General features: G+C 42.2%; 1 protein-coding gene across 5 annotated transcripts; it reads right to left on the reverse strand.

Annotated features, from left to right (window-relative positions):
- Positions 1-140,971: 140,971 nt before the first annotated feature.
- Positions 140,972-243,214, reverse strand: CDK5RAP2 (CDK5 regulatory subunit associated protein 2). Of its 5 annotated transcripts, none has more exons than XM_032797925.2 (39): positions 243,022-243,214; positions 241,869-241,936; positions 238,497-238,564; positions 233,277-233,387; positions 232,005-232,081; positions 230,196-230,319; positions 227,279-227,433; positions 224,681-224,843; positions 223,020-223,073; positions 222,463-222,582; positions 221,726-221,818; positions 219,191-219,409; positions 212,929-213,099; positions 211,810-211,983; positions 203,676-203,773; positions 198,597-198,727; positions 196,935-197,050; positions 195,409-195,537; positions 189,955-190,047; positions 189,147-189,194; positions 187,846-188,036; positions 184,631-185,087; positions 181,706-181,961; positions 179,512-179,628; positions 175,707-176,310; positions 171,950-172,182; positions 169,317-169,365; positions 167,827-168,014; positions 166,506-166,631; positions 162,072-162,188; positions 159,347-159,536; positions 159,014-159,135; positions 154,918-155,166; positions 153,094-153,228; positions 152,738-152,997; positions 150,362-150,508; positions 148,070-148,208; positions 143,929-143,975; positions 140,972-141,635 (listed from the first exon to the last, which is right to left on the reverse strand). In XM_032797925.2, the coding sequence occupies exons 1-39, from the start codon at positions 243,072-243,074 to the stop codon at positions 141,576-141,578; spliced, it is 5,952 nt and encodes a 1,983-aa protein (XP_032653816.1). In that variant the 5' UTR covers positions 243,075-243,214; the 3' UTR covers positions 140,972-141,575. The 5 variants fall into 5 exon arrangements, with proteins under 5 accessions (XP_032653816.1, XP_032653818.1, XP_032653815.1 ...); XM_032797927.2 differs by having other exon boundaries at positions 167,827-167,942; positions 184,631-185,090; XM_032797924.2 differs by having other exon boundaries at positions 184,631-185,090.
- Positions 243,215-246,308: the final 3,094 nt, after the last annotated feature.

A 246,308-nucleotide genomic window follows, 5' to 3' on the forward strand; every position in this document is an offset into this window, starting at 1 on the left:
CATTTCACTGCTCACTCAGGCAGTTGAGGAAAATTAGAGCAATTGCTGCTAGCTTTGCAAACTGCTGCAACAGGTGTTAAGTAAATATTTCAGGAGGCATAGGTGAAGAACATATGAAAGTCCAACCCTTCCAATGACAGGCTGGAGCTAACCATTGAAGAGCCAGGAGGATGGGAAAACAAGCCCCATTGATCACTGCGGATAATATTTTCAGGCTCACTTAAGCCACATACCGAAGTATGTTTCACACCAGGACATTATGGTTTGCGGGGATTCATCCCAATGGAAGCACGATGCACATGTCTGGACATTAATCCAAAAGCTGAACTTGTCGTTCAGTCCCACTAGTCATACAGTGCAGGCCACTCCAAGAATGGCTCGGTAGTGGCACTCACCAGTGGCTGCAGATGACTCCAAACTTTTATGGCATTAGCTGCCCAGCAAAGTTTGCACCATGGTAAGTATTTTGAGATAATGGCACCTGTTGTTTCCCCCAGTTCCTGGGGACTTGTAGCAAGTTACATATCTTGGAGCTCAATTATTAGGTCTGCACTGCATGGGCAACTATCTAGTACTGACAAAACTCCCAAAGTCCTGTCCCTGCATTCACTGTGCTCAGTTTGAACTTTGGGATGAATACTTCAGGTATGGTTTCTTTAGTTATTCCAAAGTCTGGGTCAGGAATATGGAGGGGTTACTGGGAGCAAGGTAAGGTTTGAAATTCAATAACGATGTATATACCCATGAGCTTTATTTTACTGACCCCCGTGAATGGCCAGTACAGCTCTCTATGCATGAGGCTCAATGTATAAAATGGTAAGATTTTCTGGGGGTTGTATTTCATTGGTCCAAATTCTGGACAGGAAGCTGAAGGGGACAGTCCCAGGATCTAATATGCTCAGAGCCTTAGCTGGTGTAAATTAGCATCTTTCCATTGACTTCACTGGAGCAATGTCAATTTACACCAGCTGAGAATTTTGCCCTACATTTCTTGCTAGGACTGAAATGCCAGGAATCTTTTAAGGTCTTGGTCTTGGGAAAAAATCCAGCCCCATTTTGTGGGCTCCAGATAATTCAGATATGCAAGTCAACTTCTGAGTACACCTCCAAACAGAGATTTTTCTGAGGTTTGTCCAAAAATAAATAACCAAATGATATGCTGTACACACCTCTGCTATTCCCTTGAAGACAAAATGCAGTTCATATTCTGGCACTTTGTACCAATTGCATTCAGTTTCCTCATATAAGGAAGCAAAGATATGTTATCCTCACCTCAAGTGAAATTGTTTTCTTTTCCTCCCCAGTAGTGCAAATTTAATAGAGTACAAATCTTCCTCCACAGAGTGTCTATGACAGTGGAATGCCGGTGAACCAATTTTCCTGACTCTCCTAGTGCTTTTTCTTCCATGCCTTCTATTTATTGTTTCCTCACTACACTCAAGCTATAATGACATCAATAATGACCAAAATTTTGTTCTCATTTTGTATTTTCTGTCTGTTTCCCTGGCTTCTGCCCAGCCTGCCAAGTTTCACTAAAAAAAAACAAAAAAAAAAAACTCTTTTGTATCGGCACTGATTATGGGCCATCAGATTTGACATCCCTTTCAAATTACGACCAGTATTCAGAGATGGACAGATCTGTGCTCTCCTTCAATGCTGGTGGGTCACAGGCTTTTATGGGAGAAAATAGCGGTAGAGCGGGGCCTGATGATTTTTCTGGGGCGAAAGGGACGATTTCAAAATGGGTTTGTATTACACTGACAGTTCCAAGTGTGAATCACTCCCATTTATGTGATATTTCCAGCAGCTCCGCCAATTATGGCCACCTTTGCCATGAAGAACAAGGAAATTAACAGCAGTTAATGGACTGACACAACTCTCAGTGCCAAGTCTCTAACATATGACAAGGAAGATCAGTCCCCGCCTGCCTCTTTTCTTATTTTCTTCACTGTCAGATATTTATTGTAATAGTTGAAAGGCAGCATTTAGCCAGCCCAGCAGTTTCTATTTAAGGTGCTGTTCTCAACAGGCCATGCCACAGATAAAGGGAAAAGTATATCTGAGGATGATATAGGGGCTTAAATGAAAATGGCTTTAAAGTGGCTTGGTGAACAGGCTTATTATTCACTGGGATGATTTAAACACCTGTTTCAAAAAAAAGCTAAAGGAAATATATATATTTTAAAATAAACTAGTCTGTGCTCACTCAGAACAGGAGAAAATTATAACCGAGCAACAGAGCAGCTAATGGATTCCGCCTTGTGTGACGTACAGACCAGCCAGCATAGAAATGGATCCAGGGGACTGTGTCTGCTTTGAGCAAGTCTAACTGAGCAGGTTCTGACAGGGTCAACCTCTGTAGATTGATTACTCAGGGAGTGTGTCCCCTGGATGTGAGGCCCAGAAGGTGGTGGTGGTAGAGGAAGAGAGTCTGTCTCCTTGCCCCCACCCCTATATGCCACTGCAGAGTGGATAGGGGCTGGAACTATGCCATGAAGAGCCAGAAGAGAATTCTCCCATGGGGACAGAACCACTGAGTGTCAGTAAAGCACACCACTATGGGAGTGTGGCTCCTCTGGACTGCACAGTAGCCCAGAAACAGCACTCAAGAGGCTGCTATAGATTAGAGCAGCCATGGAGCTGCTCTGATTTACACCAGGAATTGTTTCAGCTCCCAGCTCAGCCCAGGGCCCAAAAGTGTCTTAAAACCACGTTTGCCTTTCCTGCGCATGGAATTGGCCTGTTCCTGTAGGGGCACATCTCAGCATCTCAATAGCACTCCATAGATTGTAAAGCCAGAAGGGACCATTATAATAAACTATTCTGACCTTCTGCATCACCTAGGCCATAGGATTTCACCCCATGACTTCTCCATCAAGTTTTATAACTTGTGGTTGAACTAGAGGATACAAAAGAACGTCATCTAATCTATATTTATATAGTGCCTTTTCCCTAGAGAATCCCAGAGAGCTTTGCAAGTATGTATGTAGAGAGGAAATGCTTGACACGCCTCTGAAAGGAACCCATTTCTGGGGAGGTACACAGCAGCTATCTACCAGTGCACAGCAACGCTGCACAACATTTTTGAACAGGAAGTGAAAAAGAACATGCTATCCAATTGAAACTGAATAAGTAATGTGTTTGACAGGGTGCAATTACCCTGATCTGTGACCTTGGGAGAAGGAGAGCTCAGCTAAGGAACCCCTGGTGGCAGGGCCTGCTCCAGGCTTTTTCCCTCCCCAGCAGCAAAAAAAAAAAAAAATCGATTGAGAATAGCTCTACTGCTGCCTCTTCAGTCTTCGGCGGCAATTCGGCAGCTGGTCCTTCACTCTGAGAGAGAGTGAGGGACCCGCCGCCGAAGAGCCAGACGTGCCTCCTCTCTCTGTTGGCCGTCCCAAGCACCTGCTTGCTGGGCTGGTGCCTGGAGCTGGCCCTGCCTGGGAGAGAGAACATCCCAGGCGGAGAACATGGATATAGAGATTAGCTTCTGCTACTCACCCCTCTTGCAGAAAAGATTTGTGAGGTTTGAGCCTTTTAAGCTTCCTGGGCAGCAGCCTGAAGAAAATCTTTTAGCAGTTCTTCTCTGGTTGGGCCTTCCCCACATATGGGTTCCTTTCTGATAGGCTCCTATACTGGCCTACTGCCACTGATGGTGGTGCACGTCCGCCAAAGCTCTGTAGCTCAACATACTGTTATTCCTAGCAGACCCGACCTCTGCAGCCTCAATATAGTTTGATGGGCAATTGGCAGTTGGACAGTCAAGCGCACAAAGTGGAGCTGATGATAAAATCAAAATGTTTGTGCTTCCCTTTGAGTGTACACATTTTCACACTCTGTTGAGGGCCTTTGAGTTATTTATTATTACTGTGGTTTTATTATATTTCTTTGCACTTTGACAGCACCTTCCGTGTGAAGATCTCAAAGCACTTTCCATACGGAATCGTGTCACCCCTTCATAACACCCCTTCAAGGGAGGTATCATTATCCTTAGTTTACACACAGGGAAACTGAGGTACAGGGAGGCAAAGTGACTTGTCCAAAGTTAAAGGACAACTCAGTGGCAAAGGTGGAAAAAGGTCCTAATCTTCCAGTGGCGGCTTTCAGCCGCTACACAATATTACATTCCTATGTGTCTGTAAAAGGAACAATATGTAGCATCCCTTTTCACTTTGGGACTAAAATGATAAAGCCAGAAGCCCTGGGCTTGGGACCACAGGCCAGGGGATGTAGAAGTTGTAGACATCACTTCAGGAGGAGAAGGAGTTGGGAGCTAATTTGCATATGTCCATTCAAAATTCTAAAAGATCTGAACTAGGAGTTATTTTGGGGCAGTTCTCTGACCTGTGTTGTACAGGAGGTCAGATCAGATGGTCAACTGTGGCCCCTTCTGGCCTTGGGATCTCTGAATCTACGAAAATGAAACAGAAAACCAAATTGCTGTCATTTTATTGTACGTAACTGATAAAGGTAGGTCAATAGGGCACCTAATGGAATATTGCCTGAGGACGTGTTTGTGAAAGACATCCAAAATAGCCATCCTTCTTTGTAAAAGTTCAATGGAGACATTAAAATATGTCTGTGCTCATTATAAAAATTAATAGGTTTAGGTTCCGGTTTGGGGAAAAACCTGACACTCAGGGCTGAAATCAGAAGGCGTTAGCGTATTTGGATGCAAAAATTCTGCTCATTAGAGAAATGAGCATGAATTTAGATTATAAGGGAAAGGAGTTGACTTTTTTTTTCTGTCTATAGAGTGTTAGCACAATGGGGTCCTGGTCAACAACAGAGGACACTAGGCACTACCACAATACAAATAATAAAATAACAATAGACAGAATCTGGATCTAGATCCAAACTTTCCCAAAGTTTGGTGATGTTCATTTGACTTGGCCTGTTTTCGAGCTAGGAATCCCTATTTCATCGAGCATGTGGACTAGGGCCATCCCTAGTGCTGAAACACATAGTATTGAGCAACAGAAGAGTTGTTGCTGGCAGCAGATTTAGCCAGTGACCTGTTAAGAAGCTGCTGGTGGGGTAGGACAGTGTTAGGTTGAGTCTCTGCTCTGAAAACACATTAAAAATTGGAGGTACCCACATGGAGACAGTTGGGTTCCAAATAACTGTATTTACTAATAACACACAAACATACAAGGCCGAGCGACATCTATGCACACCATTGGTGTGTTAGGATCTGCTGGCTTCTGTAGTAGAGGACAGGGAGGCCCCTCCAAGACTTCCAAACTATTTAAAGGGATATTACCCAATTCCTATACACTACAAGCAACTGTGAATGAATTAAATGGTAAAAGGCTGCTAACAACAGCCTTGTCTCGTCATGTCTGATCAGCAAGGGGGTGTTGTTCTGATGGCGCAATGATTGTAACGTAATATCCTGCTTGGCAGCTTTGGGGAGTGCCATTTCTATGGACAGAACTGGAATTTGTTCTCTCCCACCTTCCCCCACTAGCTTGCTTCTGTCGCTTCAGTGACGCTGACCTGAATTAATTGCTTACTTCTTTCAAACTCAACAGCTAATGTATCCCTGCTCTCTCGCAGTCATTCACGCCAAATTTTGAGGAAGCTAAGGCTAGAGGAGGATTTTCCCCAAAGAACCAGCTTTCTAGATCACAAGACCCTCAACCGAGGGTCCCTCCTGCCTCTGAGGCTCCAATCCTAAGGGAGCATGTCGCCACCAATCTAATCGGGGATTGTGTGTGCTTTTCAGAAGACTGGCTCGCATCAGGGCCTCGGGGAGCATCTTTCCTTTCTCTGAGGCTGGAGTCCCAGGCCTGAGGGAGCATGTTCCACAGAAATCAGGCTGATCTCAGGGTCCATGGAGAGCGTGCGTCCTTGCTATCACACTCAGAATCTCATCACAAGCTGTGCACTGGCTGCTTTGGAATCTGATGTCAGCTGATCCCGGTAAATCGGTGACTGGAAATGGAACTTTTGCTTCCCTGCTAATTGTTTGGAATTCTTTGAACTCGTGTCTGTGGATGGCACTTGAGACCGCCTCTGCCAGGTACTCCTCATAAACAGATGGAGCGTTTGTTGATGTTTCGGTGACAGCTTGAAAACTTGTCTCCTACCTCTGAGCTGAGCCCTTTCTGCCTTGTCCTCCATCTGCCATCTCATTTTAAAACTAGCAGAACAACTCAAGTGAAGCAATTTCGACTTTTTCCATCTGTGCACAGTTAATTAAGAGGGTAATGAGAGCCCCGAATGAACAAGCCCTGCATTAATTCAAGATATGATTAAGGGAAACAGTTCCAAAAATGACTATATAGATACATATACGCACCCCTATGCATATAAGAAAGCCAGAGTCCCATCTAGTTGTCAGTAAGCAGCTCCTGCATTGATGGGTGTGAGTGATAGAAGGGAGGAAGAAAAGAGCCTGTGAAAAGCGAATCCATGTTCCGAACAAGCGATCTGTGTGCAACAGATTCAAACGGAAGAGGAGTAAGGACCAGAGCTGTGGCGAAGACTGAGAATGGCAGATTCTCTCCTTGTTATAGCTGCACATGGGAGACCATTGTAGGGAACAGCCGTACATAGCTGACGCTGGGTGGAGAAAATTTGGCTTTTTTTTTTTTTTCAAACAAGGCTTTGGAATTAGGGCTTAGTTTAGTTACAGAATCAATGGAATCGGAGATGCGCAACACTCAAGATTGATTGCAAATGAAACTCATCTAAATAATACAGTTCAGTTCAGACATGGATCTGGATGTTGTATCATCTATATGTCCATCTGGATTCTTTGGCGAGATGTAATAGAGGTCTATAAAATCCTGAATGGTGTGGAGAAAGTGAATAGAGAAATGTTATTTACCGCTTATGATAACAAAAGATCCAAGGGTCACCCAATGAAATGAATAGGCAGCAGATTTAACACAAACACAAGTTAGTACTCCTTCACACAACACACAATCAACCTGTGGAACTCGTTGCCCAAGGATGTTGTGAAGGCCAAAACTATAACTGGGTTCAAAAAACAATTAGATAAGTTCATGGAGAATGAGTCGTTCATCAATATTAGCCAATTTGATCACAGACACACCCCATTCTCCGAGTGTCCCTAAACCTCTGACTGCCAGATGGTGGGACTGGATGACAGGGGATGGATCACTCAATGATTAACCTGTTCTGTTCATTCCCTCTGAAGCATCTGGCACTGGCAGGATATTGGGCTAGATGGACCATCAGTCTGACCCACTATGGCCATTCTTACATTTTTATGTTTAATTGGCAACTATCACCATAGTATCTAAGCACTTCAGCCCACTTCTAGAAAAGATCTACTAGATCATCTTTTCTACTTCCTTCCAGCCAATCCAGGGCTGTTCCCTGTTGTGCATCCTCAAGTACTTTATCCAATTTAGATTAAAATTAATAATAGTTACTTATATTTCAATGGCAACTAGGAGCCCCAATCATGGACCAGACCCCATTGTGCTAGCCACTATGCAAGCACAGAACAAAAAGACGGTCCCTACTACAAGGAGCTTACAATCAAGCATCCACCTCAGCCAGGGCTGAATTTGGCTCAAAGGGAGCAGTGCGGAATGAGGGGATATGGTACAGTGGAAGGACTGTGCTGGGTAGGATGAGATGGGAGCAGATACAGAGGAAGGGGCGACATAAAGGGGCTGGAGCATGAAGATGAGAGACTTGAACTTGATGTAGAAGAGAAGAGGAAACCAGGGAAGGCTGCTAACTTTCCCCCTTCTATCTTATCATTCCCTCCTACTGTGACTCTCATAAGCTATTCCTCATCTGGGTTCATGTAACACAGGAGTTTTGTAATTTGAAGAGCTGTTGGGTTTTTTTCTGATGAGCCAAAAAAAGGTTAGGAAAATTTGTACCTTTGAAGAGCTTTGATCATTTTTGTTCTTGGTTTGATTTGGAAGCAGCAAGCATAAACAGCGAACAAACAAATCCTATGCAAAACCCAGAACTGGCTGTTTTTATTTTCCATTTCCTTTGTCTCACAAATTGGACTTGTACCCGCTCTCCGGCAGGGAATGCAGACCCATTAGCAGTGGTTTGGCAGAAGATTTATCTAGCAGACTCCATTAATAAAAGTAGTTTGCTGTGACTCATAGAGCTCACTCACTGTTGAGTCTATTCCCTGCCTCCTTTGATAGGAGCTTACCTCTCCTATTAGCAGAAACCCTTTAGAAGCTGCATATATGTACTGATCTGAATGGCAGTCTACAATGGCAGTGTTTTAAGGGGTTAATGGGATTTAATGTATCAAGGGGAGAATGCAAAGGCACAGTGTCCCGCTCTGAATGACTGCATAGCATGTAGCTCCTCTGTGTGTAACACAGAGGCCAGCAAAAGAGCATATAAACTACTAAACCAGGGCTCAGCAACCTATGGCACGTGTGCCAAAGGCGGTACAGAAGCTGATTTTCAGTGGCACTCTGCTGCTGGCGTGGGGTTCTGTCCACTGTCCCCCTGCCAGCTGGGGTCCCAGCCACTGGCCCCGCTCAACCTGCTGCCAGCCTGGAGACATTGGAAAACTCAGCAAGGAAAAGCAAGGGCAAGGATCACACTAACCTAATAAGATCTGCATTTTAATTTAATTTTAAATGAAGCTTCTTAAACCTTTGAAAAACCTTATTTACTTTACATACAACAATAGTTTAGTTATATATTATAGAATTATAAAAAGAGACCTTCTAAAAACATTAAAATGTATGATTGGCACGCGAAACTTTAAATTACAGTGAATAAATGAAGACTTGGCACACCACTTCTGAAAGGTTGCCGACCCCTGTACTAAACTATGTTGTCTTACTATTTATAAAACATTTTAAGGTCTGCTCCAAGATTCCCCATTTACTGTCTCCTCAGAGTCCGTCTGTCTAGGTGTCCCACTGTATTTAATCCCCTAGAGATCCAGGAGAGGGTAGAAGCCCCTAGATCCAAACATACTTAGCTGCCTGATGAGAGTCTATAAGGAGCAGCTCTGCCAGGACTGTGACATACAGTATTATGCCTGGGTATAGTTGAACCACTAAAATAAGAATTGACCTAAATCTCTACACAAAGCTTTCATTAAACTTCTATCAAGGTGAGAGAAAAGTTAGGCTAACTTTAGTATTATTTATTAGTGGTATTTTATTATTGTTAATAATATCTTTTATTTCCATGCTCCCATGCACTCTCTGCTCTTAGGCCAAAACCACCACAAGAAAGCCAGTCCCCAGGAAATTCCCAACCTAGTTTTGTAGATTCAAGAAGCATTTGAGGTAAGTTTCTGATAAACATCCAAACTTTTGGAGTTTGGCCCATCTGGTAGGCCAGACTCTTCATCCCAGTCGAACAATAACGTGGCTATAAGTAATTTTTACTTACATCTGTAGAAAACATAATTCCTTCCCAGGCTGGGAATTTGTAACTAAGTTTCCCTCTAAAAATATTTTTTTCCCCAACTGAGCTTTAAACTCCTTGAAAAGGGGGTTGGTAATGGAAGTGCTGACAGTACCTTAACTACAGCAGCGTGAAAGGATGATATAATAGTTTATTTCAGGTAATGCCATGGTGATTTTTAATTTACATAATGTCAAAAATGCAATATGTGAACTTTTAAAACCTACAAAAAAAAAAGAAGAAGAAGGAAAAGTGGTGATAAAAACATCATCTATTTTTTCCTGCTGCTTCCGCTGCCTCCTTGCTGAAATGGGAGAGAATGAACAAAGGCTGTGAGGAAAACATCAAGGCTGTGGTATTTGCGTGATGCAAACTGCACATAATGTACCCGCGAGGTGTTTGAAAAAGAGGCTGACCCCATCTCCTTATTCTCATCTCAACTCATTTGCTACATTAATAGCTTAGTATTTGCAAAGAATGTTTAGATTTTTTTTTCTCCCAGTGCATTAAAGCAAGACTGGTACTTAACAAAGCTAGTGTGTAGTGTGGAAACCAAAGTGAAGCCAAAAAAATGGGTAGAAAGGGTCAAATCCTAATATAATGGGGATTAAGACACACAAAGCACAATGAATGTGGCAAAATAATACTACCCCTTTGGTCTGACCAGTTCGACAGTATTCTGGGCTTTGCAGGGTTGTTTGTCTTTGGAGAAAAAATCAATGAAACAAGTCAAATATAGTCTTTGGCATAATCTTGTTTATTTACCAAAAAATGTACCAAACTCCTGTTTCCCTGTATATGCTAGAAACAAATAGCAGGCATTTTCTTTTTGGATTCATAGATTCCAAGGCCAGAAGGGGCCATTGTGAACACATAGTATGACCTCCTCCATAGCACAGGCAATAGAACTTCTCTGAATTAATGCCTGTTTGTACGAGAGCTGATCTTTTACCAAAATATCCAAGCTTGATTTTAAAATGTCCAGTGATGGAGAATCCACCACAACCTTTGGCAAATTGTTCCAATAGTTAAATGCCCTCACTGTTAAAAAACACTCTGCCTTACTTCTAGTGTGAATTTGTCTACCTTCAGCTTCCAGCCATTGGATCTCTTTATACCTTTGTCTTCTAGATTGAAAGGCCCTCTGTGATCAAATTTCCATTCCCCATGTAGGTACTTATAGGCTGTGATCAAGTACTCCTCAATCTTCTCTTTGTTAAGCTAAACTAATCGAGACTTTTCCTATAAGGAATGTTTTACAAATTGTAATCATTCTCATATCTCTTCTCTGAACCCTCTCCAAATTATCAACATTCGTTTTTTAAATATGGACGCCTGAAATGGACACAATATTTCAGTAGCAGTTGCACATGCCAAATACAACTTTACAGCTCAATATTCCCTTTTCATACATCCAAGGAACACATTAGCCATTTGGGCCATAATGTTGCACTGGGAGCTCACGTTCAACTGATTATCCACCATGACTTCTGAGCCGTTTTCAGGCATTTGCTTCCCAGGACAGTCTCCCATGTAAATATGGCCAATGTTGTTTGCTCCTAAGTGTATGGCTTTACATTGGGCCATAATAAAACATATATTGTTTATTTACACCCAGCTTACCAAGTATTCTAGTTCACTCTCTGTCATGGGGGAGGGAGAGCTCAGTGGTTTGACCATTGGCCTGCTAAACCCAGGGTTGTGCATTCAATCCTTAAAGGGGATGTTTGGGAATCTGGGGTAAAAATCTGTCTGGGGACTGGTCCTGCTTTGAGTAGCAGGTTGGACTGGATGACCTCCTGAGGCCTTTTCCAACCCTGATATTCTATGACCTGTCTTTGTCATTATTTACCATTGCACCAGTCTCCGTATCATCTGCAATGGTTTTATTTTCTTCCAGATCATTGATAAAAACATTAAATGACATAGGGCCAATAAGCAATCCCTACAGGACCCCCTAGAAACACCCTCGCTCAGTGATTCCATACAATTACATTTGAGATCTATCAGTTAGCCAGGTTTGTTCCATTTTATGTGTGCTGGTAGATGTTGTATTGGTGCAGTTTCTTAAATCAAAATGTCGTGTGATGCCAACTCAAATGCCTTACAGAAGTCTAAGTACATCAACATTATTCCCTTTATAAGCTTGGAATCCTATCAAAAACCGATATGAAGTTTGACATGATATATTTTCCATAAAATCATATTGATGTGAATTAGTTATATTACCCTCTTGTAGTTCTTTATTAATCAAGTCCTATATCAGCCTTTCCATAATTTTTCCAGGATCAATGTCAGAAATACTCAGAAATACTCAAATGAGCCAATCCAGTGAGCTCTATACCCAAGAAACTCTGCCTCTCTGCTTGCTCTCAGGGTCCTGCATGCACTGGTTTCTCCAGGCTTCCTGCTGGCTTTTTTTCCTCTTAAATACTTGTACCAAAATTAAATCACTTCTATTCCAGAATAGAGTGTCTACATGGGGCATTATACTGGCATAACTATAGTGGTATAATTATACTGCTATAGTTCTACAGGTCAATTTCACCATGTAGACAAGCCCTCGGTGACTGTGGGCAAAATAATACTGAGATCACCAGTAACAAAATCCAGTGTAACAAATGCAGTAAGAAGATTGACCCAGCTCAGAACCTACTAACACTAACTCAGTTTGTCAATATATTACTTTGAGGATGAAACAAACTCTTATTTTTACTACGGTCCAGATATAGACCCCAACAGAGCTTAGATGAGATAGAGGAAAACCAAGTTTGGAGCCCCATTGTGGTAGATGCTGTACAAACACAAGGTAAAGGATATGCCCTGCCCCAAATCGCTTACAGCTGAAGTTAACAAAAAAGTCAGAGGTGAAGTGATTTGCCAAGACCCCACGTCTCCTTATTCCCTGTCTAGTGCTTTATCCAATACACCATGCTGTCTCCCCAAAACCTTTCCACCACACAAATTCTTAAAATAGGGTTTAACTGGGTCTTAAGGGGGCCAAAAGACGTGGGCTGTCTCTCATCACAAGGGGTAGGCTCCACTTTAAGATGTTAATAGAACCCAGGATGGCAAAATATCACTAAAGCAGCCTAGTGTGACAAATAATTCCGAGAGACGCTAACCGAAAGCCTTCATGACAAAAAGGATCCTCAGACTAAGGACAAACCCCTTGAGACAATATTATACTTAGAATAGCAATCATAAAAATAAAACAAATAGAAGTCATTTGTAAAGTCCAAGCTACCAGAAAATCAGAGTTTGGTCAGAGACACTTTGCTGTAAATCTGTGTAACCACCTTGAAGCCTCACACATTTACAGTTTTAATCTAGCACATTAGTGAGATTAATATATGGCTTTTTTCCAATTAAGGTGCATATTTTATCACTTCTTCTACTTTCATGCTGTATAAACTTCCAGGAAATTACAGGCCTATAAAACATTGCCAGAGCCCTGACACCGTGGGAGATGCAAGAACAGAGCGACAGAAGCAATGTGGGCTGCTGCTTCCGTTTTCTAATTGTATCGTAAGTCAATACAATCAAACCAGTGTGGGTGCAGCATTTGGGCTGAGGCTTGAAACGCACACACAGAAAGGGAAATTCAGATTTAGGGGCTTTAACCATAGCCTTTATATCCAGAGAATCAGAGGCAGCTCTAGGGATTTTGCCGCCCCAAGCATGGCAGGCAGGCTGCCTCAGGTGGCTTGCCTGCGGGAGGTCCTCCGAAGCCGCGGGACCAGTGGACCCTCTGCAGGCAAGCTGCCGAAGGCAGTCTTCCTGCCGCCCTCGAGGCGCTGGCAGAGCGCCCCCCTGCAGCTTGCCGCCCCAAGCACACGCTTGGCGTGCTGGGGCCTGGAGCTGCCCCTGCAGAGAATAAAGGTTTGCAACAGAAGCACTTTACAAAGGAAAGTAAAGCATGATTGGCAGCATTTTACTGATGGAGAAACAGAGGCAGAAGGTAACTTGCCCAAGGTCACTCAGTAGATCAGTAGCAGAACTGGAAATAAAACTAAGGTTTTAGACTCCCAATTCAGTGCCCTATCCGGCAGGCCATGCTTTTTTTCCCCTTGATACCTTTCCAGTTATATGAGGCTACATTACGATTTGAGGAAGAGGCTTTCCCATCACTTATGCTCCTGCACAGGGGATACTCATAGCTCTTAACGCTTTCAACTGCTAAACTCAACGTTTACCAATTTATCTACATGCCTAGGGTCCATCCCCAGAGTATCTGTCCTACTGCACTTTCTTTACATTGCCCTTGGATTTTATGCTTTTATCGGACATTTGTTTTTAAGTGAGCCCCATAGTTTAAATCTTAGATTGGCCTCCTTGTATTTCTGACTGTCACCCATCAGGGAGCTGCTATTGCATGGAGGCGCTGCGTTAGCACAGCAGAACTCTGGGCTGATTCAGGCTTTTAGGTCCTGATTCAGCAAATCACTTAAGCCCTGGCTTAACTTTAGACATACGCTTATACTTCCATTGACTTCAATAAACCCATGCTTAAGTGCTTTACTGAATATGGATGGGCTTAAACACAGGCTTAAGTATTGTTTTCTGAATCGGAGACTTTAAAAGCACAGATCTGACTCGAAACTGAAATGAAGGAGGGGCTAGGGAGAAGGGAGGGGAGAGGGATGCAAACAAGAAAAAGGGCAGATGCCTACATTTCTGTGATCGAGGCACCTCTGCTGCAGAAAAACGAACAAATAAATAAGAGCTAAGCTTTAGGCTAGGTTTAAATGGCTTTAGAGTCAGTCTGGAATCTGATCCACTCAATCCAGTGCTGCTGATGCCTCTAGCGTAGTAAAGCTCAACTCCCTTAAATGTCACTTTGGAAGGTGAACAGATGGGAAGTGGAGCTAGAAATATACAATCATGTTATGTTTCTTTTAAGAAAAGGCGGTTGTTTCATTATTTTTTTTACTTGTGAGTCCCTGTCTGCATGCTCTTTGACTTTCTTTCATTCTTTCTTTCTCTTTCTCCTGATTAAAATAATGGAAGATTTTTGATCTTATGCATGTATGCAACTGTGTGTGTTAATCATGTTAATTCACAGCACTACACTATGATCTAGCCACTTTCGGCGCCTTACTAAGGGATGGGGATCATCATTTTTCGATATGCAGTCAAACGTCAGAGGCGCACCTGAATGGAACTTTTGGAAGTTCAGCCATTATGATTAGCCTTCAACACCAGTGTCACATCTTGAAGAAGCACCCCTCCAACCACTAGGGCGTGACAAGAGGAAGTAGGAGAGCACTGAGAACAAATCATAGCATTCTTTAAAGGAGACGACGAGCAGGAGGGCACTTGCTTTTAAGGGGCGTCTTCAAGCAGGGTGCAATGGATGGTGTGTAAAAGGCTGCACCTGAACTGAACAGAAAAATTGCAAGCTGCCTCCAGCAAACTCAAGAAAATGGACAGGTACAGTATTTAGACCAGGGATCGGCAACCTTTTGCACACGGCCCATAAGGGAAATCCACTGTCGGGCTGGGCCGGTTTGTTTACCTGCAACATCCACAGGTTCAGCTGATGGCAGCTCCCACTGGCCGCGGTTCACAGTCCCCGGCCAATGGGGACTGTGGGAAGCAGCGACCAGCATATCCCTCAGTCAGCGCCAATACTAATTAATAATACACATAAAATACAATTCTACAGTTATATTCACCATAGTTAAGTCCTCTCTACTGTCTGGCTGTAAATTGGAGGGCCTTCCAAAAGTAAAATCCACCCTAATCCCTTTGGCTGGATAATCCAGACTCCTCCACCCCAGAGTGTCTGGATACTTTGTGCAGAGATGAGTAAATAAAGGATTTTTCGGTTTGGGGGCAAAACTGAAAAGTTGCCCCCAAATTGGTTTGATTCAAAGTGAAACCAATTTCTTCAAAATGTTTTGTCAGACTGAAAAACACACAAAAAAATCTCATTTCAAATTGCCGAAAACATTTCAGTCTACTCTAAATGATTTTTCCCTTTGGTTTTCATTTTGATTCAAACATTTTGTGGAATTTTTCACTCCTTTGTCGGGGGGAGGGGTAGTTGGCCAAATTTAAAAACCAAGCACTGTTTTGAAATGAAAAGAAAAAGAAATGTTTGAAGTGGTCGACATACAACATTTAGACTTTTTTATATAAAAAAATATGCAGGGAGTTTTCAGCCAAACCTATTCATCCAATTCGACCCAAATTCTCAAATAGTTTCAGAGCCACAAAAAAAAATGTGTTTTTCAGTGAAAATTCTATTTGCCAAAAAAATCCCACCCACATCTAGCTTTGTGACTAAACAGGTGCTTCTACATTTGCAAGATGGCCAGGTCATTCCAGGGGTTCTCAAACGTCATTGCACCAGGACCCCCTTCTGACAACAAAGTTACTACATGACCCCAGGAGGGGGGCAGAGCCTGAGCCTTGGGTTGGGGGAAGAGGGAGCCACAGCCCAAGCTTGGGCTTCTTCTTCAGCCCTGGGTCCCAGCAAGTCTAATGCTGGCCCTGGTGACCCCATTAAAATGGGATTGTGACCCACTTTGAGGTCCTGACGCACAGTTTGAGAACCATGCCACTTCCCGCAGCTCCAGGGAACAGCAAACTGCAGCCACTGCAAATGTAAACAAACAGTCTGGCGCCTGTCAGTGGCTTGCCCTGACAGGTGGAAGGTTTCCCACCCATCACTTTAACCATTTCTAATTAGAAATCCCAGAAAAAGCATTGTGAAAAAATAAAGAACTAAAGAAACTTTGTACAGCTGAGTCCTATTTGCAATTTAAAAGCTTTCCAGTCTCCCAGGAAACTAACTCTATCAGGGAAGCATTTCCCACACACACACACACACACACACTGATTTGTGTCTCTGGAGGAATGAGTAAAGCATTGCAGATGAATGTGGCATAGAAGAGAGAACATATGCTGTACATGCATTTAAATAGCATTTATCTTACTTTTCACTGACGTAGTTGTGAAATATGTTCTCTTTGCTTTCAAAATTTAGGGACGAACAGATGGTAAAAAGCTTAGTTTGGGGTATTATGTCCATCAAAATAACCTGTATTGCAAGTGCCTCTTACTATAATTGGGGATTTTAGCTGCATTAGAATCTAGACTCCACTGCAGAAGGGAATTCACACCGAAAGGGTTTGGGTTCAGTTTTGTATTTCTGGATAATACAGTTCATCACTAACACAGTACAAAGTGAATCCTACCTATTAGACCTGCGTGACAATAAATGTAGAGATGGTGTAAATCCCAAAAGGTTTTGGTTTATTGGAGACCCCCCAAAAATAGGACTTCTGTCTGAAGATTCTCCAGATTCTGCAAACTTAAACTGGAAATCTGTGCTGAGAAATTTGAGTTTGAAATATCATCCTACTGATGCTAGGCTCTCATGGCGCTTTCTTCTTCCATTTGGACTGGAAATCACATGAGAAGTGACATCTTCAGTATTTTAACACTTGTCACCCTACCCTAGCCAGAGCCAGGAAGTACTACAGAGATATATGGAAATGAAGACGAAAAGATTTACCCAAACTTCCAAGCTCAAAAAAGTTTCAAAGGTTTGGAAAAGTTTCAGGCTTGTTCTTATTTCATCTGAACCTCTTTGTCCATTCCTAATGAGAATACTCGACACCTTGTGCTTTGAGATATTTATATGTCCAGATCCCCTGATCTGAGTGGCAGAGCTACACTGAATTCTGTAGAAAATGGGGAATTCTGGGGCAATATAACCTGATTGCAGCAGCAGGTATTGAAATAATGCTAATATACCTACCCTATTGCTCAGGTCTATGCTTAAAGGAAAAATCTGGCACTGGGAATATATTTATATATTAAGCTTTTTAGGGCTTAATGTATACAGAATTAAGAACAATGGGAACCTGATCTTAAATAGGCCTCTAGGAAGTACCATAATTAAATGAAATATGAATGATCTCATTTGGGATATATACACAGTTAATTATGGACAGAGAAATTCTGAAACATTCCAGTGGCCCCATTTTAGAGGTGTTTTCTCTCTCTCTCTCCCTGATCTGCCTTTTCTGCTCCTCAGCACTTTTCTTGGTTCAGTGACTCCATTTCTAATCTCTTTGGTTGGTGTGTTTTGCATGAATTTAATACCTGGTCAGCATTATCCCAGCTTCATCAAGGGGTCTCAGGCTGCCCTGCCGTTCTCGCAGCCAAGCTTCAGGTTAGTTAATCCTGCAAAGGATACACTCCAGCAGCACCTTTAGGGCCTTCCAGATATCTTCCTGAGAGAAAAGCATATACAAATCCCAAACTGCATTCGTGGGAGGGTACCATGCACAGCATCTACCATTAAAAAAAAACAACACTTGCCAGTAAAAAAACACAAAGTGATAACTAAGTCACTGTCCTTGCTCCCTACACTTAGAATAGGAAATAAGACGCAAGAAATAACTAGAACATACCTCTCAAATATGCCTCATCTCTAGGGATGACACTCATTTTAGTCCCAGAATTACCATACATATTTGGCACCCACCCTATTGTGTTTGTTGAAAATTGTTTCCCTCAGAAATAAAGAATCACGAGACTGAGGTCATGGAAAAAGTCAGTTACAGCCTTTTATGATTCCTGCATGACTAATTTTCTTCTGATTCTTATTTGGCTGTTTGTCACATATTTGGGCCCTAGCAGGTTGAGAGCTACAGCTGGGGAATGCTGACATTTCAATTACATGTATTTAGTAACTCCTCACTTAACGTTGTAGTTCTGTTCCTGAAAAATGCGACTTTAAGTGAAACGATGTTAAGCAAATCCAATTTCCCCATAACAATGAATGTAAATGGTGGCCAGCTGATTGCCATGGGCAGGAAGCCGGGGGAGAAGAGGTAAGGTGCTGATCCGTGGGGTCTGCCGATGTGGGGAGGTGCTGTGGGTGGAGGGGCGCAGGGGAGCTAATGGTGGGCTGCCAGCTGTGGACAAAACAGGCAGCCAAACGATGTTTAAGCAAAGCATTGCACAACTTTAAATGGAGCATGTTCTGTAATTGAGCGCAAGGCCACCCGGGGGGGGGAGGGCAAGTGGGGCAATTTGCTCCAGGCCCTGAGCCCCGCAGGGGCCCTCACGAGAATATAGTATTCTATAGTATTGCAACTTTTTTTTATGGAAGGGGCCCCTGAAATTGCTTTGCCCCCGGCCCCTGAATCCTCTTGGTGGCCCTGATTGAACAGGGACGTTAGATCTAAACAACGTTAAGCGAGAGGATGTTAAGTGGGGAGTTACTGTATATATGTTAAGCTGAAGACTTTTTTAAATTAGAAAGGGTCCAGGTAAACCCAGCCAGTGGTTAAATGCAAGTATTGCAATAAAATGCATAGGAAAACTAAAATATCCCATTTCAACAGTTTCAAAACAAAACGTTTCATTTTTTTGGTTCAGTTCCTGTTTTTTTGTTGAGAAATGTTAGTTACTTTGTAATAAAAAAGGTTAAAATATTTTAAAATGTTGACGCAGACACATAACATTTTGATTGACCCAACCTTAAAAAAAATGGATTATCACTTTGCACAATTTTTAAAGATTTTTTTGAGATGTAGACTTTTCATCCTGATGGTATTTTTAAAGCTAAATCTGTTTTAAGAATCTTTGGTAATGAGATCTGTAAGTAGGCAAAACTGGTTTCAAGTTCCAGCCCACATCCTAGATGTGACTGTTGTTGAGGTGTGTGCAACTAACCCAGGATTCAGGCATGTTTGCACTCTTTTCGGGTGGAAATAATGAAAAACACTGATCTTTGCACCGTTTTGACTGAGTTGCTTTATGACATTTTTTGGAGAAAGGGGTATTTTGTCCTGAAATTCAAAGCTAAATTCAGGGATCATCAACAAAATTGGTGTGAAAAGAATCCAAAGAAAAATAGCTGCCCAGCCCCTGTGAAATGAAATAGGTGGTTGCAAAACTCTATCTACTTTATGAGGCCTTCCCACCCCAAACAGATTCATGATAGAGCAGAACTATTTTTTCAGTCCTGCTCCCGTCCCACCCCGTAACACCCACTCCTATTCCTGCCCACTCCAGCATTGTTTCTTGAATTTTTATCCCTCTCCTGCTATTCTGGCAGCTGATCCTGTGGGACTGCTGGATCTCTGTCCTGCTGCAGAGCTTTAATTCACAGGATCACATCAGGGCCACCCTGTGAGGAGTAACTAGAGTGCTATGTTATGGCTGACCTAATTCACATGGTAGGCAAAATAGATACCATTTGCTTCAGTGGAGTTACACCACATATGCCTCTAAACCAGTCTGTTTTCTCTCCCTTTCCTACAGTCCTTCCCTTCCTAGCAACTGTCTGCTGGTCTCTGGGCACATTTGCCCTGTGAGGACATCTGCACATTGCTGCAAACACCCCTAGGCAAATGCCTGGAGTCTATTACACTGATGCATGGGCTTGCTGCACTCTGTATTCTGTAGCTCTTTTAACTCCAGCTTTTTCATGGACATTTGGCCTGCAGTTTTGGGAGACTGTTCAAACCCTTTTTCCCCCAGTCTCTGGAGGCAAAAGGTGGATGTTAAAGCTGTAAACAATCTGGTGCAAACAGAGCATTACATGTTGCTTTTGGTAGCATGTCACACATCTCAACAGAGGTAGGTCAGGGCAAGAATTCACATTAGAGAACCAGAAAGCCAGAGTCCAGATAACAAAGGTTTTCTTGCCTTTTAAGCACCTCAGAAGAGTGGCACATGAAGGGCCAGACCTACAGTTAGTGTAAATTAACATAAGCAATGGAATTATACCAGCTGAGGATCTAAGCCTTATCTGAAGCACCCTGGAAAAGGAAGTAATTGAAGCACAGCACAGTAACAGTACTGGCTTGTTCCAGGGTGCCCACAAATGTGACTCAATCCTGACCTCTTGGGGTAAACAGAACTCAAGAGTGCCAAATGAACATCTGTTTTTGTGTAGGCCCTGCACAAATGGTGCCATTTTTGGGGGGCAGGTACAGAAGAAGCAGCGGAGGTGAGGAGGTGTTTCTTTTAGTGAACTCAAACATACTGTGAGCGAAAAACAGAGGAAATCTGACCCAGGCACTTACTTAACAGTAGATCAGATTTTAGACCTAAATTATTTGACAGTGTTCCTTTAACGAATTCTTATGAGAGTCCTCCCTGGAAAAGTCTGAAACCTCCTCCTTCGTCGAGCTGCATAAATTTAGCATGTCAACGTTCTCTATAATTTCTGCATTACCCTTTGAGAAGGGCTTCCTACCTACACATCACATCATGCATCTTTTATTACCACCTTAACGTATTTATAAAATATTAATCATTCCTTCTGAATGGCTTCACAAATGAAGCCATGTGGCATGATATTCCCTGCCATTAGCAGCATCTTCCTTTATTTACTGAAATGACCCTTCTGCAAGGCGCTTACATCAATTTAAATCTAGAATATATTTTTTTGTTGCTTCATTGGAGTTAACTCCAGATTTATACTGGAGTAATGGAGAACAGAATAGAAGTATTCCAGATTTATACTTCAGTAACTGATAACAGAACATAGTTACTCTGGATTTAGACTGGGGTAAATGAGAGCACAATGGAGTTAGTTTACATTGATAGCAGTACAACTGAGATTTGAATTGAGTACCCAATGTGTAAAGTAACACCTAGAATTAATGTAGCATAATTTCTGCTAATGAGAAAATAGAAATTGTACTTTTTAAAACAGGAATATAAAATTCATGCGAAGGAATAACTGGTGCGGAGGGTTTGTTGTGGGATTGGGCTGCAGCCCACTTGGCAAATTTGTTGTTAAATGTAATGGGCTATAGGTGTGGATTGGCAGAGTACTAACATGAACTGTTAATTTGCTGTTCTAAGAGTGTAGTGGCTAAATTATGCAAATTGCTTTAAAACTACTCTGTTCCACAAGTGCTGTACAGCAAAGCAACGCAGTCCTTTCAACACCATTATTTCTAGGCCTCTCCCCATTCCCAGGGTTGGTACATTTCCAAGCCTTGAAGTGCCACTGTCTTTTGATTGTGTCTGATCTGCTCCGTCGCCAAGGCAAGGCGGCTACAGGCCACTGTGTCGATTTCCAATAAAGGGCTTCCTTTGTCACCTGCCTTTGAGTGTCTCGAGGAGTGAGATTTTAAACTGACAGCCAGAGGAGGCAGGGATGCTGGCTGTTTTCAGAGTGAGACGTGGGCAGAGCAAACGAAGAGGGAGCTGGGGAAGCAAGAGAGAGAGACGCACCTTGGTGAATGTGCCGCAGCTTCATTCAGCCACTCGGCAGAGGCAACGCGTTGCAAACTCAGATCAGAATGGTGTCAGCATTGCTCTGCATGAAGAATGAAATGCATCCTGCCAGAGCTAGAGTTTCCAATGCGTCAGCCCTGAGAAGCCATGCACCATGAGCGCTGGAGCGGACAAAATACCCAGCCCGTTGCAATCAGTGTCCCTGGGGCAAATGCTAGAACGTTCAGCCAACACAAGGTGATACAGAACAGGGAGACTCTTTGAAGACACAAACAGCTGTCGTACATGATCACATAGCAAATCTGAGGAGTGTGTGTCCCAGCCTTTTGGGGTTTTCATGGCACAGACACCAGGCTTAGACTATCTAGTCCTGGCATGCTCCCCTACAGAAGACATGCAATGAGCTGAGCTTGCCAGATGGGCACATACTCTGGCTACTGCACCATATGCTAACTGAGCACTGGTGTTATCCATGTCCTGGTAGCATTAAATAAATAGCCGGTCCATTTGTATTTGAGGGCAATGGAGTAAATCAGTGGTTTTCAACTTTTTTTTTCATTTTCTGACCTCAAAAAAATTTTCAGTGGTGGGACAGAACCCTTTGGAAATATTAGCCATAGTCTGCAGATCCTCAGGGGTCCATGGACCACAGGTTGAAAACTACTGGAGTAAATGACCTGCTTACTACAGCTAAACTTTCCCTCTTACTACGTTTCCATAATTTGAGTTGGAGGCTCAGGGGCTGGTGATGTTACAGATGCAAGCTAGTCTGGACAAAAGGACGGATGGTGGGGGGGGAAGAGTGAGTTACCCATTTTCTGAACCTCAGCCATTATCATGTGGGTAGTTCAAGCCAGCAAACCAACATTTCTCACCCTGCACATAGAGGTGGGCTTTCAGGGTGAGATCTTCAGCTGGTGTAAACAGTCCTAGCTCTGTTTAAGTCAGTGGAGCTCCATCTAACGTTCAGGCACTGGAGCTAAAACATAAAATAGCTGGCTATTACGGGCGTCAGACTGGCACATTTGAAAATAGTGGGACCCCTCTAAGCTCTACGCACAAAATAAGCTCCATCCATGCTCAAGGTTATATCTACACAGCTGCTGGGAGGGAATCTTGCAGCCTGGATGGACAGATTTGTGGTAGCAGGGCTTGTGCTAGCATGCCAAAAATAGCGCTGTGGATGTTCCAGCTCAGGATCTGAAGCCTGGGAACAGGGAAATAAGTGGTGGTATCTCCCAAATGCCACACACTCAGGTCACCAGAATGGCACATCACTCACATTAGAAGGTGCAGATCAGTGAGCTACCCTCTCCTGTTTCGCCTTAGGAATAGAATAGTTAATAATGTTGACATTTAAATCATCATTACTTAGGCATCTGAGCTAACTCCTCAGTTGAGACGAATGGGGCAGTTTGCACTTCTCGGAGCTGTTGTTCCAGTCTCTCTTCAGCCCCACATAGACACACCTGCATCACTTACACTGGGCTTACATTTCTGAGACTGCAACCATAACAGCTAGAGAATTTACTATTTGTTTTAAAATGAAAACGGAGCATATTCAGAGAGATGCCCCTATGCTGTATAAACATGTGCCAGCTATTTCCTAGTACTACCAGCTACTTAAAAAATGGAGACTATCACAATATTGTACACTGTGTTGTGGCTGAAGAAGTTTGCAACAATCCATGGAAATTAACTTACAAAGTTCTTTTAAATAAAATATTTATTATTTTCGGCAGGTGAGGGGAGGTAGGTAGGTAGCAGAATCTTTCTATCTAATGCTGACACCTAAGACAGGTATAAGAGCTATTATATCCCAGTGACTTTTTAAAAAAATAAAACTATCAAATAAGTAAAAGAAAAGCAACAAAATAAGTCAGACCCTTCTTGCTCACCCATTACTACATACCAAACAGTAACAAAACCTAATGGCAGCAGCTGGTACTTCAGATGTTCAGGGGAACCAGCTCTGAGGCTCACACAAATCCTTGTGGTTTTCTTTTTAGTTGTTTGTTTGGCTTTTTTTTTTTTCCTTATTACATTCACAACAGTTAAGTGAATCACTGAGAGGCCTTCTACAGAACAACAGCAGAAACATGCCTAGGGCAAAAACAGGTTTTTATTTATTTAAGAACAGGAATGGGAAAAAAAAAAACATCTCTCTGGTGTGTGTCCACCTTCAACTGAGCCGAGCACTGTGTCTATATATTTAGCACACATCTATTACCCTCGCACAGCAGTGATTGGCTTGTATGCTCCTCCTGTCACTGCCTACTGTCTCTGCTTGTCTAAGCAGGGGCCAGGAGTTTTCATAGGAATAAATCAGCCACAGCTTGCTGCAGTGAATTCACAAGCCAGCAGCAACCGGGGAAAGAAGAAAGAGAAGCATCCACTTGTGGGTCTCTTTGAAGGTGGGCTCATCCTGCACAGAATTCTCTTAATGCCCTCTCACAAGGCGGCCCAGGTCCTGGACCCTTTGCTTTTAGAAGGCATGTGAACGCCCTCTCAAATACTTCTCTGCATGGGACACCACTTCCAACCATGCTGAAGTTGTTTGTTTTCCAAACAATGCTGTTACATCAGTTATCATGGGAGAGGATAAGCATCCAGGTAGTGAAAAAGATACTACTGTTATAACACTAAGCTGTAGATCGTTCAGACTGTTTTGTTGGGAGCTCCTTAAGCCAAAGTGCTTAGGACCCCGGCTTCAGGTGGCATACATGGGCATAGCACCATTGACTTTTGTGGAGGTATGACAATTTACACCAGCTGAAAATCTGGGCCTGAGAATCTAGTGAGATACCTGTGCACTTTACTGATCATGTCTGCAAAGCACTAGCCATTATCACAGCCTTCACTAAAATCCGGAAGTCCTCTCCCAGTATGCATTGGGCTCATTCCACAACTGGAATGGATTCCCTGGGGTCTACAAGAGGAGATGGTTTTGTTTCTCCAAAGGCCTGTTCAAGATTATAACAAGGATATGTATTTCTAGCCTCCATGAAACTGGCACATCTCTTAGCTGTGACAGGACTAACCATCCAGAAGGTAGTGTTAGCGTGTTTCCTAGACCGGGTCTACACTGAGGGGGTGGAGGGGGAGTGATCAAAGTAACACAACTTCAGCTACGTGAATAATGTAGCTGAAGTCAACATACTTAGATTGACTTATCATTGTGTCTTCACCGCAGTGAGTCGACTGCTGCCGGTCCCCCATCGACTCCGCCTGCACCTCTCACAGCAGTGGAGTACAGGAGTCGATGAGAGAGTGCTCAGGAATCGATTTATCACATCTAGACGAGATGCGATAAATCCATCCCCGCTGGATCCATCGCCACCTGCTAATCCAGCGGGTAGTGTAGACATATCCCTAGACACAAGGCATATCACTCAGCTCTAAGGAAGTTAGCCATGCAAAGCAACAGAACACAGTGTATTTTCTGGGCGTATCCACTATGTCACTTGGTACCGAAGAGATTAACACACAGCAAGGGAAGGAAATAAATCCACTTTTGTCCCTTGTTCAGAATGTTGTCAATGCAGATTGGACCCCTCTTTAATTCTCCTCACACTGAGCACAGAAGCAATGTTACACATTCTTAGCTCAGCACCAAGTAACAATGGAGAGAAGCATCATTCCTAGAAGCTGAAGAATTCTTTGCAGATTTATTTAAGAACAGGACCAGCTTTCAATTTGGGGCCTCTATTCTTTCAGCCTGATCGGATCTACTTTCACTCTCCCCTGTTTACAGTTTTTCCCTCATGGTTTCTTTGCTTTACTTCCTCATTGCTCCCATCTTCTGGCTGGCGAGTAGGACACAAGATGTCTCTTCAAACTTACCTCATCTCCTGAGCGGTAGGAAGAAGGAAGAAAAATAGCAGTTAGGTGGGTCAATGTAGAGCATGATTTTCTCTCTCAAGCTAGCAGATGTCCAACCAATCTATATTTATACCCAAGGATCAGATTCGGACAACTTTACTCATATTGAGAAATACCTTATTTCTTGAGTAGTCTCACTGCAATCAATAGGAGTAGTCAAGAAGTAAGGTCGTTTTCAGTGTAAAGTCCACTGTTAATATTGTACGGTCCCATTCTGGTACCTTTATATTAAGAAGTATCTGACTCCTTAAATATTCTCATTGGTTTCAGTGAGCCTTCTTCAAGAGGAGGATTCTTCCCAACCCTAAAATATTCGCCATAGGACTGAGTCAGAACTCTAGCTCTGAAGATCCCAGACTCTACTGAAGTTTGTCTCTGGACCAGAATATTACTACATGGCTCATCTTTAAAGTAAATGGGAGAGGCCCCATACTTGAAGGACTCTGGCTGTCTTAACAAAAATCATTGAAAGTGTAAGACCAGAAATATAAATATAAGGCCAGGAGAGGAAGGAGAGCTCAGCGGTTAGCACACTAGCCCACAGATGAGGGAGATGGGGATTCACTTCCCTAGTCCTTCTTGCGTCAGTTTGGATACGTCATTTTGTCTCTTGGCGCCTCAGTCTCCATCTGTACAATGGGGGTACCAGCGCTTCCCTACCTCGCTGGGGAGTTGTGAAGATAAATGCATCACAGATTGTCAGGCAATCAGTTACTATGGTAACACAGGCCATATAACAACCTAAGAGAGATACAGCTTCAGCTGACACAAATGCCCTGGCAAGCACTTCTCTAAGAACAGGGCACCACTTTCAATCAGGCCACAAAGGTTTGTTTTCCCCAGCTACCTTGGTACATACCTGAGCACTGCAAAGGATAAATGGAGTCAATCGGAAGATGGCAGTGGAATGATACTGATTTACACCATTTTCCATTTATACTTGACCCATAATAAATAAAAGAGAACACAATAAGCCAGAAGATAGTATAACATTCACAGTCTGCTCATTTCAGAGAGGTCGTTTTAGACTTATAGACTTTAAGGCCAGAAGGGACCATTATGATCATCTAGTCCGACCTCCTGCTCATGGCAGGTCACAGAACTTCACCCAACCCCTCCTGATCAAAATTTTTCTCTAGCCCTACCTCTCCGGGCCTGAAGGTGTTTTTCTTCCCCTAATTTAGCCTGATGTTGCTAAACAGCTTTTTACAAAGCAGTTGTGAAATGAGTTTCTGCCATTTTGCTACATGCTCCATGGCAGTGTGATATTTCCCCTTCCCTCACTGTGTGTAGCTGCTTTTGATGGTCTTTGCTTACATGGATTAGGCTACGAAGGAGATGGAGGAGGTTACCTGCTCCTTTAGCAAATCCTAGATTAGCTGGAGTTGGAGATAGAAGATCAGACCAAGGGAAGTTGATTAGCAGGTGAAGTTTAAGCACTCAGGAGATCTCAATTCCACATATGGTCTTGTGCAGTCACTGTATAATCCCAGCCTTGTGCTTAATGATATAAACTGTGCTAATAACTCTGCGTCACCTCTCTGGGGAAAACAGATAAGGAACTGAAAATTATGCACATTACCAAATGCCAAAACCTGCAATACAAAGAGAGAAACTTTATGGGATTGGGTCCTGGCAGAATTGACCCACTTAACAAAGAGTTGCAGCAAATGATGGGGGAGCCACAAAAGGTTCAGTGAAAGGAAGAATCCTCAAGTACAGACACTTAGGCAAAAGCTGTATCCAAATAGCTTCTGTCCTCCATATTGGAGTGGAAATTTCACAGAAACAGCCTCGCCTTCAAGATTTTAGGGACTTCCTGTTGACCTTGAAGTACTGCGAGAACAGCTGTTTTTGATACAGTGGTCATCAATTAGAAGCTAACAAAGCTACCAAATGCACGTGAGCCATCTGACTTTCTCCCTTTATTTAGCACAGGGCATAACTGCAGTATTACCCATACCACTGTGTGGTGATTTGTTATGAAAGGCTGATGATTTAATGACAACTGCAGTGCTTCTGCTCTGAGGTCCTGCAGATACTGAGATGTTCTGAGCCACGTGAGAAAGAAAAATAATATTGGGTATAAGTCCACCTGTGGTAGGGCAGATGACGCCGCCACACCAGTCAAGAAGGGGTTAAAAAAGTCTAGTGGTCACAATCAGCCCAACCTGCCACACCTGTGGCCTTGTGCAGGCCCCTAAAAGGGAGGAACTTGACACAGTTGGGAGCAACACTTTGAAACAAACAGAACTAGGACCCCCAGGCTGGGGCCTTGTGTCATTAATGGATGTACAGCTTGAGACTGTTGCCTGCTTGAATCCTCTGAAGAAGAAGCTGGGTCAGTCTGTGTTTTTTCTGTTGTAACCCACAGGACCAAGCCTTGGCCTTTAGCCATGCAGGAGAGCAGGATCTGTCACTGCCCAAGGGGACTGGAAGGCTGCTTCTCCTCCCTCTTGCATGAGGAAGAGGGCTTGACCTTTTGAAGGCAGTGGGAGTATTTTCCTTATGTTTGAACTGCTTTATATCCCCTGGATGGGGACGCAATCACTAAGAAGCAGCTGTACCCTCTACTCCAGACCCAGACTACAGGAGTGGTGTTGCCCAGAAAGGAGTGTATGAGGTAAGTACCTCACCCTGAGGAGGTGACCTCCAGTCCTAACCTTCAACACCATCAAACTGCTATCTTACCTCAGAAATGGTTTAGATGGGTTTGTGATCTGTCCTGATCTTATTTTTCTCCAGAGAGGTTGACCTATGTCTGGTCCCGTCCCATAACTCCAAAGTGCATACTGTGTAGCCCGGCTCTCCCATTTCCCTCCATCTGTGATCTGCGACTGCAACCCACCTCTGTATGCTTTGTACGTCCCCCTTTGGTCCCTGACTCACAAAGATTTGAATATGTTTCAGCTCCTTGGTGCAGACCCTGGCTCTTTAGCACAAGTTACACTCATGCTTTCAGCTCTGGAGGTTTCTGATTCAGTTCAGTCATTGATGGTGTCCAAGATGACCCCTATCACATAAGTCCCTTATGCAATCAGCAGACTGCACAACTAGCTGGACTGCAGCGCACTTAAGTAATTAGATGGGTAACAAGAACAGAGCATTTGGCTGAGCCAGACCAGTGGCGTGGGATTTGGAAAGCTTGAGTCCCTGTTGGGTTTGCCTTTAGTACTGAGCCTGTGTACAGCTGCCACCCACCGTGCTGGGGACTGCAGCTGAAGTGCCAAGTGAAAATAAAGGGAAAGAAACATTGTTACTATAGATTGCATTTCTCACTCCTGCTAGCCATGTGACAGACAGCCTGTGTTTCTCTATTTGTACTTGGAAGTCTCCAATTTCTCCTGATAGGCTTAAAACCTTTTTTTTTTTTTTTTTTTTTAAATCTTTCCTTTGACACTTACACAGTGTGACTTGATTTGATAAATAAAACCGTTTGGTGCTGTTGTTCAGGCCCTAGATTAAACTCTTGATGCTCTACATAAGGAAATGCTTTTGATGGGTGAATTTAATATCCATTGGTTACTAGCCGAACTAAGTTAATTACAAATGGTTCAATTCACAGGTAAATTGCACTCAGACCGTGTTACAAAGTCATTGAATACAAAGATGAAATCTTCTATAAAACAAGCACCTTCCTTTTGGATTGTTTTTGCCAGACATCATGTTTCATGCTGTGTGTGATAATTCAACTACATGTTGTTTGGAAGAAAGTAACTAGCGGCATTATCTCCTAAGTAACTCAGAGGTGAGACAGTCATTCCTAAAATTTAAAGATGAAAAGTATTTGTTACTGTTCTGGAGCAGTGAAAACCTTTTCTGAGTCTTCCCTCTTGTCGACTTATATCTGAGTTCTGAATAGTATTTAGCCATGCTATTGTGGTTTTTGTTTGTATATCTTGAAGTATTTTATGAAAGGTTGATCAGTATCATTGTGCTTCAGTTTCCCCATCTGCAAGAGGGTGAAAAAGACTCTCTTGCCCAAGGTCATCCAGTGTGAGAACCAGGCATACAACCAGGGATTCCTGACTCGCAGACCGATGTCTTATTCACAGGCTGCTGCTGCTTCAGTTTCTTGCTTTGCTCATTTTATTATTAGTTGTATTCCAGTAGCCACTAGAGCCTCAAACTGAGATCAGGGGACCATTGTGTTAGGCACTATACAAACACGGTCCCTGCCCTCCAAAGAGTTTACAATATATAAATAGACAAAACATCCAAAACATGAGAGTGGAAATAGGGGCACAGGGAGAGGGTGAAATGACCTCCCCAAGGTCACACAGCAGGTCAGTGGCAGAGCTCAGAATAGAATCTGGGTTTAAACTTAGTCCAGTGATCAATGCAATGGGCCCCTTTGCATTAGCTCTTTGGTATGCTTCTTTTGTTGTGAGATTATTGAATTTGATCTTTCTGTTCTGTGAAGCTAACGTTTTGTACAGTTCACGTGTCTGCCTTCTAAATGTTAAAGCTCAGGCAGTCATCTGTGCACTAGGTCTGTCCAGAATTAATCAGCTAGTTTCCAAGCAAGACACTAGATGTTAAAAAAGTGGAAGCTACCTATAAACCAGCTATTCAGAAACACCGCGCCCCTTTTTAAACACAGCTGGGAAGGTTGAATGCCCTGCAGTCTGGATCACGGAGATTCAGTCAATTCCTCTGAGGAAGTCTGAACTTGTCTGATCCCATGAAACAGTCCCACCGCATCAAAAACATTACACACAAACGTCAAGACAAAATTGATCCAGGAGGAACTGCTGCTGCAGTCAACTCTTTTCTCATGCTAGTTTTGATGAAGACACAATTTAAAAAAATATTTTCATGCATTGTTTTGTATACTGTTGATACTGATCTTTAAATTCTAAGAAACTGCCTTTCTCCCCAGATCAGCTGATGCATTCTCCCTCACAGCCTCACCCTCTCTAATTTACAGATGGGCACACTGAGGCTCAAAAATGTTAAGTGAGTTGCTCAAAGTCATGCAGAGAGTTGGCAGCTGAGCGGGGAAGAGAGCCCAGGAGTCCCTCGCTCCTTTAGCTAAGCTACACGTTGCCTCCCGGCCTCTTGCAAGTTTCCCTGTGGACTTGAAAGAGTTCAATTTGGTATGGAATATTTTTCCCCCACTTTAAAACTACAGAAGTGGTAAAAACACCCCCTGGCATTCAAGATAAACAAACGCCGCTGCTGCTATTGATCAAAGACCACTTAAATTGACTGCATTGCATCATGTTACCCCCCAATCCTCCAGTTAGCCCATTTGTCTCAGCTGTCTATTGCTCTGAGCAGCAGGTCAACTGTCAAAATGTCAAGGTGGGTTACTAAGTATGGAAATGCCAGGGATGTAAATAACCACAGGCTGATTTCCAGCTTATCAGGCTTGGCAAAAGCTCTTGTCTCAGAGTAGCTGATGCTTAGTCAGTTCCTGGAGATTTTCAACCCAAATAATAATTTACAGTGTGTGATCAGCTGCCTGGCTTCTTGCTGAGCACTCCACACACTCCGCTCTGCTTGTGGACTTCTACACTTATAGGCATTTTCTTTTATCTAATCCTGAAAACCCATCGTTTTATTTACCCTTTTTTTATTTTATTTTTTTAGCTCTACCTATATTTTTTCCAGCTACACAAAATGTTGTAAATGACATGGCTAATTTTATCTCAGGGGGAAAAAACTGCATTTAATCCTTGAGTAAATTCTATTGTTTTCTGAAGACTGCATTTGGGTTTTTTGTTTGTTTTCCAACAGCTCCTCATTCTGTGACTTGCAATCAATGGCTGGCACCAATAATAGTGGCTAAACGTCTATTTGCTTGCATTGCACAGCAGGTATTTGTGCATCTAATGTCTATGATTTGCACCCACAATTGATTGCAGGTGCAAAATTAGAAGTCAGGTTGAGGCCTCTTTAAAAAATTTGCTTTTGAATGTCTAAGTTGCACCTTTCTATTCAATTAGCTTAACAACTCCAGAGCCACAGTTCAGAGACAATGTATAAAGCAGACCTCATATTTATTTAAACCGATTTACAGTCACTCTGCTGATTGGGTATGGGAGTCCCAGGCTATGTCTACTCTACATCTTTCAGCCAAGTTCATAGCCAGTTAGTAATGGCTCTTCCATGGCTTGTGTCTGCATTGTTGGTCATGTTATCTACCTTTTAGTGATGGGTGGCAGTATCACGTAGAAGACATCGCCAAGTTCCTATTAGTTCCATAGAGTGCCTGGCATCTCTACCTTTCCAGAGGCTAAACTCCACTTGGGATAGGATGTAGCCTTTATTATTGTTTGTTCCTGGTAGGGATTATGGGGCAGAAAGGGATGTCAGTGAGTGTCATTCTTGCTGTGTGGGAAAGGCTTTTGAAAGAAGAAGGTTTTGCAGCATTTCCTTTAGGTGGTCAGACTCTGGATTGGCCTGATCTCCCTTGATGGAGCTTCTCAACTGAGAATGCTGTGTCCCTAACTCTCATGTGCTTTGTCCTTGGCTTTGTGATCTGCATTGTCCCAAAAGAGCACAGCTGTCATGGTGGTTCATAGATTGAAACTTGGTCTTTGGTGTAGCTGGGGCTTGATCCATGAATTGGTTTGAAAATAAGGACCAAGGCCTTAAACTGGTGTAAGAAGCTGACTAGGAATTAGTGGAAGAATTTGAGACACCAAGAGTGCATTGTTGCATGTACTACTCATGCTGTGCATGTCCTCAGGCACTCTGCCCCTGTCGAAGCATTCGGGGATAGCAGCACAGATAGTTATAGCATGCACTGATGCAAACACGATGAGGTGGCATGGTAGGTATGGATATGCAAACTTGACTTAAATGTCAGGCTGCCATGTGGACACAAACTGCACTGTTTTTCTTATAACACTTTGCCCCGGACAGTTACAAAACCAGAGTTGTAGATGAAGAATGGAGGGGCAAGGTGATCCTCTTCAGGTAAGTTACCTTAGTTGGTGTAACTTACATAAAGAGAGGCACCGCCGCTTGGCATGTAATATACAGCCTCTCAGACTCCCTGACACATCAGTAAAACCCAAACTAGAATCAACTTTAGTGTAAAGAGGCCCAGTGTATGTCACCTTACCCATCTGGACTCTTTATAGCACCTCTCAGCCCTGTGTATCCAGAAGTGCTTTTCTATGGTAGAAATGGAAGAAAGTAAACCTAGGGCTGCTCTAAATTTTGTCGGCTGTAAATGGCTCCAGGAAACCCTAGTGGTCTCCATAGATTGATCAAGTGCCAGGGATCCTGGACCATGCCTCCATTGCTCCCGATTGTATGCTGGGCACTGGCAGCCACAGGTGCGGGGTGGCATAGGAGCCACTGCTGAAACTCTGTACCGCCCAGGCACTCCCTGTGCAGAAGATATCTACCACATCTGGACCCACCTAATGTGGGACCACTGCAGTGTCTCAGAGTGGCCAGATTATTGTCTAAGATTGTGGCTTGGAGGATAGGGCATTGCATGGAGACTGAAGAGATCTTCATTCAGTTCCTGGCTTGGCCATTGTCCTATTGGGTGATCTTGGGCAAGTCCATTCCCTCTGAGGGTATGTTTACATAGCAAAGAAAAACCTGCAGCTGGGCCATGCCGGTCGACTTGGGCTGTGGGGCAGTTGTGCAGACTTCTGGGCTTGGGCTGAAGCCTGAGCTCTGGGACCCTCCCACCCTACAGGACCCCAGTGCCTGGGGTCCAGTCCTATCCCAGAAGTCTACACAGTAATGAAACAGCCCTGCAGCCATAGTTAGCTGGCATGAGCTTTTTCTTTGCTGTGTAGACGTACTCTCCATGTCTCAGATTCCTCATCTCTAAGTATAGGGGTAATGATACTGACCTCTTTCATAAAGTGTTTTGAGATGTATAGATGAAAAGCGCTATATAAAAACTAAGTGGTAGTCTATCAATAACCCGAGCCCTCTGTAATGCTTGTCTGTTCATTCAGGACTTTCCAAAAGGGGGTGAATTAAACAGACGTCTAATACGAGATTCTTTCCATGATCTCCTTTTCTTTTTTTCCCTCCTCCTTTTAATATGCTGTTTATCTAGAGCACTGTTGCACTGTAAATTTTAGCATTATTCTGCATTGCCTAGAGAATGGTGATCGGCACACTGTGTAAACTGAAAAAAAGAAATAAGTAAATAAATATTCCTGGGCAATCAGCCTGCCAGCGGAATCTTTCCACAGCACTAAAAATATTTGAGGGGGGCAAAATAACGACTCTCAGTCCGTTTATTGGATTGGACCGTAAAGAATCTCGCTGGCTGTTAATTCTGAATGGAAATGCACTTTGGACCAGGTGCTGTGAGGCACTGAGCACCCCTAGCAATGAGCTAAGCCCCTTTAATTCCCATTGAAATCAGTGGGAATCTGAGAGTTCTCAGCACCCTGCAGAACTGGGCTCCTTGTCACTAGACTATCTGCATCACTTGGGTGTTGGTTTAGAAAGAGATACTTCAGGTGGTGACATGATAATAACTAGATCTAGGAGTGCCCCCCTGGAAGTAGGTACTTGCTTTAGATCTCATAGACATTGTCTTAATTGTGCACTAAATCAGTGCTAGATAGAAGCCAGCTGAGCCACAGGCAGCAGAGCAAGCTCCACTGGTCTCTGGCGCTATTGTGTATTATCTCCAGCCAAATACTTGCTAAATAAGGTTCATGTTTTCTACCCTGAACTGGGCTGGGTTGTCACTCAGAGTGATCCATTAAAATAACTTTTGTTTTGTATAATCAGTTTGGAGAGCTTTCTTAAAAGGAGAAAAGGTTATTTCATTAGCATCCATTTTGGCGTCAATGGGCAGTTGGTCAAATGCCAAAATATTTAATTTCTTTGCTGTCTGTCTCAGGTGAATACAACTTAAGACTTATTGAATTTTTTCCATTCTGAATGGATCAAGGTTAAGAGACAAAAAGTAGGTAAAATGGTCTTTTTACGTCCATTGGTATCTAGTCTGGCTGTTCTCAAAACTGCCTCTTGATGTAAAGCTGGTGCCAAGCATTTGGGGTTACAAATGGTTTTAATCAGAAATGCTTTCTCCACCGGAGGCCCATGACTGGGTGCTGCATGACAGTGTGTGCCAGGAAGTGAGGTTATGTGCAGGAAACTGTCCCTCCTTATTACCAGCAGACCTTGTTGTTGAGAATCAGTAATATACCAGGGAACATAGTGCCATTCTGGAACAGAGCTATGGTCCTTCTAGGCTGGTTTCTTGTTTTGAGCAGTGGAAAACAGCAGGAGGAAGATTTTCAAAAGCACCTAAGAGATTTAGGAGCACAAGTCCTGTTGGCTTTCAGATAGTGAGCTCTGTGCTTAGCACAATGAAGCCCTGGTCTATAATTGCAGTCCTTAGGTTCTACCCAATACTAATAAATCCCTTAGACTTTTCTTTAAATTTCTTCCTAGATGCTTCAGAGGAAGATAGAAATAGCATATGATAAGAGGGAGGTGAGGAAGGAGGAATTTCTTTCTGATTGTTTCTTGTGATCAGCGTATATAGCCAGAAGCAGTAGTTCTTGTAACCTTCATCCTAGCTAGTTATTAGCATCAATGCTCTCCTGCTGCAGAGAGTACTGCAGGTTAATTATACATGCCATAAAGTGCATTTCCTCTATCTATCTGAATTTCAATGTGCAGAGGATCAGAAGAGGGAATATTAAGCTTTAGCCAATGAATGCCAGCAATCATTGCACGCTCAAGCCCTGGGTGCAGACACAGAATGCTACATGTATAAACTCAATGTAAAAGGAGATGAGCAGGACAGGAAGTGCAGGGGAGACCAAGATTTCATTAATAACAACAAGGCTGCCTAGAAGCAGGAATAAAGCCAAAGAGCTCTGTGCTCTCCTAAGCATCATAACATGAAGAGGGTCACCCATAACCTATATGTTGTCAGACACCCATTCTCTGCCCTTATATACCTAGCACAAGGGGCAGGGCTAAAGGAGCACACACACAGGAGGAGTTCAGACCTTCTAACTCTTGATGTGGAAGACTAAACCTTTGCTTGCACATCCCCTTGCGGTGGAGTACACCAACCTCGCACATCCTGCTGCACTTTGTGCTAGGACTTTCAACACCAAAGCCCCTGGCATCTCCATGGCTTTGCAGTGCACAGGGCAGCTTTGATTTAAAGACATTCGCTTTTCCACGTGGCCTCCACCACAATCCTTTAGAAAGGTCTAGAGGTTGGTTTTGATCCCAGTTAAATAAGCTGTTTACTGGTGTAATTCCATAGGCATGGATCCAATGAAGCGAGTTTTACAGTAGCATCAGTCCACTGTGACTAGTAAGGAATGAGCTCTTCAAGTACTTGGACCAGATCCTTTCCCTACCTCTAACTACACGAAGCTTGGCTGAAGATCTCATATGACTAGTCTTCGTCTCTGGTTTCTGGCACTCGTTAATTCCAGTGCATTCAGAAACACTGCAAAGCTCTAGGTATTTTGTCACTTTCAATTAGAATCCAGAACTGCAGACGCTGTGAAGATGATTGACTTATTTTGATAGCACTGTGAATGAGATTCACTTTCCCTGGGCCACGTGCAATGTCCAGCAGGTCCCTGCCCTACATGCAAAGGCACCGAAGGTATAATATGATACACAATAGCACTACAGTCAGAGCGCACCCTGCAATCAGCTAAGTTTGTTTTTAAAAGGATCAAAGTTGCCCAAACCCTTCAGAAACTTTAGAGAGGTTTGGTTTTGTCATAAAAATTAACAGAGCAGTTTGAGGCTGTTTAATCAGCTCTAGCTTTATATTCATAGCCCAAAGCATCACCTATATGAAACGCTCAGCATGCCTAGGAGCAATCATTTGTATTATAACAATGCCTCTCTCCATCTTTATAATGTAAACTGATGCACTGCCATAGAGCTCACATTAGCTAGCTAAAGTGCCCTCCCATGATCATGACTCTTGCTGACACTGTTGCACCTTGGTGTGTTAAGTTTTGCACCATTTAATTATTATTTTAACCTTATTATTCTACTAGGATCTTGGCGCAGTTTGGTGCACTGTGTAAGTGGCACAGGTCACTAATGCACCTCTAATCTGGTAATAGATCAATTAATAACAATTACCACTTCTCCGTATGATCCCGCTTCCCTTTATGAATGCTCTGACTTTCCAACCTGTGCTCAACAATCCATCTATCTGTCCTGCTGCAAATGATGCCTTTAAAAGATCACTGAATAAAGCAACATAATTCGCACCCCGCTTGCCTTAATTACACAAGTCCACTGGACGTAATCAGGTCAGTTGAAACCATGAGGTTACATAAACCAAGAAAAGGAGTTGCCAATGTAACGAAATCTCAAGGGAAAAGAGTTAAATCAAAACTCAGATTTGCCCTTCTTTGAAGCATATGCAGTTTGTCAGGGGTTTCCTCCTGCACGAAACATTCAGTCTGCAAGCTTTGTAAATCAAGAGCTAGATCCTCAGCTGGTGTAAATCAGCTTATTTCTATTAACTTCAGCTGAGCTCTGCTGAGTCACACCAGATGAGGATCTACCCCCCTCCCTTACTCACCCCAAACAACTCATCTCTCTCAGAACTACAAGTGAACCAGTGGTCTGCAGGAACTGGTATTTCTATATGTAGTTGAGATTTGATGCTTGATGACTTGTAAATGTGGCTTTACACAATGAAATGGGCCACAGCCTCAGTCTGTGTAAATCAGAGTAATATTAATACCAATGAAGCCAAAATGCTTTACACTAGATGAGGATCCAGCTGCAGAGTGAAATTTTCACACTTCCAGACAACACTTCCCGTGGACAAATTGCCCCAGGCATAAATTTCATCATTGTGGTAAGAGACTTTTATTTATTTAGCTATGTATTTATTTGTTTTTTCCTGCAGTGGCTGCAAAATGTCTTCATAGGCAGAAAAAAATGCTGTGTTTTCCTTCTGAACCTGTGAAAAGAGCCATATGTTTGAATGAACGTAATGCTGATGAACAGCAAAATTTTACTACCAAGAGGGAATCCTGTGTGTCCAGCAAGTAGAAATAGCATGGACAATAACTGTGTGGTTTTACCTCTTGATTTTTCTCCTAATATTCCTTGTCCCTACTCTGGGGAGACCAGTTCTAAGCTGATTTCTCTATACCCTATGCAGTCCTTTTGCCTGTCTACTTAGACTATCAACAGTTTGGCCAGCTGAGTGATATTTCTTGGATGCTGACTAACATCAGCTAGCACAGACAAGGCATTTTTTATTTCAATGGGGTGAGTATGTGGTGAGTGTTTTTTTACAGGGTGCTAAGTCCTTGTAAGGATTTCACATCATATATAGATTTAACCCTGAAGCTAGCTACAGCAGGCCAGATTCTGTGCTGAGTTACACCCCCACTCCGCCCGCTTGACCTAGGATGTTGCATTTAAGAGATCACTCGGGATAGCAGTCAGGACAGAATGTGGGCCTTCTGTGTTTGCATTTCGTTATTTAACATCCCTTTTGGAGTTTGCTTTTCCAAACATGTAAACCTACATCAAAAAATACTCCTTGCACGATGGTCTGAGATGGCTCTGACTCGGAAATTCCAGAGCCTCCAACTTAGGCAGAGAGGAAATGGGGCATGGTTTTTAATGCTTTTTTGCTTCTATACTGTCTGTGGGAAATCCTAGAGGGATTTCATAAGCTCCAGCTATGTGGATAGTTCTATTGACTTTCTAGAGAGAGTCCATAGAAAGTATTCTAGGAAACTCCATTGAGATTTCACGGTAATGTATCACCACAAATGGCCTTTTGAAAGTTTAGCAGCCAGGAGAGACAGACGGCGAGCACTCCTTAAGTTATAAATGAGGTCTGGGTCAGCTATGTTTACAAATCAGCCCTTTATTAAAATTCTCCTTAATAAGGCTCCCTTAACACAGCACAGCCTCTCCTGTGCAGACTAACTGCTCCAGACAGAAGAGGCGGCAGCAGTAGCTCCATTAGCCTGCTGCGTGCATGAGTCTAGTCGAGTCCGGAGAGACAGACTTCCACTTACGTTAATGAGCTGAACAGGAGGGCTCCTTCACCAACAGTGTTCTAATGGATTGGTGACCTCCTTGATCTTGGCGTGGCTCATGTTATTAACACACCGCTGTTAAAAACACTAATTTGAAACATCAAGATACGGTCAACAACTCAAGGGCCAGGCCCACAGTGAGGACTGGCTAGATGCTATAGAGACTGTCAATTAAGAAGGTGCCAGCCTTCCCCTTGCTCTGCACATGTGACACTGTTATTTTCTTAATAGAACAAAGGGCAGGGGTAGGACCATGGTTTCCCTTCCACCCCCTCACTGCTCCACACCCTTCCAACCTCTTTTAAGATGAACCGTCCTTGCCCCTGGTGCTTGTGCCAGGTGCTCCAAAGACAGGGGGAGGCCCCTCTCCCATGTGCCTGCAGCAGGGGTCAAAGGCTATCTGGATCCCAAGGAATTTCTTCCAGAACAGAGTTGCCTAGTGTACTTAGCAGTGGGTGGAGACTCAGGAGACCTGGGTTCTGTTCCTAACTCTACCACTGGCTGAGCTTTGGACAAGCGACTTGTCCTTTTTGTGCCTCAGTGTCCCCATCTGTAAAATAAGGATAGTAATACTGACCTTCTTTGCCAAGTGCCTTGAGATCTACTTGATGGAAAGCCTACATAAGAGGCAGGTTCTCTCTCTTTTTTTTTTTTATTGGAAGCTCTGACCAGCTGCATATGCCAGGGTAGACCTGAATGAATAATTTGCTAATTCAAAATGAAAAAGTTTCAAAACAAAACATTGAATTATTTTGACTTAAAAAAAATTCTTCCATTGCAAGAAGGGGAGTCAAAACCATTTGCTGAATTCAACCCAGATTCAAGAGTAGTTCTAGTGCCCTGAAAAATGCTTCCTTTTTGGAGGGGGAAAATTTTCTAATCACAAAAGAATCCACCCAGCTCTACTTCTGAGAGGTGCAGGTCACTAGCCGTTCCCATTGACTTTGGTGAGTGTTTCTCCTGAGCAAACCCTAAAAAAGACATCAGGATTTGAGCCTTTGTTTGGGGTTCTTAAGTGACCTTAGGCAGATGTGTGGTTCCAAGGGGTGACTAGGCGTAAGTCAATTGTTTTACAGGTTCTCCCACCTCAAGTCAGGTGCAGTGTGAGGGTTCCAGCCGTTTGACTTTAGGTTTGGGGTTTAGAGCTACACATTTGAACAAACAAGGCTCCAGGGTTGGGGCAGGGTGTGGCATGGAAGCCAGCATAAACTGAAACTGCAGGGAAAGTTTAACGTGAGCTCCTGCAAACTTGGGAGGAGCCATGTTTCACAGAGCTCTTCCTCTGAGCACTTCCCCCACCCCCATTTTGCTGCCACTAAAGTTGAAAGCAACATGGCCATTAACTCACCTCCCCCAATGAAGTCATCAATGGACCAAATTCAGAGGTGAATCTAAGGGCTTGTCTACACAGGGGTACTCATATGGGGTTATCGGTATTACTTTAAAGTGCACTCGGAAACATTTTAGCACACACCAGCAGGGTCTACACGGACTAATTAGTAACATATTAGTGTGCTTTAGAAATCACATACCCAGAGGGCACATTACTCCACCATCTAGACAAGCTCTGAGTTAACCTAGAAGGCATCTAAATTGGTGTAATCAACTCAGTCTTTCCCCCACCCACCACCACCCCTGACCCCACCTCCTTCCTCAAGTATTTTATAGGCACTTAGATTCACACCTTGTTATCAACTTGTAAATGTCGCCCATAACCTCTGAATTTGACTCACTGCCTTTGACTCACTGCCTATCAAACTGGTACAACTCCTACATCAAAGAAAACCAGCTTTCTGGCCCTTCTTATTCTTAACAGGAGGCTCTAGACTAAAGCATATATCACCATTCACTAATTTAGACCTATTGCACATGTTTCTTGATCCTTGGCATGTAACTTACAACTCCTCTTATAGTCACATCCATTCCCCAGAATGTAAGTAACCAATCTAAGGGAGGAGTCTAATTCATATCCCTCATGTGGCACCTCTGGTTTTGGCCCAGTAGCTGTATACTAGTTGCAAATGCAACTTTGGCATAAGTGGTTGCAATTCCCATTGGAGTCAAAGGGACCTGGGCCCATCTATACGGGGGCTGAATTTGGCCCCTTGTTTACAAATAGCTTAAATGTTTGTGAACCCAGAGGTCTGGGGATGCAGACCCTCTCTGCAGTGTTCACAGTAAGGGGATAGCTCAGCTGTCCAAACTGAGGCATGTTCTATGGATTTTCTGAGTTTATAGGAAATGCCTTGATTAGATACTCGTGTAAGAGTTTGAGGCATAGACTCAATTTTCTGATGTTATGAAATTTAGTTGTTTGTTGTTTTGTTTTGAAGTGACTTTAGTGCTGGGAGGATGTGACCACTAGATGGCCTTAGAGACTGAGGTCTTCTAGTTAACTGCAGAACAGGGCACAAGAGGGGCAGCATCAAGGAATATTTCTCTCCTGCCCAACCTGGAGGCTGTCAGGATCATTTCTGAAGCTGAAGGAATTGTTTAAACACGGTTTAGACCTATCCAGATAGGTACTTCCATGACCCTCCATCATCTGAGCATGTCACCAGTATGAATGAATTCACCCTCAAGCATCCCTGGGAGATAAGGCAGTTGTATCCCCATTTTACAGACAGAGTCCTGGGGCACCAAGAAAGTAAATGATTTGCCCAAAGTCGCACCAAGATTCTGTGGCAAAGCCAGGAGCTGACCTAAGTTCTTCTGAGATCCAATCCAGTGCTTCAATCACAAGATCATTCTTCCCCCAGAGCTTGGCATGTCTGTCAAAAGGTGCCAGTTGGGATGACGTCTGTTTGGTGTGCTGTATTTAGCCCACCAACTCTTCTCGCATTGATCGCTAAACAGCAAGGTAGAAAGACTTTCAGTCGCTACTGACATAGTGCATAGTCAGACCAGTGACCTTGAAATATCATCTATACATCCCTGTATCCCACAGCCATCCAATCCACCTGATAGGCAGGTCTTTTGTCTTATTTTGAATGAATATAGCTGTGTTTTAATCCATGTCTACCTATTGATCAGGGATCAAGTCATCCATTTGATGTGCATTTTACTCTCACTCTTGCTCAGACAAGTGGTCCGCATCTCAAACTGACTTTCATTCTGTCACTAATAAACCTCTTTTTTTCAAATTAGCTAATTTGCAACTTGTTCAGGTTTTTTTTCCTCTGCTTTATCTCTCTCTAAGAATATCAACCTTTTGCTTCTCTGTCACATGTTCCTCTCTTCCTTAACCCCTTCCTCTTGGGTATGTGGAAATCTAGCCACATGATGCCACAATTTCATGGATGGCAAAATACAGATTTCTCCAAAGAAGCCAACTAACCCATACCTCTTGTTTAATTTAAGAAAGTCAGAGATATGTAGGACACAAGCAATGGCAGAACACAGCCTAACAGAGGGAAGGAAAAGTTTGCTAAATGCTTATTCTCCAGATTTGGATGTTTTAATAATAAATCTAACTGAGTAGGCAGCAAAATTAAGTTTCCTCCAGAGTCTCATAGCAAATGCGGGGGAAAGGTGGAAAAATGGAAGGGATCATTAACATGGGCTTTAAGAATTGGAACTGCATTCAAATGACTTCTGTTTCATTTGGTTCTCAGCTGAATGGTGATGGAGCTGAGGTGTTAAGCTCAGTGTGAATACTTCAGATCCAGAGAATAGTCTATGCCGGGAGGTCGCAATATTAGCTCTCTGTTTTGGTTGTTTCCTTAGGCTACCTGGGAAACCCATGCTCTTCCAAGCCATTAGCAGCTATCCTACAAATCCTATATAGAAAATATCTGCTGTGATAGCCCCAAATCCGTATGGAGCCCAACTCATGTCTCATGCACACCAGTTTAAATCAAGATTGTCCAATGAGATTACACTGATTTAGAATCATTGTGAAAAGAGACACGGGCCCTGTCACGGACAATGGTGTTCCTACCATGTAGAATACTGTGCTATTTCTTTTCACCAAAGGCCAGCACAGCATAGCTTATCACAGCTACCTGAAGAAACCGTCAGTTCTCTTTGACACACCACCCTGAACATAGCTTAGGAGGGTTTCCTAGACTGCTGGGGTATCAAATTGTTTCTGTCCATACACCTATTTATAGGAATCACTTTGCATCTCTACTAAAATGATGGTTAGTGTCCTTTCATACCCTTAAAAATAAATGAGGCATTGCTGATCCCCCCCCATTATCTAATTTCCAAGGATGATGCATCGATGGTCAAATAAAGGCTGTCAGGGTTGAATTAACAACTCATCTCTACTGTTACAAACCTACAAATAAAGCCTCCATCACAACCACTCACTTCTGCACTGCTCTTGTTTGCTTTGGATCATGCCTGATCCCAGTTTGTACTGAAATGGAGCCAATGTAGAAGAATCCTGGATGTTTACAATTCTCCAGTCACAATGATGGACAGACTCAGATGGTAACTTCAGGCATTAAGGAGAATGAAAAGGAAGCAAATGGCACCAAATAAGCCCCTGTAGGACAAGTATAAATCCCTTTTTTTTTTTTTTTTTTTTTTTTTTTTAAAGAGCCCAGCTGGATCCAAAGATGAGCCAAACAGGACCTCATCTAGTCTTCATTTGGAGCACTGCTGAAGTAGAAGCAAGGAAGGGGGGGGGGTGCGCGCGCACGCACACATGCAGGTACACTGCTTGTACACTGGGAATGGGCAACGGGATGGATCATGTGGTGATTACCTGTTCTGTTCATTCCCTCTGGGGCACCTGGCATTGGTCACTGTTGGAAGACAGGATACTGGACTAGATGGCCATTCTTCTATTGTTTTAGAATCCATATGCACTTTGGATAGTGTCATGTTTAACTTATGAAATATAATGAAGAATATTATGTTCATTATCTAACTCAAGAATTTCACTCCTGCTGTGTGCCTGGCTGGCTGGATGGCTTTCTCGTTAAAGTGAATTTAGTACCAGTGTAAGGTGCCAGTTGACAGCCCTGTGCCACTGAAGCTGCCAGTTCAGGGGACTGCTACCATATGATCTGAGGCAGTGCTGGTTTCCCCAATACTAGTTCTCCGCCACTGTGTCTCATCTCTGTCCTAGAGGGACCATCTTCCGGGAGGATTCTTTCTCCAAACCTAGTTGCGCATGTCAACAAGGATACCAGTTGTGACCATGGTTTCTGTGATTGGGGGGGGGAAACCAGAGAACTCAAATGCCAAAGGGTAACAATGCTAGTTCACTACTGTCCTGGACCATATTGAAAGCTACAAGCTAGCAGCAAAAGACTTCCAATCTCACTGCCAATCCTTTCAGTCCTCACGATGCTACTTTACTCGAGCCTGTTTCTCTGCAGAATGTTTTCCTTCCAGTTGTTGCTTCAGTGGCTAAACATAATAAGAAATGCTTCATCAGGTGTCGGACCAGGGTCCTAAGTCCCTTGGCTAAGCCTGGGATTAGCAAGTTCAGCCTTCAGGCAGGTTAATGAGCCCAGCAGGACTGTGGCAGAATCACCTGATTGGCCAGCCCAGGCGATTGGCTAAAAGGAGCCAACAGGTCTGCATGTGAGTGAACAGCAGTTCGCTGGCTGCTCAGTGCTTATGCCTACCACTTTCTTCACTCCTGTGCCTGCTTTGCTCCAGTCCTCCCCAGCCCTGCTCCCTTGGCTGGCTCCGGACTCCAGCAGCAACCCCTGGCTCTGGTTGATGTTGGCTTGATTCCTGGTTCCTGATGCCAGCTTTACTCCATGGCTCCTGCCTCTTGTCCTGGCTCTAACCATTAGGTAAGACTGCCCATTTCCATAGCCTGACATCGGGAGACTGCTACGTGCATTTCCCACCACCACCATTTTACAGATGGGGGCGTGGAACTGAGGCACAGGCAAGTTAAATAACTTGCCCAAGATCACAGAGAGAGTCAGTGGCAGAGCTGGGAGTAGAACCAGGTCTCCAGGATCCTATTTGCTCAAGCTCACTGTGGATCAGTGCAGACACTTCTGAACAGAATTATAACTGGATTAGTGGGTGAATTTCTGTGTAGAATGGAACCTCTTGAATTCAGCCATAGTCCCTACCAAATGCCACACAAGCCAACTCCTCAAAAAGGAAGAAAGCATGAAAAACTCGCATACTCTTATGAACTAATGCCCCAGAAGCACACTTCCATGCGCACCAGTGAATGTAAACCCCTATCTTATTAAGACTTTGGGGGCTGATTCTACTGTTGCATCACTGTACATCAGGAATCAGTCCACTAATGGCAGTGGAGTTATGCCAGCTGAAAACCAAGATGAGCTCAGAATCAGGCTGTCTGTGTTCAGGATCCAAAAGCTGAGCCCATATGCTTAAGGAACTTTCCAGTCCCTCAGGCTGAGAGGAAGAATGATGCATGATAGACCCTGTTGAATCTACTTATTCAATATGCAGCAAAGAATGAAGGGGAATTGTAAAGGGAGACCTATACTAACAGGAGATTAAATATTGTTGTAATTTCACTACAGCAACACTAACAAACCACAGAACCCCCTGACCTGCAACCTGTGCCTGAATTTAATTCAACAGCCTGGAACAGATTTCTCTTAGTGAAGCACAATTTGTAAGTAAAAACCAAAGCGACTCTCTGGAAGAGTGGATACCTTTTCCCCGCCATAGAAGCACTAATGGCTTATCTACCAATTCAGCCGCAGTCGGGAGACAGTCTGTGTACTGCAATCTCCTTTGTCTTTCTCAACTGACACCTCATTGATGGGCAATTTTTCTAAACAACAGCAAAATTGCAGTGCCGGCTTCTCTGTCAATAAATTCCATTATTTCACATGGAGGTTGGTCACATAGCCAGAAAATGCCAAAGTGATTACCTTGAGGAACTACAGCTCTGTGGTCTGAGCACTCTATAAATCTATGGGCAAAGTTTGATAAAACACATTGATACTTTTTCAGACAAGACTTTGTCTAGATTTAGTGGACTCGGTTGTTAGCAGCATGCAGCACTGTCATTCCTGGTTCGATTAAATGCAACCATGATTCCCATGCACACATTTCTTTGCTTCTTGCTTTGGCAAAATGTCCATTCCCCTCCCCACACACCTCCAGTGCAAGACAATGGAAAAGACCAAGAAATGGTAAACAACTGGTAGGGGAACATGATCTAGTCCATTTTTGGATTGATATGAGGAGTGAACAGAAGAGATTCACTTCAGATCTGGGGTGCCATCAATCCTCAGACTAATCACATGTGGTCCTATAAATCTCAGCCTGTGGGAGTCACACCTTCTTAACAATGAGCCATCAACCAGAACACAGTTTTGGCAAAACAAACTCTTGCTTTATACTTTAATTTGTTTTACACATTTTGTGGAAGGACGGTAGGGAGAGAGTGGCCAGGGGAAGGGAAGAGTAGGGTGACGTGGGGAGTGTTGATATGAGTCTGTCACTGGGATAAAGATCTGGCTTGGGAGGAATTTATTGGGTTCCTGGTTGGTTGGGCAAGTTATGTTGATGTGCTGGTTTATTTTCTGGAGGCTGTGATAGCAGACTGGTGTTGGTGTGAGAGGTTATACTTTTCTGGGAAAGTTGTGTTGAAGCATTGATTTGGAATGGGCTGATGATGATTAGTGAGGGATATATTCGATTATTTGGTTTGGTAGGGAAGCGGTTTGCTTCAGGTTGACAGAATAATGAACTCGTCTTATGTTTTTCCAGGGATAATGTGGTGTTGCATTGCTTTGTTTGATTGGAGAACATCACATGGGGTAGTGCGGTGTTTTGTGATCTCTGCAAATTGCATTGATGTATTTGGTTTGCTTTACTGGGTGAAAGGGTTGTGTTAATTTGATTGGGTCTGATCAACATAAAAGCAACAACCTGACACTTCCAAGGCTCCTACTGGAGTGAGGAGAATGCAGAGTGGGTTTCTGGGATTTCTACTGGGGGACTGGTCTGATGAGGTTATCGGTGAATTAGTTCGCTTTAGAGGGGTTATGTTGAAGTAGAGTTGTTCTGGGTATTGTGTAGAGGTAACGATTTGACTTGTGAGGAGCTGTATAAATACACTGTCTCCGTTTATTGGAACTGTTCTCCTTGTTCGAGGACAGATACAGTAGAACTGCTTTCTCCTCACTCTCCATAGTTGCAGTCTAAAGGTTGAAAGCTTAAGTGGGACTTAAGTAGGGCATGGGCCTCATGCTGGCCCTTTGCACAGGGGTAGATTTCACCATGTAGTGTATTTGCCATGCTGTGGGGATTGCTTTCCCTGGTGCTGTGTAACTCCTCTGCTCCCTGACAGGAATACAATTTACTGCAATTTACTATAAATCCTCATAAAACCCTTTCTCTTTTGACACTCAATCAGAAACCCTAAAAATGACTGACAGGTTCTTCATAAACATTTATTCCTTTAAAAAAAAAAAAAAAAAAAAAAGTTCAATTCTTCCCTCTGAAATTGGGTGGTTGGGATTTTTTTTTTTATTTTAAAAAGCCACTTTGATAAGTTCTGCTACAACCAAGCCCACTTTCTCTGCTGTCCCAGGCTTGAGAAGCTGGGCCTGGCACATGGGGGTGGGGGGGCTTTCATGGAGGCCGGGTGGGATGGCATCCCCTCACCCAGTCTGTGACAATGTCAAGGGTCTCCTCTTAGTGTTTGTGCAAAAGTGCTTATTTTTCTATTGCTAGCTGCTAATGGAGTTACTCCTTTCAGCTCAAGTGGTAGAGACCCATGCTTTTAGTGCTGAAGATCATAGGTTCGTACCTTGCTGATGACCCATGCAGGGGTTGTTACAATACAACCTGAGCCTGCAAATTAAGCCCCTTGCTGCTTGTCTTATCCTAAGAGGTTACAGAGAACAATTTCTTTTTCTCCTCCTGGTAACAGCCTTTTATGTACTTGAAAACTGTTATCGTCCTCCCTCGGTCTTCTCTTCTCAAGACTAAACAAACCCAATTTTTTTTCCAATTTTCCCTTATAGATCAAGTTTTCTAGACCTTTAATCATTTTTGTTGCTCTTCTCTGGTTTTTCTCTAATTTGTCCACATCTTTCCTGAAACATGGTGCCCAGAACCGGACACAATACTCCAGTTGAGGCCTAATCAGCGCAGAGTAGAACGGAAGAACTAGTACTTGTGTCTTGGTTACAACACTCCGGCTAACCCATCCCAGAATGAGGTTTGGGTTTTGTTTAGGTTGTTTACAACAGCATTACACTGTTGACTCATATTTAGCTTGTGGTCCACTATGACCCCAGATCCCTTGCCGCAGTATACCTTCCTAGGCAGTCATTTCCCATTTTGTATGTGTGCCATTGATCCTTCTTAAGTGGAATACTTTGCATATGTCCTTATTGAATTTCATCCTATGTAGTTCGGATCATTTTGAATTTTAATCCTACTCTCCAAAGCACTTGCAACCCCTTCCAGCTTGGTATTCTCTGCAAACTTCATAAGTGTACTGTCTGTGCCATTAGGTCTCTGCTGCCATATAGCTAAGCAGGGGCTGGCTGCTAGTAGCTAAAATATTTGTTGTAGACAAGGCATAGGACTCTTTGAGGTTACTACATTTGCCCACTCTAGAAAACACTTTCTCACATCCAGTTTTTTAACATAGGGTAGGTGATCTGGGGAGGCGCCTCCAAGGTCATATGTCCCACATGGAATTAGCTGTGTGCATTTAAACCCATCCTTTAAATCCTCTCAGGCCAATGAGAGTGTATTCCCATTTTATTTTTGTCACTTTGACTCTTGCTCTTGTTCTGTTTATAAATAGTATAGACATTTTACTGCTTTGTTTGGGGGCAGGGGAGAAGAGAACATATTAAAACCATGCAAGGCCGATGAAAGTGTCTCCCGATCATAAGTCATGTGGTGATAAATTTCAGTTGAGTGACAACAGTATTAACAAACTGAAAATAAGATTGATGCACATCAGAGGTCCATGAATGCAAACTAAAAGGGAAAAGCTTGCTAGCTTGAGATAGGCAAAGTATAAATATGTATCGCTTGGTTCTAAAGTGAGTTATGATTGCATTTTCCTACTTGTACCTGAAATCTGTGGAGGTTATTCATCTTATCCCTATATCAGCCATGACAGTTATGGCCACGCAGTGCATACAGCACAGATACCTGTTCAGCAGATAAATCAGGAGGCATGAAGGGACCTGTTGTTATCAATTTGATCTTAGGAATAAATATACAAATATGTGTACAGTATTGTTGTCATGCTGAACAACTTCCCTGCTTCTCGCCGATACATTTAAGAGGCTGGTTGGAAAGGCACTTTCTGACAGCGGCTAAGGGCGATGAAGGGAAGGAAGGATCATGAGGGAGAACGAGATTGATGTCTTTTAGAAACCGTTACATCCAGTGCCTTGTTCTGATGCAGGGCTGGGGTGGAGGATGGGCCGCACAAGACAGCTGGGACCATTACAGTCAGTGAACATCTTGTCCAGAGAAACCATTCCTGATGAGGCTGTGCATGGCACTGCCTCTCGACTGGGGCTAAAGAGCTACACGTTTTATGGTGTGGTGGAGACTCTGGAGTTTAATACTGATTTACTGTGGCAGTTCAGCAAGGAGACGAGCAGCGTATAGGAATGCAGGCAGGCAGCTGTGAGGCCAGCGGGACCTGCTCACTATACGTAGAGCCAGGCGAGTGTGTGTGTTGGGAGGGATTCTTTCCGTTCATTTTTAAGTCAAAGCACAGTGACAGGTATGAAGACAGTGAAGCATCCAGACGATTCGACCAAGGCACTCACTAAAGTATCCAGGCAGGGGAAAACAAAGTTACATTCAGATATCTGTGTGGGGATGGAAGAACCCTGCTTCGGAGAAGCTATCTGGATTCCTTAGCTTTGTGGTACTGCTGCTCGGCTGTGGAAAATAGAGCATGCACAGATGCCAGAAATCGGGGGGTGGGAGGGGGAGTGACTTCACAGGCTTTTCTGTTCTTACCTGGAGCTGCCTGAGATAGGAGACCATATCACATCCTGGTGGAATGGAGAGAAAGCTCCTCCACTTGGCACCTGCATCCTGGAGGCTTCCAGCAGAGAAAGCGGGTAGAAAGAAGTTGTGGTTGTTCAATGCTGAAGAAAGAGCATCTGCTTCTTGGCATATGGGCCCTGCGTGTGGCTTCTGAGCTGAGCACTCAGGCCAAGAACATAGAGCCCCAGTCAGGCAGACGGGCTGGCAGGTGGTGGGGATGATGATAATACTTTGCATCTATATTCTGCCATTCACATAAGGATCTCCAAGTGGGTCTCACTTCTGTGTTACAGCTGAGGGGACTGAGGCACAAAGTGTGACTTACTCAAAGTTTTGGGAAGATCCACCGGCAGAGTCCAAAACAGAACCAATACCCTGCTCTGACCACCAGACATGACCCGCAGCAGGGCTGTAGTTGCCCAGTTCCCCTTATTTGGGGACTGGCTCCTCCCACTGCAAAGAATGCAAAAGAAATGTAGCTCTGCAGTAAAAACCCCAAGAAGATGCAGGGCTGAAGAATCATCACAACCACACGACCTGCTGCTCGGAGCAAGGACACTTTATGATAGAAGTAGCCTTTTAAATCATGAATTTGCTATCATTTCTCAGCCTTGGGGACCAAAGGCCGCTGTCCAGAATGCAGGTTCAATACATGCAGCAGCAGTTTACTATCCTACCAGAAGATCTCCACCCAAACAGGGAGGAACCACTTCAAACAGCAAGAGGATAGTTCCTGGCCCATTCGTGTCTTGGCCTTCCTCCAGAGACTGCTACCAAGGGGCTACTTGTGATGGTAACTTGGGATGCAGGCACTTATTCACTAAGAACAGACCAGAGAACCTCATTCCACCAGACTACCTCTAGATGGTGACAATATTCAGTAACTACTCTTCTAGATAACCACCTTCTGCCCTCTCTCTCTTTTATACTGAGGTAAATCTTGAGTTAATGGGAGTTACTCCAGGTTTCTTACAGGTGGCAGTGAAAGTTGAATGTAGCCCAGTGGCTGTATTTGAGCCTCATGATAAAAGGCTATGTATCCCATTAGTCAACCGTATGTACTGTTAAAAATCCTTAAAAATGTCTTTCCCAAACAGGTTGATCCTATGACACCTCTAGGAACTCAAGTTTTGGCTCAACTATGTTTGACTGTGTATTTTATTTACATATTTAGTGTTGAAGTTGCAGTCTCAGATCCCAGTCAAGATCAGGCCTCCACTGTGCTAGGGGCTGTACAAACAATAATGAATTTTCCAATAAAAATATTACTTGAATATGTATCTTACATTATAAACCTCTTTCTATCATGATCTGTGGTGATCTACCCTATCCCATTGGTTTTCCTGTCAGTCCTAATTCCCGAGGTTCTGCCATCCAGAGTTAGAGGTCATAGCAAAAGGTTCCTCACATTCACCCTTACTTTAATAGACACCACTTAACACAGAATGTCTTCTGACTTTCTGCCTCTTAACTCCAAACTCCTTCATTACCGATCTTCCATTTTTGCTATGCTGCAAATATTTCTTGTATAATAACTAATTTCTTAAGTGTCATGGTGTTTCCCAGTGAAATCAGAAGTTCGACTTAAAGCTGAATTATTTTTTTTTAAGGCTAGTGTAAAAATGGAAGCTATGTGGCATCTGGGGTTTGAATAAAAAAACTAAGAACTTGAATCTGAAGATGCATGAGAATGCTGCCTGCTGAGAATCTTGGATAGCACATGCTGAGTATGCTAATAACATGCAGAGAGAATATATGAGGTTATTTTGTTTCCAAAATGTGATACTTGAAGGAAAAACAACTTCTTCTGTCCTTCAGCCTTAAGAGGTTATTCCTGTTCTTGAACTGTGAAGAAGTAAGTGAGGAGGAAAATGCCATATGAAACCGTTAAGCTAATTTCAGTGACAGTATGTTCTGGCCAACTAGGAAGATATGGCCATATATTACAGCAGTCCGTTAACAAGAATTCATTTTTTAGCCCAGCTTGTCTCTAACAAAAAACCTTAACATTTAATTTTCATAAACCTAGAATTAAAGCTGACTTTTTTAACTTTACAGTATTCTGCACTCATTAGGTTCCTGCTACGATGTAAATCTCTCTGCTGAAACAGCAATACGAGAGCCTTCCCCTTGCCATAATAAATGTGTAACGTTGAATTGTAACCCCTAACGGCATAATTACAGATGGAAGCTATCTAGCTGCCACTGTTGGCCATACTGGGGCCAATAAGGAGCTATAACTCTAGTGCAGGGTTTAAGAAAACAAACCTTTCCTCTGAAAAAGCGAGTCTCCTGCATTTTGGAGACCTGACACCAAAATGTCTTATGTCTATCCAGAGAGGAAGTGGAATGAAGCTTGGTTTTGCCATTGAAGTAAAGGGAATCTGAAGCTGACATCTTGGGACAGATTTTAAAGGTATTTAGCTGCCTAAAAATTCCAGTTACACTGCTTATGAGAGTTAGGCAGTTAACCAGATTAGGCTCTTTGGAAATCCCATTAGGTGCCTATCTGAATCCTTAGGCAGCTAAATATCTTTCACTGTACTATCTAGGGGTCAGATTATAAAAGGTATGCTAGAAATTCACAGAAGGCAGAAGATCTGGGCTTTATTTCTTGTTCTTCTATAACTTCCTTGGGTTAAGTTGCTCAACCTCTCTAGGCTCAATTCACCAATGCCATGGAGCTGTTTACATCTGTGCAAAATGATAACAAATGGAAGTGGTAATGTCTCACACCTATTTTGCACGGTGATGTAAGGGAGTGTGAAAGGAGCAGGGCAATGGACAATCTGTTGTGTATACATTTCCTCCTCTGAAATGTGGGCAGTACCTACCTCAAAGGATTGTTCTGAGGCGTAACTCATTAATGTTTGGAAATGGCTTTGAGATCCTTGGATGGAAGGGAAAATAGAAATGCAACGAATCTTTCTCCCAGGGCTGCCTGGAGGGATTAGGAATCATAATGTTAATTGCAACTAGGTAAATAATTCATAACAAACCATTTATTGAATGTTGCCACTCTGTTTGCGAATTGTCCACGAGCAGATGGCGATAGTTTTGAATAATGAATGCATTTAAAAAAAATAGTGTATTTGAGGAGCCAAGTCTTGCTTTGTGGTTTGTTAGTGAGCAGTTAGTTGCAGGAATTCAATCTTCAAAATTCAAGAAGGGCTGGTTAATTTAGTTTTGATTGGACACGTGTTGATCACATGGTACGTTTTCAGTCCCGGATTGGATGAGCTGACTCTTAGAATCATACCTTGTGCTTCCCCCATCTATAATACCTGACTGTCTCTTCTTGTGTGACTATAAGCTGTTTTTGAGACAGGGACCCTCTGTGTTATGTGGGCCTGCAGCACCATGCACAACAAGACCTAGATTCCTGAAGCAAGAAGTGGGAATTCATTTAACCTAAGCCACACAGCAAGTCAGTGGCAGAGTTGTGGAATAGAGCCCCAAACCCTTGCTTCAAATGTCCATTTCTAACTACTGGGCAACACTATCCTCAGTGAAAGGAGATGGGAAAAGTATCTGAACATTGATGGGTAAACATTTGCTCTGTGTAGATAGAAATTTTTGTAATGAGTTTTTTAGACTAAGATAACATGCCATCCCTTTGACACTGTCTCAGCCTCATCTCTGCCTTTTTTTCTTTAAATCTCTTTACCTTTTTAAAATGCTTTCTTCTCCAGCAGTGACAGACCTATCACTGACTTAGTATGTACTCACTTTAACAACTCAGAGCAAAGAGATTATTCTGGACTCAGTCTTAACACACTCGAGTTGGTTCAAGAACCAACTCTAGATAAGGCTAAGACTTTTTTCCACTCTTATTTTTAGTAAGAGTCACTAACAGGTCGCAGGCAATACACACAAATTCACGGAGCCCGTGACGTGTCCATTACTTTACTACGAATAACCGGGGGCGGGGCTAGGTAGGATGGAGGAAGGGAGATCAATGGCAGGTGGGGGGAATGGGGACTGACAGCCAAGCCTCCTGCCATGGAGGAGGGCACATTCCCGACTCCAGTGGCCTCAGCCATGGGGGGGCTCCAGAGCTGGCCCAGTTGCAGGACAGGGTTGCGTGGCCCCACTGCAGCCTTGGCCACAGAGGTGGGGAAACACAGCCCTGGGAAGCCACAAGGGGGCACATGGTCCCAGCTGCAGCCCCCGGCAGAAGCCACGGGTCTGGGGCACCCAACCCTGGCTGCAGCTCCCACCAAGCAGGTTGCAGGGCTGGTGGCAGAAAGAGCTCAGCAGCTCTGCAGTGACTCTGGAGAAGAGTCCTAGAGAGAGATGCTGATTCCTAGTGTCTCTTCTGGGGCTCACAGTGTAAGACCCAGGAAAGGAGGAGGTAGGAATTGGTCCAGCGAGGCAGCAGGGGGGTCTGTGTAGTCAGATCTTGACTGCTTGTCGAAGTGTCCCTGAACCAGGGGCCAGTGGAGAGGGAGACCCTGGGTTCTCCTACCAGCCCACTGAGGAAAGGGGAGTGGAAATCCCCAGCAAGGTGTATGGATTATTGAAAGGTTCAACACCATAGATGTGAGTCCAGAGCTGGATTGAAGGCCCAATGTGATGGACTAGTGTTTACTGGACTATTTGGCTTATCCCAGAACTATGTGGCCCAACTAGAGGGGAGAGTCGCAAGAAGCAGCAGATGACTGCAGGGCCATAGTGGGTGTAAAAGGAGGAGAGAATCCCAGGCGCAGTCACAAGGATGGGCGTTGGTTGCTGAGTCACATTCATACAGAATCTAACTTCCTTTTTGAAAATCCATCCCAGGGCTCCCAGAAGTCATGTGTAGCCCTAAATAAGAGAGGAAGCAGGAAGTCAGTAGTGGGGGGGGGGGAGGCGGGGAGGTTCAGTTGGAAGGTTATTTGAACCAAACAGGTATCCCTCAGTCAAATGTAAATCTAACCCTAGTGAAGCCAATAAAAAGGAGTGTGAACCATGGGAGGTGAAATCTAAGATGGAACTTGGGACGGCTAAGTAGGAATTGGGAAGACCCAAAAATCCAAACATAAATAAGAAATTTTCTAAATATATTAGAAGCGGGAAGCTTCCACTGGGCATCAGGGTGTGAAGAGAGCAAGTAAGGAGAATATGGACACAACAGAGGAGCTTACTGATGTGTGTGTGTGGGGGGGGTTCCCCCATCAGTCTTTCCCATAGACTGTTGGGGAGATCCTTAATTGCATACGTTTTCTCAGGTAACAAAACACTTTGTAAGGAGATGCACGCCTTTCAGTGACGGTTGCAATAACTGAGCTCCTTGAGTTGGATCGTTTGCTAATGGTCTTTAGTCTTGGTTTTCATGTTAAATGTCCCATTCACTCTGTTTCTAAGGGGACCCATGCCACCTCTCTTTCTGTCTGATGAAATGCAGCCCTGTGCGGAGAGGCAACAGAAAGCAAATTCAACCTGCAATTTCCTAGCAATGAGGGTATTTAAATAGTGAAACAGTGTACTGGAGGAGATGATGGATTCATCAGTGTTTGGAATCTTTAAAATGTGATTAAATATTTTGTCTAAAAAAACATGCTTTAATCCAGCTCTGGGGAAAATTCTACAGCCTGTGAATACAGGAGGTCAGACAAGATGACCATAATGGTCCATTTTGGCCTCAGAGTCCAAAAGTTTATCTACACAGGGAAGTTAGCCTGCAGGGAGGCCGAGTGTGAAGGTAGAGCGCACTAGCTACTCTGCACTAACCAGCCGTGTGGACGCTGTTACTGTGCACTAAGAGCGTCCTCGGGTGATTTAGTTGATACGCTTCCAAAGAGCATTAAGCTAACGTGCACAAGGGCACATAGAATGCAGGAAGAGCCTTCACATGGGGGAGTTTATATGGAGTAGCCAGTGCACACCAGCTACTTTGGACTTTTTCCCCATGTAGACATGCCCTGGGAATCTATGTAAAACTTGTGTATCATGTAAGTAGCACTTGAGGTCTCCAGATAGAATGTAAGTGGGACATAAGTCATGAATGGCTTTGTACTGGTATTTTGCCCAGGAGAAATGTTAGCTCCGCTTGCCGTTTAAAAACTACCTCTCCAAGCCAACCTTCAACTAAAGAGATCCCATGCCTCATCCTGTTGGGTTTACATCCATCAAGAAACTTGTAAGCCACCATGTTCAAAATAGAGTTAAAAATAAATCTCCCAGACCCGTTGCCAACCCTCCCAGGACCCAGTTTATAAAGGGCAAAAGCTAGTGTGTCTTCTGTGCTTGTTTCCTGAGTAGGGTATGTTGCTGCAGCCTGTCTATATTATCCTATCTGGAATGAGATTTCATTTCACCAGTTTTTACTATGCAATTTCAATAACTAGAACTTGTTTAAAGGCTCACTGCTCCAGGAAAATGCATTACATCTTGGCTTTTAAATTCACCAGCTCCCATTTATTGGTATTAATAATACATTGGGAAAGCTGTTCTTTTTATTTTATTTTGATCCTCAGATTTTTGCCTCTTAAGTCAAATATCTAAAGGAAATGTTTACAAATGCACTATTGTATCTTAAAGATAAACGCACTTGGCAAGCGATTAAGGAGTCCTTTGCAGTAGTCAGGGAAAAGGGAAGGGGGGAAAAAAATGTAGAAAGCAGCGAAACTGTTTCATAATAACATACAAACCAAAAATGTCCAGGGAGAAGCTTTTTAATAACAAGAAAAACACCTAAATTAGTTTCCATTTAAACATATTGGCATCTCTAATTTATAAACACTATTAAAGCAGAGAATTGTTGATAAGGGTTAGAGTAATTATTCTCATAAGTGGAAATTCAGGCGTTTTGTGCTTCTAAATGCTTATTTTTCCACTTTGACTGACTCCATGGAGCTTTTTTCAGCTCAGGTCACCCAAGGAATCGCTTCATGCATATTTATGTATTTACTGTCTTGTATAAGATATTTTTATTTTTTGCCAGGCTAGCTCTTTCATCATTCATCTGTTTCAGCATTACCAATGTGATGAAGGCTAGCCAGAGACAGCTAATTCTGTCAGCTATGCCTATGTAAAACTGGAGTAAGTCAGCTAAATCCATGGAGGTATTCTGGTTTGAATCCAGAGTAAATTAGATCAGAATGTGGCCTATAATGTTTGCAGGATTTGGTAACTTGGGGTCACCAGGTGTCTCCCCCATCGTCCTGCTGCTGTGCTAACCAAAATTGGGGAGAATAGATCAATCACATTTTTTTTCTTATGATGTATTCTGTATAAATGCAATCTGTGGATTATTATATTGGAACTGGGATATCTCTAAGCAATTACTTCCAAGCACATTAGTGTCCACGCACTAAATACTAAAGTGTTTATTCAGTGTATTGCAGGATCAGGTTATTGCTGAGTCCGTCCATCATGCCAACAAATTATTGGTATAAGTGCTTTAAGAGCACAGTCAGTACAATGGAGATGTAACCAAGCTGGAGGAGTGCAGCATTGCTGCTCTGCTTAGGGAGGTCAGGCGCTTCTTTATTTAGAGAAGAAGGAAAGAAATAGAAAGTAGGCTGTAAATGTGTTCAGATGCACAAAAATATATCTCATCATCAAATGCACATTGCAGTTCACTGGCTGTGGGAATCAGGGGGAAAAAACTTTACACTGAAATTGAGTGGAAATTGGAATAGTGAGGGGAATATGCTTTCTTTTTCAATTCCAGCTGCTCATGCAGTCTTTTGCCTAGGATTAAGAGGTCACTTATTGCAGCCTTAAAGGATAAGGACTGGGCTAGATAGGAGAATCAGAAGCTGTCTATTCTGTAAATGTTTGAATATGAATCAGGTCTGCCTTTCAGAGCTTCGCTTATTACTTCTATTTACCAGGATAATATCAGAACTCTAATTCTCCCACCTCTCTCAATTCCCCGCATCTCAGTTTCTCAGCAAGACCAGAAACCTTTAGAGTTTTCCATTATTGAGCGATGTACCCTTGTTTATAAGGGGGAATGTTTCTTTTATGTTTTCTGTTGAGATTGTATTAATATAATGGTTTGGTGCTCAAAAGCAATGCTGAGGGATTAATAGTTTCTTTTTTATGTAATCAGTTATTAGTTTATCATGGTAAATAACCGACTCTATCAGATTTCTCTTTACACAGTGGCTGAGGTTCCAGACTTGGTCCTCCCCTTCTCCCTCCACCCCCCGCCCTCTCATAAGTTAAAAGTATATAAAGAGCTCATATGAGGGAAACTGATGCACAGAAAGGGTAAGTGATTTGTCCAAAATCACACTAGGCAAAGGAACCTAGGTCTCGTGCTCTAACCACTAACCCACAGCAGAGAGGGTCTGACCTCAGTAGGGTGATCAGACAGCAAGTGTGGAAAATCAGGATACTTTAATTTGGGCGGGGGGGAGGGGGTATAGTTACCTATAACTCAGCCAAAATATAGTCACATGTTAACAGAACTTTTGCAATGAGTCACTGTGTTTCCAGTCACCTGCCAGATTTTGGCCCTATATAGGCAGGACCTGCTTCCTCTGCCAGTGAAATGGGAATGACAGGTAGACAGCAAGCAATGGTCCCACACTGAAATGTGGACCAGTAATGGTTTAATTTGACCTGCCATAGCTGAGAGACTGGAGAACAGCAGTTTTCTAAACAGAAAAGATGCTCTGTAATTTTATCAATACAATAACCTCATTGCAATGATTCCAAACCTCTCCACAAGGAGCCACTTGTATGGCCCCAGAGAAGTCTGAGTGGAAGAATGGTGCTGTGGTTAAATCGGAGCAGGGCGGGGGAGTGGGCTCAAGTCCTAGATGTGCCATGGACAGCCATTGTGACCTTGAGCAAGTCATGTGATCTCTGTGTGCCTTGCTATAATAGCACCACCTTTGTGTCCTGTCATCTTTGATTGTAAGCTCTTCCAGGGGGGACTATCTCATAATCCATGCAAGTACAGAGCCTCCTACAACAGGGCCTTGATCTTAATTAGGACCTCTGAGTACTACTGTAATGTAATAAAATCCTCATTGGAAAAGACCTTTCAGCTCACCCCATCTGCCAAGCAAAATCTCTCACTGAACTAACCTCACTACAATTTTGTTTATTTGACTTCTGACTACTTCTAAAGATGGCGACTCTACTGCTGTAGTTTCTTCCATGTGTCCATCCCCCTATATTAAGGTCCTTTCTCTTTCGTACAGTATGTAACCTGAAGTTTTTCACTTTTTCAGGTTTAGATCATTCCTCTTTGTTTCACTCCTCTTGACTATTCCTTTTTACTGCATGGTTTGCATCTGACCAATGCTAGTAGCCTGTGAGGGCATTGCCTCAAAATGCAGGGGAAAAGAGGGTCTGCAATCTCTTGAACGTCATGGAAGTAGCATGCTGATTATTCACTAATTCCAGATTTATTATGAATTATATGCTGGTTGTTCTCTTTTTTTTTTTTTTTTTTGTTTTTACTGGTGTGCTCAATGCTCTACAGGCACAAAGGAGGACGAGGGCCATCCCTCTGAGAGGATTATGTTGGTGTGGTACAATGATAACTTTTTAGGATGATGACATTCATCTATTTACTATAGCCACTTTCATCCTAAAATGGGTTGCAAACTCCATTACAAACACGTGCTATAAGAAGGGGAGACTTCATCCACCACAGAGGTGTGACACTACTAGAGCAAAAGGAGGTAGCTGTTTACTAGCCCACAGCCACATCACACAACAAATGTAGCCCCAGAATCATGCAGGTGCACACCCAGTTGAACTTGATGACGGATTGGGGGGGCGGGCAGATATGTAACTGCACAAACTTGAGTTTGGCTAGGCCTTCGGGTTAACCCTGCTAATTTTTTTTTTTTTTGTCAAGTGTGTCATGTGAAATATTTTTTTTTAGGCTTGGCTTAACAAAGGAGTCAGGCATTTAATTCTTACAGAATTTCAATAGGATTTGGGCACCTAGGCTAAAATTTTCCAAAGTGGCTAGCTATTTTGGGTGCCTCAAGATTAGGGTGCCCATCTTGAGGTATCTAAAAAGGCCCTGATTTTTCAGAAAGTTCTAAGCAGCACCTCATCTTGGCAAATCTGCCCCCTTTAAGATGTATCAAGTTCGGCAATCAAAATGACCGGTCACTGTTGAAAATGTTGGTCCTAACTCCCTTGTGCGCCTTTTGAAAACCTCAGCCCCAGTAACTACAAGTGGGCACAACCTCAGAGGCAACATCTTGCAGATGATCCTTAATAGTGTTCTAACAGCGACGTGCCCCTTAGTAGACGCAGTCCACTAAGGATAAAGGGGAAGCCCAGAATCTATCTCAGATCCATTATTCACAGCAGTCATGTTGCAATTTAATGGAGTCACTCGAGATTTATGCTGGTATAACTGAGTTCAGAACCCTGCCCACAGCATCTGCCTTTAACTTTGATTCTGCTGAGACTTCGTTGGTTTTGATTTGCAGCCTCGGTGCTGTTTGAATGTCCTGTAGCTTTTTGCTAGCAAAACAGGAACTGCTGATAGCTTCTGAAATCCACATTCCATCCTTGAGAACACACACCAATTTTTTTTTTAACATCTCAGAGAAATAAAGTGACAGACTGTTATGGGAAGAAATTGAGCTGTATGGAAGTGCATGTCCCTTTCTCTCCACTCAGCATACAATCATTTCTTCAAATGGCATCAAATACTCCGTGATGAAAGCCCCCCTTCGGAGGGGGCGCAAAATCTGACATTAAAGCTGATGCCCAATGGATTTCTCCATATGAGAGAAACTATATTTCCAAGGTGGCAAAATAATAACAAATGAGCACTAAACACCACCCCCCTCATTTAAATCTTTAAATGGATATTGGATTTTTAATTATAAGGGTTTAATTTTAGGAATGGAAAAACCTACTTTTTACACAGTTATAGCTGTGCAACTGTTAATTAACTTTCAAGAACTTTTCTTTTGCTTAAAAAATGTAATTAAAATACCTAGGATGCTGTTAGCATAAAATAAGTTATGCAAGGGAATAGAGAAATATAAAACAACTATACATTGTATCAAATCCTGTAGGGGGGAAGAATCTTGCTATTTCTAAGACCTAAGTCCGGGCTGCCAGGTTTATTAATATGGAGTCCATGAGAAGACTTTGTGGTGTTCCCATATTTGCATTCAGGGAAAAAAGGTGTTTAGAGGTAGAGAGACACTCATAGAACCACAGGTTTAGAAGGGACTGCAAGGGCCATCTAGGTTAGTGTTTCTGATACCAGGCACCGGCTTGCTGCCTTCTTAAACTGTCAGGGAGATCTCAGGGACTGGACATTGAGAAATACTGACTCTAGTCTAACCCTCTGCTAATCTGCTGGATTTGATGTCTAAAATCATCTTAGACAGATACTATCCACCTGCTTTTTGAAAACTTCCAGTGAAGGAGCTTCCACAACTTCCCCCCGATAACTTGTTCTGTTGTCCTCCTGTTTGGAAGCTTCTCCTGAGATTTAATCTAAATCTGCTAGGATGTAGTTTGAACTCACTTCCTATTATACAAAGACAAATTAGGTTGACTAGTCCTACCCTAAGATTCAGTGTGAAGTTGGTGGTGGTGATCCCAACACTTGCCTTCTCTAGTGCTTGGTCCAGCCTGGTTTTAAATCATTTAATTGGTTGAGTTGCCAGCACTTCCTTTGTGAGACTAATCCAGTCTCAACATTCTAAGCAGCCGGTTTAGAAACACTTAAGGCTAAATTCAAAGGGAGCCCAACTTGGTTGACTGTAGACCTCCTTTGGTACGCAAAGTTATAGTAACTTCAACTCAATTACAGTTGCATCCTTGAGCCCCACCAAACCCAGCCTTTGGGCACCAGAGCTGTCAAATCTGCAAAGCCCCGATGGTATGAACAGATTAGAAGTGTGACCAAAGGGCATACATTTGTTTTCCCTTTAAATGAATCTATCCCCTTTTCCTAAGAGCCTTGCACATGAAATTGATGGAATTTAAGTGGACAGAACAAGCACTTGGCCTCCACATCTCCCACAGGTGGCTTCAGAGACACCTTAGAAAACATCTTGCTGACCCAGCCCAGTGTCCTGAGGCTGGTCCTGTGTATAGTGATGTGATGACAGGAATTGGGCATGCCTTAAAAAAAACAAGGCTGTATGTGGAACCAATGGGCCCCTACACATCACCTCTGCATTAGACCCACTTTGTCTGTGCTACTAGACCTGCTTTATACTCACGTAACTTCATATTCTGTGGATAAGAATTTATAAACTCTCTGGTCCCCTCTGCTCTTTACTGGTATTAAAGACCCCATCAGGCATTTCTCATAACCCGGGGTAGAGAGTTGCCAAATTTTCCTCTCCTTGCTCTTCCTCACTATTGTGAACTGGTTAGCTCAGAGGTAGCTGCTTTTCAGTGGCTCTGAATGTATAGCAAGTGTGCAATGCTTTAGGATGAATGGTGCTGTTACAATGCCAGAGATCATCATTGTAAACATCACGGTCCATACACCTCAAACTCTGAGACTAAGTAACTAAGCTTTTGGTGGTGGAAGTGGAGAGGGGATTGTGGAATCTAAGGGAGGGAAATGACAGCAAAGAACAAGATTGGGCTAATGTGGAAGGGAAGAGGCGGGGAAAAGATATAGGGGTCCAATGACAGCAGTGAGAGCAAACAACCGAGATGAATGCAGCCCTCCTGTGAGCAGAGACTGAGTGAGATGCACCTAGCCTGAGGTGGCAATGGAGAACCAGGGAGCAGAATGACCAATAAAGACAGAGCAGCAGGTTCAAAGCGCACAGCTGTGAACCTGCACATCTTATATGGCACTAGCCCAGACAAGAGGCTCATTGTGCTAGGTGCAGTACATACACCCAGTAAGAGATGGGTGGTCCTCTGGAGAGCTTACACTCTCCCTAGAGTACGACAGACAAAGGGGGAGGAGCAGCAGAGACCAGGAGAAGTGGTTTGCCACAGGTCACGCAGTAGATCCATGCCAGAGTAGGCATAGTACAGGGGTCTCACAAGTTCCAATCTAACACCCTGTTCATTGAACACACTCACTACCTCTCTGCTTTCCAACTGGGCTAGGAGCCAAAGAGGAGACTTTTTTGTGTGTCTGTGTGTGTGTGCTATGAAAACATATTTCAAGACCTGCTTCTTTATATTCAAGTAATTTTCCTTGAGCGGGAGGGAACACCCAAAGGTTGGGGCGGGGGGAGGGGTTGTTTGTTTAATAAAAGCCTCAAATGAATAATACCTAAATGAATCTCAGTTCTCACGTCCCTGCCAGGATGTTCCAAATATAACCACAAAACGCAGTTCTCAAGCCCATATTTATTACTATACAAATTTAGTTTAAAAACAATTCTACGGAGGGTTTACGTTTAGCTGCCGCACTAGATCGGCACAGAAGGACATCTGGTTCCAGGGAAAACTGTAATGTTGCACTGACCTCCAGTGGAATTCGAAGAAATACTTCAACCACAGAAGCTTTCTGTGGTTCTTAGGAGCCAACATTTTCCTGGTTTTAGAGCTTTGTAAATTCAAGTTCGACCTTCTTGGGGATCAGAGCACTTACAGCAGACTACTTGTATTTTTGATAATACCCACATGATGATCCTCATTGCCACCGGGAGTAGATCTGCAAGGTCAGATAGAGGTAAATAAATAGCAGAGCCTCACTTCTCTTCCATGTGCAATTGATTGCCCAGGTGATGCATCTGAGTGGGATTCTGAGTGATACCGACTCATTCTCTGCCTCAATCCATCCATCTGAGAGCAGCGTGTGAGGTACCCAAGTGTATCCTTCAATGTCTTGGTCCATCAGTCTCAGGTCACTTAAAGTGTGAGGCTGTATCTGTGACACTCAGTTGTTGTTGCATTGGCCCCTAGGATGTGTCTACACTGCAATTAAAAAAAAATCTCATGAAAATGTCCATGTCCTTCAAAAAAGCCACATTTCATTTGATGAAAAATGTTCAAGGGGTTCTAGTCACAAGCCCCCGATCTACTCCCAAGCCTGCCTGCTGTGCCAGGGACTGTCAAGAGGGACATCACCAGGATGTCTGCATTGATGCTGCACTGCTCCTGCATCAAGGGAATTCTCCCCCACCCCTTGTCACCCCTTTATGACCATTATTATTCAATCTGGGGACCAGAACCCAGCCCACATGCGGGGGGTGGGGGCGGGAGGAGGGCCACATGCATAATAGATTAGACTGTGGCTTTGGCAAGGGGTGGTATGTAAGCTGCACTACCCCAAGAGTACCTCTGAGGCACAATTCTGGTAGTAACTTCCTGCTTGTCTAAACTAGAAGCAAATCACACCACCACCTGCTCCAGATCACATGCACTGGCTAACTTATTGGGGGGTGGAGCCTTGATGTTGCCCATTCCTGCCCAGCCCATCACTTTCCACCCACCTACTTAAGTTTGTGTGCCCAGAACTAAGGTCCAGGTAGTCTGTGCACAGGTCTAAAAATTGGGTTCCTAGAATCACAGCAATGTAGGGCTGGAAGAGACCTCAAGAAGTCATCAAGTGCAGGCCCCTGTGCTGAGACCAAATACATCTAGACCATTCCTGACAGGTGTTTTGTCCAACCTGTTCTTAAAAACCTCCACTGATGGCCTAAATCTCCCTTGCTGTAGATTAGAACAAGATATAATGGGCTCTACTCTTCCTCCTTTGTACTTCCCTGAGTGGGTGTGTAATACAAATCAGTCTAGCCCTGATAATGTGTGTCTATATATAGACACACACACACACACACACACACATTTTGTTTAGTGAGCAAGATTTTCGAAAGCAACTTGTGCTCCTAAATCATTTGACCACTTTGGAATATCTCCCCCATTGTGTATGAGCTATTCAGACTAAACTCTTCAGGGCAGGGACTGTCTTTTTGTTCTGTTTGTGCAGCACCTAGGATCATGATCCTAATAAATAATATATTAACTGTATGCTGTATATTATCTATATAAAATGTATTTTAATACATACCAAAAAAAACCACTAGATTTTTTAATGGGAGCAAATCAATGTATTTTTCCTTACTCTCATTCTTGGAAGTGGCTGACCTGTTTTGACTGCAGTGTTTAAATAATATTTAGCCTCATGAGAACACCTAGCATGGAAAATTTGAGCTGAAACAGTTAGTTTTGCAAAGTTCTAAGCAACTAAAAACAGTCTTGAACTGAAGTGTGGGGTCACTTTCCTAATAAATGGTGCTACCGGTCCCAGCTACAGCGTATACTATGATTACAGAGAAACATATAAAGGACTATATTTAAATGCATATCTGTCATTGTTTCTACTGAAAAGTTTTGTGGTTTTTTTTTTGTTTTTTTTTACTTCCAGCATCTTCCTGAAATAGTCTCCATCCTTTTTTTGATTATTTGTGGTATTAAACAAGTAATTAGAATTTCATGTGAGATGTCTCAATATTAAAATGTCACCGAGGAAAAGAATAATGCACGGCAGGGTGGAGAGATACTGTGCATGCCATACGCTGCACGCCTAGCAAGGCTTTTTTTTGTTCAACAGGCAGTTTTTGTTGTTGTAATAGGGTCACCCCAGCTGTGGCTTTCAAGAGAAATGTTTCTCCTATGGCCAGAGCATTTTCAAACACCCTCTCTTTCACGTCTTGTATAAAAAGGGTCCATTAAGAAGGGTCTGTCACTGGGCAAAGCCCTATTGAAAGCTCTTGTGGGGAAGGGACCATGCAGTTTTAGGAAGCTATAGAACCTTGTGCCTGTGGTGTAGTATTTACTTGGGAAATAATGAAAAAAGTCCAGTAATGCTGCAGGGAAATGGGGCTTTTTTAATAACTTGATTGACTGACTGACTCTCTTTTTTTTTTTTTTAATCCCTCCAATAAAAATGCCTTTCTAGGCTCCAGGAATGTGTAGTTTATAATCAAAACTAGAACTGGGCAGTTTGTTTTGGGTTAAAATGCACTCCTATGTATCAGATCCCTCTGCCACTTAATCTTATAGAGGCAGTGTGGTCCAATGGACAGGGAAAGGTGGTGGGAGATACGACCCATACAGTCTCCTATTTCCTACTTTTTCCCTGACCTGCAGCAAGTCACTTCACCTCTCTGCCCGTTTGCTCTCCCAATCTTTTCTCTCTCCTATAGATTTAGCTCTTGAGGACAGGAACAGTCACTTTGTGTTTGTACAGTGCCTAGCACAATAGGGTGATAAGCTCATTTGGGGCCTCTAGGGGCTACTGTATTACAAGTAAACAATAATTATAAGCTCGCAAGGACGTAAGTGATACATGAGCTGTTTGCTGGTAGTCTATGCAGGGGTGAATTTCCATGACTCTGATTGTTGCTTATCTGTTCACTCTTCAAAATCATTGAAATGATATTTTATCCCAAAGTGAATTTCAGCCTGTGGGCTGCTCTTATGATGTTCTCTACGAATAAGCCTTTGGATATTTAATATTCAGTATTTGTTCAAGCTGTGTGATTGGATCTCCTGTGTCACGTGGTATTCTTTCTGTTTTCTCATTGGATCGTCCACTTTTACCTACTACAGTCACCAAAATGTGGACAAAGTATTTTTCTTCATTATTTGCCCAACTCTAATCCCAAGAAGACACTCTGGTTTGCTAATTGTGATTTGAGTTTCAAAGCCTTATCTATGTAACTTGGCCATTTGTAGTTGCACCTGACAATAATTTAACATACGTGAGCTCACTAGAGAAAAGAGTGACTAGATCAACAGCTGTATCTCCAGTCACATAGGCAGAATGATCATAGACTTTAAGGTCAGAAGGGACAATTATGATCATCTAGCCTGACCTCCTGCACAACACAGGCCATACAATCTCACCCATCCACTTCTATAACAAACCCCTAACCTATGTCTGAGTTATTGAAGTCCTCAAATTGTGGTTTGAAAACCTCAAGCTGCAGCAAGTGGCCTGTGCCCCATGCTGCAAAGGAAGGCGAAAAACCTCCAGGGCCTCTGCCAATCTGCTCTGGAGGAAAATTCCTTCCCGACCCCAAATATGGCAGTCAGTTAAACCCTGAGCATGTGGGCAAGACTCACCAGCCAGCACCCAGGAGCAGGGCCTGTGCAATCATTTAGGCGAACTAGGCAGTTGCCTAGGGCGCCAAGATTTGGGGGTGCCAAAAAGTGGCGCCCCCAAAAAATTTTTTAAATGTTTGCAGCAGCAGCTGCCTGCCGCCAGCAGCCCAAGGTGTCCCCCGGGTCAGGGCGCCGCCGGTCAGCGTGCCCCTGAGGTCAGTGCGCCGCTGCCGCAGCCCGGCAGCCCAGGTGCCCCCCCCCCCCGGGGTCAGGGAGCCGCCGCTGCGACCCGGCAGCCCAGGGCGCCCCCCCCCCTTCCCTGGCGTCAGGGAGCCACGAGACCCGCGCACGGGGCGGCGAAATGTCCTGGCGCCTAGGGCAGCAGAAACCCTAGTGCCGGTCCTGCCCAGGAGATCCTTTGTTCTATCCCTGAGAACTTATCAGCAAGAGCACCAGTCAGACCAGAATTCTTATGATTCAGTTAGCAAAATATTTTAAGTTGTGCTGTTCTATGTTGCATCATGCTGCATACAATGTACTATTGTTGGAGTCATTAGGTGGTGTGGCCACTCTGAACCTTACATGTTGGTTTTCTTAGTGTGAAAGCTGTGTCTTCAGTCTTTGAAGGAAGTTTTGTATTGTTGAGTGGTTTCTATTTTTGAGGTGCTGTTGCAAGCAGCAAAGGAGCTTGCTCTCTTTTTTTTTTTAATTAGTCTCTAACTAGAATTAGTTTTTGAGGCAGAGTTACTCTCTGGGAACTGGGCATTGGTCTTTTGTCAGATTCCTGAAAGAGGGGATTGGTGGAAAGGACTGGTACATACAGTGTAAAATCAAGTTGCACTAGGAAAATACCTAGACTGCATCACTGATTTCTTCCCCCAGCAGGATGCTGACCTGCGAGGCCCCAACATCCACTACTGCTCAGCAGAGGGGCAACACTATTTTGATGTGGTGTAGCATGCTGTGCAAATTATAATATGCTGCAGTAAACTGGTTATATTATAACATAACAATAACTCTGAACTGATGCATCACATTCCAGGCCAGGGGATTCTAACAAGGAGATAGGAAGGTCCTATAGATATTCTATCATGCTTCTAGTATTTTCTGGATGAGATAATTATCTTTTCTGGAGCTATGAAGGCTTCTTTTTCTCCAAGTTGGAGATACCTGAGCAACTGAAGTGAGGGAAATCAAAGAGGCCACTATGGGAGGTGGCTGAAGAGAAAAGAATGGAGAAACGAAAGACAACTGAAAGATTAAACCTTCTCAAATACTTCTTACAAAGCAGAGAAGTATGGATATAATTTAATAAAATGATATGCATAGTACTGAATTAATAATCTCCCAGCTGCCTTTATCACCTTGAGATATACCATAGCCATAGAAATGTAGGGCTGGAAGAGACCTCCACAGGCTATCAAGGCCAGCATCCTCCACTGAGATTGGACAAAATACACCTCTACCCCGATATAAAGCTATCCTCGGGAGCCAAAAAATCTTACCGTGTTATATTGAACTTGCTTTGATCTGCCTGAATGCGCAGCTCCGCCTCCCTGGAGCACTGCTTTACCATGTTACATCCGAATTCGTCTTATATTGGGTTGCATTATATTGGGGTAGAGGTGTAAATCTAGACCATCACTGACAGGTATATCTCCAACCTGTTCTTAAAAACCTCCAACGATGGAAATTCCACAACCTCCATTGAAATTTATTCCAGCACTTAACTACCCTTGTAGTTAGAAAACTTTTTTCCTACTACCTAACCTAAATTTTTCCATGCTGCAGATTAAGCCCATTGCTTCGTGTCCTGCCTTTCCCTGACCTCTTTATAGCGGCCCTTAACACATTTGAAGACTATCATCAGGTCCTCCTCATGCGTCCCCTCCCCACCCCCTGGACTAAACTTGCTCAGTTTTTTAACCTTTTCTTATATGTCAAGTTTTCTATAAACCTTGTTTTCATTTTGGTTGCTTTCCTCTGGATTCTCCAGTTTGTCCCCATCTTTCGTAAAGTGTGCTTCCCAGAACTGGCCACAGAACTCTAGCTGAGGTCTCACCAGTGCCAAGTAGAGTGGGACAATTACCTCCTGGGTCTTACATACAACACTCCTGTTACTACAGCCGCACAAGATATTACACTTTTTTTCTCATCTGCATCCAATTGTTGACAGATATTCAGTTTGTGATCCCCTATTACCCCTAAGACTTCTCAGTAGTAGTACTCCACCTAATCAGTTATTCCCCATTGTGCAGTTGTGCATTTGATGTGTCCTTCCCAAGTATACTTTGCACTTACCCTTATTGAATTTCATCATGTTGATTTCAGACCCAGTTCTCCAATTTGAACTCTAATCTTGTTCTCCAAAGTGCTTACAACCACACCCAGCTTGGATAATGAATAGTACTGGCCCAGGACTGACCCCCTGAAGGACCCCACTAAATACGCCTTCCCAGGAGTGGGGGTGTGAGAGAGAGAAAATGTGGTGAGTCCTACAGCATGTGGCATATAACATCTCAGTTTTCCACACTGCATACATAATTATGTGGGGAGTCATACAGCATATGGCATATCACAGTGTAATTCCTCTCCTGGCATATATTGTGGCTAGACATGTGACATACTTGTTAGGTTAGTTCAGTAATGGAAAACTGCATTTATCAGAAGTGTTCAACACTGCAAATAATAGGGCATATCACGTTCCTGAGCATGTGGTGGAAAACCAAGTTCCTTAAAATGTATATGAGTGTGTGTCAAATAAGTAATTGAATTTGCTTCGCTGCATTAAAATCCACGTTGGTCTGGTTCCAATGAATGTTCAAACAAACTTTACCACAGCTGGAACAACTTACCTCAGGATGTGGTGGAGTCTCCATACCTGAGGTCTTTAAATCAAGATTGGATGTCTAAGCCCGGGTCTACACTAAGAGTTTAGGTCGAATTTAGCAGCGTTAAATCAATCTAACACTGCAGCCGTCCACACGACAAAGCCGTTATTTTCGACTTAAAGGGCTGTTAAAAATCAATTTTGATACTCCACCCCCAATGAGAGGGTTAGCAGTGAAATTGACCTTGCCGGGTCGAATTTGGGGTAGTGTGGTCGCAATTCGATGGTATTGGCCTCCGGGAGCTATCCCACAGTGCTCCATTGTGACCACTCTGGACAGCACTCTCAACTCTGATGCACTGGCCAGGTAGACAGGAAAAGACCTGAGAACTTTTGGATCTCATTTCCTTTTTGGCCAGCGTGGCAATCTGCAGGTGAGTGCAGATCTCATCAGCAGAGATGACCAGGATGGAGTCCCAGAATCGCAAAAGAGTCCCAGCATGGACCAAACGAGAGGTACGGGATCTGATCACTGTATGGGGAGATGAATCCATGCCATCAGAACTCCATTCCGAAAGACACAATGCCCAAACATTTGAAAAAAAACTCCAAGGGCATGAAGGACAGGGACCATAACAGGGACCCGCAGCAGTGCCACATGAAATTTAAGGAGCTGAGGCAAGCCTACCAAAAAACCAGTGAGGCAAACGGCTACTCCAGGTCAGAGCCTCAGACATGCCATTTCTATGATGAGCTGCATGCCACTCTAGGTGGTGCAGCCACCACTACCCCACCCCTGTGCTTTGACTCCATCAATGGAGTAGCATGCAACAGGGATGTGGGTTTTAGGGACAAGGAAGATGATAGCTCACAGCAAGGAAGCAGAGAAACCATTTCCCTAGGACTGTTTCTCACCCTGGACCTGGAGTCAGTACCCCCCAAACCCATCCAAGACTGCTTCCCAGACCCGCCAGGTGCAGAAGGGACCTCTGGTGAGTGTACCTTTTGTAAATATTTATACATGGTTTAAAAGCAAGCATGTTTAATGATTGATTTGTCCTGGCATTTGCAGCCAGTACAGTTACTGGAAAAGTCTGTTAATGTGTCTGGGGATGGAGCAGAAATCCTCCAGGGACAAAAGCTGTCCTGGGTGTACTCCCAAAGCCTTTGCAAAAAGTTCCTGAGGAGGGCAGCCTTATTCCGTCCTTCATGGTAGGACACTTTACCACGCCAGGCCAGTAGCATGTAGTCTGGAATCATTGCATAACAAAGCATGGCAGCGTATGATCCTGGTGTTTGCTGGCATTCAAACAGCATCTGTTCTTTATCTCTCTGTATTATCATCAGGAGAGTGATATCATTCCTGGACACCTGGTTGAAATAGGATGATTTTATTAAGAGGACATTCAGAGGTGCCTGTTCCTGCTGGGCTGTTTGCCTGTGGCTGAACAGAAATGTTCCCCGCTGTTAGCCACACGGTGGGGGGAGGGGTGAAGCAATCATCCCAGAGAATTGGGTAGTGGGGTGGTAAGTTAACCTGAAAACCGTAGCCCCTCTTCCTTTTAAATGACCAACCCAATGGCTGCTTGGTATGGGAAATGAGGGCGCTGCTCTTTGAAACCATTCCCACATGTTATGAAGGTTAAAGAAGCCAAAAGACTCTGTCTTACCATGGCTGACTGCAGTGTTCAAATGGTGACAGAAGGCAAGAGGCAGTGCTGAGGCTACTGGAGGAACAAACTGATACGCTCCGGCATATGGCTGAGGTTCAGAAAAGGCAGCTTGAGCACAGACCACCCCTACAGCCTCTGTGTAACCAACCGCCCTCCTCCCCAAGTTCCATAGCCTCCTCACCCAGACTCCCAAGAACATGGCCGGGGGACCTCTGGGCACCCAACCATTCCACCCCAGAGGACCACCCAAGCAACAGAAAGCTGGCATTCAATAAGTTTGAAGTGTGGTCTTGTCCTTCTCTCGTCCCTCACCCTTCCCGGGGTATCTTGGCAGTTATCCCCCTATTTGTGTGATGAATTAATAAAGAATGCATGAATGTGAAGCAGCAATGACTTTATTGCCTCTGCAAGTGGTGATCGAAGGCGGGAGGGGAGGGTGGTTGGCTTACAGGGAAGTAGAGTGAACCAAGGGGGGGCAGGGTTCATCAAGAAGAAACAAACAGAACTCTCACACCGTAGCCTGACCAGTCATGAAACTGGTTTTCAAAGCTTCTCTGATGCACACCGCATGCTCCTGTACTCTGCTAACCTCCCTGGTGTCTTGTTGCGCGTAATCAGTGGCCAGGCAATTTACCTCAACCTCCCACCCCGCCATAAACGTCTTCCCCCTTACTCACAGATATTGTGGAGCACACAGCAAGTGGTAATAACAATGGGAATATTGGTTTCCCTGAGGTCTATCCGAGTCAGTAAACTGCACCAGTGCACTTTTTAAATGTCCAAATGCAAATTCTACAGCCATTCTTACTTGCTCAGCCTATAGTTGAACAGCTCCTGACTACTGTCCTGGCTGTCTGTGTACAGCTTCATGAGCCATGGCATTAATAGGTAGGCTGGGTCCCCAAAGATAACTATAGGCATTTCAACATCCCCAATGATTATTTTCTGGTCTGGGAAGAAAGTCCCTTGCTGCAGCTTTTGAAACAGACCAGAGTTCCTGAAGACGCAAGCATTGTATACCGTTCCCAGCCATCCCATGTTGATGTTGCTGAAACGTTCCTTGTGATCCACCAGTGCTTGCAGCACCATTGAAAAGTACCCCTTTCAATGTATGTACTCACTGGCTTGGTGCTCCGGTCCCAAGATAGGAATATGGGTTCTGTCTATCGCCTCACCTCAGTTAGGGAATTCCAATCCAGCGAAGCCATTCACTATGACCTCCACGTTTCCCAGAGTCACTACCTTTGATATCAGCAGCTCTTTGATTGCGTTAGCTACTTGGATCACAGCAGCCCCCACAGTAGATTTGCCCACTCCAAATTGATGTCCCACTTACCAGTAACTGTCTGGCATTGCAAGCTTCCACAGGGCTATCGCCACTCACTTGTGAACTGTGATTGTTCACACAGCTCCAGTTTTGAATATTCATTATGCCTGTGTGCAACAGGCTGCAGACCAAGCAAATACATTTTAAGCAACAAATGAATTTGAGTAAATCAGGTCAACGGCTTGTGGGCAATTTGTGAAGAGAGAGAGAAGCTAAATTAATCAGATAAATGGTCGGCTCAGCTCTGGTGGAAAAATGTCAGGCACTTCAAAATGAACCTTTTTAGAGGCAGGTTTCATCTTGCTGGATTTATCTGAGTATTTCTGCCTTCTGAGTATGTCAACAGATTTAGGAACCAGGTGTGTTTCAGTAAGAGCAGTCCACGCGCACAGTGCCTGTTAGTACCAACGAAATTTCCATCTGCACCTTGAGGTATTATATGGACAGTCTTGGCAGGTGAGGATGATGTTGTTCTTTGGAATAAGAGGAAACGTGGATCTTTTTGTAGCCTCTGAAAAGGGTTGGTAAAAATTTTTCCACTGAAACTCTTTTTGACCAAAAATTGGGGTTTTGCCTGAACAATTTTTCTATTATAAACTTTCTATGGAAAAATTCAATTTTTCAACAAATGGCTGAAAACCAAAATATTTTCGATGAGAACTGAAATATTTTGATTTGGAAATGCTGTACCATGCTCCATGGGAGTTGTAGTTCATTTGACTTATGTTCTCAGTCTCCTCTCTGGACCAGACACCTCAACCAGAGTACATATCCCATGATGTATTGCCTTCCCTTTCTGAGGGGGGGACACCATGGTGCATCATGGGAAATACAGTCCCACCAATGAGCCCAGCCTATTAAGGAGAATGGGAGCATGACAACCCCAAACTACAGCTCCCATGAGGGATTATAACAGGAAATCCAAATTGAAATATTACAGTTTTCAGCAGAATTTTTTAGGTATTAAATTTTTTCCCTGAAGGAGTGAGGCATTAATTCCCCATTGACATTTGCAAAAGGGGATGCATTATACTGCTGAACGCTTTAGCTCTGCATCACTCCCAGTTACAGGATGCTACAGACATTCTTACAGAGGAAGCGTGTCCTGCTCATACCACCCTATGCACACTCATAGACTGAGAGTGCCTGAATGGAAAGGATATGTGCTTTGTTTCATATACAGAAAGAGTGGGCCTGATTCTGATGCTAGACCTGTGTAACTCCACTTACTCCAATAGTTACTCCTGATTTACACCAGTGTATCTCCGAATGAGGCCCAGTCCACTGTATGTTTTTATATGCATTACGTGTGTGTGGTTGGTAATGTATTAAAGGGATTCACTTTCATATTATTTCATATGGGGATTAATAGAAGAGCTCATCATTCATAAAACATAGCTATGCTATTTATCTTGGATATTTATATGGCTCCCATTACCGTAGTATCTGAGTGCTGGGCAATCTGTAATGTAGTTACTGTCACAACTCCCCAGAGAGCCATTTGTAAGTACCAATAAGTTGCATGCATATTTGTTCCATGTGGATCATTACTCCTTATGCCCACGAGGCCGGTGCACTACTCAAACCCTCCTTGAGCCCCCTTCATCACTGAAGCCCTGATTCAGTAAAGTTTTTGAGCACATGCTGATGTCCATCCGTAGCCAGCAAAGTACTTAAGCGCACGCTCAACTTTTAAGCATGTGCATAAATCCCATTGAAGTCAATGAGATTTGAAGCACCCGCCTAAAAAAAAGTATGTATGTCAGTGTGTTGCGGAATTGGAGCCTTGATTCCCTCCTGAGTGGTGCATAAGTCTCCCATGCATCCTTTGTACGTAGATGATTTCACCCGGACTCTGGGTGCAGAGCTCTTGTTTCTATTTCCATGCTGCAGAGTTGTGCCCATAGTGTATGGATTAGTCCTAGACACTGTCAGAGTGAAGTTTCACTGTGAGCTGTCTCCTTCCTACCTGAAGTGCTGAGTGTCCGTTGTTTGTTGTGTTCTTAACCAAAGTCTGTTATCAGCAAGTTTGAAGTTTGTTCCTATCGTCTAGCATCTTAAACTAATCACGGTAATGAAGGCATTGAACGGAGCCCTTCTCAGGTGGCATTTACCATTGTTTGCAGCAGATAACATAAAGCTTTCTGATTACAGGCGGCTTTTATCACTTCAGAGCAAATCTACTCCACTGAAATGTGCTAATAAAACCCACAGAAGCAACAAACTGGAAAGAAGTGTTCCAACAATAAAAGAACAAGATGGAAAATGTACAGTTTTGCTGCTGTTATCATTTTCAATTTATTCAGATCTAACTGTTTTTGTAATATAGAGCTATTGCTGGGGGTTAATTTAATTTTCTCTAATACCAGGCTTGGGTCAGTTTTCAGTGTCAATTTAGATGTAACCTATATTTCTAAATTACAATCAAAGAAACACCCTCCATGGCCCATGACCATATGCTTTTAATTATCTGAGTTTAAATGTCCAGTTCTTTGAGTCCACTTTATTGGATTAAACATGCAAGGCTCAATAAAAATATTTGGCATTGCAGCTCCAAGAATGGAACTAGTTACTTGCAGCAATAGAAAAGCACTGAATTATGACTCTTCTGCCTAGGCTCCATCCAGCCAACCAACTCATATTTACCTAGCACTTTCATCGCAAAGGGCTCCAGAAGCACATTAGAGATTCCAAGGCTAGAAGGAACCATTGTGAGCATCCAGTCCGATTCCTGTGTAACACAGCTCATAGAAAGAACAGGAGTACTTGTGGCACCTTAGAGACTAACAAATTTATTTCAGCATAAGCTTTCGTGGGCTACAGCTCACTTCTTCAGATGCATAGAATGGAACACACAGATAGGAGGTATTTATACATACAGAGAACATGAAAAGGTGGAAGTACGCATACCAACTGGAAGAGTCCAATCAATGGCAAACTCCAGGCAGGGGTGAGTGGACTTGACATAGTTTGTAACAAAGGTGCCTGCTCGCTCACTCTCACTCCCGAAAGAGCTCTTGAGCAGGGAGTAGCACCAGAGTTGCATGATAAACAGTTATGAGCTTAATGCAAAAGGATATATCAAGTTATACAAAACATATATGCCCTTCACACAATGAGAGAAACCTTCTGATACAATTTACTTGTATAGCAATCATCCGTAGCAGTGATAATAATTAATTGTAGTCGTTGTGATGAATAATTCATAGAACCATTCCACTAGCAAAACAAAAACACTTCAGTGCATTTTTTTTTTCACTTTAAAAGGATTATTCTTCTAAACTAGCCTAGGTACTAGTTTTGTTGAATGTGTTAAGTATTTTTAAAGTTTGTGGTCTTTAAAACTAAGCCAGTATTGAGTTCCTGAGACACTGATGGACATTGAACACCAATTTTTTTAAACCTAGACCATGATGCATTGTTTGCATGAACCAGCACAGAGAGGCTGCAGTCTCCATTCAGGTTTAAGGGATGGTGCAGTGATTAGGGTGCTAGAATGGATTTTGGGAAACTTCCATTCAATTCTCTGCTCTGTTCCAGACTTCCTGGGTGAGCTTGTGCAAGTCACTTACCATTAAAAATCTGGCCATAGAGGCTATTTAGGCACCTAAAAATGCAGGCCTGGCCTATGCTGAAAAATTTTCTTGGCTGTGTCATTCAGGGATGTGAGTGTCGTCGTCGTCGTCGTCGTCCACCCTGACTGACGTAGCACAATTCCCTCTTTTTTTTTTTTTCCCCTGGATGCCTCAACCCCACTCCGCCCCTTCCATGAGGCCCCACTCCCATTCCAACCCCTCCCCAAACTCCTCCTCTTCCCACCTCCTCCCCTGAGCATGCAACATTCCTGCTCCTACCACCCGGAGCATGCTAATGCGCTGCCAAACAAAGTTTGGCAGCGGCAGCGTGGGAAACACTGGAAAGTAGGCGGGAGCAGGCAGGCTGGTGCTTCCATTAGGCAACCCTAGGCAGTCGCCTAGGGCGCCAGGATTTGGGGAACGCACGGGAGCTTCCGGTTCCGCTCCCGTCGTGCTGCCAAAGAAGGACCTTCTGCCGACGTGCTGTGGAAAACAGCGGCAGGCAATTGAGTAGCTCAATGACTGTCGCTGTCACCTGTGGCATTTTGGCAGACGCCCTTCTTCCCTAATGCAATGGGAGTGGAACCGGAAGCTCCTGCATGCCCCGCGGGGAGTGCACAAAACGCCGCCCCCCTGAATTCTGCCTAGGGCACCAGAAACTCTGGCGCCGCTCCTCGGAGCAGGGACGTGGCGCACTTGGGGGAGGGGGAAGGAGAAGGTTGGGCGGTGGAGGAGGGGAGATTGGCTGGCTGCCAGTGGGTGCTCCAGCCATGGAGTTGGCGCCTATGCTTACTGGCATAACTATGCCAGCAAAAGCCCTAGTGTAAATGCAACTCATACCAAGAGTTCTTTTACTGGCAAAGCCAACTCCTTTCAGGGAACTGGTGTAAGCCATTGGAGCAAAAGAATTTTTTTGCTGGTATAAGCTGCAATGTCATTAGAGGAGTTTGCTGGTTTATCTCTACCAGTAAATCTAGACTGACAAACCCTTTCACATATAGACAGGCACCTAGTGGGGTTTTCAGAAGCACCTTCTGTGCCTTATTTCCCTATCTGTAAAATGGGGATAATACCTCAAAGGTATTTAGGTGCCTAAATGGAAGTTAGGCTCCTAAATATTTTTGAGGCTCTGGGCCTCATACTACAGGGATGGGGGCTAAGATAGAAAGGAATAGCAGCCACAGATGGGATTTTGCCTCATTAGCCTTCCTGCTCTCCACATGCACAGAGCTCACATACTCTGGCTCAGTGCCAGTGGAGTGAATTTCCCCATATAGTGAGTAACTTTAAGTTCCAGCAAACACATATTCAGCAGCTTGTCTGATTTTATTTATTTATTTATTTTCCCTCCTCAGTTCAGGGTGGTGATAAATTCCCAGTCCATTCTGGGCAGAGGAAACCCAGGAACATTCAAGAGTAGCATATAACTAGTGGCATTCATCTTTCCTGACAGTGCAATGTTTTTTTGTGTCTTCTCATAAAGCATGTTGGGAGGACAGGGTTCACTGCTAGAACTCTTTCATTTCCATCTGTTTTTCACTGACTCACAGTTTCAAACTTCCCCTGCAACTCACTTGCTCACTCTTCCTTCAGCGGGGTGTGGTTCTGGTGGCTTTGTGAAGCTAACAAGATGAATGTAGATGATAGCACGTCCTGGCTTACTGCTGAGTTAGCATGAGTTGAAGGGGGAATGACACACTGGAACGCCCATAGTAGACGCTAAAGTGCGATGTGGGCATGCTCGGACAATCTCCAAAGAATAATTGTCTAACTGTTCCTGTGGTTGAATTGCTGCCCAGGGGTTAGAGCATCTCATGCCTGAGTGCATTGCACAGCTGGGCACAGAATAAAATAAAAGGATCCATCCCCAATTCCATAGGATACTGCGAGGGAGCTGAAAGAGTGATTGAGGTACAATCAAGCATCACTTTGGTTTAAGCATCTTGGGACAGATTATTTAGGCATTTAAAGATGCAGATAGACACTCAGTGGGATTTTCAAAGGCACCTAGATGGCTAATTCTCCTGAAATCAATCTTTTAGGCATCTAAAGGCACCTAAAAAGAATCTAGCTTCATATTTCAAGTGTGTAGTATATTTAGGCACTAGAGGTTAAATCGTCTGAACAATGCAGTGATTAAAGTGGTTGGGTATACATTCCATTCAGACATTGTGGGGGGTAATATATTCTGTTTCTCAGTTGGTCAAAGTTCAGATGATTCTGGGATTAAAGTATCCTGCCTATGACTGTGCACTTTGTGCCAGGGTTAAATCCTCATGCTCCTTAATGTGCATTATGTTCGGACACTGAAAGTTTAAAAGTCATCTCCCTGCTGAGCGCGCACCAAGGTGTATCAGTGAAAGACTTTGACACTTCTGAGCCTCATTTGTACCTTTCTCTCTGCATTATAACGGCAGACGCAAGCAATGACATTCAGATCAGCATGGATGGATTTGGAGCTGGCAGCTCCCAAAACTCTAGGCGTTGCAAAGCAAAACTGTACCTTCAAAGGGCATGTTTAGCAAAACACTAAGGAGGAGGATATGGGCAGAATAGTAGCTAACATTAGCTCTGATGCTAAAGAGAAGCATCACAAAGACACAGCTAATTCTGAGTTCAAAGTCAGAGAACATGATCACATAGCACTTTACAGAGTACCGATGAGCCCACACTCGCAGGGCAGCCCCCATCACCTTATTGTAGAAAGGATAATAGAGAAGTGGAGAAGGTAAAGCAGAGGGCAACCCAGACACTATGGGTGGAGCTCAGTTATTTAAGAAGGTGAAAGAATCTAGGTCAGAGTTGTTTGAAAGATGAGATTAAGCCATTGCACTGAGGGAGGAAAAGATGCTACACAGCCATTTCAAAGTGGGTCAACGAAAAGAAACTGCCGACATGGCTCTGAGAGGAAGAACCAAGCACTAAAGAATTTGGGGTTAGTTTTGTTTTTCAGATAGTAGTTCAGACTATGAAATATGCTTCCAAAGGCAGCAATAGGAGCCACTAGTTTTGAATCAGATACCACAGAGATTAGTCCAACATAAATAACCTGATTCCACAGCAATGAGCTGGTATAAATAATCTGATACCATGGTGATTAGTTTAGCATGAATTCTGCAATGCCACACCAATTAGTTCAGCATAAATAACCCAAGACCATGGTGATGAGCATAGCATGAATAATCAGAAACCACACAGATGAGCATGGCGTAAATAAAACAGCGGCAGACAGGTGAAAAGGGATTGAGATGTGTATAGTAACTGTTATGATTACATACTTACACAGCAGCGTCAGGTTACATGGCACTTCCCAACTCTTCCCCAAAGAGCCTACATCAGGCCAACATAGCCAATGAAGGTTACAGACAAAGGAAGAGGACAAGGAGGCAAGAGGTGAAACCACTAAAGAGGATGTGAGTTGCATCATACTGTGACTGAGACTTATGTGGCCTGATTGTTGGAAACAGAACCTGAGGTGGGTAAAGAGGGAGGAGGAGCCAGCACAGGAGAAGGAATCAGTGCAGGAAAGTGAGGTGAAAGAAGCAGGTGCTGAGGAGGCGAGCAAAGACACTGGCACTCTGGGAGAGGGAGGTCATTCCAGGTACAGGGAGCTCCATTGGAAAAAGGTCTTGGAGGCGGAAATTAAGGATGACACTTTCAGAAGCCCTCAGCACTGCCTGAGGTCTGTTCCTATTGAAGTCAATGGATATTTTACCGCTGGTCTCTGTGGGATCACTTAGGCCAGACCTGAGGGCTTTTGATAATCCCACCCCCATGCAGAGACCAGCACAGGGCCTGAAGCCAGGAGACCTAAAGTGGTGCATGGGCCTCATGCTGGCCCTATCGAGAGAAGTGAATTAGAACCAAAGGCAGCACTGAGGTATGAAGAGCAAATACAGCGTAGGGTAACAAGCGTTAGAAACTGTGGAACAAGTGTTGGGGTAGGAATGGGGCATGCTTGGCAAATTCTCAGCTTGCTAATGGACAGCAAGGCTGGTCTGCAACAAGTCCAGGAACCCCATTTCATTTATTTTGGGGGTTCAGTACTCTAGCAGAACGTTATATACTGCTCTCTGATCTGGCTGATGCTCCTACATATTTCTGTGTTTCTGAGTTTAGCAGGGTTGGTTTTAGGGAAGTGCAGTTTAAATACATAATGTGTGAGCCATGAATTTATATGAGAGTCACAAATACATCTTTTTATGCACTCTTAAATACTAGAAACATAATTACTAATGTCAATATATAATGTTTATTTCCTTCATAATAGACATTTTAATTTTACTTTGTGCAGGGGAAATACTGTGCCTAAAAATGACAAATATTAAAGTCGCCAAAATAATGGAACCAGATCACCCTCCTAATCCTGAATTTAAATGCATTAACGATCCCTGCAACATTAAAGGTCTGATAAGCCAAATTAGGTTTCTTGTAAGCATAATTAATCTTCTTTTTCAATGAAGATATTACAAGGGAGTTAATTTGAATCCCAAAGGCATTTCTAAAATTGAATTATATAGATAAAGCAAATATTTGACCTTTTACAGATAATTACTATTAAAAAAAAAGCAAATGAGAATCATGTAAATGTCTCCATGCCAATGGTGTCAGGGTAATGAAATTCTGTATAAATAATAATATAATAATTAAAATTCAGGTATCCCCTACCCTCACTTATAATTTGGGAGTGTTAAATTACAATAGTAGGTCCTGTGTTTATTAACAAATAATTGAATGGAATCAGGCACAGCTGATTATCTCAAACGCACAAATTATCTGGTTTAATTCATAGGCCATTAAATTTAAAAGACTGAGAGTTGGTTCACTTTCTTTTCTCAAATGATTTTTTTACTGTCACTAAATGATGTTAACATCTATTGATTTAAATTAGCCTCTGATGAAAAGGTGCTTTTTCGTACCACTGGGTCAGATTTTTTTTTTCTTTTAGAAATATAATTCAGCTCCATGAAAGCTGTGTTTGCCTCTTCTGCCTGTCACAGATTGTGGCTTGTAAAAATAATTGTTGGGCACAGGAATCATTGACTTGTTAAGACAAGATTCAGGCTCCTTTGTTTCACCACAGTGGCACAATGGGAATGGGGTTTCATGAAGAGGCTGGGCCAATATGCAGAGCGAGGTGGAAAGGTGGGAACCTGTGGGATTTCATTCAACCTATCAAACAGCTGGTGGAGTAATGTAGAACCTGGATAGTGGCAGAAGAAACTGCTCAAGTCCCATACTGTGTCTTCTCTGATGTTGTCCAGCCCCTTGCACAATGGGGCTCTGGTCCTTTTGGAACCATTAGGCTTATTCTAGTCAATAATCATCATGAATGCTTGTTCTGTGAATAAATGGGGAATTGAAGCATGAATTTTGAACTCTGACCTAACAGTGTAAGTCTTGAGTAGCTCACACACAGTCAATGAAATTAGGACAGAATCTTGGTCCCATTGGAGTCAATGGGGGTGTTGCCATTGACTTCAGTAATACTATGATGTGACTCTTATTCTGGATTTATACTGGAGAAACAGGCCCTCCATCTCCTGACTATCAGTCTGGCACCTTTCACCAGCACTGAAATGTATAATAGAAAAACATTTCAAAAAAGGCACAAACACAATACATTGTCCTGGTGAAACTCTGGAGATCAGAGCTATGACCTTCCTTCCATCCACCCTGAGGGCTGTGTCACATTCTAATTTACATCAGTTTTCCATTGTTGTATGGCAGAGATTTTAACGGAGTCATGCCCGATTGTAATGTAGACACTCCTGATTTACGCTGGTGTGAGACCAGAACAATCTCTAAGTGGGGAATTCCCATCCATTTCAATGGGAGCTGTGCCTGCTGCTTCCCTTCTCCCTCCCTGCTCTTATCCTTGGCTGGCAAATCTTTGGATCATCATTACCTTTTACCCTGGTATAGTTCTTCAAACAACCACATAAAAGTCTCCACCTCTGAGGCTTATTCCCAATCCTGCTGAGCCTTCACTGTCTGCTAGGACCCTGTGGCACTGTGACAGGGTGCTAAGCAGAAAACTGCTTAGCCAACCTTCTGTCTCTCCAGCTCCAATGAAGGGAGGTGAATTGGAGCTGGGTGGATCACCTGGCCCTGACTGGGGAAGCTGGAACAGCTGCTGGAAGGAAGAAAGCCAGGGGAGGAGCTGGAAAGGGAAGCTGCACTAGAGGAAAGGCAGTGAGGGGAAGCAGAGAGAGAGAGCTTGACCCCTCTCTCCTGCTGGTGGACTATGTGTATGGTGGAAAGGTGGCAGGAACACAACCTGTAAATAAAAGCACCAGGTGATCACTGCACCAAGGTCTCTGTGTGACTTTCTCCGCCCAGTGGGGGCAGAAGCCAGGAGGGCCCTGCAAAGACCCCATTACAGGCGCACACTAGCCCAGCGCATTGCGAGGTTTGAACAGGAAACATTGCACAAGGTCACGGGGGAGCAGCCAGGAAACGCAGTTTCCATATCCATGAAAATTGGCACAAAGCCCCAGTTTGGAAGGCCTTGTCATTTAAGACTACGCAGGGTTTCAAACAGAAATGCTTATTAACTTAATTAGAAAGGGAAGGCTGGCATGGGGAATACTGAGCACCCTGCAGTTCAGTGGGAGTTGTACATCCACAGCCCTGCTCCGTGTTTAGCTCTACCTTACTAAGCCCAAGTGCGGTTTGCCAGACAGAAGCAATTTGTACAAGGTCCAGGATCTTGCTGCTCTTCCTCATTGCATGATGGATTTAAACGCTTCTGCGTGACAGCCGTCACACATGCATGATAGCACCGTCCTTTTGTCCTTGTTCTGGTCTGTGAGAGACAGCGTCTCCCCATCAGGTTATCAAGCAACGTCTGTTGGGTAAGCAAGCTGCTCTGGGGCAGCCATGAAAGCTTCCCTGCAACAAGAGAACTCGATGGCTCAGGAATGGTAAAAGACGGCAGTTTCTCATATCAGTACTGGCTCTGGTCAGTACTGGATGCAAGGCAATAGCAGTATTAGGGCTCTTTGGCCTGTGAAAACAGTGACCGGTTTCGATCCAGATCCTAATGGACAAATAGTCACATCAGGCTGACCAACAGACTTTCTGTTCATTTTATTGCCCCGCATTGTGGGACCTGAGGCCAAGAAGTGACTAGACCATGGAGAATGAACTTCCTTCCCACACGTATCAATGGTCGCTGCAGATGAGGGCTGAGAGATAGTGGCAGAGCACTGGAATGGGATCAAAGCTTGCACTGCCGCTGTCCATTCTGTGCCTGTTGATTTGCTAAATTAAGGACTTCGGTCTCCGGAGCTGTCAATCCAGAATCTCTCATGAGCAGAAAATTCAGTTAAAATTGTGTTAAGAGAAGGAAAAGCTTCACTGATCATGGCTGTATCCCAGCTTGAGACAATACAAATTGCGATGAGTGCAGAAATATTCCCCAGCAGAGTACAGGGAGATGATGTGGGCCTATTGTGGCTGTATTTTCTGTGGTGGTGAAAATCTTCTGGTTCACAACAGAAGTGGCTTTCTTTCCACGACCAAGAAATGCACTTGGCAGTTGTGCTGCAGGAGAGATGGGGATGGGGGAAGTAGTCGGATGAGGACTCCTGGTTTCTCTTTCTGGCTCTGCTACTGATTCACTATCTGACTATGGGTCATTTAAGACCAAATTTTTGAAAGTGGCCACTAGTTTTGGCAACCTCAATATTTGGGGTATCTAACATAAGACTAGAACTGATTGGGAATTTTCAGACAAAATAAAATTTTTTGTTGGAAAATGCCAATTCATCAAAACCTAAACTGTTCATGGGAAAGAAGTGGTTTTGACAACTATTTTGACTTTTTACATTTTGGGGGGGAAGAAGGGGGGGTTTTCTGAAGTTGTTTAACAAATATTAAAACATGTAAACAAAATTCCACTTTTCTGGTTTGAAATGTAAGAAGAGTTTACAAAAATGGTTGCAAACAAAAGCAATGTTTTGAAATTATCTAAACATATTTCCATTGACCCAAACCAAACACTGTTTGTTTGAATTTTTTGGTTGGTGAAAATTTTTAAATTTCGACTTGTTTTCCCAGTTTGCGATGGGAATCTTTTTTGATAGCTTGAACAAATTTGCAGAATGGGAAAACCATTCTCCTCACCACCACACCCCCCCGCCCCCAAAAAAGTCTGACCTATAATGAGATTTTTCTAAAGCATTCAGCATTGGCCTAACAGCTCCCATGGGTGTCACTAGGAATTTTATCATTGGTTTCTGTGGGGGAAGTTTAGGTCAAAATCCCACCTATAGGTGGAAACAAAAAACAGGAAGAAAACTGTCCCAAAAATGTTCTCCTTGTGTATATACAGGACCTAGCCCAATGAGGTCTTGATTGGGAACTCTAGGCACTACTGCAGTGCTAATCTTGGATAAAATTCTCAAAAGCACCAATGTTACCTAGTCATGTAAATTCCATTTTCAAAAATTATTCTAGGCATTTAGGAGCCTAAGTCTCATTGAAAATTGATGGGGATTGGGTTCCAAAATCACTTAGGTCCTTATGCAAATGTATACAATAGCTACAAAATCCTCTGATTTATAGGTACCTTTAACTTGCTTTTGTTCAATTCACTTCAAAGTGATATTTTAACGCTGATAGAAGGTGCTGGATCAGCAGCCCAACCACCAGTTTTTTTAATCTGTTCAAGGTCACCGGAAATCTACAAAGTAGGCATCATTCCTTTAGAGGGAGGCTTTTCTTAGATGACATTAGCTGCTCTATTCTATCTTCTGCCCATAGCCTTTAGATATAATTGCTTTATTAAATGTCACAAATGGTCATTTGACTTGCATAGTTTCTTGCGCTCTCTCAAGAAAAGAGAGTGGTAATTTAGGCACACAAAATGGTCCATTCGTTGTCGAATTCAAAGCAAATACCCTGACTCTGACTCTAAATAGTGCTGCTTCTATTGGATTGTTTGCAGTAAGGGACATTTAAATGGCCTGAAACAAAGTCATTTTCTTTATCATTATTACACTGGAGTTTTCTATCTCTGATGAGATTAGAATTGAATCTGGTTGGAAGAAATTGAATTTGTACATTTCCCTAATCAGCATTTGAAAACTGTATGAACTTTCTAGTACCAATTAGTCTGTCCTGATCTAAGTGAACCTTCTGAGATGTCCCAATTGATGGGAATAAAGAATGAAAACTTTCAGTTGAAAGTGATTGATTGCTGATTGATAAACGGCAGCCAGAATAAACAGTCTCATGTCCTGTTTTTGGCTGACTGCATTTGCGACCTCTCCAAAGCCAGGGTCCCTGAATTTGGTTGCTATTACTAGCCAAGTCAGAACCCCTCAGCTTCTTGGTTACTGTCATCCTAATGTTGTGCTGTGATCAGCCTAATTTTGATTCAAAAGAGTAAGAATAAATTCCTCTGCTTGCCCTGAGACATTTCAGGTACTTAGCTGATATATCTTAGGGAATCTGGGCCAGACTCTGATCTCATTTACACTGTTTTGAATCCAGAATAACTCCACTGAAATGGGGAAATTCCCTGTGTTTACCTGCGGTGTAACTGGACTGATTCACTGGAGATCTCCGGGTTGTGCCACAGACTCCCTGTCTGATCTTGGGGCAAGTCAGGTAGGCCCAGATCCTCTGAAGAATTTAAGCTCCTAACTACCACTAATTTCAAATATCTAAGTACTTTTGAGGATCTGAACTAAGCTCTTTGGGGAAAGGACCACCTCTTATTGCGTGTGTGTACAGCACCCAGCGCAGTGGGGCCCAACTGGGGCCTCAGGGAGCCACTGGAACAACATGCTAAAAGGCAACACAACCATGTCACCATGGAAAGGTCTGACACTCCCTCCAGTGGAGGGCAGTCATCTTGTACACACCTACTCATTCCAGTATTGTAGTAGAATACAAATCGATCTTGAAAGGCCAATGTTGTTTTGCAGTCCCTAATCGCCTTCTGTTTTGAATGCAGGATCGCTGGCCTTATACAGCACATGTAAAGCGAGAAAGGAAAAAGCATGAGATGGTTACAGATTAGAAAGTTATTGCTGGCGAGTTAATGGCAAGTCTGCGAGGCAAAGGAGATGGTTTCTGACAGCCAACTGGAGTCAAATGACTGCAGATGTGACATTAAATTAAGCCGGTTTTGATACGGACTCATTTACCTCTATCCCAAATGTAAGCGGAGAATCACCGTGTTGGGATTGGAGTTTTTTAAAGCAGAGAGTGGCGATATTAAGATAGTTTTAGTGTCTTTCTGGAGAGTGCGCCTATACTGAGAAGGGTTGTTTCAAGGAACTATCTATCAAGGGGAGGGGAAGGTTTCAGTGGCAAGCTGAGGTGCTGTTGGATCAGGACCTGAAACATGAAGTGTGCGCTCATTATTAGTGGAAGAATAAAAATGAAATAGGAGTGCTTCAACTTTGAAACATATGGGTTCATTTCTCAAACAATCAAAAAGTGCCTCTGGTCATCTTCACACAGCTTTTATCTTTTTAAGTGCTTTTCTCCAGAGGCATCCCCTACTGTAGTTCAGATTTCTGTTGCTTTGTAAACCTCCCTCTGTACATGGAGACTGTGTCTTACCTGTGTATGACACCCATCAGCCTCTATGCACATCACTGTAACATACTGTGCTAAAGATACGTAAGGATCACTTCCCCCACTGCTGAGATGCAGCTGTTTCTAGGGTGGAACGCAGCAGTTGAACAGTCCATGGCACAAGAATACAAAAAGCTGCAGACCAGAAGTGAATAATAAAATCACATCCCCACAAAACAGGCTTGGAGGCAGAATATAATTTTGAGTTGGCGTTCAACCAGGACATTAGGGAGAAGGTAATGAAAGTTCTCCAGAAGTATCATGGAACTTTTAGTGACCGCAGTTGGCAAGGATGTGTTAGGTTAACATATTGGTCACGAGGTGACAGAGCCGTTTTAAGGGAGACGGTCTCTGTCCTTCTGCGAATGATCAGGAGACATATTAGGACGCTTGGCAGCCAAGAAGGAGAAGACAGGCTATAAGCAAGAAGACCTGGGGGCAGGAGGTCAGCACTAGAGCAAGGCCCAGAGAGTGGCCCTGTGGCAACTGTCCTGCATAATGGACAGTGAACTGCAAGAGAAGGAAGCCAAGGGCCAGCAGATAAGTAGAAGGGATGTTTCCTGACAATCTGTAACCGCTGGGGTGAAGGAGGGCCCAGAGAAACAGCCCAATGGCCAGTGTCCCGTACGAGGGTAGGGTGCTGGAAATGAATCCAGGAAGGCTGTGAGACTTTTATTAAACTCAGGATGGGTGGACGTTGTTTGCACTCCTGCTTTGTTTGAGCATTTGAACTCCATTAGGGCACGATGAGGATAAGTCCAGGAACTCTCCCCTTGAAGGAAAATTGAGGACTGAAGAAAAGGCGCGTGACAAAAGGAGATAGAGCTGGAGGTATTCTTGAGTTATGATATGGGATTTTAGTTTATGCCTTTGAGACCTGTATAATAAATAACTCTAAAAAGGGTGCTCTCAGCCCAAGAAAGTGTTGGAGGAGAGTTAGAAGGCACCCTGAGAGAATGGGAAACTGAGGCTTGGTGCTTGCAGGACACCTTCCTGCCACAAGGGGGCACTCAGAGGGCCTGGCTTGCTACAGTCCCCTTGAGGAAAAGTGGCCCCTGCAGCAGCAGACCATTTTGCTAGGTTACTGGCTCACTTCATTTCAGAGGACGGAATGCTGCCGACACCACTTTTTGCAGCAGTTGCTGTTCCTTTGGAAGTCCAAGCACAGGTCTGTACTGATGCACTTTGGTTTGTGAGTGCTGATAGGATCACAGCATGATGGCAAGGCTTCTTTTTTTCTCTTGGGAAGCAATCCTTGCCACCATGCTGAAGGCTTCTGTGCCTGAATTTCACCAGAAAAAGAACAGATTCTCCAGTACACCTTGGCTGCTTTTTACTGCTCCAGTGATGGAAAGCAGCTGGACCATACTGATGAAATGGATCCAAAGTTCTTAATGCACTGGATGGATTTCACTCAGCTACCTGTACGATGGGTGGTTGTCCTTCTTGGCTGCATAGGCCGTTATCAGAGGGAGAATGTGAGTGCCATCTTGAAGGAAGGTGCTGTTAGAACTTCTCCAATGTTGCATTTTGATTGGATTTCAGTCATGGATGAAATGATCCCTGGGTATATTTCCTGTATTAGTTAGCTAAGTGTCCAGAGGTCTGTTTTGAAGCAAGGCACCATATAATACAGCCTACAATGACGATGATTATAAGCAAGAATGTTTTGCATTGCATGTTAGATTACAGATATTCAGGCCTGCCTGTAAAGGCCAAGACTTTAAGAATTCAGATGTATTCTTATCACTTAGCTAGTTACAGGGATATAAAAACAAAGAATCAAAATCTCTCTCTGCCTGCGCAGGGGCCTTCTCTCACAAGGACAGTCTGAGACCTTTGTTCTTGGGCTCAGACCTTTGGCTACGCAGCAAGGGCAGCCAGAAGCTTGGAAGCAAATGGTCACATCCTCGCATCCCAATCCAGTCACATTGAAATAAGGTGGTATTGGGCTGTTAGGAAGATGATCCTGCACTGGTGGCACCCATCACCACCAGATAAAGAAACAGATCTTATGATGGTTAAAGAAAACTTAATTTGACAGTCTGGCAAGAAACCCCTTATCAATGGTTGTAGTTGTGAAACCCTCATTTCTATATTTTTATCTCTATGGTCCACACTTTTCTATTATTAATCTGCCTGGTTCTCTAATTGTTTCTGTCTGCTGCATAATTTAATTTTGCTCGGTGTAAGTTAATTAGGGTAGTGGGATATAACTGGTTAGAGAATTATGTGACTGTTAGGCTTGGTTAGTTACATTTCAGTAAAATGACTGGTTAAGGCATCGCTGAGACTATTACTATATAAACTAGGGTCAAGCAGGAAGTGGAAGGGAAATTGGAATCATGCTTGCCAAGGGCAGGGAACAGGGACACAGGCAAGGCTCTGCGGCATCAGAGCTGGGAAAGGGGACACTGGGTAAACGCTCTGCGGTCTCGGAGCTGGGAACAGAACACTAGGGAACAGATTCTATCAGCGTATAGACATAAGCCCGAGTGGAATGAAGGGTTTTGGAATATACTTGCTTGGAAACTAACCCCAATAAACATTGCATTGTCTGTGCTTCGGACTTCTGGTCTTTTGCTGCGTGCTGTCCGTGTGACAAGAACAAGGGAAGTGGGAGGGTGAAGGGAAATCCTCCAACATTGTATATTGCTTTTTATGGTCAGCAGCAAGGCGGATAAGGAACACCCAGCAGAGGGAGGTGGTTGCGTGTGGATATGTTGTTGGCAATAGTTGTGTTGCCTTTAATTTTGCCTAGACCTACCCGGGCCGGGGAATAAGAGATGCCATGTACATATACTAAATCACATAAATGATAAAAAGATTCCTTTGCAGCCCTCTGACCTGTTTTGGGGGACGCTCCAATCCATCGTCATCAGCATCAGAAATTCCATAGTTCACCGGCACGTTCAGGGTCTCCCTGAACAATGACAATTCATCTTTTATGGAAGAAGTTAATTAAATGGTGATTTGCACTTTCTCTGAACATTAAACATTTAATGCAGATGTTCCAGTCATTGCCTGAGCACTAATCTGGGGGAATGGCTGCAAAACTTCATATTTCCTTAAGACATTTAATGATGTCAGATGGCTATTTGCATATATACATAAAGGGGCATATTTTATACCAACATTTATTACAAACAAACTGAGCTTCCTTCTTACCACTGCCTCAAGAATAAAAGCTGGGATCTACTGCCTGCAGCCCAAGGGCTGTATCTGAGGATGATTTGCTCCAGCCACTATTAAATTAATGGGGTCGTTAATGAACAAGTTTCCAGGAAGGCATTGGAAAGGAGCGGTTATCTACTGCAGGTTGGCTTTCCTATAATGTAGAAGAAATTAACTGGTAATAAATTAGTAATTTATTCTCAAAAATTATTCCCCGTAAAGCAAGAGTAGAGCTGAGATATATGTTGCCTTCGGCACAAGTGCCATGCTTTAAATTTTTTTTTTTAAGTAAATAAGCGGCGGGGGAGCGAAGTGAGAAGTTTGTTGGCAGGGATATGACCGAGGTGAAGGGTGACCCACGCTTGTAGTGTATGTTCCATGTTCCTGAAGTATTAGTCTTCACGGGAGTTAGTCAAATAGAACGTGAAGTAATGGTGGGTGGCTTGAATCATTTGTGCTCGAGTCAGGCCTGACCGTCGTAAGCTGGTACGGTGCGGCATACCAGCAAGAGCCAGTATGCCATACCGGACTGGACCGGCTTCCGTGGCAGTGATTTAGAGGGCTCATTTCTATAGTGGCGCCTCCTTTTCAATGGAAGGTTTGTGTGCAGGACTGCAGGATTGAGCCCCTCAACCTTTACTCAAGTCTAGTTCTTTGGCACCACTTGGCTAGACTTCCAGACATGTATATTCATTAACGCCAGTTGAAATTTTCCTAATTTTGTCTCCCCAAAATGGGGGGGGGGTGCAAACTTTTTGCAAAAAACTGTTCCCACTTTTCCATCAGCTCTAATATGAATCTCAGCCATTCACCTGCTACCAACCATGCAATTGCATCTCCTCCTTCTGACACTGTGTGCTGATTGAAGCATCACCGTTTCAAATCAGCCAGTCCCCAAGAATTTGGTGCATTCTGTATACCCCAGCCCAGAGTGAGCAAGGAAAAGTGAAGCGTTATTTGGGAGTGTTTCCTCAATCAAGTCAAAGAGAATTGGTCAGTTTCATAAAGCAGGAAATTCTAGAGAGAAGGCTCTGTCTAGCTCCTGTACACGAACTATGGAAAAGCAGATTCAAACCCAGATTCTGGAATATTCTGAAAGCATCACTGAATGGGTTGAGAGTAATACCAGTTGCATAAAACTTTTGCCTTCATAGATCACAAAGGTGAGCAAGCCTCATTACTCTCCTCTTATAGATGGGGGAAGAGAGAGACAGGGAATGAAAGAACTTGTCCAAGGTCACAATGTGAGTCAGTGGCAGAGTCAGAAGTAGAAAACAGGTCTGTGCCTCCATGCCCAAGGCCCTGTCTGCAGTTTCACAAAGAGTACCGCTCATACAAAGTTTTGATCCATTTACACATAGCAAATATAGAGTATGCAGGCCAATAGAGTTCAGAAAGGGCAAATTCTTCCGGGACCAGTAAGATCATCTTATCCTGATGGCAGCTTGTATGTACTAGGTCCTTGTCTTAGACTCTTCCCCTTCAACTTTGAATTTCACTGAGACAATTCCAAAGTCACCACCAGACAGGCTGGCTGAAGAGGAGCAGCAAAGTAACATGAGAAATACAGCGCAAAAGAATCAGGAGCCTGATTCAGCCAGGAAAGAAATTTGCTTGTAAAATTCAAGTGTGTGGAGCCGCTGGGTAAAGATCATAAGTGACTTGCAGGTTCTAGGATCTCTTTGAGCCCAGTAGAGGACCTCCCATTGAACAGAATGAATAATGCTGGCAGCTTTCCATGTCTTACAAACTTGTCTTTCTTTCCTTGAAGCCCCAATAAGCAGTATTCTCCAATTCACCCCTGTGGAGAGAATCAGCACCATTAAAGTCTGTCCCACTTAAGTGCTTGAATTAGAGTTGAGCTATGGTTAATATGTTAATAGAGCTTGAGAAACTGGGACTCAAAAGCTGGAACCAAAGGCCTTGTGCATATCTCTTATTAATTATCATCATCATGGTGGCACCTCTGAGCCCCAGACATGGCCTAGGACTGCATTGTGCTAGGTGCTGTACAAACACACAACAAAAAGATGGTCCCTGTCCCAAGGAGCCTAGTCAAAGCCCCTCTGCACAAGAATAGCTTTCACCCTATGAGAAACTCTTCAGCTGTGCTGAGGCTCAGATGTGACATAATAAATGATGCAACAACTAGGGTGATAGGTAGAGCTGGTCCAAAGGATAGGGGGGTTTTTTGTGAATATTTAAAAAAAAAAATCCAAACGATTTGCAAAGTTTGGGGAATTTTCCCATTTTTTAAAGAAAAGAGTAAAAACTGAACACTTGTGGGTTTTTCTTTTTGATTTAGGGTTTTTCCTTAAATTAATGAAAATTCTCCCCCCCCCAATTTTTTTTAAAGAAAAGAGAGCATATTTTTGTTTTGAAAAAGTTTCAAATGAATAATTTCATGGATGCTGCTAAAATCCTTGCTTTGTTCAAACCTGTCAACCTTTGGTTTGAAATGCTAGAGGCAAATATGTGCAATTCCTCCCCCTGCCCCACACTCCAGAATTTTCAGATCTTCATTTATTTCAGCTATTACACTATAAATTCATTGTCAGAAGAAGTTTAAAGCAGTTACTGTTGCCTATATGCATGTGCAGTACCAGCTATACTTTAATGTACAGTAACTTTAGATCTGCTGGCCCTTTACCAACTAAGCTTATTTCTAGTGAATTATTTTAGCCTATGAACAATTATTCACCGATTTGCCACCACGTTGAGTTAATAAATGAATACAGGTTTCAATTCAATTTTTGTTTTAGCAGACTACTATTATAAGCAGTCTAGTGTAGCGTGAATTATTGCCTTAGGTTTATACTTAAATTCCTAGCTCAAAATGTTGTTGGACTCTAAGTATTCACTAATTCCAAAAAAAGATGGAGTCACTACCTGTGTAATCATTCTCAACAGAAGCATCATCGCTGATCACAATTTGAATCCCATGTTTTTCTTCCACCTATGGTTGTTTCAGTGCAGGCACTGGTTCATTCCATCATTGTCTAGTCCTGGGAAGGGCTTCTTGACGGAACTGAGTGAGATGTTCTTTGCACAATCGACCCAACAGCAAATGAACCTCACCTGGTTTCACATTCGTAGGCAAAGACCTTGCTCCTGAGAGAGACCGAGCACCCTCACGTCCCATCAATGGCTCAGCATCTCTCCGGAGCGGTCTTTCAATACAAGCAAACCAGATTTGGGTTAGAAACTTTTTCAGACAAGGTTTTGACCTGCTTTTTTTTCCCCAGCTTTGCCAACCTGCTGGCCCAACTGGAGCAAAAGTTTTGCTTTGCTGGAATAGATGCAACTCTTTAGCGGACAAGTTTTATGATCCATATGACTGATTCTGGTTTGAGATGAGATTGTTGTTTAAAGGCTGGGTATTGAGAGTCACAGGGTAAGCAACTTGGGGTCCTAATCCGTTAGAAATGGGCAGCATTTTCAAGGAGTCATCAGACTTGGAAGGGAACCAGGACAGCCTAGCTTTCCTCATCACTAAGGACAAGATTATGTCACTTAAGTCACAGATCCTGTGACTTTCAGAGCCTCTGTAATATTTTCGGCTTCAGCCCCGGGATCTCTCGCCCACCACAACACGAGTGCAGGGGCTCTCTTTTCTCCTCTGCCTCCCCCCTCTTGCTGCCGCCCCTCTCACCTGGCAGGGAAGAAGTCTAGGTTTCAACTTCCCGAAGTTGGGAGTAAGGTGTTAGATCACTGGGATTGTCTTATAGTGATTGATAGGTGGCAGCTGTTAAATTCTGATCTGGATCTGGGTTCAAATTCCAAACCTAGCAGATTAAAGCAGGAGTGAATGTTAGAACAAACCTCCCTGGCTCACCAATACAAAAGTTTCAGAACCACTGCTCTAAAGTTTTTGCATTGTTTTGTTTCTTAGTTCAATTATGTAACAAAAAAATCTACATTTGTAGGTTGCACTTTCACAGTAAACAGATTGCACTACCGTACTTGTATGAGGTGAATTGAAAAATACTGTTTCTTTTGTTTATCATTTTTACAGTGCAAATATTTGTAAACAAAAATAATATAAAGTGAGCAGCGTACACTTTGTATTCTGTGTTGTAATTGAAATCCGTGTATTTGAAAATGTATTCTATTGTTTAACAGTGCGATTAAAACTGCAATTAATCATGATTAATTTTGTTGAGTTAATCGCATGAGTTAACTGTGATTACTTGACAGCCCTAGTAAATATGGAAAGAACCAGCCTGGACCATGGTGGAATTAGTCGTACTTTGCTGCCTTTAGGAGCAGCCTGCTTTGTTTTTCTCTGGTTTGGGGTTCTTGTGTGTTACCATTCTTTATTTCTTAGAATCCAGTCGCATTATGTTGCAACATTCCAGCAGGAGTATTTTACATTTTTATCCAACTTCTCTCTGTGTGTGCAATGAACATAACTTGTAGAGGAGCTAAACACTTGCAATTCCTATAGACTTCAAATCTAAGCTTTTCTGAAAAACAGGCCGTAGGTGTTTAAAACTGGACACCTAAAGTAGGGGCCACTTATAAACATTTTGCCTATAGCCTTTCTGAATTAGTTTCTAGATCTGTAAAATGGAGCAGTAACAGTTCCCTACTGCTTAGCGGTGACGTGAGGTTTATTACAATAGGCCCTGTTCAGGAAAGCACTTAAGCATATGCTTAACTTTATGTGCTTATATCCTATTGACGCCACTGGCACTTAGGCATTTAACCTTGACTGCTTTCCTGAAAGAAGTTGCTTTCCTGAATCAGGGCCATAACGATTATAGTTTGTTTATTATCGAAGAGGGGGCAGATGAGTATATATTGTTTCCATCTTTCATCAAAATTTAGTTTTCCTGGATTTTCCAGCGGCTGTTACATTTGTTAAGCACTGACTGTGTGCTCAACACTTTATAAGACATAAAGAGAGTAGGTGCCCCAGGAGCTTAATTAGTTAATATTAGCAAACATGCTTTGAGGACTTAGGGCATGATCAATCCCTAAGCCTGAAAAACAAAGTGCATTAGTGCAGCAATTAGGTAATTAGGCATGAACTGTGTGGGATAGTCCCCTGAAATATGTCTTGTAAAGCTCTACATGCCAGTAGCACATACTGCTCGCGAGGAGCATCTCTGGCACCATGCTGAATGCAAGAAAAGGCACACAGGGTAAGGAATCCTGTTGGTACCCAGCTACACCACAATACAGTGACCAGCTAGGAGCCAAGTGAGCTTCGTGTTCATCATTCGCTGGGGTCATGGGCACAAAGAAGGAGAGAGCTGAAGGGAGACACGGTGCAAAGTGCTGACGTTCTGCATGATGTTTGTGGAAAGGCTGGGAGCAGGAGGGGAAGACGCAGCAAGACTGCTAGATAGGATTGATCAGGGTAGTAATTTATTGATATCAAGCAAGCAAGCCTTCTTCCACAGCCCTTCTGCTGACGTGCTGCACTGGGCACAAGGCACATATCCAAAAGCTGGCCCTGTCTCCTTTTTGGATTACGCTTCTCTTTGTGTCTGGGCCAGAAATGCCTTGGGGAGAAAAGCCCTTAGATCCTCCATTAGGGTCAGTGGCCATGTCTAGTTTCTTTGGCACATGCCCCATCTGCATGCAGCTGCCATGTTCCCCAGGCTGATATGGGCTGCAATCAAGGAGAAGGATAACAGTGCCCATTTACAAAGGGATCTTTTAGGGGGAAGTCACACCTCACTGGCATATGCTGTGCACTAGATGGGAGGATCAGGCTCTTGAAGTGCCCTATAAGAGCTAGACATGGGCAGCCAGGTGACACGAAATACCCTAGTGACTGTGTAACATGCTGGCTAAAGGCCATGTCCCTTTCCAGTGGCTGCATCACATAGATGATAACCTGCTATTGCTGCCCATTACTGGAGGTTTATGTTTTAGTTCAAGTGGTCAAGGTATGTGCATCTGATTCTAAAGGTAATAGGTTCAATCCCTGCTGGTGATATTTACAATTGAGGTCAATGGAATTGCACCAGTGATGATGAATTTGGCCTTAGACACTTAGAAAAAGAATGGGTCAGGCTGTCAAGTATTATTTTAATCTGAGACTCCCTGAGCAAGCCAGAGAACAGTGTAAAGCGCCACTAAATTCTTCTTAAAGTGGGCTTGACAACTGATTAAACATTTACCAGATGCGGCTCCAGTCTCTCCATGGGAAACAGCAGCTCGCACAACACTCTGGCATTGCAGGATTTACCGGGAGCAGATGAAGTCTGGTCCTACCATAGTTCATTATAATTAACAAAGCTGGAATTGTGCTGGGCTGCGAGCTGTATATCAATGCTAAATGTCTCATTACCAGCGTAAAATATTTATGTCCCATAGTCTTTATCACTAATGCAGCCCAGCACTTAATGCGTTCTGCACCAGAAGATGAATTCTGAGGAGAAAATTATCTGCTTGGGTTAAAGGGCTGACTGTGCTGCTGGGTGAAACTCCCTGATGCACATCACCTTGGTGCCAGGCCTGTCCTCTGAAGAGAAGGCAACAAATGCAGTCACAGTTATACATCATGGATCCTCATAGGAATCCTGGCCTGCATGAGATTCCCCCTCCCCTCTGCTGGGCCATATTCATCCCTGCATTGGTGCAGTTGACAACAGTTTGTGCCAGTCCCCTGTTAACGAGCTGCAAGGGGCCTCTGTGTCCATTATGGACTATGGACGCTTAAGGCTGCCGTAACTTGCAAACCTGCTTCAATGAGTCTAGTAAATATTTTTGTAGGGTAGCCAGCACTCCTCTCCATGACTATGTACTGCAGGCCAGGGTTTAGGGAGAGCCTTTGTGGTGGCACTAGGCAGCACAAGGCCATGTTATTCCATCTGAGGACTAGATGGAACCACAGGGTCTGCCTGTGTCCAGCAGCCTCCATAAAGAATCCTCTTTATTTTCCACACCGTCTCCACTCTTGCAGCAAGGCCGTAACCCATGAGAACTGCGTTTTCTTGTATGCCAGCATCTCTGCTTCTGGTCCCAAACCAGAGCCAGGCTTTGCAGAGGCAGTGTGACAGGAACAAGAAATAAAAGGTGACCGATCGTTATCATAAAAAGGGCGGGTGCAAGTTCTGAGCTGAAGTACAATGGCTGTTTATAGCCTTCTGGAGGAGAGGAGAGAATGGTTTTGGTTTTGGCATTAAGGCACCAGAGTTGGCCTCTGAAGAGCTGTTCTGTCCCAGACTCCTTGTGGGACCCAGGCTGTCTTTTAATTTCTCTGGCCCACAGCATCAAAAACATTTAGGCTCACTAACTTCTGGGGCCTCTGTGCTTCAGTTCCTCATCTGCAAAATGAGGATAACGAACCTTCCTTTCTCCCACTCTTTGTCTGCCTTGTATATTTAGAGTCTCAGCTCTTTTGGACCAGTCCACGATGGCTAAATATGTAAACAGTAATTGGGCCAGAGAAGACACAAGTGTAAGAGAGACACTGTAGTCCAGTGGGTCAGGCACCCAGCTGAGAAGCAGGAGACCCTGGGTCTAGTCCCCCTGTTCCACCCTCTTTTGTTATTTACCCACCGTGAAATCACTTCAGCAAGCTGGTTTAGGGAATATCCCATATCTGTCTTGAATGGGGAGAGGCCCCCTGTTCAAATCCTTTCTCCCCCTCTTGCAGAGCAAGGGGAATGGAACCTGCACCTCCCCCATCCCAGGTGAGTGCTCTAACCACCAAGCAAAAAGTTATACGGTGGGTGGTAGCATGAGGTAGCCACCTAACGCATTCCTGAAACACCTTAGGTGCCTAAAGGGCCTGGCTCCAGGCAGCGGGTTCCCATTCATGGAGGCTAAGCTGCCATAGACACGTCCCTGCAGCCCAGGGTTAGGCACCTGCCACCCTTTGTTGGTATCTCCCCTTGGCTAGCTTAGGCGACCCCTCGCCTAGCAGGCTGACTTTTGTGGACCACATGATAAGGTGCCTATCTCTCCCCATTTGTTGTCTAGGGAGGCTGGGCGCCTAACTCAGGCTTTGTGCATCACGGTGCTGTTCCCTCATATTTTTAGACCCCTAAAAGTTAGGTGCCATTTGCAACACCTGAGTCCCTCTGTGAATCCCACCCTAGCTCTGATCTCATCTGGGTTCCTTAGGCCCCACCATAACTCCCTCATAATAATTTTCTCTCTATGGCATGTTGATATATATCAAAATATAAGGCATAGCCTGGGCCAGATTGAGCAATGGAAGCTGAGATATTCTTGATGCCTGCCAAGAAACCAAGTGAGCACCCACTGGAGGGGAAGATGGTAGAAGGGAATATGCCATGGAGGGGCACAAAGGTAGCCCAGCAGCAGTGGCAAATAGTGGTGAGATTGGTGAATCATGAATAAAGGCAGCACCTACTCTAACATATGATGGAATAAAACACCAGATGCCTCCCCATCCAACAGCGAACTACTCAAAGGGGCAGGGGAATAGATTGCCTTGCTCAGACTAGCTTTCCCAAGTGACTTGCTAAACTGGTTAGCCTCAGCTGAATTTTAGTCTCAGGCAGCCCGTGCAGCTGTTGCCAATGTACTATTTTAAATGGGGTGACTTTTTTTAAAAAATTCCAATTAGCAGCCGAAAAAATTTCGAGGGGGAGGAAGCAGGAGCCTGGAGGAATGTGGCGTGTATTTATGGCATTTACTTTGAAGATTAGCACCTCCTAGTAAATACATATTTACTAAAACCTCTGTGAATTATATTCCGAATTACTATTTCATTTGCAGTGGTGCCATATTTATTACAATAAGCTTCTTGTGTATTTATTATATTAAATATTGGGAGTGAGCTTGAGGAAGCTGAATAAATGTGCTAATAACGATAATATATAATAAGTAAAGGAGGCTGCAAAAATATTGTCATAGGATGGAAGTCAAGTCATTTCGTTCAGATCTTAGAATCTTTCGCTTTCATGAATGACAAGAAAAAGTTGCCCAGGCCCTGTACGTTCAGTCCCACCCCCATCTCCCCTTGACTCCAATATTCTTCCCTTTATTTTCTTCCATACGCAGCTTCATCCCTTCGGTTGTGCTGCCCCTATGCCTGGAATGACAACGCTAGCTTCATCTGCCTAGCGGTCTTTCTTCCTTGCTCCTGGACTGTTGTCCTGTGGTTTCTGTCTTCCGTTTGTAAGTTCTGTCTTATTTACACTGTAATCTTTCAGGGTCAGAGAATGTGTCATCTTGTTTGTGACATGCCAGGTAAACTTAGGGCACTATAGAAATGTTTTATAATAATAATTCTTGAATGCATTGCCTCACGACCGGCGCCAGGGTTTCTTGCATCCTAGGTGCATGACCATTTCGCCGCCCCCCGCACTGATGCCGCGGCTAGACCAAAGGACCCTCCGTAGGCATGCCTGCAGCAGGTCAACCGGAGCCACCTGCCGTGCCACTGCCCCGGCAAAATGCCTCCCCCTCAATAATCCTGGTGCCCTAGGCGATTGCCTAGGCTGCCTAAACAGTAGCGCCAGCCCTGAATTGACTCATGTTCTTACATATTTTAAATTACTTTCAGCATAATGAATGCCAAATCCTGCATGCTAATGGTTTTATACTCCGTTTGACGCACTGATGTCATTGGGATTTGTGTGCATACACACACACACATCCACGCCAATACTTATAATCCTAAATATTGTGGAAGCAGCCCTGCTACATGGCCAGTAAAGGGTGTGAGTAATCTGTGAGTTCACTGGAGCCAGTTATCATCCTGAGGACTAAATTAGCACAGGCTGGGCTCTGCTTACTTCTCAGTGAATGGAAGTTATTGCACCTGTGTCTAAAGCAATCAGTGACCCCAGAGTTGTTTGAGAATTTCTGTTGGCCTTTGTTGTCACATTTCTCAGGCCTATGATCACTTTATTTAAACTCATCTGAACTCGGATTTTGCCAGTGCAAAGGGGTTTTGCAATATTATCTGAATGAGAAGAAAGGTTGGACTTAAGCATGTTGATCTGATATCACTACTGCTTTGGAGCTGAGTTTCTGTCCTGCATTTGGATCTTTTGCATTCTCTGTGTGAGACCTCTGGCTTGTAAAGGGACAAATACTCCTGGCATGGGACTCTCTGGCAAATAACAGGCCAGTGGTGATTAGGAATCTTTAATGCAAATAGTTCTGCAAGTGCTGAGGGATTTTTACTGGCTGCCTTCCTGAAAGAGAAGAAAATCTGCAAATGGGTAAGACTGTAAACCAAATCCATCAAACCTGATTATTACCAATTTGTGCCTTGTGTCTGTGACTTGGGGAGAGCTCATGCCTGTGGTTTACTGGCAGTTGTTATTAACATGTCTTATTAGCTTGTAAGCATATGCTTAATGAGTCTTCTACTTGATTTTTTTTGTAGTTTTATCTTTGTTTTCATAAGATTGTGTTGCCACAACCTGGTCAGTTTTGTTTGTTCCTCCTTAAATTCTGTTGACCTTATCAGAGGCCTCTTTTGTGAATGGCTCTGAACTTTCATCCTGTTTCTAGCACTGAGTCTGCCAGCTAATCCCAGAGGAGAACATGGAGCAGAGAAAATGATCTCCTCCATATACTCCAGCAATACTCAGTCAGAAGGGTGTGGATATTAAGGCCAGAACTCTCCAAAGTGGCGACTGGGTTGGGGTGCTTTAATTTTTGGGATCCTAACCTGTTATGCCGCAGGGCCCCGTTTCTAGAGGTGCTGAGTGTAGTCTGATGAATGGGACTGGAGAAAGAGGGTTGGGTATCAAAAGGGACCTAGTTCAGGATGGCACCAGGGGCTCAGGAATGTAAACTGGAGCCAGGATTATTGCACAGGATCTCCATATGTAACGTGGGACATGCAGCATGTGTAATCAACATCTCCTTCTAGCTCTGCCTGCTCTGTCATGTCACTTATCACTAATGCAACACCCAGCACCCACAAATCCAATTGAGGTTAATGAGAGCTGCAGAAGCCAAGCACCTCTGAAAATTGCTCCCAAGTTGCTTATTGCGAGCTCAACTTGAGATACCAAGTCACTCCAAATCAGAAGGCACTTTCAAAACCGGGTCTGTGTGTACACATCAGCCCCAAACTTTGCTCTCAAAGGATCAAAGAACTCAAACCTTGTTCTGGAGCATCAACTTAAACCCCAAACCCAGGAGGATCAGAATTTCCATAGTTGTGCTGCTTCTTAGCAGCAAAACTGGTGTTTCTTCTCACATTTTAAATTGGAATCCAAATGAGTACTTCGGTGCTTGCATGTCTCTTATGGGGCTATAGGAATGTTCCCTTTGCTTAGCTGGTAGAATAGACAGATTCCATAGCTCATAGGGGAATTAATATTCATGTTATTCATTTTAACATACTGCTCTCCGTTCCCCCATCTTTTTGGGCTAACAAGCAATCATCTTAACAATGCTGAGTTCGGGTGAAAATGCTACACCCTTCTCAGGGGCCGGGGGATTGATTTTTTTCCAATTAAGGTGGAAATATGTGCGAATTACATAGTGGAAAATCAACACACAAATTAGTGGCATGGTAGATTAAAAATACGGCTATGGGAGGGCGTCATTGGGATGCGAGTACCACCAGTCTGACAAAGGTGGTCTGAGGTCAGGTGCCATCTAGGGGTGCTATGGGTCTGGGAGAAGACCCTTGATAAATTGATTCCCATCACATGGTGGGTATTCTTCTGGAAACAGACTGGTTCAGAGACTAGAGTGCCCCCTAAAAGTCACCGCGAGCACTGGTGTTTCTGCCAAAGGGGTATGACTGTGCTAAGGGTCTGTTTACACTGCAATCGGATGTGTGACCACAGCTGGTGTAGACACACCTGAGCAAGCTTTGATCTAGCTAGCTCCAGTAACAATAGCCATGAAAGCAGCAGCACGGCTTGTACAAGGCTCCCACCCTGCGTAAGAACTTGGCAGACTAGTCCCCACTGCTGCCCGTGCTGTGATCAAAACTAGCTCTGGTGTGTCTATGCATGCTGCAGTCACACCTCTGATTGCAGTGTAGATAGACCCTCAGACAAAGAAACTTAAATAAGGCCCTTGCAACAAGCTCTGGAGTGGAGCCTCATTAACTTCAGGGGGCTCTGTCTGGGGGCATGAATCCCCCTAAATCTCTCCTCCCCCCCGGAATTCACTGCAGGATCAGGGCCAAAGAGAAGAATAAGGGTCTAGAATTGAGCAACCACTTCAAGGAAGGAATCATGAAGCTTATGAACAGGATGATCTGACGGGGTTGCCTGCGGTAGCCAGGGACTAGACTCAACCCAGGAAGCCCCTTCCAGTCCTATGTTCCTATTCAGATGTATTGATAGATTCCAAAGCCTTTGATTATCCAGTGTGACCTGTGTAACACAGGCCATAGAACTTCCCTGAAAAAATTCCTATAGCAGGTCTTCAGGATAAAAATCCAGTCTTGGATTTTAGCAATTGCCAGTGATGGAGAATCCACCTCAAACCTTGTGTAAATGGTTCCAGTGGTTAATCACCCTCACCGTTAAAAACTTTCCCCTTATTTCCAGGCTCACTGTGAACCAGTACCCCCAGATTTGATTTGATGACATTTGTCATCTTTTAAGTTCACTCTCTGAGAACATTCATGGAGAGATTTTCTGTTGCTCACATGAACATTTGAGGAACGAAAAGGTCTTGCCCATGTTGTGTTGGCGCTTCAGTGCTACAGTAATCGCTCTTTTTATATTGCCAAAAATATACAGATCTATTCATTTAAAAGTTCATGCAAGAAGTGTTCAGGCAGCCATTTTGAAATCTTTTTCCAACATTTTAATTTGTAAACTGCTTCAGTCATCCAATCAACAGGCAGAAACAGCAGCAGGGATCTCAAGAAAACCATCACACACCCTGCATAACAAATAATCGTAGTGAAGGGTTCACAAATATCACCCCAAAGCTGAAATCTCTTCTCCTCAAGCCTCGGAGCAATTTTGAATAATGAACAAATCTTTAAAAAACAAAGTCTCCGTTTGTGAACAAGTCCAATAGGAAAAAAGGTTAAATTTGACGGGGTAAACTATTTATTTGCTACAAATGGTTGCCTGGCTCCAATCCTAATTCTATGCACCACTCATTCTGACAGCATATGTTATGCAAAGTACAGGCTCTAAGAGCTTTAAAAGATTTGGTTTAGGTTATCCGAGATGCTATCCTACCACAGCCAGTAGACACACTTCCTGCTTATGGCAGATTCTCTGGAGAAGGCCTCCTTTGGTTGGTCCCCCCCAGAGGCTGAATTTATTAACTTTGTGCATGTGTCGCAAGGTCCATCTCTGCTTGGCCACTTGAGGAATGGACAGGCTTGGGCGGGTTATTTATTGGCCTGGCCAACAGTAACCAGGAATAGATGCTTCAGAAGAAACTTTAAATCCCTTGTAATGAAGAACTTGCAGTAACCTGCCTCTCGAGGAAGTATTTTCCTAACCCAGGCAGTTAATAATTGGGTTTTATGCCCAGACTTGACAGACGTCAGGGCTCAGCAGCCCTGGGGCTCACTCCTGATCTTTTTTTCTTATGTTTCCAAAAGCTGATGCTTCAGAGTTTCAGCCAGCCACCTGCAGCAGTTAGGAAAGGATTTTGCCCTCACCTCCAATATATTCTGGATTTGGGGGTTGTTGGGGTATTTTTTTGCTCCTTCTTCTGAAGCATCAGGGATGGCAAAAGCTGGAGACAGGACATTGGACAGGGCTCTGAGAGGGCACCAATCATTCTCTCCTTTGGGTGCTTGACTGTCTGATCGTTGCTCACATCTCAGGGTCTAAGTGATTGTGATGTGTGGGGTAGGGAAGGAATTTTTCCCCAAGTCAGATTGGCATTGCCATGGGGGCATTTTCACCTTCCTCTGCAGCATGAGAGTGTGGGTCACTTGCTGGGATTATCTGGGTATATCTCACTTAATCATTTCCATGCTGTTGCAAGGGCCTTGGGCACCAGTGCATCTCAGTCCATCTTACTCTCTTTTTCGGGCCCATATCGAGTCTCCTGTGGACTGTAGTGCTTTGCTCTCATTTCAGTCGTTGGGTTTAGTGCATCTGTGGTGATGATGGTCTGATGTCCAGGATGTCAGACTATATTATCTGGTGGCTGCTTCTGGCCTTAAACTCTGATTCTGACTTTAAAAAATATCACCATGATATCAGAATGTTTTCTAGAATTTGAGTATGACATAAGAACAAGGGCTGATATCCAGAATAAAAGCTTATCCTAGCCTATGTAACTAGGTAGTCTGTTCTTGTTTATAGTATAAAATCCTTCTAATCTCTTTGCTTTAGGACTATCATGTGGCAGAGAGTTCCACAGATAGATTGTGTTGTATTAGAAACATGGTTTAAAATTTCTATCTTTCAGTGTCCTGGGGTTTGCAGTGGCTGTCAGCTTCTTGGTCTTGCTTTTATTGAGTACCTTCCTCTTCATAAGCAGATGTGTTCAGCCCTTTCCCTCCCAACTCCCTTCCCACCATACACACACATGCTTAAATGAAGAAACTGTAAGCCTCTCCACCATTACATTGAGGGAATGGATGCATTTGAAATGCAGAAAACGGAGACCACCGACAGTCTTGCTAATTTTTACACTAATTTACACCAGAGGCAATAAGAAGTCTCTTAAATCAGATGCTAATTTTGTTTACTTAACTTCCTAGTCAGCAAAGTGACCTTTTGTCCTCGAGTAGGAACAAATTAGCTCAGAAGTTCTCTGTGGGGAAACTGGAGAACTTGCCTTAACCTGATACTGAATAATAGCCAATTAAATCTACTCCTAAACAACTCTGCCTTTGCTGGAAGGATATTTCAGATAAAGGAATGGAATGATCTGCCTTTTGTTTGCCGCTTCATAAAATCTTTTCACGTAATGCAAACAACCCTAACCCTAGTGAGGCTGACACAGGATTTGCGATGCTCACAGTTATTGGTAAGAGGATAAGAGGCTTATTCCTGTTTTTTAAGGCAGAGGGTAAAAGATTCCTTGTTCCCCGTGCTGGAAGGAGAATAGATTTCCATGTTTATCAACAGCTGGGAAAGGTGGGGGATGTTTGATGCTGTGGAGAGGGAAAATAGATAAAAATGGATTTTTGGTAGGTGAGATGAGTGTGCTGTGACTGTCTCTTATCCGCTCACCAAATGCAATGTGCTTTTTGGTAAGACGATAAGAAGCTTATTCTGAAGAGAAGATGCTTTCTGGTGTCCGTACAGAGATTGAGGCCTTCTGATGATTAGGAAGCAGATGAGAGGCTACCAAGGGGGTTGCTAATGGAATAAGAGTGTGTCTGGCAAAGGGTTTGTGAGCTTGCTTGGCTCCAGTAAGAGGATAAGACCTCCTGGTGGAGATGTCTGCGCTGAGGCCTCCTGCTTCTTATTCAGTACTTCGAGATGGGGGAGGGGGGATAAGAGACTCCTTGAGAAGTTGGGCTGGAGGGGAGGGATTTATGATCCTTCCTGGAAAAAGCTCACAAAAGCTGACTCCTGGTGTTGATAGGCCCCTGTTCCTCGTGTAAAGGAGACACTTTTCAAGCCAAAATCCACTGCAGGCATGCCATTGCTCCAATTCACTGTCAATGACTTTGTCGCACGACGAGAGTATGAGTGTAAGCCAGAGGTGCTCCCAAGGACGTAGGAAGGTAGATTTCAAGCTGGTGATGGGGTAGATGGGCCATACGCTGTGTGATCCTCTCATATTGCTGTCCGTTTCTGGAGGGGAGGGGAGTCAAAGAGCGGCACCAAGCCCCAGGGAGAGGAGAATCTGTTCACTAGTGCATCGGAGTTCCCCAGCGAAATTTATTTAACGGTCGTGCTTAGGGCCCTCAGTCGTGGCTCAGGACCCCATAGTGCATGCACACACCACAAAAAGCCTGCAACTGAATGCACCTCCCCAGCTGCAGCAGCTCCCGCTTCCCCTCTTCTCCGAGCCCTGCGTGGGTTGGGGCTATTGTCTGATACTGTGTGAGGGCTGAGAATGCCTGACTTAGAGTTGGGAGGGAGCGGTTCTGGTTCTCGGGACTGGAGAGGAGAGAGGGAGAAAGCACAAGGAAGGGGATAGAAAGAAATGAAAAAATGGAGCCAAGAAAGGGAAAAGAGAAGGAAGAAATAAAACAAGGAGATCCAGTATGCTGGATTCCTAAGGATTGAAGTACAGGGAAGGTGCAGGAGTGTCGAAATAAACCGCGGGTGATGAGGTTTGTGTGTGCATGTACTGATTTCATTTGTTTAGTTGGGGTCTGGTCCTGCTTTGAGCAGGGGGTTGGACTAGATGACCTCCTGAGGTCCCTTCCAACCCTAATATTCTAAGATACTCTCACACATGCCCCTGTATGTATGAATTGGAGTGTGGGGAGGGGGGAGATGGGGATTTTCCTACTGTTGGTGTCATTCACCCCTACACTGCATTGGTCTCTTGGGATAATTCATGAAACTCCTGTTTTACTTTTTGGCACAGTTGTGTGGTCCAAGGGCAGGTGGTTTCATGATAATCTTCTCCACGGGATTTGGAAGGGGAGGTGGTAACTTCTCCATACCCACTATATGGGCCAGCTCTATTTATCCCTCTGAATACTGAACATATAGACTGTTTGACAAATATTTGCCTAGACTATTTCTACCTGCTGGTGTAGGCCTGATCCTAACCCTGTTCTGCCCAGCTCCAGCCTGTTTTCCTAAACTGGAAGACAAAATGAGTGGAAGTCCCCACTCAATATGGGAGAAGCGGAGCTGGGAGAGTAGAAAGCTAAAGCCATATGAGGTAATCAAAGGTAAACCTGTCACTTCCTCTCTCCAGAGGTAACATTTCATTTCCCTAGCTCTAGTCCCTCTGTTTTGATGTAAATTTAATATTCCTGGGTTATAATAACAGAAAACCAAACAATTTTCTGCCATTTGTCTCACAGTAAATGAAAGAGACAATACTGTAGAGTGGAGAACATTTGATTCAGTGAGCTGTAAAGGAAGCTGTCTGTAACACAATGTTCAAGTGCTTGTCTGGAAGAAAATTGATTGAAGCAGCTGGCTGGAGGAAGAGAAAACTGGTATAGCCTCTCCCTGACCGTGCTTGGTACACAGAGTATCAGCCCACTTAAAAGGTATGGGAGGGATTCAGGGGAAGATTAGAGGTTAACTGTATCTAAAAGGGAAATCCATAACATAAGAAGCCTTATTTAAAGCAGGATACTTCTGTTAGTTGGAAGCTAACAGCTGTCATTAGATATAATGGGTTTCCTCTGCAACTGGCATAGTAAAGGGGTGACTTCTAAACAATATATACAATAGCTCTCCTTGTTGCATTGACAGTGTGTGACGTTCAACGCTTTTCTGAAGCTGGTTATGTTGCCAGAACCATCTCATTTCCTTTGCAGAGTTGGCAGCATGAGCCCAGCTGAGGGCGCAATTTCCCTTCTTGGTTCCTATTGCAAGAATCTAAGAAACACAGCAGAAATAAATCACTTGGGCAGATGGGAGCCTTCCCCCACTGCAGCCCCCAAGAAGATGCTGGCTTTTCAGAAATGTAGATCCCGACACCATTCTCGGGCTGGGCCAGATGTGAGGTTGGTCTGATCTCCTTGAGCTCATTCTTCTTCTGTCTGTAGGCACAGCTGGAATGAAAACCATTCACACCCCTTCGCCATTGTTGTCAATGCATCAACATCAGTTTAGAACAGCAAGGCCCACAGTGTTCTTCTTTCTGTTCTGCACATTGCAATGAAATCGGTATTGCTGGCATTTGCTAAAAGCAATGGCTGGGATTTGCAAGGGAATTTATGGGCCTGGGGCATTCTAATCCCATTTTAGTTCCTTTGAAAATCTCAGTCAAGCGCGTGAAGCTCACAGTGGGAAGATCTGAGAGGAGGGCTCCATGCACGAGAGTAGTGAAAAGGAGTCTGGCCTCTTGTTTATAGTAGCAGGTGGGGTCCCAAGAGAGTATTTGAGTACCTGGCCATCTGTCAGATCTGCACCCACTGTCCCTTAAAGGTCTTGACTGAAGTGACTTGCATATATGTAATTATAGAGAGAGGTAGTGATGCCACCTATAGTTAAGGTTACATTTCCCATTGTAAGCTTCTGTCTTCAGTTATTTAAAAATTTGGCAAGTTTTAGCATTTCTGGCTCAAATTTTACCTCCTGGGTGCCTGCATGAGGCTGAACTTTTCTGGAAAACTTCAGCAAAAATGGGTCAGCTGTTTCCAAGAAGGAGATTAAGGAAAAATTGCTTATTTTGCGCCTCCACCCGCCCCTCAAATTTTTTTTGCTTTGTTGAGCATCTGCCACCTCTACAAACCAAGGGCTTTGAATTTAGCAGCTGGGTCACCCTCATACTAGGTATGTGCCTTTTGCTTTTTTCATAAAAAGAACACCCAGATTTGGCCAAGTTACAAGCATTTGAAAAAGATGAATTAGCACATGCTCAGTGGAGACTGATTAGAGTTTGGCAGCTAAGTTCTCAGGAGATGTCACTTAAACTAGATTTCTTGTGGGTGCCCACTAATTGTGAGTTCTCATTTCCTAGAGTCTCAGCTTGAGACCCTGGGATCTGATTTGCAGAAGGCCTGAGTAGAGATGGTCAGAAAATGCCCATTCACTGGAGTGAAATGTTTTGCTGAATCTATTGCAGATCTGAAGAAACTGTCACTGAAACACAAGCCGGTTTGCTGGTGTCCCAGAGTGGACGCCTCCATTGCAGGGAGCCTGCCAGGCTCCAAAGCCCTGATTAGAGCTGAGGATCTCAGGGGTGGCTAGGTGCCTCACTATGGTGGGGTCTGTGCCAACCCTAAAGCTGTTGTTCCCCAGGTGTCTAGGCTCCTAGCTCTGCCAGGGTCCATGCCATGATGCAGGAGGCGTAGAACCCTGAGAGTCCTGGTTTGAGACAGGGTTCTGGGGCAGTCCTGCTGTGCCAAGGGCTGCCAGGGCTTTCACACTCCTAGCTTCACTCTCTAGCCAGGGCTGGACGGCCAGTTCTGCAGCAGAGAATCTGGAAGCCCTGAGACCTACAGGGTTTGTGGTTTCATGTGGACTGCCGGGGACCTTGAGGCTTCTAGACTTTCAGGTCAGCTGTCACCAAAGGTTGCCCAGGAGTCTGGAAGCCCTGGGGGTCCTTGGCCCTGGGACAGTCCATATGGGTGGGAGCTGCCTCTGGAGCTACAGACCCTGGAAGTCCTGCCAGCAGCTGAGTGAAACTTTCATTTTTGTCAGTTTCACTGCTGCTATTGGTGAATAGTCAGAATGTCAGTTTCACATTGCATCAGAAACACAGTTTTGGAAATTCTGAAACATGGAATTTTCGACTTACCAAGAAATTTCAGCAAATTGGGTTTGGGTCCAATGTGAAACAAACCCAGATTTTGAAAATCTGAAATCTCTCCCGGAACCGGAAAATGGGCATTTCAGCCAGCTCCAGGCCTGAGCACTGATAGTTGCAACTGATGTAAATTCCCCCACCCCACCTCACAAACCTCAGCCTTACACAAATTCCCAGGATGAGAAGGGCTCAGATGGTTTGGCAAAGTTATAAGCAATGGGAAAACATGGATTTAAAAGGGAGATGCCAGGGAGCCTTAGCTTTAGGTGTTGCGACCTATGTTGCCTATTTGTGTGTGTATAATATATATATACACACACAAAGTCCCCATAAATGGTCCTTAGTTTATTATCCTAAAGGAAGAATCCTAAGCTGCTCTCTGAACTGCCCTTCTCTTCCAACATTTCCTCTTCCGTGGTAATAGCTTCTAGTGCCATAGGAAAACCATCTTCCAATCGCCATTAGACACACCTTCTGCACCCTCTACAGCCTGCTTCCTCCATATTCCTGTTGTCATCTCTAAGCCAAGGATGTCTGCAGGCTTCTGTGCATGCAGCGCACAGGCCTGTCTCCAGTGAAAACGTAATGGCCTAACTTGCATAATTTAATCGATTGATATTGTGGTCGTGCCCGAAGGCCGGCTGGGACCCCACTGTGTTAGGCACTGGCCCTGGCCCAAGGAGTTTACCATTTGAAAGGTAGCGTTACAGATCCAGGATTTTGGCTCAATCCAGCCCAAGGAGAAGGGCTAGCAGAAGAGGTTGCATCCAGATCCAAAGTTCAGGTCTTTGCACATCCAGGATTTTGGTTTGGACTAATGTCCAGTTGATGCAGGGAACCCATTCATGCTCTGCTTATCCTCTCCTTAACAAACCCTCCAGCTCAGAGGATAAGCTAGAAATGTAGCTAGTTATCAAAGGGATCCAGATGCCAGCCAGTGGGATATGTTTTCCAGGCCTTGACTGGCATCATAGTTTGTCTTCTACCCGTGGGGGCTCGCATGAGATCAGGCTGCCAGTGGATTTATTTAATAGTGGAAACTGATGCCCTAAGCCTAGTGTCGTACTCAAACTATTTCATTCATGGATATTGCTTTGTGATGCTGATGTGGATTTTTATTATTTCAGAGCCACAAAATGTGTCTGGTGTGTTTTTAATAAGGGGGAGAAAGCAAGGAAATGCATCCTCTTTAAACTCTCTTCCTTGGTGTACACAGATACTGCCTGGCTGTGAAGTTACTGGATGTCCCTGTCTCTGCAGAGTCTGTTTCCCATTTAAGGCCCAGAGCCACAGAGTGGTTGGTGGGAAGCTGTGCTGGCCCAGGGGGAACTCCCATAGGTGGTATGGCCAGTGGTTAAAAAACATTGAAACAGGAGGAGGGGAGCTCTTTGCTTCACCAACAAATGGGATGGGAAGGATCTGTGGCATGAGTGTGGCTTATCCAAGCTGGGGAGAAAAGCTTCCCTTTGCTTTTTAACAAGAAGTGGGAGATGTCCCCCCTTTTCTTTAATCCCTGATTGTGCCTGAGACAGGCCCATTGCCTCTGTGAAGGGGGAGCAAGCATGCTCCACTGTCCATCAGCTCACTGCAGCTGAGGTAGGGTTCCATGGTACTACACCTCTACCCCGTTATAACGTGCCTCGATATAACATGAATTCAGATATAATGCGGTAAAGCAGCATTCCAGGTGGGGCCGGGCTACGCACTCCAGCGGATCAAAGCAAGTTCGATATAATGTGGTTTCACCTATAACGCAGTAAGATATTTTTTTGGCTCCTGAGGACAACGTTGTATCGAGGCAGAGGTGTATCTCCCTGCTCTCCTGTTGGGTGCTCGTGTGCAGAGCACAGGAACTTTAGCTGTGTCAACTACTGGGGAGTGAGGTACGAATGGGATGATGCTTCTTCGTACATCTCTCCTTGTTAACTCCTTCAAGGGCCAGGGTCAGTCTTGCACTATTTGTATTGAAAGGCATCTTCGTAGCCCCAAAGGGAGGAGGAATTGCTATTTAGGCCAGGATTTTCAAAGAGCCTATGGGAGTTAGGCATCCATCACCGATTGAAAGTCAGCTCGCCTAAGTCCGGGCAGGTTGAGGGTCTGAACATGGTCACCCCAGTAGAAGGCTTGCTGGTGTGAATTTGCACATCACTGTGCCAGGGGGTGGGGGGAAGGCAAGAGGGTTTACGCATTACAGTTCCAGATGAAGCTACCTCTCAGGAGTTTTACGTCAGCAAAAGAATGATTTGCTCTTACAGTCCATTAATGAATTTCTGAAATAAGGAATTAATTACCATCTGTCTAAATTAGAGCTGTCCTATCCTTTTGAGATCCATCTTTTTTATTCTAATTAATTTTAAAAATTACTTTTAGAATCTTCAGTAGCGATTCTAATTTATTTTACTTTAATATTATTTCTCTGATAAGTAATTTAATTTTTTAGATCGGAATCCACCTAATCTTGAATTTGTCACACAAACTCTGCTCTCTGAGAGAGTTTACTGCTTTTTGAGGTGACACATCATAACGCAGGGATAAGTCTTAGAAATACCTGTGCATGTCTGTTCAAGGGAGATTAACCGAAATACTCTGTCCAGTGGCTGGGAGAAATTCTTATTAATTCAGAACTACAAACAAATATTAGTTTAAAAGCTTTTTATAATTGCACTTTTTGTGCTGAAAAATGCATGTCTAATTCAGTTTTTTTAAAGAAAAATAAATAGCCTTTTTTATGATTATTTGCCTTAGTTGGACAGATATTTAGCTGGCTATTTTTATTAGTTTTCCTTTCTCAGCATGAAATGCATTAGCAGCTGGGAGACACTCAAATATTTTGTTTTATCAACATTCGTGTCTGGCAAAGAATGATAAATTAAATAGAAAACTTCTCCTTTCTGAATCCTAAATTTTACCTCTTTTTGCTTTGGACTTCTGGTTGTTATTAATTGTGTTCCAGTAAAGCCTTGAGGCCTCAGCTGAGAGCAGGATCTCATTGTGCTAGGAGCTGTACAAAAGCTTAGCAATAGACACACGTGTCCCAGAATGCTGACCATCTAAGAGAGACGGTTGCAGTCTGTGAGAGGGGAAACAGCGGCACAGCACCGAGACGGGAAGAGTTTTGTCTGAGATCCCACAGCAGGTCAGAGGCTTGCCTGGGAATAGAATCCTCTCTTGGTCAGGGGGAGTGGAAAATGTACAGAATGCCAAATCTGGGTCTATGTGTTACTTGGTCACTGAGAATTTCCTCCCCACTCCCCTTTTAAAGTGTCTCATTCTGAGATGTTCCCCCCCACTCCCAGTTGAGAGATGAGATGGCTGAGATACTAGACTGGGCGTTACGAGGTCTGGGTTCTGTTCCCATTTCTGCCAGGCCCCCTGTGCAACTTTGAGAGAGTCACTTGTCCTCCCGGTGCCTGTTTCCTCAGCTGTAAAATCGTGATAACACCCAACTCCAGGGAGGTTATGAGGATGACTTTATTTGTAATTCTTTGTGAGGTCCTTGGATGGAAGAACCAATAAAAAGCCTGATTTCTCCCCTGCCCCCCATTGTCTTGCACTTTGTGTAGTCTCTTTTACAGCCCATTCTGTGCAGGTGTAAATGACTGATCAAGGCAGTGGAGACTCTCACCCAGCGTGTTTAAAACAACAACGTGTGGAGCTGGAGGAAATAAATTTGCCACAGTTGGGGAGATATCCCTTGGCTCACACAGTAGGTTTGTTATTCCCCAGGAGCCTCGATGAATTCCAAAACTTGAAATAAACATCCAGCGTTAAATCCTCCCCCTGCTAAGCAATTTCTTTCACATCTGAGATCTGGGCAGTTCTCTCTAAGTTTGGGTTCCCAAAACTGAGGCCTTTTGATCCACACAAAAGGAAACTAAAAGAGGTCTCTGCAAATCTCCTGTGAGTTAAGCCCAAGGGAATCATGGGAAATCTTTCCATTGATTTTAGTGGACTTTGGACCAGGCCCTGAAGTCACGTTATTGGGATGCAGAAGTTTCTGTTGCAAGTAGAACTGTCTTTTCTCGTCTTAACTAACCATCAGGTCTCTGCGCAGAAGCGAGTGTGGTTAACATGCTCAACAAGTCCTGAGCTGGCCCCCTGCATGGGGTAAACTTCAGCCAGTAGGAATCTAGCTTTCCTGAAATCTATATTGTATTGAATGAGATTGTGCACTATGTTTTATGTCCTGACAATACTGGAATATTGCATTCAGATCTGTACATTACACTGTCAGAAAAACTTCCTTGGTCATTTCACAACCATTTAATACTATAGTTTGGATTTTTCAAGTTCTTTCTATTTGTATTTTTTTCAGTTCCCACCTGTGTGTGGTATGAATCTTGGATTCTAAGAAACCCAGATGCTTAGCAGATGGTTAGCTTGAAAAAATAATCAAAGAGGCAGCAAAATTCTCTGTTCATGAGCTTCTATTTATTTCAATCTGGTGTTTTGCCTCACAACAAGACTAATAAGCAATTACTCTAGCATCTCAAATGCTTATGCAGTGTAAATGCATCTGTCAACCAGATTCAACATCATCAATAAAGCTGCCAAAGCTGCTCATAATTCAATGATATATGCTTTGAGCATCTTTTTTTAATATAATTTAAAGATTGCAGTCCTATAATTCGGACGTTATTTTGTATGTGTTTAAAATACCTCCAGCTGGAAAGGTCCTTGCCTGGCATCACATAATCACCTCTGCCTATTTGGACAAGTAGGAACCATACCATTTGGCTTCTGTGCCAGCACTCCTTCCTGGCTGGTTTTAAGCAGAATTCCCCACTAGGAGTGCTGGTACTTTAAATGTCCTCCTAGAATTTATTGGAAAGTCTCTGCATTTCCTTACATCCTATCTCTTCTGGTAAAATTCACCCCTGTACAAAGGATCTGCACAGAAAGTGAATATCATTCTTCTCTCCTTTGGGACACAGCAGTGTTGACTGTCTTGTGTCCACTCACATCACCTGTGTCCTATTCTGACTATTGGGCCTACAAATTTACTCCTATTCTAAGTTCAAACGTAAGAAGAGAGTGAAAGTTCATCAGATGTTATAGTAACCTATAATTTTTGGCTGCTTGAAAGTTACCCATGAAAAATGGGCTGAGTTCACTTGAGTTCATTTATTGAATATGATAAACAAGCGCAAGAAAACCAGACAGAGAAACTATGTGAGTCCAAACAACCAGTGCCTCTGTAAAATAACCCCAAACCTATCTATCCCTGTTTAATGCTGGACAGTGAGAGTTTATAAAACACCTTTAGCTCTTGGGGACTTTGAGATCAATATCAATACAACATATCCCACAGCTTCCTTCCAAGCTGGCATTCCCCACAGTGCCCATCCCTGTGAAGAATTATTAAATGTGCGAACCAAACCTTCCTCTCTATCCCTAGGGCTCATTTAATCTAGTCTGATGGCAGCATGGTCTAGCAGATAGGGCACTGGTCTGGAAATCAGGACACCTGGGTTCAATTCCCAGTTGTGCTGCCAACCTGCTGTGTAACTTTGGGCAAGTCACTTCCCCTCTTTGGGGCTCTGTTTCCCTTTGTTTTTATTTATACTGTAAGTTCTCTGGGGTAGAGTCTGCCTCTCACTATGTGTTTGTACAGCACCTTGCATAATGGGGTCCTGATCTCAGCTGGGGCCCCCTGGTGTTACTGGAATAAAATAATTCTGACTGTATTATCTTTAACACTCACTTTATGCAACATTACAAGCAAGAACTTGGACATGGAGAAGAGAGGCTGTCTCTTAGTGTAGGCTGAAAAGTAAATAGTCCTCTCACTCTTAGTCTCCATTGTCTCAGCTTCTAACCTCTGGAACTAAGCATATCTTGGTGTCCTTCTCACCCTACCCCCAAAAGAAAAATCAAACTTGTTGTTATTTAACTTGAAGAAACCAGTAGGATACTGTAGTGGTTGTATCAACACACAGTTACAAAGCCGTGAAATACCAACTGCCGAGCATACTCGCATGACTGTTCAGTGGCCCATGTGAAAAGAGTGGGTGGATATCTGCCTACTGGAAGATCAGGCTGGTACCAGTGTGCAGAAGCCAGCATCATAATTGGTAACTGAAACCAATGCTGGCATTCTCAGCAAAGAGAGCCTGAGAACAAATGGACCATGGCAACTGAGATCAGTAGAGTTACCCTAGGGATGCTTTTGGCCAAATACATTATAGTTTGGCTAAATGATGACACCAGGCAATATACCTGTATAAAGAGGCTCTTCCAACTTTTTCATTCTGCAGATAATGTGATGAGACAGATCCTTTCATGGACTCTGCCTCCCTTCCGTACACTCTAATACCCCACTACGTGGCCCTCCATATTTCATTCCTCAGACCTACCAGGAAGGGCTCTTTGCAGCCTACTTTTGAGAGCCAGTGAAGAGAGTTAAGCCCAGCAGAGGAAGGGGAAATAGATTGGGTGGTACAAGACAATATAAAACTGATTGATGGGAAAGGAAAAATCAGGGGGAAGATCAGGAGGAAATTGCCCTAATGTTGACTAGACACTATAGAGCAGTCTCATGTGTAGCCTTAAAACTACACTGGGCCAAGCATTGAGAATATTCTAGAGGGAAGCATGTAGCAGGACGGGCTAGGTTGTAACTTGTGTTCACTCCTAGTTCAGTCCTGGTATGGTTGTGCTAGCTTTGTAGCAATTGTCATGTCACAAATGCTGGATTTTGGCACTGGTGAGTAACTGGACAAGAAATGCCAAATCTCTTGTTTTCCACCATGATTGGGGGAGCAGCAATGTGAAAGTCCATACACAAGGAGTGCCTTGTGTCTGGTAGTATTTATACAGCGCATCCTAGGTCTGCGTCTCCTCTGTCTTCCAGTGCACCAGCGTCGATCAGAATTAACTCCACGGAGTTATAAAGGGAGAGGAAAATCTGGCCTGCTCTGTTACCCAGCCTCTTTTTCAGTCAGAAATGCCACAGTGGTGGAACTGCTGGTAGAGCCTTGCTCGTTTAAATCAGTGCCTGGGAGCCCCATTGTGAAGTCGTAAGCAAACAAACGCAGGGGCAGATCTCAGCCAGTGGAAATAAAACTCAGTTGAAGTTGGTGCTCCATTGACTTACTGTAGCTGAGGATCTGGCCCACGGATAAGAAGCCAGGATAATGCAATGCAGAATATTCTCTGTTCATTTGTTAAGTATAGCTCAGTTTAATTTATTTATGCTAAGACTTCATAGTAGCTACCACATGGCATCTTCCCAGGAACCCTCAAGACCTGGGCACACTGGCAGAGAAGCAATGAAAGCAAGATATAGGAAGACAATACCCAAAACAAAACTGAACAAACTAAAATCAAACACATGCACCAGGAACATGGGAGACATTGCTATTTAGGCTATTTTCAGAGATCTGTTTAACAGAGGGTATCTAAGCACCATACAACTGTCTTTGCTGGGGTATTGTACTAGCACCCATCTCATTATATCTGAGCACTTCCCAGGTTAGCGACACAGTGAGAGCATGGATGGACTTCATGATCATGGTGGAAAAGTGTTAGAAAAAACTGATGATATCCTAGAAAATGTTCTGCATTATCTTCCAAAAGTAACACAGCTTTAGTAATAGAAGACCGCTCCACAAACAATTGTGCTAAGTCAAGTCTCTGGAGAAGTGGGGAAAACAGCTAATCTTGATCAATGTATGAGTTATATAGATTGGCAAAGTGTAAATAAGCGAGGTCCTACTATATATTGCTTTGTGGGGTAATATCTTTAAAAATACCTTCTTGCCTTTAAGTTCCCTCTGTCACATCATTGGTTAATAAGTATGTTGTGTGGCAGACATTAGCTCAGAGTTTCTCCAGGGATTTATCCTGGGTCCTCTGCTATCATCAATCTATAGGCTGGTCTTGGTTCAATGGCTAGAGCATAAGAGTGCACGTCTCCTGCCTCCCAATTTATCCCAGCTTTATTGCTGATCAGCTGTGCCATTCCATAGGTTCATTAAGCAATGGGCTTAAATTGCAGCAAGGGAGGTTTAGGTTGGACATTAGGAATAACGTCCTAACTGCCAGGGTGGTTAAGCAGTGGAATAAATTGCCTAGGGAGGTGGTGGAATCCCCATCATTGGAGATTTTTAAGAGCAGGTTAGACAAACACCTGGCAGGGATGGTCTAGATAATACTTATCCCTGCCACGAGTACAGGGAACTGGACCTCTCGAGGTCCCTTCCAGTCCTATGATTGCCTCCAGGGGGGACCAAGTTGTATCCCAGTTGTGCTAGGCACTGTACAGACCTATAATAAAAGACAGTGCCCACCCCAAAAGCTTCTCTCCATAAAGACAAGAAGTAACAAGTGGAGTAAAGAGGGGTAACAACAATAGAACAATGTTTTTCATAGGCCAGCTGCAAGCACAACTGGTAAGTGCAATAAGCCAGTTGGCGAGGCAGGTTGCAAACCAAGACGTTATTTAATAGTATTGATCCCTTTTTGGTTTTCTAGTGTCCAGATGAGAATGAATGGCAAACTCTCCTTTTCAATCCCATCTGAATGAAGCTCCCTTCCAAACCAGTCAGTGCAGCTCTGTGCATTGGCCAGAGGGCTTCACTCGAGAGCAATACAATGACTTTCCTCCCGAAGGACTTGCGTTGCTTCTGCAGTGCCCTTAGGAGCTGGCAACCAGTATGCCAATCTCCCCACATGGCACTGTGCTGCCTGATTGCCACCTTGATGCAGCACTGGGTGTCCTGTAGCTCTCGAAATCTAGGTGCTGATGAAATTGGTAATTTACTGTTGGCTGGAGTTTGTCCCACGCCTCCCTGCTGATTACCCCCCAAAACAACTCTGTTACCAAGGCTGCTAACCCTTATTACCGAGTTGTTCTGGAATCTTGAGCTTTCCTGTCACGTCCACCTAGAATGTGTCAATGGCATTTCATCATCCCAGGGGCTCTGCCCAACTTCCCTGCTTGTTTTCTCACTAGGATGCAGAGGCAAACTTTTGTTGCCATGTAGCTCGATTATTGCAATTTGTTTCCTGGCCTTCCATCAAGCATTTTGTACATGGTATTTTGTTGTCAGCAGACACAATCACTTGTATTTTCTAAGCATCATGTTATTGTGTTGAAGGGCCCTCTCTGGCTTCAAGTGAAACAGCTAATCAGTTTAAAGAAACTATTGCTTGCTAGAATTTGGCTCCTTATCTCTGCTACGTAACTCACATGTGCCCTCCTGGACAAACACTTTTATCCCACTCTGAGAAGTTATTGACTGTTCTTCCCATTAAGACAGTTTTGTTTGAGTCAAGGTCCTCTGCTCATTTTTGCACGTTCAGTATGTTAATAATTTACTCTGCTTCTGTTTTCTGGCTACCCACTGTTGTGGCTGTCCCGTTCTGTTGTTTTTCATCATGCCTTATGCCAGAGTGTCAATAGAATACAGATTTCTGAACAAAGGGATGCCAATGATTAAGGGGTTTATTTTGGCTTTTTTTTTAAAGCCTTCTCATGAATAAGAATCTGAATTTATCAAGACCAGAGGCAATCCAACATAATTCAATTTCTCTGCTCCTTCAGCTGTCTCTGTTCCTGGAAAAACATGAATCAAGGTAGTTAAAACAAGAGACTAGGAGTGACAGCCCAAAACTAGAAAACCCCAAAATTGGATATAAAGTTGGATAGTGAGAACAGATGTCTTTCAACTCTAGGGGCCACAGTACAGCTCACCCAGGAGGTTGGGGAAAGCCGTAGGGGTAAAAGTGTCCAAGGAAAATTGGAACAGAGGAATTTGATATTTCAAGTCAGTAGAAACTGAACATTGTTGCAGCCTTCTGAGGGCTAGCTGATCTGTGTGAAGTGATCTGCTGTAAATGGTTGTGTCCACATTGCACAATCCACCATCCTGGGTAGGACTACTTGGATTCCTTTTTCGCAATCTCCATTGATAGGGAAATGGACCATGGCCCTGAACTCCCCTCTTAACCCAAACCTGGAAGGATCATCTCAGTAGGGGAAGAGGGAAGAGATTTGCATTGTCCTTGTCCCTCCTGTACCTGTTCTGTGGACAAAGGACTTCTTTTCTAGAACTAACAATTCAATACCTGTCAGCAACTCTAGGTTCCTTTTAAGAGAGAGGTGAGTAAAACACTAAAGACATTATGATAGAACCACTCCTGCACTTGCTCAGGAATCAGATGACCCAGGAGGTCCTTCCCAGCCTGTGAGGGCTGCAGAGTCCAGCTCTTTACACTCCCTGAAGCATGAGATCGACCTGATGGAACTGTCCTTTAGTTTGTACTGTTATGTCCAGGCAAAGTCACCTTCTTAGGAATGCACTGTCAGAATTAAAATCTCTGCTAGCTGTGCAGTGAAAGGGGGAGTTTATATTGTAACAAAACCATGGCCATGTAGGAATTCACTTCAGTTACTGTGATGCACCCCAAGACTGTTTAGCCTTCTCTGTCCCAGATCTCACCAAGAAGTTCTACTCATCTTGTGCAATAACTGAGGTTCTTCGAAGTGTCTCCCCCTGCGAGTGCTCCATTTCAGGTGGTGGTGTGTCCTGCCACCGTTGCTCAGAGATTTTCAGTAGCAGTGTCTATCTGGGTCACGCATGCACAGTAGCTGTCTCATGGCGGCGTTGGCACCTCTTCTGGTGCACGTGCAACCCAACCCCCTCAGTTCCTTCTCAACTGTCCTCAGCCTGAGACAGATGCTCCTTGTGTGTCAGATGCCCCGGTGAGTCGCACATCCCTCAGAACTGCACTAACTGTAGTAACCCAAAGGCAAGAGCCAAGTTTGACTGTTCTCGCCACCTCAAACTAATTCTTATAGAGAAATCGCTCCAACCAAACCACAAACTGGGACAACAGACCACCTCCTCTGGGACTCCCCATTGGCTTCAGAACCGACTAAAGACTGGGCTCAGTCCTTGAAAGTTTTGATGAAAAGAGCATTGATCTCTCCGCGGAGAGAACCACGGAAAAAAAGAGACCATCTCCCGCTAGGTCGCTGTCCTTGGTGCTGACGCAACACAGTTGAGGCACTAGGCACCTCCAGTACCATCCGCACCAGGGCCTCTGCCGAACCCAAGGCAAGAGACAGGAAGTAGAGGCATAAACGTAGACACACCTCCTCCACTGCACTGACCACAGCAGTGCGAGAAACGGCACCGAGACCCTCACTGACCCTCATGGTGAGATGAGGCTTAGAACACAGGCCCTCCCTAGCTGAAAGTGTTGGACACTGACACTTAAGACAAAGGAGAATTTCCATTAGGAGCCAGAACTGTGCCCGTGACACAACTGAGCCAATCAGATTTTTATCTCTACTCTACATACTAATGAGTTCACCGTGTTCTGAGTAGGGTGTGTCCAACTTCTATTAGCAATGCCTGCTAAGGAGCTGCTGGTTTTGAATGCAAATTAAGCAAGGCTAGCTGGTCAGATGGGTTCAGAGATTATTATTCTCACTGCAATAACCACAGCAGAAGCTGGTATTGATTCAGATTCTCTTGCAGCTGCAAAGAGATTGGCGGTGCTTTAACAAACAAACAACCACTTGGCTTAATGCATAAGAGGCTGGGACAATCCAGGTCCTTACTAGATTGTTATATTATCTCTGTTTCCACTGCCAGACCCCAGAAAAGTCTCCATTTTTAGAGAGATTAGCTAATGACCTGGCATAAGATGCCAGACTGTTCCCATGGTATTGGGGGGAAAATAGTCTTTGTAAAGGTTATACTGACTGAACAGATAATTTAAAAACATAACAAAAAAAAAACCAACCTCACAAATAAGTGAAGTTGGTTGAAGTGATTTTGTTTTTCTGGATCCTCTAGGCTAACAAATATTTGCAGTAGGTCAACAAAAAGGGGATGGAGATATAATATTATATCACTGGGTTTTTTGTCATCAGCCTAGTTTTAAAGATGCACCTGCTGTTTCTAGTCACTGAATCCTTCACACAGTTGCCAAAATTGTCCCTAGTAGGGAGGCAGTGGGGCTCCAAGTCTGGTCAGGCACCTCATTAGAGGAGAGGCCTGCTGTCCCTGAACTCACCAGGGAGTCTAGGACGTCCTTTGCCCAGCTCTGTGACAATTGCAGAAAGTGCTGCTGCTCATAGACTCTAGACTTGATTAATGAGTGAGGGGCTATTGAGCCAATGCAGGAATTCCTGGGTCAAATTCTGTGCAGGGAGGTCAGACTAGATGATCATAATGGTCCTTTCTGGCTGGAAAATCTGTTAACCACACAATACTGAATTACAGTCATACTGAAGTCACTGGGAGTTGGTGTTTGCTCAGAATCCCTGGTGACTTATTTCAGTTCCTAAATGAGGGTCTGGTCTAGGTGCCTAGCTTCAAGCACCTGACTTTGAAAATGTTGTACTATATCATTTGGAGGTGACACCTGTGTGATCTGTTGTGGAGTTATGTGACAAAATGCAATCAAGCTTGTCTGGACAGCTCCCCTGCCTTCTGCCCACTGCTCCATCTCTACCATAAGTGCTGTGAAAGTTCCAAGCCTTTCAGCCAGCCACTTTGGGGGTTGTAACAATTTGTCACACAAACTTTTTTTTATTTTTCCCAAATGTGGCACTTCTCTCAAAGTGACCTTGGTCCTGAAGTGCAGAGCAGGGACCATTCAGTCCAGGACCAAAATAACAAGTTTAAGATCCAGTGTCTTATCAGCCATTGGGATTAGAAGTAGGAGCTTCATAGCACTAAAGAACACCAAATAACTCCTCCCTTTCCAATCATAGGAAACGTTTGTTTCTCGGCTGAATAGGTTGTGAGAGATCAGACCTTAAAGAGGCAACCTTCGGATTTACAGAGAAGCTAGCTGGAAAGCTCTCAGAAATGATCTCAAAGCTTTGTTGATTAGTTTCCCTCTCCCAGCGAGGCCTGTGGATTCCTGGTACTAGGACTGCTTGGCTTTATAGCCAAAGGGATGCAAAGACTAATATTGCTAGGAACATTGAAAGCATTTTAAAATACTTCCCAGGAGAATGAGGTGGCACATATGGACTAGGTGATGGTGTGGTATACATGTTTCACTGGCCCTTGTAAATAATGCAGCCCCCACAAAATCATTTGGCTAAAAGCTTTGATCAAAGCTGTATTGCTATAGGGAATACAGTCAAACCACGATGCCATTCTTAGGAGCCTGGAGGAATCAATGGGATTCCTCATGGGAGTAAGGCAAGTGGGATCCGGCCCTATGACATTTTCTTGCATAACACCTAGCACAGTTGGCCCCAGCATAACCAAGGCCTCTGATCTTGCAGAAGCACTTACAACCTTAGTTTTCCCCATTTCAGAATGTAATTCTTTTGGAGGAGGGTTGTGGGAGGAGCAGTGGAGAATGCTGTGCTGGTGATTATGCTCTTTGCTTTTGCATAGATATAGATGGTGGTGTTTGGATGAAAGAAACTTGTGGTATGTAGAGATCAGTAGCCCCAGAGACTTCAGTCTCCTGTCTATAGAAAGGATCAAGCATGGGAAGTAGCAGTTACATGTAGCCACAGAGACCACCCACTCGTGTACAGCAGGACTGAGATTTTTCAAAGGAATTTAAGGGAGATAAGCACCCAACTCCCTTAGACTGGGATTTCCAAACGGGCATAGATACTTAGCTCCGTCTTGGAGGGAACACCTCTAGGGGAGTGAGGGAGAAGTTAGTTCTCCCTGGCCCAGTCAGTCCTTGAGCTCTCTATCAAGATTACCAACTAGGGGAGCCTAGGGCTATGCAAGCCAGCAGACAGAACTCTGGTAAGAGACACAGCCTGCCTTGCTAGAGCAGATCTCAGAGGGAGGATCGTGGCAGTGCCGGAGCTTGAGGATTTGGAGGGAATGGAGCATTAAGCTGTTTCTCCAGGGAAGAGGCTTCATAAAATTCTTGTGTTGTCTCCGTTTCCTCATGTTAACTCGCAGTGCAAGTTCTGCACCATGTTTGCTCATGTTACCAGGCCACACAGCTTTATCTTACATTTGACCCTAATGTGGGGAGAAAAAAGCAACTTAAAATATATATTAGGGCCTTATCCAGCCTTCTGTCACAGCAGGAGAATTCCACTCAATAACACAGTTCTAGGGGTTGAAGTGTGGTCTGGGTTTGTGTTTGTGTTTGTGTTTAAAGACTTTTTCAGGCACCAGAACTGTGTAGGTATTTTTGTTGCTGGAGAGACAAAGATAATCAGTCTGCAATCAAAACTTGTCCTCTGTTATCTTGACAGTTATGATGATGATGATGGATGGAGATGGGTTTAGAAGATCAAACACAAGTCAATCTGTACTGCAGAACCAACCACCTTAGATTTTTTTTAAATGCCGGTGTGACATCTGGTGGACTCAATAAAGCAAGTCAGTTTAAAATACCTCCACTGTCCCCCAACCCTTCCCTTATTTTCCTTCTTTATAGAATCATGGGCTTAAAAGGGAGAGCAAGGGCCTTTTAGCCTAACCCCCTGTCCAGCTGCAGGATTTATAAATTAGAAAGTTTTTCTCCTAAGCTATTTTAATTTTATTCCTTATTTATTTTGTGTGTTTCTCTGATAAGGGTGGACCACTGAGGTGAAACTTTAACAACAGGCTTCACTTTTTCTAACCACCTGTATTTTTACACTCCTTCACACTAGTTTTCTGTGTGGAGGACTGTCAGAAGAAGGTAACTTTTTTTAAAAAAAATCTTTAATGCGGTGCATTGAGAGAACTTCATTACATGTTTACAGGCTGTAAGTAAATGTTTCTCAAACCATGCAGATCAAAATCCCACCAGAGACCATATTAATGATTGGGACTGTCATAGCTTTAGTGAGTGCATATCAATAGATAGGCTGATACCAGGCTCTCTTGCCAGTTCTTTCCTTTTACCTTTAAGCCATAAAATATTAAAGGGGTTCTGGAGTGTGTGAGGCTGCTCCTGAGATTTAGGAGGAAGATGTTGCATTTATGCTTGTCAGATGATACATAGGAAGCACCATGTAACCTTCAAGTTGAGCATCATTTGGGGGGAAATAGGAGAAAAGGAGAAACTGGGCTGAAATTTATGCTCTGGAAGCAAAGAACTTGCCTTTTCTATTCATGACAGATAAAATGCAAGATTGACACAGAATGGAGTTATTTAATTTCATAGTATGTGGCTTCTGCAGAATGTGAAATTGGCTGTGATTACTTGAAGCAAAACAAGTTTTTTGTGTCATTCTGTTACTGGTACCGCCATCATGAGCAGCTGGAAGGGCCGCATAAATTCAGCGCTAGGCACAGGGACATCCAGCCATGTCCCACCAGTGTTTAATGAGGGTTCTGCCCACAAATCCTCATGAACGTCAGGGAATACTTACATATAAAAGCATGTGGCAATGGCTGACGGTTAATCCCATGCATCTTAACCATGCCCTTGATATTTGCACCTACTCCTTGCAAAAGGTTTTGCTCCAGTGAGGCTAGCAGACTGGGGTAGGGGGAGCTGATCAAAACCTTGTAGAAAAGGGTTCTCAATCAAAATCTGATTGGCTCCATTTTGAGGCCTGTTCCTGAGAGATACTGGGCCATTGATGCGAGGTGAGGGTGCTCAGCGTATCTCGGGACCAGGCCTCTCCCACGAACATGAAACCAGCTGAGATTCATTTGCTTTTGGGTTGGTTGCATATTTAGCCTGGCGCAGTTCTGTCAATAAGCCCTAGGCAGGACTAGGCAATCATGGAGTGAACCAGTGTCTGCACTGAAAAAGCTGTAAGTGGAAGAAAATAAGTTCCTGTAGAGGAACAACAAGGGAGTTCAACTGTGATGAGATACGATATTCCTGTTGAGAATTATTTAAACAGGAATGTGGTGACTCCACTTTTTATCTGGAATTAGTGGATACCCGAAAACCTAGCTCAAAGTGTAGTTGGAAGCTAAGTATAACTCCTGGGCAATTCATGCGACACAACATTTTATTAAAAAAATAAAAATTGTTTTGCTAAAACCAATTGCATTCAAACCTACATTCATTTATTAACATCATGTATGACAGATCTGTGAATAATTTTTCATAATTAAAAAAAAACACTAGAAATATGACTTATCTGTATCCCCGTAGCATCTAGCAGTCCTAGGGAGTAGAACCCCATGGTGGGAGGCACTGTACCAATACAGAACCAGAAGACGGTCCCTCCCCACAATGAGCTTAAAATGTGAGTATAAGACAAGAGACAACCAATGAGGGAACACAAGGAAAGAGTGAGACCTTATTGGCCAGCATGATGGGCAGTGGTGTAAGTGCATCAGTGGAGCTAAGCATCATTGTTTTTTGTAGGCATCATGGCAAGGGAGAGCTTTAAGGAGGGATTTGAAGGTGAATAATGAGATAGGATTGTAGTTGTTTCCAGGGAGCTCATGGGGCAAAGCACAAAGTTAGTGCTTTGAGATCCTCAGTTGGCAAATACTACAGAAGTGCAAAGTATTGTAGTTCATGTAAACAACATGACAATGGGTTGATCCACACCAAACCCTAGGAAAAGGACATTCTGCGTTTTCAAAATGTTTCAAAATATGCTTGTTAGTGACAAATCTAGGGAATGATCTTTATACTTCTCAGCATTTTCTGTAATACTTCAACGCCACTAACTAATCCTCACCACATCCCCTTGAGGTGGACAGATATATATTATTGTCTTTACAGGCTGAGAAACTGAGGCAGAAAGGTGAAATGACTTACCCAGGGCACCCATTAGTCTGGCACTGAGTCAGGCTTAGAACTGAAGACCCCTTGATTCCCACAGTTGTAACTGAACCACCACATACTGCCTTGTTCTTGGACTTCAGTGTCCATTTTAACTCGTGTGTGTGTGTGTACACATACATGCACTTACACGTGGTCTTTAAACCATGATTTGAGGACTTCAATAGCTCAGACGTAGGTAAGGAGTTTGTTACAGGAGTGGGTGGGTGAGATTCTGTGGCCTGCGTTGTGCAGGAGGTCAGACTAGATGATCATGATGGTCCCTTCTAACCTTAAAGTCTATGAAGAATGAAGCACTCTATATAAAGTTCTTTTTCAACTCAAAGGCTTTTTTACATTAGCATAGGGAGAAGAAATAAACTCTAATTACCCAGCTATTTTATGTGTCCTTCCAGTTGAAGGAGCAGGAAGGTGCATGTGAGAGTGGGTTTCTTAACCCTCAGAGATGTCTGTGTGCCTTTAAGCATGGCATACTGTGTTTCAAACAACTTAGCTTTTACTAATCCCTAGAAAGTTCCTATTTCTCTCTATACCTCCTCCATACAGAATAATGATTTTTCTTCCCTGCCAGCAGAGCTATGGTGCGGTGGCTGTGATGAAAACCTCAGTCTCACCTAGTCATTAGCTTACACAGAAAATGTCCACCCCAGAGATTGCAGCAGTGGCACTTAGTTTTCCAATGCTTCTATTGGGCAAATGGTGGGGCTGGTCTTTCCCTTAAGAAAGAGAATTCTGCTCTCCAAGACTACGTGCTTCTGCAGACAGTGCTGACTTGTGAGAAGGCATTCAGACTGTCTTGCCCCTTGCCCCGTTTGTGTACAATTATTGAGGTTCTCTGTCTCTCTGGCATGCTCTTGCTCTTTCTCGCCTATGCTCTTTCAGCTCCGTTCGATAATGCTCTGTGAGGACGACAAGCCATACAGTTGGTGTCAAAGTGTATGTAGGCAAGAGGACCCTGAGCTCTCAATGGGATGTAGGGCCATGCACTCTCCTGCTCTACGTTAGAGCAAAATTTAGAGATGGGACAGAAGGATTAGGGTTTCTAAGGGTAGGGCACTTAGAGCTAGGGTTAGGGTTCCTATGGGTAGGGCTTCCCGCCCTACGGTTAGGGATCTTATGGGTAGGGCACCTGGAGCTAGGGTTAGGGTTCCTATGGGTAGGGTTTCCTGCCCTAGGGTTAAGGTTTCCATGTATAGGGTACTTAGAGCTAGGGTTAAGGTTTCCATGTCTAGGGTACTTAGAGCTAGAGTTAGGGTTCCTATGGGTAGGTAACTTGGAACTAGGGTTAGGGTTCCTATGGGTAGGGCACTGGGAGCTAGGGTTAGGATAGGCCTTCTCAAAACACTGGAGCCCCACCAGTCCCACCCCCTCCCCTTGCTGGAATGGCTTAAGAGAAACCTATTTTTCTTAAGCTTTATCTGGCTTTGGATTTAAACTGTTCCCACACAATTTAGCAGCAGTTTAAGCTAGGATGGGAAGTTAAAGTGGTGCAACTTTCTCGTGTGGAAAAAGTTGGAGCTTTTCTTCCCCCCATCCTGTGTATGTTGCACTAGATCAGACTCCTTCGAGACCAGCTGCCCCAAACTCTGGGGCATGCCTCCCTAGGGGAGTGTGGGAGACTGTCCGGGCAGGCATGGCGGAGCCCAGGCCAGCCCCCACAGGGTACAGGCAGGGAGTGCCACCTACCCCTCTCCACTCCCAGCTCTGCTCTGGTCCCACCCACAGCCACAACCCCAGCTCCACACCTGGCCCCATCCCCAGCCCTGCTCCTGACCCTGCGCCAGCCCACAGCCTCTGCCACTGGCCGTGGCTCTGTTCCTGGCCCGGGTACGAGGCAGGAGGTGAGACTGGGAGCAGAGCCGCAGGCCCGGCTGCCAGACCCCACCACAGCCCAACTGTGGCTTCGCTCCCGCCCCAACCCCTATGTAGCATAGATATGGCCTTAGAGTTTCTTATTTAGAGTCTTCAGGCCAGACTCAAGTGAGACCCTCCTCCAACCCCCCCACATTTACACTTGGGGTCACAACTTCCTCCCTTTTAACTCACACCTTGTCCCAGCTTTTTGCCATGCAAAGGGCTATGACACTCATGGACCCTGGTGGAGCAGATGTAAGTTCTTCTAAGGGAGTCTATTAGAACGGAGCTTACCTCCTCCTCTCTCTCTGTTACACACTGCCTCTCTTTCTGTCTTGCCCACATGCTCACAGCGTACTGAGGGTCTAAGACTGTAAAATCACTCCTGCCCTGCATACATGCCAGGGACCGGGTCTGGGCAGCAATAGACTTTCCATTGAAATACTTGGGATGAGACGCCCTTTGGAATGAGCAGGAGGGGATGGCAGGCTCAGGAAATTCTGGGGTTCAGTTCAGAGTTTCTTTGGAATGCCCATCTTGGAAGCAGAGGGGTTTGGGGGAGTGTAGCAGAGGTGGGAGGAATGAATGAAGTGACCACGATATTGTGCCAGCCTCTCTGGTGTGAAGAGAAGCTGCCTCCTCCCTTGCAGCCACCACCTCCTCCGCCCACACATGCCCCCCTCCAGGAACATAGGCCCAAGGCAGGTATCGTTGCTTCTTCAGTGCCCCATTCACTCCTGCATGTCCACCAGGCTCTGAGGAGAGGATGCAACTTGTCCCTTGGTCCAGCCTTATGCTATAGACTGGAGATGGACAGGGGTGGGGAAGCATTTCTGAGTCTCTGCTCACCACCTCCCATGTCCCCTGGCCAAGGTCACCAGGCCAGTGATATGTGTTTCCCCATAATAAAATTACCCTTCCTAATGAGGGATGGGGCATGTGTCTATCTGGCTCGCTCTCTCTTTCTCTCTAGCAGTTAATGTATAACAGAAAATATTATTCAATTTCTTTCTGTTTGTTGCAAGCTTTGTTTTCATTGTCTATGTCAGAATGTATTAAAATGCTTTGACTGTCTCTGGCTTAACCAGTTGGGCAGAGGCTCCTGCAGAGCACAATAATCATGAAGGATTGTAACCTGACTTAATAGCTGTGGATATTTTCCAGTTCATTGTTGTCTCCTCCTTCTTTTGCTATGGTACATTTAAAATATCCACATTCAGCATGTGAGTGGATTGGAGCATTGTGTCTATTAGGGACAATTCTGGCCTTTGAGGGAGTGGACTGGATGATCTAATAGGTCTTTCCATCTGTTGCATTTATCCCTCTGGGACACTGAAGGTTTGAGGCAGGATAATCTTGAGGTGAATGCATTGCCCTGGGACTGAAAAGACCAGGGTTCAGTTCCCAGCTCCGCTGCAGGCTTCCTGTGACGTTGGGCAAGTTACTTAGTGTGTCTGTGCCTTGGTTCCCCAGCACTAAAATAGGGATTAAAAACACTTCTCGCCACCTTTTATCTCTGTAGATTGTTGTGTAAGTCCTCTGAGGGAAGGCTTGTTTCTTAGTAATATGTGGTGACCGCCATCTTAGCCAGCACATAGCACAGTGACTGAACCAGAGACTTTCAGAGCATAGTGTGCATCTGTCTCCAGCTTGAGCAAAGGCGTGAGACAGCATAGCTGGGAAGCTGTAAAAGATGCTCATCCTCTGTGTTTCAGGCACAGAGGGTGATGTCTAGCACCCTGGCCGGTGGGTTAGAGCAGCGCAAAGTGAGTGCCAATCTTGGCTGAAACCCCTCAGCACTGCTATAATAAACATCCTGTCCTTCATGCCTGTCTGAGGAAACTGCCCCCACATCCATGGGAGCATTCACTGACTAGGCCTTTATTTGAATGACTGGACGAATGTGTGAACAGGTGATACTTGGCTAGAGGTAGCTTTTGTGAATATTAATATCGTGATTACTCTGACTCGGTAATGTCCAAGCTCTGGCTTCAATATTACCTGTCTTATGAGCTCATTTCTTACAGTGATAAACCATTCTTAAGCCAAAGAATCAGAACTAATTGGCTGTATATCCTACTAGCCATTATATCCTCCATTTATCCTTTCCCCCTCTTTCATATTTATTCTCTGATAGTTTTTTTTTTTTCTTCACCCACTTTCCTTACATTTGTTTCCCCTCCACCCTTTTTTCATTCTGTTCTCAACTCTACCTTACTCTCGTGTCTGGACTGCTCTTTTCATCCCCAGGTTTTGTGAAAGCCACAACATAGAAATGTCCTGGCTTTCAGAGGTGCTGCTATAACTCAAGCGGGGGTGTCTGCCTCTCTTCAGTGGCTGATCCACCAAACAGGAAAAGAGCCTGCTACAGCTGCTGGATGAAGGACTTGAGTCCTTTATCTGGAGCAGTTAAAATCTGCTTTTAGCGCTATGGGTCATTAGAGGCATTTGAAAATGAGACCTAAGAAGGGACATTGTTGTTCCAACCATCCACAATTCTGGCTGACAGCTGGAAACTGCCGCTGCTCCATCTAAGTCTGTCCAGTTAATGATGAGCTAAAATGCTATCTGGCACAACTGACCAAGGGGTGAAATCTCTACAGTGGGACTCCAGTGGGAGTTTTACCTAAGTCAGGATTAAGGGGACAGGTCATGCCACAAGTAGAGGGGGGTGGAGGGAGAGAGAACCAAAGAAGGGCCAACTAAATCCCATTGTGGGGTTTCCATGTAGGTGGGCCACTCCCTGAAGGGTAATACAGATGTGTGGCCCTTCTAATGTGCACACATGAGGAAAATAGCCGCTGCTGAGATGCCCTAAACCCATGATAAGTTTCTCTGCCACTATTCCCTGGGACCCTGACTTCACTGAAGCCCAGCTTCAGTGATCTCTCAGTGCCTGGTCCTCAGACACCGGCCCCAGAAGGGAGTTTACATGTAGGTAAGGGTAAGTGATGGGGCATGAACACTAACAATATTTCCCCCATGGGTTTGGAGACGTAAGAGAAACGCAGCTATCTCCAAGCTCTGCTTGTTCATCTCCTTCAGCTGGGTCCCAAATTCCAGGGCGGGAGAAATGATGCTATTTAGAGTTAACCACCTCCAGTAAAGTCAAGCCATTTCCAAGGGCTTTCAGCACTTCCATGGGAAAGAGCAAGCATGACGCTGGCAGATCAGGTGCCAGCTCATGGCAAAAGCCCCGTGTCTTAACTGAACACTGACAAATACATGGCTGGAATCCGTCTGGCTCACCTGTGTTTTAGTGGTGTTAAAATAGGTATTAGAAGTCTAGGAATGTGTTTAGACTTTAATGCAGGCAGCAGCAACTCACAAGCATTCAGTAATCTCACTATAATATCTGTATCCCATCTTGTAAGGTAATATCTGAGCAGTTTTTATTGTGCACCTCTGTCACTGTGTAACTTACCAGACAGGAGAGAGATTAGAGGGAGGTGCTGATCTTCAACAGAAAGTGTTGTAGTATCAGAGGGGTAGCCGTGTTAGTCTGGATCTGTAAAAGCAGCAGAGAATCCTGTGGCACCTTATAGACTAACAGACGTTTTGGAGCGTGAGCTTTCGTGGGTGAATACCCACTTCTTCAGACGCAGAAAGTGTTGTGTCCTTCACAACAGGCAAGGTCCAGTGACACCAGACTACTGCGAAACATTAAAGAGGACAAAAGACTTTGTCTGCTCTCCACCCACTCCCCGTGAAGATGAGTTTTGCAAGTGGATTCCTCCCATCCCCTAAGCTTGAAGCTCAGAGCACGTGGTAGAAGGGAGATAAAAAATGCCAAGCAAGGAGTCAGTGATCTCTATGCGAGGCAAGGCTTTTCTAGGCATAAGCAAGAGATGCTTAGTCTGGGTTATCCCTAAAGGACACAGATGCTTCTATAATAATCAAGCTCTATATTACCTTTTGACCTTACGATTGCAATGCATTTGTGTGTGTGTGTGTGTGTGTGTGTGTGTGTGTATAATGTTCACTTGCTTTAACCTTGTAACTAACTCGTTTCCTTTCCCTAATTAATAAATCCTTATGTAGTTTATTAGAGGATTGGCTACAAAGCATTGTTGCTGTTAGACCATGATGTGATTGACCAGGGCGGGGAATCAGTGATTGGTTCTTTTGGGCATAGCCTGAATATTGCTGTGATTCTTGATGTAAGGCAGGCTCAGCTGTGTGGCAAGGGGACTGTCTGAGACTCCATGGTTAGACTGTTACAGTCCTGAGGAGTTTCCACCTGATTGGTGATATCAAAGTATGGAACTCACAGCCAACCATTTTGGGGTTTGTGCCCTGCTTCCTAGCTGTCTGCCCTGAGACTCTTGAGTCACTGCAGGCAGCATTACAGAAGGAAGGAGGTTGTTCTGGGTGTGAGTAAGGAGGTCAGGGCTAGGCCTTGGCGTGCACTCTCAAGTCCTTGAGTCACAAAAGCTTATGTTATCTGGGGCATACCCCTGGCATGTAAAGTGTTTTCACCTCAGCTCCTAGAAGAAGAAACACTGCCTACTTTGACTGAGCTGTGATAAGTGCATGCAAGCATGTGGATAAATGTAAAGTAAGGCACATTGGGGAAAAAATAACCCCAGCTATACATACAATATGATGGGGGCTAGTTTAGCTACAACTAATCAGGAAAAAGATTTTGGAGTCATCGTGGATAGTTCTCTGAAGACTTCCGTGCCGTGTGCAGTGGCAGTCAAAAAAGCAAACAGGATGTTAGGAATCATTAAAAAGGGGATTGAGAATAAGAAGGCAAATATATTATTGCCCTTATATAAATCGATGGCACTGCATACAGATGTGGTCTTCTCATCTCAAAAAAGATACTGGCACTAGAAAAGATTCAGAGAAGGGCAACTAAAATGATAAGGGATTTGGAATAGGTCCCATATAAGGAGAGATTAAAGATGCTAGGACTTTTCAGCTTGGAAAAGAGGAGACGAAGGGGGGATATGATAGAGGTATATAAAATCATGAGTGATGTGGAGAAAGTGGATAAGGAAAAGTTATTTACTTATTCCCATAATACAAAAACTAGGGGTCATCAAATGAAATTACATGGGCAGCAGGTTTTAAAAAAATAAAGGAAGTTCTTCTTCACACTAGCGCACAGGTCAAACTTGTGGGCTCCCTTGCTTGAGGAGGTTGTGAAGGCTAGGACTATAACAGTGTTTAAAAGAGCAACTGGATAAATTCAGGAGGTTAAGTCTCTTAATGTATACCAGGATGGTAAGAATACGTGTCCTACCTCTGTTTGTCAAAGGTGGATGATAGAGATGGCGGAGGAGAAGAGATCACTTGTCAATTAGCCTTGGTTAAGTTCCTCCCTCTGGAGCACCTGGCATTGGCCACTGTCAGAGACAAGAATCAGAGGGTAGCCGTGTTAGAGTCGGACTGTAAGAACAGCAAAGAATTCCTGTGGCACCTTATAGACTATACAGACGTTTTGGAGCATGAGCTTCATGGGTTGAATACCTCACTTCAATAGATGCATGTATTGTTGCTTCAAAGTTCCAGGGGCAGGGTATATGTATGCAAGCAAGCTAGAAGTAACGAGATTGTTCAGTCCAGGGAGGATGAGGCCCTCTCTGCAGTTGGGTGTGAAAACCAAGGAGGAGAAACTGGTTTTGTAGTTGGCAAGCCATTCACATTTCTGTAATCCTGAGCTGAGTGGTCAAATTTGCCGATGAACGGAAGCTCAGCAGTTTCTCTTTGAAGTCTGAGTCTGAGTTTTTTTGCTGCAAGATGCCACCTTAAGGTCTGCTATAGGTGTGGCCTGTGGAGTTGGAAAGTGCTCTCCTACAGTTTTGTATATTGCCGATTCTAGTATCGTGAATTTTGTCGTCTTTATCCTATTTCCATACAGACTGTCCAGTTTGGCGCGTATGTACATTAGCAGAAGGGCATTGCTGGCATATATTACATTGGTGGACTGTGCAGGTGAATGAACCGTGGAATGGTGTGTCTGAATCTGGTTAGGTCTGTGATGGTGTCGTGGGTAGATACTGTGGGCAGATTTGGCATTCAAGGTTGTTTGCATGATGGTTCTGAGTAGAGATTACTATGGTTGCGGTGTGCAGTTACTGGTGAGAATGTGTTTCAGGTTGGCAGGTTGTCTGTGAGTGAGGACTGGCCTGCCACCCAAGGCCTGTGAAAGTGTGGGATCATTGTCCAGGATGGGTTGTAGATCCCTGATGATGCGTTGGAGGAGTTTTAGCTGGGGACGTCTGTTAGTCTATAAGGTGCCACAGGATTCTTTGCTGCTTTGTCAGTAGACAGGATACTGGGCTGGATGGACCTTTGGTCTGACCCAGTACAGCCATTCTTATAGTCTTATAATGGGAAGGTTCATGCCTGTGCAGGGAGGAGGAGTGGGTATAGAGGCTTGACTCTCCAGTCCTTTGCTTTTGTGGGTTTGTGAGAGATGTGTATGGAGCAATCAAGGGTGGAATTCACAAGGGGGACTTAGGTGCCTAAAGTAGCAGTTTGAGGCCTAAATTCAAAAGATCCTCAAAACCTCCACTCAGATTTAGGTGCCTACAAAGTTAGGTGGCAACTAAGTTTCTGCCAGCAAGGATGTGCCCAGCTGCCGCAGGCCAGTGGTTAGTGAACTCAGCTGGGTGATAGGAGATGCAAGGTCAAGCCCCTGCTCCATATTAGGTAGATGGAGCAGTTGAATCTGGGTTGCTCAGCTTCTGAGCAAGTGCTTTAACCCTGTAGTGCCTTCCCGGTAAAAGGACTGCTCGGGCTTGTGCACCTAATGCCAGAGAGAGGTCACAGCTGTGGCTCCTGGGTGGAGGATGATGCCACCCTAGAGTTAGGCACTTAACTCCCTCTGAGGGCTCGGCTTAGGCCACCGTCCCATCCCCAGCATTTCCTACTGGCTAGCTTAGGTGACTCACCATCAGCCTGCTGGCTTCTGCAAATCCTGTCTTAGGTGCCCAGGCTCCCCCTACAATGCATGAGAAGGGTGAGGAGCCTAAGTGGGGTGTTAGTGCCACTTGTGGGCAGTGTGCCTAAAGGTTAACCTCTACCATGCTCGGCCTGGGGTGGGACTCACAAGAGAGACTTGTGAGTCCCACCCCCAAGCCCTTTCTATCACTAGGGTTCACCCGGAGACTGTGACTAGGGCTACTCGCTGCTTTATGCAACAGCAGAATAAAGCCACATAACTCAGGAGCACGTGGTGTTCAGCAGCACTGAGAAATTCTGAATGTCCAGGATTCAAGAGTTAGTGCCAATTTTTCAGTGTGCTGATTTAAAAAAATGTAAAAATGCACCTGTTTTTGGAGATTCTCCTATTCGGGCTTTTTTTGTGGGCCTCTGACCCTTTTTGAGAGAGAACACCAGTTGAGTGCAAACCAAAGAGAGCATCTCCTGAATAATGCATGCCGTGGCAAACGAGTTGAATACATTATCCAAGTACATTAGTCAGGGGGTAAATATCATTACAAATATCTTTCTAAAGAAACCACAGGATCACATTAAAAAGAGGCTGCGATGCTCTTATGAATGTGTGTGGGGGGGGTCCAATTCAAAATTAAAGCTAAAGATTATGCAAGCACGTGATCACTGCAATGGTGGAATAGACGGTCCAAATGCCCTCTAAATTCACCTAATGTCAGTCTCTCTGTTCGTACAGTTGTTAGCTTGCCTTGTATATATGGGACAAAGCCCAAAGGGGCAACACCCACAATTAAAATAGCTCTATCATTAGTCCTAATGGCCCCTGTGATCCTTCTACGAGAGAAGTGACTTGCTTACAATGGGCAGCTAGCAAAGGATTTTTTGACGCCTGGTTTTGGAGGTGATGTTACGTGCTCCTGGACTTTGAACCAAACTCTGTCTCCCCTCCCCAAACGTCTCTATAGTTGTACCTGCTGTGATGCATCCCCAAGAGGGGAACACAAAGGTGGATTTATGTGCCCTGTAATGTCTCCCAGATTCTGGGGGGTCCAGGGCCTTGCTACAGCATTACTATCTATTAGGCTGTCTTCAAACTCATGGCAGGTTCCCCAACAACTGCCACTGGGCAGCTGACCCAGACTATAGAGGACAAGGCAATTGACCACACCCACTCCAGCCCTAGCCATGCTCCTATGTCATACTGGGTAACATAGAGCCCCCAGGGCCTTTCCACCTCCAGAACAACATAAACGGGCCTCACAGTGGGACAAAATCTTCCCCACTGATTTCTTCTTGTGCATCATGTTAAACTGGTGACATAATTATTCTTGACTAGCAAAAGTGGCGATATTTTACTCCTGGGGGAATTCTGTGGGACTGCAGAAAATGCCCTCCCCGAATTCCTGTGCTTCCCTGCAGAAAATGCAATGAGCCAGTGGCCTGTGCTCCCCACTGCCACGCTGCTCCCCGCATTTATTTATTGACAAAAATTCTGCACACGTTTTAAAATTTTGCAAATTTTATTTTGGGGCACAGAATTCCCTCGAGTAGTACGCAGTGGAGGTTGTGAACTCCCCAAAGACACTAGAATTCCTGGGCTACAGAAATGATTGGTGAGCTCCTCCGATTTGGAATTCAATCCTTATTGGTTTTTATCCAGGGCATCTTAATTTCGGCTCCAAATGGAAATCAAACTTCCCAGCAGACGGAAACAGTGTTTTGGAAGCTGCATGTTCTGTTTGTGTGTTTGGTCCTTCCTTTTCACTGGTGTGCCTAGCTGATCAGAAGAGTCACATCGGCATCCAGTAGGGAAGGGGAGCATTCAACCACCTTTATTATGACAAGCAAATCCCTGGGTGGTGGAGAGGGTTGTTTTTTTCTACAGTGTCTGAAGCAGCTTGTATTAACAAGGCTATTTGAATACATTTCAGACTCACCTGTAGCATGAATCAGGAGCCATTTCAGGATAAGAACAGAGGGTATTAGGAGCACAGAGCTTTAGAAAGCTCTAAACTTGATACCACCCCTTTTTTCAAGTAATTGAAGGAAGGGGTTGGTATTAATACTTGCCAACTGGAAATTGCTCCCTATGTGATTTAGCTATATAGACCACACAGTCTGTTCCAGTCAAGGGGCTGGCTCCTCAGCCCGGTAACTGAGTTGTGCAGCACAGAATGAAGAGGGCACACGGCGTCCACCCAAATCTGCAGAACTGCTTCTTCCAGCCCTAAGACCCAAGCAACCCTGGGTGTGCGGGTGATAGAGCAAAGCAATATGCCCACATTTTTAGTGGCTGGTTTCCAAGAGGACCATAGTATGCTGCTGGCTAATGGAGCTGCTCTTCTAGCTCCTGGAAGAAGCCTCTGCTATAATACTTACTTACTGTCCCAGGTTCAAACCCTCACACAGAACGGGATCTCTGCATGTGTTCCCCTAAAGCAGGATAAGACAAATCTCTGCTGTTCTCCCTTGCACAGTTGAACCACACTGGTTAACAGGACATGATAGAGAAGAACTATCTAATTTCTAAAGTGGCTCCTTCACTGAGCAGAGCTGATGGGATGTGTGTCTGGCCAACTCCAAACAGCAGTCAGAAATGAGATTGGACTTTGAATCTGTGCTAAGCTGCATATTTGTACATGCCCTTCCCCAGGAGCTCGGGGGTGGGGGGGGAGGATGTTCTGAGCAAGGATGTGTTTAATTAATGAAATACGTTAGTCATTCTCCATGGGGGTGCAGATGTTTAAAAAGACCTAGGTTTTATTTAAGAACATGAGACAAACCAAGAGCCCTGGCACCAGACACCCTATTTAAATGTCAGGAATTGTAATGATTAGGGGTCTGAGCCTGCACAGTTAGTAGGGGAAATTGGTGGGAGTAAGAAATAGGACCAACGCTTTGTGGTTGAAAATTTCAAAGCAGCCCTTTGCTGAAGGGCAAGCACAGAGCTTTTTTCACAGCCTAATTTCAATGCTAGTTTCTCAAGCAAATGTAACATTGTGTTGCCATCTAGTGGCCAAATAGGGAAGGCTTTAAAAAGGGTTAGGGTAACAGGAAAGAAATTGAGTTGGAACGGGATAAGGTGAGTAATCATGGCCCAGGACCCCACTGGGCGAAGTGCTGTATGGTAATTACTGCAGGGCTCTAAAGAGGAGAGGTTTTCTTTTTGTATTACGATGGCACCTAGGCCCCAGCTGAGATCAGGCCTCTCATTCAGGCCCATGTTCAGAATTGACAACAGAGTCCAGGTCTTCTAACTAACTCCAGCCCAGGGACCTAGCTACCAGACCATGTGGCCACCAGGTCCTCTACCGCCTTTGAGCATAAAACAAAAGCAAGGTGAGTGCTCAGAAATCCAAGGACTTCTTTAAATCCTTCTGTCTATCCCTCCTGTCTTTTCCCCATACCATTTAAAAAAAAAAATTAAACTTGGTTCTCATTAAACAAAATTAACCCGCCATAAGTTTTGTCTTTTTTTGCAGCACTCCATTTGGTAAGGTTTTTCTTTTAATTATTTTTAAACTGCCCCAATAAATTGTGTGTGCTTAAGAAGAACTTCTCATTAAATTGAAATACTTTCATCTCTCAGGATCATCTCTTTTTAAAGAGGTAATGATATATTTAAAAAGAATTTCCAGCTGACCCCATTTCAACAGCAGCTTTATTTCCCACCCCCATCCAAATGCTAGGAGAGGCACATGTCTTTTTAAAATGGATGCATTCCTCACACCTGACAGAGGGGGCAAGGGATCAGGAGTAGCATTCTGGTGGGGGGAGTGGCAGGAAGTGTTAAGACCAAAGCAGCAGAGCATCTAGGGGAAGGGAAGGCAAATAAGAAACATACAGATGGTGGGAATAAAAACTGCAGGCAAACCAATAGCTCTGAGTGCACTATATATAGATGCCCAGCTGTTTCTTTCAGGTGTTGTAACTCAAAAGTGTAGGATGATTAATTTTGAAAATTGAAACGTACAGCAGATTTTGATTACATCTGAGTGTCTATAATTTAGCTACTTAGTAAAATTAACTCAATGTTTTTAAAGAGATGTGAGTACAATGAGAGAAGTGCAAGTTTGGCTATATGCTTTTATTTTTCTTTTGATTTGCAAAGTTTATTTTTAACTTTTTTTTATTTTTTACGGTGTATTCTTATCAACGCAGCCAAACGAGTTTGCTTCCCCCTGGTGTCAGCTAAAGACAGCAGCACTCAGGTTTTGTGCTTTCACTTCCCTCAGTGGGCTAGATTTCCAAGCACTCTTGAAAATCCAGCCCCAATGTTAGGTGTAGAGAGCTTGTCTCCTATTGCGACACTTACGGAAGGGTCCAGGGTTTGGTTTTCCAAAACACTTGGGCAATGTAAGAGTACAACTCCCACTGAAAGTCGTTAGTAAAAACCCTTGAAGTTTCTCTTTTACCATGAAATTATTTTGCAAGTGAAATTGTGAAGAAATAAGGAGTTTTTGATTGCTGTGAAGAGAGATGGGCCTCTGAAGACGTTCACATATGACAATGCTGGGGATGTACTCTCTCTATAATGAAGTTAAACAAACAGCCCCTGGCAGTGGAATACCCTCCACCCTTTTCAGCCAGTTCAGATCCCAGGGCTGAAGGCTGTCACTCAGGAACCAGCCTTTGGCAGGAAGGTTACAAGCTCACCTGCCTGAGGAAATTAGTAATCACAAGTTTGGCCCTTCAGAACTAATGAAGGACTTTTCCTCCCCTGTTTTGAAGGACCCACTGCATCCACTACCAAGTCCTGGTAGGCTCTGACACCAGAGGGTCACACTGGCAATAGGGAGTGTGTGGAAGCCAGATTTTTATGGTGGGGAGGATGGAAAAGAAAAAACTGTTCTGCCACAGTCAAGTGCTGGAGGAAGTCTTGCCATTGACTTCAATAGAGCCAAAATTTCATCCTTTGTATCTACTTTTATTACCAGTAATGTTTTAACTGTAGTCCTTTTAGGACTAAAATCAATTAATTGTGTGCCTTTGATAGCACTGTATGTAGCTAGTTACCTTGTTTTGTTTGAACATTCAACGCAGAGGAGAAAATGGCAGGAGTGCACATTAAGAGGAAGATGGGCCTGCTCTTGAGCCTGGCCCCAGACACCCCTTTATAAAGGAATCTTTTAAATTCAAGACCTGTTGTTTTTAGGGTTCATATCACAAAAGTGAATTCCCAAAATGTCTAGATAGTTGAGTCCCTTAAGGTGACTGTAGAAGCATCCCCCCCTACTAAGCCACTTCTCAAATGAGAACAGGATTGGGGCCTAGCATGTCCATGGGAAAACATCCTTTGACTGCAGAGATGCTACAACAGGCCTGCGGAAAGCAAATTTACAAAGACTGAATTTTGTTCCAAAAATGAGGTCTATCCTGAAGACAGTCTGTGCCACCAGACCCTTCAATTCCAAAAAGGGAGCTGACCTCACACTTCTGCACCACCTAAGATGCAGACAATTTTGTGAGCAAACGGGGCAGTGCTTAGGACACAGCAGAAGCCACCATGGCATCTCAGTGCTCCTGAATTATTGGGGAATCTGGAACAGAGGTAGAGCGGGTCAGATGCCGCCTGGTATCCTGAAGGGGTAGAGACAATCAGTGCTGATGCCACTGTTGTCAGTATCTGACTTAATGGATGCCCCAGGGCCACTACTGGAGGTACAGTATCCAACGGCTCTGTGTGTGGTAATGGTGAGTTGTTAAATGACCCAGCTCCATCCCACATCTACAAGGAATCACGGTACTGCTCAGCACTCCTCTGAGGGGACAGAGGAATCTGTTAGTTCTGGCATGGCCTCTATCTATCTTGCAAGACCTCTTCATTAGAGGACCAGAGGAAGGAGAATGATCCCTCTTTCTCTTAGGGAAATATCAGACCTTGGGCCTGGACCAACATCTCAGTGTGGCTCTAAAAGGCTCTCCAAGACAGGACAATCTGCAGATTTCCCTGGGGCCAAAGCACATCTCATGGCCTGCTCCAGAAGGTGGTGTTCAAGGCACAAATCTCTTGCCACCTGTGTTCTCTTCTTGAACAATTTACAGATGGAGCACCTTCCTTCATGTGCCTCTCCAGCAGGTCCCATAAACACTAAGTGTGTGGTGGGGGAGTCACTACTGAGGACAGCTACCCCATATGATGGATAGTGTTTAAAAGCTAGTGAGGACATCCCACCAGGCTAAACCCTATATAATATCCTTAGGTTTTCATTAGGTAGTAAACTACTATATAACAAAACCACAGACAGACAGAAAAAGCATGAGGTACAGTACCGCACAGAGTGGTCTGACTCAAGGAGCACATGCTAGAAGAAACTGAGGGGGGTTGGGGCAGCGGTACCCTTAAATACCTGGCAGGGGAGGGACTGCTGTACCAGGAGTGCTGCCCCTGCGGCTACTACTAAGCAAAGTTATCTGACGTTGGTGTGCTGGGCACCCCCATGTAGACGTGTATTCCACTTGGGTAACCACTTGGAGAACTGTACTAAGAGGAGGTGACAGAGTTCTGCTTCATTCAGCGACAATTACCTTCTCTGAGTGATTACTGAACACCAGAGGGACAGGAAGGCTTCCATATTTCTTCTGAGAAAACAAGTGACCCAGCCAACAATTGGGAAGACTTTGACCACAGGTGGTCTCTGTTTAGATAGTGCTCCGAAATCTCTGGAGTTGCAAACAAAATAATTAACATGAACAGGTTTAACAAATGTCTGATTTTAATTCACATTTTCAGACCTACCATCAGATTCTAATTGCTACTTTAGAATGTTAGCTCAACATCAGGTAGCTCTTAGCAAAATCCTTCATGCACATATTGACAATGCTTTAAAATACTGAAATCTTCCCATAGTTCTAAAATCCAGTGATGTAAGACCTAAAGAAAATCTGTTGTTAACCTGCTACAAGTATTCATTGTAAAAGAAGTTTGGAGATGGCTAACTACCTTGACTAAGTCTTTTAGGCACTAGGAAATATCGTACCACAAGAAGAAACAGAATGCATCTACTTAAAAAAAAAAAAAATTACAGCATAACAAAAAAGTAAAAAATTTCAGATGAGCCCATTTTAAACACTTTCTGTACTTTTTTTCAACAGCTCTAGTACCTATTCATGTAATAAATATTCAAAACCAATCTTTTCCCTATGTTAAATAAGTTACTTCCCAATAGTTATGTCAAATGGTGTCAGCTATTGAAGTGCCCAGAAAATCTTTTAAACCAACCAATATTAAGGCTTAAACTGCAAGGAAGCCTACACAATGGTCACATGAAGGAACAGGCTTTATTAGTGGAACTTTCTCCTTCACAGAATCCTTTTCTTGTTGGTATGTGAAGCTGCTTTTTGATTTTCAGCTGGCTGAACCTGGTAAGAAAAGCATTTATTGTTAAATTTCATAGCATTTTAAACTCTCACAGGACTTTCCAAGATCTAGAATAGCCCCCAAATTGACACATCTTATGCTTTAGGGCCCTGATCCTGCAAAAGGACCATCTGCAAGCATAGGCTCTTACTTCTGCATGAAGACCTGCTGAACATAATACAATTCCTTGTAGGAATAAGGAGCCTTTTGCATGATCAGGTTCTCACCCAGGCAAGGTAGGGCCAACAATAGAGTATCTAGATAAGAAAAAGCTTTGAGAAATCATTGGCGAGGGGGTTAATGGAGGAATGATTCACAGAAGACGAGAGCAGTAAAAGGATGGAGGGGAGTTGGTGGAGAAAGTGGGAAATGGTTTACAAGCAGGGGAGTCATTAAGGGGTGGTAGAAACGGAAGAGTAGGACAGATAGGGAAGTTAATGTGCTATGGGCTCTAGTATGTGAAGTCTAAAAGTGCTTGAAAAAATTCAAATATGAAAGGATTGTTGGCAGGGTTTGTTGTAGTTGTGTTAGTCCCAGGATATTAGAGACACCAGGTTGGTGAGGTAATAATTTTTTTTATTGGACCAACTGCTGTAAGTAAGAGACAAGCTCTCGAGCTACACCGAGCTCTTCTTCAGGCCTGGGAATATAAAAGGAGACAATTTAGAAACTCAAACTAATTTTAAAAGGTTGCATTAGCAAATGTCTGTTTGCAGAAGCTTTACCCAGTGGGTCTAGATTTTAAAAAACCAAAGCCAAATATTAAGACATGTCTATGGCAGCACAGAATAAGATTTTCTTCATGAGCTTGGGCAGAAGTTAGGATAGGGCATTGGACATTAGGTTACTGGACTGTGTCCTTGTGCTGATATGAACAACTGGATGAGGTGGAAAAGGATAGGACTACTAAGCTACGAAAGGCATAAGCAAGGAGATAGGGTTGAGCCTGATAGATAATGAGGCCGAAAATATCATATTGCCTCTATATAAATCCATGGTACGCCCACACCTTTAATACTGCGTGCAGATGTGGTCGCCCCATCTCAAAAAAGATTTATGAACCTTTTCCAATTCCAAGATAAGGGCAACAAAAGTGATTGGGGTATAGAACGGCTTCCATGTGAGGAAAGATTAATAAGACTGGGACTTTTCAGCTTGGAAAAGAGGCAATTAAGGGGGGATATGATAGAGGTCTATAAAATCATGAGTGATATGAGAAGGAGTAAATAACACTTCCTTATTTACTTTCTCTATAATACAAGAACAAGGGGCCACCAAATGAAATTAATAGGCAGCAGGTTTTTTGTGTTTGTTTTAAAGTATTATTTCATGCAACGCACTGTCAACCTCTGGAATTCCTTGCCAGAAGGTGTTGTGAAGGCCAGTACTATAATGGGGTTAAAAAGGGATCTAGATAGATTCATGGAAGATAGGTCCATCAATGGCTATTAGCCAGGATGGGCAGGAATGGTGTCCCTAGCCTCTGTTTGCCAGAAGCTGGGATTGGGAGACAGGGGATGGATCACTTGATGACAACCTGTCTGTTCATTCCCTTTGGGACACCTGCCATTGGCCACTGTCAGAAGACAGGATACTGGGCTTGACGGACCTTTGATCTGACTCAGTATGGATATTCTTATAATGAGGGATTGTTTACTGGGTAACTGGCTCATAAGTAGGATTGGCAGAGTTTGACTTTTTTATAATTTTGACAGATGTTTTTAAAATTTGTATCAAACATTAAAAATGCTGAAAAATAATTTTACTTGTTGGGAATTCTTGGCGGGGGGGGGTGGTCATCAATTATTTAATGACAGTAGATATTGAGACTCAAAACATTTATAGTTATAAAGCTTTATAACTATAAATGTTTTGAGTCTCAACACATCATGTCAACATTTGCAAAGTAAATATCTTTAAAACAAAGGCTAGGTAAGAAAAATGCTGCTTTGAGAACTGACTAGCATATCTGTACATTTAGACTGATGGAAATACACACACAAAGCGGTGCAAGGTAAGACAAATTGACATTTACCAACAAAATCTAAACCTTTCAAGCCTAATTAAAACGTGCAAGTTTAATATAAACTGTCCTTTTAATGTTAATGTTAAATTTTGACATTAAATGTACTATCAGTTGTTTGGTTTGTATTTCCCACTGGCCCAGTGTAAACATGAAGGGTTGGTTACATTCATTTAATAAACTGCCATGTTAGTAATATATTTTTCAGCATTACTTACAATACATTAAGTGCCCTGTGGTACGTAGTACTGTGCTAAACAGATTTTACTTACTTCTAGGTTTCCTCTAGCCTTCTTTAAAACATCATGGGTTAAAGCCACTGCAACGAGAGAGTATAGATTAGACACAATACTATTTAGCACTTACACTTCTTTCTTTGCATTTATGAGGGATAGCTCAGTGGTTTGAGAATTGGCCCGTTAAACCCAGGGTTGTGAGCTCAATCCTCGAGGGAGACACTAGAGGGATCTGGGGCAAAAATCTGTCTCAGGATTGGTCCTGCTTTGAGCAGGGGGTTGGACTAGATATCTCCTGAGTCCCTTCCAATACTGACATTCTATGATACACACCAAAGTGGGCAAATGACCCAGCCCAGCAAGGCTAATAGTCCACCTTTTTTCCCTGGCCACTTCAACCTAGTTATCAAAACCTAGGAGAACTGACATCCCGTGATGATATGTGTTTTACAAACACTGAGTAAGCTTCCGACCCTGGGATGTGGGTATAATTTCATAAACAGTACAAAGTGACTTCCCCAAAACTATAGGAGCAGAGCTAGAGCTCATGATTGCCTATTTCCCAGGCCTGTGCTCAGTCCACCCACTATTCTGCCTGTCGGATATACAGAACAAAAGGATGAAAGATTTTAAAATACTCCCCCCCCCATAACAAGGACTAACCATGTAATAACACGTATATTGCAACACTGTATTTGAGCATTATTATTTTGCACTGTAGTGATAACATGGATTCCCTGCCCCAAGAAGCTTATGATGTAAGGGCTTAATGCAGCCCCCATGGAAGTCAAAGTCTATGGAGAGGGGAGATGGAGCATGACCCAATTAAAATCAGTTCTATGAGACAGAGGGAAGATATTGGGGGTGGGGAGAAGGACAGATGGCAAAATATGTACACCAACTCTTCCAGCATGAAGGAACATGACAGCCTATATACCCCCTGGAGAAATTATGCAAGAGTGGCTTGTTCTGAAGGGTTCCAAGTTTTTCTCTGTATAAAGAACTGAGCTTTGAAATGCCAGGTTAAAAATGTGAGGCTCTAAGCTCTTGCCTCAGCTGCTCAAAAATACTGTTCAAGCAGCAATTTAATATTCCAGTCTTAAATTGTTTAGGCATAATAAAAAAAAAATAAAGATTTTTCATTACAATAATAAGAACCCACCAACTCCAAGGATACAGCTGACATGAGATAATTATAGCCCTGGCAGATTATAGCAGTTTGACTCTGCATTGTTACATGTTCAGATGAGGTGTATAAGCAGAGTTCTCTCATCCTAAGAATGTGTAAGAGGGGCCATGAGAATGTGCCTCTAAACATATTTAGGAATACTCAAGCTAATAGTGCTAGGGTCCTTGAAGCAGACTGTAGACTTTTAGGGGTGCTCCCCAGCTAGCAGGAATTTGGATTGTGGAGAATGAGATGGAATGCAAGGTCACCCACTTTGATCCCTGTGATTTCTTGCTGTTTAAAACAGGAATATTTAGCAGCTTCCTCTGATTCACCTATCTTCCTTTATGCATGGTCAGGAGTTTGTGGAGAGATGCAATTTAGAAACATTTCTGAAATTGCTCTAAATGGCAACGGTAACTTGACATCCATAATTCCCATAATCAATTAAAACTTACAGAAAATTGTATCAAGGTCCCTTCGTGTAACACGGTGCTCTCTGCTCATAAAGCTGTGTTAGTAAATTCATTTTACGTGACAAAACTAGATTTTTCCAAATCAAAACTATTAAATTCCATACAGGACAGCATTTAGAGTATATGAAAGTAATAGTGAAGCTGCTACTAGCCAGGCAGCATTTTGCATCAGGATATTTTAAGAACATCATGGCGTCATTTTATCAAGATCTAATTCAGAACAGGGTGTGAACTGTTGGGGGTGGGGAGGGCGGCTGTGTGCGACTGGGTTAGCCCCAAATCTGCACTGTTTTACACCCAGTATAACCGCACTGCATACGTCATTGGAGCACAGGAACTGCCATCCCAGATAAGAGAGACTCCATCCCAAGGATATTTTTTAAGCAGACAAAATATGATTAAACTTTAACTCAAAAAAGAATTCTAACTTGAGCTATTTACCTTCCAAAAAATTGAACAAAACAGAAATTTGGATTGAATAAAACCAATTTTAGTGTCATTTGTTACAATGACACTTCTGAAAAGACTGCTCTAAACACAGCCTATAAATGCTGAGCTGCAGGAAAAAGATGCATGTAATTTTTTTTTTTAATGTTTGCAGTTTTGGAGCAGAACAACATTTCATTTCAATGATTTGAGTAACTCATGGTATTGATGTAAGGCCATTTCATACACATTTAGCTGATGATATAGAACATTTTAAATTCTAGATTAATTACTCAAAAGAACATATATGTCATGCTGGAAAAGACCTGTGAGCCATCTAGTCCATGATGCACCAAGATGTGCTATAATATAGCACAGAGAGAGGGGAGAAGTGGCTCCTTCCAGATCCCTGCTGGTGAATAGATGAGGTCCTGAGCAGAAGGGTTGTAGCCCATAGCATGTTCACCTTGCATTGCGCGGCTAGCAGATGTAATCTGATTCTGCCAATGAAAGTGTATCTTGGGACTAGATGGGTTCCTCACCAATCAGACCATTGGTGGGTAACATCTAAACTTCTTTGCTTTAACTTTCACATTTAAAAAATCCCATAAAACTGTTGTAGAAAGGGTTTACCTTTACAATTTTATAGCTTTATCAAATGCACTAGTGTGTGCACATGGGACTATAATTTTCTTAAGCCAAAAGTCTCCTTTCCTAACCCTAACCCTTGTCTATTTGCCAATCAGTGAGAGTTGTCAAAAGAGAATCATTTAGTGGCTTGGGCATAGTGGGGCTTAAAGAACAAATGGCAGGAGTAGGAGCCCCCCTATTGTAAAGGGATGAGCAGAGTGGGATTGCTAGCTTCTCTTGAAGGCTTGTTATTGCCAATTCACTGAGAGAAGGGGGGAGGGAGCAGGTGGGGAAGTGGCAGGCATAAAACAAACAAAAAACACCAACCACTGTCAGCCAGTAACCACAGGTCAGAGTTAAGGGTGTTGTAGTGGAGGTTAGTTTGGGTGGTGAATGACGCACATGAGTTAAATAGGGCTGGTTAAAGATTGCGCTTGATATACCATTGTTAAGTTGCTTTGTAGTGCATCTGCCATACCTTTACATTTCCTGGTTTTGAATGTTTGTTTGAGTTGGTGGCTGTACTTGTGTAATAGTTAAGGTTCCTAAATGGTGATTGTGTGTTGGAACTGGACTGGGTTCAGTGTTTGACACAACTACAGAATATGCAGTTCTGACAATTTTTTGGAAGCTACATTAAAAGCATGTGATTTAATTCATGTTTCGTATAAGTCTCTGGACATGGCTGTTGGGAAAAGCTAGGACAGGCCATAGAATGAAATTTCATTCTTATCAGGACTGCCATGCTTAGCAGTAAGCTCCCCATCCTCATGCTACTGAGTCCTCTTCAATTCTTCTGCAATCCTCTAATTCAGTCCAGAGAGTTTACATCTCTTCCCATGCTGTTCCACATGGTTGATTCTGCTGCTTGTGGCACCTCTCTTTGACTAGCAACTCTACCTGTTGCACATCTATCACAGTAGCTGGGAATAAACATACCAGAAAACTCTCAATCATTCTAGGTTTACTAGGACTCTGGTAGGATCACTATTTTGAGAGGTAAAGGGCCACAGAAACGTAATGACCTAGACAAAACATTGCTTCCCCTTAATAGACAGTCCTTGCAGATAGGAAACTGGTACATTAAATGAAGTAACTCAACAGATTTGTTTTGACATTGAAGATCATACAACAATGGGTTAGGGGTGAAATTTCACCCCATTACAACAGGCCTGCACAAGTCCCTAATTGACACTTAAATTAGGGGAGTGACATGGTACATAGAGCTATGTGCCAGCCTGCCTTATGCACTGGGATGAATTTCTTCCTCGTGGAACAAAGTCTCAAGCTTTATATAGCATATGCTTTGGAGTCCAGGAAGTATTTAACACTAGCTATTAAATATATTCAACAGCCCTTCAACAGGAGTAGTTTCACACTAAAAACGGTTTCTTCGTTCATTTCATTTCAGTTAGTTAACCCTCTACAGAAATAAAACAGAAGGTACTGAGGAACTAACAACAGATCATTCACTAACACTGATCAATGATGACTTTCTCCATGTTTTCCTTCAGTTGGTTTGTGGAGTGCAAGCGTTTGACAGTACTATGTAGCTTCTTCTCCTGCTCAGACAATTTCTTATGGAGTCTAAGTATTTCTGCTTTCATTCCTTCATCCTAAATTGAAAGAAGAAAATAATGACTTCAGAATTCTTTTATAAATTACAGCATATACTTAACTGCTAAATAATTTAGTGAAAGAGCCTTGAAACTTCTTCATAGAGTGTCTCATGGCCACCTCCCCTCCCAATCTCAACTGTACCATCTGTAATCACAAGGCATTCAAGAGGCAACTAGAGCAACTGCTTGCACAGAAAACTAAGTTGAGGAAAGTATTTGTGCGTTTTTAGTTGTCTTTAATGCAATTAATGTTTTAGCCTTTTGGGAAAAGGCTAACACTGCTGTCTACTTCTGCTCTTTATTTAATCTTCCATTCCCATCAGTTCTTTTGCTCTCCACTGGAAACTATAAGGCAAGCCAATACCATGTGGCTGGCAAGTGCTCAAAAGGCTACAAGTAGTCCGTGGAGCACAGTTGGGAAACCTGGTCTACTGTGTACTACTGCTTTCCTTTATATATAAATGGCTTTTAATCAGAGGATCTGAATGCATCATAACAGTGACAGGAGCAGTGTGACTGCAAGAGTAGTTTACAATCTGTCCTGTTTATTTAAAGGCTTTATTTCCATCATCTTGGTGCGATGATTATTATCTTTTGGGACAGGGCTACTAAACAGAACGCCAAGGTCACCTGCCAGTGTCACTGATCTGGATCCTTACACAAACTCCAGCTTTAAGTACAAGCAATACTTGCATTATGTGTCACTTGGTGAACTTTGTTTTATGTTTCTTGGAATTCTCATCCAGCATTTTGCTCCTCAGTGGCACTGATCACTCACCACAGCTCCTGCAGGATCACACAAGGTGTTGGGTGTTTTTTTAGGATCAAACACAGAGGGCCAAATTTTCCAAAAGAGCTCATCTCCCATTTAGGCACCAAAATAAGTGGCCAGATTTCCACGAGAACTCAGCATGTTGGGTCAGGAGCTCTCTTGAACACATGGGGACAGATTTTGAGCAGGCCTTGATCTTTATCATCATTGTTTGGATGTGCATGCAAATGAAGTTTTTTCTGTATTTGGTGTATTTTGAGAGACAGTGGTGTATGTATATAGTATGTGAATTTGTGAATACTTGTTTGAACATACATGTATATTTCTGCACATTTATAGACAGTGTTGCACTACAGACTGATACGTGATAGACTGGCTGACAAACACAAACACAACATTTAAATACACATGGTACTAGCTGAGTTACACACCCCTTGAAGGCTTTCCGATAGCATCACTAATTACAGGATCACAACTCAAGTGATATACTGGAGAGCACAGTTTACATTTGTTAAAATGTTGCAATATCTTTCAAAAAATTATAAACAAAAGAATATTACAAGAACCTTTGCCTTCCAACACGTTTATTTTTAGCAATGTTCTGTCTGTCTCTCTCGTGCACCCACACACACACAACATTCAGGAGAAAAAAAATAAGTTAAAGCCACAATTTGATTTTTAGCTTGAAACAGTTCAATGTTGAGTGGTGATATTGTGACACATATCTATGCATTCCGTTTACGTCAGTTCCATAGTGCACGATTTCCACAGTGCAATCCTTTTCAGTTAAAAAGGTTATAAAAGTTGTTTTGGGGTTTTGTTGCACTTTAAAAAATGTTCTGTTTTAAAGATCAGATGTCACAGTGATGAAGGTGAAACATAGCCCTCTGATTACATCAAAGCCATGAGATAGAGAGCTTATCATTAACTGGTAAGGAGATTCTTACTATGTTACTATAATATATAAATCAGACCGAATATGGCCCATAATGGGGTGGCCAAATTTTTTCCAGCTGAAAGTCCATTTGCCTGGAACCCAAGGATAACATGTAATTTGCATAAAATAGAGCAGATGATACCTCTGATCTTACTATGGATTGCCCCCCTGGGGTGACTGCAGTCCACAGCATGCAATGCTTCATTTTGATCTAAGCAGAGTTGGCTCAGATCACGAGGCTATCACACATTTGGTCTTAAAGTCTTCATAGGCGACAGCTGCATATTGAAGGTGAATGTGGCCACAGGCTGCAGCTTGCCCATACCTGCTTTAGAACCTTCAAAATAACTTCATGATTGATATATGACCATCTTATGTAACTTTCAGAACAACCTCTGAATGGTTCATTGCTTTTGCCTTCACACTGAAACAACACTGTACCTGACTGCAGTGAGCAGTACTGTGGACAACTTTCATAGGAAGTGAAACTCTCCAGAGAAGTTTCAATAAACGTGCAGCCTCTTCTAAATTCTGCTGTACCGTGTGAATGTTTGCAGAAAAGTTATTCAGTGATTCCTGGTCGGGAACCTGTATAGTAGGATTAGAAACATGATATATCTGTCTTTATGAAAATGTAGGTTTTAATTAAAGGTATAAATCCAGTAGCTATGAATTTCATATTTAAGATGAAGAACAAAGCTATTGTGTGCCAGGATAAACTAATTTAATAGTTGAGAGAGTGTGCTGAATTATACATTTTTCAAAAATGGGGGGAGGAAGGGATTTATCCTAATCAATAATAGTGATTAATAATGGGCTACATTTAGTGCATTTGCTATGATGTGGAAAATACTTAGCATCTCTTTTCCTCTCCGATTTGCATTTCATGGCATGCAATTTGAAAGTCAAATCACTCCAGACATCAATTTAAGCAATACAGATGTTTCTGCCTTAGCAGACCCTTTAAACTGTTCCATTTATTGCTAAAGTAACTAACAGAGCACATATAAAATGTATTCCTCTGCTGACAGATGAGAAAACCAAATTGACAAAAATGCATAGATGTGAAATAAAGGGAGGAGAGGAGGGAAAGAATGCATTGGGAGCAAATGAATTACCAAAGTGATGGCAAAGTGGGAGAAATGCATTTGTTCTGCCTTCCCACATCCAGCATGCCACGTGAATGCGTATTTAGCATTGTTATCTAACAACAAGCCTCCTGTCATGTAAAATATCCCGTTTGCTAAGTAGTTTGAAACTTGAGAGATGTAAAGCTTGGTGGTAGACTGCAAATTGTGAAACTTAGTGCTTTTATCTTTACACCAACAAAACAAGTTACAATCATGCTGAGAGATTACTGCTTCAGTCATTATCAGTATCTTAACTAGGTCATCTGAAAATGTGAGAAACTTCAGAGAGTCTGAAGTGTCATGCAGACATCGCTATAGCATATAAGCACACATAATAATTCTGAACATTTTTTCAGGCATGTATGGGCTCTACATTCAATGACTTTGCTAATATGAAACTGGTAAAGAGAAGCACTGTGATTTTAACATGATATAATTATCTTCCCATTTTTTAAAGACCAGCAGGGATTTTTCTACAACCTTAACGTAGGTAGTCTATTAACTGAATCTAGTAACGGATATGAACAGTGTCTGAGATTCTACATAGTCAATCAAGCACCCTTTCTTCTTTTGAATAAAAGGGAAAATGATGAAAAACTCAATACACCATATTCCTCCTACAATATATCAAACAAAGCATTTTGATTATTTAAGGAAAAAGCATAATAGATCATTATATATAGGAGTGTAGCCCATACATAACTCCATATCAGTATGCTACAACTGGAAGCCTGATGAGTATACAGTACAGTGCGTCTTGAAAGCTGAAGTTTGACCAGTTGGGAAATTCCCAAGTTGTTAGACTAGCTGCTGATTTCCCGCCTATACTCAACTGATATCCCTCCCAAAAAGGGGGGGGGGGGGGAGATACTGTTTGTTCAAAAATCGCTTTCACTCAGTAAGCGACAATGACCACTAATATGTATCAATCACAATTGCATGGGGTCATTACAGGGCAGAGTTAAGGCACCCAATCAACTTTAATTTTGCATTTCTGTACTTCGACAAGTTTATATTTCGTTTAAATTACCTTAAATCTGAATTACCTGAGTTTGTAATACTCTATTTCGGAATAATTACAAATCCCAATGGAGAACCTAAATACCTAAGGAGTCATGGTTGAGCCACGAAACTGGGGCTTGAATTTCCACATTCAACTTTTCTTTGCTGTTGAAATTTTCAAAACTAACTGTTTCAATTATTTCAAAACAAAACGTTCAGATTTTCCTCTCCCCAGGGATTTTGAAAATTCTACTTATTGTTTTGAAATTTCCTGTGAAATGGAAAGTCTGACTTTCAACCAGTTCTACTTTCCACCTTAACTCCATTTTAACATGTAATCAGAAATCAGATAATGAAAACATGAAGACAATATTTCCAATGTAATAAATCTTAACTTCTATTTTGAAGCAGTAGTTTCACTTGTGAGAGAGAGAGAGAGAGAGAGGTTAAAACTCATTTAGAGTCACAGATAAAAATGAGATTGTTCACTCAGGACTAGGAGATCACTTGTCCACATCTCATTAAATCAGCATGTAGCTGACCATCTGTGTTCAGAAGGGACCCAGGTAGTACATGTCAGGGCTGAGGTGCTTTGGCAGAGTTGTTCAGGGAAGCTCATTTATCTGATCTATACGTTTTACAACACTACGCAAATTCATTTCCCCCGTTCGTTCTCAATGTGTACCTTTACTCCAGGTTCCAGGTTTTTCATCCCAGTGATCTCTCTAAGAAGAGTCTCCATTTCAGATACCAGCTTTTGCCCTTCTGAGATCTGCTTCCGTAGAGCATTATAATCCTCAATCAAGCCAAGGATATGGCGTCCATTTTTGTCTGCCCACATACGATGACCAGGAACAAGACGGGGGGTGCATGATGTGCCAGTGGATGAGCTGCTACTGCACCGCGAAGAGCTGTCTAAATCTTCTTTAGCTGCTAGTTGTGTCTCTAAAGTAGGGGGAAAATAAGTTTCTTACTTTCACATTTTGAAAGGATCAGGCTTTAAAAATTAATTTATACTGCACTGAATCTCAAAAGGCAAACCTGGGATACAGAACATCTGCTTGTTTATGATGTTCTTGTCCTTGGGTGTACCTGCTTTTCCTGGTGATGTGCCATGTCCACAATTTTGTAATTCACATACATTACTGCTTGGAGCAGAGAATTTGTGACCAACCTCTATACATCCAGAACAGAAAGAGAGTGCATCAGTAAGCAGGTAACATACTTTCAGTAGAAAGTTCTCATTGGTCCTACTCCCCAAATTAAAGTATTTCAGTCCCCATAAAGTGGAGCTCTCCAGTATTCAAGGCATGCATATATTTATTTTTCTAGCACATAGAAGTTCCTCTCAAAATCTAATCACTGGAAATGCATCAGTAAAATATTCTCATCCAGTAAACAATTACAAACCTTTCACTGACTCTCCACAAAAAGTAAAGTGCTCTGCCTAGCCATCATAAGATCTTATTGCCATCATCCCTCCCCCCACCCCTCCAAATGCCTATGAGAAAAGACAGCCGCTGGAGCATGACCAGAAGGCTAAGAAATCCAGGCCTTGGTACAGAGCCTTCAGAGACTGCCCTGTCTGCACTCAAATAGTCCATATCTTGATCTTTCCCTCTCAACCCTCCAGTCTCAGCTGCGGCAGTATGGCAGAAAGTAATGGTGTCTCAGATAAGCAGGTCTCTACTCATTCACGCTGATATTAGTTAAGACCAGCATCTAGGACTACACCTAGAAATTTATCTAGGACCAGTGCACTTGTTGGTGTTATGGGCTCCCTGCACGACCTACAGTATTGTTCAGCAAGCAAGCGGCAACATTTCGCACCCACTTAAGCTTCTGAGTGGCCCCAAGCGGGCAGGCCCACGTAGAAAATGTTACAGTAGTCTAGGTGCTGACTGCATGCAGGGAAAACACTGCACAGAATTAACATACTGGTTCTGCTGCATTCAGGGTCTTCCTCACCTGGGGGTGGAATAAAATCTGCCACTGTCTTTTCTCATAGATGTTTGGGGAGGTTACGGGGATGACGTCCAGTCCATAAGTCAATGAGAGGTTTGTAATTGTTGATTGGATGAGAATCTGTGTATCTTATACAGAGTACAAGTAAGATTGGGTGAGTGTGTGTGTAGAGCCCTACTGCTTCAGAAACTCTCCCAATCCCCCAGTGGTGGTGTAACCTCCTTTCTGTAGTGCAGCAGGGTGTTTAGGCAGCCTAGTATGAGGGAAGTTCATTCCTCGCCCTTTATTGGGTGACTTGTGCCCACAGGACACTAAGGGAAACTAACTGTGCTTTCCTAAGTGCAGGATCCATGAGGGACATAGAGGAGCCAGGATCCTTGTGCCTTCTGTAGCCTCTGTGTAAAACACTTCACTATATTGTCCCCTGAATTCTGATTTGTTACCATGCTATCACTGAATACCAGTGCAAATAAAGATACAATACTCCTCAAGGTATAAAGGGGACAGCTGATTTATACAAAGACTAGCCAGTGCACTTACTGATCATTCTAGAATAATGCACAGCCACCTCTAGCAAATGCTCTAGAGCTGTGCATTAAATAAAGAACCCTCAGGTAAGCAAAATTTATGGAAACTTAACCTAGTCATCCTTCCATTCCAGAGATCATCTGCAAACCTTTTTCTGAATGAAAAGGAACTGACAGTTAGAGGCGAACAGACAGTGTTCGTTTCACCTCTGCATCCACTAATAACTCTAAAAGGGAAGAGATCTGAAAAACTGATGGACAGCTCCCAAATAATGTAGTTAATGTCTTATAAGGCTTTAGGAGAAAGAGGCATCTTTGAAGAACAAGGCACAGGTTTCTATACAGTGTTATAAAAGCAAGTATTGCACAGTACCGTTCATTCTTGTATAATGCTGTGAATCTCGTTTTAAAAGGTAGTTGATATTCACAGCTGACACTGAGGCCGCTTCTTCTCTCTTTTCTTTTGAAAGCTGCTCCTCCAATTTTTCATGCAAAGTTTTGTTTGTCTCTATGCTTCTTTCAAGCTGCACTCGCAAACTCTGTATTTCAGTCAATAGTTCATGTAAGTCAAGTGGATTATTTTGATCTTTTTGGAATTCTTCATGTCCAGGATCCAAGATGTCTTTAAAAGAAGCACTTTTAATTGTTAACAATTAAAATAACGTTAGACATTATCAAAATGCTTAGCAAGTAAATTATAGCCAGCTTTATTTTCAATATTAAGAATTAACTACAAACAGTATTAAGATAGTGGTTTGACAAAAAAAAGGAAATCTTAATTGCTTCTACCCTCAAACAATTTAATAAGAGCTGAAAATTATTTTTCACTTTGTCCATAAAGGCTAATAAGTCGCATGCCAAAAGCAAGATGATGCATAATAAGAGACTAGAATGGAAAGTATTTATAAACTCTGAAGTGCATTAATGCACAGTCGGGGGGAAATAAAAAAAGGAATGGGTAATCTTGGCATGAGGAACAGGGATGGAGTACAACTGATTGTCCCTTGTGTGAAATAAAACTAAGGAAATTGTGATCACCTGGCAATCAGAAGAACCAGCCTGAAACTGACAAACTCTCAGGGCACTGTTCTTCCCTTTCATAGCACGGGCAAAGCACAAAAAGGGCTTCCTGCACTCTAAGATCCAAAAAGGTTCTCCACCCATCAGAAAGGGGTTTGCAGCTGCATGAGGAGGAAGTTTGCTGTAATCCTCTAATTTCATGGATGGTGCAAGTTCTGCAGAGAAATTTAGTTCTATCCTTGAGTCAACCCCTCTAGATTTCTCCCTTTGTCTCTTTGCAGGTGGGGGGTTCTGCTGCAGCTGGGCACTAAACCAAACTATAAAGGGAATTCTAGTTAACATAACAAGGAACAGCATTCATTTCTGCAAGGATTTCTGTTGGATTTTAAAGGAAGCGTGCCATGAAAATTGGGGCTGTTCCACACCTCCACCAATGTGAGGTTCATTCAGAAGGGTTTCTGCCCCCTTGCTCCTGGAAGGTGGAAGAAGCAGTCAAGTAGATTTCATTCCCTTCCCCTATAGCTTTAATAAGCACAAGTGGGCAGGGATTCAATTTTACACTCCATTCAAAGGATAGTACCTCCAGCAGCACACTGTCCCTGACACAATGTAGGAGATGTTCTCTTAATACTGACTCTGAGGGAAGAGCGCTGCTTGCTACTAAGGCTTTGTCTACACTGCCAACTGAACGACGAAACTTTTGTCGTTCACAGGTGCTCAAAAAAGCTCCCTCCGACCCCACCTCAAAAGACAAAAGTTTTGCGCGGGAAGTGGCAGTGTAAACGGCTCGGTGTCAGCAGGAGCATTCTCCTGTCGACACAGCGAACCCCGCTCGTAGGGGGTAGAAGTATTTTGTCGGCAAAAGTGCCGACAAACAGCGTTTACCCTGCCTAGCCACACAGCCGCGTAGCTAAAAGCTGTGTAGCGTAGACAAAGCCTCAACTACCAACAGAGGCTGACTGAGGAGATATCTGAGCCACTAGCGATTATCTTTGAGAAGTCATGGAAGACAGGAGAGATTCCAGAAGACTGGAAGAGGGCAAATATAGTGCCCATCTATAAAAAGGGAAATAAAGACAACCCAGGAAATTACAGTCCAGTCATCTGAATTTCTGTACCTGGAAAGATAATGGAGCGAATAATTAAGCAATCAATTTGCAAACATCTAGAAGATGATAAGAAACAGTCAGCATGGATTTGTCAAAAACAAATTGCATCAAAGCAACCTGATAGCTTTCTTTGACAGGGTAACAAGCCTAGTGGATGAGGGGAAGCGGTAGACGTGGTATATCTAGATTTTAGTAAAGCTTTTGATACTGTCTCACATGACCACCTCATAAACAAACTAGGGAAATGCAACCTAGATGGAGCTACTATAAGGTGGGTGCAAAACTGGTTGGAAAACCATTTCCAGAGAGTAGTTACCAGTGTTCAAGGTTGTCATAAACAGATAGCTACGGGTTAATGTGTCTTTCACCTGGAAAGCGTTAACAAACAACACCTGACCAGAGGACCAGTCAGGAAACAAGATTCTTTCAAATCTCAAGGGAGGGAAGCCTTTGTTTGTAGTTTGGGGTTTTTGCTTTGTTCTCTTTGGGGAGTCTGAGAGAAACCAGACATTACTACAGGCTAAGTTTCTGTTCAAATAGTAAGTAGGAACAGGCGATTTTAGTATTGTTTGTTTGTTTTACTCTATTTACAATTGTGAATCTGGCTGGTTACCTTTATATGTGTAGTTGCTGGGAATATTTTGATTTGTATTGGTACTGGGAGGAAAGTTTCTTTCTGTGTCTATAAGATAGGACCCTGTAATATTTACATCTTGAAGTTACAGAGATAATTCTTTACTTTTTCCTTTCTTTTATTAAAAGATTTCTTTTTAGAGAACCTGATTGATTTTTTTTCTTGTTTCCCTTGTTTTATCCCAGGGGATTGGGATAACTCACCAGGACTGGTGGGGGGAGACGGGAGGGGGGAGGAGAGGTAGACTCTCTCTGTTTTCCTTGAATCTGTTTGCCTCTTTGTGGAAGGGAAGGGACATGCTTCTCTGTATTGTGATTTAAAGAGGTTGGATCAGTATCACCCAGGATAGTCCAGGGAGGGAAAGTCTGGGAGGAGGAAAGAAGGGGAAATGGTTTATTTCTCCTTGTTTTAAGAACCCAAGGGGTTTGGGTTCTTGGGGTCCCCAGGGAAGGTTGGGGAGATCAGAGTGCCCCAAAACACTATATTTTTGGGTGGTGGCAGTGCTATCAGATCTAAGCTGGTAATTAAGCTTAGAGGAATTCATGCAGGTACCCAAATTGTGGACGCTAAGGTTCAGATTTGGGAATTATACCATATGACAAAGGTTATGCTGGAAGGGCATAAACAGTGGGGTCCCACAGGGATCATTTCTGGGTCTGGTTCTGTTCAATATCTTCATCAGTGATTTAGATAATGGCACACAGAGTACACTTATAAAGTTTGTGGACGATACTACGCTGGGAGGGATTGCAAGTGCTTTGGAGCTTAGGATTAAAATTCAAAATGATCTGGACAAACTGGAGAAATGGTCTGAAGTAAATAAGATGAAATTCAATAACGTCAAGTGCAAAGTGCTCTATTTAGGAAGGAACAATCAGTTGCACACATACAAAATGAGAAATGCCTGCCTAGGAAGGAGTACTGCAGAAAGGGATCTGGGAGCCATAGTGGACCATAACTAAATGAAAGTCAACAGTGTAACGCTGGGGTGTATCATTCTGGAATGTATTAGCAGGAGTGTTGTAAGCAAGACACGGCAAGTAATTCTTCCGCTCTGCTCTGATTAGGCCTCAATTGGAGTAGTGTGTCCAGTTCTGGGTGCCACATTTCAGGAAGGATGTGGACAAATTGGAGAGAGTCCAGAGAAGAGCAAAAAAAATGATGGAAGGTCTAGAAAACATGAGCTATGATGGAAGATTGAAAAAATAAGGTTTGTTTAATCTGGAAAAGAGAAGACAGAGGGGACATGGTAACAGTTTTCAAGTATGTAAAAGGTTGTTACAAGGAAGAGGAAGAAAAATTGAGGCTAGGACAAGAAGCAATGGGCTTAAATTGCAGCAAGGGAGGTTTAGGTTGGACATTAGGAAAAACTTCCTAACTGTCAGAGTGATTAAGCACTGGAATAAATTGCCTAGGGAGGTTGTGGAATCTCCATCATTGAAGATTTTTAAGAGCGGGTTAGACAAACACTTCTCAGGAATAGTCTAGATAATTAGTCCTGCCACAAGTGCAGGAGATTGGACTAGATGACCTCTCGAAGTCCCTTCCAATTCTATGATCACTTTCTGTAGCAATAATGGAGATTTAAGTAAAATCAAGGAAATACTGAATCAGCCCAACCCGTGTCTTGTTTAATCTCACAAGATCACAGTCAGAGCTGGTGTGGCTGCAATAACAAAGCACAGACATAACAGTGCATTTTATACCTGCTCTCCTTCTCCTTGCTTCGTCCAACTTTTCATACACCTTTAGCTCAACTCGGAGTGACTGCAGTAATTTGTCATTCTCAGACAGCTGATGTTGCTTTACATTCATTTCTGTCTGCAACCTGTTAAGTTCCAATGTACTCATAAGTCAAAGGTAAATTTTGCTTATTCATTCCTTTAAAATCTAAAATTTCTCACCCCTCTAATGTTCTCCCCGCTTCTTGAGTGTAATTATGCAGCTCTCATTAATGTTAATGGCCACTGCTAAACACATGCATGACACGCAGTGTTCATTTGGGGGAGAAAATAGTCAAACAGAGACAGGATCAGTACCTGTTTAATTCATTACGACTGCTGTAAATCTCGTGAGTCAAATGTCTATTTTCATCCTCCTTTTTGCCAATTTGTTTTTGCAACTTTTCATTTTCTTTCTTGAAGCATTCATAATCCTGGTGAAGATGTTCAATGATTGCATTCTTCTTAGAGAGGGATTCTCTTAACTTTTCATTTTCCTTTTGTTTGTCTGCAATAAGTAAAAATACAAGTCGACTGCAATTCCCACAATGTACCCAAACAACACTACTCCACAAATTCAACTTGTTAAGCACTGGCAGAGTAATAATGGAACTAAGACACTCTTGTGAGTTTTATGATTTTAGTACTCCAGTTTTCTAATGCATTTTTCTTAGATAAATGTGCCTGAATGGAGTGTAAAGTTTAACCCCTAGAAGACTCATGGCCCAATTTTAGGAGAAGCTGAGCACTACCCTACACATGTCAAACACCCTCCACCTGACAAAATCAGCAGGAAAGGGGCTGCTCAGTTACTTGCAGGATTAGGCTCCAAGCGTGAGCAAATACATCTTGAGTGCTCTTCCTGAGTAGTAAACTTGTCTTCTGTTGAAGGGGAAAAGGTATGAGTAAGGCCACTCCTATCTTTCTCGCTGTGCCACAATGAACCCTCCATCCCCTCCACTGAATGCTGAAATGCTCTTTTCCCAACACTATCTGCATGCATGCCATCAGTACCTTGCCAGTTCTCTGCCTCTGACATGACCAGCCTCCTGAGCCATGTTGGCTCCTTAACTGAGAACTGTCAGTAGGGGCAGTTGGTCATGTTAGGAAGCCAGCGCTGGTAAGAAGAGAGGAAGTTCCCATCCGGGGGTCAAGCAGGGAGAAATCGTTCCACCTCCCAGCCATTAGAAATCTTCCTTCCTTAGCAGAGCAACCTAGCTGAAAGTCTATGAAAACGGAAGTTCCCAAGGGTTTTTAAATGTATGGGTCCCAATCCTCTTCCTCTAGGATTCAAATACCTTCCATTGACTTCATTGGAAGTTACATTCTGCAGAAGAATACTAGAATCTCTAGGTAGTAGCTAGGGTCCAAAGAGTTTAATATCACTGGAATCTACTATTCTAGTTTTATATTAATACATTGTGCAAAGGTATGCGATCTAGGATTGTACCAGAGCTATAAGCCAACTATGAATATATGCTAGCAAAACAACACGGTGAAATAAAATACTGGAAGTAGAAATGGGGTCATGTTCAGCATGGTGTGTGGGGATTCAGCCACATGATTCCCATTCATATTCACAGGTATTGTGACTAAATCCTTTTGCTTTGCATTGAAAATAGATTGCATTGATTCAGAAAAATCAGCAGGAGGTGCCCATAAGACTTCATCTAATACCACAGGAGGAGAGGTAAGGCTGAGACTGGATTGACACGAGAGATCAAAAAACTCTGCAGCAAGAGGTATTTATTCTCAAGATAAAAAGGGAAGATGCCCACAAACCCTGGGGAAATCGACTCAGTACTAAAAATAAAAGGCAACAATGCCTTGCTGTGATGGTCATTACTTAGGGCCTGTCTCCACTTACAGCACTGCAGGGGTGCAGCTGCCCTGGTTCAGATGTGCCACTGTAGCACTTAGTGAAGATGCTACCAATGCTGACGTGAGAGCTTCTCCCATCAACACAATGCTGTCTACATGCCTGAGCGACGTAGTTAAAGTAACATAAAAGTCTGTAGTGTCGACCAGGGCTTAGACACAATTTTTACCAAACTTTAGCCCTGACTTTAGAAATATATCGTCAAACAAAGCAACACAGAAAAGCAACACTAGCTTATGCAGTATGAAAGATAAACCTTGAATAAACTGCTAAAGACCAAGTGATTCTAGATCAGAAAACGTGAAACTGGGGGAGAGTTCACGTGCTTCTTTTATGCGAATGGTCCAAACACCACTCTGCACACACAGAAAGGCATCTGACCCAAGGATTAGCTTTACATGCTTTACAGAGCTTCTCATTAAGGGGGCTGAATTACTTTTACTTTGTTGCTTAGAGCACACGTGGAGCTGAGAAGAGTTGAGAGCCAAGCTAAGAAAGTGCAAAGGGAAACTGTGTTAGTGTTAGTCTATAAGGTGCCACAGGACTCTTTGCTGCTTTTACAGATCCAGACTAACAGATGTTTTGGAGCATGAGCTTTCAAAATAATGGAACTGAGGTAAAGTGCTTGCAGAGGGAAACTGACTAGAACTATCCAGTTCCCCTCTGCATCAGGCTCTAGAACCTTAAGGGAAATTAGTTGATTTCCCTTTGCAGCCAGCTCTGCCTGAAAGGAGCTCCATCCAGAATGAAACTGAATAATTTTAGCCAATTTCCTTTGGCAAGATCTTTAAACACAAGAGCCTGGGGAAGTGGGCAACACCAAACGGGTGGAAGGAGAGAAAACAGCACAAGGAAAAGAAGAATGCACACACATGCAAAAAAAGAGGGAGAGAGGAAATGAAAGAGGACACAAAGAAGGATAATGCTATGGGCAGAGAGAGGAGCAGCACAATACTGGTAGAGTGCTGCTATTCCAACTCCTCCACCCCTATTATCCTGCGTTTGGATACAAAGGCTGGTCATGCAATTTCACGAGTGGGGAGAGCTGTGGAGGCAATTTAATGAAAGAAATGTAAATATTTTGTTGTTTTCTGATTGGAATAAAAATGCATGGTGCTTTCCAAATTGCAAGCTGCTGCTTTAAAGCAGAGTTTCATATTTTACCTCTAGATCCTTTTGTGAGCATTACATTCAGAACTTGATTTTGCTTCCTCAGAAAATGAATTTCAGAAGTCAGGGAATTACGCTGCTCTGAGCCATGGATAAAAATGTTTGCAGAACCTATAAATATATCCATAAAAAAATGATTTATGAGTCATCTCTAGGTCAGTCAAGATTAAACTTTCCAGACAAGAACAATTTAAACAAAGCAGAAAAACATGCTATGAAAGATATTTATCCCCTTTATATTTTGAAGGTTATCATTGCTGCAGACTGAAAGGCAATTCAGGTAAATTCTAAGTAAACCAAAGCTCTGCAGCCTAAGTACCCTCAATCACTGTGCTAACATTACCAAAATTGCTAAATTATCTCTGGAAGATTTGGTATGCAACCATCTTCAGCACCCGCCAAAAAATGCAGTGCGACAAACTGCAAGAAGTCCTGTGAGACCATCACACACTTTTAAATTGAAGTGTATTGTACTCAAGTTTAACATGTGATAAATTCCAGTATATCTGCTGTGTTCAAACTATATTACTTTTAGCCATATCACCTCGGCTGAGAGCCATTCAGCTTCCACAAGCTAAGCAGAGTGTCCCTGCGTTAGTATTTACACAGGAGACCTTCAAGGAAAACCTAGGGTGGTGCAGAGAAGTAGTGGTATTGATTCTGTTGATGACATTTTGCTTCCAAGTTAATGCCGAATCACTGACCCAATATAGCGCTAAGGGAATGTGTTGCCAGAGTTGCTGTCCTTTGCCTATGATTAAAAACGGAGATTCTTCCTGGCCACTTGTAGTCCTTAAAAATCCAATGGCATTTGTACAAGTAGAGGAGTTAACTTTGGTTTCCTGGACAAGCCTGGGGAATCATTCTACCTCCCTAAATGCCACGTGCAGTTTGAACTGGATAGAACATTATTCATGTGCCCTACAATGATGTGTCATGTTCCACTCCCGGGGTGGCTACATTTTAATGATGAATGAAGCAATAGCCTTGTGTAAAACGTGTACATCTGTTTAGACTTGCAAAGCTCTTCAGGATCCACTGGGATTAATAGTGCTATTTAAAATATATTTTTATTGAATCGTTGACCCAAATGCTACTGCTTTAGCAACGATCAAGACAACTAAATGAGTGCCAACTGCTCAGTTGATAAATAGGGAAATAACCATGTGGCAAAGAAATAGCTGAATGCAGGCAATGGATGCCTTTCAGCTCTAGCAATTCAATTTTATGTGCTGTACTTTCTCTGACTAACCTCCTTTTACTGCAATCCCAATTGAAGCTCTTAGCCACTACCTGACTGGGATGTAGTGTGCCATGACACACACTTCTGGTTGTTACTGAAAGATTCAAAGGCTCTAGGAGCCTGGCACTAACGGCATTTTACCATCTGTGTGTTAGAATTAAGGTAGCTATGTGAACTCAAAAGATTTTGCCTTTCAGATTTTAACAAAGCAATTCAACTTGAAGGGTCTGAACTTGATGATCTCATCTTGATCCCAGTTTAATTTATTACCCATCACCCAGCTCTCATGTTAACTGACAAGTTACACTGAAAGGCTCTAGAATCTAACTATTAGTTCTCTTACCCAATAAAGGGGAAGTGTAGCCCCAATGGTAATAAGCCCACGATCCAGCAATTAGACCCACTAGCACAGAATTCTGCACCTGTGCAGAACCCCACTAACTTCAATGGGGCTCTGCACAGGTCAGGTGACTGGGTCTAGCTGGCAGACATGAGTGCAAGATCAGGGCCTATGATTGCAGTTATGCTGAGGAGTTTTGGTTAAGTCATATGTCGCAACAGTGAACACAAAAAGGTCTGTAGACCTTCTAGGTTTCCAAGGGAAGATTGACAGAGAGATGGGCACCATAGAAAACAGCAGCAAAGATAAATAAATATTCTCTCGCCTCCCAGACAAAAAGTACACTGAGGTTGCAATTGAAGCATGACTGTACATATCAGTAAGTTGAGGATAAAAAGCCTTACTGTTATTACTATACTTAAAAATGCCAAAACAAGCATTAGAAACTTAGAAAATTCAGAATTAACCATTCAACTTTTTAAAAGTCTAGCATTTGAAATGATGGAAATATTTTAGCCCTGATTTCAGTGAAAATTTCAGCTCAACTCTGGAGTCATTCCACGACCTCCATGATTTATAAGGTGCTACAAACCCAGAGGCTTCTGAGTACTTAAGACAAAGTAAATATTACAAATAACATGGCAACATGGCAAAACATGGCATATGTATGTCCATATATAAAATATTTATCAGATAGACTAAAGTAATTCTTGGTATTACAGTCTAGTGAATAAACAACTTGATATAAAATACATGATGACAGGCAGCCTGTTAAATTCAAGTATATGCTATAACTTGTTTGTTTTTTAAGGAAATCAAAATAAAGATATTAAATAAAAACATGTTTAAAACCATCTGTTTTAAAAAAATATATCCCCCCAAGACCTAAAACCAGTTCATGCTCAGTCACAAGTTTGTTTTTATCGCCAAATTCAAAATTAAAAACACAGAACAGTGTAAAAATCTTAACCAAAGTGGCAATCATTATTAACTGAAGAGAGAGCACACATCCCTATACCCAAAACACATCTTAAAAGCAATAGGAAATGCTGAGAGAATAATGTAGCAGAAGAGGGGCTTGTTGTAATAAATAGCTACTTTTCCCATTCCTCTCCAGATTTTCCCTCTATGCATTGGTAAATCTACTAAAGTAGCAAGAAGACAGATGGAACGCATAAGACAGACAGTTTATAAAGAAAATATACTTTCACTGAATGAATGGATGCCCTTTCCAGAATCTTTATGAAGCTGTAAAACAGTTGGAACTGTTTCAGTGTGGTTATTTCATGAGAACAGTATGGCTTTCCAGCAGCATAAATACTTCATGAATGAAATGGGTGCCTTTAATACACCTCTCCATCAGTGTAAATTATTCTTGAAAGCAAACTGCCATTTGTAGGTAGTATCCATTTAAACAACAACAGAAATGGATTATGGGGATGATGTAAACATAATTAATCTGTTAGTGAAACTGGGTATGAGGAAAGCATGCATGCACTTGTTGCCTGCTTCTGATACAATAATATTGCAGATTAATATATTGGTCTGGGGGAAAGTGTGGGGAAGGAGAATGAAAACAAAGCTATATGTAGAAAAATATGCATTGTACCATATACTTACTATAAAAGCCTGCTTGGTTAAAGACTGGCTGATTCCTTGTGGAAAAACTTTAAAAATAAGCAGTCTGGTTTTCAATAAGCTGAGCACCCAAAGCACCTGTTGACTTACACATTTTCATACACTGACAATAGAGAGATCTGAATAAAAACTGACTTTTTAAAAATTCCATCAGTTTCTGCTATGTATTCCTCAGTTAAAGTCATAATGCTGTTTTGTTAGGAAAGAACTTCTCAATGCAAGCAATTCTAATGACAAGCTGAAGATAGTGGACCACGTTCTCCAGTCCATGAAGGCCAGTTTGTGCTGCTACGCAGAACACAATGGCCTTAAAACATCCAGAGACTTCTGTGGAGAATGTCCCCATCATGTAGGGGAATATCCATTGACACAGAGCTGCTAGTGGTAGTGCAGCCACATCCTACTCTAATCACATCCTACGCTAACCACCCCTAGCATAAAAGGGAGAAGAGGGAGAAAGATGAGCTCTACGATACTCATACCTCAGCTACAGTAAGAGACCTTTATGCCATCAGTGGCAGCAACCAGTGTTAGAGCAGGACTCCTCTTTCTCTAATTTACACCAGAGCTGGGCAGCCCTAAAATTGGGTAGCTGCAACTAGCTCCCTGCAGCTGCCTTGTCTGTGCTTGGACACAGTGAAGGCTCAGAGCAAGTAACTCCAAAATGAAGACTATAAGGAGACATGTGAGACACAAAGAAGCCTGTTTTTAGTCACGTCAGCAATAAAAAACAGAAGACAAATCCAGAAAATCGAGGTTGTTACGTGACAACAGCGCTGCCTAAAAGGGCTTTTCAATTCTCAGGATGAAATTCACCTGAAGTCTAGAGAGCTATCACAAAACCTTCAACAGATTTAAACCCTGTTTTGGGAGCATGTGTGACACTGTGGGTGGAATAGCCATATGGAACCCTTGTACACTACAGAAGGGATCTCTGCATCAGGATTGGATACTTCATGCAATGGAGGAAATCAAAGACAAGGGTCATGGGATTCACATTTATGCAAATAAACAAGCAGTGTGGTGAGGCTGCAGCTGCTAATCCAGTTCACTATGGAGCAGTGGCCAATGGGGTAGTTGAATTGCACCCATATTGTACCCTAGCTTTGAGTTTTACCCCTCAACCCGCCCACATTCCTGCAGCAGAGTTCAATCACTCGGGTTTTAAGCAAAAGTGTATTTCACTCTCAATGAAATAAGGTCTTACCTTGATTTAGTTCTATATCTGTTACTTGTCGTTCAAGCTGCAGCCTCAATCTCTCATTAGTTTTAATGGAGTCTTCTAAACGTTGTCTCAGAGATCGAATTTCTTGAAGATGCTCCATTAATAACGCTAAATAAATCAAGAGTTCTCTTTTCATTTTGAGTAAATGATATTATTTTACAATGGGTACAGTACGTAGAGCAGTGTGTGAGATGTGGTAAAAGAGCTAGAAAATCTGTTACAAAAATCAGCAAGAGAGGCTAAATGAATGGTATTCACAGTGGGCCTTTTCAATAACTTACATGGGTCTTACTGAATTCTATATTTTGTGATTTAGATTTACACATTCCTTTCATGAACATTTTATTCTGTGTTCTCAAATAATCATAGGAGCTAGTTTTAATCTCTTCTAAACATCTATTTAAAAACAGTATGTGATTACACAATTTTCTAGTTAAACTGTTCTATTTATTTGGTAATGAATCTAAAGTTTACAATACAACTTCATTTCTAGACTTAGTATACCAATTGTATATGATTTCCCATAAAACAACAGGATGATCACTAGAGTACTCACATATAAAATAAGTCTTTGACATACACTATGTATAATAAACTCCACATCTTAACAAATAAGTCTATTCTATCTAGTTTCAATACAGTACCTTTTCCTTTTTGCTTTGCCATTCGACAATTCCTCTTCCTCTGCTGTTTGTTTCAGCAATAGTCAGGAACTTATTGTTCTAATTGTGACTATCTTGTTTGTCAGTTTATCTATGTCATCTACTGCTGGTTTATTTTAAATTTTTTTCCCTACACACCACACACTGTTTCAGCTGTTAAACTTTCATCTCTGTCTACAGCAAACTACTTTAACCATTGGTTGCACTTACTGAAACTATCCAGGTCAAACATGACACCACTTATTAATTATGCAGCACTTACAATTCTCAAGGAAACACGAGACTGGGTTTTATAAAATTAGAAAATCTGTCTTGTTTTTTTTTAATTTAATAATCTCTTGACAATGTCTGTTTTCCCTCATGACTTGTCTGTTTAAGAACTGTCTAGAGTACTGTACAAGATGACAGTCCAAAACAACAAAGGCACTAAATATCATAGCTAATTTTGTTTCAAAGAGAAGATAGCTTCCATCGTTGTCATCTTGGTATGCATGATTACTGAAATTACAATGATTCTGCAAGATACTGGAAAGATGAAACAGATATACATTCCACATTATTTCTTAATTAGTTTCCTTATGAATTTTTTATTATCTAATTTCCCCCAATATATAGTAAATCTTCAGTGGGGAAAAAATTACCTGGGGGAAACTTGCTTGGCACAAGTGCCAGTTTGTCATGTTCTTCCTCCACTAGGTCTTGTTTAGGTTCAGGTGATCCAATAGATGACTTTTCTGACATTTCAAAGTCAGACAAGCTATGAAACGCAGATGGTATAGGTGACTCATCCTTAAGCTGCTGGTGCATTGTGGTGGTCTTCTCATTATTCCTTGTGTGTCAAGCAAAATATTTTTAAATGTACAATGATAATTATTGCACAGTGAATAGAGATACATGTTCAAATTCACAGGATACATGTTTAGTAGCAGATTTTTAAAGATACATAGTGACATACCTCCACATATAATCTAGGGTGAAATCCAGGCCCTACTGAAGTCAATGGGAGTTTTGTCACCAGTGGACTTCAAGAGAGCCAGGATCTCGCCCTTAAAGTTCATTTTCCGCAACTGATCTATTTTAAGTGCCTTTTGTGGCAAGGGGACTTGCAGCTACCTTTAAAATGCAGCTAAGGATTGCTCCAGCACAAGATAATCCTTTATAATAATTTAGGTAACTTCACAGCATCTGCTCTCCACACCTCCAGTGTAAGGGTGTTTTGAGAATGAAGTCGAAGAGCAATGCATTTTGGTAATAAGAATGGCCATACTGCATCATACCAATGGTCTATCTAGCCCAGTATCCTGTTTTCTGACAGTGGCGGGCACCAGAAATTTCAGAGAAAATGAACAAAACTGGGCAATTAATTGAGTGATCCATCCCCTGTGGTCCACTCCCAGCTTCTGGCAGTCAAAGGTTTAGCGCAGGGGTCAGCAACCTTTGACACGCAGAAAATCCACTGGCAGACCACAAGACATTTTGTTTACGTTGACCATCCAAAGACACGGCCTCCCGCAGCTCCCAGTGACCACAGTTCGCAGTTCCCAGCCAAGGGAAGCTGCAGGAAGCACATCCTTGTGGCCCGTGCTGCATGGGGTTGCGTCCCTGACCATCTTGCCCAATAGCCACTGATGGGCCTATCCTCCATGAACTTATCTAATTCTTTTTTGAACACAGTTATACTTTTAGCCTTCACAACATCCCAAGGCAACGAGTACCTCAGCTAGTCCCTACAGTTCAGTCCCAGAGTGAGGGGAAGCAGAAAGGTAGCTTAAAGACACCTTTGCTAACCCTCTTCTCTCGGTTGTGCTGAGCATCCAGCTTCAATATTTACGCTTACATGCCCTAGTATGTTTTACTAGCATAAATAAAATTAGGATAAGTAATGGAGTCTTAGTAACCTGACACCTCACTTTAGTGGCTCTCTTGTTAAACCTTCGCTGAAAAGCAGGGAGAGACAGCTTGTTTTCTATGAATATTTTATTAACAAAATGGATGTTAATGGAACGTGATGTATAAGCAACAGCCATCTCAAAGAGCAACAGCGTTGAAGTTGGGCTATAAAACATGTAGGCTCTTTACCATTTTAATACACAACAAGAAGTTTAATGCCAGTCTTCAATGGTACTCTTACCTTTGTGCTAATTCATAAAGTTTGGCAACTTCTGCATCCAATGACTCTCCTGCACAATAAAAATATTTTTTTTTAAAAGGAAGAAAAGTTCACTCAAAATAATACTGATTATCTAACCTTTTTCTCTGCATTAACGTATGTGAATAACTTAAGTGCTAATTGAACAGTGACCTGGGAAGCGCAAATAGATACCAGCCTAAATAAAAAACACACAATTGGTAACAGTGCTAAGTCTCCATGTTATTAAGCACAACTGGCAGTCCTGGCTCAAGAAAGGCGCAGAACTTGAATTCCAGAGGTCTGTACTGAAGGTCAGGATTGAAAAGCACAGGCAGAACGTCATTTATGCTACTGCTTTACAGTCAATTCTTAGTAAGCCGAATGTTCTTTATAATCCTATAGACCAGCAGTTCTCAAACTGTGGGTCAGGACCCCATTTGAATCGGGTTGCCAGGGCTGGCTTAGACTTGCTGGGGCTTGGGGCTGAAGCCTGGGCCCCACCACCCTGGGCCGAAGCCTGAGGGATTCAGCCCTCGAGTTACAGGCCCCCTGGCTTGGGCTGAAGCCTTCGGGCTTCGGCTTTGACTTCTTCCCTGTCCAGGGCAGGGAGGCTCGGCTTTGGCTTTGGCTTCCCGACCTGGGGCGGTGGGATTCAGGCGGACTCAGGCTTTGGTCCCCCCCTTCCTGGGGTCGTGTAGTAATTTTTGTTGTCAGAAGGGGGTCGCAGTGCAATGAAGTTTGAAAACCCCTGCTCTAGATGTTTCATTTTAATGTGTGGTTCAGTACAGTATCATTGTGTTAGATATATTGAGCTGTGTCAGTTGTCAGTGACTTTCATAGTATATAGGAAACCATCTGTTGGTTGGGGTGGGGGTTTAAAATATTTTAATGTTTATGCACTACAAAATCTTCTGATTTGTAATGCAAGTATCTCATGAAATTACTGAATACATTCAATCTTTTGTTATATTGGTATGACACACTAGTTATAGCATCTTTTTCAAATATATGGCCTCTTTAGTATGAGTAATCAAAGCTACAACATGCTGCAGGTATTTTTAAAGAAGGACAAGACAGGGACCATTGTTCGATTGCCCACTGAATGCTTCAGAAGAAAGTCTTCTACAGGCAATTACATGAAAATGTTCAGGTCAGTGTCCCCATTTTAAAAGACTACCTCAAGTGTTTGCTTGAAGATAACTGTGCAGCTGACACCTGCAAAAATGCTGTCAGTTGACTGAGATACGCTGGGAAAGGCCATCCTTGAGGAGCTAGGAAAAAGAGCTTTCTTGGTGGACTTTGCTTATCTTAGTATTTCTTTTTTTCTTTGCCATCACTTTGTCACTCAAACTTCCTCAGTAACAAAGAATAAAGATTATGATAATGGCTATGGCACACTGATCCTTTGGGTGACTAATTAAATTGGTATTTTTATTTTAGGGAACAGTATTGCATTTTAAATAGCCATGATTTAATGTGTAAATCTGTCTTTCCTTCACCGTGCTGTTGTCATGCTTATGTCCCCAGGGACCCTTGTACAACAATAATTCTGGATCTCAACACACCTTCGTGACTAAAATAGCGTACAAACATAAGGAACAATACACAAATGACTGATAGCTTCTGAGATTCCTACTGCTTGGATGTTCCAGGCACCTGGTCTCCAGCCTAATGCCTTACTGCAGCCTGAGTGCCTGGGACTGAGACTGGACTGACAGAGATCTCAGGGCACCCAAGAAATATCTTTCCAAAAAAGACAGACATTTTTCAGGTGTATAAACACTCATTCTTCAAAGTATAATCCAACCTTCTAACTGATGAAAGTTAGGGAGGGACTTCCTCTACCATCAGGTCATTCCACAATTGTCCACTACAGAATTTCTTGCACCTTCTCAAAGCAGCTGGTACTGGCCACAGTCAGAGACTAGATGGCCCATAGGTATGGCAATTCCTGTATTGCAATGGAAAAGCTCTACCTTATGTAAGCATTTTTCACATTTATAAATGACAATCTGCATTAAAAGCACAAATCATTGGTTATGATTTAATGTATGTATAGCATTAAACAAAAAAGGCACATTTTTCAATGATATTCTAAAACCTCTGAAATTTTTATGGGCCCAATCCAACTCCCATTGAAGTCAATGGGAAGACTCCTATGAATACTTCAATGGGAGCTGATCAGACACATAGGCATGATTCAAAAGGCCTATAAGTATACAAGTCCTATATTAAAAAATCCTGGAGTCCATTGAAAGTGTCATTGGTTTTGCTGTACCCTGTGGCTTTAGTCCAAGTAGTTTTGGTTGCTTGGTGTGTTTGTCTTGTTACATAGGAACAACTTGAGATGCAAGGACCCAATTTCAATGACAACTACAAAGTTAAAAATCAAGCATTGCATGAGCACTAGAATTAAATCTGCCATGCAGTGGCAGGGACAGCAGCTATCTGTCTGCCATTCTGACTGAAAGAACTATAGCGGGAAGGTCCCACTGTGAGTGACATGAAGACAAACAAAAGAAAAATACACAGAAGTTGATTTCCAAGACAAAAATATTATAATAAAAATTCTTCAGATTTCAATAAAATATTTATGTACCATAGACAATAGGCTGGGAAATATCGCAACATACCATATAGAAACTTCTTTTCCAGCTTCTCAAAAAGTTGCACACTTTGATTCAGCTGTTCACGAAAGCCCTCAGCAACATAATAATCAACATCGCTGGCTTGAAGCAGCTCCTCAAAAGCTTTAATAAGGCTGGTCAGATGTTGATGATAGGTGACACAGATGCTGTGGATCTCTTTAATTTGCTGGCGTTGAAAGGAGAGCTCTCGAGCTTGGGAATGAACTAATGAATCATATCTGTGAAAATGAAATTCATTTTAGTTCCTTTTTTTTTTTAAATGTTAGTTATGGTCAAAACAGTCTTTTCAGAGATAATTTCAATTCTATTTCTAGAATAGAATGTTATGTTATGTAAATCCAATTTCTCTAAGAATGCCCTACAGCAGCAGTGACAAAGATGTCTTGCCCTTACTACCGGGCTTTGTATTCATGCCAACAACATACAGGTTATCACGCATTATGTAACTGCTTAATTTATAAGACAAGCAGGAATTGAAATGATGAATTCGCTTGTAGGCCACCCAAATACCCAGTATTAACCTACCTCTTAGAATTTGACAAACAGGCGAGTCAGATGACACCTGAAGGAGCTATAATGAAATGAATGGGAAAGTCTGTGAAGGGCCAAGAGAGTCAGATGGGGTCCACATTCCTCTGAAAACATCACGTCCTGTCGTCTGCCAGAGGCAGGATTCTGGACTTTGTGGACTAATGGTTTCATCCAGTATGACAAATTCCAGGTGACTGTCTCCTATCTTTGTTACTACAGATGTGATCATGCCAGCCAATTTACTGCCTAAATTCTTCTACTTCAATAGGTAGGATATACATTTCAACTCAGAATAACTGAGTTTATACTGCACTTGTGGATATAGATGTCCACTTTATATTGCAATTGTCCATATCACTGATACGCTTCTTTCTGCAGAAGCATGTATCTCGGGAGAGGAAGGGACTGAAAAAGGAAAAAAAAACGAACAAAATATGGGGCATAAACAAAAACTATGACAGCGTGGGTTGCTAGAACATTTTCATTTCTGCTTGTTTAGGTGGAGCATGTATAACTCATGTGTGGCTCAGTCACCTGTGAGTCACGCAGTCATACCAGATCCATGGCAAAAAAAACTTAATAGCAGCCTATCCAATCCCATCCCTTAGATTACATAGTTAGATCTATACATGTCATATGTGTGAAGTGTATTTTCTAGGATGCAAGTTCATATATCTTATGGAGCAGGTGGGTACTTTTCTAAGCTAACATTAAAGTGCCACATCAAGGGCTTGCAAGCATCCTCAGTCACGAATTATGGAGAAACCTAAAGGGTTGAAGATATTTCTGTGCTCCACCTGTTGCCATCCTAGGGGAAAGAGTGTCTTGTTGCTAAACCACAGGATTGGGTGTAAGGAGATCCAGATTCTAGGATGGAGAGTGTCAGTCTGATTTGTGGATAAACTACTTAAACTTTCTTGTCATCATTTTACATATGTAGAAACTGAGGCAATTTCCAAGCCTACAGGAAGAATTCACTGTTTTTTGAATTTCTTTTGTAAGGCTTCATTCATTAATTTCAACGTACAGTGCGTTCAGATACTTGAATGGAAGACACTACTGTATACAAGTGCAACATATTGTTTAGACACACAGCCAAGAAGGTTTCCAGGAATTTGGCAGCCAACTGCCCAGAAAACTGTTTCAGACTAATTCATATATGACGTAGAATTTCCTTACTCTTGCCACAAAAATTAGAATGTGAGTGCTGCAAAATTCCAGGAGCATTGATTGTGGCTTATACTCATAGACTTTAAGGTCAGAAGGGACCATCATGATCATCTAGTCTGACTTCCTGCACACTGCAGGCCAAAGAATTTCATGCATCCCCTCCTCTAATAGACCCATAACTTCTGGCTGAGTTACTGAAGTACTCAAATCATAAGACAATAAGATTGACCATACTGGGTCAGACCAAAGGTGCATCTAGCCCAGTATCCTGTCTTCCAACAGTGGCCAATGCCAGGTGCCCCAGAGGGAATGAACAGAGCAAAATAGATAATCATCAAGTGATCCATCCCATTGCCCATTCCCAGTTTCTGGCAAACACGAGCTAGGGACACCATCCCTGCCCATCCTGGCTAATAGCCATGGATGGACCTATCCTCCATTAATTTACCTAGTTCTTTTTTTAACCCTGTTATAGTCTTGGCCTTCACAACATCTTCTGGCAAAGAGTTCCACAGGTTAACTGTGCGTTGTGTGAAAAAATACTTCCTTTTATTTGTTTTAAACCTGCTGCCTACTAATTTCATTTGGTGACCCCTAGTTCTTGTGTTATGAGAAGGAGTAAATAACACATCCTTATTTACTTTCTCCACACATCAGTCATCATTGTACAGACCTCAGTCATATCCCCCATTAGTTGTTTCTTTTCCAAGCTGAAAAGTCCCCATCTTATCAATCGCTCCTCACATGAAAGCCGTTCCATACCCCTAATCATTTTTGTTGCCCTTTTCTGAACTTTTTCCAATTCCAATATATATATTTTTTAAGATGGGACGGCCACATCTGCATACATGATTTAAAGACTTTAAGTTACAGAGAATCCACCATTTACTCTAGTTTAGACTAGCTGGCAACTAGTGCCCCATGCTCCAGAGGAAGAAGAAAAGAACCCAGGGTCTCTGTCAATCTGACTTCAGTCATCCCCTCCCACAGAGAAACTTGCAAAAGGGAGAACCTCACTTGAGAAATCAAATAGGAGACAGCATCCTGCAGGGAAGATTTGTATAGGCCTCTGGAGGGAGAAGGGCATGTGGCATAAAAACCATCATGGGAGGTATAGCAGGGTGGACCCCTGCTCCTGCCCTGCAGGGGTTAAAAGCAGCCCTGGGAAGGGGGCCAGGCCTGGAGAATGCAGCCTGTAGGCTGGGGCCCTGAAGCCTGGGCTGATTGGGGAAAGTGGGCTCAGCTGTGGCCATGCTCCAATCAGGCCCAGCAGGCCCCTATAAGAGGCAGTGAAGGCAGAAGGCCAGGACTGTCTCTCTCTGACTGGAGAGGGAGACAGGCCTGGCTGCTTGGGAACTCACCCAGGGGACCCAGAGGAAGGCAGGGCTGGGGAAAGGCCTTATGAGCTGGGAAGCCCTAGGCCAGCAACTCCCCAGGCTGCAGGGCCTAATTCTAGGCCTCCAAGGCACTGGGCTTGCAGAGGGACAGCCGGAGGGTGGATAAAGGCAGCCAGTCCAAAACCCCTTTCCCTATGATGAGTGGCTGATACTGCAGTCTGCCCCAGGGCGTCGGGGCTAGACAATGGCTGGGCAGTAGCCAATACTGAGGCAAAGTGGGGATAGTGGGGTGGGGTTCCCCTGGGAGGGGGGAGACCCAGTTAAAGGGGCACTGGGGTCCAGGGAGGGACCCGGGGGCCAGCAGAGGACAGGTGGATCATCGGCCTGCAGAGGGCGCTCCAGGCTGGGACTGAGCTAATTCCCAAAAGTCACCAGCAGGAGGCGCCACAGGGGTGAGTCCGCTCGTCTACACAAGGATGATATGGATGTATTAGAAGCAGTTCTTTAATAGTAGAAATAATTTTTGTTCTTATAAGGCAACCTCTAAGTAAAAGTCTCTGTCACTTTACATTAATGTTAACAAATTTTAGCCTTCACCACTGCACTGTGGAGGTATGTAAATATGAATATCCCTGGTATTATCTCCTACAGTACTGCTGCTTGCACTTACTCATAGGGGCTGAAAATGTGTTAGCATTACTCACTTGGATGGTGATGTTTCTCTAAGTTTGTTTTGCAGACGATATACTTCATCGAGAAGATGCATATTTGCAATTTGCTCTCTTTCAAGCTCAGCCTCATTTTCTAATAATAGCTGCTTAAGATTTTGTGATGTTTGTTCATCAGGTGTTTCTGCAGACTGTGAATTCAGATTTTCAATGCGGATTTCATAATCCACTTGCTGATGTACTGTAGAAAATGTTTGGGTCTCTTGTCCATCAGTATCTTGCATTTGTATAACATGTCTTTCAATGGGCAATTCAGCATCATTCAAAACTATATTAAAAATATCACTGGACAAAAAAGGATTAGTGGGCTGCAAATGAAATATGAACATTTTGTACTTTTCAAGCTCAGACTTCATATCCTTAATTCTTTGTCTCAATTCTTCTAGGTCATCTATGACTTCATAGTCATCAAATGCATCTGTACTTGGTACACTCAGTTTGAGAGAAAGCAGACTCTTGGAACCTGAATTTGTTGTAGCTGAGTCAGTGTCCTGGTTATCCATGGAATAAAACTCTTTATTTAGCTCTTTCAGTGAATGTAGAATATTCATGTCGCTAATGTTATGAGGTGTTTCTGTTTCTGAAAATAAAAGGATTGTACGTGAGCATTAATATTTGACATTTGGCTCATAACAGCACTTGAACAAATCTCTTCACTTCCACAACAAGGGAATAAAATAAACTGCACTTAGTTTGTATCTTTGACCTCATTATCTGTGCCCACTAATCCATCTTACACTTCTAACATTCCAAACCTCCCATCAGCTTCCAAATACCAATTTCCAATACATAAAACCAGCTTTCTCCCCAAGTAGGGATTTAAAATTACACTTATTATATTCCATTCTAGACAAGTGACTATTGCTAAGTCCAAAATCTTTCAACACACCAAGGTGAGTCCCTCAAACACAAGGCATTATAACAATGATTTACAAGCAGACCAAAGTACTTTTAAAAACTTCTTAAAAATTATTTTTTTCTCCAGCTCCAATATCCATACGCAGCCAAGTGAAGTTTAAAGTCAGAGGATATTAAAAGATTACTAATAAAAATAGTAAGCTGGAAAAAGAAGGTCTAATAAGTTCTTTTTAAAATGTGGCCTAAATAAAATCCCTAATACTATGCAGTGTTAAAGATTTTATTGGTACTCATTTGGGATGCCCTAAACAACTCACATTTAGCTAAGCCACTCATGGGTAATGCCATCACCAAAGATTCATGCCAGTACAAATTTTATACATCATATATGCTACATTTCTTGGGGTAGGGAGAGTGCATATAAGTAGCTAGGGGACTGGAGTTTTCCCATTACCAGGAAACTGAGTCCTACTATCATGCTAGCTCTGCAAAAGATCACTAATATTTGAGATTCTTTACCTCCCTCTATCTGGAGCAAGACTAGGGCCCCTTACATGTATATTCTGGACAAGCATAACATACTGGTAAAGCCAAATTGTTCTAGAAGCAGGGCACCCAAAGCATAAATCCTATGATCTCAGTGGCAAACTGTCAGATGGAAATGAAGAAAAACCTAAGCCTGGAAATTGCTGATAAAATAAAGAAGGATTCTGAAGGACTGGTGACAGATCAGTTCCGTTTTCCTTAGATAGTGTGTATCTGGCCCTTTAGCTGTACAAGCCAACTACAGACAACATACTGTGAAGACCCTATAGCAGGATTCGGCAACCTTTCAGAAGTGGTGTGTCGAATCTTCATTTATTCACTCTGATTTAAGGTTTTGCATGCCAGTAATACATTTTAATGTTTTTAGAAGGTCTCTTTCTATAAGTCTATAATATAACTAAACTATTGTTGTATGTAACGTAAATAAGGTTTTAAAAATGTTTAAGAAGCTTCATTTAAAATTAAAATAAAATGCAGAGCCCCCTGGATCGATGGCCAGGACCTGGGCAGTGTGAGTGCCACTGAAAATCAGCTCACGTGCCGCCTTCAGCACGCATCCCATAGGTTGCCTACCCTTGCCCTATAGTAATTCCATTTAGTGTGAGGGAGCCTGTCAACTGTTCATACTGGCTTAAGGCTATCATAGAGTTTGTCTAGTTTCTTGAGGTGAGGACAAGGAGGTTCGAGAGCCTCCTTCACAGAGACTGGAAATAGGCAATACTGACAGGAGGAACAGCACTGAAAAATCCCATCGTTCACCAGTGGATACATTCAGAAAGGATCTTTCATTCTAATTTGTTAATCCTGCAATGTGCTTAACACCATCGACTACCACTGGCTTCAGTGGGCATCAGGAGCGCTGGCAGCCTTTTTGGCACCCTAGGTGGCGGAAGGTCCCGCCCCTAAAATGGCGCCCCCAACAGAGGCAGCGGAAGGTCCCGCCCCCGAAATACCGATGTCGACCGCGGCGGCCGAACATCTGGCCGCCACCTCCCAAATGTTAGCGCCCTAGGCGACCACCTAGGTCACCTGATGGGCATTGCAGATGCTCAGCATCTCACAGGATTGAGCCGTAAATCAATCCAAAGTCTCACTCAATGGACTCCTAAAAAGAATGGAGTGGAATGGATATGGATGCCTGAGCCAAGAATGAGCACAAGCAAATAAAAATAACTCTGCAAACTGAATCCAAGGTTGACAAAGAAATTAGGTCATTACATTATGCTATCTATCCCACGTGCACTGAAGGGCAGGATGATCCTCTGCAATTGCTGCATCTGCTTACTTACGTTGTTCAACATTCTAAACGCTATTGAGTCACAAGACAGCAATACGCTTGAGCAAATGTCATTGCACTGAAATTCATGGGGAGATCCTGAGTAGAAGAATAAGATACGTTTCTTAAGAGTTCACTAGCTACTCCTACTTATCCTCCACCAGAAAGACAATCCTCTGTGACTTTGAAGTTGGTTGCTGTAATGATTAAGATGTCCCAGAAGGTTGTGAATTCAGGTGAGGAACAAACAGTGAAACCAGATGAATTCTTAAACTCAGTAATCCTGTCTTCACATAAATCTCCTACGTACTGAAAGGACTATGAGGGAGTGAAAACCAGACAAATTGGAAGTAGTATTGTTTTTACTTAGAATGCTTGTTATGGTTTTTCATAAGGCATTTGCTCTTTAAAGCAGAAACTGCTAGCACACTTTAATGTACCACACACAAGTAATAAATGTATATCCTGCAATCTCTTACTGATTGGCTTCAGGGGGACTACACACATGAGTAAAGTTAACCTGAGTGAGGGTTCCAGAATTAGTTTCCTACTCAGCACTCTGTACACAACTAGATTAAGAGGTCATTCAAGCCCTCTCAGAAAGACAAATGGATTCTGAAGAAGCACGTAGTACATGGAATTAACTCCATTTACATTTTCATTCAGTGATTCAGTTAGCATTCTGCTTATCTGAATTATTTGAAGGCATTTGGTTTAGTTGAAACCTATCATTCTATTGCTTCCTCCTTGCATTTCATAACAGTGTGGCAAGAGCACAGTAATGAACCTACTTAATTCACCGAATGGATCAGAGGAACTGAGGACGTATCCAGTACAGTGTTTGGGAGTTAGGCACACAACTCATTATTTTTTATTGGAAACTGTGCTCATAAATCCACGTGACCTTTCTAAAAACATAACCCTTAAGACACTACCTTGGGGACCATTATTCTATACTAATTAAGTAAACAATATTTAAAACCAACAAGTAATGGTAAAAAAGGGCAATTATCTGTAATTATTTACAGAAAACAATATATTTTAGGATTAGTAGCTTTCACAGTGCTGCTCTCTCATTATCACTTTGTGTCCATGATCTACCTTGACTGGTTCTCTGATCCGTGACCATCTTATTTTCATTTTTGTCATGAGTATCAAATCCAACCGCCTGTGAATCCACCGGGATCTCTTTGCAATCCATTCTGACCAATGACTCAGCTAAAGAAATGTAAGGAAAAAATAAAAACTTAGCTAAGTGACCTTAAAAAAGAAGAAAAGAAAAAAGTAGGATAGTAAAACAACTGATGGGGCAACAATTCAGAATGGGGAAGTCACACAAAGAACTGCAGCAGTAAACATAAAACACAAATATGCAGATCATGTCAAACAGTCTAAGCACATTTTTTCAAATACATAAATTAACTATCAAGATAATTACTATAAATTTGAATGTCCAAGGGTTCCTACCCCAGATGAAGATCTTACCACAAAATTCTGCATCACATGATGAACACATGCAAGCAGTCAGTATACTTATTATATATTCAATTGATTTTTAGTGTTTTATTTTTTATTTTGGGGTACGTTTACAATGAACATATATAATTTCACCAATTTAAGCAATGAGTCTAACTTCATTCTCTACAACCTCTGTGAGCCCCAGGTCTTGGAATTCCAGCAAGTGCAGAATGCTGCTTCCCATATTGGCATAAATAATTGAGTATAGGGGACGAAAGGACTGCAACCTTCCAATGGCTGCCCTTTCATTTCAGAATCCAATATAAAGTTACGGTACTTCATTCTTAAAATTCTCCATGGAACTTTACTCCTGCCTACTTCACAGACCGTGGGTTAGTCGATAGAGCATTGGATTGGGAATCAGGATACCTGGGTTCTAGTCCTGGCTCAGCTCCTGGCCTGCTTGGTGACCTGGGGCAAGTCATTTCCCTATCTATGCCTCAGTTTTCCCATCTGTAAAATGGGCATAATGATGCTTACCTCCTTTGTCAAGTGATTTGAGCTCTACTAATGAAAAAACACTAGATAAGAGCAAAGTATTAGTATTATTAATAGGAGTAGGATAGGGTCCCTTGTTCCAATTTCACTCCCTTAAACACTCACAAGCACTTGGTCATCACTGTCCTTTTCCACAACATTACTGTTGGGGAGAGAGCCTTCTACTCCACAGCTGTTCCCTTGTAGAACACACCATACTTTATAACTCTGACTCTCTCTCATTTCACATCCTTAAAACATCTCTCTTCCCCTCTAGCCATGCCTTTCCACCATCCCAACTTATTGATTTTACAGCTAAATGTACTTTTTCACCATACTGCATCTTAGTTTATATAATATATATAGAGAGAGTCGTCTTATAATTTGTAATACTTTGCAGAGATAAGTATTTTGTTTATGGTTAGATTTAAATTAATCTCACTAAACTGGAAAAAAAACATTTGACACCGTGATTGATCAATGGTTAATCAGATACATTCACGTATGCAACATGAACAAATACAAACTACAACTACTAATTTTCCCCCTGCTGATACTCACACCTTCTTGTCAACTGTTTGAAATGGGCCACCTTGATTACATTGAACTCATTAGCACTACAAAAGTGATTTTCCTCCCTTCCTGTCAACTGTTGAGAATAGCCCACTTACACCTTAATTCAATTGGCTCATTAGCATTGACTCCTCCACACTTGGTAAGGCAACTCCCATCTTTGTATATGCTGTGTATTTATATCTGCCTCTGCATTTTCCACTCCCTGCATCTGATGAAGTGGATTTTAGCCCACGAAAGCTTATGCCCAAATACATTTGTTAGTCTTTAAGGTGCCACAAGGACTCCTCGTTTTTGCTGATACAGACTAACACGGCTACCCCTCTGAAACATGAGCAAAAACAGTGCATCTATACTTTCATCTCTCCATGTTTCCCATTAGGTTTGGAATCATATAAATTAATATTTAGGGTAACCCATATTTATATAAATGTGCTATGAGACTATCATTTATTATGTATTTTATGCCGTGTATACCATGCACTTTCATTGCATACCAAGTTGCATTATGTTCTGGCTGCAAAGACAAATCTAACTAAAAAAAAAAAACCCAACACTAAGTATTTTTAGGATATCTATTTGTCCCCAAGCAAATTGTAAGATTAGGAAGTATTGTATACATGTAAACGTGATCTGTTTTTCCTTTCCACTATAAGAAAAGAAGAAAATATTTCAAGCAGTACTAGATGTTATTTTATCTGCTCTGTAAATGCAAATATTTATTTACCTCTCACCAATACTCTTTCTTCTTCGGGCTTCGCTTGCGCAGTTTCAATTACAGATCCGCTCAAAGATAACTCTTTGTGAAGATGTTTGTTTTGTATTTTACTTTCCTTCAGACCTTCATCAAGTGCCAGGAGCCGGTGCTGCAGATGCATGTCTGGCTTCTGCGTGCAGGAAGTTAAGGGAATGTTTCCTAATGATCTAGATGATTTTAATGGAATGGGTAAACGGGATTTCTTGAATGGATAAATGAAATCGCTCTGAAAGATAGATGCAATAAAACATGGGGTTTGGTAATGGGTATGAGATACTGGGTAAGGGGAAACAAACAAGAGCACCAGGAAAAAATACTAGTAAAACTTTGTGCATACCAATTAAGTGCTATATTATGTAATCTTGGAAACAAGACAGCGATATCCTTGCAAAGAATTTGAGCAGTCATAGGGAAATGAGATCTCTTCCTGGCCCAGGCCCTTACGATTTTCTAAAGGTAAGTACTGTTTATGAATCCAAAGCCCCGTGGAACCAAGGGCATGGAACCAAGACGGAAGATTGACTGTCTACTGGTAAAGGCCTTTAATCTAAAAGTAGATCTGTTAAATCTAGACTGTCTGCGCCTTTGAGGAATATATACCCATCTCATTTGTCCTCTCTAACCACTAGTTCCTTTTGGGTCTCTGTGCCTTTCCCCTAACTCTTTGTTTCTTTCCACAGAGAATCCTCTCAACTCTCTACAACAGAGGTGGGTAAACTACAGCCCGGGGGCTACATCCGGCCTTCCAGCCTGTTTAATCCAGTCCTCAAGCTCCTGCTGGGGAGCAGGGTCTGGGGCTTGCTCTGCTCCCGCACTCCAGCCGGGGAGCAGGGTCAGAGACCACTCCGCCCATGCATGCCAAGTCTCCCAGAAGCAGCAGGCTGTTCCCCCTCTGCCAGCTCCTATGTTTAGGGGTCACCAGGAGGCTCAGCATGCTGCCCCCACCCAAAGCACCACTCCCGCAGCTCCCATTGGCCAGGAACTGTGGCTAATAGGAACTCCAGGTGCAATGCCTGCGGACGGGGCAGCATGTGGAGCCACCTGGCTGCACCTCCACACAGGAGCTGGAGTGGGGACATGCCACTGCTTCCAAGATCTGCTTAAGGTTAAGTGCTGCCTGGAGCCTACATCCCTGACCCACTGCCATGCCCCAACCTCCTGCCTCAGCCCTGATCCCTCTCCTGTACCCCAACCACCTGCCACAGTCCAGAGCTCCCTCCTGCACCCTGAACTCCTCCTTTCTGGTCCCACCCCAGAGCCAACCACCCCCAACCAGAGCCCTCACCCCCTCCTACACCCCAACCCCAATTTTCTGAGCATTCATGGCCCACCATACAATTTCCATACCCAGCTGTGGCCCTCGGACCAAAAATTTTGCCCACCCCTGCTCTACGAAGTCCAGAAGGTATCTTCTTCATTTCCTCCTCTCTTCACCTCAACACTGCTATGGTAGCATTATTCGATTTTATTTTCAGTTTATTAATTACGAGATTTTAATCTAGTGTCACATTTTCATCCTGGCACCTTTTGGGGACTTTCCCTAAATGTGTCTTAGTTGTCCAAATTGGAGAAGCGAAACAGTGACAGTGAGATCTCAGAACTGAGAACTCTCACTCTGTGCTGATGAGATGCTACAGAATTGTGTGCAATAATAATAAAAATCAATAATAATATTTTCAAATACATCTGATTTACTCCTTTTGTTACGTAGTAGCTCCACCAGCAGCACGAGCGCTGTAATTTCTTTTATTATTTTGTATTCTGCAATATTTTTTCACATTCATTTCCTAGCAATTATAGTCTTTGCTTGCTATTATTTTAAATTGTGTAAGTTCCATTTTCCTAATGACACACTCAATTCCTTTGGTACATATGAACACAATATCACTTGGAGGCTGGAAAATAAATCCAATGCTGATAGCTTCCTTATTTTAATTAAAAAAAACCAAAACACCACATGTTAATAACCCTGGACTTTTTTCAGTTCTGTGTTAGGGCTTGATCCAGAAAAAAATAATGAGCTGCTGATATTGCTATCCCACAGAAAGCTCTTAATCCATACAAACACACAGGCTACTCCCGATGCAGAAGAGGTTACAAATTCTCTATTAGTAGCCCACAATACCAAAAGTTGTGCTTGTCTGTTGCACAAGGGCTAAATCTTCAAAGTGGCCTCAACATAGCTTCTAAAGTTGCTGATGCAACTATACGTGTATTCATTTTTGTAGACACATTTTTTCACACTAATGTATGCACAATTTTCGTAGCCATAAGCTATAAGCTATATGCATGTGCAGATCAGGCAGTTAGGTGTCCAACACCTGACTTACACCTGACTTACACACGCAGAAGTACCCAGTTTTAGAGGCCAGCTTGGAAAATGTAGCTGTACTTGTCTAAGAATAAGCGGCAATGTAAAAAGTTCATTTAAAGCAGAGGACTCGACTCAGGACTGCTTGTTGTGAGATATTAGGAGTCTCTTCAATTCTCCAGGCCTAATTCTCTGCTTAGACTTAAAACAGTACCAAGTCAGAATGGTATACTTTCACAAACACTTTACATTCTCATCAACAACTATACCAAGTAAAAAGGCAGTAGAAAATCAAGACCCCATATGCCATAATTTATTCACCTGTAAAATTGACACAATATTTACTGATATCAAGTCCTGGGAGATTTGAGGCTTAATTAATTAATATTTCTAAAGCACACTGAAGCATAGGATGAAAGGCACTGTACTGTAAGTACAATTATCTTAAATATATTTGGCACAAATCCCTTTTACTTATTTTTAAAATTACATGAAAAACAAGTTTCACTTCAGAAATGAAATACACTTTTCTCATCTCTACGTCTGCCCTGAACTGTTAAAAAGGGAATCTCAAATAAACTTACTTTATTTGTTCTACTTGTAACAGAAAGTCTCTCATGCTGCTCACCCTTCTTAGATGCATTTTCCTGTTGAGGTTCTGCATTTAATCTTGAGTATTTTGTTTTTTCTTCTGAGGCTTCTCTTTTGCCTTCATGTTTGAGTCTCATGACATTACCCTCTATAGTCATTGTTTGTGTAGCTGTATCTTTCAATTCCACTTTTAACAATTCAATATCCTTATTAACCTGTGGAGCTGTATCGGGATAAAGCCTCTCTTTTCCATCAGAAGTTGATTTCAATTCTACTTGCTGCTTTAAGATTTTATTGACCTGCTTGAAATGTCTCAGTTCAGCTCTTAGTTGAATAATCATTTGCCTAAGATCTTTTTCAGCCTTATTCTCTATATCTTCACTTGAACAGTCTTGCTCAGTTGTGCTCAGATGATCTAACAGTGCAATTACGATTTTCATTTGTTCTTGTCTGCTTTATCCAGGGAGGAAAAAAAAAACAACATGTTTTGCTTTTTTGGTTTAAGAAAACAAGAACACCTCCTAAGGAACACTTTTGTAGAGCCATGATATACTGTAGACTTCTATGAGATTCCGGTAGATTTAGGGCAAAGCTTCTCAAACTTTTTCATAGAGAGATTGTCTTGTGGATACTTCCCTCTCCCATTTGTGATCATGTAGATCGCATCCCCTCCTCCCATCTGTGATCATATAACAAACCTGTGGAAACCACAGCAACTGCTTACGTAAAATAAAATCAGGAGGGTATGTAGGGCCAGATTTTCAAGATCTTACCCTCCCTTATAGGCATCTTAATGAAGTGCCTATTGGAAACAAGGGAGCTGCTAAGTGCTGAGTTCTTTTGAAAAATCTGGGCCTTCATATATAGTCAGCTGTCTTTTTGTAAAATGCAGAAGCTGGAAAAAAGCAGGAGCAGCCAGCAGAATGTGACAGCCTTGCTCTCCACAGACCATCAGCAAGAGTTCCACAGATAACCAGTGGACCAGAGGCCACAGTTTGGAAAGCTATATTTTAAGATGAAAGAGAAGCTAAACAAGGGACATTAGATTATAAACAACCCTCAAATTCTACAGCTGATTTAATCTGTCCAATCAAGAACAGTTTGTGCCACTAAACATATAAACAGGCATTTAAAAACAACTGCATTTATACAGCTGGCATTTGAAATGGAGGATGCTAACTACGCTTTTTATGTCTTTTTTTCTGGCATCTAATACCATTAATGAGAATTAAGTTACCCAACAGCACAGACTCATCATAGTCAATCTGGTAATTTATACTAGGACACAGAAAAGATTATACACAAGAGTGCTAAAGATGATTGTGAAAGAATTGCTCATTACCAGACTTTTAAGTAAGGTTAAGAAATAAAACAACATTATATATTCATCTTTTAAGACAGTAATATTGTCTCATCTGCCACTCAGTATTTTCTTGATGACTAAAATCATTTACATTTCTTGGCTGGCTTGAATAGTAATGTAGAAACATAGGACTGGTTGAGTAGACCCAGCTGTAGAACTGATTTCAAATGCAGAAGACAGATGTTTGGCTTGTGTAGCTGCCTATAGGCAGTTTAATGGCTTGCCACATGATGGATCAGAGTTTGGGGTTTAAGCTCCTGGAGGTGGGACCACTGAGAACATTGCATGAGGAAAGTAGTTCACATCACATCACTTTCCTGGTTTGCTAAAGGAATGATGTTGATGACCTCTGAAATAAGTCACTGTTGTATAGCGTGTTTCACTCGTGGGGGCTGATTTTTTTCTATATCTGTACAAAGCACAGCTTTGCCAGTATAGTTCCAACAGCAGTAGGAGTGCTTTGTCCCATAAAGTGTTCCTAGTGCAGACATGGCCTTAGTTCCAACTCAGCTACTCACTGTGAATGAGTCATTTTCACCAATTTGTGCCACAGTTTCTCCTTCTGTAAAGTGGGGTTTATCCTTACCTACTTCACAAGGATGCTGTGAACCTTTATCAATCAGTTGTATTGGTAAAGTGCTTTGAAATCTTTAGATGAAGTGAAAATTATTATTAACATTATATCTTTACTGCTCTTTTGGGGGTGCATGCTGAGGAACAGGTAATTATTTCCAGCAGCCTTTTGTCTGTAGATTTTCCTGTGTGACCAACTACAGTAAAAGGATTGCATGGAGAGTTCTATACTGTGGAATGAATTCAAAGCTGTAACTCACTTGAGGTCTCTATTTGAAGTGAACTGCACAAGGGCAGACTGAATGACTCGAAGTTCACTTCCGCTCTGAGAATGAATGCAGCCAGAGAACCATCGGAGGGCCATCTGCTCTTATTTAACATTAAATTACATATATTTTTTAAAAAATCAATTTAAAAATACCCTCTTCTAAAACTCATTCTTTTGGTGTGTATGTGTTTTGTTTTTTTTTAAGAGAGATTTAACATGTTGTTGAAAAAGCTAAAGGAATGATGCTGCTGTAAAAACAGTCAGAGCTGTAAACTTCCTTTTCAGTGATGTCAGTAAAAACAAGTATTCTCACAAGCAAGCAAAACAAGCTCACCGATCAGTCAGCTACAGTGAAAGGTACTTGCAGTTAAAGGCATTACTTTATTTCCCACCATACTCTAGCCTCAGCTTCCAACCTAAGGCCACAGGGGCTAAAGAAATTCCTATTGAAGGATACAATGTTGACTAGTGGCATATGTAAAAGCAGGGGACTGAGAATCAGAACTACGGGGTTACATAGGCTGCTCTACCATTTTTGAATAATCTCAGGCAAGTCACTTCTCCCCAGTTTCACACACACAACTTCCTTACACCAGTGCAGTGTTTAGGGTTTTTTCCATTTAATTCACTGTGTGAAGAGTGCTTTGAGATACTTGGATTAACCAAAAAAAAAACAAAACAAAAACGTATTATTATTGTTTTAGCCCTTTAACACCACCAGTCTCACATCCTGAAACAGATCAGTTCCCATAGTAAGGCTCTATGAAGCAATACCTTTAAAGAAACTTTTCTTGTAATGGATTTTTCATAAGGATGTCTTCCCACTGATAGTATGTTTCGTAATTACTTAATTGTATGATAGACTGAGATGGCTCTGAAGGAGCCTTGCCAATCTCTCAGGTAAATTAGACAGTGCCATTATCTAAATTCACTTTAGCAAAATTACTTTATTCTCTCCTCAAATAGAAATACTGTCAAAAGTAGTGTCTATCCCTCAGGCTTACCTAGATTCAAGTACAGATGTTCCATTTTCATTTAAAAGAGATGTGAGCAGGCTCATCTCTTCTACTTTGCGTTCACCCATCTCTATTCTGCCAAAGTGTTTGCCAGCAATATCATGTTCAAACCGAGGCTTATTTGGATTCCTATAATCTCTATCTTTGCAGACACCATCTGAATAGTCTGCAGGAGCTATCTGTTGGGGAGAAAATTGCAAATGTTTTCTTATTATGCAGTATGCAGTTCTATTACGTTCAGGGCTGCAATCTTTGATGGTCTTAATCTATATTATGAAGCAGTCACAGACATTCAACTTACTGTTTATTAATACAGGAACTAATGAACATCAATTTGTTATGGTTAATTCATAGAGATCAGCTGTTTGGCAGTAAGAAGATTTCCCTGATGGTGTTTATCTATGAATGCTCTCCTGGCTAATGAAGCTGTTGGTACGTGGCCCCCATGTTGTAATTCATTCCATGATTAGTTCACATTTGAATCACATGTCTTTAAATATAAAATTCTGCCCTCTGATGCCTGTGTGCAGGGCCAGTTAGTATGAATGTCCAAGGGCAGAATGTGGTCTGAAGTGTTTAGAATGACCATGCTTGTATGTGTAAAATTGGGTTAGTTGACTCTAAAATTCTCCATACATATGGCCATAGCATGAATTAGCTGTACAACCTATTTCAGAAGCCATAGAACTACCAAAAGCAGTAGAAACCATTAGAGGGTACATCAGTCAGCAACCCAAACATTTCAAACTGCAGTAATAAAAGACTTCTCCGATCAAGTATAAGATTGTGAAGAAGTGAGAAATACAGCGGGCCAGTGCGAATCTGCAGAAGCAATCTGGTTAAAGAACTCAGCAGAAAGGGAATGACTAAGGATCAGAGCTGGTTCTGTAACTACTCAGAAGATGAGAGTTATGAAAGGCCATTTCATAACTGTGGTTTGGAACATCTTGATGCATACTCAAAAAACCTAACTTTTTAGTGTTTTAAATGGTTCCACAGCTTACAAAGCATGGCACGCTTAAGATCTGCAAAGACTATTTCATGAAGCAGAGCTATTTTTCTCTGAATTAGTAACCTCCACAGATCCACACTCAGGATGCCCACAGGGGGCATGATGCAACTCTCATTTATATCAATGGGAGTCTTTCCACTTATTTCAATACGATTTAGACTGGGCCCATTCATGATGAACCCTGTTGACTTTGGAGCCATTAGCAATGAGAAATTTAAGTACATACTTATTACAAGCTTCTCCACACACGAGAGGCTATTTATATTGTATCATTTACCTGCATATCCAGATCAAGAGGATGATCCAACGGCAACTGAGGACATGCCTAGATAAGTAGGGATATGTAAAAATTATAAATTTTGAGGCACATCACATTTTTTTTTTTAAATATTACCATTTTGAACTGAACAGAAAACACAGTATTTATCTTAGTTATGGGTTTTTCACAATCTACTATATCTCTTTTGAATATCAGTAAAAAAGGATGGCAGATTCTAGGACTCTGCACAGGAACGGAGGTTTTCTGTTGAGTCACCCTAACATCAGGTGTTTGAAATCTATACAAAGATGCACAGTAATTTTTGCTCAGTCATAATAGCAGGTGGATCTTATTAACTCCAGACAAGCTCCGGGCCTGATTACACAGGCCACTAAAGACAATCAAAAGACTCCCACATACTTTAAGGGGCTTGGGATCAGTCCCTTTAAGAGAGGCTGAGTATCTCTCTGGATCAAAGGGAACTAGGGACTAGGACAGAGAAGATCCTGCAGGGAAAAACCTACGAAAAGACAAACTTGAGGAGAAAACTTAGCTTAAATAACTATAAATCATAAACATCAGCCTAAGAAAAAAATCAAACAGGAAAAGGTGTTTGCATTATACCCCATGAGAGTATCCTCTCTTCAGAGCATGGAGGAGACTCTACCTGCTTACAAGGAATTGCAGAGACTAGACTTGTATACTCTAAACGTACAGCAAAAATCAACCCGGCTGTATTATATCAAGTTAAATGGCTGTAATTGTGCACCCAGAATATGTAACTCTCTGGTAAAAATATTATACAATGATATTGACACAATCCTACCTCACTAGTCCTCTCAGAACGCTGACAGCTCTCTGCATTCTTATTGTCAAAATCTCCAGCTTGCGTCATGGTTTCCTCTGTTCTTTCAAGAAACTATATAAAGTATGGAACGATGTGAAAATGTAGCACAAAAATAATGTGGTATGAAACATGCATAAATAAGTCAGTGACATGTCTTAAAAGAAAAATAAAAAACGCCTGTAATACAAAGTAACAAACATTAGATTAGATTTATCCAGTAAGATCAAAAGGGAGTTAATACAAAAACCAGAAATAATTCATACATAGTACACTGAAATCTGAATTTTTACATTCCCTCACTGCTGCACATCCTTCTGAACTGTACAAAAATGCTAATTTAGCCCCTTTCTGCAAACACCTTTCCCCCTCCCCAAGCCATATTTCCATTGTGCCTGTCGTATTTTTCCATTTAATTATTTTTATTTCCTACTATTTTATGATCTTTTTCTGCATTCATGAAAAAAAAAAAAACCTCTTGCTAAGCAGGGCAGACTCTGTCTGGCGTAACAATAAAAAGATTTACTATTACACTGTAGGCTAAATACTGCTTTGTCCTTCAATGATGTACCATGGGGAAGGAGGAGGATGCCAAGAATGTTTTCTTTCCCCATTTCCTATCCTCCCCAGGACCCAGTCAGAATGCTGCTACTAACACTCCACTAGTAGAGAGACAGGAGGAAACCCACTATCTAGTGTTATCCAGTAGCACTCCAAACGGGCTGGCCAGCCAACCTGGGAGCAAGGTCAAGAACGCCTTGCATTGTGCCTGTTAGAATTCAACAGCAAGAGTGACAGAGGCATGCAGGCAGAATGCTCCCCCACCACAGCTCAGCTCTCTTTACCAGTTTGCCTCCGGCAACAGACATCAGAATTTAATCTTTTGTCTAGAGACATCTAAAAAGGTTCCAATGACAACAATACTAATTTAAAATGATTAATCGGATTACATCAAGGGGCAATATTCTGGCAAGTCCCTGCAAGAAACCCTCACACAGCAACTGGAAAGTGGGGAAGGAATTTTCCACCGAAAACTTGACTCCCCTGCAGTGAAATCATTCCACTATTCTTTGAACAGTGCCTCAGAGTAGAACTCCAGGAGAGGCTTTGGCTCACATTTTTGTTCATATACATCTAAGTTCAACAATGGTTTCACTGCACAAACCCACATATAGTTTATTTATGTTCCTGATTAGAATGGTTTTCAGGGCCAGGGAAGAGAGAGAGAACATTGGGCAGATAAGTACCCAGTAATGCTTCTTTTGCAACATACACACCGAATGTTTAGGGCATTTCAGCAGAATGAGCCCATACTGTGGTATCGACAGAGTCTTATTCTACAGCAACACCTCTCAGTAATGTGATTAAGAGATTTTTGTAAAGGAACTTTGGTGCTGGAAGCTCATTAAGAAATGGAAATGAGACACGGGAGAATCTATTACCTGTAAGTAGCATTTTCTGAAGGTAATATTGTCGATCTAATCTACAGACGATACATGGTATTGGGAGAGTGGATTCACAACTCTATTAGACAAGGATTTTAGTCTTGGAGCAAGGCTATAACATACATGCCTTAAAGGCAGTAATATCACACCAGTCCATCTAACAGTCAGTTTCTTCCTGACCTAGACTGAAGAAAAATTACCCTAAATTCAATAAAGGCAAAAAGGCAGATTCTTCAGCATAGCCAGGGGAGCAGTTGTTCATTAAGCCCTTGGGCACACAGCATTTTAGAAATGCACTGGGAGGAAAGGAGCTGATGACTAAAAGTAGTGCATGTTGAATTTATTGCCTTGATGCATGTGCAGGGCAGTGCTAATAGTTATGACGTGAAGAGATAAACCTGCTTCCCCGATGTGTCATACTGAAGAGACAAGGCTCAAGGCATATGGATCTAGTCTCAGATTAAGAGAATTCTGCAGGTGTACAGGGGATATGTGCATATCTTTTTCTCTATGAGCAGTGGGAAGTGTATAAGTGGGTTTCTTACTGTGACTTGTTTACCATGTATATATGTACTAGTAGTGAATGAGAAAAGCACTTTTGCTTTCTACCTCGCAGCAAAGTAAACCATGGTACTTTTGTTTACATGTGAATTTTAAGTATTAATTTAAAAAACAAAATAATAGTGGTAGCTGGATGGTGCAGTGTATTAGTAGTTTTCCCTTTATCTCTAGAGCCTTATATTCAAATCCTGGTTTGGGTCTCAGGTTTGAATTAATTTGGTATTTTCATCCAAATCCTCATTTTCAGCAGTCTCAGAACTGGAGTAACAGGGATGCTACATATCAGGACTGTGATGTACAGGCAAAGCTGTGCTTTGGAAAAGCTTGTAATTTGTCTGACTGTAGCCACTGACTTCAGTGGACATTAAGCTTACTCACAGATTATTTACAATTTAAAAATTGGAAAATATTAGCTAATTATAGCATCCAAAAATGTATAACCAGGGTCTGATTTTCAAAATGAGGCTGTAGGGCCAAGCTTTATTTTTAAAGCTAGTTAGATTCATTTGCACTCATACTTACCTGATTTATACAGCTTCCAACACAGAACAACAGTCTTTTATTAATCAGCATCATTTTCTGGGGTTTATCTCCTTTCCAGGCCAATATATGAATCCATAAGTTATGCTGCTCGCAATGAAACTATTAACATTTACACCAAACAGACTGTAGTATAGCATTACAGCAACTGGCTGCAATTTGAGTTTTTTGCTGCTAAAGTCTCAGAGATTGAAAAGAAACTTTTTGTGCTCCAAGGAATACAATCTAATATTCAACAAAATATTAAAAGAAAATAAGTGGCTTAACGCCAGGAGGAAATCCATTGAAAATAAACTACCTATTTAAAATATTTCCTTAGAGACTGAAAACCTTGAGAACGTTTTTCCTAAATGAACCACTGATATGCTTGGATTGCAAAGACCCCTGGAGCCCTGAAGGCTGGAATCAGTGAAGCTGCTTTTCTCACAGAAAGCAGATGCTCAGTGGACAGTGCAAAAACAGCTCGTTTATCTTTACACCACCATCACTTTGGAGCAGAAAAACAGACTACTCGGAGCTGACAGTCTTTTGAAAGATGCCTTGCAGAGGATCGAAGGTGCAGATTTATCTGGTCTGAATTCCAATTTTGTTAAAGAAAAGAAAGGTCTGTACATTTTAAGAAGCACCCAAGAGGGCTATATCTTGTTATAACCTGCCAAATTTCATACGGAGGACAGACACTAGTGTCTTCTTGGCAGTGCATGCTAACAGATACCAGTGCAGCACCAAGACCGGCAGAATCATTTATTTTCAGTTTGTAAAAATTCACCAATCATGGCCCATAGCCCAAAATCATGAAGCAGGTCTTTTACTGACAGGACTGATGATATGGCACATATAAACCTTTAAAATGAAACACACTGGATTGCTGAGCCTTTAACTTTGGGGTTCAATAGTACCTTAGTCACTCTGGCACTGACTTGAATAGCATTTTTTACTTGCCTCCTTGCCTTTACCACCATTTTATACACAGGTTATTTTACAAAATTTCTCTCTTATTTATTCTAAAGCTAGGTCCATATATATAATTCTTTAGTGAATGGCCTTTCACGTTCCAGTTGCACCAAGACAAGCAAAGGACGGCACAATATTCTTGGCTCTGATATTCTTAGCCACTGGCACCAAATGTAGAATCAGTGAGGGGGCAGTGCCCTCTACAGGACTGCTAAACAAATTGCGGGAAATATATATATGTACTAACCCCCATTTTTAAAATGTATATTTTACCCACTAGACTTTCAGTGCTAACCTAGTTATTCTATAAATCCGTAAGTTAACTGTTTTTTTTTTAATGGATGTTATCCCAAGAGTACCTAAAGCAGCACCTTTAATTTATAATTAAAAATAAATTTAAATTAAAAGTAACCTGAGAGGCCTGACTTAAATGACAAAAAGCAAGGAAATTTAGTCTGAATTTTGATAATTGTCTTTACAATTCAACTGCAGCATAAATGATAAACTCATCCTCTGCTGCCCAGGGATCTATGCAGCACCACGGCAATACATGCCACAGTCGCAAATAAGTTCAATACTTAAACACAACTGGAACGTATTATTTAAACACTGCATTTTCTGTTCTTTGGGTTTAAACAGATTTAGAAATTCAAGATCGAACATGCTGGTCACACTCATTGTTCTTTTTGCTCTTGATCTCATTATCATTCAGTACGTAGTGCTGAAGGTGAAATTAAAGAAGCAAAAAGAAAGGTATTAGCAATAGCATTTAAAGCAAGAATAATCTACGACAAGCCATGAAAGTGAACTGGACATGGACACTATTTCCCTTATCTTCTTGTATAACAGGGCAAATATAGGGACCCAATATCCAGAATCTTTTCCATCAGACTGTGAAGCTGCTATGCGGTGGGTACTTTCAGTTTGATGGCTGAATCAAAAAAATAAAATCTAGTTTTGAATGGAAACTAGATTTTGTATTTTCTTTACTAACTGAAACAAAAAAAACAGAACATTTTTGTTTGGGTTGAAATGACATTTCATTTAGAAAATGTCAGGTTCAAATGCCATTGTTTCAAAAATGTCAATTTGAAACAAAACACAAAAATGAACCACTTCAGCATTTCCAAAACGTTTGTTTTCAGGGAGGTTTTCAGCAGAAACTATTTGCTAAATTTGACCCTAATTCACAAACAGTTTTGGTACCTTAAGAAATGCGTTTTTTGGAAAATTTACTATTTGCCGGATTTTTTATTTATTTATTTAATTAATTAATTTCCCCAGTTCTATTCCTAATAAACCCCAGCCACAGGCAAAAGAACAGAGGACCCAATGCTCCTTCCCCTGGACATCTATCAGCTCAATCTTCCACAACTCTGCCCCCTTCTTTGTACACTGTTCTGTGTTGCACCGATCCCTAAAACACAGGTTCCTCTCCTCTATGCATAGTGAAACCACTCCAATTTTGTTGCCAGAGGGACCTACATGGCCTCAGAGATGGAGCAGATATGGTCTACACCCTAATAGGACTGCACATTGAAGTGAGAACAGTTCTCAGAGAGCTGAGGAATGCATACAGCAGCCACTGAGGGATACCTAAATGTTATGGAGGTTGCAAGTTTCTTCAAAAAATAAGATCAGCCACTCTTACCTGCAAATTTGCAAAATTAAAAGATCATAGAGCCAATTAATATTTTAAAATATATGTTTTCTTAAAAATCAATTGAAAATATTTCTGAACACTAAAAATACTTTGGGCCTGATACTCAGTTGCCCTACATCTTGTACAGTTATTTACATCATTTTAAAATGGAGTATAAAATATTAGCAGTCTGATCTAGCAGTGTCTTACATCCACTTTGCTTTGATATAAGTGACCATACAAGGTGCAGTGCAACTGAGAATTAGGCACAATATTTTAATATAGAGATCCTACCTCATTCTGGTTTATTATTTTCAGTGGTTCTTTCCCCTGAGTCTCTGATCTGGAGAGTCCGAGTTGTTTTTTCTTTAGCTCTTGGTTAACTGAATGCAGGTCCTTAACCATCAAGATGAGTTCTGCAACCTAAATATACACAGGGAAACAATCAGAAACTATAAAGCTCTTCCTAATATACAAAGTACCAGAGAGATTTAAATTTCTTTAAATAACACTATACAATATGTTAAACTTCAGAATTATAACGTTAGTTACTTCCAGTGAAGCTTAATGCTTCCATCACTGCCCAAGGGATTGTATGCATTTGAACCAGTAACATTATACAAATATATTAGAAGCAGTGTCCAAAGAATGCTAATTTGGAAGACTTCAATCGTGAAGCTCAGGTTTCAAAATTCACTAGCAAGAAAAAAGTTCAGATTCTATCATGCCTGCAGGTTGACTGGGGAAAAAGTTATTTTGACGCAAGTGAAAGCTGTGTTATAGGAACAGAGCAGCAGCATTCACTGAGAAGCATTTAAAAATAAGGAGTCTGAGTCTCCAATCGATCACCATTTCTATGCCAATATAACTTCATGGAGTTGAACTTATGTAAAAGTAGCAAACCAGAGTGGAAAATCAGGTCCCAAAACACTTTAGCAGACATTAACAACCTATAATCACCTAGCATGTCAATGTCTTTTGTTAATAAGCGTGCCCAGATTTAGAGCCAAATATATACTTCAGAGACACAGGAGGTATGGTCTAGTGGTCTGAGTATAGGACTGAGAGTCAATCTAGATTCTGCCACAGACTCTCTGTATGATCTTGGACAAATCAGTTGATCTTTCTGTGTTTCAATTAACCAATCTTAAAGGCAGATCTATTAATACTCACCTATCTTTTCATTGGCCATGATTGATGTGAGGTTTCATTAATATCTATTTGCAAAGGATTTTGATATTGAAAAGCATTCTTTAGGATGAACCCGTGCATGGTTTAATGGTTAAAGCACAGGATGAGGAAAGAGGAAGATCTGGGTTCTGTACCCTGTCATAGCCTTGATGTGTCACCTTGGGCAAGTCACTTAATCTCTCTGTGTCTCAGTTTCTCCTTCTACAGAATGCAGGTAATACTTCTAGTCTACCTCACAGGGATACTGTGAGTCTTAATACATCAAATTTGTCAAAGCGCTTTGAGATCCTTGGATGGAATGTGCAATAGAAGTGCAAATCATAACAATCATCACCAACATCTTTTATTATTACTAAGAAGGAATTTGTGAAATGTTCTGCTTTTGGGAGGCTTACAGATAAAAGAATTGATTTGGGGTTTATACAGAGCCAGACAGTTTAAGGCCAGAAAGCACCACCAAATCATCTAGTCTGACTTCTTGTCACAGATGAGAATTTTTAAATACTTTCCGAACAGCCCAACTGTACCTAAACGATCAAAATAGTTTTATGTGTGAGAGAGACAGAAAAAACTACAAATGTAGAAGAGTTAAGCCATTAAAAACAGTAAATAATAAAACAGATCTATACCTTTTTTTTAAGTTCTTCAAGAGACAGATGGTCTATCTGTAGGTTTAAATGATCGTGCTCTCCTAGGCAAATACTCATATAAGATGTTTGATCTCCACAAAAAGAAAAGGTTTCATCTGTCAAAATAACCAAGAGTGGGTATCATTTCAGATACATTACACCTTTATATGAGAATACAACACAGAAATGCAAAATAAGGACATTTTAAAATAAGTGCATACTACTAAACTGTAGGAACTATAGAGTTAATGTTTCATCCCTCATACTAAGCTTTCTGTTAATTGAAAGAACATTCCCCTTACATTCTTTTGTGCCTCTGACATCTAGGCATGCTGTATTTTCCATGGTTATCAGCATGCACTGTGAATCTAATTCTGAATTATAATTTGCATATTTAGCATTACATTTAGAAATAATTTTCACTGAGGAAAAGTATGGCATGAATAGTTATTCTGTTTTAGCCAGAATTTAGTGAACATGAACTATAAGTCCCAATGGTAAAAGCCAGCTTAAGTAAAGTTAGTGAATTTTATTTTTCCATTGGCTCAACAGACTGAATAGAAGATAGCTGCTTATTCCTTTCTTACACAACTGTGTTAAGTGATTTGTATTTATGCAAACAATGAAACACCTGTTCATATCCAATACAGCTCATAGTACACAGTAGAACTCTATTTATATATGGAGGATGTAATCCGTTGGTTAGAGTAGGAAAGAGACATCTAAGTTCTATTCCTGCGGTTGATGGGTCAGTTCGTAACTCTGGTGTTAATATCTCTGAGGATTTACTGTATTAAAAAGCTTTATCACAGTGGTTCTCAAAGCCGGTCTACCACTTGTTCAGGGAAAGCCCCTGGTGGGCTGGGCTGGTTTGTTTACCTGCTGCGTCTGCAGGTTTGGCTGACTGCAGCTCTCACCGGCTGTGGTTCCCCGCTCCAGGCCAATGGGGACTGCGGGAAGCAGCGTGAGCCAAGGGACGTGCTGGCCACCCTTCCTGCAGCCCCCATTGGCCTGGAGCAATGAACTGCGGCCAGTGAGAGCCACGACGGGCCAAATCTGTAGATATGGCAGATAAACAAACTGGCCCGGCCCGCCAGGGGCTTTCCCTGAGCAAGCAGCAGACTGACTTTGAGAACCACTGCTCTATCATGCTTCAAGGAAATTCCAACATAATAAAACTGGCTATTTTCTTTTTCTGCTTCTGAAAATGCATGTCATGTTAGGAAGAATCTATCCATTTCTCTAAACAGAGGCTGTTTATCAAATATGGTGAAAGAATTAGATTCCATCACCAGGAAGTGATCCCATGCCCATGAAATTATCCAAAGCCAGGGATCCTTGACTTCCACAGAGAACAGTAAATTCTGTGGATATGAAATTGTAGGCAGCTTGAAATGATCACTGCAGCAGAATTGCCAAAGAATTACTAACAGTGGCTGCAGGAGAAGATAAAAGCTGTCCCTATACCCTGAATGCTGAAAGTCACTCAGTTACAAATTCCCAAAGCGATGATCAGTGTAAGAAAACAGACAAAAGATCTTTTTACACCTTTATCTACTTTCAACGTTTTCTACACAATCACAACAAACTGAGCATAATAAAAGCAGTTCTTTTGTGTGCAAAAGATAAAGGACCGGACCATGTTACCACACATAGACAAACCTTCTCTGTTTTTTGTGTCCTTAATTTGATCCTCCAGCACCTTCCGTAGATTCCGATTAGCTAAAATATCTTCCTCCAGTTGTTTTCGCAACAAAAAAATATTGTTCAACTCTGTTTGCAAGCTATTTATACTAAACAAAAGGAAGAAATCAGAAAGTTTTAAATATTTCTTTTACATTTCAATTCAAAACTTTTAAAATGTTTTGCTGTGTTACCGACCACAGCATCTTTTATACATCAAGGCTTCCATACGGACTCTATTCCACAGTAGCAATCATTGTTTTTCATCATACACTTATCTTATCTTGATGCATAAAATAAACAAGTCCCTACATAGCAAGATGAAAATAAACTTTTATGTCTATGCCACCTTTCTAGTAGTTTTGAGAACTATTATTTGTAAGTCACTCTGACCAGGATAGATATATTTTACAGGCCAACTTCTAAATAATTCTTTTTTAAGAAAATCAAAATCACTAGCTTATGAAAAGTACATCCAAAAGATATCACTAATTTTCTATATTGATGGCCTGTGTATTCCATCATACTTCTGTCATGGAAATTGTGGCAAAATCCACCCCTTGCCATAGAATTTTTCTATAGAATCTAAGATTTTGTTTAAAAAAAGAGGTATCTAGCCTTTATGCTTATAAAGATTGTGACACCCCGGCAGCCCCTTATTCACCACTGCTATATAATTAGGATATGTTTTGCACAAAGTATGCCTTGTAAGGTATCACTCTAAAAGTCTTGCTCTGCTAGACATTAATGTCTTGTTGGATTGTATGTGCTATCACCGTATGTGAAGTTATGAAGTTTGGCTAGATATGTGTTACTGAACACACGTGAGGTTGAAAACACCCAAAAGCAGCCTTTCACGTACAATAGTAAAAAGGCCAAACAATCTTAATGGATTGTTAAGGAAATGCACACAAGCACAAGGATTACCCCAGGAACTGTGTACAATAGAAACCTCTCAGAGATAGCACTACCCAATGGAAACTGTTTGACCCAGCTCACAGCAAAAGAGCTTTCCAGCAAGTGGGAAGAAGACATCATGATGGTACCTCACTTGGCCTACAACACCACATCCGGAAACATCTGAGGAACAAAGACTGAACTGGGGGAAGTGGTGGTCCCAGGCAAAGCCAAGGCATCTTGTGCCTTGAGAATCTGACAGCCTGTTTATCACTCAGGGTGAGAATTTGTTAATTCATAGCCTACCTATTAAACTCAGTTTGCAGTTTTGTTTATTTCCTAGGTAATCTGCTTTGATCTGTTTGCTATCACTTATAATCACTTAAAATTTATCCTTTTGTAGTTAATACATTTATTTTATGTTTTAATACAAACCAGTGAGCATTTGACTAAAGTGTCTGGGGAAAATCTCAGCTTGGTTACCACAAGTGTGCATGGTCTTCTTCACACTGAGGGAGAGGTGGACTGGGTGTTAAACCATATTCTGGCCAGATTTGACCAGGGCAGGATAATACTGCTCTGGGATCCCAGGCTGGTAGTTAGAGCACCTGCATGTAACTTCAGCTGGGTGTGTCCCTACCTGTGTGAATGCTGCTGAAAGTGAAAGCTTGGAGAGCTTTGCAACTTGTCACAGCAGCACAGTGTGAGAGGGAGCCCAGACCAGTGGGTCACAGAGGGCACAGTGGTACCCCAGTTCAGGTGGCACCCTGGGAGGAACGAGTCACAAAGATAATCTTGAAAATGTGAACCAAATGTAGACTGAAGTGTTGTTTTTCTCTGGAAAAATAGCTCTGAGAAGTGTAAGTTGTCTCATTTATTTCAATGAGGTGTTAACTCCAAAACCTAAAGATGACAATTTAAGTGTCAACATTAACTAAATTAATTACAGATGATTTTAGCAGGAACATCCACCTAATGTGCTTATCCTAGACTCCCAAATTGCCTCCCATTCCTCCTGAATGTCAATAGACCCAGCTGTCCCCTATCTAGCCGAGAAAAGCTTCAGTTTACTCCACCACACCTCTCAGCATTTTCAGGGATATGTTATGAACAATCAATTAAAAAAACCTTGCAGTATATTGAAAACTGAAAATGAAACAGCTTAAAATAATTTGAATTCGATATTAAAATAACAAGGTGTTACACACTGATTATATATTTATTTTCATATTTAATTCATGCAGAATCTCAATATTTTAATATAAATGAAGCTGCTGCAGAATTTCCAGCCTACTGCACCAAAGTAGCTCAGAATCCAGGGACATTTCAACAGAATTTAGGTCCAGCTTGCTGGGGATTACACTGGGGCACATTACACTTGCATGAGAGCAATAGCGTTGCATATAAATGCATAGTAAATAAAATTGTTTCAGCAAAACTCATGCTATTAAGGACCTGTGTATAAAAAGATTTTCATTCCATCTTCCAACATAATGACAAGCATGCTGCTGTCAGTATTTTTTCCACAACGATTGCTTTAACCATCTCTCCTTCACTCAAGAATATATTCTAAGAGAAAGGTCTCAATACTATTAAATGCTCAGCAAACATAAAACACATGTCTAAAAGCTAAGCAAGCGCACTTCCATCTCCTCTTCAGAGCTTAATGCTTTTACTGGAAAAAAGCAACAATTCCCTGCTGTGGGGAGACAAAAGAGATGTGGTCGTGACTCTGAGAAAGGGACTCTTCCAAAATGTAACCATTAAAGTGGTGTGGAATAAATAATGCCTAAAAAAAGGGGAAACGTCATCCAAAACCAGGATATATTCTTTGTCTAAACTCACCCCATGACTGTGGACATTATCTGCAGGGCTTACCTAGTAGCACTCTGGACCTTCAGGTTCTGGCTTCAAGGATTTAAGCAGCATAATCCGATGTACACGGCATTGGACTGGGGGTCAGAAGACCTGGCTATTACTCCCAGCCCTTCCACAGCCTCTCTGTGTGACCGGGAGCCAGACATTTCCTCTCTCTGTGCTACACTTTCCCCATCTATATAACGGGCATGATCCTGCTCCCATTGAAGTCAGTAGCAAAACTCCCTCTGTCTTGAACAGTGTAGGATCAAGCCCAGTGATACTTCCTCAACTTTGTAAGAGGCTTTGAGATCTATAGATGAAAAGTGCCACATCAAAGTTAAGTACTGGTTACTAATATCACACCTAATCCCTGCAGTCTTGATGCTAAAAAATGGAGTTTCAGTGTTAGAAGTCATAACACAAGAACTAGGGGTCACCAAATGAAATTAATAGGCAGCAGGTTTAAAACAAATAAAAGGAAGTATTTTTTCACACAACGCAGAGACAACCTGCAGAACTCCTTGCCAGAGGATGTTGTGAAGGCTAAGACCATAACAGAGTTCAATAAAGAACTAGATAAATTCATGGAGTATCCTATCGGTCCATCAATGGCTATTAGCCAGGATGGATAAGGAATGGTGTCCCTAGCCTCTATTTGCCAGAAGCTGGGAATGAGCAGCAGGGGATGGATCACTTGATGATTACCTGTTCTGTTCATTCCCTCTGGGGCACCTGGCAGTGGCCACTGTCAGAAGACAGGATACTAGACTGGATGGACCGTTGGCCTGACCCAGTAGGGCCATTCTTATGTTCTTCAAATGAGATGTTAAACCAAACTCTCTTCTACATGAGTCAACTGACTATTCAAAAAGAAATCAATAATCCCATTACAGAAGGAAATAATCCCTGTTTTTTGACCACTAACTCCTCTCTCAACAAAACAGATTCTACTGTCTAAGGGCATGTCTACACTAGCAAGCTTACAGCAGTTCAGCATGCATGCAGCTGCTCTATGCCAATGGGAGAGCGCTCTCCCGTCGACATAACAAAACCACCTAAACAAGTGGCGGTAGCTATGTCCAGAAGGAGAGTGTCTCTCTCTGGACATAGCGCTGTGCACATGAGCGCTTATGCTGGCAAAATTTATGTCACTCATGAGGCAGGGGGGGGGAATGTCCCAGCCCTGAGTGACATAAGTTTTGTCAACATAAGACGTGGTATAGACATGGCCTAAAGATGTATGTGAGCAACTGTGAAATATATAAAGGCTATAATGCTTTGCTACGCACTCATTCCACCGCCAAAATCTTATCTAATTCATGCTTTGTAACACACTTTGAAATACCTTAAAGAAAACACATACTATAAAAATACAATCATGTTCTTTTTTAAACTTCCCCAAAAATCTACTTATCACCTTTGCTATAAATGTAAAGTTAATGAAGGAATTTTCACAGCCCACAGTAAGATAGGTAAGTATTAACTGTATTTTAAAGAAGGAGAAACTAAGGCACATTGGGCCAGATTTTCAGGAGGGATCAGCACCCTGCAACTCACACTGTGATGGTTTGGGTCAGATTTTCAAAAGACCTGGACCCTCAATGGGCTAGGTTCTTTTGAAAATCTAACCATTCATTTTGGTGCCCAAAGAGATTGTGGATACAATTTTCAAAAGCCTCTAAGTGATTGATTTTATGGGAGTTAAATTCACAGGCACTTTTGAAAATCCCAGCAGTGCATCTTTAGGCATCTAAATACCTTTGACAATCTGGCCCTAAATAACTAAATAATTTTTTTAAATTTTACCCTAACTGACTTGCCCAGAGTTACACAGATTTCTGTGGCAGAGCCAAGGTTAGAACCCAGATCTCATGTCTTCCATGCCTAGGCTTTTGCCACTAAACAATGCATCCTCTCATGATTTATTTATTTCATTTTATAGAAGTATTAAAACGGTGCCCTTGAGATAAGTTGCAGTACTTGTATTTTGATTTTTACATAACACACCACAAATCCCCCAGCCCCTTGAGCAATTCACAATCTCAACTGTTATAATTCTTCAAATTTGAAATGTTTGGAGGGACAAAATGAGCCTTCCAACAAATCCTGAAAATCATCAGACTGGGCTATTTTGGACTATACAAACTAGTCCATGCATCCCCCCTTTTAAAGGAGACATTTGGGGCCAATGCCAGCCCAGTGTAAAACCCATGAAAATCCACTGATTTGACTGTGGAACTGCACCTTCTTATCCAACTTGTAGCACAGATGACATTCAAGCAAAGAAGAATCATCATTTACCTGTCTGAGTCTTTCAGAGTCTTCACTAGAGTAGAATAAATGTGCTGCTCTTTTCTTAAAACAAGAATCAACTCTTCATATTCAGATTCTTTTTTTTCCTGAGTTAAAAATAAATTCATATTAATCCAAGAAAGTGATTTTATGTATGTGCGCATGCGTAAGAAAAATATATATATATATTTTCTAGAGATGACACTTATGTCAGTCTCTGTTTTTAAGAGAAGGCAGAAGAACAACTCGTGCTGGAGCAGCAGAATAGAATCAGAATTGAATCTGAAAGCTATTCATGCTACTTAAAAACAATTGTTATTAAGGAAGGCTAATAGTGCTCTGTTACTTACTTACTTACCATAAAACAGTCACATATCTAAGCAGTGGTTCATTATTTTTATCACAGTATACAAAATAAGCTTCCTATCCCCCTCCCATCCCCAGCCTCCTCACTTCCAAATGTTTACACGCTAAGAAACCAGGGAATATCTGCCAGGCAGCTATTTTGAGGGTTTCATGCTCCACTTTAGAACGCTGCTCAAAGCACAAGCACTGACTTTTTGAATTCCCCTGGGGTCTCCACCCCCACTCCACCCCAGGCCCCACCCCCACTTCACTGCACTCCTTCCCCCAAGGCCCACCCTACCTCCATTTCTTCCTGCCGCACCTCTTCCTGCCCACGCTCCTCCCTCTCCCTCTACCCCAGGCGCTTCCTGCCCACAGCTGAACAGTGGGAGGAGCTGATTGGTGGGGCCCACTGACAGGTGTTGAGCACCCACTAGATTTTTCCATGGGTGCTCCAGACCCGGAGCAGCCACAGAGTCGGCATCTATGGCTCGAAGAGTACTTGCTGTATTTTGGATAAAATTAACTTTCTATTGGCAGGGGATTCTAACAACAACTGGTCTATTACAGTGATTCTCAAACTTTTTTACTGGTGGTCCCTTTCACATAGCAAGCCTCTGAGTGAAACTCCCCCACCCCCCAATCAATTAAAAATGCTTTTTAAAATATATTTAATACCATTATAAATGCTGGGGACAAAGTGGGGTTTGGGGTGGAGGCTGACAGCTCACAACCCCCCCGTGTAAGAACCTTGCAACCCCCGAGGGGTCCTGACCCCCAGTTTGAGAACTCTTGTTCTATTATTTAAGAAAAGGGATTGTAAATGGCTGACAAAGGCTGAACATGTCAGAGACATGCATTCGTTGAGTCAACTTCCTGAACAATCAGCCTGATTACTATGAGTCAGATACTTAAATATCTGTTCCAGAAAAACAAATTATTTACCTTTTGAGAGCAAGAATTGCAGGCATGCTGTTGTAAAAGATCTACGTTTCCAGTATGTGCCTCAGAGAGATTTCTATGATTTTTGAGTTCTCAGCTGTCCCTTTCAGCAGGTGGCATACCTGCTGCCAGCAACAGTTGCTTGCAGTTACTACATAAAAATATCTGAAATATCAGAAGTTTCCCCATGCCCAGAACAGGAAGTAAGTGGAGCAGCTATGGGATATCAGTTGGCAAATTTTGATTTTCTAATGGTAACCACTGTATTTTCTGATCTTGTTGAGGGAGAGTAACAACTCCTAGTGCCTGTAATCATCCGTTTTCTTTTTTGACCAAAGATACAGAAAGCATAAAGCAAAAATCAAATCCTCCAGCTTTGTGGAGAAAATTAAGAGTTGATCTATTATAACATACATTTAGAGAACAAGAATTAAAGGTAATTCTGTCTTCTCCATATTACATCCACAAGCCTGGAAACTACATTCTCCAGAGACACTTTACCATTAGTGAACAGATCATTAGCAGAGGAGAAACCTACACTGTGGATTTCAACCAGCTGTTAGTACTCTAATTACAATCCCAAAGCAAAGCATTGCAACAAGGACCCAGTTACAGTAGATCCTCATTAATTCATACTACTGATGCGAAGAGTCGTTGCAAATTACTGAATTTTTCAAATTAACAAAGTAACCAATACAAAAGCAGGGATATTTGCAGTTTACTTTTCATTATTTATGCTAAAACTTCAAACTTTGCAAATATTCAACATTCAATTCATTCTATATTTTGAAAAATATTTTGATCCACTCAGACCTCTTTATAGGAATCTGCTTAACAGTGCTTACTAAGAAAAGAGGATAGGACATCATTTTAAAACCATAAGATCTTTCGGAAAGGGGCTATATCTTTATATATGTTTGTACTATGCCCTACCACAGTAGTGGTCCTCTCCTCACTGGGGTCTCTGGCCAATAGTGCAAGATTCATATGAAAGGGTAATTTATATCCACAAACAACGACGTATTCAGATTAGCAAGATCTACTGTATTTAAAGAAACATGGTATAATCAATAAAGTAAATACAATAAGAGGTAGCAGAGATGCTGACTCTCAACCAAAATTGAGTGCTGAAGACTAAAAGGGTAAATCTAGACTTCCAGTAGATGGTTAAGAGTCCCCAAAAAGTATCTTGTGAAAGCATATAGGAAAATTAATTCAGGTTGCCAGACATAGAGCGTCATACCAAAACTTTGGAATTGTAGTGTGTCAAGAACAAACACTAAGCATGGAGGTCTGACAATATATAGACCATGATTCATATGGAAAAGTTTGATCAGTGAACCAGTGGCAGAAGAAAACAACTTAAAATGACATTCCTGAAGCTTTAGTCTTCTCTGGAGAAATGCCTAAGGACTTTCAAACATCCATCTTGGTTGAAGCAAAAGTACGATCTTGGTGGAAAGGATGTAGAGGTGAGGGAATATCCTTCTCTGAACAAACAATATCCATCTTTGACAGCACAATTAGAAAAGAAGTTTCCATGTCTGTGTTGGAAGCTTCCTCACCTCACTGGCTGTGGTCATTATCGCCAGAAACAAAATCCACAGAGCAGCCGGGCTGTACAAGTATGTGAGGAGTTCAAGGGAAGGCTTCATTAGCTTAGAACTGACCATCCTATATCTCCTAGTACTGGGAGATTTCAGCAGAATAAATCCCTCATGAATACCAAGACCAAAGCTGTTAGAGAACTGAAACCTAAGCAGCATGTATATTATTACTAAAATGGCACATGTAGTTCAGACTAGAATAGTTTTAGGAGATATGAACACAAGCCTCATGGGACCAGTCAGGACTCTTGCCAGTTTGTTGTGACCTGTAAATTTAACTAGCTAGAAGTTAGATCCAAATGTACAAAAATGTGAAGAAATGTTGTTACTTTTACATTTCTGAAAATCAAGAAGGATGAAGCGACACAGCATGATCCACCTTCTCCTTTCCTGTGTACTGTTACTGTCACTCCTATATAAGGTGTAGGAGTGAATTATTCCAAGCAAATCCCCAAAGGTTCATGAAGAGTAAGGCAAATATGTAACCTACATCCTATCCTAGACTACTATGTTATCAGAGTTATTGAAACATTAAACCTCTTGACATATAGTGTTAGGGCAAATAAGTTAGTGCAGATAGCTGCAAGACACATAGGATAGAAATATTAAACTTTCACTACAAGACTATGTAAGGAGGCAACCTAATCCATTCAAGTCTGAACCCAAGTCTGAAAATCCATTGCTAAGTAGAGATGCTAGAGGACTTGGAAGGCTATTTCCATCTAAAGATTTCTTAAATGGCAAGTGATGGAAGGAAAGGATATACATTTCCACAGTAGGTAACAACAGCATAGTCACAAGATATCCCACTCCTCCTTCATGTAAGCAAGACAGTTTTCTAACAGAATCTAAGTCATTTGGAAACATCGGCAGGTTGAAGTCTGAATGATTGAGAGGAGGCTAGAACCTACGCTTCGCCACTGACTAACTCCTATGTGACTAGGCACCCAGAGAATGGCAGCTTCCTCCAAGAGTGCACTGAAACAAGCTCAGACAAATCGTGTGGAGCCCTTAGGAGAGCGGCGCTGCCAGATATCACCGAGTCACCTGCCTAGAGAGGAAGAATGGCATAACAACTGTTCCTGTTGGTGACTCTTCTTGGTACATGTTATATTCAGAACAGTTCGAAATGCCATACGGCTGAAGGCTTGAAGCACCAGTCTCGTTTTTCTGCTCTGTAAGGCAGAGCTATATATGCATTAGAGGTGTTACTCCATTAGCAGAAATTCCTGTATAGGGGAGTTAGTCAATGTGTAAATGCACTAACTATGCCCATTTCAATCATCAGGACACATGCAGGGTAGTGAACAAACGGCACATTTAAGTGTGATGACGCATGGACATCAGCCTCAAAGAGATGGTTCTTTTCAGCAATAAGCTCACGTCACCAAAATCAGGAACTGAATCACTTCCCTGGTAATGCATTTACAAGTTCAGCTTCAACAGGCTGAATGCAATGATTGCAATGTGCTCATCACAATTTAATAGACAAGACACATGTTTAAAAAAACAGGTCAACTGCATCACTTTCCATAGTCATGATGACTCAGAAACAAAGTGCACACCGCATCAATTTCAATAGTTGAGACACGTCTGCAGTACTGCAACAACTGCCTCAATTCCAATTCTCAGGGCACACATCAACAGCTATCCTCGAGCCATATCAATAGCTTTGGTGCATTGACTATAATTCTCTGACTACAGCAAATTAAACACCACAGTTGTATGCACACGGTATTCTTCAATTCCCTGATCACACAGTATTAACTCCCTAAATACTGACGTAATTATAACAAAAGACAAACAGTGAGCTTATGGCAGGATTTGCAATGTGCTTTGTGCCAGCAGAGAAGTCAGTTTTACCATGGGGGTATCACCTAACGAGATTTCTTATTTCAGCATCAAGTGTTGTATAAAGTAGCTTACTTTCTTGGAAAGGTGCATTAGCACAGAAAAGCTACATTACAATAATTATACAGGTTTTATTTACACCTACAAAATCAATTTAGACCCCAGTTACTGAAGCACATGCTTTACAAAATGGGAACCCTGTTTTAACACCAGAGCCCGGAAGCATATCTAAAGGATTGAGCAAGAGCCTCATCTCATAAATTCTGCTGCTTTTGGTTCGTACTAAATTGAACTGCAAAGTTGGAACAACTGAATTAAAATACATTTGTGTGACAAATGGCCCCACTAACATGGCTGTATGGCGAGAATGGGGAACAGGGCATTAAGTACAGAAATAACAAATATTTTCAAAATTACATAGGAGTCCATTGCATTTCTGCATTCTCTAGTGGTAAACCCCACAATGCATCATTCTGAGACTTCACAGATATCAGAGGAGTCAGCAGTTGCATGACTAACCTAATTACCAGTGCACACATTCGCTCCCTCTCCACTAGCTCACTACTGTGGCTCATGAATCCAAACTTCAGTTAGAAACTGCCTTTTATCTCCCCCATCCTGGCCAAGGCATCCAGCAGTGCTTCAGATGAGTTGCTTTAAAATTTATCTTTACTTTTTGAAAGTAAAAAGATATTAAAAGCTAAGTTGCAGCACCTCTCAAATTAGTTTCTTAAACTTTAAAGCAGCAGCTAGGCTAAAATATGAGATTTAGTGTCTTGGATTTATTGGTGATGAGATTCCAACTGCGCACTTGGCTGGGAGATGGTGCAAATCAGACGGCTGGGAGAGGCCAAATCAGCCAATGGGAACACAGCTTTGGATAATCAGTGTCCAAAGATGTACTATTAATATGCCATTATGGGCTCTTCCAGGGTGCGATCTTAGATACTGGTGGAGCTGAGAGGAGAATGGGTTTTGATTAGGTATTGTTCTCAGTCAAGGAGCGAACTAGCACAAGAGAATGGATTAGTGATTAGAAGTTGGCATTGGGTCATTACTATGCATAGCTCCATTTGTCATTGTTCTCGTTTCTGGCTGTACACCTGTATGGGATGGTAGGATTGAAGAGGGGGCAGTTAGTTTTCATTTTCATTAATTCTATGTGAGTCCACCATTGTAGCATCTTACTTTTTCCTCATGGGGGCAGCTATGTGAATGAAGTATAGTCGGTTTTGTTCGATGTGTTTCTCTTGCAGAGAACTAGAGGCGCAAAATCTCTGACTTTTCACAGGTTTTATTTTTTCTGCTTATGGGTTTGCCGCATACTGTAGCCAACACTGATACGTTTTACCACCCATCCACTAAGTCCCAGCCTGTGCTTATGTGACCCCTGCTAATTCATTTTGGGTTTGCCCAGGGCAAATGGTGGTGTTACCCCCATAGGGAATTAATTCAACAGTCTACATAGCACAGCAGGTGTATGTCCTTAAGCAGGTTTCACTAATGAATGGTACACTGTGAAACAAGCGAAGTGATTACTGCTTCATTATTTGTAAGTGGCTGTGCATTTCTTGTTGATCTATTTAACTGGCCTTTTGGAGATTTGAATTTAAACAGTTCTCGGAAATAATAGGAAAAAGACAAGAAACTTAATGTGTGCCTTCAGATGAAGCCTATTTGTTCTCTACCTGCACATGATAAAAGCACTAAAAGAACAAAAACATACATTGACAGAGACAGTAGGTGATGTCTCACAATAGGATTAAAAACTTACACATCTGTATGTGATTGTTTTGCTGGTACCAGAGTACTATATATAGTAACCAAAATGTATATACTGTGATTTTGTATTATGACCTCAGGTTTCTGGCGACATGTATAAGCCATCCTAACTCTTCTTTATATTGTCAAATGAAACAGACTGCCACGTTATCTATCCATCCTCCAGTTCTCATCACATGTCCCCACTTCAGAAGTCTCTGTACTAGTTTCGCTTTTAACTTAGTACAGTATTCTTTCCTTAAATCTGCCTTCATTTCCACCTACATCTCCTGCCCCAACTGTACACAAAAGTCTTACTTGACTGCTCCTTTTGTCTCCTTTGCTCACTCAACTTTGTACACTCTTTCCTCTTCCATGTTAGAAGTACACCAAGCTCCCTTCTCCTCCTCCTTCAGTAACATGTCCAAAAACCTAAATGTTCAGTGAAATATTCCAGCCATTGTGACCATACAACTCTCTGTTCTGCGTTATTCAGAATTTTGCCTGTTTGTGCCTTCACATTTTCAATTGTTTGGGACACAGACTTGTATTTTCACATAATTCACTAGTGTTCGGTGCAGAGTATGCTTATGGTACTATGTAAACCAGGGGTAAGCAACCTATGGCACGTGTGCCACCTTCGGCACTCGAGCTGATTTTCAGTGGCACTCACACTGCCCGGGTCCTGGCCACCAGTCCAGGGGGCTCTGCATTTTAATTTAATTTTAAATATAGCTTCTTAAACATTTTAAAAACCTTATTTACTTTACATACAACAATAGTTTAGTTACATATTATAGACTTATAGAAAGAGACCTTTTAAAAACATTAAAATGTATTACTGGCAAATGAAACCTTGAATTAGAGTGAATAAATGAAGACTCGGCACAGCACTTCTGAAAGGTTGCTGACCTCTGATGTAAACAATAATAGTAATATACACTTTTCAGACTACGAAGTCAGCTATTAGAGAAAATATATGATGAAATGATTAATCAAGAGCTGGTTTCTTTCCTCCTGCCACACAAGTTTCATCAGTTGCACAAATTATAATAATCCTGAACTGAGTTAATTTTAATGGGTTAATCCTGGTTTACACTGGCTAATTCCATTACCCTAAATTATAATGGGTTGATTCTATTACCCTATGTCACTGTTTCTCAATTTGTTGATCACAACCCCCAAGAGGTCAAAAACGGTCACAAGTATTGAAAATTGTATTATGTTTCAAAGCAAAGAAAAACTCACTCCTCTACTCCCTTATCCTTCAAGGTCATGTATTCTTTCTATCCATCTTGTCTTTCTAAAAACCTTGACCTGGACCAACATGGTTACAAAAGAACCGCAAACAGCATCTTGAAACACACACAACGTAGAGCCATTGTTATCAAAGATGCACTTTTTACTCTTACATAAACTAAAAGACCCCTTTTATAGTATGTTTTTACCCTCCAAAATAAGGGCTGTCAACCTGAAACGATTGAGAAACACTGCCCTATGCTATATAGGTTCATTACAATTTACCTGATCCCACCTTTTTAAAATCAATGGGAAAATCCCCAGTGATTTCCAAGAGGAGGCAGATCGGGCCCAATGTTTCTATTTATCTGTAGAGGCCAAGGTTTAGTGAAACTTACCTCCAACTCTTTGACAATCTTGATGATTGACTGCTGAGACTCGGAAGCACATTTTTCCTTTATTAAGTCTTCATTCATCAACTCAAGATCTTCTTTAGCTTTTAAAAGGTTTTTACACTTTTTAATAACTTCTTGAAGTTCTACATCCTTTTCTTTAATTGCTGCATCGAGTTTCTAGCAAAACAAAATAATGCATAGAATGAAAATCCTGCAAAGGTTAGTATTACTAGTGAAAAAAATGTATAACAATTAATACAAAACTTCAAAAGCAACTTGTTTCAAGTACATTCTTTGTTGTCTGGTGGAAAGTCCAATGTAAGACCACAACAGGAGAAAAAGATAGCATATTGACCCTCTTTGATTGCCATTAATGTCCAAAATGTTCAAAATTCTTTTATATCTAAATAGTTAAATTAGGGAGCATAGAAAATGCCAAATTAGCAGCACTGATACACTAAAGTATGATACTCAGTTTGGACTCAACCCTGTAAGATGCAAACACCCTCAATTCCTACTGACTTTGCTAGAGAGCATCTTTTATCCACAGAATACCTTTAAGCACTACAGGCATCCCCAGAGCTGCCCAACAATGTCCCTTAGCCCCGGTTTGAAGAGAGTTCCTCATAAGGATGAGAGAGCAGTTCAGTATTCCTTAACTTCTAGTTTCTGGGGAGCAAATTGAAACAGGTTACCAAGGGAGGGTGTAGAATCCCCATCACTGCAGGTTTTAAAGATGAGGTTAGAAAAAAACACCTGTTCTGACTTAATGTGAGAGGATGGATCTGGTGACCTCTCAAAATCCCTTCCAGCACTACATTTCTATGAATACCCTAGATGCTTTGGGAGCTTTTAAAGCATCTTGTTACAACAGCAAAATCTCTACATGAACGCTTGCAAAGCTTCCTCCCTCCCCCGCCCTAAATTTCATAAATCTGAATAAGAACTCCTGTTGAAAGCCACACAGCTATGTATCTATTCTGCAAATACAATATTATAAAAAGTAGAGGATTATCATGAAAATCAACAGCAATTCCAAACAAAAATGGGATTTTGTAATCATTCCTCATACAAAATCAAGTGATAAGTTTTCATTTTTCATTTCAGCTTAAGTCTACCTACCTGAAGCAATAGATCCTTTTGATTGACACTGTCTGTTAGTCGCTTGATAACTAGTTCTTGACTCTGCAACTTCTGATTGCTTTCACTCAAAAGAATATTGTAATGATGTTCCACTGCTTTTTCTCTCTCAATCATTTCACCATGTAATTTCTCTAGCTGATTTCTAAGGTCCTACAAAAAGATGAAACCGAATATTTAGAAAATCAGCTTCATAAAAAACTTGAGTGACAACCCATGTTATTAATTTAACTTTCCATTGCTTTAAATTACTCCTATCACTGAATGTTCTAAAGAATGTATCCAAGTCACTGTCTTCCTTTTAGCATCTTAAGAATAAAGTTTAGGCAATAAAACTTTAAGAGTGAGGTGTCAATACTGTCTTACATTAATCTATGGTATTATTGTCTTAATGCCTTTCCTTCAGAATGACTGGACTCAAAGGCAGCAGAAAATCTCTTTCTCACACACACACATTTTGTCACTGTCAGTCAGCATGAACACTCATTTCATAAATCAAAGCAATTTTACACCTTTGCCAGAAATAGGAGAAAATGGCTTAGTGGTAATGCAGTTTGTCATCTTTTCCTTCTTCCATTCACACCATGGAAATCCTCGCACTAAGGTTATTTTACTAGTTGCTCTTGCATTAACCAAAAGGCAGACGTGTTAAAACATTTCCCTTCCCTTATGGCATGAGCTTTAGATACCAGCCAGGGAAGAAAAGTTAGTCTTGTGATTAAAGCACTGGAGTGGGCTCCATAATTGCATCGTGTGTGACCCTCACTTACTCTGTGCCTCAATTTCCCATCCATCAAATTCATGTCCTGTCTATTTAAACTGTAAGCTCTTCAGCGCAGGGACTGTCTCTAACTGGATCCATGTACAATAGCAAGTATAATGATACCAGAATCTTGGTTGCTGCCTCTAGGCACTACTGTAATACATACACTACTACCTCCTTATTTTGTCAGAGAGACAGTCACAAACTTCCATATGTTCTACCTATTTACGTTCCTAATTCTCCTATCAGTCATTTCCCTTGTCTGTTTGAAGTCCTTCATCTACAGGTGAGGCTACATGTGGGGTCAACAGGGCGCATCCACATCAGAAGTCTTTGGGCAAAGTGTGTTTCAAACATGTTCACTTCCTAACATTTGACCACTAAAGGGATCGATCCTGAAAACAATGGAACTATATATGGGAGAGAGTTTGCAGAATCAAGCACCAGCACAGTGTACCTTATTACTGGACAGATTCCAGTCATAGCATGGAGGAAAGAAGTAGCATAGGACAAGGGAAAAAAACATAACAGTAATTTGGTTTCTCATAGTCTTCCTCTTCCCCCATCCTACTTCCAGCATCAGTCATTAGTTGATTCCATGTAAAATTATCTGTTTATGCTGATTTTGCTAGAAGTTTCAAGAGTAAGAAGGGAAGGAGGGGTAGCTTGTGCCTTGTAGTGGTCTTGTTTCTATATTGGTCTTGTTTGACAACTCTTATTTCATAGTAGAGAGCAAAAATACTCAACGCAAGGATTGTATAATAGAAAAGAAGAAGATACCAACAAAAGAGCAGTTGTCAAAAATTGCTTTGATGTCATTTAAAATATACACTGGTTTGCGTTACTTTAACCATTTTTAAAACCCCATAGAGCCAGATGAGTTTTACGGAACACTAGCTTATCTTTCATTACTAAAGAAGTGTATGTGTTAAATACTGTATGTTCTAAATATTTTGCATAATGCACACACAGTTGTCACCCATAAAGCACATTTATCCAGACTGGTTTTTAACGCATCACAGTTACTTCCTATTCTAAGTATAGAGAAACAACAATGGTTATACTTTATTGGCAATCTGTTTATTAATTTGTGTGATTTTCTTGACTTAATCACTTGCTTTGTGCAAGTTCACATCAGACCCTTATTATTTTGTTTTGTCCATTAAATATCAATTATTTACACTGCCTTTTGCTTTACTTTATTGAGCTTAATATTGGCACTCACTTTAAGAAATCTCTAATAGCCACTTTAGACTCCAAATCTGCAAACTAACTAACGCAAGTAGTCCAGCTGAGTTCAGTGGGATTATGAGCTTGGAGTAGAGACTATTTAAATAAGGATTGCAGGATCAGTCCCAAACTTTGTGTTTGCTGAAAGCACTACCACCACCGCTCTCATACATACACTCTTCCTCAAATGCATGTCCATTTCCACCTAGTTAGTGACCATTAATACAGCTTCAGGGGTAGAGACAGAATGACCTTTTTGAAGGTGGTATGAAATCTCATGACTTTGTCTCCAAGTTATGGAATTCCTTATTTGGTTCACATCAATCAGATTCATTTGCAACATGTAAATTGGCATTCAAGGCCTCACTGAAGAGCTATGATTTTAGTGATGCATTCTATACCTCACACCTTGACTTTAATTTTTGCATTTTTCCCCCACTACATTTGGAGACTAACTCAATAAATTGTCTTCATTTTGTTTTAGGCAGCTAAGACTTTAAATACATGTGATCTAACACTCTCCTAGAGCCCAGAAACTTATTAGCTTTGATAAAAAGAAGTCAGAGATAGCTTTATGGAGAGAAGTCGTAAGCAGGCATGGACAGAAAAGAACCTTTTACTTCCTCCTAACCTGATGTAAAAAGCAGTACTTGTCAAGAAAGGGACAGAGACTGCTTCCTCCCTAGAGTAACAGATATTAATGGCTAAGGGGAAGGGGGGAAGAGGGATATTGAATGGCCAACATGTAGTGGTTCCTCAACAGAGGATGTAAAGGATTGTGTGTCCATCTGTAGAGACAGTAGTTCAGCCCATGAGATTTCCAAATCCCTCCTAGACTAAGCCATGACCGGAACAGGCTAGGATTCTATAGCACACAAAACTACCCCTCACTCCAGTAGATTGCTTAAATAGGAGAAAGTCTATTGGTTTCTATACAGTGAGTTACATGGATAATATGGTAGCTACAGCCCTTTACAATGCTTTCTGCCAACCTCTGTCTCAAGGGATTTTCCTTATGATTAATGATAGTTAGTTAAACTTGGAAAAAGTGAATGTGAAACATTATAACTAATATTGGTTGAATACAAGAGTGAGCGTCTCCCCGTCTTTGTCAGGTTGGTGAACAATTAAGGCTTGAAGCTTCGAAACCTCTCTTTCAGTTTAATTTCAAGAGGGAAGAGCAAGTGGTAAATTCTGGCTAATGAGTTATTGTGAACTTCCCAACCAACTGATCAAATATGACTATGACTGAGAAATATACCTTAATTGCTTGTATTTCAAACAGGGTAGAATAGCTATTTAACATATTTCACCATTACAGCTTGAATAAACTCATAGATTTTGAATTTTACCTAATATTGAGACCATGTTGTATATACACACAGACAGTTGATGCACATGACATTTAAGATGTGTTGATCTTTATTCCTGGTCATTCTATCAGAAGCAGTTTATTAAACAAGGTGTATCTCAATAGTTGATTGTTTTAGCAACTAAACTATCCAGAGCTGATAACGTTGAGATACTGTCTCAAAATAGTTCCCTCTTAAAGACCAAAAAAAAAAAAAAAAAATAGATGATTAAGTGCCTGCTAATATATAAGGCTGGGGTGGTATGTTCTTTTGTTGTTGATGTTCCTGTTTTGTTTTGAATTAGTTGAAGCTAGCTAACAATCCACTGAACAAAAAGGATATGAAAGCCAAAAAAAAAAAAAAAAAAATAGATGATTAAGTGCCTGCTAATATATAAGGCTGGGGTGGTATGTTCTTTTGTTGTTGATGTTCCTGTTTTGTTTTGAATTAGTTGAAGCTAGCTAACAATCCACTGAACAAAAAGGATATGAAAGTAGGATAGAGTAGCCATTTTGAAGAGAGTCCCTACTCCTATTCATCATAAGGAAGATCTTAATGATTTATATTGATGGTTTGGATGAACAAATCGCAACAGTTTTTCATATACTAAACTTAACTGATCTTTTCCACTTTTTCCAATGCACAAGCCTACCCCACACTCTATCAAAATACATCCTTGATCATTCTATACTGGCCAGGTCAGAAGTTGGGTGGAGGCAACATGGGCCTCTCTCTGACACAGAATCCCACTAGCTTGTTTTGATATTGTTACTTACAGAAATAGATTACGATGATTATTCTGTGTGAAAGGTCACTAAAAATATCCCAAACATGTAAAAACAGGAAAGAGATGAAATGGCATCTAACTATGGATTTGGATAAGGGTTCCTATACAGTTCAGGTCCATTTTGTTAGTTTTATGTCTATTTAACTGTATGCTAGTCCACCTGAAAATAATAATAAAACAGCTTTTTTAAGGCTGCTCACATAAAATGTTTGCATCAGATCAGTGAAATGGTTTTCTGTTTCTCAAAGAACAAGATATTCTAGCACACATTTTTACTCCCACATACCTTCTACTCAGTGAGCCACAATTCATAGGCAATGTTAGATCCAAATGTACTTGCAGCTCCGAAACTGAAGCAGAGGTGGTGAAACTACCTAAGAGCAGGAGTAGATCAGGGATGTAATTTTTAAGACTGCTCATCTTTTGGCAGGGACACTTTTCCCCAAGGAACTTAATCACTTACATGGCTATAATTGAGTCAAATAGACTTCTCCAAGGGCTGTAACTATGTGAACCCCTGCTCAAGCCTGTCCTTCCTGTACACATTTATATTCTAGCTCCCTTAAGAGAAGATGACGATTCTGGGTAGAGAAGACAGTTGAAGATAAAATACTTTAAAATCAATAAAATGTGCTTTTTATGGCTGTTGTAATAACAGGAATCATCCATTCTCTTTTTTTTCTAACCTCAATACACAGAAGAAATTTCAAGGAGCAGCAGGGACAGAGATTCTGCAATGGCAAATGAACTGCACCTGAGATCAAACTGAAGCTATAACTAAAATAAACGGATATTGTAGAGAAAAATATATATTGTTTATACAGGGAAAGAGACCCCTCTACTGGATTTAGACAATATTGCAAGAGGTCTACTGCAAATTTCATATGTAATTGGTACAGTGAGAGGCCTTTAATAACTGGAGTACAGTGCCCCCAGCAGAGAACATTTAACAGTGGCAGAAGCTGCTCTAATACAGAGCATAACCTCATCGACACCTTCATATGACTAGCCTGTCACTATGTAACTATACACCCTTTAATAATAAACAGAGTTCAGTCTGTCCATGCAATCTTTTTTGTCTACAGATGCAAGCTCATTCTGTCTTCTGTGTAAATCAACATGGCTCAATGCCTAAAGGCAGCAATAGGGATTTTTAGTGAGTTGACCATGCTCAATGGAGAAAGCTCATCTCCTTTGTTTATGCTGTTGCCAGAACAGAAGAACCAGCCCTCACTGAAGCAGCGGGTGAGAAGACTAAAATAAAATCCACGTGAGAAGACACACAAGTAGACAAAGTTGTGCTTTAAGCTAGGCACGAGGCACAGCTTTTACTCAAAATAAGGAAAGAAGGAAACCTGCTCTTTCATTTTGTTACAGGAGCCTGGCTTTCTGAAATAGAATGTACTAGCCCAGACAGGAAAGCAAGGTGAAAGGTCCTAAAGTAGAGAGCTGCAGAGAAATTAATAAACAGACACAGCACTTAATGCTCGTTTTGGATTGTGAGCAGCCAATCTTTTGTTAATGAGATTTTTACAAATAGAAATGGAAATTGAAAAGTACAGAATTTACAGAGAACAAGATGTGATGGTAAAAACAAGCAAGAGTTCAGCTCAAGGTTGTAACCCTTGAATAATTTGCTATCAAATAACAACAGGGCTGGAAAGAAAAAAAAGTTTAAAGCTAGAGTAGTGTAATTTAAGACAATTTACAAAAGATGTAGCCTGACAGATACAACAAAATCATCATAAATGTACACTACTAGATAAATTAGAGATTCTACCTACAGGAAGATTGAGACTTTCTAAAAATTAACTTTTTCCATTTACCACTTATTTACTGATTTTATATAGGACTCAACCAGAGGTCTTTAATTAAAAATAAGATCTGAAGAACATGCCCCAGTCAGCTAGAACTTAAAAAATACACTCCAAAACTTGTCTTAATCCTCTCAGCCATGTCCTTCTGAAGACTGACTTTGGACACTTGCATTTAACTTTCAGAACGATTCAATTGAAATTTAAAGAGTGCAGAAGTGAATATATGAGAAAGGAAAGACATGCTAGAGTAAACTTCATCCACTATTTAAAAAAAATAGAAAAACATGATAACAACATTAATGGTTTTGTCGCCTCTGCTCTTCTGTAGCTGTGCTTCATCCAGTTCCCTCTCCATTTTCTCTCTCTCTAGATTCAAATCATTCAGCTCTTGATCAGTCCTTTTAATCCTCCTTTGTAGTTTACGGTTCTCCGTATCTTTTGTAAGGTTTTCAGAACGCAGCTCTGCTAGGAGGGTTTCTTTTTCCATCAAGAGAGCTTGATAATCCTCAGCACCCTAAAAGAGAAAGCAGCATTCATAGTCTGTAAACGTACTTTATGAAGCTCAGAAGTCTACACTCCTGCCTATTTTTCTTCCCCTTTTTCCCTTCAACATTTCATTCAACTTGCAAAATTCAGTGCAATATCAATTATCGAAATAGCACAGGAACATTACCTTCTTTGGGGTAATTAAGATAATTTTCAGTGTAATAAAGGCCTTCAATGAGATCCAGGTTGGGATAACAAGTAATTCGATAGCTAAGGTTTAGACAATAAAAATTGAACTGCAAAGGAGTCTAGAGTGAAAATGAGAATAATTTTGGGCTTTTGGAAGTCAGAATATTACATAAAGTTTTTCACATCCAGGTCATTAGTTTCAATTGAGGCTATCGGGGTGACCAAGTCATAAGCATGTTGTGCATACGAACTGGAAGGCAGTCACTGTTCACTTCAGATCATATACGCCACTGTAGTTGGCCTCCTTGTTAATGATCACAGCAGAAATTATAATGAAGGACTGAGCCATGCAGCTTGATTTACTGACTGACCCAGAGCAGAGGTCCCTTCAACGCAGTGTTGAAATTATCTGGCAAGATAATGAGGGGAAAAGTTCGCTTTGCCACCCACCAGGCTATGTTGGTTCTGCAGACAGGAGAGTTTAGTTTTCAACTTTATAAAACTAAAACCTCACAAGACCGAAGTTATAAAAGGAAGGGTGGCCGGACCGTATTTCACTAAATGGGACTCTACTGGTATAAAACTGCAAGGGTTCCAACAGGTAAGCCACATATCCATTCAGAGGCCAAAAGCTATCTGAAATAGAACTGGGGATAACAGTTTATATTTACACCAATTTTAGTGTGTTGCTTTTTAAAAAAAAAAAAAAAAAAATTTCTTCTCATTTCTGAGATCAATTTATAGAGCAATATTAATTTTTAAGCTAAAAGCTCATGTTTCATTAGACTGTGACTGCTTCAATGCAATTCAAAGCAAAAATGCCAGCAGTCACTAAGATTCAGGCCATTCAGGTATATCTACAAAGCAAAAAAAGCCCATGGCTGTTGACTCAGGCACATGGGGCTCAGGCTGTAGAACTGTTTCCTTGCTGTGTACACGTTTGGGTTTGGGATGGCATCCAGGTTCTAGGACCCTGCTGGATGGGAGAGTCCCACAGCCCAAGCAAGCTCAAGCCGCAGGTTTTTCTTTGCTGTGTAGACATACCTCAGTAGCATTGGTGCACATACATTAGCACATGTAACACTCCTGCGTCTCTTTCCACAGAGATCAGGAAGTGAAGGAACCTCATGACAGAACATCATTTTCTGTTTTTAATGAGTGTTATTTTACTCACTCACTTTGGGAATCTGTGTTTTATTAGTTTTTGGATTGAAGACAAATGCACAAAACATAAAAAATAAGATATGATGTTTGCTTGTGTGAACTATTTTTAAGTCCAATATTCATTTTACCAAAGGCTTCCTGTTCCATAAAACGAGCCCTTTATATTGCACGAACTACCATAAAGTCCTTTTCTCCTCTGCACACATGGAAGTTATTAATGTCCATTGTTTTATTGCAAACATTCCACTGTTCTAAAATAAACATTTCACACCTATTACAAAAAACAAAACAACACAAAAACGCCAAGTCTCACACACCCACTCCTCGTCTGCTAATGAAAAGGAGACAGCTGTGTGCCATCACCACACATATGGCAATGCAGCCCAAAATCTTTCACTATCGTCCAAAGTGGTCTCATATACGCAAAAAGAAGAAACGACAAAAGAACTCTGCAAAAATGCTCAAGAAAGACTTCTGTGGCGGATGAGAAGTTACCCAGCACCACCAGTTGAGAGTTGAAAGAAAAGAAAGAATTTGAGTGGCTACCATCTTCCCTGGCATGGCCCAGAGTAGTGTCAACACTTGTGAGATCATCAACAAATTTAAACTGATCACTGGAGTTTACCAAAGCTAATGATTTTTTTTCTTCCTACGCTAAATAAGAAAGCTCTACATCACCTAAATTATGGAGTTTCTACCCATGCCTCCATATGATTGGAAATTTATGAAAATCTATTCTTATTTTACATTTAAAAATTACTCTTTTTAATTTAATTATTCATTCTCACAGTTGCTATTAAGAAAAGAACTGAGGAACAAGAGAGTAATGAGACAGCTGTACTTTCAGTGTTCCATAATTTAAACTGAATACTTTAGGCAATTTGCTTAACAATTAGAACAATTAAACATTTTAAATTAGTTTTAGTTTCTTCACCCAGTGCACCTTCTGCATGAAAATATTGAAAAGCAACTGAAATTGTTTGTATCTTACCTTGAATTTCTGGATCTGAGCTTTGTGTGTGGCCTCCCTTGCCTTAGCCAATGAAACATTTAGATCTTCAATTTCAGAATTAAGTTCTTCATTCTTTAGACAAAAAAAACACTCATGGAAGCATGAATACAAGTATCCCCAAAGTGACAGTGTCAAAACAAAGATCTTTCTAAATGGGCAGAGCTGAATAATAAATTATCAAATTGTTTATTTGTTCACCCAAAAGGTAAACAAAAAAAAAAGTTATAAAACACTGAAAATGCCCAACTGAGCTTTATATATAAAGAAAGCAGTACAATAACTCTACATACAAGTTCAATAATGTGTGCTATATGTCCACAATGTTCCACAAATGTCTGAAGGTGGCCCTCCCATTACCCTGGATTTTGTTAATATTAAGCTCATTCTCACCACACAAGGTATTATAAGCTTGTGCCTTTCTGCCAGCTCTACAATTGCTTCTGAGGATTCAGTAAGAAGCTCTCTTTTCCCATCTCTCAAGAGCAAGTGTATCAGCTCAGAAATGTATCTTTTTTCCATGGCCATTATCAAAACTCCAGTCAGTACACTCCGATTTCAAGTAGCAAATATGACCTACAGTCTTCCATAGAACTGTTTGAATTTGCACTACTGGCCTGCTCCAAGGCCTACTCAAATCAACTGAAAGGCAGTAGCTTCAGATGGATTAGTTCCAAATTACCTGGATACTTCTAACCAGAAACATACAATCAACATACCTCTTTTTCCTTTGTTTTTAATGCAAGAGTTAGGCCTTGAATGGTTTTATCCCTTTTCAAACCATTTTTCTTTTCAACACTAAGCTCATTCTCCCTCTCTCGTAGTTCCTCTTGAAGAGACTAGATAGATTATATTAGGTTGCACTAAGTTAAAAAGTTCATACTAAAATACACCATAAATGCACAGTATGTATTAAATACATTAGCTCATGCAGTTCTTACATCTCATTTGTCAAGCCATTAAAGCAGACTGTAGATCTGTGACAGGAATATGATGAAGGAAAGCTGATCTACCAGGATGGGCATGAGTATCAAGCATACTATCTCAATATTTGATGAGGTCTCCTATCTACTTTGCTGTTTGGAAATAGGCTGAGCCTTTGCTTTGTCTCCCAATACAACAAAAAACATTTTGCCAAAGGTTCTGCACTAATCCAATTTGAATTACTAACTCTTTACTTCTAAGAGCACAAACAAGGAAAAAAAAAAAAAAAAAAAAAAGGACTCCTCCACATATATGTTATAAATGTTCAAAGAGAAACAAGTTTTAAACATACCCGGATTTTTTTTTCAAAGCAATTTCTCTCATTTCTAACTTCCATTTTAATAGCCTATAAAAACAGAATAGTTGTCACTCTGAAGTAAAAAATACTTTAAGCTTTTGGGTACCATCATTAATCACTAAAAATCAGACAGTTAGTACTTCACATACAGACTCTCTTTTGGAGCTTAAGAGAAGTATGCCTCCAAACCAAGTTAGTTAATAAAATTTATAGCTATAGGACTCCAACATTATTGACAAGACTATATTGTAGACTTCTAGAAAACAACTTTCCCAAATGAGATCTTTCTACAGAATTGCACTATGGAAAACTAAAGAAAGCCATGTTCCTTGATGACACATGACAACTCTGCTTGACAAGTTAACAAAAATGCATTTTTAAGGGAGCAGTTATCTATGACACCAGGGCACACTTATAAAGTAGATTTACTAAAAACTGCGCCATTTTAATTAAGACTTTTGAGGGAGTAATTTTCCCCAGAAAAGCCAGAGAGATAAGCAGTAGCAACTTATACTTTTACATATCTTTAAAACAGGGATTCTCAAACTGGGGGCCAGGACCCCTCAGGGGGTCACAAAAGGTTATTACATGGGGGGTCGTGAGCTGTTAGCCTCCACCCCAAACCCCACTTTAAATCCATAATTTATAATGGTGTTAAATATATTAAAAAGTGTTTTTAATTTATAAGGGGGGATCGCACTCAGAGGCTTGCTATTTCAAAGGGGTCACCAGTACAGAAGTTTGAAAACCACTGTTTTAACGAGGACGGTGCAGTAAAGGTTATTTATTGTACCAGTAATATCAGTCAAATCTCTCTCATCACTATTACACCCTGAGAAAACAATACTGTTTCTAAGGTGGATATAGCCATGGTCACCGAATAATAAAGGAACTGATTTTGGCCCTCATGCCATAAACTGATTTTAAAAGAACTATGTTAAGCCCGACGAACCTCAAAATGATATTCCTGATCAAATCAAGCCAGGGTAGATCAATCCTCATTTATTGGTTTGAAGAGAGCCTTGAAGACATCAAACTAGCCTTAAGACTTGCTTCTGTTTTCCAATATTCAAGATAGTGTTTGACTTTCTCCACAAGGCACGTAAAATAGACAGGTGACTGGTAGATAGTTCCCTCTGTAGAATTTGGGGCTTGGTCTTCTCTATTTCCATGAGACCTGGTTATGCCTACCTTTACTATCAAAGCCTCCCATCCAGACCACAACAGTGAAGAGATCATTTTAACTTTCATGTGACATTCTGTATTACATAAGGAGAGTTCTCTATTAAAAGGGAAAGCCTTAAGAATTACATGCCTATTGGCATCAGCTCAAAACATCTACAGGATTATTTTTGGATATCTATTATGAGACAATGACATTATGCGTTACAGAATTGTGTAGAAAACATAAAATTACCCCCCAACAAGGAAAAAAAACTCTGCGATGTGACATCTAAACAATGAAAAGCACGAAGTGTAGTAGTGATCAATACTGGCTGCCAAAACTAGAAGGTGACCAATGAAAGGAATTTGGGATGGAGAAGGTATAGGGTGGAGGAAGCCTCTAGTCACTTATTTACAGTTATCCTTAAAACCTTTAAAATCCTAAACCGTGTGAGATCTGTAACGGTAAAGTTTTCAGTCAGTTTCCTCACCTCTATCTCACTATCCTTTTCATGCCTCAAAGCAACAGTAAGTTCTCTGATTTTTTCTGCAGGTAAGTTCCCATCACAAGATTCACTTTGAGACTTTTCCTCTTCAAGGTGCTGAATCATAGCTTCTTTACTTTTCAGAGACAGGGTCAGTTGCTCTATAAGTCTAAAAAATTATAAGATGTGGATATTAATTTTGCATCATCATCTAAAACTAAATACCAAAACCACCATGGTAGATTTTATGGGCAACCTTCCATATGAAAAAGAGCACTGGTAACATTTTGGAAAGCACTCTCAAATTACCAACCTCCTCTCTTTCCCTCCATAGTAACCAGAAAGCTTAAAGCAACCAACTAATAAATCAAATTACCTAAACATCATTTTAATTTTTTTGTAACAATACTCTCTTCGAGTACACCTCTACCTTGATATAACACTGTCCTCGGGAGCCAAAAAATCTTACCACGTTATAGGTGAAACCACGTTATACTGAACTTGCTTTGATCCACCGGAGTGCGCAGCCCCACCCCACCCGGAGCACTGCTTTACCGCATTATATCAGAATTTGTGTTATATCGGGTGGCGTTATATCAGGGTAGAGGTGTACTGGTGAGGAAGTAAAATGCTTAACTCTTTCATCCTAACATTTTCCACACGAAGAGTACTGTATCTAAATGCTCTCTAATATTTAAGACTCATCAGTACAGACCACGTCCTATCAATTTCCATATTACACATACAAAGTAATGAATGGAAGAACATGTATATATTAAAATATAACTGGAAGGAAGTACGTAAGCTAGAGAACATTAGAGTCCTAATGTCTTTGCACAGAATGGGATGACAAATGTCTTTTACAGCCCCTTCCTTAATCAAGCGCTTGTATCACATCTAACTTGCTTCTATTGATTTAATAAAATAAAATAAAAAAAAAAAAAGTTGAATTTTCACCCCCATTTAACAGCAGTTCCCAAACCACTGTCCATGGACCACTAGGAGACTGAGTTCTTCTGATAACCTACAAAATAAAATCTCTTGATCAAATAACGGAGGGATTGGGAGTACAAGTAGGTCCAACAGATGCATTCTCCAATGAAGTGCCCTGCAGACTAAGAGCTAGAGATCCACTGCCATGTAGCAAAAGTGGTGGACCACCATGAGTATTTGGTGGAATAACACTTTGAAATGTAGCCTCACATAGTTGTGGTTGTAATTCAAGATTGAAGTTCCTAGACTCTTACATTGCCAGCCCCATGCAGAGTGAATATTTCAGCCCTTAGAGTAAACTTTCTCCATTAGTTCTCAAGTTTTCTACACCCGAAAGTATTTGCACTGATCCAGCATCCAAGCATCTATCCCTAGTAGATCAATGCAATACTGGACCATAAAAATTGAGACATTCTGATCATCCTGTTCTCCCACACTTTAGCAGCTGCTCTCACACAAGTTACTAGAGTTAGAAATTAGCGTTTTACCCGATTTGAACATCTCAGGAATTATCAAGCATTTGTTGTATTCAATACAACATGATTTAAGGTAAAGTATCAAGACTTATTAGGGCAAGTTAATGACTCATGCCACTAGAGAGTTCAGATTCACAATTTTCCAACATTTATATCTGACAGTTTATGAAATATCACACCTAAACCTGTCATTAGTCCAGCCGTCTATTTTAGATACTACTCCAAGAACACACACAGGAAGTTAAAGGACTCGGACAAATGTAACCTTCCATCTGTTAGTAGTGTGGACCAACTGTGCAGTTTAGCATCCAAGAATCGGAAGAGACATTTGTTACAGTTAAGCCCGTGAAGACAGAGTTTAAGAGCTCTCCTAGACTCTGACTGACAATTGGAAACTTTTGCCGGGACCTCTGCTCACTAGATATATATTTTTAATCACAGATATTCACAGAACCTATGAAGTTTTAATTGTAAAGAGGAAAAATGCACAGAAACTGATATTCCTCCCCCTCCCGCTCCCTCCTCGTCCCCCCAAAGTTGTCTCCACGTTCACATTGTCTCATGGTCACCAACTCATGATTCAGGCACTTTTCATCTCCCATTAACTCAAAGACCTCCAAAAACTAACCAAAACATTTACAGTCCAAACTGCTGCACAGTATTTTCTATTCCTACTAGAATTACTAACCTCAATGGACATGACAATGGGAATGACTAGCATGTGAACACCATGAAAGCAGGAAATGGGTACAAACATACAGATCACAGCCCCCTCCCCCCCTTCAGCAATGGCTCAATAAGCATATTATTCTTGCTCACAGATAAAAAGCAATGTGGCCACGAACATGCTTTAAAGCAGTGCATGCGTTTCTAGGTCACATGCCCTTACCCACTCTTCATTTTCAGACCACATTTAAGGCTCAATTTTCCTATGAAACATGTAGCTTGTAACACTGGTTGTTGTTTGTTCAACAACTCATTTTACAATACATGTATTAACACTCTTGGATCTCAGATATATCTGAGGGTAGGATCAAGCCCTTAAAATCTATTTCATATTGACTCGTTTATTTTTATCACCTTTTAATAATTAACATTTTTCATTAGTTAGAAAGATTACCAATAGAAGTCTGACCTGTCTTTTTCTGGCAGTTCTGTAATACTATCCAGCTCCTTCAGATGCGTATTTGTAACTCCAGAGAGTTTTTGTTCGACAGCCATTCTTAGAACTTTCTCCCTCTCTGTCATTGCAAAGGCTTTTTCCACTTCTTCTTGGGCAGCTTTAAGATTCTGTACTCAAAACAAACAAGCATAAGGCATTGGAACATTAAAACTAAATGTTCAGCAAGTTCTTCCATGCTACATTTCCCTTCCCAGCATTGTATATGGTTAATCATTAAGTTTAACATCCTCAACATACTCTGCACCTCTAGTTCACCCTTCACTAAGATCTGCAAGTGCTCTGTAAACAGTAATCAATGAACCCTCAACATGCACCCGTGATTAATGAGTATACAATCTGCATTTTACAGATAAAGAAAATTAGGTATAAATAGGTGAAGAGACTTGCAGCAAGTATGTAGCGGACCTGGAAACAGAACGGAGTTCTCCCAGCTGCAGTGCTTTGCTTTTTCCACCAGATAATGCAGGCATATCCTGCAACTCTTGAACTTGAGAAATAAATATTTACAATCAAAAATCAAGGAGATGTTAAATCAAGGAAATGTTTTACTCTGCAAAAGATCAAATGGATAGTCATAGCTATGAAGGAAGCAAGAAGTGACCTTTCCAATATATATTGTCCACAGTATTTATCAAGAACTGCTATCAGCACATGCTGTCCACAGAGACAATTTTCTCCCCAACACCAACCAAAACATGGGCAAGATCTGTAAATTCTCACCAGATTCTTCAGGAATTTTCTGATGAGGTTGGCTGTGACAAAGAGAACACATACTCTCCCAGAGTACACGAAGCAACTGATCTTAGTCATTATGTTGAAAACAACCAAGTGGCTGGACTACTGTCTAACATATCCTGTAGCCATTTCCCCAACATTGTCTTTGTTTCCCTATGTACTTCTCAATCTTCCTTACTCCTCCCATTCTCGCCTTTATGCCTTCTATAAGCATTGCTCCCTATGCCCAGAACAGTCTCCCTGTTATCTGCCAAGTAAACTTATCTTCAATTGGGGGGGGGGGGGAAGAGAAAGAGTGCCTCTTTAGGAAATCCTTTATCATTAGTAATGCCCAGACCCCTCCACTCCTGAAAAGTTGTTTTATGTATTGTGTGTGTTTACTTTTAAATCAAAACCTCTTCAGGACAGAGAACATGGCTTGGCTATGTCCTTTGAAGCTGTGTAAACTTATGGTGTTATATAAACATATGACTAATAATATTCCTATGTTTGTCTGATTCAGAAGCATAAAGAAAATTAGCCTCAGAGGCCCACACCATTCCTTCCAAGTTGCATGAAAACACTAAAATAACCTTGATATTAGAATATTTGCCAATCTTATGTTTGATTAAGTTCTAGGCAAACAATGGTCTGATGGATCCCTTTGGCACAGAGAGGATTCTCTCCATCCACTGACATTAAGTTAATAACACCAGTGAAATGCAAAAGAACACTCTGAGAATACAAATGTTAAGATTCCAGCAAACTAAAGGGAAGATTGGAGTGGCTGCTATCCCTCTGAAGGATTTCTCCCCGTCTAGGGATACTACTAAGTCATCCCAACAGAGACCACAATCCTGAAGCTCATAACAATACCTCTTAAAGTATCTCTTTTTTTTCTCCTGAGTGGGAGAGTATACACCTTTGGAATATGTCATAATGTATCAAGTATACATCTTTTGGGAAATCTTTTCTCAGAGAAGAAACTCACATCCATGCACAAAATCTCACCCCCCTGGACAAATTATACAAGTTCCAGGTTGTGATATGTTATCAATATATGCTGAATAAAATTTTCTGGAAGTAGGTACATGCATTTCCAGCAAAAGGCACTTAATATAAATTTGTTTGCTGAGTGGTTCTGCCTCCCTTCTCAATGAGAAAACACTTTTGTTTGGGGGGGGGGGGGGGGAAGAGGGGAGAAGGGACTGTCAGAGAGCTCCCAATGTCTGGCCACTTAGCTGCGAACACATGTCCCAGAACAGCAGGTATTATCATAAATTAGTTGGGAACACTTAGGCAAGCCCCTTGCTAATCCTTCAGAACCACATCAATGACCAGTATTTGGCAGAGGTAACCCGTCACTGACGGAGGAGTTCAAGAAAGTTTTGCTAAGATATCTTCTCAGAGAGACATAAATTAATGTGCTACCAGACTCCTGCTGCAGTCAACACCTGGCAGATGGGATGTTATAATACAATTCCCACCAGCGCCAAAGCAGATACTGGAGTGGAAGGCGAGTGAGCAAAATACAAAATAGTACCTCTCAATCCATCTTTCCAGAAATAGGTATTGCAGGTGATCTGTCACAAGCCAGTCACATATACTGAGTACAAACTTTAGAAGTCTGCATGTCACAGACTCATACCGGTACATAAAGGTCTCTAACACTAGAGTTACTGGGCCTGTGGAATGACACCACAGCATGGTATCACTTTCCTAACAAAGCAAGGAGACTTTGCTGGCAAGACCTTTCAAAACCCAATCCCTCATTACCCCAAGTATCACAGATAACCTTTCACCTCTTCTGCAAAAGCCTACCTTGCAAGAGATGGACTCCCCAACCCCAATTAGGAGATAATATGCCTTGTTCTAAACATACCCAAAAATCCATTAGAGGAGTAAGTATTTTGTGGGGCTCTGCCCATCTTCCACATTCTGAGATTTAACAATATTTGACAAAGCTTCCCCATTCACGGTATTTATTCTATTTTTATTCTGGCTGTTTTTCCAGTGAAGCTGAAACAGCTGCTCTGAAAGCAGCATTTAAGCAGGTCACAGTGCTAAATATCAGCTGAGAGCACAAAGGCACTAGGGAGCTCTGCACAGCAGAGTCAATAACTAATTCAATTACTCTTCAATACTGGAGACTTGCCTCTTCCAAAAGGTTTATTCTGCTGGTGAGAATTTCTTCCACTTGTTGTACTTTCTTATGAGCCTCTTCCTTCACGCGCTGTATTTCAGCATCACCACCTTGAGCCAAGCTTTCAACTGCTTTACTGCAAGAACAAGATGTAGAAATCTCCACGTTTAGAAGAGTGCGGATCATGCTCATAATTAGTGCTTGTACTTTTGAAAAATAACAAGGTAACTGAGAATCTTTCCTGTTTTTATATAGGTGACAGACACTGTACTAGCATGATCAGATTACGGCTGCACAGTATGACGCACTTAAAGCATGGGCACGCAGATTATATAGGCAGAGGGATTCCAATATACCTGCATGTTCTGTATGCTACTTAACGGATTAAATATAAATGTCTACATTTATAGAAATATGATTGGGGCATTGTCTCTGCTTGATGTAAAGCAATGAGAGTTCTCCACACAAGTCTTGTCACAGTTCATAAGAGCCATTTATCATTTCTTTGATTATTTACATAAATGTGATACTCTCTTGATGCTTTTAAAACTTCAAAAATTATCTCAAGCCTCTGGCAATGTTAAATTTCTACAGAAAGCAGTATTACAACAGAAAATAAACTAGTTGAAGGGTACACATATATATAAATCCCTACCCAATTCTCTTTTCCCTAGTTTTGAATGCTTTTTAAAAAAAAGACTCAGGACTTTGTTGGTGTTTCTTATGTAATGAAGTGGCAATCCTACCTTTATTGTGCTTTACCTATTTTTCCCTCAATTCAGCTTCCTATCATGAGCTTCAGTAGTGCATGCTTCCCTACGCTGACCAGCAATATGCCTTGACAACAATCTGGAGGGACCATATTTAAGGGTAATTGGGCAATTCAGTGTTCGGGGCCCCATTAGAAACTTGGCCTCTCTCAGGCTGCCAACAAGAAGACTCATTAGTGACAATTTGATACTTTGTGAGGTGAACTACACAGAGACCTAAATTCAGTGAAGATATGCCACTTAGCAACTGTTAGATAGTAACAGCTTTCAGTCACTACCAACCTAGATTGGTTATCAACCAGGCACCTGGAGGTGAAGGGTTTTATATCCAATTACCAGTCCTCCCAAGCCATCCAATTTTTCTACAATACACATCTCTTCCAGCTTATACATAGATACAATAACATTCACAATGAAGAATCTGAACAACATACTGATAAAGTCAGAATCAAGTTAAATATTCACTGGATAATACCAACTGGAAGAGCTTATTCTAATCAAATGCACTAGCAACCCAGTTTTTAAAAAATAAATTAATAATAAATAATATTAAATGTGCATATTTTTTAGATTTTTGAAGAACGGGAAGTGGCATGTTTCACTTTCAGTCAGTATTGAACTAACGTCCCGCCACTGCTGACAATGACACTTCAGGTACCATCTTTTGGATGAGATATCAAAACAGATGCCCTGAGGACAAGTGACCATTAAGTTCTGAGGACATCTTCATCTTTTACAAGTGTTGGGATGTTACGCCAGTCTCAAAATTTTGGCAATTACATTCTATCTACCTGAAAATACCCCTGGAGGTTCAATTTGATATGATATTCTTCACTGCCTATTCTAACTATGTAATGGTCCTTTGTGCTTTTAAACAATCATTGTATTTCACTCCAGAGATAGGTGAAGCAATTTCTAAACATGAGTTTGCAAAATCCTCAGGGATCCTCATGTACGAAGGTACCAAGAAGACTCATTATATACATGGCAAGTTCTTGGCAGTCCTAAGTTCTAGAAAGGTTGCAGACCCTTAGAGAGAGAACATACTTACGAGGCTTTGATGAGCAGTTTTTCCCTCTCCTGCAGGTCACGTTTCAGACTTTCTACCTCAACCTTCAGCTCAATATTCTACAACACAAAGTTAAATGACAAAATGCCACACAAGCCAATGCAATGCAAAGTTAACCCTGCACATTGATTACATTTTCCTGTAATAGGCAATAACAAATTCAAAAACAAATTAGGTGCAGAGTATGATGGAAATAGGAAATTACTTCCAATTTTTAGCCTTCAAAAGAGTCTTTATTTTACAAGACTTGAAAATAGTCTCAAAAGTCACTAAAGCTTCTTAAAAATCATAATATTAAAACACCACAGTATATATGTCACACAACAACATTAAAGACTATTTTCCTTTACCACATTTACAAGAAAATTTGTCATTTTTTAAAAACAGATCAACAGTTACCTTGAGTTCTTCACAGCCATACAAGCGGTTTTGCCTACACAAGATATTTAGGGTATGTCTATACTACAAACCTAAGTCAACCAATATTACATTAACTTATAAGCCACCGCATGTCCACACTACCCTCGCTGGTGCGTTTCCTCACCAAGAGCACTTCCACTGACCTAAGAGGTTCTGAGGAGGCTGCCTCCTCTGACCTGCCCACTCCCCAGAGGGAGCAGGGGTAGGAGAGAAACTGCCCAGGGCTTCTCACCCGCTTTCCCCCACAACCCCGGCTCCCAGCTGGGAGCAGTGTCCCAAGCCACTTCGGCTTCTCAGCCCAGCTCCTAGCTGGGAGCAGGGTCTCAAACCGCCCAACTCTCCAGGGAAGCAGGGGCTTTCTTGTCACTTTGACATCTTCTGTAAGTACCACAGCAGGAAAAATAACTAACATTCAGAAGAAGTAAGTATGACATTCAGGAGGTGTAGGTAGCAGACTTGACCTTTCATTTTCTTCCTGCTATGACTGGTCTGGGAGATTACATTGTGAACACTAACCATCAGTGATATAACTGAATGAGAAGATTCCAATAATCACAAGAACAAGGTATTTAAATTAAGATTTCTGAGGAGAATGATGCTCTGATTTATTGTTTTAATAATTTAATTAGTCATTAGCTAGTACTGAAAAATTGAAGTTAATCTTTCATATTGTATAAAGGTCATTTTAATCCCTTTATTATTGCATATAATTAGACTGAAGTGAAAAGAACTGGCAATACTGAAATTTCCAACAAAGGATGAACATCAATTTTTCAGACAGTAGAAATTGTTTGGAAAGATACACAGTTACTTGCAACAATTTTAAATACCTACAATTTTGTAGATGTCTTCAATTGGACCATCAAATTTCTGCTGCATTCGCTCCTCCAGAAAATATATACGAAGCTTTAGGTTGAAGTTTTCTTTTTTCAGGTCAGTTATTTGCTGTTTAAGAAGAGAAATAAACTATGCCACGTTTCACAAGTAAAATTGATATTATATTTGTTTTAGTTCCTCACAGTGCAAAAGGCAAATAAAAAGTAATAAAGATCACAAATTAACAGACCATGAAGATATGAGATGTTAAAAAAAAAGTCCCTACTTAAAAAGTTATCCAACAATAGAAATGGACACAGTCCTCTTGACACCATCCTAGTCAAAAGTAATAAATTAATATTCTGAAAGTACACTAGAATTATGGGACCATATCACACGCGCACTGCCCCCAAACTATCCTCCCTTAGGCTACTTCTGACATTCTAAAGCTCTGAATAGCTTTCAGATCAGCTGCTTCACCCCTTACATCGATCCAAAGAGAGAAAAAGAGACCACCATCTTTTCCCTCTTCTCCATTATGTGGAATTCCTCTTGCCTATCGACACCCCCCGCAAAAAACCACACTGGGGCAAGATCCAGAATAGGTAATACATGTGCTACTAATTTGGGACTGGATAAGGGCCAGTATCTTGAGGCTAGAAACACCTGCTTTCTGCTTACCCACGGACAGCTAGGAATCTGTTCCACCCACATCACTTCTAATGCTGCAGCACCCCACAAGGCCATGAGACACTGGCCCTTAGGAGAAAAAACAGCTATAAGACTGGGGTTTTTTTTAAATACAACATAATTTAGCATGACATTTTACAGACCAGAAGGGAATGCCCCTGCCCCCAAAGAGCTTACAAATCAAGTATTAAAGCCAGGCTGGCTTTACAGACAAAAGAATTTTAAAAAATTAGGTTTAAAAAAAATATCTTTGTAGTAGTTATTTTCCTATAAAAAGGAAACTTGAACAAAATATATGAAAGTGTGGAGTATAAAGGTTTTATTGTAAACGCTTGGAATGTCTCTACATCAATCTTGAGGCAAAGCAACGAGTAAGTCTTGTCATCCCAATTGAATGCAATTAACGCTTTATCCTACAGAGTCACGTACTTTACAGTGCAACTGTTAGCGTTTTAATACCCTGCGTGTATTTATACAAGTCGTCTTGTACCTGTGTCCTTTAACAATTGTGACTTAACTTTCCCAATTTGAAGAAGGCATATTAGTTAATGATTTCATTAAAGAGAAAGTCTCCTTTTAAATTTTTTAAGAGACCAAGCATGAAACATTTATTCAAATAAAACAAGTGCCTCCTGCCACCTGCTTTCTGGAGAAAGAAACTGAATATGTAACTGAGCAACTAATAAAATATTTATATAGGCTTCTCTAGAATGACAGTGTTGTGCAGCTTGTAAAAATTATTAACAATACAATTTCTGAAAAGATGATTGGCCTGTAAAAGTTAGAGTTTTTTCCTCAAAAATAATTAACTCTGAGCCCAAAAATGCAATCTCTTCCTCTAGGCTGAGTCGTTCTTGCTCACTGAGTAACCTCATCATTACTTTCACAAGTAAGGACCACGCAAGGGAGCTTGGGTTTTCAGGACTGGGCCAAAAGTCTGCACACACTGCTGCAATATGAGGAAGGTTATCTACTTTATCAGACTTTGGAAGTCTTCACTCCACGGTACTAAAAAGCAAAATGAATGATCACGAAGAGTGATAGAGCCAAAGCTTGTCTACACACCAATTTGTTGTGTTGTTGCATCAATTTAGTTAGACCAATGCAAATCTGTGGGAATACACAAACCAATTTAAGCATTCGCACACAAGGTTGCAATGATTTAATTAAACTGCTGCAACATCACACTTTAGTTAAACCAACGCAACTTTGTGTTAAGTCCAAGCCCTAGAGCAGTGGTCCCCAAACTTTTTACCTTGCTCCCCACGCTCCTGTCTACACCCCTCCGAGCCAGAACTGGGAACGGGGACACGGATGGGGATAAAGGGATCAAGGCTGAGGCCACAACTGTGACTGGGGCCGGAGCCAGGGCCTCAGCCAGGAGCCAAGCCAAGCAGCCAGGGCCAGGAGTGGAGCTGGTGGGTGATGCTCCCTCCCCAGCCCTGTGGGGGCTGGACTGGGCTCCAGCTGTGCCCTCCCCCAAACTTTCCTCAGTGCCCCCTTAGGGGGCGTGCCCCACAGTTTGGGGACTTCAGCCTTAGAGCATACGAAGATACTGCAACCCTCTTTTGCAGCAATCTCAGAAGTCAAGAATTTCTCATATAAGCGATGGCTGTAGAATTGGGCCCTGAGGGACCAAACCTGCTCACTTTACTCAAGCAAGTAGTCCCACTGAGTTCAGTTTGACTATATATATGAATCGTACAAACAGTATTTATCACTTAATTCTTTAAACTGCCAGCAGATTATTCCAGGTTGCCATTATTTTAAATAGCTCGGCCAATAAAGACACTGAAGTTAAAAACATATGAACGTTAAGTTATGTTAGTGAAACTTTTTTCTAGTCCTACGTTCATCACATCTGCAGCACAGAGCGGAGCTAGGGCAATATTGACGGTTTTGGAAAATCCCATCCTAAGTGCAAACAACAATTAAAATGCAACAATAAATGAAGAACTTAAAAACACAAATGCCAAACAAACTCAGAGCAAAGGTAATTCAGTCATACCCAGACTTTTCAGATCACACCATGCAGTTAAAATGACAGCTCAATACAGCCACAATGTAAAATGTGAGCAAGTTAACACAGCTGTAGGAATTTTAACTCTGAGTCTCCAGTTTTAACTTATTTTTCTTTAAAATTTCCTTATTTCAAAATGTAAACAAAAGGAAATAAACCCAACAGGTTTCTTCTGAGAAACTGACTCTGTGATTCAAGTACAATCTATACAGCCAGGTGCCATACGACAGCATCAGTAGGGAAAATAGCACTTGTCCTTTTCAATTTAACTGCAATTCCACTTTTGCGTAAAGCCACTTTTATGCAAAATGACATCTGTCACCACAGGCTGTGGTTTCACTGCACAGTAACAGTTCCTGCCAGCAGAGACCATTTTCCAACAACAAAACTGTAGTTAAATGGTTGAGAAGAAAAACAAAACAAAAAAAACCAGTCCTTAGCCACGTAACCAGACATTCCTCCTTTCCGCTTACCAGCGCAAAGTAAATGGGGAAAGGACACAGTTAAATGAGTGAAAGGAAAAAGACTTTTTAACTGCATTTCCAGTTGCACACAAAAGCAAGCTTGGTGCAAAAATTCCTTCTGCTGCAAAGAAACCAGACCATACGAGCACTTAAATTCCTATTTTTATGCATGTTCAAACTTCAGACTCTACACCCTAATTCCTCAGGGCTCAGAACATCCTGTGTGCCTGCACAAAGAGGGAAACTTCTGTGCATGAATCTCCCCACTGCCCACGCAGGGGTCAACTGTCTCCTCTGCTCTGTTCTTCCTCTCTCATACAGGTCAGGGACATCACTCACATGGAGAGCAGCATACCATCCCCCTCACATGTCCTGTAGAGAATCCACTGAAAGGGTAATGCAGCCTCAGGATGCATGCACTGCAGACAGTAACTTTTCTTCACAGCCGCTCTACATGGAAAGCGGCAACATCAAGCATTATCTGTAGCTTTGCCTAAACTAGGATTTAAAGGTATGATGAGATCACACTTCCAAATCATAGTCTAGACAAGGTCTGCAGCTGCCAGAGAACTGGGAGTTGAGAAAAGACCCCTATGAAGGGAATACCTGCAGCCAGCATGGAGGGCCATGCAGATTGCCCTAGCCTCTAGCAGAACCCAACATCCATGAGGACAACCTTGAGAATTTGAGGGTTCTGAACCATAGGGAGGAAGGAAGGATGGAAATCCTGTGCCTGTTCTGTAGGGAGGAGAAAACAGCCCATCCCTTTTTTCCTCACATGGAACAATCTGGGACAGACTCCACAATGGGAATCTCATGGAGTTTCCCCAACTCTCCAACAGCAGTTTTCCTTGGAAATGGACAATCTGAATCTTTAAAGTTACCAAGCCACCCCAAAGTGATTATTCCTCACTGGGTAGTCACATGCTATGTTTAAAATATTGAGCTGATCTGAACGCAAAAAACAGTAACAGTTGTTTTAAGCAGGTTATTCCTACCCCATTTAATATTTGATGGCTCAAAAAAAAAGTCAGACAGACAAGGAGTTTGTAACAGCTTTCGTCAAAGCTTTCCAGAACAATTCATGTCTGGACTGACATCAAGCCTGTGAAGGGCCCAAGCCTGAGAAAGGTACAAGAAGCTGAAAGAAGGATTTAGAATGGAGATAAACACTCAGCCATAACAATGCTACAAAATGCAAACAATGCTAAATTTTTAATCAGTTACACATTTTAAAATCATATGCCCTAAAAAGTAATTAAGTCTTATCTTTTGAATACCAGAAAGATCCTACAACATATGATGGTTTAGTTATGTTACAACCATTTAGAGATCAGAAATTGGCAGCTTTATTAAAGATTGCTAAATAATTTATTCAGTTGAAATCCCTCACATTTGGGAAAGTGGAAACCCCTCACCCCCCACATTTTCACAAAAATGTTCATGTCCAGCGAGCTCCAGTAACAAGTTTTCCAAAACGAATCTGACAACAATACAATTCTGTTCCACATATTCTATCAGTTAACATGACATTGCCTGTTAAGTAAAAAAGGCATTTCCTTATTTGTGTTACAAACATCTTTGGCTAGGAAATCTGACGGCAGAAGGTATTGATAGAGCACTCAGCCATTAAAAAAATTAAGCTGTCCCTAAATCAACACACATTCAGTACTTCTTTGAAATATGAGGCTGCCACTGATTCCTTTTAAATACAATTATGAAGTCAGACAAATGCCACACATTGCATAGGAAAGATATGTACTAATACTATTCTTTAGGAGGCGTTTTGAACACCAAGCCGTGCCCACTCTTATTCAGCAACTCAGATGGGAAGTTTGCTAGCCCTAACGCCAGGATTTTGCTTCAATCTTGAAAGTTACAGTTCAAAAGTGGTGTTAATCATGGACTTCAACAGAGTTATGCTAATAGACACCAACTGAGGTCTTAGCCCAGAGTCTGCACGCATTTATTTATGGATCCCCATGAAGTTATTGTACATCTCTGTCTTGTCAGTAATCAGTTCCGCAACGCGGTCACTAAATTTTACATTACAAATTTACTTACATTTTCATAATCCTTCATGGTCCGAGCTCTGGTTGGTGAAATTGCATCTTCCGCCACATCCAGTAACGCTAGACGTTTGAGAAGACAATTAAAATAGATCCAAATACCGAAGGATGCAAAGGTATAATTTTATTTGGAAGAGGTAAAACGCTTATTTTAATATCAGAATGTATTAAAAGCATTAAACACAATTGTCATTTCATGTCCCCTTTTTACATCATGGACTAAACAAGTTGTGACAAAAAACAAGAAAATCCAGACAAAAAGGTACCATAAGCATCACTGTATAAAAGTGTTGAGCACCAGCAACGTCCATTTAAATCAATGGAAGTTGAAGGTGCTCGTGACTGCACAGCACTGTCCCACACAAGACCAAGACTTGCATACATGGAAGATGTCGCAAAGAAATATTAACTACTTCTCTGTGTATATGGATTATAAATAATGAAAATGTTCTCTCCCATGTACTCATTCTGCAAGTACATTCTCATGTACTCTCATTTATCAAGGAATGCAAATATGGCACTAAGGCTGCTGTTAACATATGCAAACTTTAAAAAGAATGGGAAAAGAGGTTCTATACAAAAGATTCCAAGAAGCCAAATAATACACAAAATGTAACATTTTATATTCTCTCTCTCTCGCTGAGGTACCAAGGTCACAGTTGTCACAATTTAGAGGAAATATTGAAATAAGTACTTTCAGAGTTATCAAGTAATTCTATATACTCTAAACACCCTTTCAATATTCCCAAGAATGCCAACCAGAAGTCTTCAAAATGTGGAAGATTTGATTAGCCTGATGAGATACATAGTTCATAGAGAACCTACAGTAACAGGATCACAGCCATACTGCAATGTAGGTATATTTCTTATAACTGCTTGCTTTCATATTCAGTCTTCTTCCAGAGAAGGTATATGTAAATTGCTTTCATTATTGCATGGCAGAAGTTAGTTGAAATTCAGTCTACAATATATTTGGCTAAATACATAAAAGAATAGTGGGCAGAACAACATTCAAAATACAAGGCCAAAAACTGGCTCCCAGGACACAAAAAAATTGCTATAATTGTGCATTATTAGTTTTCATAGAATCACAGAACTAGAAGGAACTTCGAGAGGTTATCTAGTACAGTCGCCTGGCAGGGGACTTGTGGCAGGACTAATTATCTAGACCACTCCTGACAGGTGTTTGTCTAATCTGCTCTTAAAAGTCTCCAATGATGGAGATTCCACAACCTCCCTAGGCAATTTATTCCAGTGCTTAACTACCCTGGCAGTTAGGACGTTTTTCCTAATCTCCAACCTAAACCTCCCTTGCTGTAATTTAAGCCGATTGCTTCTTGTCTTATCCTCAGAGATTAAGAAAAACAATTTTTCTTTCTCCTCCTTGTAATAACCTTTTATATACTTGAAAACTGGATTCATGCCCCCTCTCAGTCTTCTCTTTTCCAGACGAAACAAACCCAATTTTTTCAATCTTCCCTCATAGGTCATGTTTTCTAGACCTTTAGTCATTTTTCTATGAGCTCTTTTCAACTTGTCCACATCCTCCTTGAAATGTGGCACCCAGAACTAGACACAATACTCCAACTGAGGCCTAATCGGCCTGGAGCAGAAGAATTACTTCTCATGTCTTGCTTACAACACTCCTGCTAACCCATCCTGGAATGATGTTCGCTTTTTTGCAACAGTGTAACATTGTTGACTCATTTTTAGCTCGTGGTCCACTATGACCCCCAGATCCCTTTCTGCAGTGCTCCTTCCTAGGCAGTCATTTCCCATTTTGTATGTGTGCAACTGATTGTTCCTTCCTAAATGGAGTACTTTGCATTTGTCCTTATTGAATTTCATCCTATTTATTTCAGACCATTTCTCCGGTTTGTCCAGATCATTTTGAATTTTAATCCTAAACTCTAAAGCACTTGCAACCTCTCCCAGTGTGGTATCGTCCACAAACTTTATAAGTGTACTCTGTATGCCGTTATCTAAATCATTGATGAAGATATTGAACAGAACCGGACCCAGAACTGATCCCTGTGGGACCCCACTGGTTATGCCCTTCCAGCATGACTGTGAGCCACTGATAACTACTCTCTGGAAACGGTTTCCCCAACTAGTTTTGCACCCACCACTCCATCTCGGTTGCATTTCCCTAGGATTTATGAGAAGATCATGCAAGATAGTATCAAAAGCGTTACTAACATCAAGATATACCACATCTACCACTTCCCTCCTATCCACAAGGCTTGTTACTCTGTCAAAGAAAGCTATCAGGTTGGTTTGACATGATTTGTTTGAGAGAAATCCATGCTGACTGTTACTTATCTTCTAGATGTTTGCAAATTGAGTGCTTAATTGTTTGCTCCATTATCTTTCCGGGTACAGAAGTTAAGCTGACTGATCTGTAAATTCCTGGGTTGTCCCTATTTCCCTTTGTATAGATGGGCACTATATTTGCCCTTTTCCAGTCTTCTGGAATCTCTCCCGTCTTCCATGACTTCTCAAAGATCATCATCTATGTTACTTCAAAATATATATTTCAGGCTGTATTTTCTCCCAAACCTGCAGTAAGATGAACACACAGCCACCACACCATAAAGCAAAATATGCTGAATTACTATCTCCGCTCAATACAATTCAGTAATACCTGATGGTAATACTTTTTAAAAAAACATATGTATAAGGAATCTGCAGTGCATAACTGGACTATAGCTGGACAGTCTGGCGAGAGACTTTCATGTGATATCCCTAAAACAAAGCACTAAGTGAACAACCATCATCTTCTCAGATGATTAGTACAAGAAGTTCTGAATCAGAAAGCTGCTAAATGTCTTGCAGGATCAGGACTTTAACAACAACAGAAACTTAATATGTTGGTATCTTGGACTAACACCAGTTTCTGCAGCAATAGCTTGAATTTATACAGTTTGTTGATTTTATTAAAGGAACATTCAAAAATCATATGTTGCAAATATAAAGATTTATTTGCCTCTGTTATTAACATCTATTAAAAGTGAATAGGACTTTCATGGTAACTTTTCACTATTTATGTCCTTTGTTAACTTTTGACATTTCTACCAGCTGGGTAATTAATTCAGTTTCACTTTGTAATCAGTTTCACTTTCAGCTTTTCAGGGCTGCAATATCTGGATTGCAAATGCTGTGGGAAAGATTAATGATTTGGAAAAATAAGCGGTTATCACAGGAACATTACAGAAATGTTTCTATTGGTCTTCAGTGCTGTAAGAACAAGTTAAGTCCCTGCAAATAAAATTTTTATCTTTAAAACCTAATTTTGCAGTCTCCTAAAATTAACATTAACCTGTGCTTGATCCCTTCCTTTTCACCATCACATGTTAGCTGCCCTTACCTCCACTAATTCCCAGGCCAATGTGAGGTTCATCTCTGGAGACATCTGCCAGTCTGGAAATATTGACACTAGGAGTGAGACAGGAGGCAAATGCAGTGAGGAAAGTTTAGAAACCCCACAAAAAGTCCCTCCTCCGTAAATATTTCCAGCATCAGTCCCCCACACAGTATGTGACAGATACCGACAGGGAGGCGAGGGATCCAGGTAGCACCCTAGAACCCCTTCCCCAATATCAGACCCGACAAGATATCAGCCTCCCCATGTGTCGAACCCACGGGAGGGAGGAATATAAACAGCATCCCTGCCCCAGGGTGAGACCCAAGCAACAGCAACGTCCACCAACCTCGCACTTGCGGGATGGGGGGCTTCAATGGCGAGAACCTCTGCGCCCGTTACAGAGCCAGTCCAGGGAACGGGGGTAATCCCGAGCGCCCCTGCCCCCCCGTATCAGAGCCAGCCCATGAAAGGGGGGGTAATCCCGAGCGTCCCAGCCCCCCCGTATCACAGCCAGCCCAGGGAAGGGGGGGGGGGTAATCCCGAGCGTCCCAGCCCCCACGTATCACAGCCAGCCCATGGAAGGGGGGGTAATCCCGAGCGCCCCTGCCCCCCCGTATCAGAGCCAGCCCATGGAAGGGGGGGTAATCCCGAGCGTCCCTGCCCCCCCGTATCAGAGCCAGCCCATGGAAGGGGGGGTAATCCCGAGCGTCCCTGCCCCCCCGTATCAGAGCCAGCCCATGGAAGGGGGGGTAATCCCGAGCGTCCCTGCCCCCCCGTATCAGAGCCAGCCCAGGGAAGGGGGGGGGTAATCCCGAGCGTCCCAGCCCCCCCGTATCACAGCCAGCCCAGGGAAGGGGGGGGGGTAATCCCGAGCGTCCCAGCCCCCACGTATCACAGCCAGCCCAGGGAAGGGGGGGTAATCCCGAGCGTCCCTGCCCCCCCGTATCACAGCCAGCCCAGGGAAGGGGGGGGGGGGTAATCCCGAGCGCCCCTGCCCCACATGCCAGACCCGAGAGGGATTAATCCAGAGCGCACCTGCCTCCCCCGGGAGGTGGGGGCGTGAATCCCGAGCGGCCCTGCCCACGCCAGACCCGGGGTGGCCCCCACCACCCGCAAATCAAACGGTCCCAGGCTGCCTGCCCCGCTCCGCTCCTACCTGCCGCTAAACTCCACGGGCAGGGTGAGGTCCTCCCCCGGCAGCGAGTCCATGGCGGCGCCGAGCCCTGCAGGGACCCTCCAGCGGCGGCGACTCCGGTTGTTATTGTCCGAGTTTGGCGGCTTCGTTGGAATTCAAACGGCCGCAGCCGCTTCCGCCATCTTGTATACCCGACTGTGAAGCCGCTGAGGCCGACCTGGAAGGGCACAGGCGGCAGGCACGATAGAAATCTATGGGGGCGCCGCCATCTTTTCTGAGGGCACAGGCTGGGTTTGTGTGGTTAAACGCCATCTTGACTGAGGGCAGACCCTGCGGTGACCACGGGCAGCCGCGTTGAGGACTAAGAACAAAGGAGGTAGTGAATGCTGGCAGTCGCCATCTTGAGTAAGGGCAAAAGAAGGGGCCCTATGAGCAGCCGCCACACTTAACGGAAGAGCGAGGGAGGGTGTGACCAGGCGCCATCTTTAGTCAGGGCATGAAGGTGCGCATTAGGGTCGCTATCTTTAGCCAGGGCACAGTTGAAGTAGGAGGTACAGTATAGTGTGGAAATGGTTAGGATCGCACGGTGTGTCAGACACCGTACAGCCCTCTTAGCTCACTAAGATACTAGAGCCACCTCTGGGCTGGAGAGCAGCCCCCAAGGAGCATGCAGGGCTTTGCACCACAGTGGAGAGAGAGGGCTACCTCCACCCTTACATAGCTGGCCCTGCAGTTGGTAATGGCCCACATGAAGCACAGGACTTGCGGCCTGCTTCTCAGAGCTGTTGAGCCCCCTCAACTCTTGAAAAAAGGGAAGGGGACACGATGACCAGACAGCAAATGTTAAAAATCAGGACAGGGGTGGGGGGGTAATAGGAGTCTATATCAGAAAAGGACCCAAAAGTCAGGACATCTGGTCACCCTAGAAGGGGAGTATCTCTGAAAGGGAGGCCTTCACTGTCTCATCCAGCCCCCCAAATAGGGTTGCCAACTTTCTGACTGCAGAAAACTGACCACCCTTCCCCTGCCCCTTGCCCCACCCCGTTTCTGAGGCCCCACCCCTGCTCACTTCATTCCCCCTCCCTCCATCACTTACTCTCCCCTGTCTTTGCTCACTCACACACTCATTTTCACTGAACTGGAGCAGGAGGGTGGAGTTTGGGTGGGGTGAAGGCTCCTGTTGAGGGTATGGGCTCTGGGCTGGGGCTGGAGATTTGGGGTGCAGGAGGGTTAGGGCCAAGGCGTTCAGGGTGTGGGAGGGGGCTGGGACAGGAGGGTGAGGGCTCTGGCTGGGAGTGTGGGCTCATGAGGAACCGGGGTTTGAGGTACAGGAGGGGACTCAGGGCTGGGGCAGGTGGGTGAGGGCTCTGGCTGGGATGTGGGCTCTGGGATGAGGAGTTTAGGGTACAGGTGAGGGCTGGGGCAGGGAACTGGGGTGCAGGGGTTGAGGGCTCCAGCTGGGGGTACAGGCTCTGGTGTGCAGCCAGGGATGAGGGGTTCAGGGTGTGGGAGGCACTCCAGGCTGGGGCCGAGGGAGTGCGGGAGGGGATGCGGGCTCTGGGATGGAGTTTGGGTGCAGGAAGGGGCTCAGGGATGGGGCAGAGGCAAGGGGATGGAGTGTGGGAGGGGATGCGGGCTGCGGTTGGGTATGTGGGCTCTGGGGTGGGGCCGAGGCTGAGGGTTTGGGGTTGTAAGAGGGGGCTCAGGGGTGGGGCAGAGGGTTGGGGTGTGAGAGGGGATTCAGGGTGCTTGCTCCAGGCAGCACTTACCCTGGGCGGCTCCCCAGAAGTGGCAACATGCTATTTCATCTCTGGGAATGGATTTAGAAAAACTTGAAACTATTATACCCACTTAAAATAAAAGTGTGTAGTACCAGACACACAAGTACTGAAATGCAATGTATATACTTATGCAGCTGCTACAGCTATAGCTAGAGAGATTCATAAATTCATCAGGCCTAAATGGAACAGTGTGATCTAGTCTGATCTTCTATATAACACAGGCCATAGGACTTCCCTGAATTAAATCCTGTTCGAATTAGTGCATATCTTTTAGAAAAACAATCTTGATTTAAAAATAGCCAGACATGGAGAATCCACCACACCCCCAAGTAAATTGTTACAATGACTAATTACTCTCAATGTTTTCAGCCACCTGTTATAGCTTTGTGTGCTAGGTTGAAGAACATATTATCAAAATGTTGTTTGCCATATAGGTATTTATAAACTGACCAAGCTACCCCTTAATCTTCTCTTTGTTAAATTATATAGATTACGCTCCTTGCGTCTGTCACTATAAAGTGTTTCCCAATCCTTTAATCATTCTCATGGCTCTTCTCTGATGGATAGACAGGTATTTTGTGTAACATACCTAATAAACAAGAAGTATAAATCATACAGCTATAGTTCCATCTAAAAGATCTGGGGCTATTGTATACAGGATATGGTGAGCTAATTATCAACATGGCAAAAATCATGTGACCGTATGTAGTTACTAAAATCCCAGGATGGAATTACAGTAATAATTTCAAAGCTTTTTGTTATTTTAATAGCTGTCTATAGTATAGTATGTGGATCTAAACTCAAGAGTTCTACTTTCATAATAATTCAGCCTGCATATACTTAAAACATAAGAACATAAGAACGGCCATACTGGGTCAGACCAAAGGTCCATCTAGTCCAGTATCCTGTCTACCGACCGTGGCCAATGCCAGGTGCCCCAGAGGGAGTGGACCTAACAGGCAATGATCAAGTGATCTCTCTCTCCTGCCATCCATCACCATCCTCTGACAAACAGAGGCTAGGGACACCATTCCTTACCCATCCTGGTTAATAGCCATTAATGGACTTAACCACCATGAATTTCTCCAGTTCTCTTTTAAACGCTGTTATAGTCCTAGCCTTCACAACCTACTCAGCTAAGGAGTTCCACAAGTTGACTGTGCGCTGCGTGAAGAACTTCCTTGTACTTGTTTTAAACCTGCTGCCTATTAATTTCATTTGGTGCCCCCTAGTTCTTGTATTATGGGAATAAGTAAATAACTTATACACTTTCTCTACATCACTCATGATTTTATATACCTCTGTCATATCCCCCCTTAGGGCTGGTCTACACTACAGGGGAAAATCGATTTTAGATACGCAACTTCAGCTACGTGAATAACGTAGCTGAAGTCGAATATCTAAAATCGATTTACTCACCCGTCCTCACCGCACGGGATCGATGTCCATGGCTCGCCATGTCGATTCCGGAACTCCGTTCGTGTTGGTGGAGTTCTGGAATCGATATAAGCGCGCTCAGGGATCGAT

Source organism: Chelonoidis abingdonii, chromosome 24 (assembly GCF_003597395.2).
Source record: "Chelonoidis abingdonii isolate Lonesome George chromosome 24, CheloAbing_2.0, whole genome shotgun sequence".
In the NCBI taxonomy this organism is placed as follows: Eukaryota; Metazoa; Chordata; order Testudines; family Testudinidae; genus Chelonoidis; species Chelonoidis abingdonii.

Excerpts from the sequence above, each read along its gene's own strand:
- CDK5RAP2 (XM_032797924.2), bottom strand. The coding sequence starts at position 243,074 with ATGGACTCGCTGCCGGGGGAGGACCTCACCCTGCCCGTGGAGTTTAGC. Across the intron at positions 238,565-241,868 it reads TGGCCTGGGAATTAGTGGAG|CGTTACTGGATGTGGCGGAA; the intron begins GTAAGGGCAGCT and ends TCAAACGTCTAG. Across the intron at positions 169,366-171,949 it reads GGAAAAGAAGTTTCTATATG|GAGAGTCATTGGATGCAGAA; the intron begins GTATGTTGCGAT and ends TTTATTGTGCAG.